At 41.4% G+C, this 266981-nt stretch overlaps 7 protein-coding genes across 10 annotated transcripts; all 7 read right to left on the bottom strand.

Annotated features, from left to right (window-relative positions):
- Positions 1-3606: 3606 nt before the first annotated feature.
- On the bottom strand, positions 3607-7382 carry LOC137892705 (histamine N-methyltransferase A-like). Its single transcript, XM_068738045.1, has 7 exons — positions 7327-7382; positions 7039-7181; positions 6393-6445; positions 5226-5333; positions 4945-5075; positions 4557-4650; positions 3607-4220 (listed from the first exon to the last, which is right to left on the bottom strand). The coding sequence occupies exons 2-7, from the start codon at positions 7170-7172 to the stop codon at positions 3871-3873; spliced, it is 870 nt and encodes a 289-aa protein (XP_068594146.1). The 5' UTR covers positions 7173-7181; positions 7327-7382; the 3' UTR covers positions 3607-3870.
- Positions 7383-15140: 7758 nt separating this feature from the next.
- LOC137892682 (histamine N-methyltransferase-like) lies at positions 15141-22429 on the bottom strand. Its single transcript, XM_068738009.1, has 7 exons — positions 22344-22429; positions 22061-22203; positions 21420-21472; positions 19363-19470; positions 16400-16530; positions 16016-16109; positions 15141-15684 (listed from the first exon to the last, which is right to left on the bottom strand). The coding sequence occupies exons 2-7, from the start codon at positions 22192-22194 to the stop codon at positions 15335-15337; spliced, it is 870 nt and encodes a 289-aa protein (XP_068594110.1). The 5' UTR covers positions 22195-22203; positions 22344-22429; the 3' UTR covers positions 15141-15334.
- Positions 22430-28574: 6145 nt separating this feature from the next.
- Positions 28575-35885, bottom strand: LOC137892674 (histamine N-methyltransferase-like). The gene is made up of 7 exons (XM_068737997.1): positions 35800-35885; positions 35514-35656; positions 35052-35104; positions 33678-33785; positions 30684-30814; positions 30300-30393; positions 28575-29968 (listed from the first exon to the last, which is right to left on the bottom strand). The coding sequence occupies exons 2-7, from the start codon at positions 35645-35647 to the stop codon at positions 29619-29621; spliced, it is 870 nt and encodes a 289-aa protein (XP_068594098.1). The 5' UTR covers positions 35648-35656; positions 35800-35885; the 3' UTR covers positions 28575-29618.
- Positions 35886-43391: 7506 nt separating this feature from the next.
- On the bottom strand, positions 43392-47842 carry LOC137892691 (histamine N-methyltransferase-like). The gene is made up of 3 exons (XM_068738022.1): positions 47699-47842; positions 47424-47517; positions 43392-44612 (listed from the first exon to the last, which is right to left on the bottom strand). Exons 1-3 carry the CDS (start codon positions 47774-47776, stop codon positions 44251-44253), a joined length of 534 nt encoding a protein of 177 aa, XP_068594123.1. The 5' UTR covers positions 47777-47842; the 3' UTR covers positions 43392-44250.
- Positions 47843-48857: 1015 nt separating this feature from the next.
- Positions 48858-53373, bottom strand: LOC137892667 (histamine N-methyltransferase A-like). The gene is made up of 7 exons (XM_068737984.1): positions 53268-53373; positions 52990-53132; positions 52433-52485; positions 50403-50510; positions 50062-50192; positions 49674-49767; positions 48858-49426 (listed from the first exon to the last, which is right to left on the bottom strand). Exons 2-7 carry the CDS (start codon positions 53121-53123, stop codon positions 49074-49076), a joined length of 873 nt encoding a protein of 290 aa, XP_068594085.1. The 5' UTR covers positions 53124-53132; positions 53268-53373; the 3' UTR covers positions 48858-49073.
- A 6387-nt stretch (positions 53374-59760) lies between these two features.
- Positions 59761-71122, bottom strand: hnmt (histamine N-methyltransferase). Of its 4 annotated transcripts, none has more exons than XM_068737952.1 (7): positions 71081-71122; positions 70158-70304; positions 68400-68452; positions 66858-66965; positions 63964-64094; positions 63689-63782; positions 59761-60983 (listed from the first exon to the last, which is right to left on the bottom strand). In XM_068737952.1, the coding sequence occupies exons 2-7, from the start codon at positions 70292-70294 to the stop codon at positions 60622-60624; spliced, it is 885 nt and encodes a 294-aa protein (XP_068594053.1). In that variant the 5' UTR covers positions 70295-70304; positions 71081-71122; the 3' UTR covers positions 59761-60621. The 4 variants fall into 4 exon arrangements, with proteins under 4 accessions (XP_068594053.1, XP_068594046.1, XP_068594072.1 ...); XM_068737945.1 differs by having other exon boundaries at positions 71077-71109; XM_068737971.1 differs by lacking the exon at positions 71081-71122 and adding an exon at positions 70698-70797.
- Positions 71123-75847: 4725 nt separating this feature from the next.
- On the bottom strand, positions 75848-220201 carry thsd7ba (thrombospondin, type I, domain containing 7Ba). The gene is made up of 29 exons (XM_068737933.1): positions 219945-220201; positions 191960-192310; positions 186125-186301; positions 157121-157991; positions 155177-155425; positions 154147-154316; positions 148653-148811; positions 142966-143166; positions 133590-133781; positions 131135-131366; positions 125369-125484; positions 124227-124359; positions 123710-123813; positions 117022-117213; positions 109611-109877; positions 108921-109099; positions 96377-96510; positions 94962-95118; positions 89537-89681; positions 89061-89176; positions 88140-88257; positions 86245-86390; positions 85453-85621; positions 82079-82252; positions 80048-80143; positions 78718-78800; positions 77720-77915; positions 77303-77390; positions 75848-76997 (listed from the first exon to the last, which is right to left on the bottom strand). The coding sequence occupies exons 3-29, from the start codon at positions 186282-186284 to the stop codon at positions 76916-76918; spliced, it is 4929 nt and encodes a 1642-aa protein (XP_068594034.1). The 5' UTR covers positions 186285-186301; positions 191960-192310; positions 219945-220201; the 3' UTR covers positions 75848-76915.
- Positions 220202-266981: the final 46780 nt, after the last annotated feature.

The raw sequence follows: 266981 nt of genomic DNA, 5'->3' as shown, positions 1-266981 counted from the left end.
GTTGAAGATCATTAAGCCCGGTAAGTCGGCTAGCGGCCCGGCGGATATAGTTTAGTTTGTGTAGTCGATTGATAGAGCTCTGAACTGAGCCACGTTTTCTGTTATTTTGTGTTGAGTGAAGTTTAATTAAAAACCTACAGAACTGACTACCTGCTGCGCTGCCACTAATTTCTGTGTCCTTGGTACTATCCTGTTACACTAAGCTACAATGCTAACAAACGGGTATAAGAAGAAAAACACTTCAGCAGCACATATTTGCCCACATGTTCAAAATGTCCCTGTGGTCTGGTTAATGATGGACAATTTCACTCTCTCCTAGAGGTTGACATTATCAACTCACTGCCCTGCAGAGAGGCATATTGGCTTCATACTTTGAACACAATCGAGCCGTTTGGCCTGAATAAAGTACTATTTGTCAATTGATTACGCAGTGCTGGTTGAAAGCATGCCTGTTCAGAACAGGCTGAATATGCCTGGTGTTGCTGCATGAGGCTTTCTCAAGAACCGCTCATAAAAACTTCACACTCAACGCTGCGCTTCCTTGGGTCCAATTCTAACTCATTGTTCCTTGAACTAACTTACAAAAGTTCCCCAAAGCAGTTAAAAACTAAAAAGCTAAAAACAGAATAATAGTTGCGGTGCAGTTTAAGAAATAAAATACAGTAGTAGTAGCAGTAAAATGCAGAAATTGATTAATGTCCTTGAACCTGGTTCAATCAAAAGCAGCAGCAAACAAGTCTTCAGTCTTGATTTAAAGGAGCTGAGGGTCTCAGCAGACCTGCAGCTTTCTGGGACTTTGTTCCAGATATGTGTTGCAGAAAAACTGAACGCTGCTTCTCCATGTTTAGTTCTGACTCTGGGAACAGAAAGTAGACCGGTCCCAGACGACCTAAGGGGTCGGGATGGTTCATAAGGTAGCAGCAGATCAGAAATGTATTTTGGCCCTAAACCATTCAGTGCTTTATAAACCAACAGCAGGATTTTAAAGTCAATTCTTTGTTTGACAGGAAGCCAGTGCAAAGACCTCAGAACTGGAGTGATGTGATCCACTTTCTTGGTCTTAGTGAGGACTCGAGCTCAGCATTCTGAATCAGCTGCAGCTTTCTGATTGACTTTTTACAGAGACCTGTAAACACAACGTTACAGTAGTCGAGTCTACTGAAGATAAATGCATGGACAAGTTTTTCCAAATCCTGTTGAGACATAAGTCCTCTAATCCTTGAAATATTCTTCAGGTGATAGTAGGCTGATTTTGTGATTGTCTTGATATGGGGGTTCATGTTGAGGTCTGAATCCATAACTACATCTAGGTTTCTGGCTTGGTTTGTGGTTTTTAACATCAGTGATTGAAAATGAGCGCTGACTTTCAAACGTTCGTTCTTGGTACCAAAAACAATTACTTCCGTTTTATCTTAGTTTGATTGAAGAAAATTCTGGCACATTCAGTTATTGATTTGTTCAATGCATTTGCCCAGCCCCTGTATGGGATTATAGTCCCCTGGTGATATAGTTATGTAGATTTGTGTGTCGTCTGCATAATTATGATACACACTTTGTTGTTTTCCATAATCTGAGCTAGTGGAAGCATGTAGATGTTGAACAGAAGAGGCCCCAGTATTGACATAGTACAGCATCTGTTGATTTCACAACAGATAATGAGCTGGTAACTGGATTCATAGAGCACCCAATTAAAATGCTACGCTAGACAAATGTTCTCATGGGATTAATTGCTGTGGAGCGCCGCCAAATGAATATGACCTAGATGTGTCAAAAATACAGTTTGTGGGCCAGAAGCACTACGTTGGCAACACAAACCTGTATCATGTGAATGAAGTCAGCCTTCTTAGTCATCTTTTTCCCTTTCCAGTGCTCTTCAAACTCAATGACAGTCATCTGGTTCCAGGTAAATTTGATGTAATCTAAACCTGGTTTCTGTGACACCAAAACTGCATCAACAGACACAAAACAGAGTTATGGAATGTAATGGAAACATCATTACACAATAATGTTACAACATCAAAAATCAATCTGCATTGTTACTACATGTTGCCTTTTGTAAATGATACATTTATATTTCATATAACAGGAAAATATAACATAACTCATTTAAATTATTACTTAAAATCCCTTGTATTACACAGTAATGTTAACACCGAAACATAATTTAGTTCCTACACTATTTTTTTTAGGCCATAATATTTGCTTGTCACATAGTTGGAAATAATGAATCTGTAAATAATTTGAATTGATATATATTGTATTCTCAGTTGTAGGAATGATCCTTAGAATGAAGAGCAGACTTTGTACATATTAGACATCTGCCAACATTTTCTATCCAGCATCAACCAAAATGCAAGCAGTCACTTTCCCTTGACATCTGTCATTGGAAAGAAAACCTTCTCCCATCTCCCACACAAGACTGGAGGTTCAGTGCAGATTATCAGCCAAAGAGTCTCCACTGGTGGTGCAGTTTATGTCTTCCAACACTCAAGCCATGGACCGGAAACCAGCTAATGGTCAACCAAGAAGGATGCCTGACGTTCCTAAAGCCATTCTTTTTGTCACACCTGTATGTCAAGCTGGGTTTTTGTCCTGTCTCCACGTTTGTTTTGTGAATTCCTGTTTTATTTTGGAAATTAACTCTCCTCTCGTTTCAGGTTCCTTGCCCTTCCTCATGTATCACCAGTCTGATTGTCTTCCCTGATTCCTGGTTGTGTCCACCTGTTCCCCCACTTCCCTCATGTGTACTTATAGTCTGCGTCTCCCCTTGTCCTGTGCCAGAGTGTCATGTCCTTTCGTCTTGCACACCCGCCTTATGCTATTAGCAAGTCCAAGCCATAGTTTTGTCTGTCCCGTTCTTGTTTCTTGTTTCCTCGGTAAGAGAGATTTTGTTTTGCATTTTGCCTTTTTGACCATTCAGCTCTTCGAGTTAAATCAGAGCATTTTTTATTTGTAGTTTAATACCTTCCTCGAGAAGTGATTTTTGGTTTGGCTTTTGACGTTTTGACTTTACAGCTCCTTGAGTTAAATCAGAGCTTTTTTAGTTCTACTTTGTTGTTTTCTTCTTTCCTCGCCAGAGCATTTTTATTTCTTTGTTATTTTTTTTCCTTCCTCGCTAAGAGAGGTTTTTGTTTCCAGAGATTTCCCTGTGCATTTTTTGTTGGAAATAAAAGATCGTCAGCTGAACCTCTACTCTGTGTCCGAGTCCTCATCAAGAGCTCCCTCCGTTACACTTTTATTGCTTAAACAGGGGTGCACTCTAGGTAGCAGTTAGCCTCAGTTTGTGGCTCTAATGCGAACACATTTGTATGGCCCATCTAAAGAAGAATTACACCAGTCAATCTTTTAAAATAATCGCTAAAATGTATAAAAGCAAGAAAAAACAGCATTTTCCTTTTTCAATTTGAATGGTTGATCTTTGAAATTACCGTGAATTTGCTTATTTCATAGAAATATTCAATCTATCTGTACAAACAGAGGTATTCTATAATTTTTCATGCTTATCCTTGACTTAAATGTCTTTATCAGAAGGTTATTGAAAGCTCCTCTTTATTGCAGAGCTACTAAAATACAATATTTTTAACATAAATTAATTGGAAAAAAAAACCTTTCAACTGTTGAATGTCTGTAATGAGAGTAGAGGATGAGATTTCGGACACAGCCATTGTGTTTTACCACTTCCAAAGAAAAACATTTTATTTATTGATAATGTTGGTTTACATTCCAATAAAAATAGGCTAAAATGGCTGAAAACTACTCCAAATGGTAAACTCAATCTTAGCAACAGGCACATATGCTGCACTTTTGATGAGGGTAAAGTAAATGCAAGAACAGAAAACAGAATGTATGAACCAATTTCCATAAGACACCTCAAGCATAAACAAGGATGCAGCTCCCATTATTGTTGATGATTACCCTGCCATCTTTTTCAGTGCTGCACTTGTTTCTGAGAAGGTCTAGAATCCCTGCTCTGATCTCTGGGGTGAAGGACTCGTAGAAGTTGTTTTTCGCTGTCAGGAAATTCAGGAGACTCTTTCCAGTCTGGCTGCTTGGATTGAAGCACTCGGTGATGTCGAAGGTGTTGGTAGTGGCGTGCTCCTCATATTTCAGACCCAGGCTCTTCAGGCAGGCAATAATCTCTGCTGATGAACGATCTGCGAGGCCATCGAAAGCGAGCCCCTTCCTGTAAGTCTTCCACAGGATGTCCCAGCCAGAGTTAGCTGGATATTATGAGATGAAATAATTAATTATATCCAGAAGAAATATATTGACAAATGACAACAAAACCCTGATGTTATTTTGTTACAGTCATGAGAGACTATTGGTCATCTGAGGACTGTATATAACAGTTAAGAGGGTTGGTAACCTCAACAGTCCTCAATGCAAATATCTAAGAGAGCTCCGTTCTTCCAGCACAAAATGAAATGAGTAAGTATCGGGCTGGGTAAATTAAATGAGATGCAAATTGATACATGTTTTGCTTTTCAGTAAAGATTAAGAAACAGGTTATGATGAAGAAGGGCAGGAAGCAGTATGGAAAACCTAGTTCTACTTACCTGCTTCAACGATGATCATAAGCCTGCCGTTGTTCTTCAGAAGGCTCTGGTAGAATGTGATGGTATCGGCGAGGTTATCCACATAGTAGATCATCTGTTAAGGAGAGAGTTGTTAATTAGATTTTTTGGATGATGCTTGCATCCATGTAAACCCACAGTTTGAAGTGTTTTCAAACACTGTAGTGTGCATTATATGACTATTTATAGCACTTATTGTTATGCACATTTGTTTGGTAGAAACAATTCTGCTGATATGCTCCCCACTGACTTCTAGCATCAGCGGAGGATTTAGAGGAAGCTAAATCCATCTAATTGCATACGCAAAGTGAGACCCATTCGTCATTACATCATTATTAAACTGAAGGTCAAAAAATAGAAGTCACAATACCTGAACCATGTGTATGAAGTCAAATTTCTTCATATCTCCTTTAGCTTTGACTTGTTTCTCATAGTTCTCACTGCTCATGAAATGCCAAGCAAATGGGATCTTCTGGAGGTTGGGGGTCTTCGCCACCAAAACTATAAGTTGTACATAAAGTAGTGCAGACAGTAACATTAAGAAACACAATATACACAGTGTATGACAACACCCTAAACACAGATTATGATCAGATGAAGACAACAAAGACACATGAGGAACAAATACACATTTGGAAATTATAAAAATACCTTTGAAGTTGTCTGTGAGTTGAGAGCTTCCATCCACAATGTCAGTAGTGATCGGGACAGTAGGGAATATAGACTGCAGCAGAGTAAGTATCTGGGCATCCACCTCCCCTGAAAGAAACCAGGAAATATTTAGACTTTGAAAACCCATTGCCTCAGTTTAATGCTGTTTTAATGTGAAAACCTCACGCATCAAAATACATTAGTTTGGAACATTGCAAACATTCCTGAAACTTTCAAAACTAATTTTCCTAACTTTTAATTTGATGTTTTAGATGATGCTTGCATCCATGCAAGCTCACAGTTTTAAAGTGTTTTTAAAACACCGTAGTTCTGTCAGGGACACGTCAGTGGAAACAGCATTATTATTGCTACAACTTTCTAAACTAATTTCAGGTGGACCTGTCATCTATATGAGGTCAAATGTGTGTCTATGCATGTGTGTGTGTGTGTGTGTGTGTGTGTGTGTGTGTGTGTGTGTGTGTGTGTGTGTGTGTGAGAGAGAGAAAAAGAGAGGCAGTGTTAGCTCCATAGTCTTATCATTCTGGATAAAAACAATGACTTTGATGTTGCCACAATGCAAACATCCATGTAAACTATGATCTTGATTAACCAACGTGTCCTCCTATAACCCACCAATGCCTTGCTCTGTGTTGCTAAGATTTAATTAAAGGGCAAGTTACAATTTGTGACAGTTTCTCAAATCTGTCATCTTAAAACAAATACCAGTCCTGGTATAAAGCATTTTTATTTTACCAGCCTGACTTATATGGGTCTGAAACAATATCACAATGTTTATGGGGGACAATTTGAATTGATAAACTCTGGGAACGTCCTGTATATAGATACGGTATTGACTAATATGTAGGTTTGTATAGTTCATTTTATACATTAAATCCATCTCTGGAGGAAAATTAAATATAATTTAATTTCAAGGCTTTCAATTTCAATAAATAAAGGCATCATTATTATCAAAATCATGCTAAAGTGTATTTTCCTCTGGTCTTTAAATCAAGCTGCTGCTTAAGAACATGAATCACACAGTAACGCAATCTCCTCCACTCGTGGATCTTTGCCAGTGCACACAACAGTATGTAACTGAGCCAAAATGACTTCAACAAACAACATGTGTTCATGCAACAGTTACCAGTGTTGTTTCTCATCACATACCTCCACCACTTCCAACACCAAGAACATCCAGGCTGCTTTTGTCTACTCCGATTCTGCAACATATGATAGAAAGAAAAGGATGTTGATCGAGGATGTAATTGTTACTTACAATAAAAACCATAAAAGAAAAAGTTTTATTGGCAAAAGTGAATTAATAAATAAACAGCTCATAATAACTATATATATATATATATATATATATATGTATGTGTATATATTTATATATATATATGTATGTGTATATATTTATATATATATATATATATATATATATATATGTGTATATGTGTGTATATATATATATATATATGTATGTGTATATATATATATATATATATATGTGTGTGTATATATATATGTATATATATATATATGTGTGTATATATATATGTATATATGTGTGTGTGTATATATATATATATATATATGTGTGTATATATATATATGTGTGTGTGTGTGTAAAGCAGAAAATACATGAACGTTCTAATTTCTTTTTTGATATGTTACTAACGCTTTACTGCCAGTTTGCCATGTACATAAATACAGTTGAATATTTTATTCTGGTTACAGATTTGTAAAGGCCAATGGGAGAGTGTCCTGACAAACATGCAGTTCAGCAATCATAGTCTTTCTTCTTGTTAGTTACCTTTTAAATTCTCCAGGCAGGATGTTGTGAAGACATTGGAAGATGGCCTTGTGCTCTCCGGACTGTTGTAAGAATACCTGAAAGCTTTGGGCACAAGCGCTATCATAACAAGTTGTCTTTGGATCCACAGCCATGACTGATTCCTGCAACGTGTTACACATGGCAGTTTAAATTCATACATATAGCAATGATTCGTGCATGCAAAAAAAACCCAACTATTTAGAAAAAAATATCTTCAAATTCACTAAGGTAAGAATCAGTCGAACATTGTAAGTATTCACCAATTACCTTCAATACGCGGAGAGTAAGGATAGAGCGTTGACTGTTTCCTCACTCTGGTGCAGAGTTGCAGAGTAGCTCACCCCTACCACAGGCTGGCTTATATACATTCATTGGGACTGTGTTCCAGTGTAGCAAGTTTTTAAACAAACACACTACAGGAGCCAACCACTGTTTGCCGTATTCCAATTTAGTGTGCATTTTAACTAGCCTTGAGCCAGGTGGTAACACAGGTAATAGACATTCTAGTATTAGGACCCAAGCAAAGGGCCAGAGTCTATAAAGTGGGGTGGGAAGCTCAACTGGGAACTTTTTTCCTGAACTCAGACACATGAGAGAGCAGCTGAGGTCAACCTTTGTTTGGTGGCTGAATTGATTCTTCATGTTTGGTGAGGGACTAAAACTTGGAGTGATTGCTTCGGCACATCAGCCAAGAAACAATATTCCAGTCAGCTGCATGTCTTCAGCTGGGGGAGGGGACTGTGTTCCAGTGTAGCAAGTTTTTCAACAAACACACTACAGGAGCCAACCACTGTTTGCCGTATTCCAATTTAGTGTGCATTTTAACTAGCCTTGAGCCAGGTGGTAACACAGGTAATAGACATTCTAGTATTAGGACTCAAGCAAAGGGCCAGAGTCTATAAAGTGGGGTGGGAAGCTCAACTGGGAACTTTTTTCCTGAACTCAGACACATGAGAGAGCAGCTGAGGTCAGCCTTTGTTTGGTGGCTGAATTGATTCTTCATGTTTGGTGAGGGACTAAAACTTGGAGTGATTGCTTCGGCACATCAGCCAAGAAACAATATTCCAGTCAGCTGCATGTCTTCAGCTGGTGGAGGGACTGTGTTCCAGTGTAGCAAGTTTTTCAACAAACACACTACAGGAGCCAACCACTGTTTGCCGTATTCCAATTTAGTGTGCATTTTAACTAGCCTTGTCAACATAGAGTGACAGACCAGCTTTGTTCCTTGTTTCCATGGGATTGCAGTCCATTCTCACCAGATTGCCAAAGACTAAAAGTCTACAGCTATGCTAGCTTTGCTGCTCCATGAGCCTGTACTTTGAGGTAAATACTGATGTCAGCATGCTATGTGTAAGGGGCTGAGGGGTAGGGTTGTTGCCAGAATCTACATTCCAGCCAGAAGGCTCCACCCACTCCTTCAGGGGAGCATTGAGGTCAAGTTTCGGATGACCCCAGTCACTTCTACCACACCTGCTTTGTAAGTTCTCATAGTTGCATCTTATCCTAATTAAAATGAAATTGTCCTAATTAGCATATGAATTGAGTTATGGCCAGAAACGTGTCTTGTGAGGTCACGGTGACCTGTGATCTTTGACCACCAAATTTCGACCTTGAGTCCAAGTGGACCTTAGTTCCAAATTTGAAGAAATTCCCTCAGTGTGATCCTGAGATAATGACGGACAACCCAAGAACATAATGTGTCAAGCCATGGCTGATGCCAGCGTGGAGGCATAAAAGCATACAAACATACATACATTCAAATGTAGAGGCGTATCATAGCAAGGCTGAGTCCCAACCACAGTGGCCAAAGGTTGATTTGGACGGAGCCCTTTGCTGCATGTCATCACCACTCTCATCCCTCCCTTTTCTGTCTCTCTACTGTTACTATCAAATAATGCAGAAATGCAATTTTTATAATTTTTTAGATGCATATGGATAAAGGTGTATTTTCCTGGCTTCACATGAGCTAAGCTTGTAGCGTCACCCATAAGGTGAAGCAGCCATATATTGAACTAACTCCGTTCGCAGTCCATGTCACTGGGTTGCACTGCTGAGCTCAGCTCAACGGTGCTAAGCCTGCTTGCCATCTCCGGTTGTGTATACTGCACACTGAGATAGATCATAACTCTGCCTCGAATACACGAGCTAGTACAATCTAACAAGGATTGAGTGTGAGGAAGACTTCAATACTTAATTTCTTCTTTACTGGACATCTGTAAACTGGTCAAAACTGTTTTAGGCCCACTAATGTGGATACAACGTGTGCAAAACTTTATGGGTAAGGCTGGAAGGTAGGACATGACAGTGAGCATTTATATTTCCTTGCTGTAATGTTTCTGTTTGGTTTTACACAGGATTCTGACAGTGATGCCTGGGCACAAGTAGATGGGGACACCAAAGAATATCCCACAGGCGTCATCAAACTCAATACAGTTAAAAGCAGCTGTCAGCTGAAAGTAGGGGTGGTTCGGGATTGCCCACTATATTACCGGCTGCGCCAGGAAAAACGGGAGAGTCCACCAAGAACCAAGTTTGGGTCTAAATTGAAGAGCCATAGAAAAAACATACAACCAGTACATCTCGTCAGGATGCTGCTAAAGTGGTGTGTGCGCTGCACTTGAAGAAAGGAGGAGTAACCAGAGTTCCAATGCAGAGGAGACACTGGACAACATTTTTTTTTTTACTTCCCATTGTAACCAGGCACAGATGGCAGGGAGGGTGAAGCCTCCATGCTGCCAAGTTTGAAGGGCCAGTTCAGAACAGCCCAGATGGAGGACCCTAATCTGCTGCCCGCACGCAGCAATGTCATGGAAATAGAGGGGAAACTGGCTCTAGGTGTGGGTAAGATAACCTATCCTTGTTTTACAATCAAAAATAGACTGTTGTACTATACTAAAGAGACAGAAGGCCAGAGGAGGGACTTGTTGGTTGTCCCAAAACAGTATATTTCCACAGTGTTGCACCTAGCCCACAGCCATGTTCTGGAGGCCCACCTCGGCTTTGAAGACAAGGCAGCGGATTGCAAGCTGATTCCACTGGCCAGGTGTGGTAAGAGCAGTAGAAGACTATTGTCGTACCTGCATTGAATGCCAAAGGATGAGCCCTAAACCCCATTTTAAAAGTCCCCTCATACCTCTCCCTATAATTGATGTGCCGTTTCCCCGCATTGCTATGGACTTGGTGGGGCCCCTGGGAAAGTCCGCTAGGGGACATCAGTACATTCTGGTTATCCTCGATTATGCCACAAGGTACCCTGAGGCCATTCCCCTGAGGAACATGACCACCAAAACGATTGCTCGGGAGCTACTCCACTTGTTCAGCAGATTTGGTATCCCCAAGGAGATGCTGACAGACCAGGGCACCCCCTTCATGTCCAAGGTAATGAAAGACCTCTGCTGACTCTTAAAGGTAAAATTGTGCCCCTACAGGATACCCGACGGAAGAAGGTTAACTATTGAGCGAGAGGTCTGGAAAATGTTGGCTCTATGGGTGCTAGAAATAATCCTTCAGTGAGTGGACCAGCCCAGTTGTCCTGGTTCCTAAACCAGACAACACCAACAAGTTCTGTAATGACTTTAGACAATTAAATTAAATTTCAAAGTTTGATGCTTATCCTATTTCTATGGTAGATGAGCTGATTGATCGGCTCGTGGAAAGCCCGTTTTTATCAGCACCCTGGACCTGACAAAGGGATATTGGCAGGTACCCCTGGCGGAAACCTCAAAGGAAAAGACAGCCTTCACTATATTAGCTGTATGATTACACTGTGCTGCCCTTCGGTCTGCATGGAGCTCCAGCCACGTTTCAGAGACTGATGGACAGGGTCCTGAAGCCACATCGTGAGTATGCAGCTGCGATGTGGTAATTCACAGTGTCTCCTGGGACAGCCATCTGGTAAGGCTGGCAGCAGTCCTGGAAGCTCTCCGCAAGGCCGGCTAGACAGCAATGTGCTGGGCGTGGCAATGTGAAGCCACAAGACCGCAAGGTGCAGGCGATCCAGGGCTGGCCACGCCCATCCACAAAGGCCCAGTAGCTCTGACCTCATACTACGGTCTGTTCATCCCAAACTTCTCTGCTGTAGCGTCTCCCCTCACAGACTTGACCAGAGCCTCAAAGCCACTCAGCATAAAGTGGACAGAAGAAGCTGAATAGGCCTTTCAGGGCCTAAAGGGGGCCCTCAGTTCACAGCCAGTATTGTTGACCCCATACTTCAGCCGGGAGATGATTGTGCAGACTGATGCATCAAAGGTGGGCATAGGGGCAGTACTCTCCCAAGAACTTCAAGGTGAGGAGCATCCCATAATTTATATCAGTCGGAAGCTCAACACAAGGGAACAAGGATATGCCACGGTGGAAAAGGAAGCTCTCGCCATAAAATGGGCACTAGAGTGCCTTCGGTATTACCTCTGGGGACGTCACTTCACTCTGGTCACCGGCCATGCTCCCCTGGTCTGGATGGCCAATAAAAAAAAGACACAAATGCAAAGGTAGGTAGTTGGTTCATCTCTTTGCAAGAGTTTAACTTCTCTATCATTCACAGAGCAGGAGCCAAGCATGGGAATGCAGATGCCCTGTCCCAAAGAGACGCTCTATGGCCAATGGTCGACCCTTCAAAGCCAGAACTGAAGGGGTGGGGTGTGTAAGGGGATGAGGAGTAGAGTAGTTGCCGGAATTTACATTCCAGCCAGAAGGCTCCACCCACTCCTTCAGTGGTGCATTGAGATCAGGTATGGGATGAGACACACCTGATCTCAGGGAGATGAACAAAGGGCAAGTAAGGAAACTGAGTAGAGAAAACATTATGCAAAAGGAGAAGGGTGGCTTCTCCCTACGATCGAGAGTTGAAGATCATTAAACCCGGTAAGTCGGCTAGCGGCCCGGCGGATATAGTTTAGTTTGTGTAGTCGATTGATAGAGCTCTGAACTGAGCCACGTTTTCTGTTATTTTGTGTTGAGTGAAGTTTAATTAAAAACCTACAGAACTGACTACCTGCTGCGCTGCCACTAATTTCTGTGTCCTTGGTACTATCCTGTTACACTAAGCTACAATGCTAATAAACGGGTATAAGAAGAAAAACACTTCAGCAGCACATATTTGCCCACATGTTCAAAATGTCCCTGTGGTCTGGTTAATGATGGACAATTTCACTCTCTCCTAGAGGTTGACATTATCAACTCACTGCCCTGCAGAGAGGCATATTGGCTTCATACTTTGAACACAATCGAGCCGTTTGGCCTGAGTAAAGTACTATTTGTCAATTGATTACGCAGTGCTGTTTGAAAGCATGACTGTTCAGAACAGGCTGAATATGCCTGGTGTTGCTGCATGAGGCTTTCTCAAGAACCGCTCATTAAAACTTCACACTCAACGCTGCACTTCCTTGGGTCCAATTCTAACTCATTGTTCCTTGAACTAACTTACAAAAGTTCCCCAAAGCAGTTAAAGAATAAGCTGTATACTACTTACTTACTGTGCAGTATTATTAGTTTCACTATCAATAGTAAATTGTTTTACTTCAGAAAAAAAAAGGTTTGAGGCAAGGCAAGTTTATTTGTATAGCACATTTCAACAACAAGGCAATTCAAAGCCTTTTTATGCTTCACATAAAATCAAAGCATCAAACCATAATGCAAAAGAAAAGGAGATTTAAAAACAAGAACATTAATTGAAACATTAAAAAGTCATTAAAACACTAAAGCTAAAAACAGAATAATAGTTGCGGTGCAGTTTAAGAAATAAAATACAGTAGTAGTAGCAGTAAAATGCAGAAATTGATTAATGTCCTTGAATCTGGTTCAATCAAAAGCAGCAGCAAACAAGTCTTCAGTCTTGATTTAAAGGAGCTGAGGGTCTCGGCAGACCTGCAGCTGTCTGGGACTTTGTTCCAGATATGTGTTGCAGAAAAACTGAACGCTGCTTCTCCATGTTTAGTTCTGACTCTGGGAACAGAAAGTAGACCGGTCCCAGACGACCTAAGGGGTCGGGATGGTTCATAAGGTAGCAGCAGATCAGAAATGTATTTTGGCCCTAAACCATTCAGTGCTTTATAAACCAACAGCAGGATTTTAAAGTCAATTCTTTGTTGGACAGGAAGCCAGTGCAAAGACCTCAGAACTGGAGTGATGTGATCCACTTTCTTGGTCTTAGTGAGGACTCAAACTCAGCATTCTGAATCAGCTGCAGCTTTCTGATTGACTTTTTACAGAGACCTGTAAACACAACGTTACAGTAGTCGAGTCTACTGAAGATAAATGCATGGACAAGTTTTTCCAAATCCTGTTGAGACATAAGTCCTCTAATCCTTGAAATATTCTTCAGGTGATAGTAGGCTGATTTTGTGATTGTCTTGATGTGGCTGTTCATGTTGAGGTCTGAATCCATAACTACATCTAGGTTTCTGGCTTGGTTTGTGGTTTTTAACATCAGTGATTGAAAATGAGCGCTGACTTTCAAACGTTTGTTCTTGGTACCAAAAACAATTACTTCCGTTTTATCTTAGTTTGATTGAAGAAAATTCTGGCACATTCAGTTATTGATTTGTTCAATGCATTTGCCCAGCCCCTGTATGGGATTATAGTCCCCTGGTGATATAGTTATGTAGATTTGTGTGTCGTCTGCATAATTATGATACACACTTTGTTGTTTTCCATAATCTGAGCTAGTGGAAGCATGTAGATGTTGAACAGAAGAAGCCCCAGTATTGACATAGTACAGCATCTGTTGATTTCACAACAGATAATGAGCTGGTAACTGGATTCATAGAGCACCCAATTAAAACGCTACGCTAGACGAATGTTCTAATGGGATTAATTGCTGTGGAGCGCCGCCAAATGAATATGACCTAGATGTGTCAAAAATACAGTTTGTGGGCCAGAAGCACTACGTTGGCAACACAAACCTGTATCATGTGAATGAAGTCGGCCTTCTTAGTCATCTTTTTCCCTTTCCAGTGCTCTTCAAACTCAATGACAGTCATCTGGTTCCAGGTAAATTTGATGTAATCTAAACCTGGTTTCTGTGACACCAAAACTGCATCAACAGACACAAAACAGAGTTATGGAATGTAATGGAAACATCATTACACAATAATGTTACAACATCAAAAATCAATCTGCATTGTTACTACATGTTGCATTTCGTAAATTATACATTTATATTTCATATAACAGGAAAATATAACATAACTCATTTAAATTATTACTTAAAATCCCTTGTATTACACAGTAATGTTAACACCGAAACATAATTTAGTTCCTCCACTATTTTTTTTAGGCCATAACATTTGCTTGTCACATAGTTGGAAATAATGAATCTGTAAATAATTTGGATTGATATATATTGTATTCTCAGTTGTAGGAGTGATCCTTAGAATGAAGAGCAGACTTTCTACATATTAGACATCTGCCAACATTTTCTATCCAGCATCAACCAAAATGCAAGCAGTCACTTTCCCTTGACATCTGTCATTGGAAAGAAAACCTCCAATCTCCCACACAAGACTGGAGGTTCAGTGCAAATTATCAGCCAAAGAGTCTCCACTGGCGGTGCAGTTTATGTCTTCTAACACTCAAGCCATGGACCGGAAATCAGCTAATGGTCAACCAAGAAGGATGCCTGACATTCCTAAAGCCATTCTTTTATTGCTTAAACAGGGGTGCACTCTAGGTAGCAGTTAGCCTCAGTTTGTGGCTCTAATGCGGACACATTTTTATGGCCCATCTAAAGAAGAATTACACGAGTCAATCTTTTAAAATAATCGCTAAAATGTATAAAAGCAAGAAAAAACAGCATATTTCCTTTTTCAATTTGAATGGTTGATCTTTGAAATTACCGTGAATTTGCTTATTTCATAGAAATATTCAATCTATCTGTACAAACAGAGGTATTCCATAATTTTTCATGCTTATCCTTGACTTAAATGTCTTTATCAGAAGGTTATTGAAAGCTCCTCTTTATTGCAGAGCTACTAAAATACAATATTTTTAACATAAATTAATTGGAAAAAAAAAACCTTTCAACTGTTGAATGTCTGTAATGAGAGTAAAGGATGAGACTTTGGACACAGCCATTGTGTTTTACCACTTCCAAAGAAAAACATTTTATTTATTGATAATGTTGGTTTACATTCCGATAAAAATAGGCTAAAATGGCTGAAAACTTTTCCAAATGGTAAACTCAATCTTAGCAACAGGCACATATGCTGCACTTTTGATAAGAGTAAAGTAAATGCAAGAACAGAAGACAGAATGTATGAACCAATTTCCATAAGACACCTCAAGCATAAACAAGGAAGCAGCTCGCATTATTGTTGATGATTACCCTGCCATCTTTTTCAGTGCTGCACTTGTTTCTGAGAAGGTCTAGAATCCCTGCTCTGATCTCTGGGGTAAAGGACTCGTAGAAGTTGTTTTTCGCTGTCAGGAAATTCAGCAGACTCTTTCCAGTCTGGCTGCTTGGATTGAAGCACTCAGTGATGTCGAAGGTGTTGGGAGTGGCGTGCTCCTCATATTTCAGACCCAGGCTCTTCAGGCAGGCAATAACCTCTGATGATGAACGATCTGTGATGCCATCGAAAGCGAGCTCCTTCTTGTAAGTCTTCCACAGGATATCCCAGCCAGAGTTAGCTGGATATTATGAGATGAAATAATTAATTAAATCCAGAAGAAACATATTGACAAACAACAACAAAACCCTGATGTTATTTTGTTACAGTCATGAGAGACTATTGGTCATCTGAGGATGGTATATCAGTTAAGAGGGCTGGTAACCTCAACAGTCCTCAATGCAAAAATCCAAGAGGGCGTCATTCTTCCAGCACAGAATTAAATGAGTAAGTATCGGGCTGGGTAAATGAAATAAGATGCAAGTTGATACATGTTTTGCTTTTCAGTAAAGATTAAGAAAGTTTTTATGAAGAAGGGCAGGAAGCAGTATGGAAAACGTAGTTCTACTTACTTGCTTGAACGATGATCATAAGCCTGCCGTTGTTCTTCAGAAGGCTCTGGTAGAATGTGATGGTATCGGCGAGGTTATCCACATAGTAGATCATCTGTTAAGGAGAGAGTTGTTAATTAGATTTTTTGGATGATGCTTGCATCCATGTAAACCCACAGTTTGAAATGTTTTCAAACACTTTAGTGTGCATTATATGACTATAGCACTTATCGTTATGCACTTTTGTTTGGTAGAAACAATTCTGCTGATATGCTCCCCACTGACTTCTAGCATCAGCGGAGGATTTAGGGGAAGCTAAATAAATGTCATTGCGTATGCAAAATGAGACCCATTCGTCATTACATCATTTTTAAACTGAAGGTCAAAAAGTAGAAGTCATAATACCTGAACCATGTGTATGAAGTCAAATTTCTTCATATCTCCGTTAGCTTTGACTTGTTTCTCATAGTTCTCACTGCTCATGAAATGCCAAGCAAATGAGATCTTCTGAAGGTTGGAGGTCTTCGCCACCAAAGCTATAAGTTGTACATAAAGTAGTGCAGACAATAACATTAAGAAACACAGTATATACAGTGTATGAGAACAACCTAAACACAGATTATGATCAGATGAAGACAACAAAGACACATAAGTCTTACCATCAACAAATTCAAGTCTGACACAGCCCCAGTCTCTCATGGTGTCCCCCAAGGTTCAGTAGTTGGTCCCCTCCTCTTCATCCTCTACCTGCTCCCCCTTGGAGACATCATCCGCCACCATAGTCTCCAATTCTACTGCTATGCTGACGACACCCAGCTTTACATCTCCACCAAATCCATCACCCCCACCATCCACTCCACCATCACCAACTGCCTCACAGATATAAAAACCTGGATGCAAGCCAACTTCCTCAAACTCAACAGCAACAAATCTGAAAAACAAACCCCACCACAACGTCTCCCTCTGCATTGATGGCACCACTGTTCCTGTCTCCACACATGCCCATAACCTTGGTATCATTTTTGATCAAACCCTCTCCTACGAACGCCACATTAATCACATCACAAAAACCACCTCCTTTCATCTCAAAAAACATCGCCCGTCTCCGCCCCTCCCTCTCCGCTGCCACTGAAACACTCATCCACGCCTTCATCACCTCTCGACTGGACTACTGCAACAGGGTGCGCATGCGCACGCAGCAACCGGCAGTGACAGTTTGCCGTCCTCGTGTTTTTGTTGTTTTGAATGTTTTTACGTGTCCTTTCTTAAATTAATCATTTGAGTGTCATTATGATTGAGTGCTCTTAGTGCTGCTAATCTAATCTACAATGGATCTTCTATATCCTGCCGCTTTGTGGATCTTGTTATATCTACTGCTTGTCTGCGACGTCAACGGGTCTGTCTACGGTGAAAGGACACAGTACACCAGAGATGTGCTGCTGCAACTGAACTTTGCGAGTTTAGCTAGTGTGACAGATGTCACGTTACAGTTACCGGACTTTATTCTGAGAGATTCTCATGAAACTTGTGGTGCAACGAGGGATAAGAAGAGGAAGCGGGGTTAACAAGGAGGCGTCAAACTACGCTTGAGGAAACAGCGGCTCACCCGGATTCCTCTGCCCTCTGTGATCATGGGGAACGTCCAGTCCTTGAGTAATAAAGTGGACGAACTCCAAGGAAATGTTCGGTTTCAGAAGGACTTCAGAGACTGCTGCGTCATGGCCTTCACTGAGACATGGCTCACTGAGCACGACCAGGACACCGACCTGTCCATCGACCTGTTCATCGACCTGTCCATCGACCTGTCCATCGACTTGTCCATCGACTTGTCCATCGACCTGTCCATCGACGGTTTTGGAGCTCCTTTTCGTTTGGATCGAAAGGCTGAAGTGACGGGGAAAACTCTAGGTGGTGGAGTATGTTTATACTTAAACAAACGATACTGCAGCTCTGTGACTGTCAGAGAAAGCATCTGTACACCAGATGTCAAACTTTTATCTGTATCGTTGCGTCCTTTCTACCTGTCTCCTGTCCAACCAGGCGGGATAAGACATTGGATCTTTGTTATGGGTCAGTAAAGAATGCTTATAAATCACTCCCAGTACCCCCACTGGGCTCTGCGAATCATAACTGTGTGCATCTACTGCCCATATATAAAACAGTGTTAAAGTGAGAGAAAGCACAGACAAAGGACATAAAAGACTGGACAGAATAATCTGTGCTCTGCCTACAGGAATGTTGTGATTGCACTGATTGGGACATGTTTAACCAGTCTTGTGGTTCTCTCTGTATCAAGTTGTTAAATGGTCTAGCAGGCTGATTAGTGAGTCACAGCTTAACTTGGAGTCCTTGTACACCAGACAGTTACAACGGATAACCGGCTCCATTTTAAAGGACGACTCCCACCCTTTGCACAGGGAATTTCAGCTTCTTACTTCTAGACGGAGGTATATGGTCCCATGGTGTAGAACAAAGCGGTATAAAAACAGTTTTGTTCCAGCAGCCATCACTCAGGTGAACAAATCATAGCAACAGTGCACAGATGCTATAGAAGCAACGTTTGTGTACGTATTTATTTATTTAATGATTTACTGATTTGTAGCCTTGTGTACTTCTATCATGTTTGTCTTGTTGTCTGTGTCGATTGTAATGTGTGTCGAGATGGATGCCTCACTCTCTATTGCAAACCAAGTCTACCGGTACAAATAAAAGTAACCTAACCTAACCTAGCATCCTGTACGGCTCACCCACCAAAATCATCAACAAACTTCAATACATCCAGAACTCAGCTGCCCTTCTGCTCTCCCACTCCCATACCAGAGACCACATCACCCCAGTCCTCCAAAACCTCCACTGGCTCCCCATACAGCAAATAATCCACTTCAAGATCCTCCTCATTACATACAAAGCCCTTCACAACCTCGCCCCTTCATACCTTTCAGACCTCCTGCACCGTCACACTCCCAACCGCAACCTCAGATCCGCCAACGCCAACCCTCCTTACCCCCCCAACTCTGTCCAAGCATCGGACCTGGGGGAACAGGGTATTCTCCATTGCTGCCCCCTCCCTCTGGAACTCCCTCCCCCAACATCTCAGACATTCTCCCTCACTCGGCACTTTCAAAACTGCACTTAAAACTCACCTGTTCAAATCTGCTTTTAACCTTTCGTGTTGTTCCTAACTGTTATGATTTTGTTCTTATTAGAATGGCTTTTATTGTTTAGTTTTTTTTACATGTAAAGTGCCTTTGAGTGCCTTTTATATATAAATAAAATGTATTATTATTATTATTATTATTATAAGGAACAAATACACATTTGGAAATTATAAAATAAAATCTCTCTGCGACAACCTGAATTTTCAATACCTTTGAAATTGTCTGCGAGTTGAGAGCTTCCCTCCACAATGTCAGTAGTGATCGGGACAGCAGGGAATGTAGACTGCAGCAGAGTAAGTATCTGGGCATCCACCTCCCCTGGAAGAAACCAGGAAATATTTAGACTTTGAAAACCCATTGCCTCAGTGTAATGCTGCTTTAATGTGAAAACCTCACGCATCAGAATACATTAGTTTGGAATATTGCAAACATTCCTGAAACTTTCAAAAATAATTTTCCGAACTTTTAATTTGATGTTTTAGATGATGCTTGCATCCATGCAAGCTCACAGTTTTGAAGTGTTTTTAAAACACCGTAGTTCTGTCAGGGACACGTCAGTGGAAACAGCATTATTATTCCTACAACTTTCTAAACTAATTTCAGGTGGACCTGTCATCTATATGAGGTCAAATGTGTGTGTGTGTGTGTGTGTGTGTGTGTGTGTGTGTGTGTGTGTGTGTGTGTATGAGAAAGAGAGAGGTGGTGTTTGCTCCATAGTCTTATCATTCTGGATAAAAACAATGACTTTGATGTTGCCACAGTGCAAACATCCATGTAAACTATGATCTTGATTAACCAACGTGTCCTCCTATAACCCACCAATGCCTTGCTCTGTGTCGCTAACATATATTTAAAGGGCAAGTTACAATTTGTGAAAGTTTCTCAAATCTGTCATCTTAAAATACAAACAAACAAAAATATTGTATCATATTGTAAGTAAATATGAGGCTTTAGACTGATATTTAGTCTGGGTTTACTTCCTGTCTTTGTGTTTTCCAATGTCCCCCTGTAATGGGAAAAATGTCTTTTATACTTGTTAGGGGTTTATACTTATTAAATGTTCATAATCAGATGTTATAGTTTTTGTGATACTACTTGACAGTTTTGGTGTTAGGACCCTTTTGTCACCTACGCTAAGTTGCCAAGAAGTGGAACGTGTGGTGACCTTTATCCACCCCATGGCCACTTCTCTATTTGAAGCACTTTCCTGTTTTGCAAAGGAAGTGTATCAGACACTTCTGCAGGTGTAACAATAGTTTGATGATACATCTGGGAGATATAGTCTCTGCTTGCATTCCTCTACTTGCATGTGTTTTTATGAACCATCTTTAATCCTCAAAGTTTCTGAGTAAATTTAATATACCAGGCTGAACACCAATGTGCCGTCCTCTTTGTTTACCTTTTTCTACGATTCCTGCTTCCACACTTCCCCTGGTAAACCCATGTTTAATGTCACATTGCTATGAATTATAGGTAATTCTTTGAGGCAAAGTCTGCAGCAATGCAGATGTACGGAAAGTGTTCATAAAGGGCTCAAAATGTCTGCGAGAAAGCCCTCAAAAACACTCAACGATTTGACAGTGGGACAGCCCTAAACCCTCATGGACTTTGCGGGAACGCGCCACAAAGTCTGTGAGTCTGTGAGTGTGGAGATTGGGATTGGGCCTCTGTCTGTGTGCTTTCTCTCTGTTATTGTAAGGTTGTCTGATTATCTCACAAAGGCTCTGCCCTCTACTGGACTCTATGGTAATAGCCTTCTCAGTTTATTTCCTGCTTTAATTTTTTTGCTACCAGGCTTTTGTTTTCAAAGCTCGCCTTTTGTTTATTTTACCTGCCTGATTTCTTATATGGGTCCACCTTTTGACATGAAACAATATCACAATGTTTATGTGGGAAAATTTGAATTGATAAACTCTGGGAACGTTCTGTATATAGATACGGTATTTACTAGATGTAGGTTTGTATTGTTCATTTTTTACATTAAATCCATCTCTGGAGGAAAATTTAATATTTCATTTCAAGGCTTTCAATTTCAATAAATATCAAGGCATCATTATTATCAAAATCATGCTAAAGTGTATTATCCTCTGGTCTTTAAATCGAGCTGTTTCTTTAAGAACATGAATCACACAATAACGCAATGTCTTCCACTCGTGGATCTTTGCCAGTTTGTAACTGAGCCAGTTTGTAACTGAGCCAAAATGACTTCAACAAGCCACCACATGTGTTCATGCAACAGTTACCAGTTGCTGTTTCTCATCACATACCTCCACCACTTCCAACACCAAGAACATCCAGGCTGCTTTTGTCTACTCCAATTCTGCAACATTTGGTAGAAGGAAAAGGAAAAGTTGGCTCAAGGATGAAATTGTTACTTACAATTAAAACCATAAATGAAAAAGTTTCAATGACAAAAGTGAATTAATAAATAAACAGCTCATAATAACTATATATATAAATACATATATGTGTGTATGTTTTATTATGATGTTGACTTCACTTTCCATTCTCTTACACAGAAAATACACATTATATATATATATATATATATATATATATATATATATATATACGTATATATATATATATATATATACGTATATATATATATATATATACGTATATATATATATATATATATATATATATATATATATATATATATCGTTGAATACAAGAAAGTAGAGATAATGCTGCCATGTGTAAAGCAGAAAAATACATGCATGTTCTAATTTCTTTGCTGATATTTTACCTTTATTTTATGTTACTAACGCTTTACTGCCAGTTTCCCAAGTACATAAATACAGTTGAATATTGTATTCCAGTTGGAGATTGGTAATGGCCAGGGGGAAGAGTGTCCTGACAAACATGCAGTTCAGCAATTATAGCCTTTCTTCTTGTTAGTTACCTTTTAAATTCTCCTGGCAGGATGTTGTGAAGACATTGGAGAATGGCCTTGTGGTCTCCGGACTGTTGTAAGAATACCTGATAGCTTTGGGCACAAGCGCCATCAAAAAATGTCGTCTTTGGATCCACAGCCATGACTGATTCCTACAATGTGTTACAAATGGCGGTTTAAATTCATACATATAGCAATGATTCGTGCATGCAAAAAAAAACTATTAAAAAAAAAAATCTTTAAAATCACTAAGGTAAGAATCAGTCGTACATTGTAAGTATTCACCAATTACCTTCAATACGCGGAGAGTAAGGACAGAGCGTCGACTGTTTCCTCACTCTGGTGCAGAGTTGCAGAGTAGCTCTCCCCTACCACAGGTTGGCTCATATACATTCACTGGGACTGTGTTCCAGTATAGCAAGTTTTTAAACAAACACACTTAACTAGCCTTGTCAATATAGAGTGACAGACCAGCTTTGTTCCTTGTTTCCATGGGATTGCAGTCCATTCTCACCAGATTGCCAAAAACTAAAAGTCTACAGCCAGCTTTGCTGCTCCATGAGCCTGTACTTTGAGGTAAATACTGACGTCAGCATGCTATGTGTAAGGGGCTGAGGGGTAGGGTTGTTGCCAGAATCTACATTCCAGCCAGAAGGCTCCACCCACTCCTTCAGGGGAGCATTGAGGTCAGGTTTCGGATGACCCCAGTCACTTCTATCACACCTGCTTTATAAGTTCTCATAGCTGCATCTTATCCTAGACATTTGTGTGAAATTGTCCTAATTAGCATATGAATTGAGTTATGGCCAGAAACGTGTCTTGTGAGGTCACGGTGACCTGTGATCTTTGACCACTAAATTTTGACCTTGAGTCCAAGTGGACCTTAATTCCAAATTTGAAGAAATTCCCTCAGTGTGATCCTGAGATAATGACGGACAACCCAAGAACATAATGTGTCAAGCCATGGCTGATGCCAGCGTGGAGGCATAAAAGCATACAAACATACATACATTCAAATGTAGAGGCGTATCATAGCAAGGCTGAGTCCCAACCACAGTGGCCAAAGGTTGATTTGGACGGAGCCCTTTGCTGCATGTCATCACCACTCTCATCCCTCCCTTTTCTGTCTCTCTACTGTTACTATCAAATAATGCAGAAATGCAATTTTTATAATTTTTTAGATGCATATGGATAAAGGTGTATTTTCCTGGCTTCACATGAGCTAGGCTTGTAGCGTCACCCATAAGGTGAAGCAGCCATATATTGAACTAACTTCGTTCGCAGTCCATGTCACCGGGTTGCACTACTGAGCTCAGCTCAACGGTGCTAAGCCTGCTTGCCATCTCCGGTTGTGTATACTGCACACTGAGATAGATCATAACTCTCCCTCGAATACACGAGCTAGTACAATCTAACAAGGATTGAGTGTGAGGAAGACTTCAATACTTAATTTCTTCTTTACTGGACATCTGTAAACTGGTCAAAACTGTTTTAGGCCCACTAATGTGGATACAACGTGTGCAAAACTTTATGGGTAAGGCTGGAAGGTAGGACATGACAGTGAGCATTTATATTTCCTTGCTGTAATGTTTCTGTTTGGTCTTACACAGGATTCTGACAGTGATGCCTGGGCACAAGTAGATGGGGACACCACAGAATATCCCACAGGCGTCATCAAACTCACTACAGTTAAAGGCAGCTGTCAGCTGAAAGTAGGGGTGGTTCGGGATTGCCCACTATATTACCGGTTGTGCCAGGAAAAACGGGAGAGTCCACCAAGAACCAAGTTTGGGTCTAAATTGAAGAGCCATAGAAAAAACATACAACCAGTACATCTCTTCAGGATGCTCTTAAAGTGGTGTGTGCGCTGCACTTGAAGAAAGGAGGAGTAACCAGAGTTCCAATGCAGAGGAGACACTGGACAACATTTTTTTTTTACTTCCCATTGGGACCAGGCACAGATGGCAGTTGTAGGTGTGGGTAAGATAACCTATCCTTGCTTTACAATAAAAAATAGACTGTTGTACTATACTAAAGAGACAGAAGGCCAGAGGAGGGACTTGTTGGTTGTCTCAAAACAGTATATTTCCACAGTGTTGCACCTAGCCCACAGCCATGTTCTGGGGGCCCACCTCGGCGTTGAAGACAACATTACGTACATTACATTACAGTCATTTAGCAGACGCTTTTATCCAAAGCGACTTACAATTCAGTATCTATCTACACACCGTAGCCGCAGCTACGGGAACAATTTTTGGGGTTAAGTGTCTTGCTCAAGGACACATTGACATGAGACTAGTAGAGCAGGAGCCGGGGATCGAACCACCGACCCTCTGATTGAGAGGCTGCCCTGCTCTCCACTTAGCCACGGTCACCCCAGACAAGGCAGCGGATTGCAAGCTGATTCCACTGGCCAGGTGTGGTAAAAGTAGTAGTATAATTGATGTGCCGTTTCCTTGCATTGCTATGGACTTGGTGGGGCCCCTGGGGAAGTCCGCTAGGGGACATCAGTACATTCTGGTTATCCTCGATTATGCCACAAGGTACCCTGAGGCCATTCCCCTGAGGAACATGACCACCAAAACAATTGCTCGGGAGCTATTCCACTTGTTCAGCAGAGTTGGTATCCCCAAGGAGATGCTGACAGACCAGGGCACCCCCTTCATGTCCAAGGTAATGAAAGACCTCTGCTGGCTCTTCAAGGTAAAATTGCGCACCTACAGGATACCCGACGGAAGAAGGTTAACCATTGAGCGAGAGGTCCGGAAAATGTTGGCTCTAGGGGTGATAGAAAGAATCCTACAGTGAGTGGACCAGCCCAGTTGTCCTGGTCCCTAAACCAGACAACACCAACAGGTTCTGTAATGACTTTAGACAATTAAATGAAATTTCAAAGTTTGATGCTTATCCTATTTCTATGGTAGATGAGCTGATTGATCGGCTCGGGGAAGCCCGTTTTTATCAGCACCCTGGACCTGACAAAGAGATATTGGCAGGTACCCCTGGCGGAAACCTCAAAGGAAAAGACAGCCTTCACTATATTAGCTGTATGATTACACTGTGCTGCCCTTCGGTCTGCATGGAGCTCCAGCCACGTTTCAGAAACTGATGGACAGGGTCCTGAAGCCACATTGTGAGTATGCAGCTGCGATGTGGTAATTCACAGTGTCTCCTGGGACAGCCATCTGGTAAGGCTGGCAGCAGTCCTGGAAGCTCTCCGCAAGGCCGGCTAGACAGCAATGTGCTGGGCGTGGCAATGTGAAGCCACAAGACCGCAAGGTGCAGGCGATCCAGGGCTGGCCACGCCCATCCACAAAGGCCCAGTAGCTCTGACCTCATACTACGGTCTGTTCATCCCAAACTTCTCTGCTGTAGTGTCTCCCCTCACAGACTTGACCAGAGCCTCAAAGCCACTCAGCGTAAAGTGGACAGAAGAAGCTGAACAGGCCTTTCAGGGCCTAAAGGGGGCCCTCAGTTCACAGCCAGTATTGTTGACCCCAGACTTCAGCTGGGAGATGATTGTGCAGACTGATGCATCAAAGGTGGGCATAGGGGCAGTACTCTCCCAAGAACTTCAAGGTGAGGAGCATCCCATAATTTATATCAGTCGGAAGCTCAACACAAGGGAACAAGGATATGCCACGGTGGAAAAGGAAGCTCTCGCCATAAAATGGGCACTAGAGTGCCTTCGGTATTACCTCTGGGGACGTCACTTCACTCTGGTCACCGGCCATGCTCCCCTGGTCTGGATGGCCAATAAAAAAAAGACACAAATGCAAAGGTAGGTAGTTGGTTCATCTCTTTGCAAGAGTTTAACTTCTCTATCATTCACAGAGCAGGAGCCAAGCATGGGAATGCAGATGCCCTGTCCCAAAGAGACGCTCTATGGCCAATGGTCGACCCTTCAACGCCAGAACTGAAGGGGTGGGGTGTGTAAGGGGATGAGGAGTAGAGTAGTTGCCGGAATTTACATTCCAGCCAGAAGGCTCCACCCACTCCTTCAGTGGTGCATTGAGATCAGGTGTGGGATGAGACACACCTGATCTCAGGGAGATGAACAAAGGGCAAGTAAGGAAACTGAGTAGAGAAAACATTATGCAAAAGGAGAAGGGTGGTTTCTCCCTACGATCGAGAGTTGAAGATCATTAAGCCCGGTAAGTCGGCTAGCGGCCCGGCGGATATAGTTTAGTTTGTGTAGTCGATTGATAGAGCTCTGAACTGAGCCACGTTTTCTGTTATTTTGTGTTGAGTGAAGTTTAATTAAAAACCTACAGAACTGACTGCCTGCTGCGCTGCCACTAATTTCTGTGTCCTTGGTACTATCCTGTTACACTAAGCTACAATGCTAATAAACGGGTATAAGAAGAAAAACACTTCAGCAGCACATATTTGCCCACATGTTCAAAATGTCCCTGTGGTCTGGTTAATGATGGACAATTTCACTCTCTCCTAGAGGTTGACATTATCAACTCACTGCCCTGCAGAGAGGCATATTGGCTTCATACTTTGAACACAATCGAGCCGTTTGGCCTGAGTAAAGTACTATTTGTCAATTGATTACGCAGTGCTGTTTGAAAGCATGACTGTTCAGAACAGGCTGAATATGCCTGGTGTTGCTGCATGAGGCTTTCTCAAGAACCGCTCATTAAAACTTCACACTCAACGCTGCACTTCCTTGGGTCCAATTCTAACTCATTGTTCCTTGAACTAACTTACAAAAGTTCCCCAAAGCAGTTAAAGAATAAGCTGTATACTACTTACTTACTGTGCAGTATTATTAGTTTCACTATCAATAGTAAATTGTTTTACTTCAGAAAAAAAAGGTTTGAGGCAAGGCAAGTTTATTTGTATAGCACATTTCAACAACAAGGCAATTCAAAGCCTTTTTATGCTTCACATAAAATCAAAGCATCAAACCATAATGCAAAAGAAAAGGAGATTTAAAAACAAGAACATTAATTGAAACATTAAAAAGTCATTAAAACACTAAAGCTAAAAACAGAATAATAGTTGCGGTGCAGTTTAAGAAATAAAATACAGTAGTAGTAGCAGTAAAATGCAGAAATTGATTAATGTCCTTGAATCTGGTTCAATCAAAAGCAGCAGCAAACAAGTCTTCAGTCTTGATTTAAAGGAGCTGAGGGTCTCGGCAGACCTGCAGCTGTCTGGGACTTTGTTCCAGATATGTGTTGCAGAAAAACTGAACGCTGCTTCTCCATGTTTAGTTCTGACTCTGGGAACAGAAAGTAGACCGGTCCCAGACGACCTAAGGGGTCGGGATGGTTCATAAGGTAGCAGCAGATCAGAAATGTATTTTGGCCCTAAACCATTCAGTGCTTTATAAACCAACAGCAGGATTTTAAAGTCAATTCTTTGTTGGACAGGAAGCCAGTGCAAAGACCTCAGAACTGGAGTGATGTGATCCACTTTCTTGGTCTTAGTGAGGACTCAAACTCAGCATTCTGAATCAGCTGCAGCTTTCTGATTGACTTTTTACAGAGACCTGTAAACACAACGTTACAGTAGTCGAGTCTACTGAAGATAAATGCATGGACAAGTTTTTCCAAATCCTGTTGAGACATAAGTCCTCTAATCCTTGAAATATTCTTCAGGTTATAGTAGGCTGATTTTGTGATTGTCTTGATGTGGCTGTTCATGTTGAGGTCTGAATCCATAACTACATCTAGGTTTCTGGCTTGGTTTGTGGTTTTTAACATCAGTGATTGAAAATGAGCGCTGACTTTCAAACGTTTGTTCTTGGTACCAAAAACAATTACTTCCGTTTTATCTTAGTTTGATTGAAGAAAATTCTGGCACATTCAGTTATTGATTTGTTCAATGCATTTGCCCAGCCCCTGTATGGGATTATAGTCCCCTGGTGATATAGTTATGTAGATTTGTGTGTCGTCTGCATAATTATGATACACACTTTGTTGTTTTCCATAATCTGAGCTAGTGGAAGCATGTAGATGTTGAACAGAAGAAGCCCCAGTATTGACATAGTACAGCATCTGTTGATTTCACAACAGATAATGAGCTGGTAACTGGATTCATAGAGCACCCAATTAAAACGCTACGCTAGACGAATGTTCTAATGGGATTAATTGCTGTGGAGCGCCGCCAAATGAATATGACCTAGATGTGTCAAAAATACAGTTTGTGGGCCAGAAGCACTACGTTGGCAACACAAACCTGTATCATGTGAATGAAGTCGGCCTTCTTAGTCATCTTTTTCCCTTTCCAGTGCTCTTCAAACTCAATGACAGTCATCTGGTTCCAGGTAAATTTGATGTAATCTAAACCTGGTTTCTGTGACACCAAAACTGCATCAACAGACACAAAACAGAGTTATGGAATGTAATGGAAACATCATTACACAATAATGTTACAACATCAAAAATCAATCTGCATTGTTACTACATGTTGCATTTCGTAAATTATACATTTATATTTCATATAACAGGAAAATATAACATAACTCATTTAAATTATTACTTAAAATCCCTTGTATTACACAGTAATGTTAACACCGAAACATAATTTAGTTCCTACACTATTTTTTTTAGGCCATAACATTTGCTTGTCACATAGTTGGAAATAATGAATCTGTAAATAATTTGGATTGATATATATTGTATTCTCAGTTGTAGGAGTGATCCTTAGAATGAAGAGCAGACTTTCTACATATTAGACATCTGCCAACATTTTCTATCCAGCATCAACCAAAATGCAAGCAGTCACTTTCCCTTGACATCTGTCATTGGAAAGAAAACCTCCAATCTCCCACACAAGACTGGAGGTTCAGTGCAGATTATCAGCCAAAGAGTCTCCACTGGCGGTGCAGTTTATGTCTTCCAACACTCAAGCCATGGACCGGAAATCAGCTAATGGTCAACCAAGAAGGATGCCTGACGTTCCTAAAGCCATTCTTTTATTGCTTAAACAGGGGTGCACTCTAGGTAGCAGTTAGCCTCAGTTTGTGGCTCTAATGCGGACACATTTTTATGGCCCATCTAAAGAAGAATTACACGAGTCAATCTTTTAAAATAATCGCTAAAATGTATAAAAGCAAGAAATAACAGCATATTTCCTTTTTCAATTTGAATGGTTGATCGTTGAAATTACCGTGAATTTGCTTATTTCATAGAAATATTCAATCTATCTTTACAAACAGAGGTATTCCATAATTTGTCATGCTTATCCTTGACTTAAATGTCTTTATCAGAAGGTTATTGAAAGCTCCTCTTTATTGCAGAGCTACTAAAATACAATATTTTTAACATAAATTAATTGGAAAATAAAACCTTTCAACTGTTGAATGTCTGTAATGAGAGTAGAGGATGAGACTTTGGACACAGCCATTGTGTTTTACCACTTCCAAAGAAAAACATTTTATTTATTGATAATGTTGGTTTACATTCCGATAAAAATAGGCTAAAATGGCTGAAAACTTTTCCAAATGGTAAACTCAATCTTAGCAACAGACACATATGCTGCACTTTTGATAAGGGTAAAGTAAATGCAAGAACAGAAGACAGAATGTATGAACCAATTTCCATAAGACACCTCAAGCATAAACAAGGAAGCAGCTCGCATTATTGTTGATGATTACCCTGCCATCTTTTTCAGTGCTGCACTTGTTTCTGAGAAGGTCTAGAATCCCTGCTCTGATCTCTGGGGTAAAGGACTCGTAGAAGTTGTTTTTCGCTGTCAGGAAATTCAGCAGACTCTTTCCAGTCTGGCTGCTTGGATTGAAGCACTCAGTGATGTCGAAGGTGTTGGGAGTGGCGTGCTCCTCATATTTCAGACCCAGGCTCTTCAGGCAGGCAATAACCTCTGATGATGAACGATCTGTGATGCCATCGAAAGCGAGCTCCTTCTTGTAAGTCTTCCACAGGATATCCCAGCCAGAGTTAGCTGGATATTATGAGATGAAATAATTAATTAAATCCAGAAGAAACATATTGACAAACAACAACAAAACCCTGATGTTATTTTGTTACAGTCATGAGAGACTATTGGTCATCTGAGGATGGTATATCAGTTAAGAGGGCTGGTAACCTCAACAGTCCTCAATGCAAAAATCCAAGAGGGCGTCATTCTTCCAGCACAGAATTAAATGAGTAAGTATTGGGCTGGGTAAATGAAATAAGATGCAAGTTGATACATGTTTTGCTTTTCAGTAAAGATTAAGAAAGTTTTTATGAAGAAGGGCAGGAAGCAGTATGGAAAACGTAGTTCTACTTACTTGCTTGAACGATGATCATAAGCCTGCCGTTGTTCTTCAGAAGGCTCTGGTAGAATGTGATGGTATCGGCGAGGTTATCCACATAGTAGATCATCTGTTAAGGAGAGAGTTGTTAATTAGATTTTTTGGATGATGCTTGCATCCATGTAAACCCACAGTTTGAAATGTTTTCAAACACTTTAGTGTGCATTATATGACTATAGCACTTATCGTTATGCACTTTTGTTTGGTAGAAACAATTCTGCTGATATGCTCCCCACTGACTTCTAGCATCAGCGGAGGATTTAGGGGAAGCTAAATAAATGTCATTGCGTATGCAAAATGAGACCCATTCGTCATTACATCATTTTTAAACTGAAGGTCAAAAAGTAGAAGTCATAATACCTGAACCATGTGTATGAAGTCAAATTTCTTCATATCTCCGTTAGCTTTGACTTGTTTCTCATAGTTCTCACTGCTCATGAAATGCCAAGCAAATGAGATCTTCTGAAGGTTGGAGGTCTTCGCCACCAAAGCTATAAGTTGTACATAAAGTAGTGCAGACAATAACATTAAGAAACACAGTATATACAGTGTATGAGAACAACCTAAACACAGATTATGATCAGATGAAGACAACAAAGACACATAAGTCTTACCATCAACAAATTCAAGTCTGACACAGCCCCAGTCTCTCATGGTGTCCCCCAAGGTTCAGTAGTTGGTCCCCTCCTCTTCATCCTCTACCTGCTCCCCCTTGGAGACATCATCCGCCACCATAGTCTCCAATTCTACTGCTATGCTGACGACACCCAGCTTTACATCTCCACCAAATCCATCACCCCCACCATCCACTCCACCATCACCAACTGCCTCACAGATATAAAAACCTGGATGCAAGCCAACTTCCTCAAACTCAACAGCAACAAATCTGAAAAACAAACCCCACCACAACGTCTCCCTCTGCATTGATGGCACCACTGTTCCTGTCTCCACACATGCCCATAACCTTGGTATCATTTTTGATCAAACCCTCTCCTACGAACGCCACATTAATCACATCACAAAAACCACCTCCTTTCATCTCAAAAAACATCGCCCGTCTCCGCCCCTCCCTCTCCGCTGCCACTGAAACACTCATCCACGCCTTCATCACCTCTCGACTGGACTACTGCAACAGGGTGCGCATGCGCACGCAGCAACCGGCAGTGACAGTTTGCCGTCCTCGTGTTTTTGTTGTTTTGAATGTTTTTACGTGTCCTTTCTTAAATTAATCATTTGAGTGTCATTATGATTGAGTGCTCTTAGTGCTGCTAATCTAATCTACAATGGATCTTCTATATCCTGCCGCTTTGTGGATCTTGTTATATCTACTGCTTGTCTGCGACGTCAACGGGTCTGTCTACGGTGAAAGGACACAGTACACCAGAGATGTGCTGCTGCAACTGAACTTTGCGAGTTTAGCTAGTGTGACAGATGTCACGTTACAGTTACCGGACTTTATTCTGAGAGATTCTCATGAAACTTGTGGTGCAACGAGGGATAAGAAGAGGAAGCGGGGTTAACAAGGAGGCGTCAAACTACGCTTGAGGAAACAGCGGCTCACCCGGATTCCTCTGCCCTCTGTGATCATGGGGAACGTCCAGTCCTTGAGTAATAAAGTGGACGAACTCCAAGGAAATGTTCGGTTTCAGAAGGACTTCAGAGACTGCTGCGTCATGGCCTTCACTGAGACATGGCTCACTGAGCGCGACCAGGACACCGACCTGTCCATCGACCTGTTCATCGACCTGTCCATCGACCTGTCCATCGACTTGTCCATCGACTTGTCCATCGACCTGTCCATCGACGGTTTTGGAGCTCCTTTTCGTTTGGATCGAAAGGCTGAAGTGACGGGGAAAACTCTAGGTGGTGGAGTATGTTTATACTTAAACAAACGATACTGCAGCTCTGTGACTGTCAGAGAAAGCATCTGTACACCAGATGTCAAACTTTTATCTGTATCGTTGCGTCCTTTCTACCTGTCTCCTGTCCAACCAGGCGGGATAAGACATTGGATCTTTGTTATGGGTCAGTAAAGAATGCTTATAAATCACTCCCAGTACCCCCACTGGGCTCTGCGAATCATAACTGTGTGCATCTACTGCCCATATATAAAACAGTGTTAAAGTGAGAGAAAGCACAGACAAAGGACATAAAAGACTGGACAGAATAATCTGTGCTCTGCCTACAGGAATGTTGTGATTGCACTGATTGGGACATGTTTAACCAGTCTTGTGGTTCTCTCTGTATCAAGTTGTTAAATGGTCTAGCAGGCTGATTAGTGAGTCACAGCTTAACTTGGAGTCCTTGTACACCAGACAGTTACAACGGATAACCGGCTCCATTTTAAAGGACGACTCCCACCCTTTGCACAGGGAATTTCAGCTTCTTACTTCTAGACGGAGGTATATGGTCCCATGGTGTAGAACAAAGCGGTATAAAAACAGTTTTGTTCCAGCAGCCATCACTCAGGTGAACAAATCATAGCAACAGTGCACAGATGCTATAGAAGCAACGTTTGTGTACGTATTTATTTATTTAATGATTTACTGATTTGTAGCCTTGTGTACTTCTATCATGTTTGTCTTGTTGTCTGTGTCGATTGTAATGTGTGTCGAGATGGATGCCTCACTCTCTATTGCAAACCAAGTCTACCGGTACAAATAAAAGTAACCTAACCTAACCTAGCATCCTGTACGGCTCACCCACCAAAATCATCAACAAACTTCAATACATCCAGAACTCAGCTGCCCTTCTGCTCTCCCACTCCCATACCAGAGACCACATCACCCCAGTCCTCCAAAACCTCCACTGGCTCCCCATACAGCAAATAATCCACTTCAAGATCCTCCTCATCACATACAAAGCCCTTCACAACCTCGCCCCTTCATACCTTTCAGACCTCCTGCACGTCACACTCCCAACCGCAACCTCAGATCCGCCAACGCCAACCCTCCTTACCCCCCCAACTCTGTCCAAGCATCGGACCTGGGGGAACAGGGCCTTCTCCATTGCTGCCCCCTCCCTCTGGAACTCCCTCCCCCAACATCTCAGACATTCTCCCTCACTCGCCACTTTCAAAACTGCACTTAAAACTCACCTGTTCAAATCTGCTTTTAACCTGTAAAGTCAGTTTCTTTCTTATTTTCGTGTTGTTCCTAATTGTTATGATTTTGTTCTTATTAGAATGGCTTTTATTGTTTAGTTTTTTTTACATGTAAAGTGCCTTTGAGTGCCTTTTAAAGCGCTATATAAATAAAATGTATAATTATTATTATTGTTATTATCATAAGGAACAAATACACATTTGGAAATTATAAAACAAAATCACTCTGCGACATCCTGAATTTTCAATACCTTTGAAGTTGTCTGCGAGTTGAGAGCTTCCCTCCACAATGTCAGTAGTGATTGGGACAGCAGGGAATGTAGACTGCAGCAGAGTAAGTATCTGGGCATCCACCTCCCCTGGAAGAAACCAGGAAATATTTAGACTTTGAAAACCCAATGCCTCAGTGTAATGCTGCTTTAATGTGAAAACCTCACGCATCAGAATACATTAGTTTGGAATATTGCAAACATTCCTGAAACTTTCAACCCTTTTGTCACCTACGCTAAGTTTGGTGACCTTTGTCCACGCCATGGCCACTTCTCTACTTGAAGCACCTTCCAGGTTTTGCAAAGGAAGTGTATCAGACACTTCTGCAGGTGTAAGAATATGTCAGATTAGTTTGATGAATAAATCTGGGAGATATAGTCTCTGCTTGCATTCCTCTGCTTGCATGTGTTTTTATGAACCATCTTTAATCCTCAAAGTTTCTGAGTAAATTTAATATACCAGGCTGAACACCAATGTGCCGTCCTCTTTGTTTACCTTTTTCTACGATTCCTGCTTCCACACTTCCCCTGGTAAACCCATGTTTAATGTCACATTGCTATGAATTGTAGGTAATTCTTTGAGGCAAAGTCTGCAGCAATGCAGATGTACGGAAAGTGTTCATAAAGGGCTCAAAATGTCTGCGAGAAAGCCCTCAAAAACACTCAACGATTTGACAGTGGGACAGCCCTAAACCCTCATGGACTTTGCGGGAACGCGCCACAAAGTCTGTGAGTCTGTGAGTGTGGAGATTGGGATTGGGCCTCTGTCTGTGCGCTTTCTCTCTGTTATTGTAAGGCTGTCTGATTATCTCACAAAGGCTCTGCCCTCTACTGAACTCTATGGTAATAGTCTGCTCAGTTTGTTTCCTGCTTTAATTTTTTTGCTACCAGGCTTTTGTTTTCAAAGCTCGCCTTTTGTTTATTTTACCTGCCTGACTTCTTTTATGGGTCCACCTTTTGACCTGAAACCATATCACAATGTTTATGTGGGAAAATTTGAATTGATAAACTCTGGGAACGTTCTGTATATAGATACGGTATTTACTAGATGTAGGTTTGTATAGTTCATTTTTTACATTAAATCCATCTCTGGAGGAAAATTAAATATTTAATTTCAAGGCTTTCAATTTCAATAAATATCAAGGCATCATTATTATCAAAATCATGCTAAAGTGTATTTTCCTCTGGTCTTTAAATCGAGCTGCTTCTTTAAGAACATGAATCACACAGTAACACAATCTCTTCCACTGGATCTTTGCCAGTGCACACAACAGTTTGTAACTGAGCCAAAATGACTTCAACAAGCCACAACATGTGTTCATGCAACAGTTATAGTTGCTGTTTCTCATCACATACCTCCACCACTTCCAACACCAAGAACATCCAGGCTGCTTTTGTCTACTCCGATTCTGCAACATATGATAGAAGGAAAAGGAAAACTTGGCTCAAGGATGTTACTTACAACTAAAACTATAAATGAAAAAGTTTCAATGGCAAAAGTGAATTAATAAATAAACAGCTCATAATAATTATATATATGTGTGTGTGTCACTTTCCATTCTCTTACACAGAAAATACATAGATATATATATCGTTGAATACAAGAAAGTAGAGATAATGCTGCCATGTGTAAAGCAGAAAAATACATGCACGTTCTAATTTCTTTGCTGATATGTTATTAACGCTTTACTGCCAGTTTCCCAAGTACATAAATACAGTTGAATATTGTATTCCGGTTGCAGATTGGTAATGGCCAGGGGAAGAGTGTCCTGACAAACGTGCAGTTCAGCAATCATAGCCTTTCTTCTTGTTAGTTACCTTTTAAATTCTCCAGGCAGGATGTTGTGAAGACATTGGAGAATGGCCTTGTGGTCTCCGGACTGTTGTAAGTATACTTGATAGCTTTGGGCACAAGCGCCATCATAACAAGTCGTCTTTGGATCCACAGCCATGACTGATTCCTGCAACGCGTTACACATGGTGGTTTATATTCATACATATAGCAATGATTCGTGCATGCAAAAAAACACCTATTTTAAAAAAAACTATCTTTAAAATCATTAAGGTAAGAATCAGTCGAACATTGTAAGTATTCACCAATTACCTTCAATACGCGGAGAGTAAGGACAGAGTGTCGACTGTTTCCTCACTCTGGTGCAGAGTTGCAGAGTAGCTCTCCCCTACCACAGGCTGGCTCATATAAACTCAAACGACCTTTTCGTTGTGTAACTCTTGAAAGATGAACTTTTTCTTTGTTCAGCCAAATGCAGCTGCGCTGTCAGATTCCTATTCATCGTGTGGCTATTTCGAAATTAGCCTTGTCATTAGTGGTTTACAGGGATCTTAGAGATTCTCAGAAATTAGTTTTAAATCTTTAGTTTTTGTGTTGTCATTGGTACAATCTCAGAGAGTTCAATGTGTTTACGGGGTTTATTTTCAATATTTCACTTGAATTGTTGTTTAAACACAGTCAGTGGTGCATTCGAGGTCCAAGTGACTGTAGCAGGTATGGTCAGTGGTCTACATTAAGAAGAGACTTAAAAAATATGCTTCAATATGGGATAAGCTGTGACAAACTTACAGAAAATGTTGAAAACTTTAATTTAAAATATTTTGCACTAGCAAAAATAATCTTCTGCTGAAAGGCTTGTTTTCACTTCCTTAATGGTGGTTTCAATTCTCCATTTCTCCATGGTTCATCATTTGGGAATATCTTCATACATTCAGTTGGTATGTGGGAAAGCAGATAAAACACAGTCTAGCATTAGGACCCAGGCAAAGGACCAGAGTCTATAAAGTGGGGTGGGAAGCTCAACTGAGCTTTCTTCCTGAACTCAGACACATGAGAGAGCAGCTTAGGTCAGTTTTTGTTTGGTGAGGGACTAAAACTCTGAGTGATTGCTTAGGCACATCAGCCAAGAAACAATATTCCAGTCAGCTGCATGTCTTCAACTGGGGGAGGAGACTGTGTTTCCAGTGTAGCAAGTTTTTAAAACTTGCTACACTGGAACACAGTCCCAGTGCATGTGCATTTTATTGTGTGGTTTGAGTCACCATAGCTTGCTGTGAGAAGGTACATTTGACTTGATTTGGTTTGTGTACAGTGGTGGTTTATTCATAATTTGCCTACATATTTTTAAATTTCTTTTACGCATAACTCTACATGGACCTCCCTGATGGTGCAGTTAAGCCCCACATTGTTTATTTTCTTTGATTGTTCATTTCTTTTGATTCATATATTAATTGTATAGTTTACTCCATCCCTCCTTTATTATAATCTGCATTTAGGCCTTCTATTGAAACTTACTTGTTGAGTGGAGACGAGTCTTCTTTTCCATGCATTGTCAATAAAATCAATATTTTTGGTATAGTAGTCTCTGGCTCCAGTTTCTTGTGGATCTTGTGCATTGAGTATCACATCGTCACAGGTATAACATTGCCCACTACAGCGTTGAGCTCTTCCAAGTTATTGCTGGTATCTGTAAAGATGAACAGTCAAATCATCATCTAAGACAGTCAACTGATTTACCACTCCATATCTGGGCGGTTCTCAACTCAGGCTTGCTAATTTTAAACCACTGTTTATAGAGAGAGACCAGATGAACAGGTTTGTGGAGTCACCTATGCATGGTTTTGGAGAGGCAACATTATCGACCAGCCACTGAAATCCCCCAGTACAAATTTAGTGGCATTAGGAGCAATGTTTTCTAACAAAGCCACAGTATCATATACTAGAGCTGAAGCAGTCTGAGTACTCGCCCTCAGATAACAGTAATGAACAGTAGTCCCAACTCCAGATAAAACAGTCTGAACTACAGGAAAATAAATTCAGTATGTTCACAACAATATGACTCTTGGAGTATGTTGTTTTTTGCACCATCTCTTGTCAACATAGAGTGACAGACCAGCTTTGTTCCTTGTTTCCATGGGATTGCAGTCTATTCTCACCAGATTGCCAAACCATGCAACACGAAGGGATGGAATAAGGAATTATCAATTGCGTCCATCCATGAAAACAATGTGCTGAAAGTCTGTATAATTCTGTTATATCTTAGAGGTAATACTTCTCCTTGAGTTCATCAACCAACTGCTGTCACATTTATCTAGTTTACAAGGCACAGTCTGTGGGAATGATTTTTATCACCAAAGAGCAACAAAAGGGTTTTTTGATCATATATTAGGTGAACATAGGCTAAAAAGACTAAATACTAGGCCTACTGCACATGGTATACTTAACCTTAGCAACAAATGGGCTGTACTTTTGACCAAATGGCATGGTAAGGTGAATGCAAGAAGAGTAATGAAAATATGTGATAATTTTTCCATAGAACATAATATACTCAAGCATAAACAAGTATGCAGTTTGGATTGATATTTAAATGCCATATCTTTCAGTGTCGTTTCTCAGAACATGCCTGCACTGATGTCTGGGGTGAAAGTGATCGCAGTGAGTCAAGAAATTCAGCAGATGTTCTCCAGTCAGCTTGGATTGAAGCACTCAGAAATGTCGTAAATGTTGGAAAGGAGTGCTTCTCATATTTCAGACCCTGGCTCTTCAGGCAGGCAATAACCTCTGCTGAGGATTGCCTTTTCTGGCACCGACACAGAGCTCCTTCTTGTAAGTCTTTGACAGGATGTCCCAGCCAGCGTTAGCTGGACAGAATGAGATCGAATGAGTCGGGTCGCGGTGGCAGCAGGCCAAGCAGGCTGACCCAGACTTCCCTCTCCCCTGCAACATTTTCCAGCTCATACTGGGGGATCCCGAGGCATTCCCAGGCCAGCTGGGAGATATAATCCCTCCAGCTGGGTCTTCCCCGGGGTCTCCGTCCAGTAGGTCGTGCCCGGAAAACCTCCCGTCCGGGAGGCATCCTGATTAGCTGCCCGAACCACGTCAGCTGACTCTTTGCAACGCGAAGGAGTAGTGGCTCAACTCCAAGTTCCCTCCTGATGTCCGAGCTCCTTACCCTGTCTCTAAGGCTGAGTCTGGTCACCCTATGGAGGAAACTCATTTCAGCCGCTTGTAGCTACAACATTTTCCTTTCGGTCACGACCCAGAGTTTGTGAATCCGAGGTTCAACAAATGGTTGTAGCCTCCTTTCCAGCACCCTGGCATAAGCCTTCCCCGGGAGGCTGAGTAGTGTGATACCCCGATACCCCTTCAGCATCTCAGGGCGGATCTCATCCACCCCTGGCGCTTTGCCACCAAGGAGCTTTTTGACTACCTTAGCGGCCTAGCCCCCCAGTCTTCAGGCGCTGCCTCCACGTTGGTCGGGTTTAGGAGTTCCTAAAAGTGTTCTTTCCACCGCCTGACGATGTCCCCCTCTGGGTCAGCAGTCCCTCCCCCCTCCCGCTGGGGTAGGCCCTGCTTTCCCCTTCCTGAGTCGTCGGATGGTTTGCCAGAACCTCTTTGAGGCCAACTGAAAGTCCTTCTCTATGGCCTCCCCAAACTCCTCCCATGCCCGAGTTTTAGCATCCGCGACCACCGCAGCTGCAGCCCTTCTGGCCTGCCGGTACCTCTCAGCTGCTTCAGGAGACCCCTGAGTCAATCAGGCCCGAAAGGCCTCCTTCTTCAGCTTGCCGGCTTCCCGTTCTACTCCCTCTGGTGAGGAAAGCCGTTCTGGTGTTCTCGGGTTGCCGCCACGACAGGCACCGATGACTTTCCGACCACAACTCCTAGCGGCCGTGTCCACAATAGAGGCTTTGAACATGGTCCACTCGGATTCCATGTCCCCAACCTCCCTCGGGATGTGTGAGAAGTTCTTCCGGAGGTGGAAGTTAAAGACCTCCCGGACAGGGTCCTCCACCAGACGATCCCTGTTCACCCTCACTACACGTTTGGGCTTGCCAGGTCTTTCCAGCTGGTTCCCCCGTCATCTGATCCAAGTCACCACCAGGTGGTGATCAGTTGACAGCTCTGCTCCTCTCTGCTCCTACTCCAAACTGTTGTTTGATGCATAAGCACAAACAACAGTCAGAGCCTTGTTCCCCGCAACCCGTGGGCGCATGGAGGCGACCCTCTCGTTCTCCGGGGAGAACTCCAACACAGCGGTGCTCAGCCGGGGGCTTGAGAGTATCCCCACTTCCGCCCGGCGCCTCTCACCTTGGGCAACTCCAGAAAAGGACTAAGACCAACCCCTCTCCAGGAGCTTGGTTCCAGAGCCAGTGCTGTGAGTGGAGGTGAGTCCAACTATATCTAGCTGGTAACGCTCCACCTTCTGCACCAGCTTCGGTGTCGTATAGTGTCATACTCCCAGCTTTTATAATTGTACATTTTATATTCTATTGGTCTCCTGACTGTTATAGGTAAACCTGACAGTTTTGGACAATACGGCATATTCCTATGCATGGTGTATTCCAGTGGCTATTACAACATCAACCTTGTCATTACAGTTGTCCATAGGCCAGACCAGATATCAGTATCTGAGGCTGCAAACCCATACACTGAATTATTAGGGTCAATATAAGTAATTGAATATGTGATAGCCTTTCCACGGGAGCAGCTTTTCATATTCATGGGACATTTTGTTATTTTTCATCACTAGCGGGTTTGCATAACATTCAAATCAACTAGATACTTCATAAAGGTTGTTTATTATAATAAAAGCAATGTGTTTGAATCTGTGTACACATTTTGTTGTTTTTGTGACGTATCAGCTATCTGCTAGACTGTGTCTCAGATCATCAAGCCTTGTGCATGGACTCTCGTTTTCCTTTGTCCATGCAGATGGAGCGCATCATTTCTTGCTACAGGCAATGCTTATCCTATATGTCAGATAATCCAAAATTTGAGATTTCTTGTAAATCAGCGAGGTGGGTCTTCAGCTTTGTAAAAGCTGTTTTCTTCCTGTTCATGTGATGTTACAGCCATTGATGGCGTGGCATGCAGGTAGACAATGTCTGTTTCTGTGAAATAACACAGATTGGGATCATGTGACAGGGCTGCTGAGTTTCTAACCCTGACTGGCTGATTATCTTGAAGTCCTCACCATTTTCAAAGCCTCCTACCAAAATATGTCTTCTCTGATGAGATTCTCAGTGGTCCTGTATCTCGTCTGTTATTGCTGACAAAGCTGCATAGTGAAGCTTTGCTCCCATTACATTTTCTGTAATTAGGAGCATTTGCTTCCACAAGAGCTCAGAAACATCACACATCTATTTTATGTGCAGGGACCTGAAGTGACTGTCGAAAAGTCGTATGAATGCCTTTCATTCTAATTGACGAGTTTTGCTCGTGACCCAAAAAATACAATTTTATCATCAAGGTGATAAATGTAAATTATTGAAATGCTGCATATAAAAGATGAAAAACCTAAAAAAGTACATATATTCTTACTTAACAGATAATTTTGCCAGTGCAAATTATTACTTTTTTATCACCAGAATATGTATTATTATATTGTTTACTAAGTATGTTACAGGACCCAAAACATCAGCAACCACACCATCAAATCACTTCCCTCCTCTGTAATTTTAGAAAAACACTGCCTGACCTAAAGTTTCATATATCTGATTGGCTAAGAGAATCCCCTGGTTGGAAAAAGATACAGCTTGCATAGAAACCTGTCATTTTAAGAACAGCTCTGCTGGTGTTTTCTTTGTGTGTGTCATGTTCTTGTAACTAAACAAGAATTCAGCATTACAATGCTGCAATGACATGCCACCAACTGCTCTATTCTTTGCGAGATATATTTTGGACCAATCTTTCAGCCAATCCTTTTGAGGCTGGATGATAAGCTGGAGTTTAAATGTGTTTAACTGCAATCAACTCAATGAATGACTCAAATTCACCTGAAGCAAATTGAGGTCCGATGTCTGTCACTACCTCTTTAGGCAATCCGTATGATGCAAATGGGTTTCTCAAAACCTCAACACATGTGCTGGCTGTGGTGGTCTGTATGAATTACCTCAGGCCAGTGAACACATGCATCCATAACAACCAGAAACATCTGCTGACTATCCTTTGCAAATTCAAGGAGCTGTGGAACTCTGCTAAATAGTAAATGGGTTGTACTTGTACACTTTAACACTACATGTCATCATTCACCCATCCATACACTGATGGCAAGGACTACCATGCAAGGTGCAACCTGCCCATCAGGACTCAACTAAGGTTCATACCAATTCACACACCGCAGGAACAGCCTGCGGGAGCAATTTGGGGTTAAGTGTCTTGCCCAAGGACACATCGACATGGACTAGCGGAGCTAGGGTTTGAGCCGCCAATCCTATGATTGAAGGACGACCCTGCTCTACCACTGATCCACAGTCACCCCCTGCTTACATATACATATTGTACAGATTCATCTTACTTTTAAACCACAATAACTTTTAAACCACAAAAAAAAAATGTCAGGCCTCAGCCAGACGTTCCAAATTCACTCACTATAGGTTTGGGTTTACCAGGTCTGTCCAAAAGCCTCACACTTAATCAGATCCAACTCACCTGCAGGTGGTGATCAGTTCACAGCTCTGCTTCTCTCTTTAATTAACTGAGTGTCCATACGACAGCACATCAAATGATACAAATTTGTATTGTATATATTAATATATTGATTGATGTACATGTATTTTGTGTATGCATTAGGAAAAATTCCACTAATGATTGAATATTTGTTTGTATTTATGATGAATCTATCATGTCATGACTGTTTTCGTGTTTTTCAGGAGAGTGGGCTTTTGGGGAAGACCTTGTATTTTTTATCAACTTTCCAACGTATGGGAAGTGTGTAGCTGCCTTCGTTGGTCATGGACTCCAGGAGCTTACTGAAATAATTTGAGTATTGAGACCAAGTCTTATTCTTAATTGTCAGAAAAATAAATATTCTAGTATATTACTGGTTTTACAAACATTCACACCTGTGAGTTGTCTGCTACTGTCTACTGATGAGCGGCTCCACTGGAGCATGTTTCTCATTCATACTTTCAGAGCAAACTTTTCACGAGTTGACCCAGGGGGCTGAACCAGAATTCTCTCTCTTTACCTCCCTAGATTGAGGTACAGTGGTCTCCCCCTTTTCATAAGAAAGGTTTCAAGGTTGTTGTGTATGTGGTGCAGTCAAGAGCAACCAAACAAACAGCATTAGCTGCAGCCAGAGTTATTACCATTTTACTGCAGATACCTCTGTCTGGGTGCTCATGTTTGATTTCTGTGTTATGTAGTCGTTTCAGTTCAAATAGTGGAAAATATGTTTTCAGTTTAAAATTGTACCTACATTTGTGTTTCCATGTAGCTTTCAACTTATTTTTTCATGTTCAGTTAAATTTTATAGTTTGTATTGCAGCGTTACAAGTAATTTCATGGATTGCTGCTGAGTGGAGGTGATCAGTGATCTACTTATATATTTTATTTGTCTTTGATCTGCCCATCTTTGTATTTCAGAGACAGTTACTGATGTTGCCCTCACGATGGCGCCAATACTTCATACATCAGTGATATGCCTGAAGACAAACAGTGAGGCCAGCAGCTACCATTGTGCCTGTGTTTATCTAACCAGTATATTGCACATGTCAATATGTAAATCTGAGAGACATGGTTTCTCATGGAATAATTACATAACGTGGTGTAGAGTGATCACACTTAATATAAAAAACTTGGTTCATTGATATGCTTAATTTTGCATCTATAAGCCATACTAGAGACTGAAAAAAAGGCTAAAAAGTAATTGATGTGGAAAGAAATAATGAAACAAATATCAATTAAGTGAAACTGCTTTATCTTCCAGTCAATTTGTTCAGTACAGTTTGCCACCATCTTTATGCCTCTTATGTTAAAAAACATTTGTCATTTATGTCCATTTTATTTGTGTGTATTTTGACTGTTAAAACTTTTAACAACAATACATATGGAAATGGGACTAGATTAAATAATTATAAATGAAAATGTTTGTCATGTTAATTCTACAACAGCTACAATGCAAGACAGAAAGGCCAGCATAAACAGGTCCGATAATTCTATTTGTCTAATCACGTTCTCTCATTGATGTAAATGTAAATGAAACCATTTCAATACATAACATTCAAAGGCAAAGACACAGAATCCAGGAACTCCCACAGGAGTGTCCATTTTATCAAACTTAACTGCTCAATCTCCATGGAAAATTAAACCTTCAATTTTACATTTATCTTCACACTTCCAAAGTAATTGTATCCAATGGGAGCAATAGTATGATAGGGTTGGTAGCGCAGCCTGCCAGCTGTAGCCCATTAAAAATGCTATCATGATGGAATATAAGGCTGATGTCTGAAGCTAATCAAAACTCTGAACTTTCCATTTTGTGGCTCATGACACTAAAACAAAATGTATTTAAAAAAAAGAAGCAAAATCAATCCATTTTCATTTTGCACAAGCACAGATGAAATCAAGAAATAATACTGTTATCAACCTACGAAAGTTACTGTTCTAGGAAAACAGAACTGATCATGTAAAACAAGGCATTTCCCAGAGGCTAAAAACTTACTTACATACGGTAAATTATACACAATTTGAAACACCCTTAAGACTACAAGTATGTTGTTCAGCTGCAAATTTCACATTTACTATATGAACTGCTTGTTTTTAAGTAAGCTGATCTATGACTATCACTCCAAGGTTGTTGTTAAAGATAACTTTACCGTTGGACTCCACACTACAGTCTGGGTGCCTGAGTAACTCTAAAACACCAGCTTTCAGTTCAGATGAGGCTGTCTTACTGAAGTCCAGCACCTCAGTGAGAAAATCAAGCAGAAGCTCTCCCTTCTCATCCCTCTTGGTGAAACACTCGGTGATATCCATTTGAGATGGCAGTTCGTAGCTCTGGTAGCTCACCCCCTTTGCGTCCAGGAGGCTTTTGATGTCTCCAGTGGTCACACACTGACTTATCTCTGTGTTACAGAGTTGATTCCTGTAGGTCCGCCACAGCTTTTCCCAACCACTCTCACCTGGAAAAGATGACATGAAAACAAGACTAAAAGTCTACAGCCAAGTTAGCTTAGCTGCTCCATGAGCCTGTACTTTGGCACAGCTGTGCTTTGAGGAAAATGCTGATGTCAGCATGCTAAGATACAAAGACAATGCTAACAAACAGGTATAAGAAGAAAAACACTTCAGCAGCACACATTTGCCCACATGTTCAAAATGTCCCTGTGGTCTATGATGGACAATCTCACTCTCTCCTAGAGGTTGACATTATCAACTCACTGCTCTGCAGAGAGGCATATTGGCTTCATACTTTGAACACAATTGAGCCGTTTGGCCTGAATAAAGTACTATATTTCTCATGTTTCGTCAATTGATTACACACTGTGCAGTGCTGGTTGAAAACTTGCCTGTTCAGAACAGGCTGAATACAACGCCTGTGGTGTTACTGAATGCAGCTTTCTCAAGAACCGCTCATAAAAGCAACGCTGCGCTTCCTTGGGTCCAATTCTAACTCATTGTTCCTTGAACTAACTTACAAAAGTTCCCCAAAGCAGGTAAAAAATAAGCTGTATACTACTTACTTACTGTGCAGTGCGGTATTATTAGTTTCACTATTGATAGTTAATAGTTTTACTTCAGAAAAAAAGGTTTGAGGAGCCTTTTTCTACCACTTGCAATACCAACATTCTCAGTTAGAGAAAGGGTGAATACTAAATCAAGTTGACGTTTGCTTGGGGCTCTCCAGCTACAAAATCCACCCCTTAAAAATCAAACCCAAGTGGCAGTTAATCAGTCAGAAACATATGTGAAATACATTTAGCAGACGTCATTCTCAAATAGGTATATTAGTCACTTGCTTACAACCATTGCGGTTAAAAGTAGAGCATGGATTTATTGGAGCTAGAGCTAGCAAAGTACATCTACTCAATAAATCCAAAGTTATAAGTTAGTTGTGCTGGGCGGTATACCGGTTGAACCGGTATACCGGTTCAACCGGTATACCGGTTTTAATTTCCCGTATGATATGAATTTCTCACACATCGCCATACCGGTGCATAGCCGAAACAACTGCTGTCACTCTTCAACAGGGAGCTAAATACATTGTTCGCCGCTGTGGGTGCTGTGGTCGAAGCTAGTTGTCTTAAGTGTATTGAGAGGGAACCCTAATCATGGTTATAACTTTATAACACAACAATTAACAACCCACAACTAACTCTCTTTAACAGGGCAAAACACCACAACACAACAGTTTGTGACACATAAACAATTTGTAACGCTAATAATTGTACATTTATAAAATTTCACCGCCGAACGGCATGCTGGGTACAGCTCGCTAGCTAGCCCGTTAGCTAGTCTGTTAACAGCTGGGAGAGGCACCTTTCACTATTGTAACTTTACATGAAAGAACAGAAAAGAGCGATGCAGGATTAACAAAGAGAGACCGGAGATGCACCAATAGAGTTTGGAAGTGTTTTGGTTTTAAAAAATCTGACGTTTTGCGAGTTTGGAGCCACTGTTGATGCCGTTGGTGGTAACACGAGCAACTTATCACCTCAGCAGAAAACGTGAGTTATTTTTTGTGTGTAATAGATGCAATCTGAAATTTACAAAAAACTGCAAACCTATCTACGTCATGTTTTTATGTTTGTTAAATTCTCAGTAGCAATAACTAAATGATATGCATATTACAAACAAAACACTGCTTTTTTTGGTATTTTGGTCAGACAAACGCAACGCTGATTAGCGTGTAATATGTGTGGTATTTGTTATAAATGTGCGTTGGTACATAGAGTGTAATAAGAAGCTGTACTTGGAGGGCCTTAGGACCCAGGGGAATGTAGGTGAAGGAAGCAGAAAGAGACGGAAGACATGCCACACAAACAGCTGTTCACCGCTAGCTGCCGGCCGATTGGCCGGACGGTTCTTGTGTTAAAAATGTCCGCTTTAATAATTAAATGCTCAATAAAATAATTTTCTGCGTGAATTAGTTAATGCGTGAACGCAATAAAAAAAATAACGTGATATAACGTGAAACCGCCAGAATCTTACAAAATACCGTGATACACATTTTTGGTCATACCGCCCAGCACTATAAGTTAGTTTGGCAAAAACGTAGACAATTTGAGTTGCAATGGCAAAATGGCGCTGTTCATGTTTAAGCTATCCGCTCGTGCTCATTGGCTCCAGGGAACTGAAGAAAAGTTCAGTAGCAACATTCTCTTGCATTCATGCAGCGTTAGCAGGCTATATTCAGGATCCAGCAGAAACATGTATTGCAATGCTTGTTTATTCAAAGTCTCCAAATTACATTGAATTCTACAAAGTATTTCATGGGGTCTTAGTTTAACGTTTTAGCATGCTAGCATTTGCTAATTTGCACTAAACACATAAGTACGGCTGAGACTGATGGGAATGTCATTAGTCTTGCAGGTATTTACTTGTAAACTAAAGTAAAGACATGTGGACCTAGTTGTGGCTCTAGAGGAAGTGCCAATGGATCATCAAAGTCATTAACATACATAATATAACAACTATTGGTGCAATCAGATCCACATTCTGAATGTTGAGATACTGGTTTAGTAAAAACTTTGCCCTGTTGGGAGGTGCCAGAGGAAAAGCCATAGGATCACAAAAGTCAGTAGGATTCATCTTCTGTGAACCATGTATCATGTATGTAGTATTTTTTTTAGGTAGAATACATTGTTGGTTAGAATACATCAACAGGTTTTCATCCCTATATGTACTAGATGTATCAGCAGTAGACATACTGGCTCAATGCAGATCAAAAGAAAGAAAATGTCTTGAGTTTGAGATAAAATCCACCCACTTACCAGACACTAGAATGAGAAGAAGCTTCCCATTCTTGTCCAGGAGACTCCTGAAGAAGCTCATGGTAGCCCCAGGATCCTTCACATAGTACAGCATCTGTCGATTTCACAACAGATAATGAGCTGGTAACTGGATTCATAGAGCACCCAATTAAAACACTATGCTAGACGAATGTTCTAATGGAATTAATTGCTGCGGAGCGCCGCCAAATGAATATGACCTAGATGTGTCAAAAATACAGTTTGTGGGCCAGAAGCACTACGTTGGCAACACAAACCTGTATCATGTGAATGAAGTCAGCCTTCTTAGTCATCTTTTTCCCTTTCCAGTGCTCCTCAAACTCAATGGCAGTCATCTGGTTCCAGGTAAATTTGATGTAATCTAAACCTGGTTTCTGTGACACCAAAACTGCATCAACAGACACAAAACAGAGTTATGGAATGTAGTGGAAACATCATTACACAATAATGTGACAACATCAAAAATCAATCTGCATTGTTACATGCTGCCTTGTGTAAATGATACATTTCGATTTCATATAACAGGAAAATATAGCATAACTAATTTAAATTATTACTTAAAATCCCTTGTATTACACAGTAATGTTAACACCGAAACATATTTTAGTTCCTACACTATTTTTTTTAGGCCATAACATTTGCTTGTCACATAGTTGGAAATAATGAATCTGTAAATAATTTGTATTTATATATATTTTATTCTCAGTTGTAGGAGTGATCCTTAGAATGAAGAGTAGACTTTCTACATATTAGACATCTGCCAACATCTTCTCTCCAGCATCAACCAAAATGCAAGCAGGAGAACACACTTTCCCTTGACATCTGTCATTGGAAAGAAAACCTTCTCCCATCTCCCACACAGGACTGGAGGTTCAGTGCAGGTTATCAGCCAAAGAGTCTCCACTGGCGGTGCAGTTTATGTCTTCCAACACTCAAGCCATGGACCGGAAACCAGCTAATGGTCAGCCAAGAAGGATGCCTGACGTTCCTAAAGCCATTCTTTTATTGTTTAAACAGGGGTGCACTCTAGGTAGCAGTTAGCCTCAGTTTGTGGCTCTAATGCGAACACATTTTTATGGCCCATCTAAAGAAGAATTACACTATTCAACCTCTTAAAATAATCGCTAAAATGTATAAAAGCAAGAAATAACAGCATATTTCCTTTTTCAATTTGAATGGTTGATCTTTGAAATTACCATGAATTTGCTTTTTTCATAGAAATATTCAATCCATCTGTACAAACAGAGGTATTCCGTAATTTTTCATGCTTATCCTTGACTTAAATGTCTTTATCAGAAGGTTATTGAAAGCTCCTCTTTATTGCAGAGCTACTAAAATACAATATTTTTAACATAAATGAATTGAACTGTTGAATGTCTGTCATGAGAGTAGAGCATGAGATTTCGGACACAGCCATTGTGTTTTACCACTTCCAAAGAAAAACATTTTATTTATTGATAATGTTGGTTTACATACAGACAAAATTAGGAGAAAATAGGCTCAACCGACTGAAAACTACTGCAAATGGTAAACTCAATCTTAGCAAAGGCACATTATGCTGCACTTTTGATTAGGGTGAAGTGAATGCAAGAACAGAAGACAGAATGTATGAACCAATTTCCATAGGACACCTCAAGCATAAACAAGGATGCAGCTCAAATTACTGTTGAAGATTACCCTGCCATCTTTTTCAGTGCTGCATTTGTTTCTGAGAAGGTCTAGAATCCCTGCTCTGATCTCTGGGGTAAAGGACTCATAGAAGTTGTTTTTCGCTGTCATGAAATTCAGCAGACTCTTTCCAGTCTGGCTGCTTGGATTGAAGCACTCGGTGATATCGAAGGTGTTGGGAGTGGCATGCTCCTCATATTTCAGACCCAGGCTCTTCAGGCAGGCAATAACCTCTGCTGATGAGCGGTAATCTGTGATGGTATCGACGGCGAGCTCCTTCTTGTAAGTCTTCCACAGGATATCCCAGCCAGAGTTAGCTGGATATTATGAGATGAAATAATGAATTAAATCCAGAAGAAAGATATTGACAAACGACAACAAAACCCTGATGTTATTTTGTTACAGTCATGAGAGACTATTGGTCAAAATGAAATGAGTAAGTATCGGGCTGGATAAATGAAGTGAGATGCAAATTGATAGATGTTTTGCTTTTCAGTAAAGATTAAGAAACGGGTTATGATGAAGAAGGGCAGGATGCAGTATGCAAAACCTAGTTCTACTTACCTGCTTCAACGATGATCATAAGCCTGCCGTTGTTCTTCAGAAGGCTCTGGTAGAATGTGATGGTATCGGCGAGGTTATCCACATAGTAGATCATCTGTTAAGGAAAGAGTTGTTAATTCGATTTTTTGGATGATGCTTGCTTGCATACATGTAAGCCCACAGTTTGAAGTGTTTTCAAACACTGTAGTGTGCATTATATGACTATAGCACTTATCGTTATGCACTTCTGTTTGGCAGAAACAGTTCTGCTGATTTGCTCCCCACTGACTTCTAGCATCAGCGGAGGATTTAGGGGAAGCTAAATACATCTCATTGCATACACAAAGTGAGACCCATTTGTCATTACATCATTTTTAAACTGAAGGTCAAAAAATAGAAGTCACAATACCTGAACCATTTGTATGAAGTCAAATTTCTTCATATCTCCTTTAGCTTTGACTTGTTTCTCATAGTTCTCACTGCTCATCAAATGCCAAGCAAATGGGATCTTCTGAAGGTTGGGGGTCTTCGCTACCAAAGCTATAAGTTGTACATGAAGTAGTGCAGATAATAACATTAAGAAACACAGTATATACAGTGTATGACAACATGCGATATAACAGATGACAATAGCTACAACCTAAACACAGATTATGATCAGATGAAGACGATAAAGACACATAAGGAACAAATACACATTTGGAAATTATAAAAACAAAATCTCTCTGCGACATCCTGAATTTTCAATACCTTTGAAGTTGTCTGTGAGTTGAGAGCTTCCCTCCACAATGTCAGTAGTGATCGGGACAGCAGGGAATGTAGACTGCAGCAGAGTAAGTATCTGGGCATCCACCTCCCCTGGAAGAAACCAGGAAATATTTAGACTTTGAAAACCCATTGCCTCAGTGTAATGCTGCTTTAATGTGAAAACCTCACGCATCAGAATACATTAGTTTGGAATATTGCAAACATTCCTGAAACTTTCAAAACAAATTTTCCTAACTTTTAATTTGATGTTTTAGATGATGCTTGCATCCATGCAAGTTCACATTTTTGAAGTGTTTTTAAAACACTGTAGTTCTGTCAGGGACACGTCAGTGGAAACAGCATTATTATTCCTACAACTTTCTAAACTAATTTCAGGTGTGTGTGTGTGTGTGTGTGTGTGTGTGTGTGTGTGTGTGTGTGTGTGAAAGAGAGAGGCGGTGTTTGCTCCATAGTCTTATCATTCTGGATAAGAACGATGACTTTGATGTTGCCGCTGTGCAAACAGCCATGTAAACTATGATCTTGATTAACCAACGTGTCCTCCTATAACCCAACAATGCCTTGCTCTGTGTCACTAACATATAAATAATTTGTGACAGTTTCTCAAATCTGTCATCTTAAAACAAACACCAGGACCCTTCTATGCTTCCAATGATGGGGCTTACATTTCACAGACATGTTACTTTGTAAAATGTATTACAATATTGTATCACACCATCAGTAAATATGAGGCTTTAGACTGATATTTAGTCTGGGTTTACTTCTTGTCTTTGTGTTTTCCAATGTCCCCCCTAAGGCCTTAAACCCTGAACCCTCAGGGACTTGACTGATGTTACTTGTTAAATGGTTGAGTGTGTGAGGCTGCAAGGTATTGAAATAGTGTAAATACGGGACAGCACTTTTCTGCAACATTTCATGTTACCATGACAATGCCATAAAATATGTACAATTGTAGGTATTTGTAGGTATTTGGTATTTGTCCTATTTAGGACTTTTTTGTCCCTGATTTCAACGTCTACCAGGCTCTTTCCTCACAAGATGAGAGGTAATTGTCAAATGATCTATTTACTTGTTTATGTCAAAACAGCTTCAATAACAAATTAATTAAATGTTTGATGAATAAATCTGGGAGATATAATCTCTGCTTGCATTCCTCTCCATGTGTTTTTATGAACCATCTTTAATCCTCAAAGTTTCTGAGTAAATTTAATATACCAGGCTGAACACCAATGTGCCGTCCTCTTTGTTTACCTTTTTCTACGATTCCTGCTTCCATGCTTGCACTGGTAACCCAGTGTTTAACGTCACATTGCTATGAATTTTAGGTAATTCCCTGCATATTTGTGACTGGAGAGGAGTATTACCCATAGAGTCCAGTAGAGGCCACGCTTTTGCTTTTTTTGCTAGGGTTACGATATTGTTATCTTTGTTACTGGTGTTCCTCGTGTCAACCCCCCTGTGTTTGTTCTTAGTTTACTTCGTCGATGTTTTTCCTTCGTACTTCATGCCTCAGCCTGCTCAGTTTGTTTCCTGCTTTACTTTTTTTGCTACCAGGCTTTTGTTTTCAAAGCTCGCCTTTTGTTTATTTTACCTGCCTGACTTCTTTTATGGGTCCACCTTTTGACCTGAAACCATATCACAATGTTTATCTGGGAAAATTTGAATTGATAAACTCTGGGAACGTCCTGTATATAGATACGGTATTTACTATATGTAGGTTTGTATAGTTCATTTTTTACATTAAATCCATCTCTGGAGGAAAATTAAATAATATTTCAATTTCAATAAATATCAAGGCATCATTATTATCAAAATCATGCTAAAGTGTATTTTCCGCTGGTCTTTAAATCGAGCTGATTCTTTAAGAACATGAATCACACAGTAACACAATCTCTTCCACTCATGGATCTTTGCCAGTGCACACAACAGTTTGTAACTGAGCCAAAATGACTTCAACAAGCCACAACATGTGTTCATGCAACAGTTACCAGTTGCTGTTTCTCATCACATACCTCCACCACTTCCAACACCAAGAACATCCAGGCTGCTTTTGTCTACTCCGATTCTGCAACATATGATAGAAGGAAAAGGAAAACTTGGCTCAAGGATGTAATTGTTACTTACAATTAAAACCCTAAAAGAAAAAGTTTCAATGGCAAAAGTGAATTAATAAATAAACAGCTCATAATAACTAAACTATATATATATATATATATATATATATATATATATATATATATATATAATGTGTGTGTGTGTCTGTTTCATTATGATATTGACTTCACTTTCCATTCTCTTACACAGAAAATACATAGATATATATCGTTGAATATAAGAAAGTAGAAATAATGCTGCCATATATAAATATATATATATATGAGTAAAGCAGAAAAATATATGCACGTTCTAATTTCTTTTCTGATATGTTATTAACGCTTTACTGCCAGTTTGCCACGTACAGAAATAAAGTTGAATATTGTATTCCGGTTGCAGATTGGTAATGGCCAGAGGGAGAGTGTCCTGACAAACGTGCAGTTCAGCAATCATAGCCTTTCTTCTTGTTAGTCACCTTTTAAATTCTCCTGGCAGGATGTTGTGAAGACATTGGATGATGGCCTTGTGCTCTCCGGAGTGTTGTAAGTAGAACTGAAAGCTTTGGGCACAAGCGCCATCATAACAAGTCGTCTGTGGATCCACAGCCATAACTGATTCCTGCAACGCGTTACACATGGCGGTTTAAATTCATACATGTAGCAATGATTCGTGCATACAAAAAAAACAACTATTAAAAAAAAACTATCTTTAAAATCACTACGGTAAGAATCAGTCGAACATTGTAAGTATTACCTTCAATACGCGGAGAGTAAGGACAGAGCGTCGACTGTTTCCTCACTCTGGTGCAGAGTTGCAGAGTAGCTCTCCCCTACCACAGGCTGGCTCATATAAACTCATACGACCTTTTCGTTACGTAACTCTTGAAAGATGAACTTTGTTTGTCCACCGGAGCCAAACGCAGCTGCGCTGTGAGATTCCTATTCATCGTGTGGCTATTTCGAAATTAGCCTTATCATTGGTGGTTTACAGGAATCTTAGAGATTCTCAGAAATTAGTTTCAAATCTTTAGTTTTTGTGTTTTCGTTGGTACAATGCCAGAGCGTTCAATTTATTTGGGTTTATTTTCAATATTTCACTTGAATTGTTGTTTAAACACAGTCAGTGGTGCATTCGAGGTCCAAGTGACTTCCTCCCACATAATGCTTTTGGGGTTTGGGTGCACAGCATACTCTCTGGTGACATTTCAGCATAAAACATTTATTTTACATAACACCGTGAACAACATATCTGCCCTCCACCTTCCAACTTCTCCTACACACAGAAACTGACCGCCTAATATGGGTGTCTGCTCAAATAATTGGCTGACACCTACCATTTACTTCAACACATATGTAATATATAAATCCAGCAATGTATAATATGTAACTGTAGCAGGTATGGTCAGTGGTTTACATTAAGAAGAGACTTAAAAAATAAGCTTCAATATGGGATAAGCTGTGACAAACTTACTGAAAATGTTGAATCAACTTTAATTTAAAATATTTTGCACTAGCAAAAATAATCTTCTGCTGAAAGGCTTGCTTTCACTTCCTTAATGCTGGTTTCAATTCTCCATTTCTCCATGGTTCATCATTTGGGAATATCTTTGTACATTCAGTTGGTATGTGGGAAAGCAGATAAAAGAAAGTCTAGCATTAGGACCCAGGCAAAGGACCAGAGTCTATAAAGTTGGGTGGGAAGCTCAACTGAGCTTTCTTCCTGAACTCAGACACATGAGAGAGCAGATTAGGTCAGTTTTTGTTTGGTGGCTGAATTGATTCTTCATGTTTGGTGAATGATTGCTTAGGCACATCAGCCAAGAAACAATATTCCAGTCAGCTGCATGTCTTCAACTGGGGGAGGGGACTGTGTTCCAGTGTAGCAAGTTTTTAAAACTTGCTACGGAGTGGCCATCTTGCATGTGCAATTTGTTGTGTGGTTTGAGTCACCATAGCTTGCTGTGAGAAGGTAAATTTGACTTGATTTGGTTTGTGTACAGTGGTGGTTTATTCATAATTTGCCTACATATTTTTTACGCATAACTCTACATGGACCTCCCTGATGGTGCAGTTAAGCCCCACATTTTTATTTTCTTTGCTTGGTCATTTCTTTTGATTCATATATTAATTGTATAGTTTACTCCATCCCTCCTTTATTATAATCTGCATTTAGGCCTTCTATTGAAACTTACTTGTTGAGTGGAGACGAGTCTTCTATTCCATGCATTGTCAATAAAATCAATATTTTTGGTATAGTAGTCTCTGGCTCCTAGTTTCTTGTGGATCTTGTGCATTGAGTATCACATCGTCTCAGGTATAACATTGCCCACCACAGCGTTGAGCTCTTCCAAGTTATTGCTGGTATCTGTAAAGATGAACAGTCAAAGCATCCTCTAAGACAGTCAACTGATTTACCACTCCATATCTGGGTGGTTCTCAACTCAGGCTTGCTAATTTTAAACCACTGTTTATAGAGAGAGACCAGATGGACATGTTTGTGGTCTGAGTCACCTATGCGTGGTTTTGGAGAGGCAGCATTATCGACCAGCCACTGAAATCCCCCCCCCCCCCCCCAAGTCTTCAGGCGCTGCATGTTGGTCGGGTTCAAACTCCTCCCATGCCCGAGTTTTAGCATCCGCGACCACCGCAGCTGCAGCCCTTCTGGCCTGCCGGTACCTCTCAGCTGCTTCAGGAGACCCCTGAGTCAATCAGGCCCGAAAGGCCTCCTTCTTCAGCTTGCCGGCTTCCCGTTCTACTCCCTCTGGTGAGGAAAGCCGTTCTGGTGTTCTCGGGTTGCCGCCACAACAGGCACCGATGACTTTCCGACCACAACTTCTAGCGGCCGTGTCCACAAATAGAGGCTTTGAACATGGTCCACTCGGATTCCATGTCCCCAACCTCCCTCGGGATGTGTGAGAAGTTCTTCCGGAGGTGGAAGTTAAAGACCTCCCGGACAGGGTCCTCCACCAGACGATCCCTGTTCACCCTCACTACACGTTTGGGCTTGCCAGGTCTTTCCAGCTGGTTCCCCCGTCATCTGATCCAAGTCACCACCAGGTGGTGATCAGTTGACAGCTCTGCTCCTCTCTGCTCCTACTCCAAACTGCTGTTTGATGCATAAGCACAAACAACAGTCAGAGCCTTGTTCCCCGCAACCCGTAGGCGCATGGAGGCGACCCTCTCGTTCTCCGGGAAGAACTCCAACACAGCGGTGCTCAGCCGGGGGCTTGAGAGTATCCCCACTCCCGCCCGGCGCCTCTCACCTTGGGCAACTCTGGAAAAGGACTAAGACCAACCCCTCTCCAGGAGCTTGGTTCCAGAGCCAGTGCTGTGTGTGGAGGTGAATCCAACTATATCTAGCTGGTAACGCTTCACCTTCTGCACCAGCTTCGGTGTCGTATAGTGTCATACTCCCAGCTTTTATAATTGTACATTTTATATTCTATTGGTCTCCTGACTGTTATAGGTAAACCTGACAGTTTTGAACAATACGGCATATTCCTATGCATGGTGTATTCCAGTGGCTATTACAACATCAACCTTGTCATTACAGTTGTCCATAGGCCAGACCAGATATCAGTATCTGAGGCTGCAAACCCATACACTGAATTATTAGGGTCAATATAAGTAATTGAATATGTGATAGCCTTTCCACGGGAGCAGCTTTTCATATTCATGGGACATTTTGTTATTTTTCATCACTAGTGGCTTTGCATAACATTCAAATCAACTAGATACTTCATAAAGGTTGTTTATTATAATAAAAGCAATGTGTTTGAATCTGTGTACACATTTTGTTGTTTTTGTGACGTATCAGCTATCTGCCAGACTGTGTCTCAGATCATCAAGCCTTGTGCATGGACTCCCGTTTTCCTTTGTCCATGCAGATGGAGCGCATCATTTCTTGCTACAGGCAATGCTTATCCTATATGTCAGATAATCCAAAATTTGAGATTTCTTGTAAATCAGCGAGGTGGGTCTTCAGCTTTGTAAAAGCTGTTTTCTTCCTGTTCATGTGATGTTACAGCCATTGATGGCGTGGCATGCAGGTAGACAATGTCTGTTTCTGTGAAATAACACAAATTGGGATCATGTAACAGGGCTGCTGAGTTTCTAACCCTGACTGGCTGATTATCTTGACCTCCTCACCATTTTCAAAGCCTCCTGCCAAAATATGTCTTCTCTGATGAGATTCTCAGTGGTCCTGTATCTCGTCTGTTATTGCTGACAAAGCTGCATAGTGAAGCTTTGCTCCCACTACACTTTCTGTAATTAGGAACATTTGCTTCCACAAGAGCTCAGAAACATCACACATCTATTATATGTGCAGGGACCTGAAGTGACTGTCGAAAAGTCGTATGAATGCCTTTCATTCTAATTGACGAGTTTTGCTCGTGACCCAAAAAATACAATTTTATCATCAAGGTGATAAATGTAAATTATTGAAATGCTGCATATAAAAGATGAAAAACCTAGAAAAGTACATATATTCTTACCAGATAATTTTGCCAGTGCAAATTATTACTTTTTTTATCACCAGAATATGTATTATTATATTGTTTACTAAGTATGTTACAGGACCCAAAACATCAGCAACCACACCATCAAACCACTTCCCTCCTCTGTAATTTTAGAAAAACACTGCCTGACCTAAAGATTCATATATCTGATTGGCTAGGAGAATCCCCTGGTTGGAAAAAGATACAGCTTGCATAGAGACCTGTCATTTTAAGAACAGCTCTGCTGGTGTTTTCTTTGTGTGTGTCATGTTCTTGTAACTATACAATAATTCAGCATTACAATGCTGCAATGACAAGCCACCAACTGCTCTATTCTTTGCGAGATATATTTTGGACCAATCTTTCAGCCAATCCCTTTGAGGCTGGATGATAAGCTGGAGTTTAAATGTGTTTAACTGCAATCAACTCAATGAATGACTCAAATTCACCTGAAGCAAATTGAGGTCCGATGTCTGTCACTACCTCTTTAGGCAATCCGTATGATGCAAATGGGTTTCTCAAAACCTCAACGCTTGTGCTGGCTGTGGTGGTCTGTATGAATTACCTCAGGCCAGTGAACACATACATCCATAACAACCAGATACATCTGCTGACTATCCTCTGCAAATTCAAGGAGCTGTGGAACGCTGCTAAATGGTAAATGGGCTGTACTTGTACAGCGCTTTTCTAGTCTTCCGATCACTCAAAGCTCTTTAACACTACATGTCATCATTCACCCATTCATACACTGATGGCAAGGACTACCATGCAAGGTGCAACCTGCCCATCAGGACTCAACTAAGATTCATACCGATTCACACAGCGCAGGAACAGCCTGCGGGAGCAATTTGGGGTTAAGTGTCTTGCCCAAGGACACATTGACATGGACTAGCGGAGCTAGGGTTTGAGCCGCCAATCCTATGATTGAAGGACGACTCTGCTCTACCACTGATCCACAGTCGCCCCCTGCTTACATATACATATTGTACAGATTCATCTCACTTTTAAACCACAAGAACTTTTATTAAACCACAAAAAAAAATTCTGGAGAGGGCCTTCCCCTTGCCACAGATGCTTTCATGCAACTCTGATAACAACCTACGTTGTAGATTTTTGAGGATGACAACCCTGAAACCCCAGAGAACACAATCATCTTCTATTGTAAGTTACAAACTTTGTTTCACATAGTAAAGAACCATATCTAGTACATCATTTGGCAATCCTGACAAAACACACTGTTGCACTTTTGCCAGTACTATTTCTTGCATGTTCTATATGTTTTGCAGTAATAGGCAGACTGTCTGTTGGAGGTGTTTCCAGGCCAGATGAGATGTATAATCTCTCCAACGTGTTCTGGGTCTTGCCCCGGGCCTCTTGCCAGTTGGACTTGCTCAGTAAACCTCAAAAAGGCCTCAGCCAGACGTTCCAAATTCACTCACTATAGGTTTGGGTTTACCAGGTCTGTCCAAAAGCCTCACACTTAATCAGATCCAACTCACCTGCAGGTGGTGATCAGTTCACAGCTCTGCTTCTCTCTTTAACTGAGTGTCCATACGACAGCACATCAAATGATACAAATTTGTATTGTATATATTAATATATTGATTGATGTACATGTATTTTGTGTATGCATTAGGAAAAATTCCACTAATGATTGAGTATTTGGTTGTATTTATGATGAATCTATCATGTCATGACTGTTTTCGTGTTTTTCAGGAGAGTGGGCTTTTGGGGAAGACCTTGTATTTTTTATCAACTTTCCAACGTATGGGAAGTGTGTAGCTGCCTTCGTTGGTCATGGACTCCAGGAGCTTACTGAAATAATTTGAGTATTGAGACCAAGTCTTATTCTTTATTGTCAGAAAAATAAATATTCTAGTATATTACTGGTTTTACAAACATTCACACCTGTGAGTTGTCTGCTACTGTCTACTGATGAGCGGCTCCACTGGAGCATGTTTCTCATTCATACTTTCAGAGCAAACTTTTCATGAGTTGACCCAGGGGGCTGAACCAGAATTCTCTCTCTTTACCTCCCTAGATTGAGGTACAGTGGTCTCCCCCTTTTCATAAGAAAGGTTTCAAGGTTGTTGCGTATGTGGTGCAGTCAAGAGCAACCAAACAAACAGCATTAGCTGCAGCCAGAGTTCTTACCATTTTACTGCAGATACCTCTGTCTGGGTGCTCGTGTTTGATCTCTGTGTTATGTAGTCATCTCAGTTCAAAGACTGGAAAATATGTTTTCAGTTTAAAATTGTACCTACATTTGTGTTTCCATGTAGCTTTCAACTTATTTTTTCATGTTCAGTTAAATTTTATAGTTTGTATTGCAGCGTTACAAGAAATTTCGGGGATTGCTGCTGAGTGGTGATCAGTGATGTACTTATATATTTTATTTGTCTTTGATCTGCCCATCTTTGTATTTCACAGACAGTTACTGATGTTGCCCTCACGATGGCGCCAATACTTCATACATCAGTGAGATGCCTGAAGACAAACAGTGAGGCCAGCAGCTACCATTGTGCCTGTGTTTATCTAACCAGTATATTGCACATGTCAATATGTAAATCTGAGAGACATGGTTTCTCATGGAATAATTACATAACGTGGTGTAGAGTGATCACACTTAATATGAAAAAAAACTTGGTTAGTTGATATGCTTAATTTTGCATCTATAAGCCATACTAGAGACTGAAAAAAAGGCTAAAAAGTCATTGACATGGAAAAAAATAATGAAGCAAAAATCAATTAAGTGAAACTGCTTTATCTTCCAGTCAATTTGTCCAGTACAGTTTGCCGCCATCTTTATGCCTCTTATGTTAAAAAACATTTGTCATTTATGTCCATTTTATTTGTGTGTATTTTGACTATTAAAACTTTTAACAACAATACATATGGAAATGGGACTAGATTAAATAATTATAAATGAAAATGTTTGTCATGTTAATTCTACAACAGCTACAATGCAAGATAGAAAGGCCAGCATAAACAGGTCCTAGAATTCTATTTGTCTAATCACGTTCTCTCATTGATGTAAATGTAAATGAAACCATTTCAATACACAACATTCAAAGGCAAAGACACAGAATCCAGGAACTCCCACAGGAGTGTCCATTTTATCAAACTTAACTGCTCAATCTCCATGGAAAATTAAACCTTCAATTTTACATTTATCTTCACACTTCCAAAGTAATTGTATCCAATGGGAGCAATAGTATGATAGGGTTGGTAGCACAGCCTGCCAGCTGTAGCCCATTAAAAATGCTATCATGATGGAATATAAGGCTGATGTCTGAAGCTGATCAAAACTCTGAACTTCCCATTTTGTGGCTCATGACACTAAAACAAAATGTGTTTAAAAAAAAAGCTAAATCAATCCATTTTCATTTTGCACAAGCACAGATGAAATCAAGAAATAATACTGTTATCAACCTACGAAAGTTGCTGTTCTAGGAAAACAGAACTGATCATGTAAAACAAGGCATTTCCCAGAGGCTAAAAACTTACTTACATACAGTAAATTATACACAATTTGAAACAATCACCCTTAAGACTACAAGTATGTTGTTCAGCTGCAAATTTCACATTTACTATATGAACTGCTTGTTTTTAAGTAAGCTGATCTATGACTATCACTCCAAGGTTGTTGTTAAAGATAACTTTACCGTTGGACTCCACACTACAGTCTGGGTGCCTGAGTAACTCTAAAACACCAGCTTTCAGTTCAGATGAGGCTGTCTTACTGAAGTCCAGCACCTCAGTGAGAAAATCAAGCAGAAGCTCTCCCTTCTCATCCCCCTTGGTGAAACACTCGGTGATATCCATTTGAGATGGCAGTTCGTAGCTCTGGTAGCTCACCCGCTTTGCGTCCAGGAGGCTTTTGATGTCTCCAGTGGTCACACACTGACTTATCTCTGTGTTACAGAGTTGATTCCTGTAGGTCCGCCACAGCTTTTCCCAACCACTCTCACCTGGAAAAGATGACATGAAAACAAGACTAAAAGTCTACAGCCAAGCTAGCTTAGCTGCTCCATGAGCCTGTACTTTGGCACAGCTGTACTTTGAGGTAAATGCTGATGTCAGCATGCAAAGATACAGACAATGCTAACAAACAGGTATAAGAAGAAAAACACTTCAGCAGCACACATTTGCCCACATGTTCAAAATGTCCCTGTGGTCTAGTTAATGATGGACAATCTCACTCTCTCCTAGAGGTTGACATTATCAACTCACTGCTCTGCAGAGAGGCATATTGGCTTCATACTTTGAACACAATTGAGCCGTTTGGCCTGAATAAAGTACTATATTTGTCATGTTTCGTCAATTAATTACACACTGTGCAGTGCTGGTTGAAAACATGCCTGTTCAGAACAGGCTGAATACAACGCCTGTGGTGTTACTGAATGCAGCTTTCTTGAGAACCGCTTATAAAAGCAACTTCACACTCAACGCTGCGCTTCCTTGGGTCCAATTCTAACTCATTGTTCCTTGAACTAACTTACAAAAGTTCCCCAAAGCAGTTAAAAAACAAGCTGTATACTACTTACTTACTGTGCAGTGCGGTATTATTAGTTTCACTATTGATAGTTTTACTTCTGAAAAAAAAGGTTTGAGGAGCCTTTTTCTACCACTTGCAATACAAACAAACATTCTCAGTTAGAGAAAGGGTGAATAGTAAATCAAGTTGACGTTTGCCTGGGGCTCTCCAACTACAAAATCCACCCCTTAAAAATCAAACCCAAGTGGCATTTAATCAGTCAGAAACATATGTAAAATACATTTAGCAGACGTCATTTCCAAATAGGTATACTAGTCACTTGCTTACAACCATTGCGGTTAAAAGTAGAGCATGGATTTATTGGAGCTAGAGCTAGCAAAATACATCTACTCAATAAATCCAAAGTTATAAGTTAGTAGTGCTGGGCGGTATACCGGTTCAACCGTTATACCGGTTTTAATTTCCCATATGATATGAATTTTTCACACATCGTCATAGCCGAAACAACTGCTGTCACTCTTCAACAGGTAGCTAAATATTTTGTTCGCCGCTATGAGTGCTGTGGTCGGAGCTAGTTGTCTTAAGTGTATTGAGAGGGAACCCTAATCATGGTTATAACTTTATAACACAACAATTAACAACTGTGGCTAAGTGGTGACCGTGGCTAAGTGGAGAGCAGGGCCGCCTTTCAATCAGAGGGTCAGTGGTTCGATCCCCGGCTCCTGCTCTGCTAGTCTCATGTCAATGTGTCCTTGAGCAAGATGCTTAACCCGCTTAATCGTGTAGCTGCGTCTACGGTGTGTAGATAGATAATGAATTGTAAGTCGCTTTGGATAAAAGCATCTGCTAAATGACTGTAATGTAATGTAACCCACAACTAACTCTCTTTAACAGGGCAAAACACCACGACACAACAGTTGTTACAGAAAAGAGCGATGCAGGATTGACAAAGAGAGACTGGAGATGCACCAATAGAGTTTGGAAGTGTTTTGGTTTTAAAAAATCTGACGTTTTGCGAGTTTGGAGCCACTGCGTATTATACATATTACAAACAAAAACACTGTTTTTTTTGGTATTTTGGTCAGACAAACCAAATGTGTGTGGTATTTGTTATAAATGTGCGTTGGTACATAGAGGGTGATAAGAAGCTGTACTTGGAGGGACTTAGGACCCAGGGGAATGTAGGTGAAGGAAGCAGGAAGAGACGGAAGACATGCCACACAAACAGCTGTTCACCGCTAGCTGCCGGCCGATTGACCGGCCGGTTCTTGTGTTAAAAATGTCCGCTTTAATAATTAAACGCGCGATAAAATAATTTTCTGCGTTAATTAGTTAATGCGTGAACGCAATAAAAAAAATACCGCGATATACCGTGAAACCGCCAGAATCTTACAAAATACCGTGATACACATTTTTGGTCATACCGTCCAGCACTATAAGTTAGTTTGGCAAAAACGTAGACAATTTGAGTTGCAATGGCAAAATGGCGCTGTTCATGTGTAAGCTATCCGCTCGTGCTCATTGGCTCCAGGGAAGTGAAGAAAAGTTCAGTTGCAATATTCTCTTGCATTCATGTAGCGTTAGCAGGCTATATCCAGGATCCAGCAGAAAAATTTATTGCAATGCTTGTTAATTCAAAGTCTCCAAATTACATCAAATTCGACAAAGTATTTCATGGGGTCTTAGTTTAACGTTTTAGCATGCTAGCATTTGCTAATTTGCACTAAACACATAAGTACGGCTGAGACTGATGGGAATGTCATTAGTCTTGCAGGTATTTACTCGTAAACTAAAGTAAAGACATGTGGACCTAGTTGTGGCTCTAGAGGAAGTGCCAATGGATCATCAAAGTCATTAAAATACATAATATAACGACTATCGGTGCAATCAAATCCATCTTCTGAATGTTGAGATATTATACTGGTTTAGTAAAAACTTTGCCCTGTTGGGAGGCGCCAGAGGAAAAGCCATAGGATCACAAAAGTCAGTAGGATTCATCTTCTGTGAACCATGTATCATGTATGTAGTATTTGTTTTAGATAGAATACATTGTTGGTTAGAATACATCAACAGGTTTTCATCCCTATATGTACTAGATGTATCAGCAGTAGACATACTGGCTCAATACAGATCAAAAGATCAAATGTCTTGAGTTTGAGATAAAATCCACACACTTACCAGACACTAGAATGAGAAGAAGCTTCCCATTCTTGTCCAGGAGACTCCTGAAGAAGCTCATGGTAGCCCCAGGATCCTTCACATAGTACAGCATCTGTTGATTTCACAACAGATAATGAGCTGGTAACTGGATTCATAGAGCACCCAATTAAAATGCTACGCTAGACGAATGTTCTAATGGGATTAATTGTTGTGGAGCGCCGCCAAATGAATATGACCTAGATGTGTCAAAAATACAGTTTGTGGGCTAGAAGCACTACGTTGGCAACACAAACCTGTATCATGTGAATGAAGTCAGCCTTCTTAGTCATCTTTTTCCCTTTCCAGTGCTCCTCAAACTCAATGGCAGTCATCTGGTTCCAGGTAAATTTGATGTAATCTAAACCTGGTTTCTGTGACACCAAAACTGCATCAACAGACACAAAACATTACATTATGGAATGTAGTGGAAACATCATTACACAATAATGTGACAACATCAAAAATCAATCTGCATTGTTACATGTTGCCTTGTGTAAATGATACATTTCTATTTCATATAACAGGAAAATATAACATAACTAATTTAAATTATTACTTAAAATCCCTTGTATTACACAGTAATGTTAACATCGAAACATATTTTAGTTCCTACACTATTTTTTTTAGGCCATAACATTTGCTTGTCACATAGTTGGAAATAATGAATCTGTAAATAATTTGTATTTATATATATTTTATTCTCAGTTGTAGGAGTGATCCTTAGAATGAAGAGTAGACTTTCTACATATTAGACATCTGCCAACATCTTCTCTCCAGCATCAACCACAATGCAAGCAGTCACTTTCCCTTGACATCTGTCATTGGAAAGAAAACCTTCTCCCATCTCCCACACAAGACTGGAGGTTCAGTGCAGATTATCAGCCAAAGAGTCTCCACTGGCGGTGCAGTTTATGGCTTCCAACACTCAAGCCATGGACCGGAAACCAGCTAATGGTCAACCAAGAAGGATGCCTGACGTTCCTAAAGCCATTCTTTTATTGCTTAAATTTAAAGTTACTGTTGTATGTGTTTAGCTACATTAATGTGATTATAGCTGTGTTTACCGTTTAAGTTACATTTAGAAATTGCGTGTCCTTACTAATCAACTAACTTCTGCACATTAAGTAAATCAAATACATTTGTTTCCAAGTAAAATAATTAATCCTAATTACTTAATGGAATGTTTTTTGTACTGCCAGTAATAGATTTGTCTATTTAATGATTTGTTAAGTTGTCTAATTATTCTTATTAGTTGATTTTAATGAATTCAAACACCTTTCAACATCCATGCCATGCCTGGTATCATTTTGCCTCTCTGATTAAAATCTGACCTTTGTTATGTTCCAAAGTTACTTAAGCCAATGGGTATAACATTCTCTCAAGACTCTAAAGTAATTGTTCCAGTCTAATCCTAGAACTGCCTGGCCAGATAATGGGTACAATCATTAGAGTAACCATAGGCCACCTCCAGTTATAATAGAACCTCCTCTTATAATAGAACCTCCTGAATGTGTCAACCAGATACTTGGCATACCATCACAGTATTTGGTCAATTCTGTTCAATATTCATCATAATATTGAATAATTTCCTCTAATATTATTAGTTTTATTGTCTTTTGTTGTTGGTTATTGTGCCGTTTGTTTTACTTGCAGTGAGTAGTTAGTACATGAGCCTGAACAACATGAATACATTTAGCCCTGTGTCCTTGGTTGTATTTCAGTCACTAAACATTAACATCTATGCTATCCTGCTCTTCATTGAAACTAATATTGATATTATTCTAATAATTTCTTGTTATTATTATTTTCCCCATTAAATCATAATAACACATCATAAATCTACTTCTCATACCGAGGAGCCTTTTCCCCACTTTGGCACCTTGGCAGCAGACTCTCATTAGAATAATTATATCCACAGATCAATTAACTTCATAAAAACTGTCTCATCATTTTCATATTTCCCAACAGCTATAATTGAGCTAGAACAAACGCAACTGTGATGTCTCACAAACTTACTTTCAGCCCGGGAATAACACTGCATTACAATACATTTACAAGTTTCCCAGAGTTCTTTTTTGAAATAATGAGAGGCGAGGTATGAGGTGGATCCTAGTGTTAATTTGTCTATGCTAAACACATTCCAGGAGTTAATTTGTGTGGCGAACTTCTTTTTTTCCAACCTGCCTTCATGTACTCATTACCTTACTGTGTACTGAACTGCTAAAGGGTTAGACCATCCCTTGGTTTGTGGTGATATAGTTAATCAGAAACAATACCTTACAGGATTTTTCAGGCCAATGACAATTTATGACATTTCTGGTAAACCATAACTGGCAATTATTTGTTTTACACACACACACACACACACACACACACAGAAAAACTAAAATAACATAATCAAACATTTTTGATAAGGATCCCTTTATTGTGTTTCAAAACGTACTGTACTAAAGATTTAAAAGAAAAAAAGAGAGTTCTTGTCACTGTCTTCTTTGGACTGCAATATTTTCATGTATGAATAAATTACAGTGTCCAGATGTGGGAAGCCTTTAGAGGCATATCCACACAGACACAAGGCTAACATTTGATCTTATATTATTCATTTAGATTGCCTTGAGGATCTGTTCTCACTGTTTTGAAAATGTTCTGTTTGATTTACATATTTCACCAGGATTGCCTTCTGAGACTTGTTCAATACAATTCTGGCAAGAAAGGAAGCTAAATTGGTACAAATTAGATATATAATGATGTAATCTAATGATACTTCATAATAATGACAGAAGAAGATTAAGTCTACCTCATCCAGGTGTATATATACTGTATATTGGAGCTGAAGGGGATTCAGTGTGTGATTCAGGTGGATACTTTCTGACATGAGGGCTTTGACGGAACTGGTGGTTAAAGGACCATCCCCTACTACTGTAATACATGAATAACTGTATTACAAATATATTAGCGTGAAAGCCAAGGGCAGCTTTAAATCATATTCTCTGCATTGAACAATGCAATAAAAAGTAAGTATATCCTTTCTTTGACGTTAAATTAAATTTTGGGCGCATGTGAATATACAGATACAGTATGTGTGTGTGTGTGTGTGTGTGTGTGTGTGTGTGTATGTGAGCTATGTGTGTGCCCATAAAAACTGTACCTCTGTAGTTATTTAGCTGAGTGCTGCTGGGCTCCACCACCTCGTTATCCACTGTCACCCCTGGGTGCTTCAGACGGAGCTCGGAGAGCATCTCGAGGTCAATCTCACCTACAGGCACCAACACAGTTTCTATTTTGAAAACCACCTATTTCTTGCAAATATAATTTTTACCTACTCTCTCCAAAGTACCCAAACTGTTGAACAATAACAACTAGAAAGGTGCACTCAGTAGAGCGCACTTTTCTAGTTTTTACTGATGTAATGTTTGATTGCATGAATGAATACAAACCATAATTGCCCACAAGCGTAGCAGACTCCCACAACAGATATGCTATCATTTTAATCTATGTGGCTGTCTGCAGCTAAACTACAGTTCGCTGCGTAATAACTTTTAGCTTCATGTTGACTGTTCAATGCTTCCTCTGCAGAAACGGTCAGTCCTGCTGTGTGTTTAGTTCGCTGATAACTCTGTGAGCCCAAAAAAAACATAGGACTCCCACCAACTGCTAACAGCTGACTAGCTTTCCTCTACTAACAAACTCTGTTGTAATCATTTGCTAAGCATAGTTTACATTAGCAATAGTAAGAGTAGTAGTTAGCAGTCAATGACAGACTACATTTGTCAATAATAGTATGTTGTCAATAAAATACACACCCATTCATACACTCGTGCACACACACACACACACACAACCAAATAAATAATCTCCTGGTGGAGATATTTAATCAACCTGCATATCATCTCAATCCAAACGGTGCTGCAGATTTAAGCAGCAAATAGCTAACAGCATTTGTCAGTGTTGCAGGAAATTAGACATCTTATGTTGCAATAATCTAAGAAAAAACTTCGACTCAAAGCTCAAAACCAGAGAGTGATCGCTATGATATTTCTTTCTATATAATTTAGCCATAGGCAGGTCATTTTGTTGTAGCTCTTATTGAAGCTGACAGGTTGTCATGTACAGGAGTAAATCCAAGCAAAGAAGCTGGTCTGGACAGGCGCTGATTCTTTCTGATTAGATTGAATAATACCTTGCGGGGGAGTAGTCATCTTAATGGATTTTACAGTCCATTAGAGAATCAGTACCCTCGCTTCATTGTGATACTTACATGACAGCTCAGGTAAATTAAAAAAATGGGCATTGACATAAGTGAAGGGTAATAGCACTCATGGGCACATACTGTAGTGGGTTGGCTCAGGAACAAATGATGTTTGTATCATGAGCGCTGGAAACAAAGTGCAGTAAAAACCACAGACTAGAGAGGTCACTTTGTGTGCGACTGAGGTTAAAGATTAATCTGACAACTGGACAGATGCATGCAAACTCTTGGCAGCAGTAATAAGGGTAAAGGTTTGTACGGCTACAACTATAAATGACAGCAGACCAATAGGAAGAGCTACAGCAGGCTGATTCATCAACGCCTCCTCACTTTCGCTGTCTGCCGCAGAAGTCGCTCGGCTATTTACTGTGTCACAGTCACATACTGTAGAACACAAGATAAGTTCAACTGTGAAAGGTGCCCTATACCAGGTGTACTTACCAGCTCCGCTTCCAACTCCTATGACATTTAGGTGAGACTTTCCGTTTCCAATGCTGAAGGGAGAGCAAAAAAGCACTTTGAGTCTTCAGAACAGTCAAGTCTGGAAATTCACATCCTCCAACCTGCCGAATGTGGGTCACATTTTGGGGCTTGTAACTGCCAATTTTGCCTGACACGTGTGAGATGTTCTGATACTGCGTCTGAAGCATCTCTGATTCAGAGGCTTTGATTGTTGCTATCATGGCGTGTTCTGTCACTCACCGTCGGAATTTTAATAAGACTATCACGCTTTTTAAATTTACTTGTGGGGTATATCTCTCCAGATGCCTCCCTGTTGTGCTTCTAAGACAGTCACAGGGCTCAGCTCTCTGCAGCATGGCATTGGCCTCTCACGGCTAAAGCTTATATCAACATAGAAAAATGTGCAAGAAAAGAAAATATTCCACAAACATTTAATCAATGACATTTACATACACACACACACCTTGTTTAGCTGGTTAATCTTTGTATGTTAGTAGTCAATTATTTGCTTTGGTGGGCATAACAGTAACAAACAGCATAATAAAACATGTATAATACAACATAATATTCACATATTCTGTTTGATTTTTTGACTGATTTCAGCTGTCATGATTAAAACACGCTGCATGTTGGTCGATCTGTGCTTCACATCTTCACACTATATTTTATCACTTTGCTTTTATCACATTTTTGACAGATTAATTGGTTGAGGTGTATACACTCCGTTTTTTTCTGATTAAATCTGAAGAAAGAAATGTAATGTTTTTGACAGATACATGCTTACCAGCGAGTGTCTAATGAGCACAAAGTTACTTTCAGCCCAGGGACAACATCTCATAACAAAGCACATACAAGCTTCCCAGAGCTCTGTTTGGAAATAATGAGAGGTGGAGTATGAGGAGGTTCCTCCTGAGTGTTAATCAGTCTTTCTATCTGTCCTGTTAATCACATCCCAGGGGTTAAATGGTAGTGAATTATTTTGTTTCCCAATCAGCCCTCTTCTACACTGCTCATCAACTCTTACTGTATTCTGTACTGCAATCTTTTCTATGTTTCCTAAGGGTTAAGACAATACCTAGGTTTATGGTGATCTAGTCAATCAGCAAGATTCAAATCACAACACAAGTTATAGTTCAGGCCAATACCAGTGTTTGACAGTTCTGGTAATCTAGTAATGATATACTGACACGTCTACACACACACACACACACACACACACACACACACACACACACACACACACACCTCCACAAAAATAACACCATCAAACATTTTTGACAAGGGTGCCTTTAATGCTTTTAAAATGTACTAAGCTGAACATAACTTGTCAGTGCTTTCTTGTGGTCAAACGATGCATTGTTTCTAAATGATCTCAAATATATTTTTGGGTAGTTTTGCACTGCAATGTCTTGACAATTATCGGCCACCATGCATGCCAATATACCAATATATATTGTAGGATATGTCAGACGTTATATCTGTCTAGCTCTAAAGTAAACTAAACTCAAAAGTATTGGAGAACCCCAATATAACTCTACTGTACAGTAAACTATCCCCTATTCTATTCTAAGATATTATATTTAATTGCACTTTGATTTATTCTTTTATATAGTCAATGGTGTGGTCATGTAGCTTCACTCATAGAACGTGTGAGTGAGTGAGTGAGTGAGTGTGTGTGTGTGTGTGTGTGTGTGTGTGTGTGTGTGTGTGTGTGTGTGTGTGTGTGTTGCAGATTACCTGGCCAGTATATCTGGCAGTATATTGTGGATGAAGTCCCGCATACACTGATGCTCAGAGGAGCGCTCCAGAAAAAGCTGGAAGCATTTCTGGTATCTGCTATCATCATTAACCAGACTCGTCAGTGAAGATGCCATGGCAAATAATCTGGCAAAAAAAATAAAAAATCTGAAAATATTTCCATCAACAAAGAGGGTCAGAACTGTAATCTCTAAAATGTGTTTATTTTGTTCCCGCTTAAACACTCTGCTGCTGTACAGCTTGTGGTACTGTGACGTCTGAATAATGAGTGAAGAGTTTTGCTGTCAGATTTGTCATCAACATCCACTGCACAATAACTATAGCCTGCTGATATTTGATTACATTTAAGCAATAATAGATTGTAATTTCATTGTATTTTGTTTTCCTATCGTGACTAGGCCTTCTTTATTACTTCACCTAATTTACAAAAAAAACAAACATATATGTAATAGTTCATTCATAACAGAATGCAGCCATTGGAGATTGATTTCCCTCCTTTGTTTCAATCACCACACATACAGCAGGCTTCTTCTCTCACTGCGTTGAACCTGTTGGTGAACCCCCAATGTGAAACGATCTTCACTCCGTCGGATCGCTGTTATTATCGGCTTCACGACAGGATCGCTGCAGCTGAGTCGCGTCTGCAGCTGCTGCACGTGATATCGCGGCTATTACGCTGTAAACAAACAGCAGCGGAAACGAACAGCAGCCCCACGCAGATCGAGACAGAAGCCCCGTTCGCGTAACGTCACGTTGATGTGTGTGGCCGATCGGAATAAGTGATGTCACAGCAGATGTTTTTTAAAAAAAAATATGTTTTCTTTTGTCATATTCATTGTGCATACATGTGGTGTTGAAGCTACACAGACTGAGACAAAATGCGACATTGTTCACTTACGTACATGTGGTGCAGGAGGGAGTCCGGAGTGGTCTGCAGGCTGGAATAAAACCCTCCCACTAGAAATAGCGTACCGCTTCCTTTAAGGAGGGCCCCAAGATACGTCAAAGAAAAGCTCCCTCAACCCAGTGAGGAAACACTAAAAGAACTACAAGCGAAATTGAAGTCCATTGTGAAAAAAAACAAACTAAGAGTTTACGGGTTTGACAAAAACGTCTGCTGCGTTTGCACATTGCAAAAGTAGATTAAACAAAGATTATATAGCAAATAAACCATTATTGAGGGAGATTAAGTCACTGTTCTAATATGTGAGTAGATAACTGAACAATCAACTAGGCAGTATGCCTGCAATTTTGGGAGATGGGAGAGCTTTAATGGGGCAATCTGCTCCAGCGGTAGGCTAATTAACATTTAGTATGAAATAATAATATCAATATATATTTGAATGCATATTGTTTCCATTGGTGTCCATTCATTTCACTATGGTGTAGGGCTGTAGGCTATACGGTATGCAAATAAGCTGCTCAACTGAAGCGGTCCACCATGATTGCCAGTTTTAGTTTTGTCAAAATACATTTGTGTTGCATATCAACAGAGTACAACCCTGCACTTCTGCATCACCTAACAAAGACACTTTGACTATGTGACTTTGTGATTTAATTCAAGTCTCAGCAAGCTGCCTTTCTCACTGCATGGACTGATGCCTGGACAGGTCATAGAAACTTTAGCATGCTTTGATCAGCAGAAATGTGAGGTATGGCATTATAATTATGCTCTAAAAGATTACAATAAGAAGACAGATGGGATATGTTGTATACATCCCCAGCACTGAATGATCAGTTTGGGATTAAAACAAGACTCATGCTTCAGGGAGAGTTTATGAGGGAAATGTCTCTTGATGTCCATCTCCTCTAGATTTAGTTGGTATAATGTCAGACAGGAAACAAGCCAGTAACCCAAATCAGATTGTAACTAGGCCACAGACCCCATCTGATAAGATTTTAATCCAGGGAGTGAATGCTGGGAGGAGATTTTAGTCAGATAATATTTAGTAGCTAGAAGTTCGTAATATAATTATTTAGACTATCACATTTCCATTTTTAGACATGGGCTCCTGTGGTGAATACTTCTCAAGGACATCAGTGAATCCTCAGTACATTCATTGTCTCAATCAATGACCCCGACGACTATCAGACAAACCTGGTTTTAGGACATTTTCTGTGTTATTTCAGTTATGTAAATGTAAAAAATGTTTCCTTTCTGCAATTCACGCATTAATGAATCACCAAAATATCATCATTAACATATATTAAGTGAATAATAATAAGTGAATTTGACTTTTGGTTTACTTTAATGTCATTGTCTCTAAAAACTGACAGAGGTTAACAGGAATCAATACATCATAATTTCTCCATCTTGAAGAAAAATGTTTTTACTGAAAAATCCTATTCTCTGGTCTTTTTGAGAATGTTTAATATTTGGCTTACATGGAACACCATAGCCAGAACATGAACTAACTAGGACACTTATTATTATTCATTTGTCCTCCCTTCACTGGCTCAGAGTTCAAGCCAGGCTGAACTTCAGAGTCCCTTTATATGAGCATGCTCCATCTTATCTATCCAACCTCGCTGCACTCCATGTGCCACCTCTGTGCTCTCAGATCACAAGGTGCTAGTCTTCAAATAATCAGGACAGCTAAAACCGAGAAGACAAGGCAGTGGACGGAAAATCATTTTTCTACCAAGCTTCACATCTTTGGATTGAACTCCCTTTTTTAACTGATGAAGCAGAAATTCAGACCAACTCTGAGTCTGATTCACCCGAAAGATAGCAAAGTAAAACAACTGTCTGTCTGTCTCTCTCTCTCTCCCATACGCACACACACACACACACACACACACACACACACACACACACACACACACACACATTATATAATGTTGTACACAAATGTCATATTTACTGAGTCTACAGTTGCCCTCTGTTGGGGATAGTGGTACGTTGTGCTAAATGATAGTGTCAGCATGCTCACAATGACAATGCTGATGATTAGCAGGTATAATGGTTGCCATGTAAAGGTTCAGCAAAGTTATTACAATTCATCCCGAAGGGAACATGAATGTTTGAAATAAATTGTATGGTGGTCAACCTCGCCCAAGTAGGGTTCATCCTCAGGGGTTCAATGATGTAACGATGTCTGTGCAAAATGTCATGGCAATCCATCAAGTGTGTGTTGAGATATTTCATTTTTCATCAAAGTGGTGGGCCAACCTACAGACCAGCATTGCCGTCCCTATAGCCAGCTAGCGTGGCTAAAAACCTGCCAAAATAATCCTTAACAAGCCCAGTGCTTTTTGCTTTATAGCAGTTTAATAAGAGAGGAAAAACCTCAACCAGGCAGAACTGGACTTAAAAATACTACCCATTCCCAAACCCTAAACCTCTCGCTGAAACCTCAACATCTTTTTCATCTGTGGTAATTTACTAAATTCAAAGGCAAAAGCACTTGTTTCATATCGCAGACAGTTCTTCTATTGATTCACATTGACTGCTGCAGGCATTTACAACACTTCGGCCATTACACCTTGATGTTAGCATCATATAGATATGGAGGGTCATGTCGGTCCAGAGGTCTGTGACGCACAAGCAACGTGCAACTGTGATTCCTGGTCCAATTCCAGCTGGTGACTTCTGTCACGAGGCTTCCTATTCTGTCTTCCATCAATATAAATATAGTCTAAAAATCATTCAGGATTTTCTTTTGGCAAATGCAGTAAAAGATTTTGTTTGGAAAGACAAAACCTCACCAGCAAAGTGATGAAAACTGGAAGAAGTTCATCACTGCCGGGGTGCCGAACTCAGCAATAAATGATGATAAACATTCATCATTTCAAAAGGTTATGTATTTCTGCTAAATATTCATTAAGCCCTCTGATAGGCATACTGAGGTTCATTATATTTTCCCGCTTGCGAAAAATAGAAGAATCCTGATTAAAACTAGACACCCTCATTGTTTAATTGTCTTCACTGAAACTTGCAAATGTGTCTTGAGAGCTACTAAAATGACATGAATTGGACATGACAAGATCAGCACACGTCTTTTCCACCCAAAGCATGCCAAGCATTTGAATTCAACCTTTTGTTAAACAAAAGTGACAGTCTTAAATAAATGAATTCGATGAGACGAAAGTTTTAAACACTTTCCCTCACGACCCGCGAGCATCCTGGGACTATCAGAGTGGGAATCTGACTGGAGGGCAAGACGAATCTTATCAGCTGCTTATATATTCTGGACTTTGCCTCGGAGCCTGTATCAGCAATTACACTTTGAGAGTCAAGGAGCCGTTGAAGATCAGAGCAGGACTAGAGCATCTCTCACGAAGATTTCACTCAGTTTGAACCCCGAAATGTGCGACAAAGAGGAAAGAGTGCAGCGTTTTATTTTCACATGGTTCCACAATTTATTTGCATTTTTGTCCAGCTCTCCATGTACACACAATAGTAACACAAATAGCATGTACTGTAAACAATGAGTGAACATACTTTTAGATTTTTTTTTTGGGATATAACCCAATAGAATCAGGTCAGAAGGTGTCTGTTCTTTGTTTTATAATGGAAATGTGGCCAGATAACTTGTTTATTCATTGATCCTGTTATCTAGAAATTATCTCACAATTGGATTTCACATTGACTTAACATTTACCGTACTGTATGTCCCTTTGTTGGCCAAATATTAGAAAAAGAAAATACTCCAAAATGTTTGGCAACCTGTAAAACAGAATCTTCTCAAGGCCACTCGGAGCACTTTCTGCCAAAATGGATCAAGCATGCTTACATACAATCAGCTGTGTAAATACAATTGTTACAACATGTAGCAACTATATTTGCTCAACCATTTAGATTATAGAGTCACTGGCAAAATACATTCAAAAGGAGGTCAGATAACACAAGACCAAATGTTCAGTTTGTTGAGGCAGAAAGAGAAACAGCGTAAACTCTGTTCAATACCTAAACCACCACGTATCAGAAATGTCATTCTCAACTGGGTCGTATGAATAATGCACTGGAGGATGCATGTTTAAATTATGATAAATGTAGAATTATGGTCAACTAAGATGCTTTACTAAAAAACATGGATGTCTTGTACTGTTTCTTTTGTGCATGAGCTAGAGAAACAGAAATGCAATGTAAGTTACTTCATTATATGTGCTCACAGATATTTGGTACTTGCTGTCTTTCATGTGTTGAGCCCTGTCTTTGCAGTTCAAAAAAAAGAGGGAAAAAAAAGCAGCCATCAAAAACTAGTTTCTCACCTTGCTCTGTCATCTTACTTTGCACTTGGATGAAATAATTGGTGTAAAAAGAAAATGAAGTGTGACATCCTTTTGAAAGAAGTAAAGCCTATTTGCTCTAAAAATACACCGTGTGATCTAGTGGATTATTCGTAATCTCTATTCTTGTATCTGCTTTGGTGATCAGCGCTTTTTTTGTTTTGCATTTGATGATCAAGTGTGTATGATGTATGCTCTTAATCATGCTGGCATTTAACAATTTGCATTAAAGGTCTGCGTATGTTAAACTGACCAACCAGAGGAAGACTTTCAGTAAAAGCCTGCCATTGGCTGCCAGCCGGGATCCTCCTCCCCTTCCGCTATCTATTCGGCAGGGGCGCCGTTGTGCATCTTGTTCTTCATCCAAGACAATTGTGATTGGTTTAAAGAAATACAAACAAGCCAGAGTGCCCCCCCCCCCCCTCCCCCCACCATAGCAGAATGATAATGTGTGGAGCCAGACCTTTTTTTAGCGCTGACACAGCGCTGTGGAGATTGGTTTGGCTACGCAACACTAGTTCATTCTTGACTGCATTGGATGTCAAAGTGGTCTGCCATCATTCAGGACAAAATTCCACAAATTTGAGTGTTTTGTTCTTGTTTTGGCCTCAGCGGTCAAGTTTTTATGAGAATCTGGGAGGAGAAATTACTGCATCATTGTATTGTTACACTCAAGGCCAACCTGCTTTTGTAATCCACATATACACAACATATGGCATCATCAACAAAACACAATCTGACAGCAACAACTTGCATTACAATTAAAACACTAGAAAAGTCATTTGAAAGGAAAAGAACAAAGTGAATCAGCACTAACGTAGTGCATAGAGCATCTCCTTTATTCTCAGAAATTAAAAAAAAAGGCTGTTTGTTTATCCAAAAGGCGTGTGACATTTCCTATTCACAAAGATCCAGCAGTGATGAGACAAAGTCAAATGCCAAATGTTCCATTGTTTCGTCTTTGAACGTCATGGGTGACTGCTGAGTCAAGATGAGTTCCCTCCATCACGACACAAATACCAGACAAATAATCAGGTGGTTCCTCTGATTCTTGACACACACACAAACACCTCAAACACCTGTGGATCCACTTTGTCTTCGCCTTTGAGGAGTCCTCATGACGTGTTGGTTGCAACAAGTGCTTTAAATGTGTGTTCACATTGCAAGCAGTTAAAAAAAGAAACTAGAGGTCCATTTATTACCTACGTCTAGAGGCCTTTTGTCTCATTTGCACCATCTTCGGCTTCGGTTCCTCTACTTCCGGGAGGAAAGTCGGCTGAAGCCAAAAATCGGGGCCACATTGCCCTCAGCAGCACATCGGGTGCAATCGTCGTTATCTGTCCGCTGCATTTTTTTTTGCATTACAGTTGGCACTACAGCAAATAATCACCCAGCTCAAAGCGGCCAACAGTCAGCTGTATGTGACGGACGTGCTCGCTAACAAACAGAACGTAGTCCGGAGTCTGTCTGAGGCCGAACGCGTCACGTGAGGTATAGCCGCCTGGTTACATATCCATGTCACCATCGTAGGCCAGGGTCAAGGGCTTCTGCGGTGGGGGAGACGTCTTAGTAGATTTGGATGGTTTGCTGAAATAAATAGACAAGGAAAAAAAAAAAAAGATGACAGTGTATCTGACTTAGCAGCACAGGGCAGCCCAACCTGATTGCAGTCTTTACAAAGAATTCCATTATCTGATAGCAGCTGCACACAGCAGACAAAATACTGTGAGGAATATAACTCATACTTGACAGGCTTCTTTTGGAGGAGAGCAGATGGTTCGGAATTAGCTTTGCCTCTCAGTGTTCAGTCTCTTTTTCACCTACAATACGTGTGGCCTACAATAATGCTTTTGTTCTTGGAATTGTGCTTAAGAAGTCAATATAGTACATACCAAACCAGGAATGATAATGCAATAATGAAGAGTATTAGGATGAATCCAACGGCAGTCACGGCGTAAACCCACAGCTTTACTCTTCCATCTGTGCAAGCAAAATGCAATTTTATTACAAAGTTTTAAATATATTTACGTGTTCATCTTTCGTCTGGAGATCCTGTTTTAGAATAAGGAGTAGTTCTATTCTCGTTTTAAAACATACTGCAGAGGAGCAATTGAATTTCTTGACATTTTTATGATCAACTGAGCTTTTTTGTTACAGCATATGATGATGAGCCAAAGTAAAGACATTGGCCAAAAATGGATTCCACCTCCGACCCAGTGATCCTAGAGCTACGTACAAAGACAGGTTCAAAGGCAGGGATGATCTCTGGCACGCTGGTCTAGCTGTAAAGATGATTTCAATTTCAGTACCTGGGCCAACAGGTCTTAAGGTCCACTCGCTGAACAGGTCCTGGGCCTGAGACGGCCCGGGTTTTAATCTTCCAGAGTTGGTTTTCACATCAGCTTTCTTGTTGTTGTCCACCCCCGGGGTTCTGGTGCAGTAGTCCAAGAAGCCGTGCGTGGTCATTACTTCAGTGTAACCCTTCTCACACCCACACACTCCGCTCTGCATTAGAGGGGGGGGGGGGGGGGGGGGGGACGACATAATTTAAAGCCAACACGAGACATTTGAGATCGTTACTTTCCCATTGCTGCAAAACTCTGCTTACAAACCAGACCGCCGAGCATAGGGACTACTCTGCTTTACTCCACTCTTTAAAAATAAGTTCTCCTTCACACAGGTTGATTTATCCAAACCTCCAGAGAGGGTCGATTACAACAGCATTTGAAGATAATACAAGATACAAATGAGCCCCAGCCAGGCCAAACACACACACACACACACACACACACACACACACACACACACACACACACACACACACACACACACACACACACACACACATACACACACACACACACAGGAGCCAAATGCAATACAGTAGCGCCCAACATTCACATTACAGGTTTTCATTTTCAATATCTTCTAAGGCATTTTAACTGCATCTAAATGCTTTTATAAAAAACACATCAAATGCTTCTTAAGTCAGTGCTTCACTGTTTAGGAGTGCAGTTACGTTGAGGGTACTCTAAGGGGCAGTACAACTTCAAGCTGAGGCTATTCTTTGTCATTTTCATAGCTGCTTGTGAGCAGTTTTGCACCCATCTAGATGTAATCCCTAATTGACGCAGACAATTGACAAATCCATTGCTATTAATGGATTCTTTAAATGCCTGTTCTTGATAATTAGAAATGTCATTTGTCAAAATCCATTTACCTAGAATGTGGTAGCAGCAGGAAAAAGCAAAAACACAGTGTGAATTACACAGATCACAGCTGCCTGATCAAAGAAAAATGATCTCACCGGTGTGCAGTGCGAGAAGGGTTTAGTGCACGGAGGATGGCAGTGTCTGACCGTGGTCGGCCTTTTCTGCGGGAAACATCCCCCTAAAGGAAGACAACAGGTTCTTATTTCTGTTCATTTCGCCATTGATCACTAAATTAATGTACTGTCACACCTGATTAATGGGCTCAGTTGCCTATCGGGGCCTGTGATCAATTTGTGAACATTTTAATTCCAACATGGAAAATTGCATGTCAAAATATCAAAGAGTAATGCTTTGGGATCTTGCCTTCTCTGCAGAGGAAGGTTATTCCTTCTGGGCTCATATTTGCCAGAAACACTTCCTTACAGCGATAAGATCACATTCAACCAACTATTTACAGCACATCAAGCTCGCCTAAAGCTTTCGTTCCCACAGCGCCGTTACCTTTGTTCCGTTTCTCTGCGCCTGCTCTTCTTCCCACAAATACAAATGCATGATTATTTTTATATAGATTGAAAGCCTCCCAGCTAAGAGTCTGGCTTATTGATTACTTAAGTTAAGAGGGAGAGGAGGAATCAATGGAGGATGCACTGAGTATGGGCAGATCAAATAAGGTGTTAAATTCAACAAGAACACTATAAGTATTCCTTTAAGTGTGTGTGTGTGTGTGTGTGTGTGTGTGTGTGTGTGTGTGTGTGTGTGTGTGTGTGTGTGTGTGTTGCTCTATGTGTTTCTGAGATGTGTTTCTGACAGAAAGTAGAAGAAGATCACTCTGCAGGCTGCCGTGCACAATTTTAAAATGATGCTATTCGATTCTCATGCAGGGGGTGAAGTTACTGATCGTACATATTGTAGGGTGTAACCCATATAAAGTACAATGATTTTGTAAACTGAGATTAACAATTGCGAAAGACATAACGTCCATGTTTTATATAAACCCTTCTCACTTGTTTCCAAATGTTTCAACACCTGAACAAGGAAATCCATTCTAAATGTATTTCTAAACCGGCTGCACCTCTGCCAAAATTACCGACGTGAGAGCTGAGATGAATGAAAAAATATTCACAGACTGTCATGGCAACGCTTACAAGAGCCTTTTTGAGTGATCAATCGATCTGATATTATGGCGCATATCCATGTGATCCAGGCCGCATAGAAATATGAGACCCTGTGCAGCTTTGTGCTGTTCACACCGACTCAGCTCAGTGCAGGGGAACAAAGAAAGAACTGGGACACTTTCAGCCGCAGTGTGCATTAGGCCAGATATACATAGATACTCATATGTCTACAAGAACGTCTGTGTAAGTTCCTACGAGTGCTGCAAGCACGGCGCCTCAGGGGTGGCCAGAAGACACGGCAACTACTCACCTGTGACATTGACACCATCCGAGCGCTGACACCACACCGCTCTCTCATTGTTGCTCCATCCCCCCGCCCTCCACTGGTAACTGTGGCATTTCCCCCCTGTAGCAATGGCAGAGAGGCACAGATAATGCTCAGGAGCAGATTGTGTTGGGCGTCCAGCCCTAACCACCACCTTTTCCTGCTGCCCCACTGCTTCAAATTCAAAGGTAATACATTAGGTTTGTAGCACAAAGAAAACTGACGCCATTACATCTGAAGCAGGGTGCTACAACACAAAGAGATCTTTGGAGGAAATTAGATATTAGAAAATGATTGGAAATGATTGGTACGAAAGAAACCTCTTATTTTCTTGTCCGTGGGTGAGTTAAGGGGATTGTAAAGAAAGAAAGAAAGAAAGAAAATGTAGCCACACATGTGGTGTTACATTTCATGGCAAGATTATTCATAGTAGAAACTCTCACCTCTGGATTAATGAAGTCACAAATTTAGCTAAACAGGTGTGAAGGGTTATTATGAATGCTAAGTGCCTGGCAATTACTAATATACTTGCAAATTGTAAAAGCAGATACTTGTTGAGGGAAAAGAGAACCAGCAAGAGGTTAAATACTTAGTGGCTGATAAGCTTTAGGAATGTAGGTGCAGCATTGAAAAAAGCGCAAGATTGCTTAATGACACGATGGCAGGTGAGAAGATAAGGTATGATAATATAAAAAAAATAAACTCAGCACACAGGCACAGTCAAAGAGTCAAGCCAAAGTGATGAAAATGGCTGTTAATAAACTTAGAACCGCAGTCTACATACAGTACTCCTCTGTGATACACACACGTCTCCCTCGGGTCGGTCAGTAATCGGATGCCTCCATCTTTGATCAAAATTGTATAACTGGTGTAGCAGCCATGTTCAAATAAATGACAGCCAATTCAGCATATTTGTAACGTTTAAGTGTTAACTTGTGACTTTGCCATCACATCGCTGCCATGCAGGGCTGGCCATTTAGAGAGCATTTGTAATATCTGTAAGCTGTTAACCGGCATACAGACAGGCTTATAGCTAGTGAAACCCAAAAGGAGCCTCCGACCCATAATGTCTGTTATGACCTGTGTGGGCTGTCTCACAGTGCAAGCACTACTCCCATGCATTTCCAAGGTAATAGAGCACCCATACACACTGGTTAACATTGGAGTGTGGTTACAGGGTCAGCGGAATGAAATGCATCTTTCTGTGGCCCTCAAGAGTAGATCTGCTGTTAATTGAACGGGTATTAATAGACGATTTCTACTTCATTGATCCATCTTGAGGATCACAGGCTTTCATTCTTGAATATCCAAGGTTTGTCCTCTAATTGGGTGTCCATTTATGGAAAGAATAAAGCTCAACCCATGGTGTACTCAAGTGTACTCAGGGTGTGTCTAGTACACCCTGACATCACAGCTGGGTGTGGTGGTAACAGGTGGAAAAGCCTTGAAGCATTCAACCAGAAGTACTTTTCATCTTAAGTGTTTATAAACCTCATTAGCAGATAGATTTGTAGTTATGCTTATGCAAACATGTTCGCAAGCAATTTCTTATTTACACGTCAAGCACACATAAAGCAGCATTAGCAGTCATTCGAGGTTTCTGACCAAAATTCACTCTCCTTGAGCTGTTTTTTTGGACTCCACCAGCTCCTGAGGGAAATCTTTGGCACTTTAGCTGATAAATGCTCCACTGCGTTCAGCAGCTAGTCATTAGCTTGGTGTGTCTGCTGTTTGTTGCTGAGCAGGTAGCATATGGTGGGTTTATCAGAGCTTATTGACTGAAAACACTTAAAAGATGCTATAAAGCTCCACAGAGCTGAGGGGAAAAGCAGCGGTAGGAAGATGATTCAGTGCAGGTCCATTGTGATCAACTACTGTCATCGAGTAGTCATGTGATCCTTTATAACAATATTGATTATATTTGCTTTAAGTAAGGCTTTTAAATCAGGTTATGTTATGACAACTCACATCAATAAAACAAGGTTTTCCAGACATTTGTACATGTTTCCTCAGTACCTTTGCAAGGCTGGGTCTCAAACACTTGATGTGGGCAGCTGCCCTGGTTCTCCATGACCTGAATGATCACAGCTCTAGAGCGAGCTTGTCGACCAGTGGTCTCAAAACTCCGCCCCTCCACGCAGGTCAGCTGGCAGGAGCTCCAAGACGACCACACAGTCAAATGGCAATCTCCTGAGGGCAAAGAGAGACAGAAAAGCATCACTGATAGGCACAACTTAACCAATATACACTGTCGAACTGTCTTTTCTGATACTTGAGAGTGGTCTGGAGTCAGCTTGCCAACACTATTTCCGGGAATATTTTATGGCTCCCCTGCTAGCTCCAGGAACATTTAAAAAGGATCGGAAACAACTTCAGCACACAGCAGTGGCAGATAATGTACCAAATGCACAAAAACAAATTACTCAGACAGCCCAGTGGGTATTCAGAAGTAATAGACACACAAGAGTTATAAATTATACAATACAAGCTACAACTCTGAGCCCAACTGTAAAGGCAACTCCCAATACTGAAACGTGTCTCTTAGGAGAAGCCAAGCACACTTGATTTGGGAAATGTTTTCAGTGGATAAACGCTGGTTGATGTGTTCTGTGAGTCTACAAATAACATGACAAACACTTGTTTCCTTGAAGGTCAAGCATTAATATCCCATGCATAGCCTTGATAGTGATAATATCACCCGCTGTTACAGCCTCTCAGCCAGAAGAACCCTCTGATTCTCTGCCCCGAATGCCCATTAGTGACTGTCTGTGGATCGCCGCATATCATTATCTTTCATCTTTACATGGATCGACTCCATCAGTCATGCTGCTACGCCTGTGGAAACATGCTGTGGCTAAAGCAGCAGAACACAGCAAACAGCAACACATACACACACACACACACACACACACACACACACACACACACACACACACGCTGTACATCACATACGCTTAAAACCCCTCCCCTGGCCCCCCCGTACTGCGCCTGCCACCTTACCACGAACAGACACATGGACACAAATACACACACATCTGCTCCGGCGATCAAACACTTCTGATCCTGAGCCAAGGCTCACAGCAAAGGCGAGTTGAGTGATGAATCAAGGCGAGGATCAGAGGAGAGTGAGAGACAGATGAGCAGAAGCAAGAACTGCAAGACGGTGTCGTCGTAGGAAAAGCTAACAAGAGCCTCGCGTGGCTGGAGCCGCGACAAAGGAGATCAGAGTTGTCTTTTTATCAGATGATAATGATTACTTCACTTAAAAAAAAAAAAAATAAAATAAAAAAAAAAAAAAAAAAAAAAAAATATATATATATATATATATATATATATTTCAGTACTTGTGTAGCTGGCTTGCCCGCCAACTAATTGTGCCTAAGGACAATAAAGCTTCATTACAGATTTTCAGTGTGGAAAGCCAGACGGTGACAAGTGAAGCAGGTCATGCTGTCTGGCCAGCGGCGGCTCCCTTGCTAACGTAAGAAGCTACATCCACACTGTGGCCCAAATATGGATAAAAGAAGAAAAAAAACATCAGTCGGAATCTTGTAATGTTATTCAAGTGGACTATGATCTGCTGGCTTCTTGTTGCTGTGGTGATTTTTATAATGATAAGATTGACCAGACACAATTAAAAACCATGTCAACGCTTCATGCCATAGGTCTCTAATCTTCTTGTCAAAATGATCAATTAAAAGCACTGTGTGACAGTTGAATTAAATGTTACACTCAATTTCAAAATGTCTATGTTCTCTTTTTGTCTCAATTTCGATATACTGGAGCCAGTAACGTGGAAGAGCTCCAACAAGCCCGAATTTGGCATTACATTCCTCATTTACTTGAACAATGGAGGAGACTAAACCAACAGGAACATGGTTCCAGTAAATCAACTTTTTACTCTCTAGTCCACTCCACCGTTAAGCTACGGCACAGAGGAAAAGTGCCAGCAGTGCGTTGCCAGCACTGGTGCATTTTTATCATTATCTATCACCGAAAACAGCGTGCATGTGGTTTGATGTGTACCGCAGACTGCCAACAGTGAACGCGCTAGAGCTGTTCAAATTGCAAGGGAAACAAGTTGATCCAGATCGTCTCCTGACACATATCTCCAGCAGCGACTGCAGCTGCACAGCGCTGTACTAATATATTTGAAGGGCCATTTATTCCAGTTTCATGTGTAATTTCTGTGTAATTATCCCCTGATTTTCTTCGTATTGTTGACCAGGACAGTGGAGCTTAAATTATGCAGTTTAGTTGTGTAATTTGTCTTAGATTGAAATGCTGTGATGCAGTTCCCATTTAGTAGCAAAAGGGAACATTTTTTAATGTGGAAGATGATGGGCCAATTGCTTCCCTTTAGAGTTCTATCTAGGAACTCAAGTTAAACAGTGGTGCACTTTCATTTTACAGGTCTCAAATAAAGTTGGGGTGAATTGCTAAATTGTGATGATGTTCATGACTTCAGTAGCAGACACATACAGATCATCATTTTCCCGTAGCTCCACCTTCATTATCTCTGGGCGCCAGCGCTGCTGTTACAGCCAGCCCACAACGGGCCGTAACATTTGTAGCTGCATAATGATGTTCTGCGTTCACCTTGCGAGATCGTCGTTCTAAATGTATTCATCATTGTGATGCAAAATGAGGAATTAGGGTAAACTAGAATAAACCTAATTTTGTCATCTTACCATTTTCTTTTCATCTACTGCTTTTGCAATAGCAATCAATAAACTCTGAATGTTATCAAGGATGTTCTGATTTAAAACTAGTTTCATTCTGTTGTTGCATTATTAATGTTGGATCATTGCTTTTTGCATTGGCACACGAGCTCTCTGCATGCAGAATTCTGTAGCTGTTAATTGCTTCAGTTAGCACAGGATGATTTTCCACTCTTTATGTATTTTTAGGTTGTTACATACTGTAGCGTAAAATCTGTCTCTCGTTTAGTTGCTCAGTATTGACTTTTGCAGCTTTGATGCCCTTCAGTATTCTATTAACTACAAATGTGAACTTTCTTCTATCGAAGTGAACGTTGCGGGTTTCATTTCTAATTTGTTATTGGACGTGTTCAACCAGAAAATGCAGAGGTAAAAGGGTCATTAGTTAATCTATGAGTTTTATTGATTTTGCAATAATTATTTAGCAGCTGGAAATGTCAGCCACTTTGCAGAGAGGACAGTGCATTGACAGATTCCAGGAAGAGAGTTTGCATTCGAAAACAAGATGATAAATTATGGAGCAGGTGACCCAGGCCAAATCATTTTTAGCATTATGAATCCAAAATTACAACACTAATAAATATTTCATGCAATAACACTTCATATACTGAACATCGATACATTTGAAAAGCAAAGATGTCAATCCGGTATGTTTGAGTGCGGCTTTACCTGGACAGGGGACGAAGCAGGGCTGCTCCATCTCCTGTTGGATCTGCTGCCGCAGTTTGTCTCCACAAAGCTCGTCGTCCACCGGCTGAGGAGGAGACTCAGGCCAGTTGCCCTTGTGGACGACACATGACAGGCTCCTCCTCCGGAGCCCCTCGCCACACTCTGCACCCTGCATGAACGCACGGACGAATACGATCTTTTTCTAAGGAAAAGAGATGTTTCCTCAACATAACTTAGGTAAGAGGGAAGTCCTCACCGACCGTCTGTTTGACTTGGTCGGATACTATGAACAGTTTGTGAAGGAACGCTTCTTAACTAGTAGCTAAACTAGTTGGATGTTGCACCTCTGTAAGTTTAGAATTACTAATAACTGCTTCACATTGAAATCCATTAAATGTCTACAATATAACTTAATGGAGCTGTTTTTCCATTTTGTGTAATAATATCTTTCTCTGGGTATTAATGCTTGTCGGCATTTATAAATCATTATATCATTTATAAACTTTAAGAGGTTTAAGCTGCCCTGTGGAATTTTCTTGTGAAGAAAAAAAAGTTTCTTCATTGTTCAATATTAATCACCAAGACGCATTGTGTGTATTTTTGAAGTCTAACAAACATGTTGAATCCAATTTCCTTCTCCATAAAACATTTACAAAGCCAATTTTTTGATCATTTTTAAACTTTGTTTACATCCATGTTTACTTGCTAGCGTTCTTCTTTTTTCTCCAGCGTTTACAGCGGAATATTACAACACCCCTTCCTTTAATCGAGCATTCGCAGTGCAGCTCATACCTCCACAGCGCATGGGGACCAGTCACTAAGCAGCCATGTGTAGCAAGGCCTTATGGGGCACGGCTTGGTCTGGGTGAGCTGGTTGGGACAGGGCCGACCCTCCTCATGAGCCTCCTGCAGGATTCTCCGGGTGCGCACAGACTGACCTGCAGAACATCAAGGCAGACACTGTTAGGAACGATAGATCGGAGGAGACCCAAGAGCGTCTGCAAACTGTGTGTACAGAGCTTCGATGTTCAAACTGAATAACTGAATTTTTGCCTTTGTATGTATGAATCCAAAAACATAGTGACGTTCAGGGCCACTTTTAACATGACACACTGTGTGAGTACAGAACCAAAACACTGTGGGAGTCATAGGACTATACTACATGTGAGTCAGGGCTAGACAGCCAAATACATCATGACACAAACATAAGGACCCATGAAATAATGAGTGGCAGAAATGAATGAGGATTATTTATTTAGGAGTGAAAAGAGGCTGCGCCTTCTCTTTAGCCCATGAAATATTTTCCTCATGACAAACTGGAATAAACACCATAAATCTGCTTCACCATGCGACTTTATGCTCAGATCAAATAGTTTCCTACGCAAGTGTTTTGCTCAAGAGAGCCATTCATAATAGGTGGAAGGGAAAGTTTGGTAAATGGCAACACTTAAAAGGGCTGGCCACAGAGTGGGTTTGTTATGCTGTAACAGCTCAGTGTCTGGGTCCTCTGAGGCTCAGCAAAGGCATGGCCTCCATCAGCCATCCAGTTAAGGCAGAAGCTGTGTGTGTGTGTGTGTGTGTGTGTGTGTGTGTGTGTGTGTGTGTGTGTGTGTTTGTGTTATGCCAGGGGAGATGCTGAGCTCCGTGGGCCCCGGGCAGACACAGCAAAAAGGACATTCAGCTCTGCCATCTCAAAAATCAAACCAAAACATTAGCGCTCCCACGAGAGCCTGACAGAACAAGATCCTCGCGTCGTCTGACACAGATACGACGCAAATCCCTCATCAAGGCTGACAGATGTGTTTCACATTGTGTGAGAATGAACAGAGAGAGAGAGAGAGAGAGAGAGAGAGGCAGAAACAGAGTCACAGCAACAGTGACGGAGCAGAGAGAGACAGATAGAGAGTCTTGAGTTTAAATCCCCAGTTGAAAGCCTGTGTAAGTGTACGCTTACTGGAATGAGGGGTGGATCGGGAGAGACCGACAGTCGACGACACATTGAATCCAATGAACCTAAGAAGATACTGTTTTTGAGTCTCTCTAATTGAGATAATAACACACGATTGGCTTTGGGAGCCCTGAGAAACGACGCATGCACCGAGGTTATACCATTAGCTTCTGTATAGCGCATGAGGTTATCACATGGGTTTCTCAAAGTGATGACGAGCATGCCACAGGTTTGTGATTACTAAGAGCATTTTTGAAATCATACAGAGAAAGGGTATATATCTTATTTAGGAACACTGAATCATTTATGACATCCATAAAGGTGAGCTGTATAAAATTAGTTTAATGTCAACCTGCTGTTCTTAAAATATAACCTCATGTTAATTAACAAAACTGGGCTTCATACAGCATCTCTCTCTCTCTCTCTCTCTCTCTCTCTCTCTCTCTCTCTCTCTCTCTCTCTCTCTCTCTCTCTCGATCTCTCTCTATATATATATATACATATACCTATATATAGTATATAAGAAAAAAACCTGAGCAGCACACTGTTTCCCTGTATAATAAGGGTTTGGATGACACACTCTCGTAAATATTTTAATGCATTTAAATGTATTCATGCACAATTTAAAATCTTGGTGAATGCCTAAGTAGAAGGAATAATGAGGCGCTTCACATGTGGTCGACTCTGTGCCTGTTTACCAGGTCGGTGCTCCCATCGGTCTCCAGTAAAGTTTGTTTACCTCGGTTACCACAGCTGTGCGAACATTCCGTCCACGGCGACCATTCAGACAGGATGCAGTTGACGGGACAGTTAGCCACGCAGCTCTCTGACAGCCTCCACTTGTTGATCAGACCAAACTGTAGAAAAAACAAGAGCCGAGCTGTGAGAAGGGATAGCTAATTATTTCCACTAAGAAGAAAGAAGGAGCGCCCATATTTCCATATTGTTAATGTGCTGCAGTTCATTTTAGGACAGCGGAGATGTGGCAATTAAACAAGTTTACCATTAACCTTGCTTCCAAATGTGATTGAGCTACATTCTTTGAACTATTTTGAGAGGCAATCACATTGTTAATGTACATTATTATAACTCAGACACAACAACATCACAGTCTTTATGTGCTATGATTCTTGGTGTACCAGAAGTGAACTGCAGATCGTGCAACAAGACGGAAGCTATTTTGCGACGCACCCGTGAGAAATGTTCCAGCAATGGAAGTATCAGTATTTAATTTACAGTAACGTGCTGCTTCTTCAAGATCACCATCTATCTTTGCACAATTAAGTCAAGGCAATTGAATTAAGCTGTGTTTCGGCTTGGTGGCAAACTGCTTCGTGAAAGATAAAGGTGTTACAACCTTTTCACTTGAACAAATTGGGCAACTGGTCTTTCAATAATGTATAAGCCGGTGGAAACAGTAGAAAGGGGAGTGTTGCACCATCAATCACTAATAGTACAATATTCCAATTTCCCCTCTCTGTCATTTGGCCCTATCTACATTGCTTAAGATTTCCAAATATCTAGCATCGGAAACAAAAATAAACATTTATTTAACATATAACACTTATACCTTTTTTTTTTTTTTCATATGTATGTTATCATGATTCTTTTAACTGTGGGATGCCTTTATGAACTCAAGGCCAGACTACACACTGATTACCTGCTTGCACTTCTGCAACTCCACTATCTTGCCGTCGCTGCGAATACAGTCCACGAGACGAAAACGTGAACCCTGACCACAGATGGCGTTTTCGCTCAGCTGGCATGTACTCCAGTCTGCAACACACACACACAAACACACATGCACACAAACATGCACACACACACACACACACACACACACACAGCAACATATCTAGACATTAGTCTCACTGCCAGAACAGTTTGTATGCCCACGCCAGCAGGATCACTGTCAGTTCTAACCAGCAACAGTGTGCTAAACTAATAATCTGTTATTTTGGGAATCTTTACTTTTTGTGAACCGCGTCAGGCAAACCTGGACAAGCACACATGCCTTGCTTTACATTAATTCGATACATTTGCATTGGGGTTAAAAAGTCTACTGCCAGTTACTGGGAGCTGCCCTGTCACACGTCTTCCACTTGTAGCTCAGGCCTGGTGTCCAGACCGTCCTACCTGAGACTCTGTGCTGGTAGGAGAAGCAGGTGCTGTTGAGGATACAGGGCTCCGACTGGACCAGCTCTGGACAGGCTGAGCTCTCCGAGGCTGCGAGGCGGAGGATGTGTCTGCTCCTGTTACGCGCTGTTCCCTTGTGACATTGCTGCACAACAATGACAGCATCACCACAAACATGAACTTGACAAGAGCACAGGTTTATTTTCAGAGGTGAGGGAGACGGCATGAATTAAGGGTTCCTTCGGTAGGCAAAAAAGAAACTGAAAGCTGTCTCCCGAATTTACATTTATTGACACATTATGATTAAATTGTAATCATGCTTTGAGTCATCATACAGGCAACCTAAAGCAAAAGTTAGGAATTAGTGAACTAATTGTGGTAAAAATATTGTAACTTTGTGGAACATCATTTTTAGTTTTACAGTTATAGGTAAATACAATTCATATTTTATGGGTAAATCGAGTTATTCTTGAGAGCAAACCCTTTAGAGCAACACTCTGTTTGATTAAATCAATATCTGAACAATAACCTCACAACAGGAACTTGTATTTTGAAATGTGGGAGGAAGTAAGCAATGGATCTGGGTTTGTCATCATTAGTCATTATTAGAATGAAAGAAAATCAGCAGAGGAAATCACTTTGTAGGCATGAAGTACTGGGGATGGCAGTTGTCATAGTAGCTGAATCTGGAACAAAGCAGCTACTCCTTCTTTGAGATTACGATGTTTTCATCCCTGACAAACACATTTCATTTTAACAGTTCAATGTGAGACCATTCTCTTTATTTTGGTGCTTTCAAAACAAGCTGGCTTCTTACACAATGTGTCTTCTTTGAGAAAAAAATCTACCTCATATAGTTTTCTTTGAAGATGTAATTAAAATATGACCTGCTGTTGTTGCTCATCCACAATCCTTTTCTTGTTTTTGAGATGATATGTCAATGATATCAAAGTAGTACGATTGTAGCCTGTATGCCTGGCATGGTCCTTTTGTAGAATTGTAAAAGAATTATGAGACGTTTGATTGTTAAATTATATCAGCAATGATTTTAAACTGCTACTGTATAACTGTTATGGGTAGAAGAGTAGTTTCCACATAGATTGAATCATACTTATTATACTTTTAAAGCCATGACGATATCTTATTGGAAGGAGAAGACTGTTTTTTTTGGAGTCAACAAAGCTACATGATCTATTATCTTTTATCGTAATCAAGTGAGATAAAAACTTGATTGTTAGAAATAAAGGAAAACCGTTGCAAATTGTAAATGATGGCTCTCCTTTCCACCCAGTCTACCCACGCGTTGAGCCTTTTCTTTTCTTTTCAAGCCACTCAAAATCTCCACATTCAAATCCAATTTGAAGACATGTGATTCTGTCCCTATTGCCAACTAAACCTCATCAGTGTTACCTTTTTTTTTAATTAATAATGTTTTAATTTGAATGTAAAATGATTCTCTGGCCGCTGGTCTCACTGTGGTTACCTGCTGTAATCGTCCAACAACCTGGAACTGTTGTTTTCACTCCAGTGTCATGGTGGGTTTGGAATAATAAACAAAGTAATCTATCTTTGCAGAATTAGTTTTAGCTTTTTAATTATTCACTCATCAATAGTTTCCCACATAGCAAACATTGTTTCCTCTTACCATGACACATTATCTAACTGTGATGTATTATCTCATAATTATGAGATAACATACAATAATTATGACTAAGTATCCTAAAATGATCTACTGAAGTTGCAGTTCACATTTTTTTTATGCCACATGTTTGACTCTCTCTCTATTACTTTCTTGAACAAGATGTCAATACTTAGTTTTTACATTAAAGGTTATGCAAATCCAATGACACAAATCTGTAAAGATCCTCTTATACCCTGCAACTGGGACCTTGGAGAGAACTAGGAAACGTGTTTGATCGGATTTCAACATTATATGACAAATACACTGTAACTGCTGCCTTCAGTGTGCTATAAATGATGCATTTTCAAGCTCAATGTCTAAATAATCCTGCAAAGTAAGTAAACCGGCAGAAACCTGAATTTACTGTGGTATGATATTTTACGCAGGGCAGTTGAAGGCAGAAGAAGACGAGCGTGACAATAATTGACAGATCAATCATGAGAACGGCAAGTGACGCTGGCATGCAAGTCACTCAAGTCACTACATGGGAATGTAAACCTGTGAAACGAGAAGCGAAGGATGTGTGGAGGTGTGGTATGTAGAGGACATGTCAGCTCTGAGGGAAGAAGACAGATTCTACTGATGAAGGTCTTTGCGTGGAGCAGCATTTGTCCCTCTGCTCCTGATGCATCACACCATGCACCTCAATCACTGTCACCTCCTAATGAGAGACCTCTGTGTCAGCCTCATGAATCAGCTGCGGTCATGTGACCCTAATGTTTTTCACACCAACTGTCACACTCATGCTCATGCATTTGTGTGCTACATACATACAGTCCTGCAATCTGCATGCTCAATTTTGCCTTTGGTCAATGACGGATTATGACCAGGTTCTGAACAATTGTCGCCCAACAAAACCTACTAAGTTCACAAAATCAATAAACTATATTATACACATCTATTGAACTGCCTTTCATGTTCACTATATTAACACACAGAGACAGTTTGGGGATTATTTTTGCTCGTTATCTATAACTGGCAAATCCTGACCAATGTTAAGAGAAGTTTGCGTATGATTGGTAGAATAAAAACTGTGAGTGAAATGAACTAAAGGCAAAATTGGCAATACATAAACCCCAAATAACCTGAGCAATGACAATCTAGTAGCTAGTAGTTACTAACATTGCCCAATATTTTCCAAATTGCTGAATATGTTTTCCTGCATTACAGGTCGGAGTAGGCCATTTGTTTTCTGTTCATTTCATTTCAGTTTGAAATACATGACACAATCCTGTAGCCACTGAAATGCATGTTCACTAATTGGATGTTTTCTAAAATCATCTCCATGAAACGCACGGCGACAAAACACAACCGTTCTCTCTTGGCGGCCAGGTTGGGGAATAATGTTACAAAAGCCGAATTTCAATGAACCCTGGAGAGTCGAAGAAGTGCAAAGTGTATCCTATGAGCATGATGTGAACACAAAACATGCAGTGTTTGTGCTTCACTCTGGGTTCATTCTTGATACGATGTGATTTGTTACCGTTTCAGAGGGTCTTGGAGCTAAACACAATCCTCCTTAATTGTATTTTTATTGACACAGTTGGCTTTAACCCTAACTCAAACGAGGCTATGTGGAAGGAACATCATTGGCCATCATGCCATTGTGAATGTATGTAGACAATGTAGGGGACCATCACAGTGTTATTAACCAGGACGCTTTCCTTCATCACGGTGCCACCTCTGCAACCCACAACACCGCTGATCTCATCACAATCCTGCACACACTACACAACATCCTCATTCCAGCCGAGTACAGGAATGGCCCAGGGCTATACAACTATCTTCAATTACGACGGACTAGTATATTTTACGCTAAGCACCCCTGTTTTCTCTAACACTATTTGCAAAGAAAGATTTTCCTTCCTGGACATCAGGAACTAAGATGTGTGTATTCAGCATGTCCATCTCTCATTAGCGTCTCAGAATGTCCCAGTGAGGCAGACGTCCAAACAGGTGAGGGGGAGACATGATTGTTTGAGAAGACAATGGAGTTAGATCAGTATCAAGATGAAAACATGGTAGATTTGTGCTGTACTTTTTAAAAATATTTGATTGTGGAGTTTTGCAAATGCAAGGTTTAAAAAATAAGTTGAATAGTACGAGAACTGTTCAAAACCTTTCACTTTCTTCGTAATTGAAATTTACTTGAGTGACAGTAAATCATTTTAAATGCATGGCCAAAGCATGTACTGTATTTATACATTTACGGATACTTTTATTATTATGGGAATGCCTGCAATTGATAGTTCACTGTACTTGTGCAGGCCATAACACATAGAATGATTTCAGGGGGACATTTGTAATTGTTTTGGGCTCTACTGGGTACATAAAAGGCTATGTTTATTGTAACATTACATCTAAATAAAAAAATACTTAAATATGTAAAATCTCACAAGTGTGTACTTTACATCTTTCTATGACTCAAGTTTGTCTGCTTCCTAGAATCCAAAGATAACGTCGCAACTATACCATTTCAGTCTAAACAATACCCAATCCTTATGAATAAGCCCCGCCTACTTCAGAAGTTAGTCCTTTGGATGAATGAACCAACAGATACAAATACAAATACCACCATCTCAAACACACTCTACTGTGTGCTACATGTGTTTCATGTTTCAGGGTGGATTCAACTGTAGAAACAAAATGCCCCAAACAGTTATGGCTGTTACAGTTTAATTGCCTTTCAAGTTAACAGTTTGGGCATTATTTGATCAACAAAGACATTAGATGGCTGCTTCTCACTGATCTTAAGAATGCTGCCTAAACTCGCAGATCGAAGGACTGATTAAGACAAAATGTCTGTGGAGAAATCTCAGTCTAAGTAAGTAATCTCTCCATCTCTTTTTTCCCCAACCTGTTCTTTCTCTGACTCCAATGTTCCAGCCCACTGAACTGTTATGTTTGACAGGAAACACATGACACGGCTACATGGCCAGAAGACCAGCAGCCTGTGCATGGAAACACGGGGGAACCTATGTGTTACGTAGTTTAGGACTGAGGGCATAGGAACATGGAGGAACATATCGATTTATTAACATGTTCAGTATCGAACATTGTAGTGCAAACTGTGATTTCAAACCACACAAGGTTACAAAGCAGCTGGGTGGATGCACACAAGAGCTCTTTATCATTTGAACAAACAAACACTTCCCTCATATGTTATTAGAATGTGATGTTTTTAAACTTCATATTTACAGGGAGTCTAACTAATGTAAGTTAATCAGAGTCCAAACTGACTGATTTGGAATTTGCTAACTTTTGACTAGCAGCCAAAAAACACATTCATTTCATATGTTATCAACATGATTTGAAAGAGGAGGAAAGACATAGCTCGGCATGTTTTTCACTAAAACCATTATAACAATCCATACGTTTTCTGTCCATAAACTGAGATAATAATTGATTCATTAATATGTGACTTTGTGACAAAAAACATGTTTTCAATTAACTTTAATACTTACATACAATGCAAATATGTGTATCATATGTCTGTAGTATGGTTGTAACAGTATTGTCAATACATACAAATGTCAACATTTTTTTATCAAATTTGTTATTAAAAAAACTGAACAGCTTCTATTCAATATTGCTCGATGCTAACGGCTTATCTGGCCATTTTACCCAAATGTTCGCTTATATGCTGATGATAATGGACATGTTTTCAATGGCAATAAACGATCTCACTTGGCACACAACCCGTCAACCAACCAGGAAAACAGTCACTAGATTATTGCCACTTACCAGAGGGCAGTTGCTCCAAGGTCCCCAGGGTGCCATGACGCAGTCCTCTGAGCAGGCCAGAAAGCAGACTTGGGCTCTAGGCGGCATTTCCTCGTGATCACACAGACTGTCCTCCAACGTGCTGTTCTCCCCACTCGCTGTTCCCTGCTTCACACACCTAGCAGAGCAGCAGACACAGCTGTATAACTAGTCTCTGGGGCACTCCTAACTGGGTCCTTTTTGAGTTTCGAAACTCATTTCTAAAGTCTCTGACTTTAAATAGATTTCACTCCTTTTGCTCTCAGGTGAGATTTTTGCCACTTGTTTATTTCAACAGTGTCTCTAAAAGTGTGTCCCATGTGTCTGGGTTCTCCAAGAATTTAGCTGTGTACAACTGAAACATCGGTTCAAAAGGTCTATTTACTGTTTAAACTAGTAAACATAGCACTGATTGCTTGTAATGACTTCAAATGACCTATGTTTTTTTGGTGAGCATCACATTGCACTAATGTGAATGACTATGTTTACATTCAATGGAAATGGTAGGAGTAGCACAACGTGATCATCTTGCAGCAGTACAGGAGGATGTCAGGCTGAATGGTTGGATTTACAAAGCTTGTGACTTTGACACTGGAGACCTACGTTTCTCTGTGACAGAACCTCTCTTTCTCTCGCTTTCTCTTCAAATATGAATTTAACCAAATATTATTTGGTTAACCATAACTAGAGGAATGGAATGTTAGACAACTCTCATGCAAAGTTCTAATATAGATGTTTAAAGGGTGACTGCTACATTATTACCAAGATTTAAGAGTGAGAAATCGTCTGAGGGTTGAGGGAACATGTGTGAGGAGTGGTAAAATCGTCACCAATCATATCTACGTAAAATATGTTGAGATTAATATAAATAGTTCTTCACAAAAATGTTCTCATCAGACTTTCACAGTGAACTGTTAAAAGTGTTAAAATGCAAATTTCCAGAAACAGAGAAAAAACAACTTTGATTCAATAATTACATATTTAGATTTCTGCTCTTTTGGTTGAGTTTTAACAGTTTTAGATCTGTGGCTGTGACTCACACTTAGAGGCTTAAGTGTGAGAGCAGCTACGTTGCTTTTGACACAATAAAACAGATGCCCAGTTTGGCATTTCTCATTTCCTATGGTGCATAATCCAATACCAACACCTGAACATGCTGCCTGCAGAATAGGTCAACACTTCACTGCTCTCCTCTGTTGCTATTTTAAGTGGCACAAAGAGGCAGTGCAAAAATACCTAACAACTCATCAGGAAGCAGTAGTGTGTTTTGACTGTTTGTTTTCCCCTGGCATTGCAAGTGTCAGGACCAGTGTGAGTGCCAGCTAAAGGAACGTTGCCAGTAAACGTGTGTTGCGTTGCCAGGCCTGCCGTCTGCCAAGCCCAACCCGCTCACTGACCTGATCTTGCGGCTTTGGACTCCCTCCCCGCAGGCTGGCAGGTCGTCCACAGTGTTGATGGTACAAATGGACCAGGGCTCGATCCTCCACTCGTATTGGCCGCATTCACTGTAGCACGGCGCAGCCTCATATACCTGCGTGTGCGTGTGCAAACACACACACACACACACACACACATGAACAGACAGACACACAAACACACAAGGAAAGGGACACACGCAAGGGATTATAGAAAGAAAGCATGGACACGCATACAAATCAGCTTTACACACACATACTGAACACACACACACACACACACACACACACACACACAAGCAAGCATATGCATAGAGTTGGTGCATACACTTGTAGGGAAGGTAGAAGATATCAGGGTCACTTTAATTTGTCATAGTACACTAATGAGGTAGCTCTAGGTGAAAACCAGTATTCCTTAAGGGATTTCATTTGGTAAATCTAACAAGAAAAAAAAAAATACTTAACAAGGTATGATTTTTTTGTCTTAATCTAGGAGCTACACATGTAAAGAAGCAGTTTAAGAACACAATATATGCTCGTATTCTCTTCTTTTTGCATTCATATTTAACATCAAGCACTTGTGCAGTCATGGATATGCATATTGCTTCCCTGGGACATTTTGAAGCGCATACTACTCCCAATTAAGACATGAATCAGTTAGGTGTTGCCATTGATGCTGGAGTTTGATATCAGGATGGTGTCGCTTATATTTTCCACATTCAGAGTATGAGCACATAGACTGTGAGTATCAGAAATGAAAAGGAAACCTCGACTAAAGAAAGCGCTCCCTTTCCCCACATCGGGGATCTGAACTAACTGATGGCATCATACCACTGCAGAAAAAGGACAAGAATGACGTTGTAGCAATATTATTCGTACTCATATAAACTCTATGCATGATATGGAGAGGACAGCATGTGGTGTTTAAAACGACAATGATCATGGCAATAGGCCCTTCAGCTGAGGATGAAATTGGTTGGATGTTGAGCTTTTGAGTGACTCTGGCATGTCTGTGAAACCAAGGGAACAGCGAGCTCAATGTTCCTGTAAACACATGTTTACTCTCAATCTATGTAACAGTCTGCCACAGTAAAAGGTGTCCTCTGGAGGACAATTTGTGGAAAAAGCTATGACAAGCTATAATGGGTGTCTGTAAGTGTATGTGTGTGTAGTTGTGTGTGTGTGTGTGTGTGTGTGTGTGTTCAGACTATAGAAAGGTAGTGGGTGTTGAGTATTCCCTCCCCTACGGGCCACACAGATGCCTATTACACACCCTCATCATCTCCCATCTGTCCCTGCAGATGCCCCTGTTGGGTAAACTGGCAACTGCTCTGCTCCCACTTTCTCCATTACTACTGTAGAAACACAATTTCAGCTTCACCGCTAATTTTCATAGGCAGAAATAAAAAGACTTTCCAGTCATTTTCCACAATATATACACTATTTATTGTGCACTGACGCCATTTGTTCAGTGATAAATCATTTGACTTCAGCACAAACCAAATGGGTTATGGTGCCACAACACATAAGATGTCAGATACATATTTAATCATGTGTTGGCAGGTTGAAGCTGGTGCACTAGAATAAACAGACGGAGCAGAAGATTTGATCCCAAGTACATCTGCACACACATCTACGAAGAGCTCTCGTTGCAGAGGAAAGCAGAATAGACAATCGGTTAGAGTCAGCTGGTTCTGACCGGATTCCCTCATTGGTTAAACGATATATGGGCAATCTCAATCAATCTCTGTTTTCTGCTCTTTTGTATTCTTTTCTGAAACATTTCTGAAATGAAGTACATTTCTTTCTCTTTCTTCTCTTTTGGAAGTTCAGTTTCCTTGGAGTATTATCCAAATGCACTTTACATAACTGATTTCCATCCATGTAAAAATCTCTCCAATCAGACTACTGTTCTTTCTCTCGACCGAAACGACCAAAAGGGTCACAGGAGTGTTTGCGACTTGGACAGATCTGGCATGCATTTCGTCTTCATTAGCTATAGCAGAGTATGTGTACAGAATGAACGGCACTGACCTGAGCCTGCGTGGATGTCCATATTAGCAGTGCATGACAAGCCAGAAGTTGGGCAGGGGAGAGAAGAACAATGATACGATCATTAGTTTAGATTTTGCCTGCTGTGACAGAAATGTATAGTTTTGCTTAAATTAGATTTTTTTTTTTTCTTTTTTTGTAAATACTGCATTCTGCTCTGAGTTTCATTAATGAGGGTAAAGGATGATTAAATACTCCATCATCTGCAGTGAATCTAGTGGCCCTGGATATTCTGCCAAAATGTATGATTCATAGTGTTGAGAGTTTTAAAGTGCTGCAGTTGGTCGCAACAGCTGTGCAATGGCCAGTTCTGCAGCTGAAGGCAACTCTGATAAACTAATTTGTCTGGAGATGGTGAGAGGGTAGTCGGCGCGAATGAGCATATGCTCAAAGACTGTGTGCTCTGTGTCTTTCCTAAAAGTCACTGTGATGTTGCTGACAAGAAACTGTTCAGGCTGTCCTGATTTACTTTCTTCATAGTTGAAAGGACATTCAAACAAAATCCCCTGACCCAAGACAGTGCTAACATTTGCGTTTGAGTAACGTTTGAGCCAAATACGGTGTGCTTCATGCAGAGAAAAAAAAACGGTCATAGCAAGAAGCATGCACCCAGCCCTCTGGATGCCAAGAGTCACTTCATCCATCTTCATTCATTCCTCCACGACTGCACAGCTAAACGGGACAAAGCCATGACTAGGTTAACCTTATCTTTACCAAGAGCATTAGACGTAAAGCTGGATTTGCATTATTGTCAACCTCTCTCAATTGTTGTATGAGATAATGGCTATGCCTTGCATCCAACAAAAACAAACAAAAGACACACACACACACACCTGCAAAAACGTGATGAAAGCCACATGCACATAGACACACACATAGGTGTTAACAAGATGATGCTTGTATGCATACGTCCCCATATACAACAGGACATGCAAAGCGTCAACAAGCCCTCCTGCAGGAATGACACATTATTATCGCTAACACGCAGAAAATTGGACAGAAAGCCATAAAGAGGAGCACTCTCTTCCATACAAACATCTGAGGAAATGGCAGAAATAAACAAGTCTCCATCGCTGAGGTGGCGTCTGCTTACAATAAGTGAATGCAAGCTGCAATTGGATACAATTCTGTACAATTTTCTACTTGTACCTTTACTTGCTATGCAACGTTACTTTTGACAACGATATTCAGGAGTTAGGGAAGAATCTGTGTGGTTCTCAGCTGCTCTAACAGTAGTGGCAAACTTCAACCTGCCAGCTTAGCTATCGTCAGTGGGCTAAGACACTGTCTAGGGGCTCGCAGAATAAATGAACTCAATCAACTCACTGTGGTAATTGTGAAATACATACAACATTAGTTGCTCTAAATAGGGCAACCTGCGACCACAGAGTAATTATCGTTCGGTCGGTTTCACAAACAGAACACGTAGCCTACAATGGTGTCTGCTGTTTAAACAGGTGAGTCTCAGTCGAATGTGTCGCGGTTGCTTGTAGTGACAGCAGCTGTTGAGAACAAGAGCAGAACATGGAGGTCTCCTTGTAAAAGCCTTCAAATTGACTTTAGAGAAATTTTAAATGCATACCCATCTGTGTCGATTATTTACCAACCATTACCAACCATAAGTAACTACAAACAAGCATTCCGGCATCTGGCTGGAAGTCTCCGGTTAACAGGGTTCGCAGACACTAAGTCGCTACGATCTGCCGCCACAGTAGCACCACTAACTGTCTCTTATTGTCATCGTGTCATCACAGCTTCAAAGAGACTGCACTATTAGTGTCAGCAGGCCCATGGATGAGTTAGAAAATAATGGCTCCTCTGAAAATAGAAGTTTGGCGATAGAAACATGGTTTAATGAGCTTTAAGAAGGACGCCATAACAATGGCACAGTAGGGTTGTATTGAAATGTGTTTTAGCAAACATGTTGTGTCTCAATTGTACAACAGAGACAGTGAACCTGCAATGTTAGATCAGCTGTAATGATCTCTGCCAGGTTTGTGTATTTGGCGTGCTTGTATGTGCGAGCTTGTGTGTCCAGGGCTAATCTGCGTATCCCACTGGACTTGTGTGTGTGTGTGTGTGTGTGTGTATATGCATGTATGTATAACTTATCGCTTAGCAAATTACAAATCGTGTCATCTCAGTAGGAGGAGAGCTATGGTTAGCTGTCCCTGCAGGTGGCCGGCAGCAGAGTCCTGCAGCGTGTTTGTCTAGCAGACCGAACAGCTAAGAGGGCTAATACAGCTAACAGAGACAACAGGTTAGGAGGCTAAACACAGAGCGGGATTGACAGTTTCTGTTCGGAGCAAGCGTTAGACATCCAGCATGAAGTGTGGCACAGTGGACTGCAGCTTGGCTTCACTGAGCTGGTGCGGGCAGCCGCATAGATTAAAATGAGAGCGTATCTGTTGCGTGCGAGGTTTGAGCGAAAAGTGCATTCTGCAACGCTTGTAGTCTAGACGGGGGCCAATTATGGTTTGTATTCATCCCGTCAAACATGATAGCAGTGGTCGTTGTAGACACAACTGGCAGAGAGCTGCACTCTACTAACAGCAGCGTTGTAGTTTTTCCATGTTATGAGTAGCCTATGACCTAACACCCATACATGGACTCCAGATACACGACCTTAACTGCTCTAGAATGAGTTTGGATCTTTGACCACTGAGTTGGTTTGTATATCACACTCTATTTTTCTCCTACTGTCTTCCAATTAGGTCTCTTACCGCAGAGGACGTCAATAAACTTTACAAGGCTTTATAAGATTCATGTCTGACATGCTTCTTGGCACAACTCAGGGCAACGCCGTGACTTTCCACAATTACGCAAATAATTTGGCCATCGAGCTCAAATTCTAGCTCTAAAAAAAAAAAATGGCCATTAGTCATTTACTTTGTTATCCATTACCAGGACACAGCTCAGCAAGACTGTAGTGCATTAGCGAAGACATTTTGCAAGCACTTAACCCTGCGTCCACCTTTCATAATAGCTGTGGTCAAAGATCTTTGTCACATACTTAGACAAACATTTGGGAATGAGCTCCCCTAACCCTTCTCCTCTCAGTTCCAATATGAGCTATTTGTACTTCAGGGAAAAAGCACTGAAAACACTGATAAAGTCACAACACGGTTCACAGTCGCACCCCCTCCAACCCCATCTGGGCCCTTTTTTCTTTTACCTTTATTCCTGATAACTGTTAATGCTTCTTGTCTGAATCTTGTTTTATTAGGATAGTATTTTTATTTTAGTGTGTTTGGCACAAGAAACATTTTCTTAAAAAAATCATTTAGTACCAAAATGAAATGCATCTCTGAATGTTATAGCGCTCAATAGAAATACGGTCACACCTTGATAAATACAGATAAAGTGTATTTCATTGATTAATGTAATGTGAGTAAAAACTAGAGCTTGGTGGTTGTATTTATAGTATTTTATTTTATATTTATATTACAAAGTTCACTGTAATTGTGTCTTTAAAAAAAAAAAAAGCCATTCCCAGGTATCAAATGATGAGCATGTATTTAATATTCGCCCAGCCACTAACTAGAATTTTATTAGCAGATAGAGGCTGTGATTAACCTTTGTAGCTGAATTAAATGCTGTGGACCATGTGGGTAGCTGGAGGCTTTAAAGAAGATAGAGAGGCTTCAAAATGTAACCTTTCTGGGTGGCAGCGCTTCAGGCTGCCTTAACAATATGCATGGTTTGGAATGCAAGGAGACACCTCACTTTTTTTGCCCTGGGCCTACAGGGGGAGAATAACACATGCCCAAGCACTGCTCTACGTTAATTACACCACGTTGGCCTCAGGTAGCTCCATCAGCATTTGGCTCCAAACGTCTTTTGTCCTAATGAAGGAGAGAGATGAGTTCGGCACCTGTGTGCTCTCGGGTAAAAACAAGAACATGTGTTCTCTTTTTTTTCTTGTTCTGATATTTGGGATTTATCCATTCTTTAGACTTTCTATTGGCTGTTGTTGGCTACTGACAGATGGGCAGCATGCAGATGGATGGAACATTTGATTGTTGTGAAATCGGCTGTAGACGGTAATGGTTCCCAGACGATGACACCAAATGTCTCTTTGGGAACCCACTTATCTTCAGCGAGAAAACAGCCAACTTCTGTCTTGCAGAGCAAAATCATGAAAATAAAACAAAAGTACATTTTGTTACACGCCACAGTCCTTGAATAATGTTCACTTCTGATGTTTGCCTCTTCACTTCAATTTCACCCACGCTCCTGTGATTCATATTTTATTTACCAAACCACTTGATACGAGTAATTCAGTCTTTGTGAATTAACTGCAAAACTCAGTAATGACGAGAACAGAGGATCAGGTCAATTAAAACCCAAGAACAGAAAAATGAAAGGGACAACGTTAGTCAACAGAGTTGTGCTCATTTAGTAAAAAAACTCAAAACTGCACTTGAATAAGTCAATAAGCAAAGCAGCGTATTGTTGAATAGCAGCAGTCCTGTGTGCACTAACAGCAGATAGTGATAATGGTGGTGAGGCAGATGTCTAGACAGAGCAAGATGTTAAATACAGTTAAAAGCACCTGGATGTTATGGCTGTCATAATTCAGGTGTTATTGTGGTCTACTGAGGGTAGCAGTGGTTGCAGAGCCTCAGAACAGCAGGGAGGAGGTGTCTCATACTGTATGTGGAGCATCCTGACACCGAAGGAGCTGCCAACAGCTCTTATGGTTCTGAACAGATAGTTGGCTCATCACTGGCTCATTCAAAGCCACATACTTGTTTAGGGGAACCAAAGAGCACCGCAGGACAGAGCCCAACTCACTCATTAGTTAGTCTCACGAGGACTAGACTAGTCTAGTCTAGTCCTCGTGACAAAATGTACTTGAGCAAGACAAAGAAGCCTACATTTTCCAACGGTTAGGCCAGTGCTCGTCTGCATTTTAACTGCGGTCAGGCAGTATGTCACCCTGCCAAAGTCCACCAGCAGCTGCTTGGTTTTAACATCGAGCTGGAGGCAGGTCCACCTAAGGGTTATGCTACCACAACATCCTAAAATAGTCTCCCTCTATTCTCGTGCATCCCGGATACAGCAGACACAGCTATGACACAGTTGTTTGAATGCTTTTTGCATATGTAACTTTCCAGATGATGAAAGGAGACAGAACGATACACGGCTGGTATGAAAACAACAGATACATAGCTCACTATGCAGGGGTCTAAGATAGGCATGGAGAGCGTTTCTTTATAAGCTCTGACTGGGAACTGACCACGGTGTGGCCATTCCCTAACAATGTACCACCGAGGCATACGCACTATCTATCTATTGAACTGAAGTGAGCAGATCCCACCTAATAAGCATCATAATGCTGAGACACATCAGCTTTGCAGTGGATAATGTTTGATCATTCTAAAAAAGAAGCTCAAGAGTCTTGGCTTCGGGCGGACAACATCTCCTCTTTGAAAGGCAGCATTGATAAACAGCAGATGGCCATGAGTTCATTGAGTGTGATCATAGCCCAGCAGCTAATCCAAGTTGAACAAGAGCTCAGCTGTTTGGGTCTAATTCATGATATGTGAACAACAGACAGCAGTGTGTGGATACAATCTGAATTTGTGTTTCCCATGAAGCTAATTTAATAATATGTTTAATTAAAAGAGTTAAAGCCAATTTACAAATATTACCCTCGACTAGTAACCTCAGTTTACCAAGCCAGACCTAGAGGAAGCTTGCCAAGATAAAGCCGTTTGACCATTAGCATGAATCATCTCAAAATATGTCCAAAGACGAAATATCTAAAAGACTAGGGATTGGTAGATAGCAGCAATATAACAGCTTGGCTTGACAGCCATACAAGCAGGCACCATGACATCGCACACAAGCAGATCTGTGGGTAAGCAATAAAAAAAAAAAAAACTCAACAAATGAACGCCCATAATGAACTGTATAATGAACTGTATCGGTTTTCTAGTCTGTTCGCCTTAACAGGCACCACAGCAAAACTCAAAGTGCTCGGAGATAAACAGCCAGCAGCATCAGCAGTCTTATAGCGTGTACTGACATGTGCCAAGTACACACACAAGACGTCCAGACAAGTAAAGCAGCGAGCTTTATAACTCAACGCTGACAATGGTGATATACGGTGCATAAAACAATTTGTGAGAGTAACAATGATCCCAAGCCTCCAACAGCACAGGCAGACCTCTGTTTGTGGGCTACCGCTAATATCCAAATCGGTCATTGCTCGGAGTCGCAGACTGCTGTCAGCAGCAGTGAATGTGGAGCGCACACACATGATTATGTCCGTCATAACTCTGTTCAGAAGTGGCACGATCAGGACGTTGGCACGCAGCCGTGCTGATTAAAATCTATTTAAAGCATCAGCAGCTAGGTGGAGGAAAAAGAATTAGGAGAGCGAGACAGCTTCAATAGACCACCTGAAGGTGCGCTGCATATTATGACATACTGGTTAGGTATAAGCTTCACTTGAATCGTCTGCCTGAAGCTTACAGGCTTTTTGTCATGAAAGGAACGGTGTTTCTTTTTGTCAGATGATACAGTTATGTTTTTTTTTTTTACTATGTCTCTTGTTTGCACTCGACTGTATGCTGCTGTAATCCTGTAAATGTCCCCGCTGCGGGACTAATAAAGGATTATCTTATCTTGCGTTCTTATATATATATTACACACTTACCTAGCAGCTAGCAATTTCATTAGTGCCAAAACCCAACACCCAAGTTCAACCGTGGCACTTAACCGGAGGATGCAGGATTGTGTTTTCACGAGTAGTATTTACACAGGACTTGAAGCCACGTTCAATACGCGATACACAGAGTTTGCACAAATAGCCGCAAAGCTTACAAGAGTCTTCATTCTCGAATCAAGACACATTCTCTATGTCTACACAGTATTCACAAGGTGGAAGTCATCAGCGTTAAGGCAGAGCCTCTCATTCAACCAACCTCAACCCCTCTGACCTGCAGCTGCAACAAGTAGATCAAAAGCACAAATGGACAACGTATCGATTGCATTTTATTCTATAGGAGGACGTGGTTCTATGCAAATGAGGATTATACAGTGACAGCAGGAAGTGATGCCCTGAGAACGGAAATATATAGAAACGACACACAACCCCTATTATCTGTTTTTAAGGACAACAAAAACACGACAGCTGCAAAAGTCCAAAAATGAACCATCAACGCAACATTAATGACAGTAAAATAATCTAACAATACAGAAACGTTTGTCCTCCTGTTGCATGAGTTACATAATACGAGAATTAACTGTAAAACAAAACAAAAAGGAGAGAAAGGTGAGAAGCATTTCCTGTCAGCTCATCACCCACACACAAACAACGGCACCTGTCTTGTAACTTTATAGATCGCGCTGTGTCACACACACACACACACACACACACACACACACACACACACACACACACACACACACACACACACACACACACACACAAACCTCCCACCACACACAACATATGGTAGAGGAGTCTCAGAGGTGGGCAGGAAGGGTGTTCCTCAAAAGGACAGGGCCAGTCTGGATAGAGTGGAGGCCAGCCGCTAATAGAATGAAAAATAGCAATCTGACTGGCACGGTGTCCGACAGTCATGACAGTCCTGTTATATTATTTGGAAATAGTGCACATATCACTTGATATCTCAGCATTTGGTGGCAAACACTATATCGTTTCAATGTCTCCTGTAATTATAGATTTGATTTGCCTTGCTACGCCTTGACATCTGTGAGCTCTCTCTGTCGCGCTCTCACAGGGCATCCTGTGTTTAAATGTGGGCTACAAATAGCTGCACTGTAAAAAAATCAATCTGTCAAGATCCATTACCTCATCAGCATTTGGATTATGTGCTGTTATTTTTAGTTTAAGTTTAATTCTCAGGGTATGGACAAAGTTTTTTTTGCAGACCAGAAAGTTTTACTGACAGACACGTCATTGAAGAAACTAAGCATCCTGCACTCCCTCGCTCGCTTATAATCACTTAGAACTTGTGAAATATTCTAAACATGCCACTTCTCACCAGGGAGTAGACCGTGGAGATGTGAAATAAAGAAGCCCTAGTGTGACTGTATTAAAATAGAGGTGTTCCAAGTACAAGTATTGCTCAACAGGCGTAACGGACAGGTTTTGTCAAACCGGCCTAAAACTAGACGGTTCCCCTGACCCTTCTTCTTCTCCACTTCTACTTTCAGAACATGCAGCTGTTTTTTTCTGGAGCGCTGTGGGTCTGCTTAGCTCACATAATAATTGTCAGAAAAAGACAGATTATGATGTTTTTTTCAACGCATTTTCAGCTCGTTTTACTTTCAATGTTACGAGAGAAAAGTCTTGCAATGCCTTGTGGAGTGTAAGCTTCACCTAATCGAATGAAGAACAGGACAGTCCTCATTACATCCCCATGCACATCGCTTCAGCGTTTTGCGGAAATCAAACTTGACAGGCCTGCTGTGCCGATTACAGTTGCAAATCTGTTATGAAACAATTGCTGTAGTGAAAAGGATATGGGGTTTATGGAAAACGCTCCATTGAAAGACAGTTCTTTAATTATTCTTTTCCACTGGTACACTGGGTGAGGGAGCCCATGAGATCCACAGTGACAGGCTCTCAGTGAGGTGAGGCATGAATTATTCATCTCGATAACACTTGTTTTTGATCGTCTTTTACCAATGCAGAAAATCTTACCTCATTAACAAACGCGTTTAAAGTTTACTTTACGGCCCAACTCCTACACAGTCTGTTCAACATCATGGCCATTTTTTGCTCGTTATTTTCACGGTGGCACTTTCTCTCTGTCTCCCTCTCTATCTCTCTCCCTATCTTACTTGCTCACTCAACCATGTGATGAGAGGATGAGTTGTGGCGCACTGTAAATTTCATCTCTGTCGAGCCAGTCACCTCTGGCCGTGGCTCGAGGGGGAAACATCTGCCGGTGTGTCGCGAGGCCACACTTTGGTGAGAGAATAGTTCACGAGAGCAAGTGTTTGTGAGAGAGGAGGAGGTCCATTAGGGATGTGGATATTCTTTATTACGCCGCATCCTGAGAGAGACTAAATGAAGGACTGCCGGGCCAAATGTAGGAGGTCTGAGCAGTGACGCGCACTGGCTAAAAGGAGGAAGCAGGTTTTTTTTTTTTTTTAAAGACGCTGTCAAGAAGTCGCTTGTGACCATCCGGGACTTTCCTTGTTAAAACACAACAGCAATGCCTGCAGAACTAGAGTAGAGGTTATGCTGTAGTATTGTTCCACCCACACCTCGGACAGATGTACTTCACTTTAAATGGCCAATTTGATAATGTTAACAATGAGGCCTTGTCCACCCTCAGGATAAATCCGCGAGGGCTTTGACAACAGATAGCTCCAATTTCAATGGCGAGGGTTATTGCAGGGCATTACTACAGGGGCCATATAGACCTTGTTAGTGGGCACTTAACCATCTGTACACAAATCTCCACTACAACACAGAGGAATATTATCCGCACAGCCGTGCCTCATCTCCACACTGACCTCTGCAAACTTAAGTGTCCTTTCAAGCCCATTCAAGCATACAGGCGGCATTCATAAAACACTTCCCCTCTTTAAACCGTGACCCCATGAGAGGTGTGCTGTCGCAGAACATTCATAGCCACGTACGGATGAAACCTGACTATGGAATATCAAAAGCTCCCATCTGTCCACTTCTCACTCTCTGCCCCCCCCCCCCCCCCCGTCTTTTTGTAACTTGACACCGCCCTGTTTTAATGTCAAGGAAAGGGCATGTCTTGTAAGGAAAATGATTTGGTCTGACTGAAGACACTAGAAAGTGAACAGGTCACCCAGGAGTCCCACTGGCAGATGGGTGATAAACCTTATCATTGAAATGTGAGGAGAATGAAATAACTCCGCTGTGTATTTACGCGACAGCATCGGGCAGCAACACGACCGGGGCTGGAGGACAATATTTTCCGAAAACCATACTGGAAATGTATGACAAAATCATTAAATGCAAAACTACAGCTTTCACCATAATAATCATCCCAGTAAGAGAATGCTGTATGTCTGTGTAAAACTTGGGGCACGGTGGAAACTATTAGAATTATGCAAAAATAATTTCTCATGGCCTCCCTATTACATGTACTATGGTGGTGAAAATGAGTGGACTCAGAGTGTAGAATGCCCTCATCTGCATTCTATTAAATGTGCCTCTGGAAAGTCTGGGAAGAAGCGACTTGAGAACAATGTAGATGGATGATGAGGTGAACCTTGTTTGCTGTGTCTCCATATGGAAACTATAACACAATGTTCTCATGTCCATGAACTGTACATGAGCAAGTGTTGGACAACAATAATGCTCCAATTAAGAACTCCCGCTTTAAAGACAGACCGCCAACATAGACATCAGCATGCTGTCTCAATAAGAGCTACCGTCCACAGTGTGTCTACCTATTGTACTGTACAGGCTGCTCTGTGGATATGCAAGCACTGGTGCGCACCTTACCTGATTTTTCAAATCTAGCTTGGGGCATGGGCGTCCTCCGTTGAAAGACTTCTCCCTGAGCCACTTGGACCTGATCTTCAACCCACTGCCACAGGACGCGCTGCAGGCCGACCAGGCCGACCAGTCGCTGAGCTTACAGTCGAGGGGGCAAGGGATGTGGCAAACCTCCACCATGTAGCCTGAAAATTGAACATTGGCAGACGGGAGGGAGAGGCCTCATTCAGACTCGCTCAGCGGCTGCAGCGAGGATCACAATAATAATGTCCGACAGACATGCCACTGGCTTACACTCCGCCAGACCTCGGACTTGCTTACTTTGACACCGAGAGGTAATTATCTGAGTAATGAGCGTCTCCTTCTGTGCAAACACTGTTTAAGGGTTTTCACACTGTGTACTTTGTGTTTTGTTTTTTTTGCCGTCTCTTAGCTGTGTTTTACACTGAAACATGCATAAACATAGTAAACAGATATAGACAATAAACATTTCAAAATAACCTCCTACAACACGGCATTACATGACATAATTAGGGTTTCACCTATACAACAATGTCTGATTATTCTGACTATTAATATACTGATTATGTGCTTTTTATTGAACTATCTTGGCAGGGATGATTTGTAGGTTTATAAAGGGCCAATCTGTTAAGCTAGTAGTGTCCTTAGTACCTGCAATATGTTTCTGAGTCCTACCTGAGTCTGTACAGCGGGTGGGGTCGACCAGGTGTCCCTGCTGGTCAATGCAGGCCACTGCTCTGTAGCGCAGACCTTGGCCGCACTCTTTCACCTCCCGGTGGCTCATCCAGCCCTGCAGCGACCCCGGAGCTGAAAGATCATGGAGGATGCATGCAGACCAGTTCCCATAGGGCCGGGACAAGAACTCATCACAGGGACACACCTCTGTCTCCTCCAGCGGGTACAGCTCCTTATTCAGGCAATGCTCCTTCTTTTTGCTGCGACCTGAGGAGAAGACGGACAGAACACTGGAGAACGTCTGTGCCCTGGATGGGTGATGAACGCTGAATGAATAGGGCATGAATGGGCTGACCCATTATTACAAGGTCGTTTTTTATCAAATCAGTATCAACAGCAACACAGTTGAACATAATTGTGTTTACCACTTTTCCCACCTGGTTCCATCACAGGCATAATCAAATACTAAATTTCTGGTTTCATAACACATATTGTAGCCACAGCATTGTATGAAGGTTGGATTCATTAACTCTTCCCTGATATTATTTTATTTAGAGGAAATTATCATAACAAATTAATAGCTAATCAGTCAAAAGTGCTCTACAATATGACCAGTGGCGTGGAAGCCCTTCTGCCTGTAATGCATATTCAGATAGCACTCTATATGACCCCCGGGAATAATTATTTGAAAGCATATTAAACTTTAATTCTTCTCTTTATTTTGAAGCCCCTTAAGGGAATGGTGCACACTTAATGTCTTTATTACGTCACTGCAGCTGAACTCTCTGAAGGTTAGACCTGAGTAATTGTTTTGTTACAAGAAACAACACATTCTGTGCAAGTAGAGTGCAAAATACAAACAAGATTATTGTGTTATTCAACGGGAAAACAATTCTATATTTTGTAACCTTTAGTATGTCATTTGTATGCAAATGCGGCATATTTAGGCTCGGCACGTACAGTACAGCCATTGTGTGCTGCCATGAAGACCCAGAAGAGCGAAAAAAAACTGCTGCAGCTGAGTGTTCTCCCACTGAGGAGGAAACACAAGGAAGAAAAGTTCTGTCCTTTCTTGCCTTTTGTCTTCGGATGCACATTTATTCCTTTTCTTTCACGTCCACGACTTCTCACCAGCACACAGTGGTTGCTGTTCAATAGTAATGATAAACGGTGCACAGAGAGCTTTTGATTCAAAGGGTTGACGACGGTGGAGAAACAGCAGACGATGCAGAGCTGCACAGATATCCAGTTATACCATTAGTCAGTAATGTTCAGTTCAGGATGTGTGATCAAGTGCTGTAATTCTCTTTTGGGTGTACCCGCTTTCCCTCAGTCTGTCTCGTCTTGTCTTATACCACTGAATAATTTCATGTATTTCCCATAATGCTTTTGGCAACCTCTAGCAACTGCACTCCAACAGAGCAAGAGTTCTTATTTCTTTTATCTTTGTTTTAAAATCCACAAAACACGATCCGCTGATGCTTCTTTTTAAAGGATAATTTGGTACCAAAATGTTTCTGAACGTGATTGTGGCTCCACTAGAATCATCATGTCATCAACATTACCCGATGAATATTAGAAAATGGAAGGAGAGCTGCTCCACAGACAGCAATTGTTTCAGCATGGATTTCTCTCTTTAAAATCCAATATATACCCCAAAACACGAGCTTTTGTCTAATGAGGGGGAAAATTAATTTTTAATTCCAAAGACCTCCATTAAGACCTCTATTAAGACTATTAGAGGTAACCACTCAATACAGTTCACTCCAGGCTTCAAATAATTAGTCCTGTCCATTATATCTGATGAGTATTAATAGATGAGCATGAGCAGGAAAGTAATTGTAGAGCAGCTGAAAGGCATGTGTTACTCTCCGACACTGTCACTTTTAATATCAGGACAAGTAACAGATACAAACTGTCAAGCTGTCCAACTCCTACAAAAAAAAAAAAAAAATGGTTTTCATGATTGACTGTCTGCTCTGCATCATTGAATGGTGTTATAAGAGAGCTATGGGTCTTGTTCTGTTCTCAGCAGCCATCAATATGCTGCTGACATCAACATGTAAGTGTTGCTATAGTGCATTGTTTTAAAGACAGAGTATTTACCGTCGACGGGTCTTGATGTACATGTCATCACGAACCAAACAAAGCATTTGATGGGAATCACTGGCCCCCCATGCACGAATTGCATTCAGTCATAATAAAGAGAGACGATCCAAGCGAACGCAACCGTCTCGATTGGAGTTTGGCAGAAGCTTTTTGAGACATCTATCATATTGTGACGCTAAACGCAATTCATATGTTCAAATTCTGTGTTTCCCCTTAAACTGTTCTATTGACTGGATGGAAGTGTGTGCGGAATAGTATTTAGATGACTGATGAAGTTATGTTAGACTTTTGTGAGGGTTTAGGATAGATGTTTTAATGAAGAACTCAAAACCGTAATTTTGGTGAATCAGGTACAAATTAGTTCAATACTTTGGTTTGTGACTAAATACTTGCACATCTAATTAGATTCTCATCATCCTCAGCTGTTCTTTGTGTTGAGTTATAATTAGATAAATGCTGATAAGATGGTGACATGGGAAACATATCTGCTAAACATCAGCCTGTTGGCCTTGAGCTCTAACCTCACAGAGCCGCTAGAACAGCTGTAGACTCAGTGGTGTTGTTGGTGTATTACATCTATCAGCAGACCCCCAAACTACAACAAAATAAAACAAATTATGAAGCTGTAAAAGGGTTCAGAACATTACGGTGGAAGTATATAATAGCCATTCCCATTCGCACTTATGTCTCATACGTTGTTTCAGCAATTTTGGGGTTGATTCCATTTGTGACACAGATTTGAATCCACAAGAGTCTCAGCTTTCCAGTCATACCCAATTTATTTGATCCGTTCCAAGAGTGTTTAGGGACTCCAGTATGCAGAAATATTCAAATGTACTATTTTTAGAATAAGCAAAAATAACACATTGATACTGCATCCAAAAAAAGTATGGGGGCATGTCTGTAAAGGGGAGACCTTTGGGTACCAATAGAACCCATTTCCATTCACATCGAGGGAGGGACCTCTCCATGCCAGATTTCCCTCAACAGAATTTAACTTAATCTAGGAGCGTAATTCATTCCCCTTCCCAACAAACTAGCACGTCATGGAACCAATGGATTCATTAGGTCGGCTAGTTCCATATGATGTCAGCGTCTTCTCTTTAGATTTAACACTGCCGGTCTCAGAGGATTAAAGTAAATACTCTTGACACTGCAAAATGAAAAGGGCTACAGAAATCCTTGACCTAAGCCAGATGGAGAGAGAGAAAGACACTCACATGTAACGCACACGTAAAAAAAAACAAACACAAGGCCTGGTGAAAGAGTTGCACTGCAGTTTTTTTTGCTAATTCTGCTATATTTATGCACCCCTATTTGTTTCATGGGTCCTGGGTGTCCTCGGCCTCCTGTGTGCCCAGTGAGCAGCCCATCTGTTTCTGTAGTGGGTCTGATTGCAAACATTCTTCACCAAGTGTGAACTCGCTGCCATCACATGGCAATTCACCAACAATCTGTTCAATCTACGCCGCTGCTGGTGGTTGATTGTCGAGTGCCAGTGCAACATCACTTCACTTTGACAACTACATTACTGGCAACAACACCACTCAGACCAACAGGCAGCACAGATATCTGCATTCAGGACTGCGATATCCAACTTGTTCTAGCATTATGCATTTTTCATTAAATGTCATTTTACAAACTCTCTCTGTATGCTATTTGTTGCGAGGATGCTCCATTAGGAGCCGTAACAAAGTGCGGTCTTCTTTGTCCCTTCTTTGACACTGCCAGGAGTGTGAAGTAGCTGCTGTGGAATAGCAAGCCCACGTATGAATTCGCTTGATAAAGATGTCAATCGATAGATAATAGATGACTGATTCAGATTAATGTCAGCGAAAAGAACTTTCCTCCACTTTGCTTTCCGTTTCCAATTTTCAGAACTGACTAAAAAAAACACACACCTGATGTTCTAATATGTTCACGCAGAATCATGTTGCATTTTTCACCTGCAATTCTTAGTTTCAATAGTTGGTGGGAATGATTCATCAGCATCTGTTTACGGATTTCATGAGAAGGCTTCTGACTGCATGAGGCTTCTATAACTAACAGAGCCAAACCATTTTCAGACAAACCAAAAGAAACAAGTCTTCCAACAATTCAAAGAGATTATCTAAAGGTAGTATTGATGTGTATTAATATTGTTAACACTGCATAACTGATATATTTTTAGACTTTATATTGCTACATATATTTTCAAGGCATAACATTTTATATGGCTCACAAGTCAACAGTCCCAGAACAGTCATGTCATAAAAGAACAAGTATCTCTATTCTATTGGAGCCCAGCTCTCCAATAACATAATATCTGATAGATAAACCACTAGACTGTGAGATATAGGTGCATAATAAACCCCATATAAACCCTCTCCCTGCACTCCGGCCGAGTGCTACAGCTTCAGTTGTTATAACTTTTCTCACTCAACTAACTTGGAGGTTTGAGTAGATTTCAACCAATCAAGCTCTCAATTAATCATTTCTATGGCCCATTTAATAACATAAAATGAAATATAACTAAGTGCATTTAATCAATTACATGAAATAAAAGCAAAAAAAAAATAATTGCATGCTATCAGACAATTTAAGAGGAGAGAAGTAAAGACATAAAGTAGGGAATACACCAGAGCAAAAGATAAAACTGAGCCATAAAATAAAATAAAATAAATTCAGTTCCCTATGGCAGATTGACCATTAGAAATACAGTATTTCTATAAAAGGCAAAGCTAAAATGATACCCATGAGGCACTTGAAAGCTTATTCTGACAAAGAAGAGAGTCAGAGCAGTTTTGAATGGCTCAGTAACAAAGCTGGATAGTGTAGCTAACCCATTTATCTGCAGTTAAGCTCTTACAGATACACACACACACAACTCCGCTCTCTGATCTGAGGCAGAAATAATTCACACAACTTAACGCTCGACTGCCCATACAACATTCAACATGCTGAGTGAGAAGAAGAAATTAGCTACAACTCAATACTTTACCAATAAAGCGAAGAAAAAAAAAAATGCTCGTATCATTTTCTGAACATTTTCCACCCAAATCAAGCCGTCCTTTATTCTGACAGGAGACAGGCTGTGATTACAGCAGCATCTGCGTGGATGTGTACCATTTAAACTTCAATACATCATTATCCTATTAATGTTGAGGCATTAGTATAATTGATATAAACAAACTAGAAGACTGGCATCCTCTATGCTGTAGAATGCAACAGGAACCACCACTATTTACTGAAAATGAGATCTTAATTTTGTGTTTTGCAGATAAATGGTAAAGAAGTTTTCCATCGTCACGCATTCCCGGCTTCATTTATCCAATTCATTGTGAGTATATTGACAGATCAGTATCAGTTGATGAAAGATGATAAATCATTTTTTTTTTGTATAATGTCGCTTGCAGCATGGTGGCAGATCCTCTGCCAGGGATGATATTAATGAATAAAGGCTGTGATTGCCACTGTGACTGAGAAGCTTGACCACACTACCAAAGGGTTAAAACCATGTGAACGGATAAGCCCAGTCCACTGCTGGCCAGTCCAAAAAGGAAGAAGACGGTGATAACGTAGGCGTGCTACACAGATTCAGAGACCATACAGGGCACAGATGGAGTGTATTGTGGACACGTTATCGGGAGACAGACACAGACAGACACAGACAGACACCTATAGGCAACATAGAATAATCAGTGCAGCTTATCTGCATGTCTTTAGACTGTGTGGGTCGCAATTGGAGCAGCTAAAAGAAACCTGCATGGGATGAACATGTAACTTCCTCACAGAAAGGCAGCAGCAGCACCGCGGATTCTAGAACAGTCTTGCTTTAAAGCCACAACGCTAACTCCTGAGCGACCCAGGCTCCATATAGATAGACTGTCACACATACGGTCGTGCTCCCGTTCATGCCAATAGGCCAACACAAAGCCAAACAATCACATGGGCTTCTGAGTGTGACATTAAACATCAGAGGCGTAACATCCAAAAAGTAAAGTACAAATCCGATGATTTGCTCGTGTGTGTGTGTGTGTGTGTGTGTGTGTGAAAGGGAGGGGTTAGGTCGGGGTGTCAGAAGCTGACAAAAAGTGCAGCGCAGCGCCGAGGCGTGGCTTCTCATTTTATGTCGTTCTCCTTTTTGTTTGTAAACACACCATTGTTATGGGTAATAAGTGGCATGATAGGCTGTTGAATTATGACAAGATGAAAATTATACATAAACCCGGGGAACGTCTGTCATAAAGTGACTCTTACAAAAACAAGATAATTACAGCCCTTGTGTACTTTGTCGTGCACGAACAATTTTCCAACTCAATTTCCATGTATTAGCGACAGGGCTGTTGTGTTTATGGCGTTCACCGTATTCGCCAATGTGTTCTGTGCGAGTTCAGTGGTAGCATATGAAATCCAAGAGACGTGAAGCACTACAACTGAACAGCATTTCGTTAAACAGCCTTTTGGAGCGTCAAAACGACTTTTGGTTTAGACACGCAGAACGTACTGCAATATGGCTCAAGAAGGCTTTTCAACATAGCTGCATCGTCTAAGCAGATGTTTTGGAACGCTGCCAACTCCCTGAACAGCATCCTTGAGCTTAAAAACCCACAGTGGATTCGCTTTACATCAATTTACCTGAAATTTAAGAAAGTGTTAAAAGTCAATATACTGAGCTTTTAATGACCATTACGGCCACACTCTTACCAAATAAAACCCACCACAAAGCCTGGGCTGATTTCACGTGTTGGATTCTTAGAGCATTATAGAAGAAGACAGGATATGTTTACTACAACCCCTCCGGCATCCGATCAAATATTCATGAAGACAAATAGTATCCAGCCTGGTCTGCAACCACAGCATGTAATTCAGATTTGCCATCTGCACTGAAATAAGAGATTGCAAGCTGTGAGAAACCTAATTTAGACCCGACATACAGTGGAAAGTTACAGTAACAGCCGGAACGAGAACAGAGGTGACGCTGGATCGCAGTATGTCAAGCCACATGGACTTCACAGCAAACGAAGAACCTGCTTCCATGACAACAACCCTGAAGATCAAGGGAAGTAGTTGATTTGCAATCAGTGTACAAAGGTACTACTTGATGTTGTGGTTCATCCTAGTATTTGACGTGTTGGGAGTGATGATGTGTTGTTCTAGTGGAGCGGTGACGCTTCATGTGCCTGTGAATTTGCAGCTCTCGGGGGGCCATCGTAGAGAACGCTTGACCCTGAGGCTCCAACTTTTCCACTGGTGAAGATGAACCGCTTCCCTCGAGCGATATCTGTGTCTCCCAATCGGTGAGGTAAGGCGGAAACCTTACCTGTGAGCGCGCGATTGCGATTGCGGGAGCTGCCGCATCCGCCGCAGCCAGAAAACTTGGACCAAGCAGTTAGAGTGCAGTCATCCTTGCAAGCCACCCGGCACTCTCTGATCTGAGGGGGCAAGGGGCCAGCCCATCGCAGGCACTCTGTCATGTTGGCCGACTCTCCGCTCTCCCCAACACAACTGACTCCTGCAAAACGCAGAGGGAGGCAAGAATGTCACTCCAATTATACAGCCAGTGCACACACACACACACAACAGATCACACCCAAGTTGACGCCGAGTCATTGGTATTGTTTTCGAGCTCTCTACATATACTTCTTAGGTCAGCCGTGCTAGAATAAGCATGATTTTAGCATTGGGTCACAGTCGTATACACAGTTTGATGGAGCAGCTACTGGGAGGGACATGTCTACTAATATATTTCATGCTTGGTTGAATGGCCTCACAAAGAAAAGGTATTTAGAGAATTGTCACAGCGTAAGTCGTAGCTATAAAAAGCATGTTAAGATCGAGAGAAATGCTAATTCAACCTTCAAGCACAACACCCTTATCAGCCTTCTTCAGACAACTGTGATTTATTGAATAAAAACAAGGCATTCATAATAACAGATTAACATAAAGGCTAAATACTTTTGATCAGAGCGTGCGTATCTGATCAAAGAGGGGATGGAGACATCACACACCGGCTACTGTAGCTGCAACATGTGCCTGTGTGCGCTGAGAATAAGCACTCGGAACACACAGCAAGACCAGATGGGTTATTTCTGTTCCTAAACACCTGATGTAGCACTCAATTAACCGGAAACAGACTTCCAGTCCAATGTGGCTGCTTTAGATTACTTTGGAAAATACCCCTGGACACGCTTTTGGTAATTCTTTGATATATCTTCCCTCAAAATGAAAACTGTCAAAGACTCAACGCTGCTCTTTGTCAGAGAAAAGATAGAGCAAGCTGTGGTTAAGGGTAACAATACACACTTTAAAGTAAACTGGGAACAGGAGGCAGGATCAATATACGAGGTGCAGCCAAACCGCTAATAAAGCAAAAGCTTGCCTTGGAAACATTTTTCTTTTTTCTTTTAAAGAATAAACATTTCAAAGTGAGTCTTTCAAAACCGAGAGAACATGTCATCCCCTGACGAATGGTCTAATCTGTGGCAAGATGCTTCGTGTTGAAATCAAAACCGGTTAAATATCATGAAGTCATCAGGAAGCACAATTTATTAAATGTTGCAAATGCGTTATTATTATATGTCAAACTATGACTGGCGTTTGAGGCATCAAATGGGAGGTTATGCTTGATAGAAAACTGGGTATATTAATACACTACAAAACAAATGTGTTGCTCAATATCCTGGCAATGTAACCACAGCCGGTTTAAGTAAAACAAAAAATGCATCAATGAACAAATGTTTCTACGTTCACACAGATCCACATCGTGAAGCAAAAACATTACACAGTAGCAGGAAGCTGCGTTCGTACAGTAAAAGTACCTAATTACCAACAAAGTCTTTCAGTGCGCACGGTGCCTGGCATGAGGAAAGCAACATAAATGGGGAACCTCAAAAATAGTGATGTGAATGACTAACGCAAGTTACCGTCTTTGAAGATGCACTGATATAAAAAAAAAAAACGCCTTTAATCCTTTTTCACTGATTTCTATCTGACTTTTAGATTTTGCCCTCTGACAGGAACGGTTCGGTTTCCACACGTCTGCTGAGGATGTGTGGGACGGTCATTTACATACGAGGCCTCGACAAAGGCATCGCGAGGGAGATGATGGCTATTATTAAAGCGTGTTTACGTAACATTCACAACCGCAGCGATGGATAAACAAACCTTTTTATTTCGCAATGTACGCGTTTAGGTTAAAGAGCAACGATATTATGAGGTGATTCTTATTTTCCCTTTAACAGAACTGTTTGATAAACAACTAATCATTAACAGCTGTTACAGTTTTAGTCCAATTAGCCTCCCACTGAGGGAATAATTCTGCGTCCCTGTTGGCATTTAATTCTGTCCATTTACTTTGAATGGTGTTCTCTCCCAACCTCATTCTGTCATCCCCAGCACCTTATATTAGCAATGCCCAACACTGCCAGTACTGACATTCGGAGTTTGAACTGGCAGCCATCCATTTTTAACATAATTATTTCAGCCTCTGGTTGCCCAAGCCGAATTGTATGGCCTCTCACATCGTGTCTTCTCCCAAATGTTAGCAATTTTAGTCACAGACAGGGACCGTCTTTAATTATACAGTTGCTCAGAAAGGTGAACACTTTTGAGGGGCAGTTGAAAGGACGAGCTTTGAACTCTCCAGATTTATGAAATATATTCTGTGGCAATGTTGTACACTTTGAAAAATCCTATTTAATCAAGTTTTTGTCCAATTGACAGCCTTTATCAATCTGACTCAGAGCATGTTACATTACTTTGTATGTTAAACTCAGTCATGTAATGTATTCATACAATGTTGTTGTGTGTGATGCCTTGTGAAGAGTAGTGTGGCTATGATTCATCTCCACCATCAAGTCACAGTTTTCGTGAAGCAAGAGATCATCAACATGACTCAATTTCTATTGAATCATTTCTCAAACCAGTTCCAGTTCCACCCAGGGAAGACCACATGTTGCCTGAATTCAGACACAGTGTGCTGTAGCTAGTGTGAAATCCATTGGCTCATTGCCTTCTGCAAGTTACCGGGCACAACTTTATACGGGCTTTCGGGGGGGGGGGGGTTGGTTGCCGGTTCTATTTTGTGGAAGGTTAGTATTCATCTGCTCGGATCTCATCTTACTTAGTAGCACATCTTATCTGTGACCTCCAGGCATGTCAGGGCAGCGTATGTCCAACAACCCTCATCTCACTCGGTCAGACATCTGCATTCATTCAACAACGCAGCCTCGCATTAGACACACGCTGAGATGGGAGCAAGCATGTACCCAAGCCCAGGAAATGATGTCTTTGTTAACCATGAAACCCAATAGCATGCTTGTTTCTGTGGGATTCTAGCTTTACAGCACATACATGCCTGAGCCAATGCATCCAGAAATCCGACTGTCCCTTCCTGGGCTGACTTTAATCCCTTGTTGGTAATAGAACTGTTCTGCAACTGCTGTTTAAATGTTTAATCAACACTAGACAGTGGCCATCTACTGTACCACTTCCCCAGGGCTGCACAGTATTTCTACTAAAGCTTCCAATTTCCAAATAACACTCCTGTTCAGTAATTCTCCCAGGAGAGCCAACCTGGCAACCACGATGATGCTGACCTCGAGGAAAACAAAAGATGCTTCTGCAGTGTCTGTGCGCCTTGTGTTGCTTCTCAGTTAGTGTTAGTTCGGCCAAAACGTCACTGAAGATGCAAAAAAAAACAAGAATCACTGTACTTGTAGTTGATGGGAATACATGTAAAACAATAGAATCAGCCCAAAAAAAACATGATATTAAGTGTATGGTTTGATGCATTGATATCCACCACGTAGATGCAAATCCGGACTGCAAATTTCTAAAGCAAATTTGTGAAATCCTGTTATTCTTAGATATGTGAATGTAGCACGGAAAGGTCTACAAACAAAGTCAATGGATTGGCAGATAAATAAATATACTTCTTGGTTGATTTACAAAGCTAGCTAATTATTATTGACCAGTTATATTTGAATATCACCATGGCAATCACGACATGCGGGCAATAATGTCAAATATGGCACTGAATAAATTTAATTGGATTCATAATGTATTTTGGTCATGACAGTGAAATGACTCGTATTCAGTGCTTTTCTTTCTTTAATGATGAAAGTACAGCGGGAGTGAATGCACCACTGACTTGTTAGTTCCGTAAGTAAGTATAGTATATACTGTATAAAATGTACACATATATGGCTTTAAAAATATTACATTCACTATACGTCAATTTAAGTTTCTAGACTTCGACTGAAGACGCATGCAGAGGAGAAGGTGACCTATATTTTTTGCGGTGGAACAGGATGAATGTCTGACATGATAATGCTGCACAAGCTTCTTCATATTCAGCTTCTCAATGAAGGGAGACATTTGAAGTAGATACCATCTCGCACAGCCTTCCCACAGGATGCGCATGCTTGAAACTACAGTGAATATCAACTGCATGGGAAAAGACACCGTGTTGAATATTGTGAGCGTTACTGGAATTCATGTTCAGGAAATCTGAATTTCAAACAGAAAATCAAGAGCTCTTCCAAAATGAATAAAGCACATCTGACTTCATTACATGGAAACTGCAGAAGTAATTACATGAACACAATACAAGAAAATAAAGCTGCATCTTGATGATATCATCAGCAGTGATATTAGCTGAATGAGGGTGAGTGATAGCATATAAAGAGCTATTTTGAGGCGGCAAAGCAGCTTCTTTAAAGGTCCTTGAATAACCTAATGGAGAAACTCCTGCTGAAACTTGCGGTCATTAAATCTTTGATATACCCTCATGGCCCCATGCCCTTAAAATATGGCCATATTCCCAATTATTGTGTCCTAATTATACCCCAATGTGACATTTATATGTCCTTTTCATTGAGTTGGTTCAGTCACCGAGTAAACGTAAACCCAGGATGAATTCTTTGTTGCTTTAAATCTATATTTAAATCCAGTGTTTCTACAGACTGCAAATTCCAAACCGACACTTTTTTTGAAATGTCACAGGTATTTAACTCAGTCATTTTCTAATCATATTCAAATAGGAAGCTCTAAAAGGTCAATGAGGCTTGCTCTTAACCTGGGAAAACTACAGACACTTTCCCCCATCCTCACCAAAAAGTCATAGAAATTCACTTGAGAAATGTCACTCATATAATTATGCCGCCGTGTAAAAGTGAGCAACGGTGAGAGCAGACATGCTGGAAAGTTCTCAAGGCGGCGCAGAAAGCCACTGAAAGCTTCACTTGAATCACATCAGTAAATTAGATAGAACAGCCAGTTCCTGGGATTTATTGGGACATTTACACTCCTCTAAACGAGTCAGAAATGATCCAATTAACACTCCGGCTCTTTAACGATTTGGGCCAGTGGCAGTCCGCACTCAGAGAAATGCGGCGGCTCGTGAAAGAGAGTAAACAGGAATCTGCACAGTCCAGACAACGCACAACACATCCGCACACAGTCAATCGGGACACAGTACAAATACTTATGATCTGCTGTCAACAGAAAGGATTATATCATGATACAGGCAATTTGTATCATGATATAATCATTTCTCAACATCAACAACGCATCACAATGTGTTATATGACTAAAGTGGAAAATATCCCCATAATGGAAAACCTATATATATATATTTATAAAGCAGAAATCATGCCATTAGTTTCACCCACAGTTTTACAGACATAGAGACAGTTACATAGCAGGGACGTGCGCTCATGAAAGGTACAAAATAAATAATGATGAAATAAAATAAATATTAATATTTCTCTACTGATCTGTGGTATAAATGTAATTTCTGTATGATTCCAATCATTTCAAGCATTTTTATAACCAAAATCTCTGAATTAGCGTATGTCCTGTTCAAACAGAGAGGAGACAGTGAGGTGAGTCAGAGACGAGCTGTTCCTCACCTCAGATATGAAAAACAACCAGTAGTCAATGTGCAGGCTGCCAGTTGAATGGTGATTTAAGCTACTTTACTGGGTTCATATGCTTGTAAATCTGACTTATGTAGTGTCAGTGCCTCACCGCATGTCACTGTTACATAGATAGAGGGGAAAATAAACCTCTTGAATCTGTTTAGCAGGAAATTAGAATTTGCAAATTGCCTCAAAAATATCAAATTATATTTAAATCACAGCAATACGAGCCCGTGTATCACTGACCGGATTCATCACAAGAACAAATTGCGACATCTGTACAGCAATATAATTATTTCAATATATTTTGCAAATCTATTCATGTATTTCTGTTTTACAAAGCATAAGTGACAATTTACGAACGCACATCCAGTGCACCTTATGTGCCAATATGTTGCTGTGAAAACACAGGGAATCGAGAGACGTTCACAGTGGGTGCTTTCTTTATTAGTAGTGAAAAAAATTGTTACAAAATATGTTTAAATATTTGTATCCGTTTGGGGGAACAAAGTTGCGCTTTAAACCGCTAACAGAAGTTTATTCATGTGAATTAGGAATAATTTCAGTGCATGGCTTTGCTCCTATTGTGTAACATTTTTTATGGATTTCTTCTTCGCAGAGAGTTTATTTACATTATTAATTTACGTACTATGAATCGCAGAACTCTCTAAAAGTCAGACTCAATGACAGTCAAGAGGCACTTCTTCACACGTTCTAAACGTTATCGCGTGAACCCATTCACACAGGTCTGTATGTGTGGTTTGTAACAACGCTGATTGTTTCTTTCAACCTGCTGCTAAGATGCGTTTGTGGCCATCCGACTGGCTGCATTCATTAATAGGAAACCAGCGCTGTGATGAGATCATCAAGACAACAGACGGAAAGGTTCGTCTCGTTACACTACCGGTACAAATTGCCTCTGACTTTTATGTTTCCATCACTTGCTTGTTAAAGGAGCAGTTCTGAAAGGGCTATTAGGTCTCATTAAATAAGTACGGAGTAAATAGATGGAGGAGCAAAGCTTGATATGGTGACATCACAGCAGCTGACAAGTGCAGAGGATAAAGAAAGAAAGTGAAAACTTGCCTCTTGTTTCTAAACCGTTTCCACAGGCTTCTTCTGGTCCAGATAATCCACGTCGAACAGAATCCGGAACCAAACTACAGCTGTGCCACTTGCTTGTTCTCCAACTACATGGAAACACAAGGGCAGACAGGCTTTGGGCTTGCAGTGTGTTATGGGAGCTTCTTTTACACAAAAAGACAAATGTTTTAACAATGTTATTCCATGTTTGGTTTGTAATTGGTGATCCTCCATATAGGCAGGACAAACTATAAGTTGTCATCACTGCTACTGTAGATCTATACGACATTGATATATTCTAATGTGCTAGTTGGATAATGTTATTGGTAAGAAATATGAAGAGTCTACCTTCAGCAGGCAGCATGAGAGTACGTGTGAAATGCCATGGCATCTGATGTCAATGCCATTATGAAAGCACATGCAGACATCTCAAGTGATTCACAACAACAACAACGCAGCCTCAGGTTACACGTCGTTGGATAGGAAAGGAAAATGGTTTCATTGAACTTGGTGTTTGTACCTGTACTCTGGACACACAGGAAGTGATTCACACTCTCTCTCTTCAAACAGCGTGTCAGGGCACTCTTGACCTCCATTAGCAGACCTCTGAATGATGGTTCTGTAGCGCGACTCTGAGGCGGCGGTTGCATTTTCTGTTGAACATGAAACACAATCTTCACAAAAAGTGGCAGATTAGTTGCACAGGTTTTTAAGTGACTTTTTTTTTTTTTTTTTTCCAGCAGCAAGAGAAAGTAAAATGATACCGACACAAAACGGCGGATGTCTGGGTCACCAAACAAGTAGCGACACAGTATCACCATTGCGGTCTAATAACTCAAAGTTGATCTGATCCCGATTAGCTCGCCCTTGCCGCTGTGACGTCCTCCACTTCGCTGCAGTCTGTTTTCGGACACACCGCACTGTAATGGCTTCATTTGGCTGACGCTCCAAGGCTCATTACACAACACTAATTACTAAACACTGAAAATGGTGCAATTAAGAAGGTGATTACATCATCAGCGGACCCAATGGTCTACAGCATATTTACAGAGACGAGATGCCTGCGCAATTCTTTTAAAAACAATTACACACTTTTTGATTTCCAAGATACTTACAGTACACATATTCAAAGCCATTAAAATTCCATTTTCCTCTTGACGTGTCAGCTTAATGTAATGGACAGTTAACACCGTCATTTACACTTAAATGTAATCATTGAATACACTAGAGACATCAAGGGAGAGCATAATTGTATGGCAACACATTTGAATATTTAAACAAAGTGTTTGGCACTGTAATACTGGAGCATATGTGCCTCACGTCTCTTCAATTACTATTGTATTGTGCAACGCTGCAACTATTATTTTCATTTTGGATTAATCTACCAATTATGTTTTCAATTTATCAATCAACCGCTATAACATTAGAAAATAATACATTTCCCAAAAAAACAAAAAGTAAGAGCTTTTTGTCTGCAAAACAGTCTAAAACCCAAATTTGTTTTGATTCACTCTACCGTTACACGTTGCCAATTTACCTTTCCATAAATGTTGCTATTTTACAAAAACGCCTGCCAATAGTTATAGGTTGTCTAAAAAGGCCGTGGAGCTAATAGACGGGCGTTACTAAATAGAGTTCATAGACATTCATGAGAAGAGCTACCTGGCACACAGGTTGACGGGCAGGCTGTCCATTCACTGAACGGTGTCACGATGCAGTCTTTCTTGCAGGGGAGCAAACAGGGTCGGACGGTTTCTGGACGAGCAGAATCTGGACACCTAAACAAACAGACGAGCAGAGGTCTTAAATTCTCTTCGACACCCCCCCCCAAGCAAGGAGCGATAAATGTCCAGAGTCTCGCTGTTAACAGGACAGGGCAGTGAAACAACTGCCCTGCCCTTGACATCACACATCTCCCCACAGAAAACATGATTGATTACATGTCCCCCTGCCTGTACGCTCAGGAAAAAAAGGGGGACAAATGCAAAAAATTACAGTTTTCTCACACATTCAATTTCTTCCTTGGGTACAAATATTGCTCTATGAAAAGGGGGAAAAAAATACTGCAACAATTCAAGCAGTTCTTTGACAGTTAAATAATATTTTGGCACTTTTAAAACCCAATTATCTACACGCAAATAAAAACCTTTTATATCAACGATGGATCAAATGCGCTGTGTGTCATGTGAAAGGGGTTGTTCATGGTGACAAATCAACCCAGAATGATCACCCAGATCTGCAGTTCTTCTCCGCGTGGAGAGAACACTTTTTGTATTTTGGATCATTGTTTTGGAATCACACCCCTCAACTCATCAACCTCCTCAGCCGCAGAAGTGATCTTGTTTCAGATAAAAACAAAAAGGTCCGTCAAACCTACTGTACAGTACCAGGCTCATCACCAAACAGCAGACAATGTAAGGTGTAGGCTGGTGTAAAGAGCTGAAGAGACACATATTTTGTGGAGGATAATAGAATAAACCCAATGATTCGTATCGACTCCTCGTTCCCAGGACAAACACAGATCTTGCTGGTACATCTAAATTGTCTGAATGTATCCCAACCACCACGTTCCCTCGTCTGCCGAATTTTTGCCATTGCTTTAGCGCTTTTCCTGAAAAGAGATTTAAATTCATTGATCCAGTTGATCCAAAGGAAATGTCTGCCCCTAACGTACGAAAGTCAGCAGAGGACAGGTTTATCTACCACCTCGGTAAATTCAGAGTAGAAAAAAAATCCCAAGCGTTTTACCCATTAGAAATGTATTTCAATCATTAATTTAATTAACGTGTCTGCTAGTTTCATAAAAAAATTATTCGATTGCTAACATATATCATCTTCATAAGGTGATGATATGTCAATGCAATGTTTTCATCTTGTTCCACTGCCCTCGGGTGGCCAAAAATAATCCATTAATGCAGCTTTAAGAATCACTTGCATTTACAAATCAATGACAACACACACACACACACACACACACACACACACACACATATATATACTTACAGTTATTTTGTTGTGGAATGACATATAGTAAATGGGATTAAGGATTACAACTACCAAATTTGTTTCCAGGATTTTAGCTAAAAGTAGGGGCGAATCAGGTGAGTGCATTCATCACCCCATACGCATGTAGAGAGCAGCCGCAGAAGTCTTCATGTTGCTGCCACCGAGGAGACAGAGTGTTCGAGGAGGAAAAATCAATCAAAGTCCACAGCATGGCTGCTAATTAAACCTGAGAAAAGTGAGGATATGCAAACTGTTTACCAATGAATCACTCCTGCCACACCAAGGACACCATTACCAGGTTTTAAAGAGCAACCCTCGACTTTTACCAATTTCGTTGTTTTAAGATAGAAAATAACCACGCAGTGCCTCTGCATTTAGGCTGCTACATGTCTTGTGTAACATATCCGTCATGGAGCCTTCGGCTGTGTTGTATTTCGCTCCTTGCGCAACCTTGAAGTGGTACTGATTAATGCAGCTATGTAAAATCAAATAAGTCATGAGCTTTGATGTCTTTATCAACAAGCAGCCGAACGCCCCGTCCTCGACACACACACACACACACACACACACACACACACACACACACACACTGACACACACTGAGACATCCCAATTTCATTTCAGAGCGACTGACTTCCTTTGCCCGACAACCAGATCCAGGTCTCAGTAGAGATCCAGCATGGTGCCACATCCTACCGACTGCAGAGAGCCGGCACGCACAGGACTGAGATCAAAGTATAGCAACGCATAAGGAGGCGAGATACATAAAAACCCCATCCTTCCCCGACTTTATCCCTCTTCTTCTGTCTCCCTCTTTGCAGTGATGCATGCCAGAGGGCATTTCAACGCAGCTGAGCAGCTGAGGGAATACTGTGAAGTACGCCCAGAGTGAGGGAATCAGACTGCAGTCGTGTCGATGGTGTTCCACTGTGACAATGGTTTGGAACGTTAATAAATGTCTCTCACACGTTGTTGATTATTCATAATTGCAGTCAAAGACCTATTTCGTCAATTTCATACGATCCAGAGTTGGTTAAATACTTAATATTTCATGGGAAATATGAATATGTAGCATGCAGTGCTTTATTTGAGTGTGTGACAGCCAACACAGCCTGATGTGGTTTATCTACTCAGACCATAATTACTGACAACAAATGTCCTGAAATAATGAAAAACTAAATGAAATAATATCGTTCTATAATATTGTTTTTGCCTTTTAATCATAATAGTGGTGACGTTATCATTTGTAATTATCATTGCAGGACGCTATTATTAAAAAAAAAAGGTTGTTTTGCTACCCATGTATAATACAAAATGTTAAAGGTAACTCTTATCACCGCTGCTTTAGTTTAATTGATCTTCAATATGTGTCAAAGAGGAGCGTTCATGAAACTGAAAATCATTCTAGTGTTGAGGTCTGAGGGCTCTGTACTGAGACAGACCCGCTAACCTTTCACTGAGCCGGTTTGCACATTGGAGATTAGTGCTGAGCAGGAAATGCTTAGATGCTTGCTGACTTAAGTGACCCTTCTCAAGTACAACACCAAATACATTCAGGGAGATTTGGAGATATTAAGGACAATCCTGTATTTCAAACATATTCGAAGTTGGACAAAGGGTGAAGCAGTGGAAATGGCGGTCTGAACTCTTCTATCTCGCTCTATGCTGTCCTGTTTGAGTCTAGGAACTGTGCACGGTGTATCTGTCTTCTGAATATTAATCCTATCAAATGAGGCTTGGGAAGTAAAACCCTGATCATGTCTGCACATCATGGAAAGAGAGCAGGAAGGCCCAGTAACTTGTCACTGACAGTCAGAATCAACTGGATAGCATGTGTTTGGTGCTGTTCCATTAAATGAATACACTGCAGTTAGAGATGAATAGCAAAGCAGTGATTGACTTCACAACTTACTGTACAGGCCAGATCTGTTGTGGAGCAGAAATGACAGCTTTCATTAAAGCCTCTGTGGTGGGAGATAGGACGTTCATAAGAAAAAAGCCTCTCCATAATCCACTTTACGGCCCTGTCAATAATATATATCGTGCCGGAGAAGGGCAAACTTTGTGAATTATTTATAAATCTATCTTCCTGGTGTGGGGTATAACATCGTTACAGTGACAGCACAAAAGCCCTTAGCAGTGTTTGATATTGTATCGCTGAAAGAGGAGTAGATAATGGCGGAGCATAAGCAAAATGAATCTCAGGTTCACAAAAAGAAATACTAAACTCAGGCAGAAACCACTAAAGGATGCTCAATATACAAAGCTCTGGGGATATAGTTTAACAGTAGACCAAGTCCTCTGGGTCATTTGTCCGTAAGTGAAAGCACAATACATCTCCGAGTAAAATACTTTTGGGATCTTTAATCAAAAAGTGATTTTTTCTTAAAGAGAAACATGATCACTTCTCACCTCCTCCGCTAGATTTTACAGGGCTGTTTTACTCCTCACTGATAATCTCTCATTCGTGTCTCTCGGGACTCATTTTCTAGTATCTACAACGCAGCAAAGTATACAGGGTCCGATTTAGGGACGGAGGAAGAAAATATTCTGTTACAAAGTGCCATTCATATATACGGGCATAATGACTTAAGAATAGATATTTTAGTTCATATTTGAAGGCATATACATGGGATTCAGAGCGTTAATATAGCAGCAAACAACAATTTTCTTTGTAGAGCTATAGTAGAGTAATGTCTACTTGACCAGGGAAAGTTGTTCTCTCTCTGTATGTGTTGTTATCCGAGCTTCTCCTTTGCTTTGTTGACATAGCCCGGTCGGCCGTGCACGCTTGTAGTGCATGCTCGTGCACGTGAGCGTGTCCCGCTGGTGAGACCCGCCGCTCTGCACTGTGTTCATACGATGCTTACTAAGACGTTTTTGCAGTAAAAGTAGCGCCCACCCTCCAGTTCCCCCTCAGGTAAACACTGTTAGCTCTGCTGGCACTGTTGCCTTAGTTTGGACTGGTACCACTGTTAGCACCGCTAGATGCGAGCCGCCGGGACACTTCCGTCGAGCGCCGTTGAGAGGCAATATAAATGCTCCCAACCTCATAAGAGCAGGGCTATCATAATAATGTTTGAATATTCATTATAAACCCCCCCAAAACACCTGGACACGATACACACACTACTGTCTATCTATCTTTGCGCATTATGTCCAGGGCACAGTGTTCTGCTTGACCAATCCGCACTGAAAGTACAGATACTATGATGTTGAATATAACACTGACTCTGTGAGACGGAGACCTCCCGCATTTCGTTATGCTTTGAGCGAAGCGTAATCTGCATAAGCACAGCTAAATAAAACACACAAACAGCCCACTGCATATGTGGCTTGAACTTACTGACCGTATCGATATTGATCGATCAAGGTTCCCAGTCTGTCTGAAGGCTCGCCTGTTTCCCTACAGGCAGATTCCCCTCACTTGCCGCGGTGGGCGAGCAAATAAATTAAAAATAATCAATATGGGCCTACGAGCGCGGTTGATTTCTTCCCATGACGCGGACATGAATGCTACTTTGGTTCAGTAAATGTCTGCTGTCAGTCAGCCTGGTGAAGGCAGGTTTAGAGAGCCGCTGTCCACTCAGCCCCCCAGGAGATGCTGCTGACAGACGGGGCAGAAGACCGAAGACGGTGTCAGCGTAGCGACGACAGAACGCTTAACACGCCGCTCAAGCCTGGCTTCCAGTTCAGATTCCCAGCAAAACGTTGCGTTTCACTTGCAATTAACGCAAGTGACGTCGCTTGACTCCCGTCACGCGGCGCATTCAATGTGCGTGAGGCAGACAGCCATGGTTGTGCAGGGTTTTTTTTCACAATGGAATATTACATTTTATATTTGACTATCTGTTGGTGTTTATTACTAGACTATTCCAGTACATATTCAAATTTGGAATATGTGTTGACAGCCCTAATCCTATTAGGTAAAACACTGTAGGGGGATGAAACAACATATTCTCTTCTTTACTTATTACTTCACTATAAACAGACCTGATACATCAGTGGAATGTATCACCTGCTCAATGAAGACTACCAATTGATTCGCCTCTCAGCAGACTCTAAAAAACATGCAACATGCGTCATATATCAATTTATATTAAACTGCTGCCCCCCCCCCCAAAAAAAAAACATGAAACAGCGCACTTATGACGAAGACAATCATTGAAAGTCTTAACAAGTACGTAAGCAAAATCCCAATACCGAGTTACAAGAATTGAACTACGTATGCATTGCAACTTTGATGTACACATAAGATGCCTGAGTACCATCTTACTTATTTTCTGAGTACCAGCCTCCTTTTCTTCAATTGTTCCCAATGAGGAGACAGCGTAGGAGTCGGTGGCCGCCTAGAGAAAAAGCGCTGCACCTATAGCCTTTAAGGACCTGGCACCCTAAACAGTGCCAGGTCAGAGAGCGTACCTTTTACTCGTCACAGGTCCAACGTTCATCTTCATGCAGCTCACTTTGCGGATCTGAACACCCATAGCACATGTAGAGGTCCCGTTCCAGGAGCTGGTTCCGTTGAGATCCACGGAGGCGTTCTCAATACAGGGACCCCAGGCGGAGGCCTCCCAGTAGAACACCACACAAGGGTGGTCATTACAGACCCTCCACTCCTCCAGGGCTGGAGCTGCCGGACACTCCTTCCCTCCTAGCCGCCAAGACACAGGAAATAACCACAGAATCAAAGGCATGAGGACTGCTGTGTAAGACTTACATTTGGCATTCTGAAAACAAAAGAAGAAGCTGAGTAGGCACAGTTCAGTGTTTTGCTGTGTTTATGCTAAAACTAGTGCTAGTCTCAAAAAAAAAAAAACATTACTATGCAGAGTTCATGTCATCTGCAGAGAATCGAAAATACATTTCACCTGAAGTAACAAGCTGAAGTTAGCTGCTGGAAGTCAAATGCTAATATAATCATTGACCGCTGGCTGCTTAGCGACAAAAACAAATGTTTGTTCGGGTTAGCTGAGCAGACACATTACAAGTTACAACAAGTTTGAATAACAAATGAAAAGTCACAGTAAGGTCACTGTAACATATGTCACAGCCCAATTAACACACCTCAGAACACAACAAGCTCTTGCTTATCCTGCTCCCTGTATCCTTGTGTCATGTATCTAGTCATTATGTGGACACATGCTGTCACACATGACAGCCAGAAATCTGTGAAGACATTTCTGTATTCAGCGACATGGTGCGTATGGTAATGCGGTCCGGTAGGCTACCACAGCAAAAATGACAAAAAATGCATTTATTTTTTTTTGTGCCCGCCCCCATCATTTTGGCTCGTATGACTCGCAGTTCAATGTGCTCATGCTGAGGCGAATGCTCACACGTAGAGCGCATTTAATTAAGAACCAAATATGTGATAAATGAGCAAATCATTGATATGGAATTGAATGACAGAATGTTAAGTTTCATGGTCAAATAAAAAAAAAAGCTCTTTTCTTAAGAACAATTTAAAAACTGGAAACCACAACATATGAATCAAATGCATGCTCAAATACCACACATGCACATTACTGGGTGTGCTGAGATCTATACTGGATGTGTACTGGGACTACATCGGTTAGAATCTGTCCAATCTACATGGATGCACAACTGGGGACAGTTTCACTTGACGTAGGATCATAGGTGTCACCTGCAGAGAAGGAATTGTCCTAAAGCCAACTCTAACTCACAGAGGGGTTAGGTTGAGTTTGTCAAAGAAACTCCTGCATCTTCCAAGTGTGTTTTGCATTCTCCAGCTCCCCCATGCTATCACACAACATGCAGGCATATGAAGACAATTACAACACACGCACACACACACACACACACGCGCGCACACGTACAAGCGCACACCTCTGCGAGGCTAGCATAATAATAATTATCAACACAGTGTGCAACCTGTCTTAAGCTGTGAGATCCTTTCATCAGCTGTTATTCCAGATATGCGTTTGGTTACAGGGATTAATGGGCAGTAGCTGTGCTGCCAAGACTCCGCTGTCTGACTTAAAAACACACCACTTGGAGTAGGCAGAAAAATACTGGCCGGAGAAAGCGTCCTTGATAATGGATGGTCAACTCAAACCTCAAATGTTTTTTGAGATGAAAAATGTCTGTCTCTGAAATCTACAAAAACAAGAGCCAAAGTAATCCCACAGTGTTGTGGAGGGCTGATAACGGCTTTGGCTAAAGCAATTTGGAGTTGTTTTTTTTGTTGAACTTTAAATCAGTCTACTGCTTACAGTAGCAATATCATACATCCTGTAATGTTGTTACAATACCACAGCAGTTTTTGGAAACATTTAGGTAATTAAGAAGACTAATATTTAACATTTAAAAAATTTAGCGTTGCATTTTTGCTAAAAATCTGGCGCCTATACGTTAAGCATGATGCAACTTGAGCAAAGGCAGTTCAGTCGGAGATTCAAGTGTGTTCTGCTAGAAGCAGCTAGTGTAGCCTCCAACGATATCAAACCTGCTGTGTACGTCTTCCAGATTCAGTTATGTCAACCAGTAAAGATATCACTGCACTGTAGCATTTATTATGTGCCTGAGAATAACTCCACCTACAGTGCAATGTACCTCTGTCCTCCCTCACCTCTTGTCTTCTTCCCTCGTATATAAATTAAATGTCTGTACTGCCACTGCTTAGCATTTAGTTGGTATCTTGTATGTAATTAACACAATTACACACTTGGTACAGCTATGGTAGAAGTGTCTGCAGCAATGCCACCCACAAAAAGACATATTTTGTAATGAAATATCGGAGGGAAATAAAACATTTTGTTTTTGTTTGACTGAAAATGACAGTAATAATAAAGTGACAATAATAAACAGCAGGTTGGAAAAAGATTCAGAGAAGTCAAAGGGGAGGTTGCGTTACCTTTCCCCGGCATGGCCAGCACAGTGCGAGCGCGGCTCTGTCGACCCTCTGCTGTCTTGGTGGCACAGCTGTGTGAGCAGGGTGACCAGGGAGACCAGGAGCCGACCACGCAGTCTGCAGGACAGGCCACCTCGCAGGCCACCTCTGAGGGGGGAGGGTCGTGTACACAGTGGGCCACTGGCACGTCGTTCCCTGAGGAAGGCGAGTTAAGATAAGGAGATTAAAACGGAGACATCCGCTTGATATAAATCACAATGAGACCCATTACACTTCCTGTATCTAGACTTGATGGGAAAAGCAATCAGGTAGGCTTCAAATCCCAAATCCAGGTACAGGATTCATGAAACCACAAGTGAATGTAAGCACAGAGACAGTATAACATGAAACAAGCATTACTGTGCATCTGGGCTGATGTGAATGCTCCTAAAACAGATTGATTGTGATTCAAATACACGGACCACCGCAAGAGGTGAGCGGGTTTTTACTCTGACCACGCTGAAGGAAGAAAGTGTAAATGCAGTTCACAGAGCACACGTTGACATGCTCTGCTTGTCTAGGGTTGTTTACCATTTTCTGTCAGGCTGGAGAAGGATGTTGTGGTCCTGATGAGGTGTGCAGTTGTGACATGGAAACAGATCATGGGGGGGGGGGGGGGGGGGGGGGGGGGGATGTCGGCGTTGACACCGTTGTCGCATGTTAATGTGAGTGCAGCATAGGGTGTAGTGTTTGTGAACGCAGCCCTAAGGCTGGCTCCTCCCCCAATGACTCCCTAATCAGGACCAAACTATAAAACGCACCTGTTTCTATCGGTAAACCAAATATGTTGTTTCTTTTGTTTTTGATTCTGTTTTTTTTTTTGTATTTGTCTGTAGGTGAGGTGGAGTGCCATTGTTGGGAGGCTAGCTCACCCGTGGTGAGGTCCTTACATCTTCTACATGCGTGTAAAAGCACCGGGAGCGTAGACTGCACCATTTCTGTTGTGAGGATTAACGTGTTGCACCTGAGGTGAGGAACCGGTAGCACCCCTGGGTGCTTCTCAGCGGCGTCTGCCTCCCCGCCGGTGGTCTCAACTTAGATTCCCTAGTTTTGCTCAGTTTTCATTGGGCAGGAAATGTCAGCAGATTAAAGATTGTTATGGTTTTAGAGTTTTAGCTAAGATTGTGGAAACAAATTATCTTAATCCCTTATTGGTTTCAGTCATCTTCATTTGTCCATTAATATTCTTTCCTTCCCAGCAGCTCCTGTCTTTGCATGTTTGATTATCTTTTGATCCCTTAAATAAATCCTTTGGTTCATTTTACAAAACACGTCTCTGTCTTATGTCAGTAGCGAATCTGTGTGCCTCATCAACATCAAAACGATATCTAAGGTTCTTAAGTCCGTATTTTCTGGGGCCTAATTCCAGGTTGCGCTGTCGGTTCCCTCTCACTCTCCCCTTAAGGCCCCCCCGCCACACAAAGTTTGACAAATTCTAAATGTTTTCGATCCTTTAAGTTTAGAAGAATGAAATCCCTTTCATTGAAACCAAACATACAGGTGCTCAGATTGTATCTATTGCCTCCACAAGGCTCTCAACGTAATGGCTGAGCCGGTGGCTTGTCAACGGTGCTAAAAGCACGAAAAGAGCAAACATGTAGCCAACGCTCCACTAAATCTGAACATTGCAAATAGTAGTTTTCTGCTATAATGCTCTGAATCCTGCGTATAGAACCTTTAAGAGGGCGTAAAGTGTGAGCCAAAATCCCTCAACGACAAATATAATTAAATTTTATCTAAAGAAAATTATGAAAACATCCACTTGGTATTCTGAGCTAGTTTTAAAAGCTCTCCTTTAGCCTTCATCTTGCAGTTATGTTATGAAATATTTATCACAGCTCCCAGTTAACTCTTCTGTCAAGAGTGAAACAGCTACAGGAAAGACAGAGCCTTCTCTCTCTGCTGTACTTTCATGATAATGACTCTCTTTTTGTGTGATTAAACAGAAATTACAGAAAACATTCTGGAATGAATGTTAATGACTGAATAATACCCTTGGTGAAAAGAAATAATATATATATATATATATATATTCTTTGTATTTTTTATTGGACCCTGCCCAGAGTTAGCAGAGTGACATCTTTGTGTCCGAGACAGAGAGAGAGATCAATTTCAGAACCAAAGATGCCATCATGATGTCAAAACAATGCCACCAGCAGCTGAGGCATTGTTTTGGGGATCACACACTCACACACAGCAGCGGGCTATCATTAACTTGTGTGAACTCTGCCACTAAATCATGGGATATGCTTTAACAATAACAACCCCAGGGAGGATTTGTCATCAGTTTAGCTTCTTCTTCTTCTTCTTCTTCTTCTTCTTCTTCTTCTTCTTCTTCTTCTTCTTCTTCTCCCAGCACCTACCCTTGATGCAGAGGAGGTCAGCTGAGAGAGCAAAGGTAGCCATCGCCTCGTCGGATAGATGTGAAATACTCCCTTGGGCAGTTTGAGAAGATTTCGCCCATGAAGTTAAAGCATCAGAGATCTCCAGCCATCAAAGTAACTGGTGTGTATACACCAGGAGATGTTGGTCTGCTGTTGTGGATGCATGAGTCCTTTCATTGGTGCACATATGATTGAAGTTAACAATGAAACAGTTCTCAAGGATTTGGTGGAAGTGATGCTTTTAACCCTCAGCATGGAAGTACGTTGCTGGGTATTACATATAAGTAGTGTGTACAAAAATGACTTCTGGGCGACCAGGAATAATCTTAATTGTCAAAGATCTCCTACACAAAGTGAGCTAAGATCTTGAGGCTGCTGCTCTTAAAGCAATTGTACTTTACATAATTGTTTTCTATTGTCAGTGAGATTTCAAGCTGTGGGAAATAGAATGTCTTTGCTCAGCTCGGCTCCTGTCCCAGGTAATTATTTCAGGCATCTGTGCTTTATATATAAATGGGCATGAGATGAAACATGGGAAGCGCCATATAATCTGTAAATCATCTTCTCTGACCTATATTTAGAGGGACGGACACTGAGTACCGTGTCTTTACCATATATAATATCAGTGTAACTGGTATGGAAATGAGATACCTACTTTTCACTTGGAGGGTGAAAATAGACAATGACATACTCCAAGACAATGGTTAACAACTTTAAACGGTAACTGCTAAGTAGAAAGTTTTATCCAAAGTTAGGGAATAAGTTCATTTTATCATATATACTGTGTGTGTATATATATATATATATATATATATATGCATATATATATATATATATATACATATATATATATATGTATATATATATATATATATATATACATATATATATATATGTATATATATATATATATATATATATATATACATATATATATATATATATATATATACATATCATATATTTTTTTCATTTCACTTTTACAGGAATTACTGGAGAATTTTGTCAAAAGTTTGCCAAGTACAGAGAATTCAAACCTATTGTTAACCGGTAGATGAAATCCCAAAATAGTCATAATTTTAGCCTCACCTGTTACACAAGTTTGTAAAGGTACCATTACACGTTCAATCTGTCAAATCAATGCCATTTAAAAACACTGTTGTGGTCCTAAGGTGCAAAGCACATAACCATTGAAGGAGGAAAAAAAATGGAAACACATTATCTAACAAAATCCTTCACCAAAGAACTAAGAATCTTAATATCATTAAAAAAAAAAACGTAGAAGAAGTCAAATGAGCAGAGTAAGCAGAAAGTAAAATATGCTCTGAAAAACACCTTGACTTTAAACACGTGTCTATGTGGGTCTCTAAGGGTTAAAACACAATGACATTCCGGTACATTGAACAATGGCATCTCTAATGCTATGCAAATGTGGGCCTTGTACCTCACTGCTACCGTATCAGTATCCCAATGCATGCAATGACATGAAGAACATAGCAGGTGTCCCTGTGCCCGAGGCATATCTTTTTTTTTTTTTTTTTTGAATTGTTCGAATGTATTATTGCCAACCGTAGAAATCAGTAATTATTAAACACTGTTCTGCTTGAAAATCACAAAGGACTAATGAATATGTTAGCAAACAAAATTAACAAAAGGCTCACAAAGCTTTGCCTGGAAACACTGCCTAAAGAAAAATGGTATGATAACATGAATCCAAATATACACACACACACACACACACACTAAAGTTGTGTATGTGTGAAACTACATGTGGATCTGCAAATAGATGGCTGCCCTAGGGGTCCTTTTGCATTATTAATACAGGGTTCTGTAGTTGGGGCTCTTACTCAGATATAATACCATTGCCTCCTGCATGCAATTTCCACATGATTTCTATTCTGCTCGCCCACCCACCAATTAATGTTCTTCATCGTTATTATTCAGGTAGATGTAGACAAAAAAAAAATAGCGAGAAGTCCTCGCCTTTATTTAAGATTTAATAACCCCATCTGCTCTGTGCGGGCAGCTTTTAGGACTGGGAAAACGCAACAAGGCGAATGGTAAAATATCTCTGTGAACATCAAAGCGGGCTGTGACTAGCCTGGGTCACTGATTCATGTTTTCCCTGTCTTTGGCTATCAATCATGACACTTTCGAATTTTTATCATCGGTGACCGTCTCAAAGCCAAAGTTTAAGGCTGCTGTTCTGAGGTCACCACGGCTTGAATGGCGTCGACCAGTCGAGGAGAGATCAGTTCAGGCGGATGGTAGCCGTACTGCTGAGTTATTGTTGTTGGGTTCAGAGACGTCAGAGCCTCAGTGGGTTCAGGAACGTCTGCCAACATGCATGTACGTCAGCTGTCAGTCACAGGTGCACCAGGTGTTTGAGTCGGCGTGCACCGGTGGTTGGTAGTTAGTTCAGGAAATGGGACACACCGCTCTGGTGTGAATGGTTGCTGTGCAGAGAGCGGGAGCTGTGGGAGCTGTCAAAACAACTTTACTAAGCCTGGAGCAAAAAGCCAGTGGGTTAGGCTAACACAGCACTTTTGTTCTTTACTTTGCCGTAGTTTACAGCCCTATAAAGTGATAGTGGAATACAATAAGCGCCCATTAGCCTCCCTGTGTGAGACGCCATATTATTTTAACTCAGTTTGCAACAATTGTAGCAGAACTGCATGCAAGGCGACTCCTTATTCACGTAGCGATCATGAATATCAAGATGATAATTGTGTTTTTTCAAAGTTGCAGATAATGCGGTTTGAAGTTTGAAAGCCTTAGTCTCTGGATGGATGCCACATGATGAGACAGGAGGGGCAATAAGATTGCATTATGTCACTCATAATCAAGTCATGTTACCAGATAAATGAAATGATGTGATGTGAGGAAACTGATGGTGTCCCGAAGCGTTGCAGGGGTCGGCAACTTTTTCCGATATGTTTTCATTTTATTGTAAATCAACGAGTTTAATTATGACACCACATCTCCAACAGAACTGCTTTCATTTCATCCATATAGGCAGCGAGCAGCGCAATATTTTTAGAGTCCGGACATGAGAGCACTATACAAGAAGGCTGCCATCTTTATAAAGACATCCACATCTGAGTTCAAATCTTTAACCTTACCAATCATCCACCAATCTTTTCTCGCAATCGAGGTGAGAGTACTAGCCAATGAGAGGCTGAGTAGGCTGGGTCTTTGTGGAATGCAGGTGGATGAAAAATGAATGAATCAAACTACTGTAAATAACCGGTTGCACAACCGCCGACGGCTGGGCAAGAGGTTGGCATGTGGATGAGAGGTTTCTTCAATTTCCCCAAAAACTCTCTTGCATATTTATTGCTAGTTATGGTTATGCAATGTGAAGCAGATTAAGGCGCAGAATCAGGATGTTGTAAAAGAAAAAAAAAAAAAAAGTAACTTCAAAGAATCGGATTAAGTTATAGTGAAAATGAACAAGCGACAATGGAGAGATACATTCAGAGATTCAACCAGCTTGATTATCAGAACTTCTTCATGGTGCTATTAAACATACAGAACAGTCAGCCAGCGTCATTAACTGAGCGTAATCTAAATCTGTAATTCAATTGGTGTGGTGGTTGCGCTATGCTTAAGTGCTAAAAAAAAAAGTTGAGAGCCAATCAACACTCTCTCACATCATACATTATCAGTTAAAATTCCTATAGAGTACATCGATACCAGAAATGTTTTAACACTATTGGGGCTTCGGCAATGCAGTTATGCATGTGACATTTCATTTTAAAAAGCTAGCAACAAAACAGGACGCCTTCTTTAAGTTTCGTAAGAAAAGTAACAACTTTTACTTTTCAAAGGGGTGGCTGCCTCTGGATCACCCTCCTGGCAGAGCTCCACAATGTCCTTAAACACCCCTGGGCCAACCTATTCCATTTCATCTATACCTGAGTGGTTTCAAGAATTACCTCATGTATTTGCTAAGCAATAAAAGCGTGGCTGTAGGTGATAGACGATGTTTTCTGATTGCTTGAGCAGCCACAGATAATAATTTAAAACTCCATTAGATAAACCTCCCTGGGAAAGTGCTATCTCTTTCTCTCTACAGGCATAAACTTTCCTCAGACAACACCCGTTTTCAGGTTTGAGATGCAGAGTGGTTTTATGCTGAGAAATAGGAACCTACATGCTTAGTCAATCAAGGAGAAAACACTCCATACCTCAGTTTACTTCTTTGAAGTTCACAATCTTAAATGGTACCCGCCAGTTCAAAACACATACTTTCCTCAATCACCATCAGTCATCAACAGCAACCATCTTCACGGCTTTTCACCGTAATATCTTCAAACGCTGCCGCACACTGGAAGAGTTAGTAAACCCCGAGCGCCAATAAACTGACAATAAACTGAACCTTTTAAAAGAACGTCAGCAATACTTGTGTTCAGAACATAAAAGGATGGTCCTAATGCATCAACTTCTAAAAGGGATTGTCAGCCATGACATGCCTGGCCATAGCTGACCTTTCCACAAGCATCAACCTTCAGCAATCAATGACAGTATTTGTATGTACGTAAAGGATAACAACGAGGTGACCTTTTAAGGATTTCAACACAGAAACCAAGTTCTTTAACTGACAACATTGTCAGAATTCACCATTGAGAACATTGTGAAGTTGTCTAGTGTGGACACTTAAGTCGACACACAGGAGCTGATAAAAATCCAATGTCTTTCCTCGAACAACGAGACCATAACACAGTGTTGGCTGAGATGACATGGATTTAGTTTTTTCCCCCAGAAATCGTCCTCTTCTTATCCAGCTGAACTGCAGCTCAAACATCTGTGACCGACCCAGCTCAAATCAAATCCGCTGTTTAGACAAAGAAAGGTAGGACATCTAATGTATTTGTGTGATTAGGAGTCAAGCTGTTACTAATGAAAGACATTGGCATTCACAAATATCAGAGATGCTTATTGCTCACGACAGCATCTCAGATTTGTGTTAACAACCCTTTCACCGTTGCAGCGGGTGTGTTGCTGCTACCTCTCCTTTCTCTCACTCCTCTCAGCCTGTCAGTCGCAGCAGCAGAAGTGATTGAAAGCAAGCCAACAGTGTCTATGTATGAAGGTTCTGTACTCTCTACATCAGTCCTGCCACAGCGGCTCCAGATTCCCATCGCTGGCTCCACAGAACTGTAAAATATTATTATATATATATATATATATATATATCTTTATCTGAATGTGCAGACAGACTTGCAATTAGCGCCTGCTTTCTGAAAGGTCCATGGAATTTATATGTCAAGCATGAGAGACAAGTACCTAAAAGTGTGTATACCCGGAGAAAAGACTTGACCGTGATCATCATCTTCAGAGCAGCTTATTCTGTCCATCTAATCGTCTGCCCACCATCCGATTCAGTAAAGGAAAAAAAACAGCAATACTGCGTTCTAGAACCATGCTTGATGTGGGTTGTATAGGTGTAAGGAGCAGACAGTGTCAAAAACAATGCATTTGTATACTTTAAAAAACAATTTTGAATTTGCTTTTTTTAGTAAACCGCATGGATGTAAACAGCCGACAGCTAATGACAGTTTGACAGTATTTTTAAATCTGGTTCAGCTCAACTCCAGTCAAAATATACCATTTATTAACTGCATGTATCTAAAATAAAAATCATTATTTTATCATGTCTCTAACTGCTTTTTATACAGTACACGCTGTGACATTGTGAATCAAACTGTCTTGCGTAGTGATGCGCGTAGTTCTTACCTATATCACAGAAATACAGTGCAAAAAAAAACAAAAAAAACAAGCTTTACAGGATTTTGCATCACTTAACAACTTGGCCCTGACACTGCAATGACTGTGTGTGAAAATAACTCACCGTGCTTGAATGGTAAATCCGATCAGCCAATTAAGGAAGCAACAGTGAACAACTTGTCAACATTCTCTAACAATAAATCCGCAGCAGATGATTTCATAAGCCTTTTTCCTCAAAACCCGCCAAAGCTTGCATTCTTAGTTGTCCTGTCGAAACTCATTAGACTCTTCTGTTGGCTAATACATTTGGACCCTCCACTGCCTTCCTGATAAACATACGCATGATCCATTGTGACAGAATAATAAAGCACAGGCAAAACAGGCAGCAATTAGGTTTATAATCTATGAAGATGAGCAATTAATGCCTGCAGGAAGCTGGGATTCTGACTTTTAATCAGGCCAATGTTTTCTGTGCCCATAAACTTGGTGATGGGCCCTCATGAATAATCCATGCTTCGTTAACGCTGATGTTGCTATCAGCCAACATGAGGACATGGCTGAGCACAATGGATCACATTACACCCGATAGTTCATGCGTCATATTGCTACTGATAGCATTACGACCACAGCACTGAAGGCTTTACTGTGGCCTTCGTGAATTTCACTGCTACTTGTAGAACTAGTCTAATTAATGTTGCAGTCTATGGTTTGCCCCTTTTTTTTAACATTATAAAAACATACCAATACTCAGCAGTGGTTATTAATCAGCGCTGTCATTCAAATCAAAGCGGAGAGTTATAAATATCATTTTAAAAAGAAGACATTGTTAAAGGAATAGTTTAACATGTTGGGGAATATTGTTTTTTTTCTCTGTCTTGCCAAGACTTGAATAGAAATATCAATACAACTTTAATTTTCCCCTTTTATTTTCACACCCAGAACGGGGTTAGCTTAGCTTAGCATAAACAGTGTAAACAGAGGGAAAGAGCTAGCCTGGCTCTGTCCAAAACTAATAAAAGGTGAATACCAGACCCTGTAAAGGATTGTATCAATCTGCTCATCTAACGACAAGAAAGCAAGTATAAAGATTTCCCTAAATGGCAAAAAAATATTCATTTATTAGCTGGAAGGCCAAATCGAACTACCAACAACAACTGTAGTGTGAGATGAACGTTTTAATTGTGCTGATGATCTGTTTCCGTTACAATGCCAATTCAGGATTGTACCTTCAGCGCTGACGCAGGTCACGTTCTGGGCCGCCGTTCCAGGACCACAGGAGTCTTTAGTGGGGATGCATCTTTCTTCTTGTTGGACCTGCCACAGGTAGCAGGCGGGGTCCTCACACTGGATGAACTCCACCAGATGAAGGCAGGTCTCCGGAGGACTGCTGGACTCCCACAACACCTCTCTCCTCCTCTGTCTGAAACCTGACAAAAGGACAAGGTTGTCAGAGAAGACATTGGTATTCCTGTACACAACTACACAGAACCTCTCCCGAGCAATCAATGAAGTGCAGTATTAAGATGTGGACTTGACTGGACATTATCTCTGTGATCAATTATTTAGGTAGTTCATCAACTATGCTATAGTCAGCAGCAACTGCTGATAAAAGCAACCACGTGTCTCCGATAATCATGGAAGTTAAAGATGAGGGGTCCATCATGTCTTTTTTTTTACCCCCAATGTGTTGCAATTCAAGGGATAACATTGATACAAATGATGCTTGATATAGCTGTGGTTCTAATATTTGTCATCTGTTAAATTGCTCACCCTTTAAAGCAATGCATAAGATATCTTGTAATAAAGAGAAAAGTGGTTCATCTATTAGACTCAATGTCAGCACGAGGAGCCGTCCACAGTCTATTAAGTACTGCCTTTCCCCTTCCTCAGCCAGTCTGGTGATTTGAAGTGATGACTATTCCCTGAATCATTATCTACCAGGCTCCTTCCATTGTCATACTGCCCACAAACTGCATTAAACTAGTCAATGATACCATCAGTGGTTTGAAAATGCAGCTCACATAATTTAACGTTTCATATACAGCATCTTCAGTATTGTGAGACTCGTTATTAGATTGTCTAGTTGTTAGAGTCCGTGGTTTTGCCCTGAGCCATGTTCTATTAATACTTATTATTCACAATTTGGAAATCTTCTTTTTTTTTTTTTCAAAACCAAGTTTCCCATTCTCATTTACATGTCTTCAGGTATGAAAGGAGATGCTGTCCACTGTAGTTTAGAGTAAAAGATCCTCCTGCTATGAGCAAACATATACAGCACAGCTAGACATTTCAGAAAGATGCCAATGAGTTGCTGAACATGCAGAATCCATTTTAATTACTAAACTAGTCAACTAAAAACTAAAAAAGAACGGTTCGTAGGAAAGAACAGTTTTTAAAACAATGTTTATCCCATTTCTACCGTTCAAAACAAACAGATATCATAAGGTGGAGGGGCTAATTGATGAACTAAATTTAAAAAAAAAAATACAAAATCTCCACCATCGCCCAAGTGAGAAGAGAGGAGGTGAGGGAGATAATGAGGCAAAGTAGCTTAAAGCTTAAAAATAGTAGGAAAGCGTGAGTGATTGGGGTTCAGGTATGTGGCTGGCAAGCCTTTCACGCCGACACCTGTCTCTCTCCAATTACTGAGTCTCACTGTCTTTTCACTACTGCGACTGCTGTTTCTGTAGCTAAATTGGGGGCTACCAGCTGAGTGTGTACTGGTTCCACACTGGCACCATACTGCAACATCTCTGCAGGTGTATAAATGAAATGTCCATCAGAAGAGCTCATCTCAGCTCAATTTCAATTTTGAATTGTTTTATTTAGTAGCTATAGAAAGTGAAAAAGAAGCTCTTAATAATGGTCTAAAAAATAAGGGTTGACAAATATTGTGGGGGAAAAAAACGCCCCAATGCTGAACACACTACAGACAACACGTGCTAATATACAGGCTATGTGAAACATCACTTTCTAGTGTAGGCTACTCATGCAGGAGACACCGGTAGAACGTATGAAAATGGGTGGGTTTTCAAGAAAAACAGACCCGTTTTTTTCTTCATAGAGGTAAATGTGGAGCCAGGGTGCTCAAGGAATATAACATGTGGAATATAATGTGTGGTGCCATCAGACTCATATTGACAACATTATACAAGAACTTGCAAAGACAACTGAAAACAGAGACGATCATTTAATCATTGACGGGTTTAATGAAGCTGTTTTTAGTCAGAGTTGAGAGATCAGCGAGACACCTCAGGCTGTTCATCATCTGTTTCACAAATGGATCGTTCATGAGTTGTGAATGTGTTTCAAATACTATTGTCTTCCTTATGCTACAAAAAAAAAAAAGGTAACAAAAGTGTAGGTGTTGTTCTCTAGATTTAGAGTGTGTTTGTTTATTTAAATTAGTTTAAATTAATTATTCATTTGATTCAAGGTGTTAAATTGTCACTCTTTCACAAATCACTATTTCCTTAGATGATTGTACCATTGTGGGTATGGGAACAACCGTGGAATGAAATACTTACAGTAGCAGTTATGAAGAGATGTACATCTGATTTCTTCTACGATGTCAGTTAAATACAATTAGTCTAAAATCAAGCCCGAAGGCTGAACAGAGAATCGTATCTGATGGTGCATTGTGAACTGGTATAATGGTAGAATTGTGGAGCTTTCGCTCTCAATCTATATTTTTTGTAAAGCGACAAGCAACATGGGGAGAAGAGACCGACTGGTGTTTAAAGCTTGTACAGTCGTTCGACTGGATTATTTCTGTAAACAGATGCAACGAATCAAACAGGCCTTCTTATTAAGTATTTAATTGGCTAATGCAACCATATCACACTACAAAGGACCTGTGAACCATTAATAGGAGAAATACCCATTCAAGCAGGAGGCCAAGGTGAAAATGTATGGTGTATAGCCTCACATGCTCTTACATACATTGTACAATAGCATAGCCTCATAAAAAAGTGCGTTGGATTTCAGACATTTCCTCTCAGGCATTTGACAATGACAAATCAGGTGCCGCATTTGTATAAATTTGTATTCCCTCTGCATATATTGTTCCTAAAATACTTATTTATATACATTTCTTTTTTATAGAAAAAAATGATAGTGAGATCTATAAGGGGATATAACATGAAGTGAATAATAAATGGCTCTACAAATGCGATTGGCCAATTTTCCAATAACATGATAATAATAATTTTGACACGAGCATTATCATCAAGCCAATTACCCAATCCATTACCAAATTGCACCATATTTTGATTCACTCTGAAACATTGATTCTCTCAGAGCTGAGGTTTTTCATAAAACATTGATTTCGTTCATGAAAAGGTTCCTACTGAGTGGACACCTCGCACTCTAATCCACAGTCATTATCAGCTGAGCTCTACAAATGTTCTTGCGGAAGAAAAATGGTTTGAAATGTGTTTTCCAGGTCTCCAGCACCTCCTCCAGTAACTGTAACTTGAGCAGCAGCGGCTTTTCTTTTTCAACCATTCTCATCTTACCGTAGCGTGGCAGAAAGGCTCCACAGTCTTTCCCTCTAGAGGTGAAACTGCATTACCCCGGGATGCCCACTGTATAAATTACATCCCCAAACCACCTACTGGTGTGAGGCGCCGGTTCAGGAGCCTGATCCGAACGGCGTTGCCAGAATGGGCTCTCGAAGAGCAAAAGAAACTGCAGATCGATCGCAGTATTGCCCAGAGCACTTACTGCTGCTCACTTCCAAACCACAAAAAACAATTTGGCGTGGGCATGCCCCCGTGGATATTAATAATTGAAAGGTTTCTTGGTCATAGCAGGTTTATTTCAGGGAAACAAGGGCCACCCAGTGACTCTCAGCACACTGTTGCTCAGGGAAAAGAAAAAAAAAAAAAAAAAAAAGCTCCCTCCAGCTACATGACTTCTAGTAGAGGCATTACTAAAATGATATTCACTAACCTCCCGTGTTCAATTCATTTCCCCACATAGCTGCAGAATGTGATAGGCCCGAGATAACGTGAACAAAATGTGAAAAGCAACATAAAATGACTGCGAGGCAATTTAAATTTGTAATTTTTGTTGGAGAGCAAAGCCGGGGCTGCGGGAGCATCTTTGCCGGTCGGCTCTTCTACCTGAACACCGGGATCCCGCGGGCCTATTGGTTAGAGAAGGATTGTAGTTTATTCTGGTGTTGTGGAACATAAAGGCTAAGTGTAAATTCAATAGGAGCAAGAAATTCTCTGCAGCTCAAGGACCACGGGCAACAAGGATCATAACAACACCCTCCCACTCAATAACTGCTCATTGTTTCGCAGGAAACAGGGCTCACTGCGAGCCATATTCCATTGGTTTCATACGCTATCGGCTGGGGGCTGGGGATCTTTATGAAAGCCATCAAAAGACGGCGTGCCACCAGAGAGCCCTGCGCGGAACAGCAGATGCTGTGTTTTCCCGCTCCTTGAAATATATTAATGACACTGTCTGTGAGACGAGTTGGCTCATTTCATAGAGGGCCAGTGTTGGAGAGTGCGGGCACTGACCTGAACAATCCACACTTCAGCGGCTCCCCGGGGGGCTTTCATGCACATTTACTCATGACAGGGACGGGGTCACGCTGCCCTTTTAGCACAGCACTAACACACTAACAGCTCCTCCTCTGACTGAAACGCACACACACACACACACACACACACACACACACACACACACACACACATGCACACACTACCACAATGTGTAGCCTCGCTAAAGCAGTCGGATATGACACACGCTCACCTGTGGAAAAAGACAAGAACATTCAGACAGCACGAGTGTGCGGAATACTTAAGCACACCCCCTTGTACACACACACACACACACACACACACACCTACACCTATACACACACACACACACACACTCGCACAGACAGGATGCATCTTATCTGCTGTAACTCCTTTCACCCGCCCAGGGACTGAGAGCTGAACTACAGGTGTGCTCTCTTTTTCTGTCTTTCGTCTGCTGCGGTTCCTCTCAGCCAGCCGCTTATCAACAAACAATTTACAATCCAAACATATACTGCCTCCGTCTCCTGCTGTGACAACATTGCTCTCTTGCACTGTCATCCTCTCTCTTAGCCCCCGTGAGCCACAATCTATCTATCTCTCTCTCTCTCTCTCTCTCTCTCTCTCTCTCTCTCTCTCTCTCTCTCTCAATGTTGCCAAAGCACCACACAAATCTATTGTTTGGACATAAAAAAAAAAATGCTAATTATATTAAACAAGGTTAGTGGAAAGCCCCTTGTTGACCATATTGAAGGTACTCAGCTCTTAGGCAACAATTGCTATTAACGGCTGATTGTAAATGTACTGCATGGCTAAAGTGTCTGCAGTAGAGCTAAACAGTTAATTGTTTTTGACTGAGTGCTTATGATTTCACCACTGGCCCATCTGTGCAATTATCAGTTACAATTTGAAATCATATCAGCTTGTTAGCGAGCGATGCATAATATCTTTTGGATGGCCTGTGTCCATCCCTCTGTCCGTCCATCTGTCAAACATGATTCTGAGAGACCAGCATTCTGCTGTTGAAGACAGTTGGAGGCATGATGCATCTTGGAACATATTTTTGGCATTTAAAATGGCATTTTTTCTTCTTTTTTTTTTTCAAAGATTGTTACATCTAGTTGCAGCAGCAATCATGCGTTATCGTGATTAGTAGCAGCGGTCTCGCTGTGGTGGCACCTGTTGCTTGAAGGCGACATGTGCAAAGCTTACATCGTCATTAACACTGAGGAAACTATTCTCAGGAAACAAGTTCCATACAAGACGGCACGCCGTCGGCAACGACGCGAGACAGTTGTCAAATTTACACGTGGCTCTGCGAGTCGTTTCGAAAGCTCACGCATGTTCACTCTCATACCCAATTTACTCCATCATACCTTTCTTCCCCTGTGGGTCTTTGCAGTTGTCATGTAGGCAGGCACCCCAGGGTGACCACTGGAAGAGCAGGCAGTGGTGCTGGCAAGGGATGGAGCATTGCTGGACCGCCAAGGGGGGCTCTTCACCAGCGCACAGCCTGGCATTCACAGGCCTGGACACTGAACAAACAAAGGATATAGCAGACTTAACACAGGCAGCGGTGGAGTGTGTGTGTGTGTGTGTGTGTGTGTGTGTGTGTGTGTGTGTGTGTGTGCGCGCTAACTGTCAAGTAATACGTGTGGAATTGGAAAGCAAACGGAATTATGTGCTTGATGTTGTGAAGTGATTGAAGAAGATGAAGAAGCATCACAGTCATCGGACTGAAAAGCATGGATGTAGATGAGTTGTGACGATGAAGACGGGAGTGTATTTAATGGGAAAAGGCTACAGATTATAATGTTGTACACTGTGGTGAGAAGCAGGGTAGATTTATATCTAAAAAAAAAAAAGAAAGAACAGAAGGAAAATTGCTCTTCTCATCCCCTGTGTAGCTCAGGAGAATATTAAATAGAGGGCAACGGCCAGCTTAGGGAGTAAACAGGAGCTGGACAGGGAGGTGTTAAGGCAAGCCTCTGTAACCAAATGTATAACCAAGTCATGGCTGGTATCATTTGGATATCAACAACCTGTAATGGGCTCTGATATTAGTCTCTCACAAAACGATTTTTGCTTTTCCACAACACAGGGATTCACTCAATCTAATTCTCCATTTTGATGCACCTCCGCACATCATTGAGTGGCAAATTTCCATTTAAATGAGAGCCCAAAGAGAAATTCACTAAATGTCCATCATGCATTTTGTGTTCTTACCAAAAGTAATTTACATGGTGTTTGATCTCCTTTGTAAAAAAAAAAAAAAAAAAAATGAAATGCTTGCTTAACCACATTCATAAAGTGCGTAGTAGACATCTGTTTGCTTTGTTCCGTAAATTGTGATTTCTTGTATTTCTTGTATTAGTCAATTGCATTACTGGAGGAAATTGTTTTCCACATTACCAGAGCAAGTAGCCCTCCATGTTGCAGGGATGCAGCCACATCTGTTTGCATTAACTAACGCTGTGCCGTGCACACAGGGCTGCGGCTCAGAGGGCGGATCGACTATCCTTGATTCCAAGAGGTGGGAGTTCAATCCTCAGCTCCTACTGTCTGCGTGTCAAAGTGTCCCTGAGCAATATTCTGGTGATGTATTGATCTTTGTCCCACAAAACCATCGGTTCATAAGATTGATATTCTATTTCCAACATATTTGCTGTCCAAACACACCTCTGATAACATTTCTCTGAACACATCTGGTGAGCAACTGCAAAAAACACCTCCAGGTATGGACTCATCGACCCGGTAATAAGGAAATATGGATGCGGTAAAACGTATTATTTTAAAATGAGTTATGTTAATAGGCAGGAAACAGAGTGATTTGCAAAAGAGGAACTTAAAGTTGAAAGTGATTAAAAACGACCCACTGTGCGTAATTAAAAAAGATAAATGAAATACTTGTTATGCATGTTTTGTTTTTTTTTGTTTCTTCTAATGATTCATTTTATAAGTCTAATACTTTCATTCTGTATAATTGGAATCAAACAAATCATTGTATAATTTTTGAGCACAGCCATTTGAAGTTCCTAAACACTCAGTAGCACGGGTTGCCTTGGTGATTCTGGCTTTTTTTCTATTTCCAGTCATAATAATTTATTTAATAAGAGTAATTAACTTTGGCTCCAGGAAAAACCTGGTCAACCTTTTAGATTGTATCTATAGCAACAAAAAAACTCTTTGAACTATTATACAACTAAATACACAACTGTAGTTCAACTGATATGGTTCAGGGGAGGCCTCGGGTATATCACAATAGATCGATGATTCATTATTTACATCCAAAGACCAAAAATGAATCCTGAGTATATTCAGTTGATAGTTGTTAAAGAAATAACAAAATTACGACCCTGACCAGACATGCACATTTCACAGTACTATGGAACACTCAACAATATATATTAAATTCACTGTGATCAGCTACAATCCTGCATGTTTCTGTAAATTGCAGGTCAAAGTTGACTGAACTACCTTTCCATCTGTCCCTCATGTCATCATACTTCTCAAAGGAATCATTGAAAAAGAAGAACAAGCTGCAGGCTGGCTACAGTTACCGCCTTCCACACCGAGCTTATACTGCCTTCAAGACAAAAACATAGAATGTGGCTCCCTCTAATTAAAGCCTTCTTTTCAATCTCAAATTCTTTACATTGACTATCTTAGGCCACCTGTCTAAGTTTAATTACAGCTTGGTAAATCAGCATGATATAACACATTGCATAATAGCATATTACATAATTCATAGGGGGAGGAATGATCGAGTTCCGCTCGAAGTTCAAAGTAAATCAATTCACCCCCTTTAATACCGTTACTGATGATAGCGCTATATTTGATCCGATATGAAAACACATTGCCCTGCAAGTCTGTATCAGCCATGTTTCTCCACCTCGTGAAAATGAAAATGCACATTTTCTCTTACAATCCAGGCCAGACACAATTACACAGATACTTGTACAATATAATGCAATCCTCTGTGTTCAAGTCAGTGTCCACCCCCACATTAAAGTGATATAGTCAGCTAGATTTCCTGCACTAACAGTAATGGGAAAAAGGAGATAGGATTGAAAATACTGAAGTAAATACAATTTTTAAACTTTCACACTGAACAATTTAACTGTTAGATAACAGTAAAATACTGGCAGCAGAGATGCCCGAAATTTACTGTTATTTTACAGTGCACTTACTGTTAAGTTATTTTAATAGTATATTATTGTAAATTGGATTACATACTTTATATGTGATAGTAGAATAACTGGGTTTTACGGTAATTATACTGTATATGCCATCATGTTTGTGTTTATTTACAATGGGTGATAAAATCTGCTACTTTTGCATTTAATTCCACACAATAAAACACGAGAATTCAAACGCAACACAACATTGCTGTAGTTTATTACATGTCCACAATCAATTATACAGCTGACTTTTTAAGACAAATAATATTAGGAACATTTGTATTCCAGAACAGGTACTGCATGTTAAAAAGAAAACATTTACACATATAAATGTGAACTGCATATAACTAAATGACAGTGTAGAGAAGAAGGAGAAGAGAAGGAAAGAGAGCGAGAACAGTGAGAGAGGATTTCACTGCTTTACGGCTTCATTGTCTTAGAGACACACTTTGGGAATTCCAGGTCCTCAAAATTGTCCCGTTCCTTCTGGTTTGCGGTTCTACAGTCGGCTCTACAATAGCAGAAAGAAAAACAAGTTACAACTTTACATTGTTACGCTGTAATTGGCGATCAACTTTACTAAGGTTAACTTTGCAGGCTATGCTGTTAGCTAGCTAACATCACTACAGCTACTTGAGCTCCAGCTAGCTAACGTTACAGAGCTTGCTTTGCCAATTTTAGCAACCTGATGTAATGAAACATACAAAATGAAACATTAGCTGAGATGTTAATTCGATATTCATGAAGACAAAACAGCGTAACTTTACCTCGGCTGCTCGGTTGATCTCCACATGGCTGTCCAAAGTCACGTTCAGGAACAGCTTATCACGTCTCGTCACTTACAAAGTATTAGTGGTGCTATGAGCAGTTTGATCAATAATAATGTAGCAGAAATATTAGCCTACAATAGACAGTACGATGTAGATGGATATTGATTTACTGAAGCCTATTTCCACCACTTCCCAGAAAACACTGTATTATGCTGATAAATGACAGTTATCTGCTGGTTAACCGACGGCATTAACTGTTAATTTACATGCAAAGGATGAACATTTACCTGTACGTTACAATTATAATTAAATACTGTCAGATACTTTCGTGGATCCACTGTAAATGTACAATTTCTTACAGTTTGGGCTTTAATAATGCCTGTTTTTATGTACATTGAGATTATTCAGTTTTTGAGTGAAATGTCCACGATGTCTCAATTATAAATCCTATAAGTTCTTGTGGCAAGCTACTTTCTGGTGATGACAACAGCCCACCAGACAGCTGTTGGTCCCCTTCCTGATGAGCATGGGCATATGTGCAGATGCTTTGTCTGGTCTTGGAGCACTTCAATCGTGGGGGTGATAGGTAGACAATAATTATCTCCTTGCCTAGAAGCAGTATTCTTTTTCACAAGTATCTTCTGCCGTGCACTTAAAAAAGGTTATTTTCACAAAGTTGACAAGTAGAGATTTGCTTGTTATCTAAAATGGATATTAGGATTCTAATATAATAAATATGTTGTACTAAAAGTAGATGTTTCCCTTCTATAATTCAAATAATCATCCTCCAACAACTTTTGGTTTGATTGTAATTCTAAGGACAAATATTTAATAATAATTATCACAAACTAGCACTTTTCAACCTGAGCAGGACAAAGACATTCACAGTGCATCGTATTCGCCCACGCACACGTCGATGCCGCTGCGCTCAATGGGGGTAATCTGGTCTTTAGTGTCTTGCTCAATTATTGATTCATTATTTTTCTGGTGTGAACACTGCTGCATCACTAGGTCTCTGCATGGCTATAGATTTCTTGACCGGGTACAGTCACTTCTTTGTGTCTCTGCTGGTTCCCCTCCCGGTGATGTCAAGACTCCAGGAAATAGAGGAAATAATGTGGCACACAATCCCTCCCCCCCGCCATACAATGTCAATTTTACATTTCCAGTTAAGTACGGATTAAACAGAAAACGTATAATGTGTTAATTAGTGAGCTTTGAGGTGCAAGTAGGCAGATTCTGTTATCTTCTGTGAAGCAGTTTCCCCCCTTTTTTTAATTCTTTGCGCTAAGATAAATGAACCTGGTGCTGGCTGGAGTGTCATTATTATGAAAGTGGTGTTTTTATCTAACTCATCCCAAGTGATCAGCTTCAGTAAGTGAAAAAAAAAATCTTAATTAGAACTGTTATCAATCTGTATCAATGCTGCTAATTGGTTTCCTGACTCTCAACATTAAGTAAGTGTAGAAATGTAATATGAATCTGACGTCAAAATGATTACCGGTGCCGCACGAAAGAGGTCAGTCGAGAAAAAAAACATTTGACCCTTAGATGTAACATGAGCTATTTCACATGCAGAGTACTGGGTCCCTGTTGTTTAAAGCATTCGCTACAATACAGAGTAGCTCAAGAAACACTGTCTGATTAGAATCATGATTCTTCTTGTCGACTGAACTTTGAACGTGGTTCCGCTACAGCAACACAGCTTGCTTATGATTTATGATTTTTTTTTTTTTGGCCCGCGTAACCAACATAATGCTCTGCTGCCAACTTTCACTTTTAATAATTTATGCTCACAGTTTATATCAAAACACACCGCTGAGTTTACTTGGAATGTATTCGTGGTGCATCTCTTGAGTCACCATGTGCTTCCAGCGAGCCCTGGGTCAACTGTCATGAAGGCGTTTTTTTTTTCTTACCCTCCTTCCTGTGATGTGGTGCTGAGTGATCAGGGACTTGAACACAGTAGGTCTTCCTGTTCTGGATCCCCCTTCCACACAGCATACTGATGTTGGCCAGCCGCCGGTCCTGCTGGCTCAGTAGAGGAAGGATGCGACATTCGCCCCAGTCAGTGGTCCTCCACACATACCTGGCCGAGCGCGCGCACACACACACACACACACACATGCAAACATCATTTAAATGGAGTCCCGGTTTCATATATCTTAGGAAGTATACAGAGGTATCATGCTGAAAAATGAATGCATTTGAAAAAAGGATAAAGTGTCAGCACAGCAGTAGCGGTTGTTTCAGAAAAGTCCCACAAAGCAAAAGACAAATTAGCGAGAGCAGTCTGAGCCGCTCTCATATGTCAGGAGAGAGAGAGGCATGATTTCTTGTTTTTCCTCTAAAACTTCTAAACCAATGTTTGATTTCAACTATGAAAAATGCACTGGTGCAGAAAGCAATAATATCGGAGGAGTTTACCAGAACAACAGCCTGTAGTAATCTATCAAATGCTTAATTTCCGTAATGAGTTTTCCCTAATCATGTAAATCCTCTGCTCTCAGGCACTCCATGTAGATTTAGCAAATGAAACAAAATCTACCAGCAGGGAAAATAATTCTCTATTGACTACTTTGTTTACCGCATGTAATATTTGCCAAAGCCTTTCTTAACTCAAATTCTCCTAAACCACTGTTTGTCATCCCTGCCATGTCCTTTGGGTCAGGAAGTCCCAGCAGGACATTATGTTACTGTAGGTTTCACGAGGTAATTGAGTTAATGCCCCCAGAAGTGTAATTCAATAGTGAAATCATGAATATTTGCAGCCTCTCGGCTTTCAATCATAATCAATCAGGTGGAAAAAAGCCAAGAAAAGCAAAATTAAAAATTATTTGATTTCAGACTAAAAAATCTGCATCAAGAGATTACCCGTAAACAAAGCCTTTGTTTACAAGGATTGTGAGCTGAAAGTGAGACGATGCGCCATCGTCGTTAAGAAACTACCTGGGGCAGTTTGGGAGTAAATCTCCTATGATGTTGCAAGCTTCTTTTTCCTCAAGGGCAGGACATCTTTGCCCCCCTCCAACTGGGATCTGCGTCATGATCCGTGACCTGAGGCGGTAACCGGGAGACAGATCGGTGGATCGGCAGGTCTTAGAGCAGGGACTCCACGATGACCAATCCGATGTCTGGCAGTCTTTGGGCATCACACACGCCTGAAAGGTCAGGGCGGAGTTGTCCTTGGTACACAGACTGTAGATATCGGAAGAAAGAAAAGATGTTAAAGAAGAAAATACTGCAAAACTAGAGGAACATATTACATATCTTTGTAAACCCCTTCACTGATTGAAAATAGAGCTGCTACATGGAGAGTGGCAGAGCCAGAAGCATGACAGATGTTAGCTGTGGTTGGTATTTAAATAGATTGGTAGAATGATTACATGGAGTAAAATTGACATCAGTTGTAAAACACAGCATCTGCTCGGAGAACATACTATAGTGGATATGTTGATTTCCACTTCTACATAACAATAGGTAAAGCTATTCTACATCATGTTAACACAGATCTCAGACATACAGTCCGCCTTTACAGCAAGAGTACAAAGAGCTGATATGCTCAATTAAAAATATGAAACAATTTCATTAGTCATGCAGTTACATTTCCATTGTTTAATTTGGACAATTTGATTAAGTAGGTTATTAAGATGTGAGTACAATGCTAATTTAGGAATTTCACTTTGTAATTAGGCTGTAATTAGAAAAGCAGAATGAGGCAGAAGTCAGGTGGGAAATCCATATTCAAAATCCCCAATCCCACTTCTGAGCGAATACCATGCTAATCAGACACTCTGCTGTTAATGGTCCCTTCACACTGAAGTCATGAAGCCATTGAACCGGCCTCGTTGGGCATAGTAACGCGCCAATATCGAACACGTAACAAGACACCCAACTTTAAGCCCCTCATCCAAACGGCATGGGTCAAATATAAAGTCATCACATCAAACATGATACTAAAGCTGCTGCTTATAGAAGCAACATCAAACAATGAAAATACATTATTCAAACAGGATACTGTGGACGAGTGATTTCTGATACAATAGCTTCCATGACTGGCAGTCAACAACTGATTGAACAGTCAGCTAATAGTGTCATTTTACCCCAAGTAGATGTTATGGTATTTAGTCAATATCATTTAAATGTTAAGATTTTCCCTCCCCTCGAAGAGTGAGCACAATATGGAAAGTTTATTTCTGCATGTGTCTGAATGTGTGTGTGTGTGTGTGTGTGTGTGTGTGTGTGTGTGTGCTTGCTTTCTGTGCAGTAAAATCCATTCTTCCAGGGTTTGCTCAAACAGCAGGTACAGGTGGGGAGCAGCACTTGACATTTACCACAATAGCGCCTCACCCCCATGCTAATATAATGCTGAAACCACAGTGCTCACATAATCTGGTTATAATTGAATAAATAACCACCATCAATAAAACAGAATTCACCTACGCATGAGAAATATGACCCGCTGGGTACACAAGGAGGGAGGGTGTGTGTGTGTGTCTGTGTGTGTGTGTGTGTGTGTGTGTGTGTGGTGCATTGATCATGTTCCTCTCATGTTTCGATACAATACGAGTGCTGAAGAACCATATAAATAATCAATTCCATTAGGACCATTTCCTCTTACAGACACCCACATTCAGCTACAGAGCACTTTAACTAAACTCACCTCGTGTGCTACATCAGTGGGAAAAGAGTTTGATGTAGGCAGAATCCAGTTAAAGGTATTTGCCCTTGACGAGCTACAAACCAGCTCTTTTCACACAGATCCATCTCGCTCTCATTTTAATCTTGCATTTTTCTCGGACCTTAAGAAATCCTCTTTCAGGTTCATCTTTTTTGTCTCCATTCTGGCTGTGTGGAAAGTGCTGCACCGTACGACACTTGTGATTGGCTTACCTCAACATAGCATTCTTGCCGTCGGTCCGTGTGCAGCGGACTTGTCGCGTCTGGTATCCCACCTCCAGTTCCCACGACACGGGGTTCTTGTGCGCATGACGATGCTGCTGCTGCTGCTGGTGGTGCTGGTGGTGGTGGTGGTGGTGGTGAGAAGCATGCGTGTGCAAAGTGACCGTGTTGCTTTCATTGGAGCCGGAGCTGAAGTCCACTGTGGTCCTGCCACTTAACAGGGCATCCTTGTGATGGGGTAGTCGGCACTCGCTCCAGGCCCCTACTTTAAGGCTGTACTGGTACTCGCCCTCCCCAGCAGGGCAGTCAACAAGGCCGGAACAAGTCCTGGTCTCAGTCAAGTTGGGGCAGCTTGCACCTCCGTACATCGGTGTGGCCAGGACGTGTCGTGTCCGATGCTGCAGGCCAGCGCTGCACGTTTTGCTGCAGCTGGACCAGGAGGTGAAGTCTGAAACCACGCAGTCCTGGGGGCAGGGGATGAGGCATGCCTGCTCCACAGGTGGTTTCTGGGAAAAGAACTCACATATCCTCAAGGTGACTGTGGTACGGTTTGAAGTGCGCACGCAATGGACCTTGCGCCTCTGGATGCCATGCTGTGCTGTGATGCACTCGGCCGTCCTCGGCTTGTGCTCGTTGGAAAAGAAAGGGACAAGAACGCAGCCCCCCCAGTCTGATACCTCCCACACAAAGAGGTTCTGGTGCCAGTCGCAGACCTTAAAGCAGTGCCGCTGGCTTTCCGGCTTGTCCACGTGCTGACAGTGAGAATGGTGGGTAGTCCAGCCCTCCATGTGGACACACCATATTGTCCTCGTCTGAAGCCCGCCAGAACCGCACTCCTCCCCGACACACTGACCCCACTGGCCTGCAACCAAGACAAGACACACAACGGAGAGGGCATTTTCATTAAAACCTGCAGCTTTAGAGAGAAATGATTTAAATTGCCGCTATCTGGAAGCTTGCAATCAAGCACAATTCAATGCCATTCACTTAACCTCCGTGATTGCTTTATTCATGAACTGGGGGAAGGAAGAAACAAAAGTTAAAAAAAAAAAGAAAAAAAAAGTCATCAAACCACTAGCAGACAAAAAATATAAAAAATGTGACGTTAGTTTCTCGTTAGATTCACTTAGACTCTTGATCCCAAACTGATCAGTATCAGCTATGTAAGACATGGCCGGCTGGGCAGCACAGTTGATCTTTGGTCAGGTGTTATTGTAAAATAAGCTGTTCCTTAGCTGTGCTGCAACATTTTGTGATCTCTTTAAATCTGGCTGTCTTGTTTTTACTATTATTTGTCTTAATTTCATATCAATACAGCTACCGGTTCAACATCTCGTCTACAAAGATGAGATGTTTTTATAGATCATTTGAACAAAGACTATTGCTTTTTTTATTCGAAACAACCCAAACCAAACAAGACACAACAGTATTTTCCTGCGGTTTGACTCTGAGACACACAAAGGATTTGAGTTATCGTAATGCGCAATTACCATTGCTTTCATTTAGGACTACAATCAGAAAATGGATTTCAGCAGTAAAATAATTGTCTGCAAAAGAGAATAAATTGATAATAACATCTAACTGCCTTTGTTGAGTAGTTCTCAGTGCACAGAGCAAACACCCAAAGAGCAGCACAACTGTATTTTTGTATGTTGGTAGATTCAGGCACCGCTAACAACATCGAAGATTCAAAATATCAACTGACAAACATTCTTAAATACATTTCATATCTCACACGTTCTGAAAGTTGATTAGGTCTCTATGCAAAGATTGAAGTTTCATAACAGTGTGCTGGTGAGGCTGATCCATTCGTCACAGCAGCCGCTTCAAAAATACACGTTCCTCATAAGAGAATGAAGTATCCTGAAATACATCTCTAATCTCTGCTCCGGTTACAATTTGATGTAACAAAACTCTGAAGCCTAGATATTGTGGAAAAGAATTATGTGAACATCATCAGTCATATTTGAAGCTTAGGCAACTGAAACTAACTAAGCAGCCAGGTTAAGCCGTATGCTCCTGTTCTCACTCGTCACAGGCGAGCTCAGTTCAAATACATTCCACACAGTGGAGTCCTCAAAGAGAACGGCAACTTCATTTTCGGGTTTCCCCCTCATGTCTGAGTGTTGGTGCGGTTGATTTCTGCAGCGTGAAACAGAGCCGCACTTGGCAGTCACTTCTTGGAAAACATCAAAGTGTGTGTGACGAAGCACACTGATTTTCCAACTCTGACAAATAGCGGGAAGTAAAAGTACTTTGTGGTCAGAAAAGGGAACAAAATTGCTGATACCTTTTTTTTTTTTTTTTTTCCCTCCCGCTGTGAAAACTTGCGTCAGCGTCAAATTGTTGCTTAAAATGTAATACTTATATGGATCCAAGGCTGACCACACACCGCTTTTGCTGTGAAGTAGGGAATGACACACTTTTCACAGCCAAGTCTACAGATGGTGAGGATATGATTCTCATGAAAGTATCACTCAACCATTTGAGAAGAAAAGAAAGCTGACCGTCTTATTTATTCATATGGGGCAATGATCATATACAGTACATGTATGTGAACAGGCTGGCTGTGGGGAGTTTTCATGAGTGCAGATAATGGATGGATGGATTGTGTATTAAATGTTGCTGCTATCATACACACACATACACACACACACACACACACACACACACACACACACACACACACACACATATTGCCCAGTTCACTTCCTTCTCTTGTAAAAAAATGCAAAACAAAAAGTTTAGTCCCATAAAAATAGTTGTCATGTAAAGGAACCTACAACTCTGTTTCTTTGGTTGCTACAGTTCTTTAATGAAGTGGATTTCTCTCATTGACCTGGAGCTCCTGTTAACAACGCTCACGTTGTTGAAGACTTGAATCTAGCTCTTACTTCTTGATTTCAATACGTCCTCAAATCTATACCGTAAAATGCTATAATACAGTGATAACCGTTGCGTTAACGTCTGCAGAATATGTAGATTAAGGTGATTAAAGAGGCTAATTCAATTGCAATTTTATAAAAATGCTAGACATATTTGTTGTAACAAATTTGTGCCCCATCAAATTCATTGTTGACCTTTTGTCCTCATTTTCCAAAAGAAAGTATCGACATAAATGAGAAAAAGAAATGAATGAAATGAATGTGCTGATATGATGTGGTTATCTATGTCAGTCACATTCACTTATCATCCAGTCATTGTGCCGCACGCTATGAAAGGGATAATTTGATTCATTTCTTCTAATTGGAATTTAATCGATGTAATAATGAGATCCTCCTGCATCCTAAATGGCTTTCGAATGACAACTCACTGAAACTGTTCGGTGCCCTTTGGTGCCAGCGGAATCCGCTGTTAACACTTTGCTCCCTGGCCAATCATTGACACGACAACACTGCTTTGAAGCTGCTGCTTCTGGCTCAAGGGAGCAACGTTTCAATCTGCCGAACGGTTTCATAGTTCATCGAAGCACATCATTGAGTTTATTCGCCTTGGCTTTGCAATGTTAATGGGGGCTTACAGTGTAACCAACATCATTATGTTTGTATGATCTTTTTGTCTTACACAACTCAAAGGATAAGACGCCAAAGTCATTATTACTATTATTATTAATTCACAAAGACATTTTCAAACACCGGAAAAGAAGATTGATGATTTGTCCATTGGCTTAATTTCAGAAGCTAAGCTTAAGTAAGACATCCAGATAAACATAAAGAGGTGCGGTGATGTTGTATGTGGTGCAAACAGAAAAATATTAAAGTATCCAAGACATATGTTTGGCATAAACAGCAAAGACACGGACACGTCATTATGCCGACATGTGAACCTAACCATGTATTGAACCATTCAAATTGCAGATGTTCACGTTGCTTTGAACAATTACATTATTTGCCTTTTAAAGGGTGTCATAATTTAGGCTGCACCCAGTATTAAAAGGGAGGACAACAACACACAATAATGTAGAGAAAGCCATAAGAAATTAATTGGAGACACTGGAACGCAGCAGTCAATAAAAGCGCAGCCGACTGATAGCTAACGAGGAAAAACCCTTTGCTTTATGGGAACAGAGCTCTATTAAGAGATCAGATTTTAGGCACTTGAAGACAAAAAAAACTATTTGGTTACAATAGACCTATTTAGCAAAAAGACATTTGTAGCTCTTTTATACAGGCCGCATTGAAAATGAGCTGCATACAACATGAGGCCAAACAACAACAGCTGGAAACAGAACCAGAGGTGAATGTTTTATTGCCATAATCATTTAACCTGTTTTATATCCATGCATTGCCAAAAGTGAAACAGCACAATTGTTCAGATGTCCTCTGCAGTGTGTGCCATCATCGTCGTATATATGTGCATATTTGTCGTTCATTAGTGTGTACTTTTCACTGCGTCCTCATGTTGTATTAAAGTGAGCGGTTTCCTCTTCAGTTGGAGTCGGTAGCTTGAGCCCCAGCTGTAGATGACGTGTGCGAGGCTATTTTGTTTACAACCTCAAAGACGCTAGCGGCGCTTTGAACGGGAGAGACGTGTTGTTTCTGTCAGAAGGGAGAGGATGCTACCCAAGATCACTCAATGCCGTGAAAACATCTACAGCACATACATGAAAACATTTTAATTAGACCCATTAGACAGTAGAGATCGGTTGAATTTAACTTCAAAAAGTGTAGTCGTACCCCGACTTCCAACGTTCCAACTTCGAACTGTGACGTCCTCAAAGAGACGTTCTCAATTCAGTAAAAGCTGACAAGACTAAAAAAAAAAAAAAAAAAAAAAAAAAAAATCTGAAATGGGTTACACCCTAAAATAGACATGAAAAGCCCTCCACAAATAAAAGATTATGAGCAGCGATCCACAGACGAGCTTAAAGACCTCCAGTGTCTAAGTGCACTGCTCTTGTGGTCACTGATAGCACTCTTTCATGATAACCACTCTTTCATCAGCGTTGGCCACCTTTGCTCAATGCTGCTGTTTCCCCCCGCTGTGCCAGTATATGTGTGCTTGATTTATGGTGGTGTGATTGGGAGCGAATCCGCTGCCAGGGGAGCCAGCTAACACAAGCACTATCTCCTAAGCTCGGAATAATCACTCTCTCGATCCGTCAGCATCAGCATCTGTCAGCCCCTCAGGAGGAACAAGTCTCCCACAGCTCCTTCATTCCTGACGCACTTAGTCGCCTTGCTTACACCCCCGGGGGGGGCTCCAGTGCCCCTGGGGGCCACCGCTATATTTACTATTCCATTTACGTCCGGGTATAAGAAAGAAAGTAACTGTGCGAGGGGCTGTGCCGACTCGTGCGAAACAGGAAAAGTACAGGAATTGAAGTCAACCGGTGTGACAGAACACGTCCACTCTTTTGCATCATTGTTCCCGTTGAACCCTTAAGTTGGACAAATGACGGCAAAGGCTGCGCGACAATAACAAGTAACGCAACAAAAGCAATCTCTACTGTGCCCCGAAACCAGACAGACGGAGACAAAGAAGAAGCAACCAGCGAAGCAGTAAACTGTCTCTTAAACAGCAGCGCTCCGTCAAGAGAAAACTACGCTCACCGCTGTTCAATCTTTTGCCTCTCTGGTCTCTTTAATTGCATTTGGTGAAAGCGTCACTGAGTCAGGTCGCTAAAGTATTTCACGATTTTTTTTTTTAGCGCTTCTAACTTCTTGCCGCCATTTTGAGACTTGTTAATGTTCGACGTTTTGTTTTGCTGGATTTCACGCGGTGCTGCTGTAAGCCCACGCATTCTGCTTCCACGTGTCACAATAAGAGAAACGGCCATCTTTTCAGAGCGGTTATCGATCACAATGATCCGTTTCTCTATCTGCTGCACTGTCCAAAACACTTTATTTGGCTTGTAAACAGTAGAAACACATCCAGTACTTCAGTTCTGGAGAGGTGTCTCTATTAACAATGTCCAATAATGCTACTTCAACAGCACAGCACACCACTTTTGATTCCATGTCATTCCATTCATTTTGCTGACTTGCTGCAGTGACACATAGAGAGCCATGTAGAGCTTTTCTCTCTACGCCGCAGTTTTTTTTGTGCATTTTCCTCACAAACATCTGCTGAGTTCACTCACCATCTATCTTCAACTTCTCTGCCCGGGTTTAGTTTGACTGTTTAGATACAGGCGTCCTTTGTCACGACACTTTTTAATTAAATGATACCTATGCCGCTGCACCTCATTATGCACAGAGCGGTCCCCCGTGCCACACTTCCATCACTTGTAATTTACGAGCAGCGGGGTGCATCCTCAATTACAGCATTCATATATGCAAAAAATTCATCAGATTATCACCAGGCAGTCAATCTCTCTCCAGAAGCCCTGAATCAGCTCCTTTTTGACCAAGTGTTTGTGGAGCAGGTTCGAAACGAAAAATTTGCGAAATGAGAGAAAAGACGTTGAAAATCATCGCCGGGGGACAATTCACAAGCAAATTAAGTGACAAAAACACACTTATCCCCTGCAGCTAAAAATAAAATGCGTGTGATGATAAAAAAAAAAAAAGAATGAGCAGCTACTGTGAGAAGTTTGACCTTCCCACTTGAATATTAATCATTTATTACCATAAATGCTCAATAAGTGAATACATTATAGTATTTGTGTTGTGGCTTGACAGTGAGATCCTTACTGCAGCTCGCATTATCCCGAGGAAAAGCATCCAATGCGCTTCAGTATCCCCACACTAATGAATAACCTACCTTGGGGCTGCAATACTCTACACATGGCCCCAAAGGGCTTTCGGTGTAATTTAGAATTCAGCCTTTCAGCACTAGTGCCAGACCTACAGTACTTGAATGTCTAATCGCTAACTGAATGGCGAGCAGAATAAACAAGACAACACTAACACATGTTGTGCTCATTGAGTTATGTAATCCCCATTTAGGCCAATCAATAATGAACCAAACAAACACAATGCAAACCCCCTCATACAGCCACAAAAAGTGTCATTTTAAAATGCCAAAGTGCAGCAATAAGACTCCTCTCCTTCCGTCAACGCGAGTCTGATCTGCGGTGTCTGAAATATTATGTGTGATAAACAGACAGACAAATAAACACAGACTGGGACTGATCCAGAGTCTGTAGCCTGATTCCATGTGTGACGGTTCAAAGAGCCAGTCTCACACTCCATAAAGCATGATGCAGGACCTTCGAGCTCCTCTGCTCTGATGCAACTCAAATCCATAATGCGGTAAGTAACAAAGACGATCATATTAATACCGGCATGAAGGCTTCTAAGTGCCTAATCAATAATCTTTAGTCCGTATTAGCATGGCATACCGCCACCATATACAACATGATGAATGCAGGAAGGTAAAGAGACATGCATGTAGGGCCTTTTAGCAGAATATGGATATTACTCAAAAGAACTTCCAGGCTACGTTTTTAACCAATGTATTTATTGTCATGTACCAAGGATGACTGACTTTTAATAGCAATTACAAACAATACAAAAACATGAATAGCAGCGTCACATAATTAATGTTTATCCCACATTTTGAAATATTTGTGTTTAGATGTTTTTATGTAAAAACTATAATTGTAAAATGAATATAAATTTGTTGTTAAGGCATAAGTTTGATGCCAAAATGAACACCTTTAACCAGTGAAACCTTGGCTGGCAGCTCTGGAAGCTTAATCTGTGTATATGACTGCATAAACACACATGAAGAATAATCTTGACTTTCTTATTTTCCTCTCTGCATGATATACAGTATCCTGTTTCCGGATCATTGCGTGAGTCACATTTCTCTTTGTTTCTCCTCTGTATATGCTAACCTGCCCACAGCAGTGGGCTGTCAGAGAGTATGAACAGGCTCCTTTCTGTTAAATTGAGACAAAATCTATGGATTGAAGTTTGGTGAAGGTTCTAAATTGTTGGGAAAATTTTGTGTTATTTTTGCAGATTTGCCAGTCAGTTCTGCAAAAATAAAACTATGATAACACCTTACTTTCAAATGTAATTGCTGATATGGGGGGGGGGGGGGGGGGGGCATGATGACACAGTAGACATACCAATTTTAGTATCTTAAAATACATAGCTCAAAGACTTGTTAAAAATGTGTCATTATTAACTGAAAGATATAATCTCTAAAGCTGATAAATGATATTACATTTTGTGTAATGTCATGTCAGCACAGCAGGGCAGGGGACTAGTTTGTTATTCTCACGTTGGAAAATAAATCCCATTCCAGTGATGTTTCGCTTTTAACGAATGTGCCATCATGTTCCGCTGTCTTGCTGACAAAAGGCTCTTGGTCAAACCCAGACGGGACTTCTTCTCCGACTGAAATCAATGCTGGACTTATTCCAGCTGGTATTTAATCTACGAAGCAGATATTGTATTTCTTCTGAGATCTCGTTTATATACACAGATCCAACTTTGATTTTAGGCTGGACAATCCCTACGGAGGTTTCTCTGAGAACCAGCGTGGTTACACGTATGACTGCCACGGTACTTAAGTCAGTATCACTTTAATACGTGAAGAATACAGCGGGGACCAGGCTGAGGTGAGCTATACCTCTGCGGTGATCAGAATCTTTTTTTTTCCCGTGTAATTGCTTGCCTCATGTGGTCCCCTCAAGTCCCTGCACCAGCCTGTGTAGAGGTGACAAGTAATTGGATAGGATGTCATTCACTCCTCACCCTCACCGTCTTCCGCTGACCTGGGATTTCTCTTTCTTAAACACAAGAGCAGAACTAATGGCCAAATCTACAGGTAGCAACCTGAGGAAAGACCCTGGTGTTGTGATATTGCCGGAGGCGGGGGGGTCGTGGGATGAAGGATAGAGATAATGCTGCACCGTTCTTATGATATATATCGACGGCTTATTTTGAAAATATCGATTCAAAAAAAGAATAATAATCAAAGTTTCCAGCAGTCATTTTCTGGGAACTCTTCATCCACTGAACACCACCAACAGAATAAATATAAACTACCTATTTATTTACACCAGAGGACAACAAAAAGAGGAGATATGCATTGAAAGGTTTGGATATAACTGAAAAGAAAGAACGGCCGGAAGAAAGGGACTGCAAGGAGGAACACTCCTCATAAGTCTTTGAGGAGAGCGGTGACAAGGTAGCATTCATGTTTGAACATGCAATTTCATTTGAACACTGAGAGCTGACACGCCACAGAGGTTCTTTAGCTGTTCTCAGAATGAACAGCAATTCCCAAAGTGCTGCTTTTATCTACCAGAACAATGTAAACTAGCAAGTGCTCATAGCTCAACAACACAAATAGTGCTTCAAATGACCCACATCAGCATGCGCTTATGTGTTGCATCTAGACAACAAAAAACGACTTGATTAATGTCATGGGAAGTAAATCAAATGGATATGCACTAATCAATATTGTCCATATTAATAATGAAACTTCAAATTAATGCTAATATTTCTCCAAGATGTGTAAATATGCGATTGTTTGCTAACAATTCGCCATAACAATGTTCTCCAAGCTTCCCTTCCTTTGCCGACAGAGTCCATTTGCTTTTAGTTGTTCATGCACGTGAGCACTCGTTTGTTTTACGGCCGCCGCTCTGCTCTGCTCTCACATGGCGGTTACAGCTGATAGCGCCCTCCCAACTGACAATGTAGTCGAGGAAGCGTAACACCCACCCTCCAGTTCACCCTCAGATAAACACTGTTTGCGCTGTGAGCACTTTCACCGTAGTTGACACTATTAGCACCGTTAGCTTCACCGTTAGCGCCGTTAGCCGGCTTGCCGTCGACATGTTGAGAGCTTTTAGAGGCAATCGAAACTCTCTCATTCTCGGTTTGCTCACCTTTAATGGAAACAAATAAGCTAAATAAAGCAGGGTGGTACTTTTCTGGAGTCCTCCCGGGTAGCTCTGAATGTTGTTTTTCGTTTCCAGGTCGGATACAGTCCAGATAATGTGTCAAGCTAGGTTAGCTAGTGGCAGAAGTGGACTTACAGTAGCAAATTTATCTTACAAACTACCCCATTACACTGTTAACTCCTACATGCATGTTCACCAATCAACAAGCAAAAGCTTATGTGACTACATAGACTATATGCAATATAACCCATGAACCTGACATTTGAACACACAATGAAAACTATGTATTTTCACCATAGTCTTAACAAACCCCACTTACCTATCAGAGACAACTATTTGGTTATGCATATTTTTAACTGGGCAAAATATGTCTGTTTGTTTAATGCTGTTCTACAAATGTGCTGCGTTCAGCTTTTGACAACACTTGCTGTACACCTTACAAAATATCTGTAAGAATCAGGATTAAATGTTATTAATACTTCAGTACTGCTCTTCTCATCCAAACAAGCAATCTGCCTCACTCTAAATGTAAACTGTAAATGAATCGCAATTCACGACAACACTGCTATTTCTGTAAGCTGTCATTTTATGGTGCAGTCTTTAACCAGATACATTCGTTTTTTTCTTTAAATCAACCACCAACATTTCTTTGGAGCAAAGGTCAGCACCGATTCAATGTGGACCCCGAACCAAGAGGGTTTCTCTGACAGAAGAAGTGATTACCCGAGTTAGGTGGACTGCAGAGTGTAACCTGCAGAGGCTAAATACTTCACTTGTCCTCCATCTGTCATTTGAGTTCCCTTTGTCCCTCAGTTATTAATCAGATGTTCGCTCATGTTATGGTCATTTGTGGAAGGTCAAATAAGAAAAAAAAAAACATTTAGCGGTGTCGCTGGTATCAAATGATGTGGCAATAGAAGAAACCACATGAGAGTTCCCGACGGCTTTTCCTTTCCTGATGCCAAAGTCAGCAAAAGCTCAGTATTGAGCTCCATGAAACACTTTATCGGGGATCCAAACAAAGCCATCAGCCACTATGCAACCATACTATCACTTGTTATCACTGAGTCCATTAGAAATGTGCAGACAACTCCAACTCCATTCCTCTGAGAGACTTAAGGACAGAAAACTACTGAGGTAGTTAGGGAGTTCTGATACTTGGAGGTGAACCATCCTCAGATCCCTCAGATAACACAAAGCACTCTCCGGCTGTAGTGTGCAAATAAGCCAAAGTCAAATATATGGGAGAGTGTGTCAATCGCATGAATAATTCTGTTATTCTTGGCTGGTCTGTTGCTCGGTTCAGTCGCCTGATCCACCATATTTGTCCTGAGTTGAGATATCTGTATTGACCAACAAACCTATACACAGTGAAAGCAGCATGTCAGCAGCATAGCAGCAGCAGCAGCAGCAGCTCACATCCTAAGTCAGGCGATGCATTCAAGCACAGCGCTCGGTGTGGGTCAGCCGTTTTTCGGCAGCACTCAAAATCATGGTAGTTGCCCCAAAAAATGTATAAAATATACTTTACACATAAAAAATATGCTTCAGGTTGCAGCTGCCGACATGCTCCGTGGCTGTTCTGGTTCAAATAGACCCGTGTACGGTATGTTCTGTCAGATTTGAGAGGGACAACTGAAAAATGAGGCTGAAAAAAACGCCCCCATAGACAAACCTTTAGTCTTATGCCGGTAGGAATCAAGACAATTTTATGTAAACAAGGCTTGTTTGATAAATGTAACCCTCACTATCCTACCACATCCTTCAGCTGTCACACTGTGATGCAATGTGTATTAGAGCTCTTGACTGATGTCTGAGAGCTTGGCATTGTCTTCTCCATTCTTCAACACACACAAAATAAGAATGGCAGTTATTGGTAAGCGCGTGTGCACACATCAAGGAGACGTGTGGGTGTGATGCACGGATTTTAAAACAACATTAAGCCTGGTGCAGCTCACCCTGAAAAGCAGCTGTGCGGCTTGCATTTTGCAGCTCATAACTCACGGCAGAAATAGAGACCGGGCATTCACTGCTCTGAGTATGAATATAATATTCCCTTCCATGCTACCAGATTATTAGGTACAGCTGTAATACAATAGTCCTGCAGTAAATTCTACTTCCATGAAGTATTATGCATTCGTTTTTTTTTGTTGATAACGTGTCGGTTAGGCGTCTGTTCACTTTTGCAGTCATTTCGAAAGCTGCGGTATGCGATGCTGTTGAATTGTGTCTTGTCATATTGCGTATGTATTTGAAGCGACTGTTACAGATGTGGCCACGCCTGTCTTTTTAATGTGACCTGGCACGTCCCGAAGGGTGGTTTTATCTGTCGGATGTGAACATTCTCAAGGCGAATCTAAGTGAAGCACAGCCACAAAATCCACATCTTGAGGTATCCAATCTCAGCTGCGCGAACATAAATCTGGATAACAGCCATGATACTGCCAGGAGCAACATTCACTTATCACACGCCCCTTTGACATGGTACACGTCCAAAGGAACGGGGTGTGTACGTCAATGTTGCCGAGACTCGATGAGGCTTTCTTGCACAGTTTTGCTCTCCCGCTGTTCTCTGCACAGATCCGGGAAAAAACACTAGAGAATATACAGAGCAACACTACAGAGGAAAACTATCGGGATCCATTTCTCCGTGGGAATCCAAAAGACGCAAAAAAGCTCTGTTTGTAATGTAAAAACAGAAAAATGCCCATCAGATGATTCCTGCACAGCCACACGAGATCGTGGCTCGCTCTCCACACTTGCAGCATCTTTCCTCAGTCATCTTAGAACTCATCCTTCATCGTGATCTCAACTACACACCTGTAAACTTTTGTGGCTGCATCTTGAAGAGTTGTGACTACAGACAGACATAAATATAAATACTCGCACACAGACTCACAAGGTGAAAACGATACCAGCGTTGCCGTCGCAGCTGGTGGAAATACATGCTAGCGGAGCCACTTTAGCACGTCTTAATATCCCAGCTACCCGTCCCGACTTGATTCTATGTTGTTTTTTTTATTAATAAATGGCATCAACACTTAAGAATGCTGTGTAGTACGTCTAGTTACACAGATCTTACTTAGAACTTGTGATGAACACAAGTCCAATCAGAGCTCTGGAGAGACGACTGGTGTAGCCTAAAAAAAACATTCCAACAGTGCTCGTATTTATTGGAGAGCTTGATTGTGGAAGAATCAACTATTGGAACTGAAGACACTTGGCTGTCTTTCACGATTCTGGATGTTTTTACATAATCTTTACGTTTAATTTAAAAGACCCTGCTTTGGACTAAGAGACCGTTTTTACACTAGGATTATCTGTAATTGCATGAGAGATGTAAATCAAATCACAGATCCAGCCACAGATTCGATTCGCAAATGTCAAACATTTAGCATTTGTAGAGTTAAAATGAAAAATGTACTTCTCAGATAATGTTTGTATGAAAAGTATTGTTTTGTTATTGGTACCATAAAACGTATTGGCACCAGCACATTACCAGGCCTAACACCAGATCTTTTAGTTCAGCACTGTAGCATTGAGACAAGTGGAATTCACCCGTTTACAGCCTGGCTATCTAACGCTCATTTAAAAGAACCACAGGCAGGGAGAGGAGACTCAACATTCCTGCTGACATTTTAAGTTCCAGTGGACATTAATCAAGAGCATTTTCATTGCATCGCATTACTGAGTAAAAGATTAGAGAAACCCCCTGACCAATTTTCTCACCCAGCTGGGCAGAGCGCTTTAGAGCTAATTATGTTTTTGAGAGCTCTTCTATCGGGACCTTCCACAGATTCCACCTGTCCACTGTTAGAAATCTACAGCCATCCGGTCACATTAAGTCCCACAGACTCAAAGACAGGTAGATAATGAAAAATCTTGAATGTCCCTTCCTGATTTTGGAGGTTGCAGCTGCTGTTTCCCAGCGGCTTAAACGAACCTGACTTGTTATTGTATCTCCACTTCCTCCCCAATACAGTGAGCTCACGACCCAACAGGAAAACTTGAAAACTACAGTGCAGTTTTGATTATTAATCAGTTTCTGCAGACGTGGCAAAAACTGCTAATATTACTAAAGTTTACAAGATAGCATTCAACTCGGTGCATAACTCAGAATCTTCAGCCACTAAGGTCCTATGTTGGTTCATCGTAGCAGCAGGCCTGTGCAAATATTGAAGGTGTGTGAACAATAAATCAAGAGATACAGTCATTAGTTTGGCCTCTTGGTGGCAGCAGGTAAAAGCTATATGGTCATTAAACTCCAAAAATGTCTTCCTGTTGGGAGCGTCAACGTTCACAGCCTATGTTTGATATGCGCAGAAAGGCAGAGCCCATCATATTACCTCCACGGCAAAAAGGTAATAAAAGATCAAACATCACTCAGCAAATCCTAATTAAAAGTTCACCTGGCTTCTCTCCTCATGATTAAGTGCTGGGCGTTTGGGGTATGAAAATGATGCATGGCGTATCCAACTTATATTAATTATGTGCTGTGAGTTTCCTGCACATTCACACCCTGCTAACTCACGGTTAAGCGTCTTTTCCCTGTATCACAGTTTTACAGAACAGCCCAAACATAATTTCTGACGATCTGTTAGCTCGTGTCTTCTCAGAGATTAATGAAAATGACTGTCAGGAGGATGGCGGGCTGGGGTCCTTCTTAGGTATATTCTGTCTCACACAGGATCTCAGCATTATGGGGAAACACACATTCATATTGGTACTAGTTGTTCTCCAGTATGGGGTATGGGTACAGTGCCAAACAACCCTGAAAAAAAAAGAAGCATCGTCTGTTCTTACAATTCAGATGAAATGAAATGAATTAGAAATATTTAAATATGATTGCTTCCTTTAAAATGATTAGTATACGTTAATACAACATTCTCTCCTTTTTACTTGAAAAGGTCTTGACTGTATTCGTTGTTTGGCCTACTTTTTTTTCCATTTGATCATTTAATGTGCGAAAGGCAAATTAGACTGTACAGTATATATATATATATATATATATATATATATATATATATATATATATATTGGCTATATATATGTCTGCTTCCAAAATAAACTCAGCTCATTAAATCAGCCCATTAGCTGGTCAGCTAATGGCTGTGATGAGCTGACTGCTACCAGGCATCTAAATCCGATGCTCTCGGTTTAATAATGCATACTGACCAGAGCTGTACGTCGCTCTGGATAACAGCAGCTGCCAAATCTACAAGTAATTGTAGTAAAGTTTAACCGTCTCGTGATGAACACAATGTATGTGTAAACAAGGTTTGTCAGACCGACTTGCTGTATTGAATGCCAGCCTGTTTAAAAGTTATGCGTCAGGGCTGTTTTTGGTCATCATTATCTTTGAGTTAATGCAACATCAGCAAAAAACAAGAGCCTTTGGCCAAAGAGATCCAAATAAATCCTTTGTGCACAGAAAAAAAAATAATGGCAGGGACAATTGGGGTTCTCATAATACCTCTCATTATACATGTCATGCCGTCGCAGTTTTAAATGGAATCGCCTCTTCTCCATATATGGGCACAGAGGGGTAGGTCGTCTTTCAACAACTGTTGCAAAATACCGCCTTAGGGACTAAAGGAGTTCCAGAAGTTAACACATTTCTAATTCTATATGTAGTGGCTTAGACCAGACTGATTTTTAATGACATTTTTAGTTCAGCTGACGCATGAGGCTGATGTACAGCCTTACCAACTTTTTCAGCTTCTGCCCAAACTTGCTTTTCAGGCTTCACTTCATTACTGATGATCAGCTTCTTTGGATATTCTGACTTTGTCATTGGGTTGCTTTCTGCCATTCTTCGGCTCAGGCCTCATGCTGCCAAATCAGCCAGTCTGAGAGCATGATCCCTGATCAAGGAAAGCCCCCCAAGCAACCCTAGAGCAAAACCCACCAGCACCCTTTTCCCACCGCTGTCTGTTTATCATTAAACTAGTGTTCTCTCCCCTAGTTACATCTTATTGAAATGCAACTTTGCCAGCGCCTCATTTAAATCTCTGTGAACTGCATTCCCACTTGACTTCCATATAAGTTCAACATTACAACTTCAGGTTTGTGAAATTCAATAATACTTTTTTTTTTTTTTTTTTAACAGGATCCAGCAGCAGGGGAGAGGGAGTCCTTAGGTAAAGTCACTTTGCTGAGATGAATAATTATAAAAAAACATTTGTGCTAACTCCCTCTAAAGACATCGGAGACTTCATAAGATAGGCAATGTGTTATTATTTCAACATAATTCCAATTACTGGAAAAAGGATATTTTGATGGGTAAGGATATTAAAGCTACTCTTATTTGTAAAGTAAATAAAACGGCAATAATAGTGTTAGAAAGGCTTGTTTCTGAACAGCGTAGCAACGTGACTCTAGGAGTGGTAATGACGGTCTGTCAGTCCGTCGGTCCGTTGGTCCGTTGGCCGACCGCTGTAAGCATTATATCTGTTTAGCATCAGCATGCTACAGCAGCATGCTGATGTTAGCATTTAGCTTGTTGAACTGATACACATGGCTGGAGAAAGTGCAACGGTCCTTCAGTAAATAAAAGTAGAATTACTAAACTAAAGTGATCCGTTGGTGGTGTTTTTGTAGCAATATATATATATATATATATAAATAACACTTTTTTTCTGATTGGCTGAAGGTGTGTATTAAAACCATTGCAAAAGTCAAAAGATAGGGTCAGATTGGTTCAAGAATGTCTAACTCAATACTGACAATTGCTCACTTACACACTGAACGAGTTAGTATTTAATCACTTCACTTCTCCGTATGGGCTTTGAAGCAGTGCGGTGAGAATCGTGGCTGGTGAAGCACTGACTCACAAACATATGAACCCAATAGAGGAGCTTAAATCACCATTCAATTGGCAGCTTGCACATTGACTACTGGTTGTTTTTCATATTTCATATCAGCATTCTTTACACACACATAGGTAAGGTACATGTTTGATTCCACCGGGAGCGTGTGCACCGCGATCCGGCTGCACGTAGTGATTTATTTTGAAAAATGACCGGATGCTTTATCCCTTTTCGGTGTCTGACTTCCTGTCTGGGTCGATCTGCTCTGTGTAGCTTGACACGACAAACCCGACCCGTGTACCAACATTTATCTCATAATCATCCTGTCTTTGGTACATAATATATATGAGTAGTAGAGGTGTTTTTTTTTCCTATGTTGAGATTGAAATAGCATAGATGTCTTGTTTAACTCCTGTGGAATTTATTCATTTGCCCATTTGGGAAAGGTCCCTCTCTCACCTCATGACTAAAGCAGATAATTGCACACTGTGATTACCACACTGTGATTTGTCACTCATAAAAACACATGCAGCAGCATTGCTAAACAAAAAAAATAGTTTGAAAGGCAATAATTAAATTGGTTTGTTGTGCCCATTAAGGGCAACAGGTTGATGCAGCTCTCCCTCTACTCTCAACAGCTAAGAAGTATTCAGCTGCTCAAAATGAACAAGTGGTAGGACTGAATGAAAAATAGTGACAATGTAGGGGACGTCCACAGAATTGTCTCGATGAAACTGAAATGTCTACGACACAATCTGAACTAATCAATTTTGTCCAGAGAATTCACTCAGGAAGGCCACTAAGTGGTTAGACTCTCCATGTAGCATGTGCCTGACAGACTCAAGATAAGACCTTTATAACACATAAAGGTCTTTATTAGGTCAAGTACCATAATACTTCATAATTGCTGGTTAATTATATTAATTAGAGTAAGCAATTATTATAATAATTGCTTACTGACATTTGTAAAGATCATAGTGTGTTATAGTTGCCATTGTTGTAATACATTCCATTCTTTAATAATAACATTAGCATATCTGTTATAACGCATTATAATGTGATTACAAGTGACTTCAAATGGTCATTGTTTGCTTTAAGGGAAGTGAAAGAAATATCATCACATCTATGAGAGAACAACACGCAAACTATTGTAAAATGAATTTCTACTTTAAAGTTCCCAATGACCACTTAAAGTAACTTATAATGACATTATAATGCATTATAACAGGGATTACAATGCGATATAAAAAAAGATGACGACGTGTTACAACAATGGAAGTGATAGATCACTATGATCCAGTGACACCTGACCTGATCTTCGTCTTGTTCTCTTGTTATGGTTGTTATTATAAAGCATTTACGAGTATGTATCAGCGCTATGCTCACAGGGCTACGAGCTGATTATAATGCATTGTAAGTATGTTTATAATGCATTGTAGACATAGAAAGTGTTCCAACACCCAGTGTCTTATAGTAAATTAGATAGCAGTAGGATGCATTCAGTGGCGGTTGTGCCCGTTGCTCAAAACATGGCCTGTTGCAGCTACTGTCAATGCAGGCGTTTTATGACTCCCTGTGTAATTGTCATCAATCAGTGTGCAAAAGAGAACTTGTAATCTTGTAAGCATCAAATTCTGACATTTTGAGTGTATGATGTGAATCATAGCTGAACAATGTGCTACTAAACTCTCTGTATTAGACACGCGAGAATCCGGGGAATTCAGGATCCAGGGGGGGGGGGGGGGGGGGGGGGGGGGGGTTAGTACAGCTGGTCCCAACATTCAAAACAAACAAATCATGAAATGAAAAATCAAAATCAAACCTTAAACATTTATTATGATCGATTGCGTGAAGAGAAAGTTGGATGCTGAGAGGACAGTGACAGGATCTAAATAAAAACAATAACTTTTGCTTGGCTTGCCTGGATTTTGTTAACCGGCAAAGCTTTTTAAACGTTTTGTACCACACGTAAACGCTGTTTGTGGTGGATGGTGGATGCACAAAGACGTCTTTCCCTAATCTAAGTGCTGCTAGTTCCTAAACACAACCATGTAATCGCGCTCTAGTTGCTGTATGAGTGGACGTTGCAGGGAGAACACATGAAATACATCGTCCCCCCTCTTCATGTTGAGAATGTAATTTAAGGAGACTGGACTGACACGGATCCAGTCTCCTACATTTTTATTTTTTTTTGTTAGATGAGAGATATATATAGGTCATAATTTAAAACGTATATTTTGCATTTTGGCTACCGCATTAACACCGGCAGGATAACGACGCTGCAATCCCTTCCTCACGTGTTATCCTCACAGCCTCGCTCTCATCTCTGCCTTCCGCTCCTCCTCTGCTCTGACTTGTCTTTTTCCACGCAGCAGTTGATCAAAAGGGTAGAATAAAACAAGCCATCTTGATAGACAGTGCTCTGCAATCACAAAATGACTCATATGGGAGTTTTTTTTCTCTCAGGTAAGAAAAGAAAAAAAAAAAATCCATTTGGTTTCACCTCGCTGTCTCTCCAGTGTGTTCCCCACTGGGTCAAACACACAGTAAACAGTGCAGGCTATTTTAACAGGTCTCTGTAGAGGCTGCTGTTCAACCGCAGAGAACATTATTACCATTTTCCTCTCACTTTTTGGCAGTGCATCAGTGAGGAGTCACAGTCTTCCTTTTTTTTTTTTTTTTTTTCTGCGGAGATATTTTAAGTGAAGTAAAGAATCCGACCCGGGAAACAAATACCATGCCATTAAGTGTCAAACAAAAGGAGGACATATTGGTAGAATTAGCACGGGGGATTGCAAGGAGAAACGAGAAATCTTATCAGTTGACCTATTTACTTCCAGCTCTGTTTGCAGTAGGGGGTACTATAAGCAGTTATGGTGACAAAAAGCACTCCAGCACAGTCAAAAAAGCTGCTCAATGAAGAAGATGAACACATTTTATTTAATTTCCTTCTTAGCGTTTAGGTTTTAGCTCCTTCTGTATGTATTGCATCCTTATCCCTGGACTCACACTGGCTCAGTCTGGGTTAGACCTTCAGGCTTACAGTTTTTTGTTGTTGTAGGAGTTCATCTCATTATAACTATTGTAATTACAACAGGCGTGTCATGTTTTGTTAAAGCAGCAAATAGGCTTTTTTTTTTTTTTTAATGAACTGGAATAACAATGAAGCTCCCTCACTAGAGAGCATTTACAGAGCAGCATATTAAGAACCCTGACAAAACCGAGGCACTGAACGACAGAGTCATAATGCCGTGTGACACACGAGGCTTCCTTTATTTTGCAGTGCGCAGCAGAGGATGTTGGCTGCTCCGTCCGTTCATTCCATGCAGTGACAAATAACTTTTACAGCCTTTTTTTTTTTTTTTTTTTTTTATGTGCCTCACCTTCACACTGACATGCTTAACCCACAAAAACTACAAGGTCATTCACGTAAGCCTCAAAACTCAATATACTCATCTTCTAGCGAGGCATCAAAGAACGGGACACGCTCCTGCCCCGGCTCTCCTCGCTGCTGATTTGCGGAAATCTTTGCACTTGGGCCAGTTTGCAGCAGCGGAACAGGAGAAGCTCTTGTCAGCAGGTTTAATCTAATTTGCATTGAAGGAAGCGAAGCTGTAGACTCATCAAATTTCAGTATTGTGACCTTTTTTTTTTTTTTTTTTGCTTGAGAGGTATTCCTAAAATTGCTTCTAAATAACTACTTTGGTTGAGTTGTTATTTCGACTTATCGGCAAGAATTAGCTTCATTGTGCAGTCAGCTATGCTTCAGAGACTCTGCTTCTAACAGGATGGGTGATGCACACACAGCCAGACACTACTGTGCAGAGTCTGAACGCGTCTGGAAAAAGATTCAAAATTATCAATTCACATTACATTTCTTAACAGCCATCATACTATATCTCATTTAATTCCAGCGTGATGTATCAAAGAAACTATTCGTACACATGGAGCTTTGATAAGCTCAAGAAGTGCCTTTCATGCAGGTCCAGACCGGCCATCGGCAGCACCGGGCAAAGTCCCGTTGACCAGCTGTAGAGGGGCGTGACACAGCGTCTGTATGATGCCCTGGGATTGTTCATTCATTGTGTGTGTGTGTGTGTGTGTGTGTGTGTGTGTGTGTGTGTGTGTGTGTGTGTGTGTAGTGCTTGTGGCCAAGAACTGGATGCTGCAGATGAAAGAGAACGAGAGAACGAGAAAAGGTGGAGCTGAGAGGGAGAAAGCAGTTTTTGTGTGTAGTACAAACTACTAGATGTTAGTGCGATGGTGAGATTTGAAGTTTTTTTGAGTTATTTTAGGTTCCTAACTCTGATGAAGAGCAGCGTACAGACGCTTAAACTATCACTGTGTTCCATAATGCAAACTTTTTCTTTTTACTTTCAAAACATCAACACTGCAGCTGCGTTTACACGTTGTTCTCATGCATGCAGTATGCATTTAGGACATATCACTTTGTCATATAATTGCACCTTACATATTGTTGTATATAAAGAGCAATGCATAATGCCCGAGAGCCTTAAGGCATTACAGTCTCTTACATGTTCATACTTTTAATTGACATCTGGCACCTAAATTATCAGAATGCAGGAAATGAAATGTTTGATTTGAAATAGTTTTCTGCTGGAGAACCCCCAGATCCCCAGCTTAATATGTGAACCTGCATGGTGAAATGAAACCTACCCTTTGGTCATGGGTTTCTTTTAAATACATACGTTTTAATATCCTTTTAACCGGTACAGTGGGTATTCCAGGCATTTTTGTTTTATTGTTTTTTTTGCAAAAAATGTTATTGCAAAAAAATCAGCTTTTATTAATCTGAGCCGCTGCCCCTCTATCATCCTGCGTGGTCTGATCTTAATGTGTGGAGATTGAACTGGGCTGACGTTATATTCCCAGTCTGAATTATGATCCCCGCTCCTCCCCTCCTTTTATACATTTCAATATTAGTATTAATTAAACCTGCAGGAGTCATTCTGTAATGAGATGCCCTTCTGTCTCTGATTCCCATCATTTGCACAGTGGCCCTGCGGGCTGGATATTCCCAGTAGCTATGGAGCTCTTGATAATGACTTCGTCATGGGCGTGTGTCTTTCCCTATTCCTCATTCAAGCCTCTAATGGAAAAAATTTAACTGTGGGAGATTTGACCAGAATTGGAGCGTTTTATAAAAGGGTGATGTGGAAAAACCCTGCGCTGCTTGAAAGAGACTTCTGAGAGGAAAGTCGCTCTGAAAGCTAACTCCTCTGTGAGAATATTCTCATGGGATTAAGGATCTGACTGCTCGGAATCTCGTGCCTCGTGGCCCTTATGAGACAAGTCGCCAGCTTTTATGACAGACTCAATCAGTTCCCTGCCAGTCAGAAGGACGGATGCGAGTTCAAAATGAGATCTCAATTGAATAATCAATGTGAAGGGCTTTTGAAGAGGCTCGTCACATGTTGTCAAGGTCGCTGATAGCTGGAACGCTCGCTTCACTATCATACACATGGTGCTTTCAATGCTGATCGCATTTAAATGAAACAAAGCAGAACATCCATTTCTAATTCACTTTTCATTGTGTTTTCTGTCAATGGTAAGCCCAAGGCACTAGTTGAAAAATTCAGAGTGGATGTGTTTGGTTTTTATAAAAGCGTGAGATGTAGAATATGTAATTGGAGCAACATCCTCAGATCAATAGTCAACTTTGAATTCTGTTCACCTTGATCCTAATCAGGCTTACTTGCTGTACTAGATTTAACTCATCCAAGGGAGATATGCGTGGCGGCAGATAACAAACCACGTTTTCTTTATTTGAAATTTTAATGAGACACAGCGTTTCTGCACATTTGCAAGAATTTACTGAATTGTAATGGCAAGCTACATAATTGATAGTGTATGAATAGAACAAGAAAAACATCTTGAAAGCTTTACAGTGTTTACAAAAAGCCAGAAGAAAACATTTAATTCAAGTGTGTGTCACCTCAATAGTCGTGTGTGAGGATGGATGAAAGTGTTCTATATGCTCATATTTGTATATTTGTATATATATATATATATATATATATATATATATATATCAGTGGTGGGCCAGTCAGGGCCAGCAAGGCCTTCTCTGCTGGCCTAAACAGAATCACAAAGTTTATAATTTAATAATTTTTCACAAATACACTACATGTATTATATATATATATTTTTTCCCCATTAGCTTATTTTCTCATTGCACATCTACTGTCTTCGTCATGCTCTGCTTCCAGCACAGCTTGTTTTAAGTAGAGCTCTTATCCAATCAGATTCAGCCTCTATGCTGTCTCTAGGTAAGAAGAGAGGGCCGAGGCCTTCAGACTCACAAGTGAAGCCCTTTGCAGTTCAAGTAAATGGGGACGATATTGTTGATTGTCATAGTCTTCAATCAGATCTTCATTTTGACATGTTGGGCGTATTCTTTGACCTATCAGAGCCTTCTAGCTGGCCTACAAGTACGTCATCATTAACCTGCTGCTCAGTAGTAACGTGCAGCTCTGCAGTAACGGGCGCCGTGATTGGTCAGTGGGCGAGCGCGTGACCAATGTGAAACCTAAGGACGCTGACATTTTTAGGGTTTTGTTTGTTGTAGAGTCTTTTTTTTTTTTTTACCTAGCTTTGTTTTTTTTAACATCAAATGACTGAAGGAGGAGGAGAAACGGATTTAGTGGTGGAGTTACGGGCAACATTTCAGGAAAAGCTGGACATAAAAAGAAATGGTCGGCCAAAGCAATGTTGTTACAAAGCAATAATTATGGTCTGGAGAAATGGGGATTGTGTGGCGAGTGCTTTGGCCCTGAATGAATCAGTAGGGAACAGCTAAACGCTGTTTGTAGTTCGTAGCTCGTGTGCTGCTGTTGTTTACCTGCTTAGCTAGTTTAGCGTAGCCTGCCAGAACACACGTGCGGTGCCTCAGCTGTTTTGGGGTTTTGGTTTTTTTTGGTTCCGGTTCAGAGGTCACAGCCCGTTGTCTGTTACGTGAGCGCAGGCCACCGAAAACATTATATTTCCCACAATTTAAGCTTCTGCATTTTCCAAACGCACTAGTATTATTCAAACGTATTGTTCGGTTCGTAAGCTTTGTACCGAACGGTTTAATACAAATAGGTGTATTATTACACCCCTAGAAACAAATAATAACCGTAGCTGTGGCTCATAATGAGGTTATATGAGGTAGAAGGACAGCACTGAAGGCCCAGGTATAAAATGCACGGCCCGCCACTGATATATATATGTATATATATATATATACTATATATCAGCATTACATGATTATATGTTTCTCCTTTGTAGCCTAAACATATCTGAATTCACCATGTACTGTATGTACCAAAAAGAAGTTGGTGGCTGATCTTCTGTTTCCGTGAAAGTACTGAGATGATGGAACCAATATCTTAAACTTGAAACTTTACTGTAGGTCGGTTTGTCCTTGTTAATTTGTTTGTCACATCACTGACTGGCCTTTTGCAGAACTTTTGGAGCACAGAGCAGTGCGGCAGCGGCAGTGTTCCGCCCTTGTGTGAATCATTGCTTATTTACCTTTAAAGCTCTCCGGTATGCAGCACAAGAAGAAATCCCACTTTGATACACAGCTGTTGTCAAAATACTGACAACTGCAGAGCCCACAGGACAAATCACCCGGTAGCAGTCATCGCTGAGATTACATTAAAATAAAAAAGTGACTTCTGAGAATGTGCCTTCCAAGTCGTTAACAAAACATGCCAGCTCCAACACATGTTGTGTTTTCCATCCTCAGTCATTCTTTAAAAAAAAAAAAAAGATGATAAATCAATGACGAATGATTGAATGTAAACCCTGTTATACTGTATCAACATCAAGAAAATGTGCTGTTGAATCTTAGAAGCTTACAGGCTTGGGGTGATTTCTAGCAATGAGGTCCACCACGCCAGGTCATAATTTAAGATGTTGGCTCAAGGCAAGATTATGCTCTTGATCATTTATATTCTAAAAAACATATATATATATATATATATATATATATATATATATATATATATATATATATATATATATAAAATGTGTTATTTGTCCACTGAACTATCGGGGTCGTCGAAGGGGGAACACGACTTTTGAGGCTTGCTGTAATACTGGTAGCAAGTATTAAGAATCAGTAAGAATCAGTTCAGATTTAGTAACAGAATTGTGAGCAAGCAAACACAAACCTCAACAAACACACAGAGCAGAGTGTGGGAAAGTGGACCATAAGTTATGGACGAATGTTGCAGATGAAATTAGACATGAGAATGATTTTTTTTTCAAAGTGATTATTTGCTGAAACACAGCAGATTGTTCATGCCGTAGACATGCTGCATGACGCTAACATGGAGTGGATTAGTCCAGATTATCAGTGAGTAAGAGGTTGCCACTTGCAAGTTTACTGACTTATATGGCTCTATAGTCAGCTGGCAGCCGATAGATCACATATATTGTAACTGCTTCGTCAGGTATATTTCGAGGGAAACTTTCAAGCTGGAGAAGAAGACGAAAAAGAAGACGACGACAAAGGAAAAGGGAAGAAAGTGATGAGAGAAGCATCTCTTTGAGGTGTGAAAAATGGCAGCTTAGTGTGCATGGAAGAGGATGAAATAGAGAGAGAAAGGTGTGTTTGTCTATTAAGACGACTTATGCACAAAACCTTAATGTTACATTTCAATGACAAAACTCAGTACAGGAATAATGTGTTGTGTAAAAAGTGTTGCGATCTTTTCAATCCAGCATTAGACTTAAAAATAAATGTACTTGCATAAATATAAATAAGTGGGTGTGACACATGAGGAAAAACTACTGCCTGTGTTTTGGTTTTGGACATTTGAATTCAGTGATTAATGTGAGTAATCACATTATGTCAGCACACACGTGCAACATGTCGACTGTCATTCACAGCCCATGTGTGACGAGTGACCCTTCACAGAGCTTAAGTTTGTCACTTATTGTGTCGTGCGTTCTCTGTCGTTTCATTCAAAGTCTCACATTTCAAATGAGCTGAACCTGCATGACAACTACTGTGCTTGTTCGCGTTCCCGAGAGGAAGGAACCTGTTAGATCTGGGGATTGTTCTCCAGCACCCCCGTCAGGACAAGCTTTGACTCCATTTACAAAACAATTCAATCTTCCGTGAGGTATTGTACTGACTGGGAAAGCTGACAGGGCAGTGCATTTGTCTTTGCTGCAAGAAGTTGCCAGAGGGTAACTAGATATTGTCCGCTTGCAACAGCTTATCCGGTGATGCTTACTGGCTAAAACATGCATTTGACAAAAGTGATTTTTCTTTGTCACTGTTAAAGCGAAAAAGCCCTCTGTAAATTATTCAGTGCAATTTAGTTAAATGTGAAATCCTGGTGGACTGGTTGCTAGCACACTGTCTCTTCTGAGCTTATTTTTTTTTTTTTAGAAACAACAGAAGCTCACTGCAGCAGTGATGTTTGATTTCAGCTTTGATGGTGCAACAGAGTAGTGGAATTGCAAAATAAACACACTCAGACCCTGAAATGAAATGTAAATGTTGCCTGACTGTATCACTCCACATACGAGTATATTTTTTTTTTTTCTTACAGCCACAAGGTCCCGTGTAAGATCACGTCCTAGAGCGTCAGCCTCGTAAACTGTTGGAATAAGCCTGCAGGAGCTGAGGGTGATCCCTCTCATTAAGGAAAACCTTTATTGATTTCTCAATCTTTTCAAAATCATTGCCCCTCCGCTGAAAGTTCTCACATAATTTAGATGAACAGGCGGCTTAATCCTTCGATCCTCTAGAGAACACTGGCAGCATTTATCAAAACGACACGTGCAATTTCATTTTTGGAGCCCAAAAGTACGGAAATGTTGAAATACATAAACAAATACAAACTAAATACTGGGAACAGTCTCGAATGTTTTATTAAAATGCTATCGGAATATACATTTTTTTGCTCCCAGAGAAAAAGGTAACTCACTTTCCTGGATTTGTTGGATTCTCTAGTCAAAGAAGGAAATAAGAACTTTAACAAAGGTGTTGTTTTGTTGTTTTTAGAGAGAGAGAGAGGCTTTGATGCTCACTACTGCCCCACCTGGGATGTATCTTAGAATACTTCAGCTATTTTCCTGTTTGTTAATCTAAGCTGAAAAGAACACAAACAATCCATGATAGGTGAATTCCAGCCTTCTAAAGACTTTCTACATTAAAGGTACATGCATTTCAAAGATGCCAAATGAAAACCTGAGAGAGAGGATTTTACTTTTTCAGTAGACTAAAGCTGACACCGGATGAGCGCTGGTGTCTTGCTGCGGTGCTTTAAATGCAGATGCTTATGGAAGTCAAAAATAAATCCAATTTTAACGCTCTGTTTTGGAGGATATCAGCATTCCGAAGGACTGTATATGCCTTTGAATTTAAAAAAAAAAACAAATTTGAAAAAGCAAAAGCTACGGTATGCAAACTTTCATTCGTCTGCCTGTATACTCTAAAATCAATTTCCCCAACACATCACCTAGTTTTATGTAATCTACAGCAGTGCAGCAACACTAATGTTGTGATATAAAACAGACAGAGAGCAATGCAAATCATACCGATTTGCAAAGGGAACATCCGGTCCCCTATGTCATATGAGATACCTCCTGCAGCGTTTTATTCTCTCACACATTTTGATATCAGAAATGTATAGAACATTGAGTGCTACCTGTAGTTGAGCATCGTGGTTTTAACTCCTACTCCGACACGGCTTTGCAGTTGGCTGTAAGTTAGTGCTAAAAAGGGCAAGTATGTTTGGTTTGTTCTTTGAAAAGTCACTTTAAAGAGTTAAATAATAGCCCCATTAGCCGCAGTATTTCAGTGCACCATTCTGGTCTCCAAGACTCTGATGAAGGTCAAGCTTAAATGGCTCCAGCTCTCTCTCTGAGCCAGAGACTCCCAGCTTAGCCACAGCTCTGGGAACTGGCTCACACAAAAGATTTAGCCCACAATGCTGCTGGCCTAGATAGACACAACTAACACAGAATAGGGCGGCTGTGCATAATTTAGAGCGCATCTTTTCCTACACTGACGAGTCCAAAATTAAAAGGGAGCTTGTCAGCCAAATGGAGCATTCAAATACGCGATGTCCATGGTGAAGATGGGAATGTTAAATCAATATTAGCCGACGCAAACGTAATACTCAGACTTGTGATATAGAGCCTGGAGCTGCTGCCGAGCGTGAGAACATGTGGCCTCGAGGAATCTTTGTTCATTCAAACCAAACTATACCAAATACGTCCTCCTTCTGTAACACCTTTTATTGTACGACTGACTGTTCTTCAACCGCCGCTTCGCTTCAAAGCGCCGTGATACAGTCCCTCGGAGGCGCCGTATTCTTAGGTGAGGCATGTTAAGTTCCAGATTTCCTTTCTTGTTACAAAAGTAGTTTTTTCATTTTTTAAAGTCAACTGAAGCAACAACTCATAAGCCATCTTAGCCCTGCGAGGATGTTTAATCCCCACTCGTGTCCCGGTTACATCCCTTTTGAACATGCGCTCTTTCAAGTGAAATTAATCAATGTCTTTATCACTTGGGCAGTGTCATTACCCAACCACGGAGTGAGAAATGAAAGCGCTAATCGCACAGCAAGTGGTGCATTTCTGCGGGAAGGCCAAGTTTTCCTCCTCAAGCTGCTTCGGAAAGACATTGCATGACATGTGACATCAGCTTTAACTAAAGTTATCCAAACGAGAGTCTCTCACAAATACAGTAACATATTATTTGGATGCACAGACTATGAAGGCAATTATATATATATATATATATATATATATCAATCATAACTGGGGCCCCTAATCCACAGCAGAACATACCAGGACATGATTATTTACTGTGCACCAATGTCTCATTAACCGTGTCATGTAACCACAGCATACACATCATTATGGTAACAATCCAAGCCCTGCTTGTCATTATGGGCCGAGGGATGAACAGTCCATCAGAAAGAGCGTGGGTCCTCTGGCTTGATGACGTCCAATAGCAGCCGGAGGAACAGTCCTTTCCCTGCAGAACTGGGAGCACTGAAAACTAATGTAGTATTTTTGTCCAATAAAGAGAAGTAGCAATGACTGGATGTTTGTCTCCAGTGTGTGTGTAAATATATATATATATATATATATATATATATATATATATATATATATATATGTAAATATATATATATATATATATATTTATTTATTATCTATTTCTGACACTATTGGAGCAACCGTTGCAAATGGCCCGCAGGGTAGTTGCACAACTCAATGTGTTGAATTGTAATTGATCACATGCAGTGATTAAGACTAAAGACCTGGATGACTGTATTTGATGAGTCAGCGTTGATTGAAACATTCATAGCAAAGGAGGAGGAGAAGAATGAAACATTTTACCTGCTTTCCAAGAGAAATGATGGTCCTTTGGAAACACAATGTCTGACTGGACTGAAAAGGAAAGCAGAGACAAGAGCAGGAAGAGGCTGAGGTAGTTGCCAGCTTGCCGCGTCCAGGCAATGACCCCAAAGTCATCTTTTAGAGTCATAGTCCAGCCCATTGCTTCCTCTCTTACTCCTGTGGGAAGAACATGGAATTCATCAGTAGGTCACTCGTAAAAATGGAGCGAGACATGGGCCAGAGAAACCAACGGAGGAGAATGTGTGTGAGCTCTTTAACAGACATTCTGAGGTTTCCCACTGACACCTCCAGCCCAGAAATATGACTTTCAGTCTCACCTTCCAAAGTGCATAACTCTCTCTGGCTCATGAATCATAGGCTGTGTCCAAAATCACTTATTGATTATTATTATAATATCCTAGGTAGAGGACTCTAAATATCCCACAATGAATGGTCTGATACTATTGTACTGTTTATTGTTACGCACCATTCACCTAGTCAAATTCCTTCATGTGTTCATGGCAATAAACAGATTGAGATTGTGATTGTGATACAACCGATGGTCACTCACCGAGCAATACATACCATCATGCATTGCGTATGTAAAATGGCAGACAGACAAAAGGAGACGGAGCAGTGTGATTGATACAAATCCATGAGTTGTGGCACAAAAATGATATATTTAATTGAGGCAGAGCAGCTAATCACAACACAAACGGCAATTATTTGTATTCATTTGGGAAAATGTACTTATTCCCTCCGCATTCACAACGACAGGGCATAGCCCTTTATTCCCTCCGTGTTTACCTTTCACAATAAAAGTCCTTGACATTACAGTTTAAATTGCTTCACTGCCTACCAGGGAGAACTTAAATCCACGCAGGGCATTGTGCTAAGAGGAAACTCTTAGAATGTGTAAGCATCACTAAATTGCATGTCGGTATTATGGATGGTCCACCAACCAACGGTGATCTGGGACGTTTTAATTGCGCGTCGTAATTAACGGCGCAGAGAAAATGGCCCAAGTAGTGTCCAAAATGTTCTTTATTTTGACGATGAGCTCACTATATCGTCCTCTATATAGATCTCTCTCTGGTGAACAGGGAGTAGGGAATGAGTGAATGATTACCTTTTTTTTTTTTACGGGTGATACCATGCCTCCTTCTCCTCCCACATAGACCAAACATAATTAGTCAGAGAGGCTCGAGAATCTCAGCCTCCCAAGGTAGAAGTGGACACATGTATTGAGGGAAGGGGAGACTTTAAGCTTGGAGTAATACAGGGTATTAGTACCTTTTTAATGCAGCTCATTTATTCCTATCTCCTGCTACTGTGATTCATGTCCTAGGAGTGTTAGGGATTAGTCCTGGATTCACCAGGTCTCTAATTGTGTTGTACGGAAGCCCTGAGAGGAGACTGAGGAAAAATAAATAAATCAGGTGATTCATTTTGTACGTCTGATCTAAATAGTTTTGTCTCCTGTGTTCCTGGTTTGAGAACAGATGGAAAACAAGGGTTTGCCAGAATAATCTTGTTAAATTCCTTTATTGTTTTTAATCTGGGAAACAGGTGGGGAAAAAAGTTTGCCAAGAAACAAACAAAAAGTTTTGCGAGGAATTTTTTTTTTTTTAAATCGTATTTTCTAAACACATTTTCTAAAAATTGAACATACCTGGAGGGAAACATGAATGCTTTTAGTTCTATTTACAACATGGCGTAGTGGTATACTTCATTCTCTTGAGGCTAAAATGAGTATTACAAAAGCAAACACTAACAATTGATCCTAACAAAATGAAAAAAATTTAACAAATTTTGAAAGAATATCTTGGCAAAACCTTTGTTCAGGCGTAAACACAGGTGATAAAACAATATGAATCTGACTTAGAAAACAGATGACCCAAAAAAAAATGTATCTCTCAGCCTCTCGGGGCTTCCTTTGCACCAACAGCTAAATAAATGGATATGGAACAGAATCTGAAACAGCTTATACTTCGAGAGACTGATTCTATGAAGTTCATGACTGTGGTGATTCATTTTTCCAAAAACACATTTTACTGCACTGTAGCACTTGGGTATTGTGACATTTTATTTTTACCGGCCGTTTCCTTGTTGTTCTGCAATCATGAACTCAGTTTGGTAAAACTTAAAAGGATATGTAAGCTGAAGCTCATGATAGGTGGCGCATTTAATGAATTTATATTGAGATACTGTTTCTGTAGTAATGTTTGCTTTTGTTTCACCATAAAGCAACCGTTTTAACTGAATTTGATTATAAAGTGCATGAATATGAAAATGTGTTTTTCTTTTTATGCTGCAGATCACATTACGTGTACAGTTCCCTTGATAGCCTAGTATTATAGAGAGTATCTGATGGTAGATGAACTGCTGAGAGGCAGCAGGCATGTGAGATTTAAGATTATTTACACATGGTGGGTCTGTGAAAATGCCGGGTGCTTGATTATTTCTTGCTTGATTTCATTCAGGGAAATTAGATTTTGACTTTTCTGCTTTTGCTGTGTTTAGGTGGGGGCAAAAAATTGTTTAATGAAAAATAACTGCTGGGCGGAGATGGCTTGGTGCCCAGAAATGGGCTGCCAGATGCCCAGTTTTTGATGGACTGTCCAATTTTCCTCTGGGTTTGATGTGTTATTCTGTAGTCCAAAGTGTTTCGCTCTCTTTGTGTCAGAGGGGTTTTTAAAGGTGAAATGTGAAAGACACACTATGTCTGTTTGGTATGTTTTAAGACATTTCAAAACCAAAAAGATGCTAAAATCGAATGCCAAGAGGCTGCAGGCTTCCATATAAATACATATATATACATATATATATATACATATATATATATATATATATACATATATATACATATATATATCCCGGGCTAGACGGGCCGTCTGTGTGGAGTTTGTATGTTCCCCTTTGGCAGCGTGGGTTCTCTCCGAGAACTCTTCCTCCCACAGTCCAAAGACATGCACCCTATGTTAACTGAGACTCTAAATTGCCCGTCGGTGTGGATGTGAGCGTGGGAGGTTGTCTGTCTGTCTATATATGTCGGCCCTGCGATAGTCTGGACACCCGTCCAGGGTGTACCCTGCCTTCGCCTAATGTCCCTGAACAGGATAAGTGGTTAAAGAGAATGGATGGATGTATACACATCCCCTCTCTGCTGGCCGTCAGCTATATACAACTGATAACTGTATATTTAGATTGTATGGAGGACCCAGTAGAGGTGGAACGCTGCTTCCTGTTTCTTTGGCCTTTCAGCATACAGCTCTTTGAATTCCATCCACAAACAGAATAGTTTTAGGGTTACTTGTTCTCGCTGATTTAAAGAACTCATCCACTTTAAATAATGAATCCAACCGTTGTCTTTTGTTTTATTAAAGATGCCTTTGTCTCACATTTTGTGATGGCCAGAGAATTTATTCTGTTTGGATGAATGAGCAGAGTTGTCTGGCACTTACACAGCCCTATGCCTATTAGACACCTCTGTTGCTGATTACTAGCCAGCCTCTTGGGCTGCACTGCTCTGGAAGCCATACCTGACTGCACCCAGATTTCATCCTCCCTCCAGCCATTCTAATTCCACTATTCATGGAACAAGCAGCGCTTTCCATAGGCTGACGCAATGTGTCACAACTGATTGGGAAACATGGTCCTGAAACAAAAAACAAGCGATGAAAACAAGCATGACCCCAAGGCTTCCAGCTATTGTTTTTCAAAGACAGACATTTCAGATTAGCATAGTGTTAGATATAACAACATCTTCAAGTTCCCTCAGTTTAAAGAGCTCGTGGCAATCGTGTTCGTACAGCTCAGCCTTGGACTCATCCAGTTTGTGTCATTAGCAGGGGGGGGGGAATGCAGGCTATCCGGAAAATCTTTGAAAAAAAAAAAAGAGAGAAGCGCTTAAGCTGCTAAATATCTGGGTCAAAGGAATCATGCCAGGCTCTCAGTGGTCACAGAAAACCTCGCAAACAGCAGTGTGGCTCAGATGCTGCTGTGCATCCTATTAGATACTCCGTGATGTGATGGAATGCAATCTGCTTCTCTGTCTCTTGTGGTCCTTGTTTGGGACTCACTCGCTGGATTCATGAAGTAAGAACCCTGCAGCTACCATAAGGGAACAGATGAGCAACACTCCACAGCCATCTCTTTCACAGGTGGTCACAATAATTAATGTTTGATTAGATCTTTCCAAATGAATGGCAAAAGCTAATTTGGTATGCCAAGGCTCTGAACAATCACCATGTGGTCCTCCAGCCCCTCTTTAAATAAGCCAAACAGACAGTTCTGTCTGGAGTGCAAACAAAGGCATTTGAACCCAGTACGTTTTCCAGAGACGCCAAACTCGTAGCCAACCAGCTCGTTCTCTCTTCGCATGCTTAGCTTGAATCTCCTGCCCACATTCCCGTGTTCTTCTTTGTGTACCGCATCCAGTACATTCAGGTTGTGGTGCATGTAAACGGTGTTGATTGGGTTTGGCAATATAAAAACACAAATTCATTCTCACCCCTAAAGAAGCCGATTTTTGTGCTGATGTTTTCATTGACAAGAATGACCATGAACGCATTGGAATGCGCAACACAGCTGTTTGTATTTCTTTAAATCACATCTGCATTCATCTGTCCCTATATGGAGAGATATTTGAGAACATTGCCGTCCGTCTCTATTCAATTACCGCTCGTCTATTTAGAACTGTAAACACTTACGGGTGTTGTTGGCTGAACAGATGATGACAGCTCTGAGACACACTGTGTATTTGCAATTCCAAAAAGAGCCCAGTATCCTGAATCCATACTGGACGAATCTGCACCTCACAATTTACATCTAATGTCAATGATCACTGCCAAAAGCAGGAAGTAGTTTTGAAGTAAAATTTGTAAGGGTGTGGCGGATGGACGACAAGCTCGCTTCCGTGACAACTGTTGTTGTGTACAGTTACGGGCCCTGTGCGCTCGCCTTCCGCGTCACTCTGATCTGCATTAATACGGCAGACTGATCTCCGCAGTTAATCCAGTAATCATTTCCAAACTCGGGCTGTTTGAACAGGACCACTGTCTCTCTCACGAGCATTGCCGCAGCTACTGGTGGCCCGCACTGCAGAGCAGAGAAGCTACTCAGAAGTGGATTCACTCACTTGTTCACTAAAATATTGTTGATTGTCTGGGTATGGCTTGAGAGGAGACGCTAAAAGGTTATGGCTATTTCTTTAACCGATATCTAGAGAGAATTAAATGGCCGACCGTCACCATTAATCCGGGTACTTACCCATTCCTTCCAGCGGCACAAAAGATTGGCTCTGAGCGTAGCATTAAAGTCAGAGTACTTCATAACGTTTCATTAGCTTACCTATTTATAAACGTCAGCATGCTGACTGAATGTTTCTGTATTTTCTTCCCACTGTTTTTTTTGCTGCTTCTCGTCTAATTCTCAGTGGGTTGTCGATGACTTTAGTCCATAAATCTTTTTCATCCAAATACTGGTAACAACAGATACTATTACAGACGGAGATAGTACATTACCGACTGCATATATGCTGCACATGCATGCAGTTCATTTGTCCATTCGTCCGTCTTCACACTATTGTTTAGTTTTTTTATTTGCTGATGGGAAAAAGGTCTTTGTAGTTTGGTCTTTTTTTAGGTTGTCAGCTAATATCTTTGTCATAGTTTCCTTTGACATAATGAACAATGGTTGTGACAGATATGACAGACATCGTATAGCTGCACCTTAGAATAAAACACAGAAATGACTACGTTTCCTCAAAACCAACTCCCAAACTGCAATTACACGTGAATACACAGCATCTTAAACGGCATGGTTTGCAAGTACCTGAGCCAGCTGACTGCCAGTCATCCCTTTGGGTGATCCGGTTGGTGCAGTGGCAGATGTTTTTTTTTTTGTTTTTTTTTTCCAAGTCCTTCCACAGAAGACAGAAGCAGGGCAGAGGAGGCCTCCAAAGATGTTAAGTCTGACAGGGACAGTAAATCAGCTGTGCCAGGCCTCACGCCCGGAGCATCATGCAGTGGATTAATCCTGTGTGAATCAATGTGCAGAGGGCTGGGACTGTGTCACACCTCCAGCAGCACTGAGTGGTATTAACTCCCTGGCTCTGGCTCTGTCGAGTACCCTGCACCCACTGATGTTCCCACAGAGGTTGGCACAAGAGTCAGCCTACGGGGTCTGAGGTGGGGGGAAGAAAGAAAGAGACACTGATATAAACATTTGATACCGCAGCACAGTGAAATCTGACACCTCATACAATGACATTCTTAAGATTATATTTCTTTCATATGATGCATTGCAGCTGTTTTGCATCGCAGAGGTGTGCAGGAGATACAGACATCTATTGTGTCTTATCTTAGCAGGAAGATCTCAGAGGAACTTTCTCTGCATATAAAAAGGGATTATTCTGTGTCCCGGATTTGGATTTGTTGCCGCTATAGAGGGGGAGGGCAACGCCGCTTATGCATTTTATTACTTATTATGGTACGAGGGTGGTTGTTGTTTCTGAACTTTACATTAAACTGCAAGGCTTACAGTCGTGATTTGTCCCTGCCTGTGACACATGACAGTAATATCAAAGACAAGAGTGCATTCCAAGAGTAACAGCTCAGGATTTTACTCTCCTATGACATTCGATGATTACATGCCAACCTTCCAGCCAAGCCTGTTCCGAGAGCTCATCCAGAGGAAACTCGGATTCTATTAACGCCTCCTGCCCTTGTCTCCCATCCAACCCCAACCCCTTCCCCACTGGCCCCACCTCTAAGCTTCGCTCCCTTATTGACCTTCCTGGCCACGTTCCTGAAAACCCCCAGATTCCAGTGACCCAGACCTTATTTCCCAAGGCTTTTAAGTGCTCTGCCGTGCCATTCCACGGTGGCTCAAATGAGCTTGTCCGTGTAACTGCACTTCTCCTTCCCTGGCCGGCTACTAACTAAATAAAAGTCCACAAATAGGATGGAAGAAAGGTGCTCCTGGTGGGTGGAGCAAAATCAATTGTGAACATGCAGTTTCAACAAGGGACAAGCAATTCATTTAATCTCTATCCAATCTCAACCCCGGACTTCTATTACAGCCAGTGTGTGTGTGTGTGCTACCTCTGTACTGTTTTCTCACCTCTTGGGGATTTCTGGATCTAGATATAGTTGGTATTGCAATAATCATCGTTTACCTCAAGAAAAACAAAGACAACATCCGGGAAACCAGAACAAATTGTTTGAACAGACGTCTGAAGATACAGCCCAGTATGTTCAGTATCTGAACTTTAAAAAGGCAACGCAGTTTTTCAGCAATGCTGGTGGCAGCACTGTTGGTCTGTTCAGATCATAGACTTAATATAAGAAGTGGATCACTCATTGGTCTGTGGACTGCCGCTTTTAAAATCTCGAGTTCAGCATTTTGGCTGTCGACATCTTGTTTTTTTTTCAACCAGAAGTGAATACGAGAGTGTGGAACTAAGTAAAAACAAACGCAGTATTAGACAAAATGTTACAATTAACCAAAACTACACTGTCAAAAAGTTAAAGTTTGATGACAAAAACACAGACAATGCTCAAACCAGACAATGCCGTGACCTGACAGTGTGTCACGCTGTAGAGTTGTATTGGGGAAGTGTTTAAAAAAATGTGTTCATCACTTTTATATCATCAAGCAAACACTAAATATTACAAAAAACTCTCCTTATGTCCAAATACAATTCAACTGCACCACAAGCTGCGTTTAAAATGACCCTAAATTTGAATCAACAACTTTCTAAAGCAGTTTTGACAAACACTGGATGTACCTTTATGAAGGCATGAGGGTTATTGTATTAGACTTAGTGTCAGGATTAGTCCTCTACAGACCTGTCCTCTACAGACCTGTCCTCTACAGGCCTGTCCTCTACAGGCCTGTCCTCTACAGACCTGTCCTCTACAGACCTGTCCTCTACAGATGTCTCTGCTCCACTCCATAGAGTTCAGCCCAAAGACAGAAGTGTTTCCCACAGCGTCCTCCACCCTCAACCTGCCTCATGCTTCACACCTTCCGTCGAGAGCTGGTTACTTCACCCGTTTGGCACTATCCTCCAGTCCAACGCCAAACGCCCTCTTGACACAACCATAGAGCGTTTGCTCTATAGCCTACATCACAGGCATTGGTTTCCTTATCTATCCCAGAGAGTATTTAGATGCATCATCTGCGGTGCGTCTAGCCTGACAGTGTTTTGCCATCTCACTGCACATGTATAGTAGCTGTGAGGCTTTTCTTTTTCTTTTAAAACCTCGGGAAGTTTAAAAAAGTGGAAGACATCCGCAAGTTTGTACAAAACAACCTGACAGAATCTTAGCATTACCCAGCTCAGAATAGCTGCTAATATGACAACCTGTACAGTTACCAAAAACAAGCTCAACACTACACTGAAGTGATCATCAGTGCATCGTGTTGGGTGATCAAGCCCGACCTAAGCTACAAAACCTGCTGGTATCAGCATAGGAGCGAATATACAATGCTTATGGAAAATCATCACACCCTGTCAAAAATGCTTAGCATAATGTTTGTCTCATTACACCCTGTACAATAAAAAAAAAAAATCAAATGTTTTATCCCAGTCATATTTACACATAGCCTCAACATTAAAGTGAAAATAAGATTCTCACAATTATTAATATTTTATTAATAAAATACCTGGTTTGGATATGTGATCATCCCCTAAGATTAACCATTATAAACTCGATCAGGTTCAACCGATCACCATCATCTTCTTCAAAAAGTACCAAGTACACCCACATGTTAAACACACCCCGTGTGGGAATCGGACAAGCTCTGTGTGTCATTTCTTTGTACCCACTTTGCACCAAGTCCCGCCTTAATGTGCTGTGATTGGCAGGTACTACTACTGCGCTGTGATTGGCCATCTACACCAGGCGGACCTGACAAATTCCTGTTTACGACTTGGTCTGGCAAAGTCCAGCTTGTGCCCCCCGGCTAGACAGCAGAAGATGAGCAGGGAGGGGGGGGGGGGGGGGGGGGGGGGGTGTTCACCTTCCAGTGTGAAGCACTTTGAATTACCTTGTTGTTGAAATGTGCTATACAAATAAACTTACCTTGCAGCATGGCAATGGCCTTAAACACACCGCAGCAAAGAAATAATAAAAAACATGCAGTGGCCTGAGGATGGCATGGTGAATATCCTTGAGTAACCAATGGCCAAGTCAGAGCCCTGGCCTTAATTCGATTTCAAAAAAAAAATCTGTGGATGAATTTGAAGAGAGCAGTCAATCATCGCTCTCCACAAAATATGATTAAACTCAAACAATTCTGCAAGGACAAATGTACAAATATTCCCCAATCTAGGTGTGTAAATCTGTCATATCCAACGAGACTGATGGCTGCAATCAAAGCACAATGTGGCTCTGCAAAGCAGTAGAACTTTGCTATCCTGCTATTCTAGTTTTTCAATTCGTCTTCATTTTCAGAACTGTTTCTTTTTTTTTTGTTAGTTGAATGGTGTTATGTGAAATGTGTAAATAAAGCTGGAAATAACATTGAAATAGGTTTTGATTTCAGGCTTTGAGACAAAAAGTGACAAAGAGGCATGATGATTCTCTATGGGCAATGTAAAATATGATAACACATTAATGTGAAAACATTCTGCTCGTGTGGGTGGATGTTGAACTTGACCATCTCCTGCACATTACCATCTGTCAAGTGATTTCTAGATGCCTTCTCTTACAGTTCATTGTTGTGAACTCTCATTCATTTCATCTGAATGTCTCAAAAAACAAACCGTTCTTCATGTCTAGGCTCGGGAATATCCACTGACTCGAAACCTTGAAAAACACCCTGCACATAAGCAGACGAATGTCAAACTCAACTATGGTGCCTTGCCAATAATCATATCGCTGAAACAAACCACATGTTTTATGCAATCCTTCAAGAAAATGAAAGAAACAAGATGTTGTGCGGGGCTGTATTTGACAGAGAGAGGTTTCTCTGTACTCTGCCAGCACCTCAAACAGTCTGGCAGTCTTGGTCTGCTCCCGAAGTCGGGGTCGTGAACTCAATCAGCTGCATGTTTATCGTTGTGTCACGGAACACACTATGGCTCTTTCTGCCCGCCTCCATGTGCTGTAGGTGCAGTAGTTAAGCAAGCTGACGGGGGTCACAGCATTGATAAGGGCAGGAGAGAACTCAGCCACGCCACCCAGCCTCACCGCGAAAAAGATCGGTTAACTGATAGCATTCATGGACTCCTGAGGATCTTTTTCATTTCTCTCACAAAAGTGGGGACTTGGTTTGAGTTTGGTTTAAAATCGTTCTAATCTCTGTATTGTGGCGCTTTCTTTTGTTCTCTCTTTTGTTTCTGAATAGTTGTAAATCGAATCATTGTATTAGCTGGCCTGGAAGCACGCGTCGTCTTTACACGATTGTCGAATCACAGTGATTAATTACAAAGCAAATGTGATCAGACAGGGTCAATTTGAAAACGGCAAAAAAAAATGTGGCACCAGAATGTTTAAATATGGACGAGCTTCAGCGAATCTCTTGATCGAATTAGTTACGTCAAACACCGTTACTGAGAGGAAGTCTGTACTTCTAAGTGTAATTTTGATTTGACGCGCAATCTGCAAATTCCTAAATCATCTCAGTTGCCGTATTTCTTGGTGAGTGCTTAGGAAAAATGGAACCATACAAAGCTGTGACCCACAGCTCCCGTCTCCACTGTGTTGCTCAACTTTAAAATCTAATCTCTGATCCAGAATCAGTGCTCGCTGTGATCTATGTCAGCTCAGCCTCACATCTACTGTGTATCAACACAACCCAGTCAGTCAGGGACAAGCAAGCATCTAGGAACGCCGCTGATGTAGTTTAATGTGAACAGACCCTGACGTTTAACATAGAATGGTGCGTCAAAGCTGCTCTAAGGATGTGAAAGGTGTTTCATTTGGTATATCTGGATATTCATGCGTCATTCACCTGCTCACACATGTCCCTGTTCAAAGCTAATCAAAAGCCTTCAGGGTAAAATGAAGCTAATTGATGTGATGACATGAAACAAAGCCACAGAGCATTGCATTGTTAGCCAGATCATTTTCACTATTTTTTTTTACATCCATAAATATTTCATCAGACATGATAAGGGATCTCAGAGGATGTCAAATTAACGCAGAACAATAGCACAAAGGGTAAAAAAATGACAGGCTTTTTTTAAATTTTTTGTTCTATTTATTGATGTGAACATGCTCAATAAGAATGAGACACGTCTCCAAGGGAGGGGGGGGGGGGGGGGGGGGGGGGGTGAAAAAGCAGAAATGGCTAAAGTTGCTTTCGCTGAAAAGACACCTCTCATCTTCTGTACACAGAATTAATCGGTAATGTTCCAGGTAGTTCATCTTCAGTACAAATAAAGGAACTACAGCCCCTTGAGAAGCTGCGACAGCATGTGCAGAAATAGATTTGGAGCATAAAACAGACACCAAAAACAAATGTCTCTGCTTTCTGTAGCGGAGCTGAGAAATTATTCCACAAAACACGGAGTGAGGGAGACGGAGAGCTTGAAAGAGAAACAAACCGTTCCTGGATAATCGGATTTGTCTTGTGTGGCTGTTCCACCTGGCCTCCAAGCCTCCTACCTCCCATTCATTAAAAAAGCTTATAATTAACGCTGCACCGGCTGTAATCCTGGTCACTCTGTCTTCCCTTTTTAAATTGATAGGAGTGTCTCGTGGGACCGGGGTATGCAGGTGAGCGTGACTGAGTCCCGACTGCTGAGGATCCAGAGGGGATTGTCACCCAAAGAGGGAGCCATCAGTGTGAGCGAGGGGGTGGCGTGACGGCGTCAGGATTAATTTTGAGGGGGGCCTGGTTGCTGAGGCGGGCTGATAACACGGGTCAGCAGTTGCAGGTACACTTGGACCCTGAAGCCCAGAGTGTCTCTCTGGAAAATAAGAGTGAATGTACCCAGAGCTGTGTGAGTTTAGGTGTGTGTTTGTGTGTGTGTGTGTGGGGGGTGGTGGTGGTGGGGGTGGAAGGGGGCAGTCCAGAAATAGCTGAAACCTGCAAAAAGTCAATTATATAGATGGGGGAAAATGTGGAGGAAAGGGAACGATGGGTGAAATTAAAAGCCTAGTTCTTGTGATTGATAAGCGGTGACAATTTAAAAGTCTTCACCAGAAAAGTGGCGGTAATAGTTTCTGTAAAAACGAAACAATTCCAGGATGTTTGAGACAGAGGTTGCACGCTGAAAGATGTATCCTAGTTTGACACAAGACTGCGTAGCTGCTGGTGATTTCTTTGTAAAAAAAAAAAAACCTGCACAATATCAACAATTAAACAACAGGCCTTCACTGTTTTTGTTTCCTATGAAAAGCTCGGAGTACAATGCGCTGACCTTTTCTCTGCGCAGCGTGCCGCAGTCTGACAATAACAGTAAAAGAAAACTACTCTATGACTTAATTCCCCTCAGCCACTTCAAAGAAGGCTTTTGCAGAATCAACGTGTACATTTTAGTCTTTAAAGCAGAATCGCGCACATTTTTTTTTAGATCGAGGCACGGCCGAGACGTTGCAAATATTTAAAATATAGAGCGTCTGTCAAGAAGGCCATAACGGGTCATCCAGCACAAGACAGGGCGCGGAGTAGGCAATTAATGCTGCACACAGAGCAAACTAGGATTTGAAAACACAAGTTAGTACTAACATCTCAAGCAACTTTGCAGATTCTCTTTGGTTTATGCATTAAGGCACCTTTTTTTGTTTTTGGTCTTTTGAGTCATCAAAAACATTATTATCTTTTGCAGTCTCTCAGTTCTAAATGTCAGGACATTATGTTCACTTTGTTCACTGACCTTTCCAAACCCATCAACACCGCAAGCAGCACTAATAACCCAGACACGCACAGCTATGTTTCTATCTCGTACTGTGCTATCTACATATTTGAAACAATGAGCCAATTGCTATGCAATGACCTATTGTTTATTAATGTGCTGAAAGACAACACGCCTGTGTGTGTGTGTGTGTGTGTGTGTGTGTGTGTGTGTGTGACATTATCAATCCAAAACTGTGTGGGGGATTAGAAGAGAGAAGGAGACACATTAGGAATGCACAGTCTTACTTCAACTGAAAAGACACTTCATCAGAGGCATAGACATTCACAATTATGTATTTCTTCATTTTATCACAATAAAATGAACCTATGCATGCGCACCAAGCAAACTGTTGTTTTGGATTTGATTTTTCCTGCCATCAAACACAAATTCCAGTCCATGAAACAACACAAAGACGTGCTAATAGACAACAGACGGCTAACACACACACACACACACACACACACACACACACACACACAAAGCAACTTTTGAAGTCTCTCCCAGAAAATGGGTAGTCTGAGCGCCGCTGCGTCAGAGCTCAAAGTTCACATTTTGAGGGGTGAGGGGAAACAAGTTGGCGCTTTGTGCTTTTAAGGAGGCGCCGGTATTGTGCAGGGAGATAAGAGCTCGGGACAATAGAGAGAGGCTGCATGAGTCTGCAGCCGTCTGGATTATCAGAGTGCAGCCGTGGACGGAGAGCAGAGAAGACGAGAGAGAGGAGAGGCAGGCCCGGCGTCCGTTACTGGGAATTATTGTTCCGTGTCGAAAGAAGGCACTCAAATGGGTGACTTCCTGTATTGATTGATGGGTGTTTCAGGGATTAAACCTTAACCTTGTATTGATCCAGTCCACTCTGCCAGTGTGGATACAGGGGGGGGGGGGGGGGGGAGGCACTAGTCTCAAGACAGCCGTTGCTGGTTTCTAAATTTGAAAGTGCTGTTTAAGGGCCTATTCATCCTCGCTGTATGGATGAACGGATGGACTGCGGGCTAAATCCAGACCAGTGTCGATGAATGAATGGTGGCGCCATAGAAAACTATACCTGTCAGGTACTTCAGGAAAAGAACAAATATGAATTATTTACACAAACAATGTCTGACCCCGATCTGACAGGCAGCCATGAGCGGCAAAAACCAAAGCGACCGCCGATAAGATAGCTGATGTCACTCACAAGTGTTGGCGCTACACAAGGCTGATGAGCAGGAAATAGAGGTGATGCAATTTGTCACTCACTCCACGGGTGTAACATGAAGGGGAATAAGTGCCTACTCGTACACACACAGACGATGTTTTGGCAGCTGCAATTAGGCTCTTCGCTGAGCGTGTGAGCGTTTGGTGGAAATTGTTTTCCCTCCTTGCAGGCTTTTAAAAGAATACACAATAATTTGTGCGAGATTAGTCGGTGAATGATAGCGACATAATGATGACATGAGAGGGAGGCGCTTTTGAATGATGGAAACATCATCATTCATGTCTTCCTGCTAGATGATCCATACTCACACTTTGGCGCACGCTATGGCTGGATGTCATTTGCAACAAGAAGTGTCTCGGAGAGACTTCTTTGTAATCTCAACTCTTCATTTTTTTTTTGTTATATCTATAGTTTGTGTAGCATGATTTTAGCCTCGTCTGTCTGTTCCATCGTCTCTCCTCCTTTAATGCCTTCTGTAAACCCATTTATTACGACTGTTATGAGAATTGCTATGAACGATGTGAAGCGTTGAAACCAATGTGGCAGTGCTTTTAAACAGCATTTACTTTAGCAGCGAGGTACCAGACTGTACTTTTCAGTACTGAAATGTGTTCTGTGTATTGCACTGCTGTGGTTCCCATTTGCTTCGGGCTGTGAGGAAACCAAATTATTGTGCAAAAAGAAAAGTGCTGAATAATCGTTATATAACATTATGGACTTATTGGTGTGGTAATTACCTTAACTCTGGCTATTAGTGCTATATCTTCCTTAATCACTCCCTGTCACACACATTAGAACAAAGACCCCTTATTGGTGGATCCACAAGAACAATATAGAAATCGCACAGGGTAAAACAAAGGGTTCCTGCTGTATTCTAGTATTTAGAATCTAGGCATCTTCCCCGTTGGACAAATGTGGATTTTGTGGCTCCAGTAACATTTTGAATGTCCTCTTATCAATCAACCTATTGGGTTGCTTTTATAACTATTCCAGTGGAAGGTCCACAGTAAACTCTTTGTCCTGCTCCTCTGTATCCGGACGCCTTTTTTTTTTCCGGACAGCATTTGAGACATTACCAAAAAATATAGGAGGCGGTTCTGTAATAGGCAACCGCTGCCAGGAAATAATTGAGAGATGATAATTGTTTAGGCTAAAATAGGACTCAAGGATAATGTTATAAAATACAAGGTGGACTGAGCTTCAATTACACAAACAGGTGCAAGGAAAACAACTGAAGGTAATTGTGCAATTATTCCTGAGGTAGGAGATAAAAGTCACCCCACCTCCAATTAAAAACAAAACAAAAAAAAACAAAGTCTGTCCAGATCTGGATTGAAGTGACAGCAGGTGACAATCACATGCCGCTATGCCGGCAGAAGCGGACTATTCGAGCAATTTAGCGAGCGCGAGAATAGCAATTGCGTTGCTGCGGTGAAGAAAAGGTGCGTTTGAGTCGTACACGCCCATTTAGCTCAGAACATGAACAGAATATCCTAACGTCATGTCTCAGCTGTTCACATGGATTGGTGACAATAAAAAACATTACACAGCAAAATACATTTTGGAACAGAGCTGGAGAGTAGTTGGGGCTCTTTGTAGTCCAGACCGGTTCGATCCTGTACCAGTGGAGGGCTTGACAGGCAGCTGTCAGCCGTTTCTTTTGCGTTTGAAACTCGAAGCTTGAAATGATGCACGGGAAAAAAATGTCAACTTGGCACGTCTAGCGCAGATAATTATACACCAGAGAGGGCCTATAGAAGCAGTCCATGTGAACCGTGGTGGAAAAGAACAACTTTTGGAAGGGTTAGGAGTCAGACCTACAGAATAGAGAATTCACCATGACAGTGTTGTCCATCATTAAACTCAGTACAAACCATCCTATTCAGCAAATAACACTGTGGTTTCACCCACAACATAGTTATTAGTTCACCTGTATGTGTCGACACAACATTTTACAACAAAAAGATCAGTTTTCTGACTTTTAGAAATATTGCCTGTGGCCTACTTTTACTCAGCATAGAAGGAAAACATGTTCCAGACCTAAGATGGACATTCATGACATTCTGATTAATATAAACATACAATATAAAAACAGTATGGTCCTTTAACTAAGCGGTGTAATAACATGTTTAAAATATAGCTACTGTTTCCTGCTTTTATGTGTTGCTGGTGTGGAGGAGGCAGCTGCAGCCAGTATATCCCTGTCAGGGAAAATAAAGAACAACTTCACTCAACCTGAGAGAGATTAGGGTTTAGGAAAGGGTACACCAATTCAGGTCCAAGAAAGGCCAGTCATTTTTTTTTTTTTCTTCCTCAGTCTGTGCTCTGTGTTACAAAAATAGCCCACCCATTGTATTTGCTGCAGAGACTTGTACAAAGTGAATATGACACGCAAAGGAAGGTTTCCTTTCTTAACCAGTTAATCCGTGCCGTAGAGTCGCAGCACGAAAGGCAGAAATAGAATATCACAGAAAATCAAAACGGCATTCAGTAGAATTCTGCTATCGCGCTAACATGAAACATGAAGAATGCAAACATTGAAACTGTTTTTGTTGAAGTGATTGGATTTTGATTGAAAATGCAACTTTAAAATGACCTTCAGTTTTGTATTCCACTTAATGAGTATGTCAGTGTAGATTTAACAAGCTATTCACATGTTATAAGGACGGGGATTCAGGGATTTAAGAAGCATGTTCTTACTGCATGTATTCCAAGACTTTTAATAATGGATTATGTGTTAGTAACAGCGTAACCTTTAGAGATTCTGCATCACAAAGCCGCACTTTCTTGGAATTAGATGCATCTCCAAAACAAACCAGAGGATGTGTGCGTCACTTGAACTAGACATCTCCCGTAGCTCTGATGCAGATGCAAATATTATTATAATACATCCAACGAATAAAAAAAAAAATAGACATTGTTGACAAAAAAAATGTAAAACTGAAATGTATCTGTAATAACAAAAACATGTAACTATTTGTATGACAAGGACTATTGCTTTCATTACAGTTGCAACCCAGTAAATCAGTCTCTCACATCACAACAGTAACACCTCAGCTAATTAACTTTATTCACAAGAGTAAACCTTGTGGGACATATAGACTTTTTTTAATTACAGAATGTAAGTCACATGCAAAACAATCAAACCATAATGCAATTAGTCTGCTATAAATTCACTGAGCAAATATTGTGTTATTTTGATTGGAGCCTAACAGAAGGGAATGCTTTTCATGATGACTTATTAAAGGCCAAGGACTGGCTGTGACGTCTTCAAGATACCTCCTTGTTCCGTGAAGTAGGAAGCCGAGAGGTCAATGGCAAAAGACAATATGGAGGTTACTCCTGTTGACATACATCTGTGAGCCGGGCCGGCCCGTGCTCATAAAGAATCTCTCTTAGGGATCGGGCTGAATATTAAAGTAGGATTCAAGGCACTCCTACCTCAGTCCTAGAAATGAAAACAAGCCGGAGAAGCAACCTCACAGGATTAGCTGGTCTATAATCTATTCATACATACATAATCTGCATCAAATTCAACTCTGACCAGGGCGCCCCCCCCCCCACCACGGCATACATCTTTTACTGCTTTACAGTACAACCCCCAATTCAAAGGCTCTTTGACGAAAGCAACTCTTGTTGTACAAATGGTGCTAATGCCAGCGAGACGAGACGGAATCAGTTACAGATAGCTAAACAATGCCTATAATAACGGCGCCGTGTTCGATAGCATTGTGGTTCTCAAATGAAAGTGACTCTCTGATCTTATGCCGATGGTCCATGAATTATTTTTGAATCCTCAAACATGTGAAGCTTGGAGGATGGCTATGCTATTGCCTCAGCTGACTTTCTTCAACGCTGTAACACACCCGGCTCAAGGTGCAAGCGAGATGATAACCTCAGAAACGCATGCGGTGCATGTAGCACCGAGGTGCCAGCAGCAGTTGGAGTTCGCCTACCTGACCCCAGCTGGTTTGGGCTGTTTTCCTCGCGTGTGCCAGTACGAGACGGCCCGAAGCAACATCGATAACGTACCTATTAGATGATCGTAAGGATTGAAACGATTACTCAAGGACCATTAAATAATAAACCTTCCATACAAAGTGCGCAAGATGCTGACTCGAACATCCAATTGAACTGCGGTGCCATAGCAATGGATACACTACCGCATTTATAATTCTCGCAGCAATCATTATGGCTTGAGGGGAAATTCTCATAGGTTATACATTATACATGGTTTTAAATGAACCGTGATAAAGGCAATGGAACCTGGCAATTTCGCAACGCATACAGTGATTGAGTGACGTGTAAAACCTCTCAGCCTGTTATCCGCCTAACCCCAGAGAGGAGTTGGAAAGTTTCTAGGTGCGTTGTGTATAGGTTGTGACAGGGGCTGTGCATCAGCAGAGCGCTTCCGTCTGACCTTCCCCGCTGCTGAGCCCATTACGCTTCAATTAACGACAGCGGCCTGCTGCGACCAGAAGGAACAGCTGCTGGGCCCGCGTGGCGGTAATTCAATGAGAGTCCCAGACAGGGGGGACACACACACACACAGAACTTGATCCACCAATCAGACACACCTATGCACAAGGGGATACAAATTTACTCCGCTGTATTGAGCCTCGAGACGGAGCAGCGAGAACCGGGACCTGGAAGCCACGAGGCTCTCACAGTATGAGAGCGCTAGTCGGAAATATTGCTGAGCTTCACCATATGGGTAATTCGATTGCACGTGCAATAAAAAAAAAAAAAATCTGATTAGTGGCTATGCTATCAGCTAATGGATACTCAAAGTTCATGTTAAAGCACTGCAGAGATTCTTTTCAATTGCATTTTTATAATCATTTGAGTGGGTGATTATGATCTCTTCTTCTAAATAGGCTTTCTGCTGCATCGTCCTCTTTTAACCTTAAATTAAGGGTAGCCAAAGTCTTCGGCAAACAAATTTAGTTGGTTAAAACTCATGAGCATAATTGCAACCCAAGTTTCAATAAATTAGAGGCAGTTGGGAGAATTCAGAGAGGCAGAGTAGAGGTTTCACATTTGCCGGACAATAGCAGTGCTGTATACGAGAAATGAAAGACCGGTAACGAAGACAAGGATTTCTTTTAGATGATCATCATTAAAGACATGCATGCATCCGCCACGTAAAGCCTTTTACACCATCAACAGTCACCTTGAAACTTTGCGCTTGTGATGCAAAGCAACACCAAATCCTGACAATGCAATTAACATGAAAAATGTGAAACAATAGGTTTGTGTAGACAGGGTTTCCCCAGGTCCCCTAACAATGCTCACGCCTTATCTGCAACTTCACCAGGAGTCTGGGAGAGTGTAATTACACCAGGGCCCACCAGCCTGGGACAGTACCGCTGGCCTGATTGGATCTCTCCTTGGCTTGACCTCTTCGACCTGGGGTGACTGAAACAGCGCTCTATACATCTCGACAAGGAACAAAGCATTACTTAATCAACTGATCAAAGCTCCAGATAAAAGTGTCCTGATCCCATTAGAGGTAGAAATAACTTACTGCCTAGGATGTAGTGTGGCATCCTATAGGGCCAGCATCCTTCATCATGGGTTGGGTTCTTAATGAACAACTTTTCCTCATTGCGGAGTCAGCAGAACGTGTTCAAAGGAGCAGACAGATGCAGAAATGGAACTTTGTTAATCTTATCGGTGTTGTCTTATATATAGATCACCTGAGGAAACCTTAGTTCTATGTGTGCACAGATAAGTATTTGACTAACTTACTGTAGCTGTCCTTATTTGTATCTTTTTGTCTTTTCAGTAGATATACACATTTCTCCAGAGCTACCACACACAGCCATCAGACAAGAAGGTGCCACCTGCAAAAAGCTGTGTAAAAGAAAAAAATAGCAACACATTCACACACGTGTCAACACCACAGTGAGTGACGACTGATCAGGGTGTGACTTCTAAGAAGGTAAGGTAATTAATTTCAGGAACATAGCGTCGTCCCGTCGAAATGTTCTTTACCAGCATGTGACTCATCTGTCTCACAAGAGTCTACAGTGCAGGGATGGGACTGTCTTTGTCTCTTTGAATCTCCTAATCTACTCAGACCCTCGGTAGCAAAGCGTTGCGACAGCTCCTTCACAACTGTCACATTTGAATAAACGAATCTGAAACAGGAAATGGAGTCTTGGATCAACACTCACTAACTGAAATCTGCTGTACTGAATAATGCATTCTTCATAAAGTCAGTGTGCGGCAAAGACATGCGAGACAGAGTGGAGGAGGGCACTGCCTGCTGTGAATTAGATGGTAATTGGAAACTTGACAAGTACTGTAACACTGCTCTCAGTCTCAATTGTAGATTGTTTACAATCAACAATAAAACTTGCTGCTATTTGGAAAATTCGCTCACATGTATTTAAATACAACTAATAATACCTTTTATTCAAGCACTTCAGAGGTTTATAGTTACAAGAACAGATGGAAGAGAGTGAGATCAATACTAATAAGACATTAAACAAAAAATGACAGCAAAGTAAGAACCAATTTTAGAACATATGTTTTTTTACAAAAGGACATTTCATTGATTTCCAGATCTCCGACAAGTATTTAATGACTTTGGAGCCCCGACCACAAAATGCCCTCGTGCCCTTTGTCTCCACCATGGTCCTGCTGGAAGTGAACAACAAGAGAGCAACAGTCTCCAGGCTAAACACAGAAATGTAAAGACAGCAGGTGCCGGGCAGACCTGTGCTTGTAACACCTCTAAATTGATTTTTTTTTTTTTTACAAGCAAAAGTGAGGACGAGCCCAAAAATTTTCAAATGTGCTAAAAATGTTCTCGATCTTGTGAGCAGCAGCCGTATCATCTACCAGCTGGTTTGTCGTTAGCATTAGCCTCTGAATGACTAGCTAACACAACAACTCAGTGTGGGTTCCCTCAGTATTCTTTTGCTGTTGTAACATCATATGCGCACCAACTCGTTGTTCAGGACAGTTGCCTCTGCAGTGAGTGTCACCTCCCATTGAAATGAAAGGAGCACCTAGTGGCTCCGCCCAGTACTGCAACAAAACAAGTACACGGCAGTTTGGTCATAGATGACCGTTTGAATTTCAATCTCTCACTGTCACAAATCATATTATTCGGGTGTTGGACCTTAAATCGTGAAAAGGGCCGTCCTGTCTGAATCAATACGTAGCTTTATTATTTCAACTCAGTTTCCTGTACTCAGAAATATACTTTTGTTGATTAGATAAATCTCTTTGTGGGAATGAAACAGGTTGTTGTTGTTGTTGTTGTTGTTAAGTGTTTCTTTCATTAGCAGGTCATGTACGGCAGGACACTGAATTCAGTACGGAGCTCTTGACAGAAATGCAGCCACTCAAGGAAAGGCAGTGTGCTCTTTCACTATTAAAAAAAACAACAACACAAGATCAACGTCAGGTTAGCAGAACATTGGGGGGGATCTGAGTTTGATGTCTGGGAAATGATGGCGCTGTATAAGCATTCAATTAAACCGAGAGCAGCTGACATTCAAGACTAACTCTGTACTATAAGGCCCATTAAGCCCAGATTGTTTGTTTACATCTTTATGAAGTATGTCCTTGATTGGCTTTCAAAGGAAGAAAAAAAGAGAGACATGAGGAATAAGGAATGTCTATTCAATAATGCCTAAACCAGAGACCAGGTTATGATTTCATTTACAGAGCATCATAGAGTCAACACGTGTCCGTCTGTCCCTGTTGCTGAGCTACAACCCTTGTCCCACAGCTGTCCATGTTTGGCTTACGCCGTCTTATCGTCGTGACCGTTCCCACTGACGTGTTAAATAATTCTGCGTGTTGTGTGACCTGTGGCTGCAATTCAGGAACAAACCGTTTGGGGAATTCTGAGCTGTGTTTTAGCCCAGTGTTGTCTATGTGAATTAGTCTTAACATCAGCGCTGTTATCCGTGTATCGATCTGAACAGAGGCACGCCGCTTCATTTACCAGCAGCTAGACAAGTCTACGTTACCGGTGAGGGAAAATAAAAAAGTCATTTGTATAGCTCCAGCTTTCATGTCTCCCTTTCCTTAACACTTTTTCATTTGCCATCCATTATATGTGTGCGACACATATGTAATAGATAGGAACAGTCAAGAAAGATTATCTTTGAAGTGCAGTTTTAATATTTTAGTTAAGATGTATAGAATATTTAATGTCTTTCACAGCTCCGAAGAAGGTTAATATTCAGAAATGTGCTGAATGTACAGACACAGTTCCATTGAATAAATGCAGCCTAATGAAGTGTTGGCCGGTAGGATGAAACTTATCTGAGAAGTTATAGCTACAAGTGCTCTTTTATTCTAACTTCGTCATAATTAAATGTGACACTTTGATAGAAACCCCCCCAGGACTACATTACTCATCGATAACAATTAAAATAGTATTCAGCCTACCACAGCAGAGCTCTAATTGTTGCTCTATCTACTCCTGGGTGGGAAGATTCTGCATGACATATGGACTCATGGTGTGAGTGCTCTATCTCCTTTGTTGGATGAGGCACTTATCTGATTGTGCTTCCCGGATAAGAGAGGAAGGAGAAAAGGGAGGCTGAAAGTGGGACTTTATTGAACATTCTGTCTCTGTGGAGGAATCTGGGTTAGCTCACTTTGTGAAAGCAGAGACCTCACTGTGGCTAAATCCAATCAAATGTTTTGAGGGCTGACAGGTCCAATCAGTCAGCGGCTGGTTGCTGCTCACCTCTCGGGTTCAGTTTAAGAGGAAGGTGTCTGGTTTAAGACTTTCCAGACGCAGAAAGCCAAACAGTGTTGGTGAAAAATTACTCGACGAAGAGCACGATAAAACTAGAAAGATGGTGTTTCTCTTGCTCTTCTGCTATCTTGATGACATCTTTTTTTTTTTTTTTGCATCATCGAAATTGCACCGTACTATCATTCCGGCAAGAAAATGAACATAATCTTTTCATATATATCTACATATACACATATACATAGCGTCTTGTGACCATTACTTCAAAATGATATTGTGATATTTGTCTTTATAGTTATTCAAAGATGTCTTTTTGAATATCTTTGTATTGCTGTAGTGCCTGATAAAGCCCCACACACCATCAATGTCTGAGATTCATAACACCTTAGGCTGAGAATCAGATTACACAAACAGAAGAAGTGAACTCCTCTTTGAAATAGAGAGTCAGAATAAAGACAAGATCAGCGGGTGGGTATTTTATCTTCACAGAGCAACAATAAATGCAGCTTGAGGTCTGCAGCAAAGGGGCATTCAACGCCGAGCTATCAAAACTACTTTCCTTTTCAGTTTGGCTCAGCTGCTTAGTATCAATAGTGCCGTTCCTTCTCAGGTACCGCCAATACTGTGTGCACAGGGAGCTGCTGTTGTTCTTCAAAAGGCCTGTGAAGCACGTCATTGGGACTTTATCCCAATACTATTCATGCTCAGAGTAATACAAGAAACTGGGATCCTACTTTCAATTTCTTGTCAGATCAACTTCTTGTAGTCAGAATTATTTGGACTGTCACATTGTCATGACTTCAGAGTTACTTTATAAGGAAGTTCTTGGTTGTTGGTTTTTTTTCAATGAAAGCAGAAAGACAGCACGTTCAATAAAAAAATGTTGTTTATCAACCATATTTGGCTGTAATACCACAAGTGACCACACGGCACCTTTCGTGTACGAAGGTGAAAGACCTCACCACCAGATAGCACCCATGCAGCCACAATTAATAACACTACAGGTGTACATCCAAAACTGTGACAACAAAAAAGAAGTGTATTTAACTCAAGAGTCAGACAAGTGTGCATTGGCAATAAGGTTTGAGATGAGATGTCTGTCACAAGGTCAGACATGAAAGGAATAATACCCAAAACGCAGCTATAACAACGCATTTAAAGCATTTAGCCACGCCTGTTGTCTAGACTCTAGGGAACACACGCAGCAAGAACGTCCAACCAGGGATTGGATTATAGGAACACAATGGCTGGTTATTAATTACTACATATTTCTTTAGCTATTTACCAGTAAAAAAATCAACTCTGAAAATGCGTGCAAACCACAATGTGGGAATATCGGTGTTCGTTTCCATGAGAGACAGAATGGCACGCTCTATTAATTATCTTCACATTGAAGTTGAGGCGTAATCAAAACAATATGATTCCTTTATTTCATCCCTTTATCACACCAAGCTTCTTAGCTGTCCATGTGTGGATAGTGATTGACATTCACACCAGTAATAACGGCGTTAATGTTTAATTATTATATACACCACATACAGCTCAGCGAAAGAAAAAAAAAGAGAACATTCAAAGGTTACGTTAAGAGTAATAGACTATATTACTAATAATAAATAAATGACCCCGATGGCATAGTTTGTTCATCAGATTAAATGCTGATGCTCCATCTGCCATTGATGGTCAACCTGAACCACGATCAATAGGCACGCTAATCTAGATTCACATACCATCTGTAGCTTCCAGCTTGACAGTGATAAAATCAGCCTATCCTCGAAAGACAGCAGCACAAAGAACTCTAACGATGTTCTGCTACGCTTCAGCCACCTCGCACTGCAATTTTAGGAACAGAACTTGAAACAACTCTTGTACCCAGCATACATGGATTACAATTACAGCACGTGTGGCAACGTCACAATGTGATGTTCCCTCCTGAATGCATTGAGATTAAAATGTGGCACACAGATGGTCATCATCTACATGAAGTGATTGGAGTTACAGTGTTATCAGTTAACTTATTAAGGTGACACTTTACAGTGTTTGTGGAAGCCACTTCAGGAACGAATCACACAGCTTGAGCAGTGTGTAACCGCCATTGGTTAATTAGTAGATTAGTAGAAAAGTATGTTCTCTAAAAACACCTGTTGTTTCATAATTGGTTTACGTCTTGTTGTTTGCATCACACAAACATGAACTCTCTAATACTGTATTCTCAATGCTGTAGAGACAAGTCGATGTGGAGTGTGTGTTGCGAGACATGACAGAGTTGCTAATGTTCTAGTCAAGGACATGAGGTCAAATCCACGTCATCTTTGAAGAGGTTTAAATATTCCTGGATTGTGTTCAAACTGTGCAGCGGGCCGTTCGTTATCTTTTAAAAAAAAAATTCCCAGCTCATAGAGCAGATGTTGTTATTGTTAATGAAAGCAGCAGGCAGGTGTTTGTTTTGGGATGTGGGCTGTGTGACCAGAGCTTGGAGGAGGTGTTCCTCACCAAGGTTACAAAGTATCGGCCTTGAAATGAAGACGTCTCACAGCTTTGATCTTAATGCAGAGTTTGTTTTAATTTTTGGAGGTCTAGATAAGTCCAGAAGTGTGTTGGTATGAAGTCCCCCCCCCCCAACCCACCTCACATTACTGATATTTGCAAATTAGCATTTATACAGATTTTCTATGACTTGGGCCTGGGACAGCGTGCTTTGTCCTTAAGTGCCTCATCTGGAGACAGCGTTAATGTGGAAATACACTGGACACTGAACAAACACCCGGACACATTGGAGGCCAGGGTCCTTGCATCCCTGCCACAGTGAGCTGATGTCCTTGGATATGTCCAGCAGTGCTTCAGAGGGTGGAATTTGAAAAGGTGGGGCTGTCGGGAAAAAAAAAAATGGGTTTCCAACAAAGTGAGCCATCACCAGCGAGTTGTCCAGCCCAACCTTAGCCAGGACCGAATGCAGCGTGGCCCGCAATGGGCAGGGCCCCTCCCCATGCAGTGTTTACAGAGCACTTAAGTTTCTGAGCCATCCTTTGCCTCTAGACTTGCAGGCTCCGCCCCCTAAACTGACCATTAGGCAAATTGTCCGGGAGTTGTTTTCGTCTCACAACTTTAACCCGTTCACAGTGTTGTGAAAGTTAATTGTAACATTTTAGTCGCCTAAAACGTCTCATACAGCGCGTTCGGTTGTACTTGGCTCCACTCGCTCATGTCACTCCTGGTTGCAAAAGAAACTGCTGGAGTCAACTGGATTCAAAACTGCAGTCCACAAACCGACGGGTGAGTTCACAGTTATTATGTCCACTTCATCTAAACAGAAGAGCAGTAGAAGAGCACACTCGCCTCTTGTAGCCTAGGTGTCTAGGCTTGCCCTGAGGTTCCTGCTGCTGCATGGTATTAGGGGGATGCACCGCTTACATTACCTGCCCACCGGCCCCACCATCATATTGTTTTTTTATGGAAATAAAATCCATTTAGTTATTTTTTTGTGTATCAGAGCCCACATTCATTAAATGCAAAAAAAATAAAATAATAATAACAGTTAAAGCACCAATTATTCCAGAGCCCTGGAGGTGATGTGGATAACCAATGAGCAGCAGCTTGCCCTGGCAATCCTAACTGTGCCACATTTGTGTAAGGAGTGATTCCCATTCCAAGGCTCTGGCACTTGGCCAGGAGCCACTCAGCAACAGCACAAGAAACCAGCCAGTGCCAGTCATTATCCCATTGTTTAGAGGCACACAGCCTGTCCTAATTAGATGCAAAAGAGCATAGAAAGTGTATCTAGTGGTACTGCAAATGAGGACAGAGAAACACCTCACACAGCCTGCTGCTGCAGGTTGGAGTGTAATGAAATAATGAACTGCCACGGGATCTCCTCCTGAGGAGAGCAAAGCACATCGACAGGCGGCCTTTTGAAACGGGCAACTGCTGCAGAGAACAACGGGCCATCACTGAAAAGACCTGCAACACTGATCCTTGCAACCCAGGTGTCAGGGCGCGAGGGTGAAGCGCGTTCGATAAATGCTGATCCTCACTGCGGTTCATCCACACATCTTAAAAAGACCCAAACAGCATTAAATTGCTGTAAATAAAAGCATCAGGCGATTCTAACGGACAGTAAAGCTGTTTAAGAGATGTTGGCTGGATTCTTCACAGGACTTGGCATCAGAAGAGGCATACCTTCATCGTGTCTGCTGCAGCTTCATACGACCGCTCGTCACATTAGACAAGGTGACCGCTCATCTATAGCGTCCACTTCTATGACTGGCAGAATGTTTCGTTCGCATTACAAAACAATCAAACTAGACAAGCACAGCTTGAAATCGTCACTAGGTAGAGCCTGTCAGTTCTGCTTGCCATTTAGGCAGGTAGGAGAGAGAGAGAGAGAGAGAGAGAGAGAGAGACACAGAGAGAGACAGACAGAAAGAGAGAGAGAGAGAGAGAGACAGAGAGAGAGATGGAGAGAGACAGACAGAAAGAGAGAGAGAGAGACGGAGAGAGAGAGAGACAGAGAGAGAGACAGAGAGAGAGAGAGATGGAGAGAGAGAGAGACGGAGAGAGACAGAGAGAGAGAGAGACGGAGAGAGAGCGAGAGAGACAGAGAGAGAGAGAGATGGAGAGAGAGAGAGACGGAGAGAGACAGAGAGAGAGAGACAGAGAGAGAGACGGAGAGAGACAGAGAGAGAGAAAGACAGAGAGAGAGAGAGAGAGAGAGAGAGAGAGAGAGAGAGAGAGAGATGGAGAGAGACAGACAGAAAGAGAGTGAGAGACGGAGAGAGAGAGAGACAGAGAGAGAGAGAGAGACGGAGAGAGACAGAGAGAGAGAGAGAGAGAGACGGAGAGAGACAGAGAGAGAGAGAGAAAGACAGAGAGAGAGGGAGAGAGAGCGAGAGAGACAGAGAGAGAGAGAGAGAGAGACAGAGAAAGACAGAGAGAGAGAGAGAGAAAGAGAGCGTGTTTGGTTTGTCTCAAATAAATGAATAACTAACGGCTCTGCTTGCATGAAGGATTGGCACACAGCTACACTTCAACACTTCAGGCATATTAGAAAAAGGCCTTGTATCAAGGGACACCAAAGACCAGCATCATCAGCCTCATGTTGTCAGTACAAGAGTCAACCAACCATTCAGATAGCAGTTTGTTTAAATGCTCATTTAAATATGTCCATATATATATATATATATATATATATATATATATATATATATATATTACAGTATAGGCTACAGACCCATTATCGTACTCTTTGTATGAACGCTGCGTTTAATCCCTGACTGTGTGTGATATAGCTTCATCGTGGCTCTGAAGCTTATATGTTCTGAGAATCTCAACCCTTTTGTGTCTTGCTATTTCATGTTGTTTTGATTCACTGTAGACAGGAATGCGTGAAAAAAAGTGGAGACATTGGATGAGATTGTCGGTGACGTGCCTTCCAAGGGGAATCATCTTTTGGCCCTGGTAACACCAGGTGCACAATATTGGAGCCTTCGCCTATTCATATATTGCACAATTCTCATTCTTGTTCGTATTTTCCACTCGGAGGCGGCTACTTATCACGGCAAATCAGACAAGACGCAACAGTGTCATTAAAAAAAAGAGACTCGGTGAATCAGAAGCGCTTTCCTCTTGAGCAGCTCCAGTGGGATCGCCCCCTGTGCTCTCCCCTCTCCAGTTTAAGTCTGCGTTACTAAGTGGTTAGGTTCACATCTTCCACTTGTCATTACTGGTGACGTCCTCGCATGTAAAACATCTTCTGAATTCTGAATCCATAGGACGAAAAAAAAAGGGCGTTGCCCCGAACATCAAAGTGGCATCACATCAAATCCGACTGACTGCAGCTGCACATTTCCATCAGAGCGATAGCAGGAACAGCATGTTTTCACCAGAGGTCATGTGTTCTCTTCAGGTGAACGACTCTTCTCCTCTCTCATTAGATGTGATTACTGGTGACACCTCAAAGACAGCGGGGAGAATAACAGACAAAGATCAAGTCAATCGAGACTGAGGGGGTGGGGGGGGTGGGGGGGGGGGACGTGTTTGACCATCAAGGAGGAAGCGTATTGCTGCACTAATTCTATTACGTGAAAGGAAGACTTAGTGAATACAGCCAGTGATCCAAAGTTAATAGGGTGATGGAGATCCAAGCTAAAGGCCATGCGGGCTGACAGGAGGCCGGCCGTCTTTTGTGACAGCACCTTTCAGCTGCCTGACAACTGCATTACACCGAAAGAATAAGCTGCGTGGTCAGTTGGAAAGAGCTACAAACAAATAATCCGGTTACTTGACAAAGACCCTTGAGATAAGGCATGTTCAAGCTCCTACATTTGTATTCCAAGTGGGGTGGGGGCTAATGTAATTGAAAATGGTTGAGGTGTCGGGGGTCAGTGAATTCAATAGACTCTGGGAAAAAAAAAAAAAGCGTTTGTATTCTGAGCAGCAATGTGAAGTAGCAATAACCAAGCGGAGCATAATGATTCTTCTGCCCAAATAATAGCTTCCAGATTTGTCCCTCCATCTGACTGCTGTGAGGGATGGGAGCGTGAAACATTGCCACTTACTATGTCAAGGGTAACGGTTGATAAAAGAGGTTTCCTCTGTGGGGGATTTCTTTATTTAAGCCGATTTCTGATATTTTTCAAGCCACCGAGAAAATAGGTGACATTTGGTTTCCATAACCAAGCTTCCTTGACTCAACTTCATCATCATCTTTTTTTTTTTTTTTGTAAAATTGGATCAGTCAGCAGTGACGGTACAACATCCATCATTTATAGAGGCCGGATAAGTGAAATAGTTACTGTTTTTGCTTTTGCTTACTAACACATTTAAATGGATGAAGTCCACAGTGTGGTGAGCGTAAAGGTCCAGCTTAAGTCATTTGACCTTCATATGATGACGACGTGACGCTTTACTGCCCCGTGTCAGCAGAGGTAATGAGATCGAGGAATCCCTGGATGCTCCTATCGTGGTTAATGACTTGATGAGCACATGTCACACACACACACACACACACACACACACACACACACACACACACACACACACACACCCTGAAATAAATCCCAGCCAATATAAACAAATGCTATTGTGTTTCCAATGGACGTGGCATCTTTCCTTTCTCTATTCTGCTCTCGAACATTCAGCTCCTCCCAACTCCTGTTACTCAGGATGAATGGGGTGCATATTAACGTCGGTGGTGATTATTCATATGCTATTCATACAGTGTGTTTACACTAGGAAACCCCCCCGTGTGATGTGAGGGTATTCTCTCTGTGGAGCTGAAGCCCGCCCCTCCCTTCTCCCGCTGGGTCTGTTCCCATGAATAAGTTAATTTTTTTTTTTTTTTTTCTTAGACTTTTGATTTTAAGCTTTGAACAGAAATCACAATCTAAAAAAAAAGGGGGATTTCTGCGGGGGCGCAGGAGGAGGGCTCTCTAACCCGAGAAAGAACAATACGCTTGCTCAAAAGGGTTTAGACGGAAGCGGCGCTTTTTGCTGAACATGTCACTAAAGCGATCCATTGTAATCAGCAAGAAATCAAACTAACCACAGCCTGCATTTCTCCACAAGAAGGTGCCGGGTGGCCCGTCAACCATTTCCTAATTCACATGGGATTCCTTTTCTTTCTACTTTTAATTTAAATAAAGGTGCCAGTCTGCATACAAAAGGAGTGCATCACAAGAAGTGCCAGAGGAGGATCGCCCGGAACCTCTAAAAGTATAACTCTGTTGATTAACTGGCTTCTGGACTCTTGTTATTTTGCAAAAGTGGCCCACGGGCAAAGCAACAGAAGTATCCCTGGGTTACAATAACCTTTCCAAAACTTTTGTCTGCAGGGAGTGAGTAGCGTTCAGCAATGTGAGCGCTGACTCCGCTGACTCCACATACTCTCAACTGGCCGGTATGATCTGCAAGCCATCGACAAGTGAGAGACTGGAGACCTGGAGACCTGGAGACCTGGAGACTCGATCAATATGCAAACAAGACTAATGTCTTGTTTGCATATTGATCGATTGATCGATAGGTTTATTGATAATAATTAGAATACCAAAATGTGACTCTATTGTATATTACACTGTATTTGATACACTGCATCAATAAAATGAATGAAAATGAACAGCAACAACATCATCAAATCAATTAAATGTCTAATTCCATCAAGTGAGCCAGAGGACGTGTGGGTGCTTCATAACTAGCAGCACCAGATGGATCTGTAAAGTGAAATTGTACAGCAATTTCAAATCATATAGGAGCCCACAAGGGACAAATATCCCCCCCCCCCCCCCCCCCCCCCCGATCCCCTTGTCTCTTCTCTGAACAGATTGGCTCCCAGCTGGAGTGTATTTGCCAAGAAACACTGTACTCTACTGTATAACCTGTCATGTAATCTCTTGGCCTTGAATCCTGGTTATGTGCCCTGATAGGCTTATAAAAGATTAATTATCACATAAAGTCTCCAACATTAGTAGGCATCAAATCCCTTATGATGCTACAGGAATGGAATTAGGATACACACACGCACACAGGTGCACACACACACACACACACACACACACACACACATACACCATCCATGTTGAGGGCATGCTTTGAAAATGTTTGTTTTCTGAACTCAAATCATCGATTGCTTATATTTGCAGCCACGGTGCCTGTAACTTGACCGCCAGCCTCAGTGGGTGTAACACACCGCCTGCCTCGCCTCCTGGAGTCCAATATACCACCCTCATATTTCAATCAATAATAAGGGTGGGATGCAATTAGTAACTTGGACGGGTTGTGAGAGTCACGTGACAGATCAATCGAGCGGAGAGGCGGCACACTCATTGGGGTGATTCACAGCCCAACAGTTTGTCCCCCGCTCAGCCTGAATCCATGCCATCTATCTTCTTTATATGAAGCATTCAAGGCTGGAAATATGCATCTGTCAAACGTCCCCCATTACTCCGGCTGCCTGTCACACCTGGGGCAGCTCACAACCACCCGGAAAAAAAAAAAGACGGAGTGTAGCTGTCAGCGGAGAACCCTCAGCGGACTGAAAAGGCACCAGCTTCCCCCCATTTCTCTGACTCTAATTTCCTGAAAATGTGGATATTTTTTTTTCTTCTGGGTCTCTTGCTGTATGCTGGGTTAATGACAGAGCCTGGTGTCAGGCGAGGAGCTGAGACAGCTTCTTTTTTGCTCCAGATAACATTAACACATTGTTTCATAATGTTAAACAAGATGCCCAATAAATAGTCTGCAAGGCACGGCGTTAGTGTGACACGGTGGCTGCGTGGGATTTGAAGAACGTGTGAGTAATTTCGGTAAAGTTGTGTGTCGTGAGAAAGCCCGTACCAAGGACTCCCTCTCTGCGTGTGCAGTCGTGGGTTGCAGTGCCCACCAAATGGCACGATGCTACAAAAAACGGCTGCACTGTTGGCTCTGTGGTTGTGGAAGGTGGCCAGGGCGGTTGAAAGGAACAAGTTGCAATTAAAGTGTAGGCGATGTCTTCACTTACTGTTTTCCACGGCAGCCGGTGTCCGGATGTTCTCTCACCTCAACAACCAAATGTCTTTTCACATCACAAAGCCATTTCTCTTAATTTGTCTCCACCGTCCAAAGAGCATGCTGCAAACTATGTCATGAATGAAATATAAGCACGCCGCTGTATTACTTATGAGACCTAACGCAACTTTGCTCTGAGCTATTTTCAGATTTCATTTAAATTCATCAGGGTGATGAATATTCTTACACCACAGACCGAGGCGATACGCATCGCTCCATGAGAAAATATTAGCTAAACATGAACTTCAGAGATTACTTATCAGCGAAAAAACACCTTTCAACGACCCGATGACGTCGACATCAATCACTGTCGTTAAAGCCTTCCTGCAAGGCGCCTCCAAGTGATTCTGAGGCAGAGCAAACAGCAGCCGAGCCCCCCCCCCCCCCCCCCCCCCCCCCCACACACACACAAGACATGATTCTAGTGACACTAATGTGCTTCACTGTTGAATTTCAGATGTCCGATGCGTTGTGCTATTGTTAATTTAAAATGTATAAGGCTGAATGTCGCTCATGGGTAATCTAAAACTCATTTGGACATCTCCTCAATGACAGAGACAAGAAAAGATGGCTACTTCAGTCACTTGTCATGCAAATTCACATGTCAATTTCAAAAAGGGAACTCTTTTTTTTTTTTTTTTTTGCAAATGCATATGAATATCAACGTATAGCAAATAGTATATAACCTGGATTATGCTGTAATCTTTTTTCTGCATCACTCAGCAATGGGCTGAATCTAATTATCCTCTTTTCTCCAGCACATTAAGAGTTAATGTTCCATGCACACAGATTTACAATTTGTGTCAATTATAGAGCAGCAATAAATGCTACGCGTCTAGAGACAAAAGAGGGTCTGTGGACGGAGGCAACCCATCTTTACTCTTCATTCTAGCACCACACAGCAGGATTTCTCGGCTGTACATGAAGTCCAATCCAAACTCTCCATAATTGTAGCAAAGAGACGCTCACATCAGCTTCTCTGGATTTAGTTCACATCAATAGAGTCCACTCGTCACCTGCTGATCTGTGAACGAACACCTGAGCTCATGCTCCCGCGACTCTTGATTCACTTCCTACCCCCTGGCTTTTATCAGCAACAGCCCTTTCTTTTTTTTTTTTGTTGCATATTTCTCTTTCCCCATCTCCGTGACTGTATGAAGTCTGTCTGCGATTTTAATCCCAACAGTCCTCCACGCACCTCTCAGTGACATTCTTACAAAGTTGTCATGGTCACAGCTTGCAAACAATAAAAAAATAAACGCTTACAGAACCGCATTTGAGTGCCTTGGGTATGAGACAACTTCACATTAGCTTTCCACTGCCCCTCTCAATGCAATCACCCATCTCCAGTTCACATTTCATCACGACAAAACCAGGAGCAAGGAGAAAGTACAAATCTAGAGGTATGAACTTGTGTTCACGGGAGAGCAGGCAATAAGGTGTCTGTTTTCAGTAGTAAAGCCCCATCAGTGCAAAGTGAACACATCACAAAAAAAAAAAGAGGTCTTACCTGGGCTGTCGGTGGGGCTGCTGCTGCTGCTGCTGCTGCTGCTGTGTAACAGATCCTATCTCTGCCTATGGGACAGAGTCAGAGAGAAGGAGAAAGAGAAAGAGGAGCCGGAGAAAGCAAAGAGAGAGGAGGGGGCAAGGAGAGGGACCGCGAGAGCAGATTAAAAGAGAGGAGGAGAAATCAGAGAGGAGGCGAGAAAGTGCCTGTGGACAGTGAGGGAGGAAAACACGCACGGAGAGGAGAGAACAGTGACAGCGGCGCTCTCACACATCGCTGCGTTACACTGAAGGGGATGTGCTGGCTGTGGGAGGTGGTCCTTCTCAGTCAAATGACATCTGCCTCTCTCTTAAAAACCATTGGCTAAGAGGGATGATTTTCTAATAAGCCATCCCCGCTGTCTCCAAGTGAACACACCCCCTCCTTCTTTCCCACTGCGCGCACATACACACACACACACACACACACACACACACACAGACACACACACAAACAGACACTCTCTTACTGTGCATCCTGCAAAGAGAGTCTTTCGTCTTCTCTCTATCCTCTCCCCCGTCACCTTCACCTCTCTTTATTCCCTCAAGTGCTTTCCTGTGTGTGCATTGTCATGTTTCACAATTGTTGCAGGAAGTGTTTTTAATCTCGCAATGCACAATTGCTTCAGCTTTCAATTGTTCCTTCTCGTGAAGGGTATTTTCAGCCTTTTCAAATAGCTTGAAAAAAAAAGAAAAAAAAAGAAGAAAAAAACAATGGTTGGCTTTTCCCCTTCTACTGTATATAATGTACAACCTACCGTTTGAAGATGTGTCATTTTTCAGCGAATGTGGACGGAGACACTCTTTGTATATAATGACCATAATCACACTGAACATCCATTTGGAGTGCTTACAGTTCCATTCAGCAGATGCTTAAGTGGCAGAGATGGTAATAGTTTCCAAATGTTGGTAGTTTGAGTGGTTCTCTGCAGGTTTCAGCCAGATTAAAATATCTGGTAAAGTAAAGTACAGGTGGTCAGTAAATAGATCTAACCAACTAGATTACATCTAGCAAATAAACACTTATTTTTAATGTGTTTTATTTGTTCATGTAATTTAAATGCGTGGGTGGTAAAAAAATAAAATAATTATAGAATGGATGGATATCAGTGCAATTAAAGTTTTCAAGCAGTGCCATTGACTAAAATGAGTGTGATTATATAGTAGCTCTTATCGCCTACTCACAGAGTAAGTGTTATTGGAAAATCTGGGGGAAAAAAAATTCCATTTCATGAGAGAAATACTTAAGCTTTGAGGTATGTGGTGTTTTTAAAAGGAAATTATTCGGCACATGAAAAGAAACTTTTCCCTCCCCTGAATGTCCCAAAAAAATATAATTATGTGTGTCATAGTTCACAGATGTATCTGAAACCGTAACGCAGGCTACGATATAGTAACCCCTGTTTCTATGAGCACAGTCAGAGCCCTCGACTATCAGTAATACGTTTGCCAACTGAAAATTTGCATAAGCTTAACCGGCCAATCAGGACATGCCTACCCAAATACATGGTCCCTATACTCTACACAGCTTCAACCTCAGTCACCTTGTTAATGTGCGCCGTGTGAGCTACCTGCCCCTCTTGGTCACTATTGTGACCTTCATTCTAACTCACACAAGCTCCGCCCTCTATTGGACTCAATGGGTACAGTGGGTGGAGCCCAATGCATTACATTACATTACAGTCATTTAGCAGACGCTTTTATCCAAAGCGACTTACAATTCAGTATCTATCTACACACCTGTAGGCACAGCTACGGGAGCGATTTTGGGGTTAAGTGTCTTGCTCAAGGACACATTGACATGAGGGAATCGAACTGACGACCTTCTGATTGAAAGGCGGCCCTGCTCTCCACTTAGCCACGGTCACCCCGTGCCTGCCGCGATATAATCACACCCCATCACACTGTTCCTCACAGGCTAAAGACGAGTCGCCGCGGTCCACCTACTTCTTTTGAACCTAGTCTGCCACAGCAGAGAAGTAGGAGGAGCCAGCCAAACGTTGGTTCGTAACTGAAGTGGATAGATCTATGGATGGCCTATCAGTGTGCCTGATGGGGACCGTGCATTCAACATAATAACACTGCACAAACTGGGCAAAGTAGATGTAGCTTTGCCTCCCTGACCCCCGCATTGGGGTGGAAGCTAAAAGGCATCTAGCTGGATAACCCTCGACTGAAGGTAGCCCCGCCACGGTCACCACAGAGCAACAAGCAACTAGGGTGCGCTGACGTTACGGTTAGTCCACACGCTCTCTTAGCTGAGGTCAGTGCTAGCGCCAAAGCTTCAACGCCTGCTAGTGATTGGAGGAAACTATTACCGTTAGAGGCGGAGCCTGTGTGAGTCAGAACCGTTTCGTTCTAACCTCTTATTCGTTGTCTTTCCTCCTCCAAAGAAAGTAAAAGTGTAGCTTTAATTATGGCAAGCAATGGGCAAAAATAACAGAAGTGACAAAGGCAGCTGCAAAGACAAGTTATGTTGTGCTGACTATGTTGTTTAGCTATAAGAGTCAACTATGAAAGAGGTCAAACATCGCACTTCAAGAAGACCCACATATCGGTTTCCAAATTGTAGGGCCATCGGTCTCAAAAACCACAACATAATACGATGTGTGAAGAGGACTCGCATTTCATAACACCACTCGCCAACCGTGGAGGAATAAACATCACACTGGCAAAAAGAAAAAGTGTGCGCAAGTCAAAGCTCAGGGGTTCAGCACTTAACAGCATACATATACACAACGTAGGCTCGAGCCTTAAAAATGATCGCACAAAAGACGAGCCTGGTCTAAGAAGCACCCCAAATGGGAAAAGTAATGGGATCCGATGAGGCAGCCCTCTAGGTATTTTCTACATTTGTATCTCACTTTCGGGAAAGTCAAAAGGATGAGCGCAACCCACAATGTCTGCTGCTAAGTGTTCGACGTGGTGGGGTGTCTGTAAATTTGCAGACATTACTGCACAGCCACAGTTATCATATCGTATATAAGTGGAACACATTATGCCACACCAGTAATTTTCAGAACTCAGTTTTCAGATTATTGAACAATTTACATTTTTTTTAAAGATAAATTACATGTTTTTATTCATTACCCCTGCTTAAAAAAAAAAGAAATCTACTCGGCCCACCTCTGATCTTAACTGTCCATTGTTCCCATCTACTGACTGTGCAGGAATGACACTTTAAAATGAACATTCAGAAATGTTTCAACAGTCAGTTCACGTCTAACAGCTGACCTGCACCTTAATGATTGGTCTTAAAACAACTGCCATTGTTTCCATCTATTTCATGCAAGCCACCAACAGCTGGTACTTAGAAGCCGTCCAAATTAGACCTGATCTGTACATACTTGCTCATAGGAATGGGGAAGATCTTTTTGAGATGTTTCACTCTGATGAACTGCTTTCAGCTCCTGGTTCTTGGAAATCCTCAGTAATAGTTCTTTTAGACTGTGCTGCATTCCATCCTCCTTGAATGCCTTAAATATTTAATTGCTTTTTACCTACAACCAGCATGCCAGGTCCTTTTTGGATTGCTATTGATGGTGAATGGTCCTCAGCATAGTACTACTAATAGTTTGTGGACCGCCATCCTTAACTGTCCTTGGTCTCTGTAAAATTGACATTGACAAATGTCCCGCAGTGGAACCTATATAGATCTGAAGTTATAGTCATCATGACCATATTTCACATAATCTTTCTTTCAATCTTGACACCCTCAGTTTATAACAGAGGCTCAATCTTGAAAATAGTAAGTCGACGGGCCCTGATGACATCACAATGACGTTGGGGTCCTCAGATTTGAAAAGTAAGTGATCTGTAATCTGTAAAATCAATGCAATGCCCCTTTAAGTAAAACGTTCCAGTATTAATAGTCACATAAATAACATGTACAACACTACTGTCTCCATTCTGTATTCCATATTTTGTGATTCATTATGCTTGTTAATGACCATATTGGTTCCATTGTACTCTTTCTGTATCAATTGCGCTGTTGGAGTAGCTCACTGTTGGGACACAAGCTTATCTGTTGGCTGTTTCATGTCCTCCATAATTGCATTTTTGATGGACTCCTTTTGTTTGACCCACACTTTTCTCTCTGACCCATTGTGGGGTAATTGGCTGAGCTAGTGATAACCCGCAACTTCCTGTCATTCTGCCCTGACATCCCTCTGCCACCCATACTTTTACCCAAAGAGAACTGTAACCTAGCATAATTGGAATTGTTCTGTTTTCAGTATCCATCAACTTGCCTTCCTTGTTCCTCAGAAACAAGTAAATTTACTTTTGACAAGATCCACGAAACCGCTGAGCCATCGCACAGGAATGGTTTGTATGCACAGCGTCTAACGAGACGATTATAGATGGAACAACACTAATTAATCTGACAGTAAATAAGCCTTAACATTTCTTCAGGTGTAGAGGGCAAAAATATTTTTTATCATTTCCTAAAAGAGCAAGTTCACTAATTTGTGAAGTGGAAAATATATTCAGACAAAGCTCTCGTCTTCGAGCAGTGACTGAGCTGACTGCCGGTGTTGTTCGCCCTCTTCATTTGTTATCACAAAAGAAATTCATTTTGAGATTCAAACGCAGCAAGTAAGTACTCTGTAGTGTAGGAGCAAGACATGGAGAGAGCCCCCGTAGTATTTTCTTTGCTTCACATACAAGAAAACACTCTGAATAATCAGTCACAAACTGAAAGACACAGACCAAATCAAAATCTAGGGACGGCATTAAATCCTGACAGTAAATTCAGATCACCCGTTGCTGCTGGGGCTGATAACCGACTCTCTGCATCTCAGCCTCTGGATTCTCTCTTCCATCCACGGCAGCATGGCTGGCTGCCTGCGGTTTGCTATCTGATTATGTGTTTTATTTAAAGCTGTACTTTCCAAGTACCAATCAGGCTTTCCATCAGGTTGCCTGTCTGTTTGCCTTTGAAGCGTTTAACCTCACATGTCAGTGTCAGCCAGAGGCAAGCTCCTGAAGCCATATCTAAGAAAATTGTTGTGGTTATATTCACTTATCATAGTAAGTAGTATTGAAACTCAGAGCTATCAGCTTCTTCATGCAATAGAATATATCATTAATTAGACCCTCAGCCACGGTGAAGCTTATCATCTAAAATAGAACAGTTTACCGACCCCCTGATATTTAAAATTAGGCTCAAACAATGCAGCATTCATTACATCATGGTGCCGTTAGCCGTGGCAGCAACATCTTCAGGTGATTGCATAGATTTTTTTCACTCTTTTAAAGTGGTCATTAAAGTAAAATGTGAATTAGAAGTGATGAAAAAACAACACTGTCAAGAGTATACGTTTAACGGTGATAATGAACCATTTCAGATATTAACATTTTTCTTAATGCTGCTTCACTTTTTTATCAATTGCCATTAAATTGCTCATTGATGGTAATTATCAGATTACCACAGGTGTGATTAACTTAGTAAAGAGTCAAATCATAGTTCAGTAAAAACAAAGGTTTTAATGATGGATGTTGGGATTGATGATGGATGTGTTTTCATTCATTTGTAGTACTTGATTGGTTGATTTGGAAGCAACGTGGTCGGACAGCGAATAGTTTGAGATTTTGGGCTCTGTGATGTTCGTGAGGAATTGACAAACCGCTCCATCGGACTGATGCGTCGCACTTCGGCCTTGAACTAGACGGTCGTGGTAAAGATGATGATTGATTATTTTATGGCTGTGTAGAAATGAACCAAAGTTCCCCTTGAGAGGTCAAACTTCTTCAGTGGCCATGCTTTAAGAACACACTCTGAGGTGATGAGGGTTCTAAAGGCGACGTTCACTCCCAAATTTAGGATACGGGTACTTTACTTGGTTCTTTTCCTTTAATGACAACCACTGGTGTTACACAAACAAAGTGATGCTTCATAGGAGACAATTTGACAGTTGATAGTAGAAATGATCAATTGAATGACCTGAATTCCATTTAGCTGCTTCGGGTTTCAGGATCCGGGTGTAGCTCTTTGGAAATTTCTTTGACTTTGTCGTAAGAGGAAAAGCACAGGTGGAACACATTTTGTTAACGATGGCTCAGCTCCGTCAAGTGTGACAGTGAGCCAGCGTTAGTGTTATTAGTAGCACCTGTGTTTTCACTGCCACGACCATTAGGTGATTTGTTCATTTCCAACAAGGGGGACGGAGCCCGTTTGTTTCGTTCGCCAACCCCTGAAGGAAAATATTGACTAATTAACTTGCCATTAAGTGTGACAATTTAGCATTCTGTTTCATTGTTTAATCTTGAGAGATTAATTAATTACTTTCTGACCGGATTAGTCTGCAATTTTTAAAATGCTTTTCATTTCGTTTTTTTTTAGTATGCATCCCTAACTACATTCCATGGCACAGAATTAGTTAGGATTTGGAATTTTGTTTATATGCAAATTGCACCACCAATTGCTTTTAATGAATCAATTCAATTATCAAGTCTTACCTCCCCAGCCTACCGGCAGCAACAATCAATCAGAAGGTGGAAGCCAAGGATGAGAAGAGGTCAGCTCTACCAACAGTGTTAGCAAAACATCAACATAAATAGCATGCATTTTTATATATACATATATATACACATATATATGTGTATATATATATATATATATATATATATGTATATTCTTTTCTTTTTTTGTCATGGGACTAATCGTAAAGGGTGTAATGAAAACAGTGCAGGCGAGAGACAGTGAGTAATTGCAGGCTTGGCAGTGTTATCCATTACAGCTGAGAGAACTGGGAGGAGGGTAAACTCACCCAGAAATGCTGTTCCTATTTACATTTAGACAAGCCTTTCTTTGATGTCAAACCCCTCTCCCTCATGACAGGGTTAACAGTCTTTTAATCTGCGGTTGACGGGAAAAATCCTGTGACTGATAAGCCAAGGTGCAGGACAGTTCACATGGTGGCAGTGGAGTTGGTGAAAGTAATAAACACTTGAGCAGGTTTTCCTTACTCACTGGAAGTCAAAGGCAACTTGCTGTTTTCACGAACATTAAAAGCAGCTTGCAGAGTTGAACTTCTGGGCCGTTGAGTGCAATCAGTCATTTTAAATAGGTTGTTTTACATTTCCCACGAAGATTTTAAAAGGTCATCCATAATCATTGCAGTAGCAATCACATCAAAAAAATAGAGACACAAAACAAAACACTGCTGATATGGCTGCTTGGTGTTGGACCTAACTGAGGTGCTGAAGCTATAGACTATCAAACTTAATGAAAAAAAAAAAATGCATTTGTACATCATGAAATCATGCAAGCAGCATGTTTTTTTTCTCCTTTATGCCTTAAGTGCAACAGGCCATCATTAAGTCCACTCTTGCACTTCCCCATAATGTAATTCATGTTTAGCATGTGGTTGTTTTACTGAAAAACTCTGCATATAAACATCCTAAATAAGCCAGTAAGCCAAAATTTCTAATTGATGTTAGAATTCTGAACAAGGACATCTTTTTTAAAATAAAAACACACTTTTATGGATGACATTTAATTGCCTGGCTTTTGACGTATACCGAAACGTGATTATATAGAAGTACACAGTTTTAGTTTGACGGGAGAACAATTTGTTTCCTTTCGTCACGCCGACTGGGTACGCAAATCAATCTCTGCATTCAGTGCAGAAAAAAAAACAAGATTATGCTGCAATATCAGTTTTTTTCCATCAGCTACATAACTAGCATTAATTAACCAAACCTTGACCAGGGTCTGCAGACAACAGAGTGTTTTGTCCCTGGTGAGTAACCGGAATGGACTGTGAAGAAAATGTATGAATAAAAAGAAAACAAGAGACACAGAGCATTCTACAGCCGTTTCCCACTGAAGGCAGACCCTGACACATTCAAAACCATCAGCAAGCACTGTGCTGCGTACTGCCTTGATGGCAAACTTCGCCAGCTGGTTAATCCTCACGGAAACAACCGTCTTTAAACTCGTAAAATTGGCGACATATAAAATCTTTGAGTCGTTAACGACTCTTTCTACCTCTAATCTACAGCAAACATCGTGTCAGGTTCTTTCTTGTGTAACTTCCGTGCTTAGTCTCTTCTATTCCGCACACGTAGAGGGCTTTTACTCGATCCTATGAGCTCTATTACCAGCATGTACATAAGCGCGTACGGAAAAAAACTGTACCAGTGCTCCTCTACCCGAGTCTTCTCAGAAAACTCATCTCGCCATTAATAAGTCCCTGCTCGCCCTGAATATTTGGAAAGGGGTTGAAATAAATATAATTTATAAATATCAATACAATACAAATATCTCTATTTTGTTTCTTTAAACCATCGTGTCAGGTCTGAGCATTAGTTACCTGTGACATTAGTGGATTTGGACTCTTCATCAGCAGTAAGTGGAGATTGTCGTGTTTTCTCAAGATGCCACCGATTGACTTGGGGGTCAATGGCGTCTATATGTTCAAATGCATTAAATCGCTACCGGCCCTGGATCTTTCAAATCATTAACAAAAGGCAATTACGCTGTTCAACAATATACATTTACACAGTTATCTTGTGCTTTTTAAAAGGACAGAGATGCAGGCATCCATGCAAGACACATAATGGGAATCCCTTTGTATGCACGCATCAAATACTCTTTTTCATGAAAGCCATTTGTATTGTGTCTTGTCTAAGGCATAGTATCAGGAATGAAAGGTACCTACGAGTGAGAAGAGTGCTCTGATGGATACTTAACCCACACCTCCACCCTCCCACAATAACACATAATACACAGACCTCCACATGTAGCATTCAAGACCACGGATCCTTGGTGATACAGGTGCAGTCACTGAGCAGTGTGCAGAGCAATCTTGTTTTGGAAGATCCTGATCCAGATTGAGATCTTGCTTTACACTACAGCGTCCATGCAGAGACGCCTTAGTGAAGATTCTGCTGCGGTGGGATATTGGAGAACAGTTGGGTGCATTTCAGCGCTGCGTCAGTGAGCTGTAATTTGTAAAACACAGATATCCATTTCCCGACTGAGCACAATTACCAGTATGTTTACAGGGAAAGTACTGTAGCCATTCCAATTACTCCAATGTATCAGAAAATAAATATATGAAATAACTACTCCCTCCGACTTGCATGGGTGCAGCTGAATCAGAAATCCTACTTTGGTTCAGTGGAAGATTGGTGTTCTTTTTGGGAAAAATAGGAGGCACAGTATGGTACGAGTCCCAGCGGGGGCCATAGCTAAGATGATTTAAGTTTTCCGTCTCAAGAAATAGTGTGTTGAAGAACAAAAACATAGTGCCAGCTCCACATAGTCTGAGTATCTGTGGAGCCTCATTGAATATGGCATTCTAAATAAAAGCTATAATGCTACGCAAATAATGAAATAACATAAACATGTAAGATCAAACTTAAATTAGGGCCCTATCAAATACGTTTATATTGGTTTTCCTAATTTCTGAAGCACATTTTGTCATCAGAAGGAGTGTCTGATCATGTGGTGGATCAATACGATTTCAACAGTTCATAAGAAAATATTCAAAATTGTATGAAGCATTGCACTATTTTATGTTTTTTTTTATCAAAAAGGTGATTTAGTACAGTTATAAAACTCAACATTTCATCCTTTTGTAAAATAAAGTCCTCTAAATTTAACTATGAGTGTCAAATTCCATTGTGTTTTGGACGACTGACGGGTGACCACTCCCCAAGTTACCCTTTAAGAAAGGTCTTGCGCTCTCATTGGCTTTGCCTACGGTCCACTAATGCCGCGAGAAGGTTTACATCAGAGTTGGTTGAAAGCTCGGTGCGTCGCATACAGTCACAAAAAAGGTTCTTTCTTCCGTGCATCGATCTCTGATGCCAAGGAGCAGTGACAGAGCAGCGGTACTTTGACGGGCTGGGAATTGAGAACGGGTCGCATCGTTGAGCAAGAAGTGCCATGCCAATGCCAACATTTGCCTCTGAAATGGGTCTTTTGTTGGGAAGATCAAGGCTAAAGTCGTGTTGCGTGAGCTACGCCGGCCGTCTCAGAGGGCGGCGGGAATCATAGAGCCCTCTACTTACAGTAATCGATCTTCAGAGAGGAAATGTACACGTTACAGATGTAAAGGAAAAGAGGTAGGACGGGTTCTATTGTGCTTTAAAACTACGACACAAGTACCATTTAAACTCCACTTCATACTGAAATGACCATAGCTGGTACCAAAGGAAGTATTAGAAAACACCAATAAAAATCTATAATATGTTTTAATTGAACTAAAAGTCCTAAATTCTGTACTTGATTCAAACATGTACATGTAGAATTCTGTACATGGTCATTTTGATTTTGATTTTAGCACACTTGTATTTCCAGTTGGGGTTGCTCGGCTCAAGAACAAAGATGGTTTAGAAGGCTTCAAAAAACAGAAGAAGAAGAAAAAAAAAAAAAATACAAAGAAAAAAATGTCTTTATTGTGCAGCCACGACGAACATGGTGCTGGATAGCTTTTATTATTGAGCAGTATTGCAAAGTGCTTTTTCTGGCTGCTGAAAGCAAAGCAGCCCGGTTGTCAGAGGCTTGGTGTCACACAGTGAAAGAGTATATGTTAATGCAGGGAGAGGGAAAAATAAACAAAAATGAAGGCCGTGGACAGAATTGAAGGTAAAAGACGCTTAGAATAAAGCTTGACATCTTATGAGCTCCAACACATTTCTGCCCTAAAATACTATACTACCTTTCTAACGTTCAATTTTTGAGTGAAAATGTCAGAAAACCTGCCTGCATATCCGCTGCTGTACTCTTCACAGCAAAATGAGGAGGAGGGTCATCAGATTTTTCCCACAGTAGGAGCTTTCCCGGCACGGCGTTGGAATGATTGGTGTGAGCAGAACGTCACACAGAGGGGTGAAATGTAACTGAAATTATTCAGCTAGTCTTATTTCCACTCTGTATGGGGGGGGCTGGGGGGGGGGGCTGCCTGCAGAATCTGCAATGTCACGCATCAACAGTTAAAACACAGTAAAAGTGAAGACAGAGAACACATGCAGTCTACCTGAAAGTCAAGACTAACTCACGGATGTTCCTCGTGAGAATGTTTGTGGATGATTGAATGTGTTTTGGAAATGGAAAAATATCAGATTCCCTCTTCCAAAACCCTCCACACACCCACAAAGCCTCGCTCTACGGTTTATCTCGCTCCCTCCACGCTGCTCTGTCTGAAAAAAAAAAAATATTGTTTAATCAATGTCCCGAAAGAACTTTGGTCATATCAGCAGATCAAGCTCCCCTCATCTCCCCCTGACGGGTTCTGGGCGACTGTTGGTCCCATTATTTCATCTCTGATATCTGCTACTCCCATGTCAGCTTGGTCCACGGCAACATTCACTCTGCAGTCAATCTCACCTTTTTTTTGTCATGATGCTGCAAACTGGGACTACTTTGTGAAAGCCTGCGAAGAGAGAGATTGACAGGTGAAGGGGGGGAAATAATCAGAGGTCACAAGGTGTGATAACGTGACAGGGTGTGAGCAAGAAACTAGCATCCTGTAAACACACATTGGGGAGTAACGGCAAGACTGACATCCTATGTAAGAGTTTCAATTCACATGGAAATGGAAAAAAAAATAAAATAAATAGAGTCGATGGAGTTAGACAGTTTGCTGCACAATTACTATGTGAAGGATAGATGAAATACCACAGATGGATATTTTTATGGCCTGTTCATTTCCATAGGCCAGCTGCTGTATGAAGACACACGCACCGACACGCACGCACACCCTCGCACACATGTACGCGTTCTCTTTTCAACGCAAACCCATTACCGTAAAGCTTCCTATGATGAAACATTAAATTAGCGACGTAGCTCTGTGTCCATCTCAGCCCTCCGTGATAGATGGTTCGCTACAATGTGTGTGTGACACTTCCCATTTTGCCCCTGACATCATTCACTATTAGCATTTACGGACCACAATGGAAAGGGTCTCATCCGCAGCTTATGGCCTAAGGCCGCGGGGGAAGGCGACGCAGTGTCGGAATTACAAATGTGACAACAGTCACTGGAAATGCCCGTTTATAAATCGTATAGGGGACTTAAATTTTGGAAAACGCTCTCCTAGTACTTCTTCACCCGGCCAAGGCAATTTCCTGTGGAAAAGGGTGGTAGTAAATATAGTTAATGTGCTGAGGCGGCAATGTTACACCAACACGCTGTTAAAACAAGATGTGAGATATTGGAGTGATTCCTTCCACAATTGGGATGTGAAATTTCTGAACCTGGTCTTGAATTTACCACGAGAGGACCACCAAGAAGGTAAGCATTGATACATCAGAAACGTATGCAGAAAACGGTCCCTGCCTTGTTTCAAATTAGTCAAAATCCATTGAAGTGTTTCACGTCTAGACGGCTCTTTGCAAAGGGAACCAGAGAACTCTTTGAACTCTGGTCTGCCACCAGTCACCATCACCAGCCATAACTGCACAGAGCATGCTAATGTTGACCGACTCAGCTGGTGTGTGACGCTCAGAGGAAATCGAACAAGCCGGAGAAGTACGACAGCTAACGGTGTTGACTGCTGCCGTCTGCGGTCGGAGAGATGCTACTCAGCGACAGATTTGAGTAATGGAGGTGGATTTAATAATGGGACACTGTTTTCTGTTGCCACCTCAGTCAATTAGGCTAAAATTAAGACGTGAGTGTTTTTTTCTCAGGAAATCGTGCTCGGTGCAATTTAATGAGGAATATAATGTACAATGATTTGATCAAACAGATGTAATGGTAAATGAGCTGAGAGGCACAGTTTCACTGTAATTATAAATGCATGGTTATACGAGACATGAATCATTCAACATTCACTACATTGTTTCCATTTACCAGTAGAAGTCAGTCAAAAGTCTGTCTGTCTCAGTACTTCTAGTTATCACATAGACCCAGACGACTCAGAACTGACACTTTATAATCATCCAAATATTTGCAAGAAACGTTCACATGCTACAATGTAGCATAATTCAGGCTGTTCATCTACAAAATGAGGCGATACCTACAAAAAGTAAAGCGCTGTAATTTGTATTCATCCCACAAATTCAATTTGTACATAATCCAGTTATGAACCAGGAAGTAAGAGCGACAAACTCTGCGCAGAGATGAACGCTGACATTCGTAGGAGGAACGCACGAGACATGAGGAACAACTAAGACATGATATGAGGAGACATTGGCTACCAAACTATAAGACACCTGCGCTGACAAAGTCCTGCACGGCTAATGTAGGTCAGTCACAGTCCAGCTGCAACTGTATGTAAGCGACAAGCCAGAATCAGAAAAGCACTTGTAGCGTCAGCTAATCTGTAGCAGAACTGTAAGCAGAGCAATGTGAGTACCTCCACTGGCCCTACAACCATAGCAACAGAATGAAGTACATGAGGTTTTACATCAAATTTGTTCTGCTGTTCAAATGAATAAAAAGCAAAAAGCCTATGTCCTGATTTTCAGTAATTTCTCAGCGACTCTGTGCCTCTGTTGATTTGTTTTTTTAGTCTTTAGATTTTAGCCAGGAGGCTAACCTTTATCGCACTGGCACTAATCCTGCTGTGATCATTTGGATTGTAACACAGAACATCAAAATGCTCTGCGATGAAACACAGAGCATTTTAAGGATTATATACGAAGTCAGATAAAGGGAATCAGAAATCACTCCTGGCCAGTTTCTTACGCAGATAATCTCAGTCATGAACTTCACTATCTTTGTCTACCGAAAGGCCTATCTCTCTAACATTCTGCAGGATTTCTTCTTTTCTTCACTCACCAACCTCGAATCCGTGTGGATTGAGGTGGTGATCAGAGAACACAAGAGCGCGAGAGCCCAGGAATTACCTCTTCCTTTGTTCATCCTGTTCATGCATCAGGGGTGGAAATATTCCAACATGACTGGGGCGTCCAACGTTTTGCGGTGAAGCCTCAGATCACCCGTTTATTGCCACCGTATTCACTAAGAGGACGGCTCCACGTTCGCCCCGATTGTCTGGAATATCCTTCCGACAGCGCAAACGTTTTTGTTTCATGGTTTTCTACAGCCATCTTTTCCTCGAACAGCTATCCAACAATGTCCAACTCTGGCAACCTTGTTTTTCTCCTCCATGTCTGCATGTGCATACACTGAACCGATTTGTTCACCCTGTCCATGGCGAAGTCTAACAAGGGCATTGTGATTGTGGTGGGGAATACTCCCCATGTAGTGAGTGCAGCATAGAGTGTAGTGTTGTGAACGCAGCCCTCAGGCTGGCTCCTCCCCCAACCAATCCCCTCCATCAGCGCCAGCTTATAAAATCCACCTTTTGGCATAGCCTCATTATGTTCTCTGTCTCTGTTGTAGCTTTTAGTTTTTGGTGTAACATCTATGTCTTTAACGTGAACCTTTGTGAAATACAGCAGCTTATTTTGGACATTTTAGAAACTCCATTGTTGTCCTGCCTTCAATGAGTGAGTGCATATGTTAATATATGAGGCGGTGAGTGGTCGCAACATTAAATTGTAATATGTTGCAGTATGGTGAGCCCTGTTAGTTCCTGTTTTTCATTTGTAGGTTCATGTTTTGTTTAATTTACATTGTTAAGCCAACTGGGTTCGCTTTGTTCACTTGTCTTGATTCTTTTCGGGATAGTTCCCTTTTTCTTCAGGTGAAGTGGAGTACCATTGTTAGGAGGCAAGGCACCTGTGGTGAGGTCCCTGGTGTTGTTGGTTCCCTCTAATTTCCCCCCTACGGCTTGCCGCATCAAACACATGCATAATGCACCACCAACACATTCAAGTTGGTAGACATCACACTAGAAGTTGTATCTATGCATTTCATCTCCCCATACTGTTAAAAAAAAAAAAAAAAAAAAAATTGCAAGAAAAGGTGCTATAAATGCATTGCAAAATAAGGTGTCAGTGTTGGTACACACTTAGTCAAGGTGTCTGAGAGACTTGAGTCTGTTTGAGAAGCTTCAGACCGCAGCAGCCCAGTAAAGACGAAGAGGAACGCAGCGATCAGATCCCGTATAATGGAAGTCCCTGATAAACCCTGGTTATTTTGCGTAAATGAGTATGAATATCTTAAATAAACCTGTAGTAAATTTATGAATCGGTCTTGGAATTTGAATAACGGCACATGACTGAACAGAGCAAAGGCTTAAAATAAACCTGACTACGAGAAAACCTTCCTCGGTGTGTGTGTGTGTGTGTGTGTGTGTGTGTGTGTGTGTGTGGTCGGGTGGCTTGTCTGGAGCCGGGCACCATGCATCTCAGCGGCAGGAGACAGATGGCGTTTGACCGAGGTCGCACATGCTGCACAATCATGAGCCCTCTCCAACTGTGGCAGTTCTCAACTTGTCCACCTATTCATTATTCATGAACAAGTCACTGGAAAGGGTGTAATTGCCACAGATTACAGCCTACTGAAGCTTAAGGATGATGCAATTTCAGTTTGGAGACATTGTATTAATGACTCATCATACTAAGGAAGTGCAATCTGGCATATGGCTAATGTAGATTCTGAGAGACCATTAAACTATTGTCATTTCACTCTATTTCATCATGAAAGGCACTGTGAGGTTTAAAACAGTTCCTCGCTAATAGGAGGGAATCAGTGAAATTTAAAATGCTTTTTGTGACAGGACTATGCAAAACGTTGAAAGACACGCAGTGTGATTTCACCTCCACTTCATTAAGATGTGAAAATGCTGGAGTATTTTGTGCGGAATAATGTTCGATGTCCTGCGGTGACAATGACCCCGCCTGCTCAGAAAGGGGTTCACGTTCAAGGTGTTCCCCCTGATTAACCAATAACACCAACCCGTTCACTCACTCCCAGCTTGTCAAATACCGACCGCGTCGTCCGTGCCTCTCGGCAGTGGAGGTGGACACGCCGGGCTTTCAATGCAAACCCTCCCCCCGGCATGGGGGGGGGGGGGGGGGTTGGAGCACGTGACGTAATGTAGTGCGTGAGGATCTGCTTTGGGCGGTTTGTGGCCTGTGTGAAGCTAAAGGTACACGTTGCTTTATTCTGTCCCGTTTATTTTTGTCACGTTAGTTTGGCGATTTTGGTAGTTTTGTTTGTCACTTCAGTCGTTAGAGTCAACCTCGGCCCGTTGCCTTAAGCTAACCAGGTGGCTGTGTTGGTTCCCTTTCTTTGCTAAATGGAGGTTCAAAGTTAGCTTGTTGTCGATCAGACGCCCACATACTGGTAACGGCACCTCGATCACTCAACAAAGGGACCCAATCGTCAATTATTCGTTTCCATCGTCAGTGCTGGTCTCTTCAAATGGTGTGGAAACAATGAGCTTTTCCTCATTTCCACAACAACATTACGGCACCTCCCAGCATTAGCAGCCATTTGTGATTGTGCCTGGTAAGCATTTCGGCACCAACTTTGCTCATGTTTTTTTTACAATAAAGGGAAATGAAAACAGCTGAATCTGTATCTGATAATGGCCTGTACAGCTGCGAAAGGGGGGTGAATGGGAGATAACAGCCTACAGCCACCAGAATAGCCATTAAAGAGTTGCGGTAAGATACAAGGGGACTGAGACGATGGCAGGCCTTTTGTTCCCAACCTTCATTGCGGCGAGGCTCCATTCTCTCTCTGTCTCAGGTCCTTTCCTTCCCATCAACAGCACAGAAGTGCAGGTCCCACAGAGAGATGAAGGAAGAAACAGATTAGAGAGAAAATGTGATGCACAGAAGCAACCAGCGGCTGCTCCAGGACATAGAGGGACTGGTTTAATGCCCCATCACTCTGACAAAGGAAGTGTCCACCATCGCAATGAAAGAAGAGTCACTCAGTAGAAAAATAAGACTGGGTGACGCGCAACCAGTACGGCTGAAAATGTGCAGTCATTGTGAGGATTTTGGGGAGAAAAAAAACCGTTGGTCTGTGACTTTGCATCAATGTCTGGACAGAGCTCTGCTCTCTGCCGTGAAGGACGCAGCTTCGCATTTCACCGTTTTTTAAATTTATCCCTTCATAATTATCTGGTAAAGATTCCCCACCTGTGACAAGAATACCAACAAGAGGTTTGAAATGAAATCTTCTCTGTTGGCCTGAGCTCAGATTTTAAATTATTAGGATGACTGGAATTTAGATAGTAAGATAGCTTCTCAGGGAGCCAGAGCCTCATTCACCAATCATTGTAAAGAACATTCACCATTTTCTTATTTGGGATTTCTTTTTGTCGCACACTCAAGAGCACACTTACGCAATTTTAGTGCAGACATGTCATGTGCAAAATAATGAGTCATTTAGTTTTCTTCTATTCTACAGTTGTGGAGCATTCTGGTCTTCTAAACTTTTCTTAGGACCTTCCTCAAGATCAAACTTCAGAACAAACTTAAGAAGATGCTGAACCTCCGTTTTCGTCACCTCTCAAGATTCTTGAACTTTACACAACTACTTGATATAGATGTAGCCAATGTAAAATGAAGCACACAACTGATTTTCTATTTCATAATGAATAATCCCAAATTCTGCATATAAGCAAAAGAAGCCACAGGTGGGCTGAGGGTAAACATGCTCCCTGAATACCATACAGTAACCAGAACACTCCACATACATTGTGAGTGCGCCTATCACAGTAATTAGTTTTCTGATTCTGGAGTGGTTGCCAAGTGGACTTGAGGGAGCGCTGTGTGGTTGCCAGATTCTGAATGCGATAGCAGCACTCATCCAAGAGTACCTGAAGCACTTTCGGAGGTGGTATTTGTGGCACTGTTAGTCCTACCAGTACTTTGAGTAGTACCATTAGCGCTAATCACCAGTACAAGTGTTAACAGCACTAGCTGTTTAGTAAAATTAAAAAAAGAAGCATGCTAGGTATCAAAAAGCTGATTGAGCAACACTACAGATCCAAGCCTCATGAGAAATACACAGTTTGAATCATTTTTCCACTTCAAAATATGATGTGGTAATATGAGTGCAATGACGGCTGGATCCAAGCACAGTTCAGCATGATTTCCCATTGTTGTGTATGTGGAAATCGTCCCATCAGTTAAATTTCTCGGACAGACCATTACCAAGAATGGCACATAAAACTTTACAGCCAGGACATCTTCCATTTATCTGACGGTCACCTCTGTTTCAGGCCTGACAGAACCTCTATACTCCTGACTGCTGACTCGGCGCTTGATTGAAGTCTATCCATGTCATCTTGGCAAAACCAGAACATTAATTAATCTTTATTACCTTTTAAAGGAATCCCCTTCGATTCATCATTCATCAGTTACAATGCTTAGATGCTATCCCAGGATCAATATGTGGCATGTGCACCTGTTTTATAAACACTATTTTGTAATATTACTTCTCATTTATATGCCATGCCTGATAGCAACAGACTTGACAACTTAAAATGCAAGTAAAATCTGAATTAAACTGGAGGCTAACAGCATGGCTCTAGGGATGTTTCAGTCTGTCAATCTGTCGATCCACTTTGCTCCAGATTAATCCTGATGACTTTGGTGGTCTCCTAGCTTTTTATTGTGCACCTTGATGAGGTTTTTATTGGTGGCTTTGAGTGAAACGACTGAGTCTCAATGACTACTGGAGGAAATACCATGAAATATGGTGCCGACATTCACGCTCCTCTCAAGATGAATTGCAGTAACTTTGATGCCCTGACTTTGTCTCCAGTGAAGGTAGAGAAAATTGGTAGAAATGTCTGTTTCTCCAATACTTTGCATGCTATCATGCTAACTTAAGATGGTGAACATGGTAAACCCTATACCTGCTAAACATGAGCATGCTAGCATTATTATTAGTGATGTAACAGATGCGGTTAATTACAGTTAACCATCACAGCATGAAATTAAGTTTTACTGTTGTTCGTTATCTACTAATCAGTAAAAAATTTGATCAGGACATCGGCATTAATGCTTTTCTATTCGCCGATTTCTGATAATGTCAATAATGTCCGTTTTTTGAATTGACAGGAGAACGAACGTTCCATTCAGTTCCATTATGGAGCGTTCAGGCTCCGCTCATTGACAACGGGTGCTGGGCGAAGGTAAATTATAACGTTATCATGACGTGTTCAGGTTTTTAGTGAGAAACGTGAATACATCAGTTGTTTGAAGGAGACGTTTTCACAACAACGTAAATAGATATTAGAGATGAATCGTGATTTGTTTACAATACCTCAAAGCATCTTATAATACATCATTACAATAGTGTGTCTCACTATAACTTAATATAACAACGTCAAAGAATAACATTCAGAATTGTTAATGGTTTAAACTGAGCTTTGTGGTCCAGCTGCTATAATCAAACAATAACGGGTTCTGTATCTGTCAATATGGATTATCAATGATTGGCATTTAGTGTCGGCGGCAAAAAGAACATGATCCGGGGTCTCTAAACGTTATATTTGCTCCCTTTTTTCTTGTGTGACGATCCGATCCGTGATGTGATCCGAACCGTAAGTTAAATAGCTATTTATTTACCGAGCACCAGCAGCACGAATCAACAGTTATTAAGAATTATCTCATCTCATCTCATCTCGTTATTAAGAATTAAAAACTGTTAGATCAGGAACTAGATAGGAAGTGGCACATGTATACAGCAGTGTTTAGTATCATAATCTTCTTTAATGTGTGGAGGACAAAATAGTATTGCAATTAGATATCTATATCTTTAGCATGCTACAGAAAATGTGCTGCCAGAAGCAGAATACATCTCGACTGTGTGTCCTTGTCACTTATTGTAAAGAATCCCTTTCTTTTAAACCTTTGAAAGCAGAACTGAAAAAAAAACGGAGGAAATTACAGCAGCAAACAAGCACAGTTCTGAGAACAGCAAGATGTTTTGTGCACAGTCTGGCAGTACAAATAGCATTTCATTAGGAGGAGAAGGTCAACTGTATCCATCACCCTTGTTGAGATAAATGAACAATTGCGTGGCAACTAAAAGATCATCAATTGATGAAAGACTAACATTGATCTGAAGAAATAGGCCCAGGCACCAAACAGCCTAAAACATGATTTAGGCTGTTTCTTTAACAAAATCAGCCTCTGAGGCACAGCCATAAATGCTAAGCCTTTAATTAGCATGTTAAATGAATGCAATTCTGAACTATTATACATAATTACCAGGTGTCTGCGATAAGAGCAGATTATTTATTCGTTTATCTAAATTAATTAGCACAGGGGTGACCTTCGAAGACTTGTGATCATAATTGTATCCCAACAGTGAACTCCAGATCTACAAATGTTATAATTGTCTGTACTTTATGAGAGTTTGCTTTAAACGGCCTCTTTATTTTTGACCGATTTATAATGCTTCGTTCCAAAGAACCAGAGCAAGTTTCCTGGTTTATTCTGAATGCTATAGCTTTCGATACATATACATGAGATAAATATAGTGTGTTTTCCCTCCAGGTACGCTCTTTAGTCTAAACGAAGCTGACACAGACATAGGCCGGTGTGAAATCTCCGAGGGAAGTCTAGTTGGGGAGAGTCGTCCCCTCAGTCAATGCATGAATAATGGATGAAGGATCTGGAGACATCACTTAGAGATGCTGTCAATATCAGCTGGGGCCCTGCCCACCCCCGTGGCTGCTGCCCTTTACCACAACCTTTAAAAGGTGGATTCCCTTAATGCATAGACGCCCTTGTTTTCTAAAATACCCAAAAGATAAGAGAGGAATGGGACATTTAGTCACCACAATAATGGGCATGGGTGTGATTTTTGTGGGATGGGGGGGAGGGGTGTAAGATAGTTTAATACTTCAGCTGTTTTTTAAAAAAAAATGTGTTTACTGTGTAAAAAAAAAAAAAAAGGTGTGCTTTCTGGTGTCGTTTTCAACATCATTTCTGTCAGTTGCAACCCGTTAACGTGTTTCATTCAGCGTTGATGTCCTGTTCTGTTCTCCGGTGTTGATCGGCACAAGAGGACGGCTGATGACGTGAAGCACACAGACGCCCTGTGTGGCATGTGTGGTTACGGTTAGGCTATTCAAATTACAATTAAAAAAACCCATTTAAATTGATATGTGTACAATAAATGTACGCTGTAATAAGGACAGGTACAGGAGAACATTCCTGCCTACTGCTATAAGACTGTATAACAAAATCACCTCGGGCCAAATCATTCACTGTTGGTTAAATCTCTGCACTACTGTTTATTTAGTTGATTTAATATTATTCTGTTATTCTATTTCACTGTGTATATAGTGTGCATTTTTTATATAATATCTTTACTCTGTTATTATAATTGTATATATTGTGTATTGACATGTGCATTTTTTATATTATATTAAGATTTTTACTGTGACCTATTGCTGCTTGCAACAAAATAATTTCCCCTCGTGGGATCAATAAAGTTACTATCTATCTATGTAAATAACTGATTTGAATAATATTCAACCCGGTTGACCCGACCTGACTGATCCTGCTGACCTGTTCCAGAGCTCCCTGGCGGTGCCTTGCTCGTGGTTTGCTGCCAGTGGACGGGGCGATGCTGCCCCTGATTTCCTTTTATGTTTTTGTTGTTTTATTTTGTTACGTTAAAAGCACATTTTTACGGATGCTATTATTTGGTAATTTATGTAATTTGCCCTTTCATTCATGTACTTTCTTGTGGTCTTTTCTCTCATTTCAAAGGGCTCAGGCACTCACACCGTTCTCCCATACACTGACTGTATAATGCTAGCTGGCCTCTATCTCACTGTTCTTATCATCATTTTGTTGTTATGTTTATGTATTGTGTCTTGTCTTGCAATAAAAGAAAAAATAAAATAAAAAAAAAGGTTAGGCTATTCTAATAATTGGACGGTTCGGGTGTCTTGAAGTCGGGTTGTATATGAGGTCCGTATTCATAGTCAGTGTATTATCGACAGTAGATGAGGCTTCGGCACAGCCTCAGTTTGGGGAAGCAGACAGGAGCACCAGCATGGGACCAAAGCAACGCGCTGCTATGAACAAGGGCGGCAGCAAAAGAAATACCTTAGACACATAAAAGAAAAGCTATGGGTAAGTACCTCATGCAACCGCACTTCAAAACACCCAAAGTGTCCATGTAAGGAGTTTGGAAATACTGTGTGAAACTCCAAAGCGTCAGATATCAGGTGAATGGAACACTTAAAGAAGGTTCCCTCACATAAAGCAAATGCTTGAGTAACCTGAACATGACCATACAAACTCAATCTTGCTTTAGTTTACAAGAGTGGATATTGTAGGGAAAATGAATGTTTAATATTATAACGTGTTGACAGGGAACTTTTGCGGATGCATACAAACAGCACGATTACATAACTTTTTAGGAAACACGAGGATATCTGAGATCTTGTTTCAAGAAGCAGGTTCACTGACCCTGAATACTTTTTTTTCATATCACTCCATTTAGCCGTTTCACTCCTCCTCATTATTCAAAGGACTCAGTAAACCTATAATACTGGACACACGGACATAGAGAAGCTACGATAGGAGAAGAAAAGAGTTAGGATTGGACACAAACGCGAACTCACTTTCCTTTCCAAACTTTCCTTTCCAAACTTTTGTCAGTGAAATGTAATGTTGACGTGACATGATCTGTGTGTGATGTCTCTCTTTCATGCCGGCAGATTTAGTTTTTCAGATAAATCTACATCGTGGTTGCATTCGCCTCCTTTGTTTGCAGCCCCAAAGTCAAGGCTCATTGTAAAAAGGGGGAGGAAAGCTGATGTGATAAGTCTCTTCTTAGATGTGCACATAAATGTTTAACATCCGCCAACTCTAAATTAAATCCTAGTGCTCTGTTAAGTCAAAGCTCATTGGGGGACGACGCCTGATTCATTCTGCAGACTACCTGGAACAGATTGCAGCAGGTTGCAGCAAACACAAGGGTTGCCGGATCAATAACGTATTTAAAGTATTTATGTGTAGATGTTTATGTGAAAGATCAAAATAGTAGTCTCCCCGTTCACAGGTCATTTTGAGATACCTGCGGTATATTTAAAGTGCACGGTAAATACTGAAGGGAGGGTTATAAAATGACAAGACTTTAAACAGCTGAATGACTGACAACCCGAGCTGCTGGGAGATTTTCAGGAGAGTGAGAGAAGCTGCTGCACTTTGGCCTCCAGAGAAACTGAGGAAGCAGAAAAGACAAACCTTTGACAGAACAAACTCACAAAAGAAAAAAAGAAAAAACCCAGGAAAAAGCTGTTGTGGGATCTCAATTTTTGCTAACGCCGTGCAGGTGAGTCCAAATGGAGCTTTGCACTCAAGACAAAGCTGTGGGATCTCATGACTCTGTAAATATACTCTTATCACATTAGCTTTACCCTAGAGTAAAGACAAACCACCCCGCTGTGTCAGGGCACAATTTCTAGCCTCCACTTTAAAAGTCAACGTGTCGTCCTGTGCGAGTGCTCGGTAAAAAACACAATCTTGCTTCAGGTCTATGAAAAAGCCCACCGAGCACTCTGATCCCTGATGTGGAGTGGGACTGTCCTGCATTCATTACGCTGTATATGCAATCTCGGAAACCCGTTTGCTGTCGGTCTACATGTAAAATGCCCGAATCTGTTGATAGAGATTACTGTATTTGTAACATGGTACTTCAATGCTCAAAAGTCCAAATCTGCCCACCCCAGTTTAGTGTTTTATTTCTGCCATATGCCGCAGATCAGAGTTTTACACATCAGTGAGTCACAAAAGCTTTTACTTTGCTACAGCCTGCAAGAATAATAGTGTGGGACAGAGAAGAATATGAGTCATTAGTTCTACATTAACAGATCCTTGTGGTGGATGGCCCTCAGGTGAGCGTCATGTGACTGCATTAGCGAGGGCTCAATCTGTCCTTTCTCACATCAACCAGCTGTCTGTGACAACTTCCAAAATACATTTCTGAAATGCACAATATGTATTGAGGATTCAATCCGTATCCACACTAACAACCCAACGAAAGTGTCCTCTGTTTAGGAGGAGGCTCCTGCAGAGACAAACAGGGCTGGTTCACAGTATTCTCATGTTAAAAATCAAATCTTCAAAGTGTGTTTAAATCATCCCCAGGCTGAATATAGTAACGGGGGAGTTTCGTGCGGAGTCAAAATAAAAAATAAAAAAACCTGCCTCTAAGCGCAGTCCCTTACTCTCCTTGACAGGTGCGTGTTTGTTTTCTTTCAGAACAGGCTCTGTTTATGGAGCTCCTTTAAAAAAAGAAATGAGCTCCATACTCCATTTCTGCCATATGCACCATTACTGAATCAAATTGTCCCATTGCTCCATGCTCATTTTGTTGGTTTGCTTGTCATCATCCCAGCAGAAGAATTGCTGATGGCTGCTTTCTGAGCTGAGTGGTGAGTTGAGCACAACGTGTGTCCAAATTGGTCCTGCGCTGCCTTACCAGGCAGACAGATTCTGTGACAGCTGTTGCACTTGTTGCCGGTCTCAGTATATCCTTGAGGCGTCAGGCTCTTTTCCTGAATCATCGACTTCAACCCACAGTGTTGACTTCCAAAGAACCTGGAACCAAACGGCTGAGAGCAACATGGCTGAATTGATTAGAAACACTACCACAAGTAGCACTGCTTTTGTAAAAAAAAAAAAATCATTATTAAATGATAATGAATAATGAAATAATGAAGTTCTGAAGTAATAGCATAACATTCATAATCTTTTTTACTGTGGATGTTTGCCAACATTTCTCTGCGAGGTTTAATTTTGCACGGAGAGCTAATAAATCTAGCCTTTTCTTCTTTGAGGGAATGCCGAAAAGAAGACGTTTTGACAAGTTTGAAGTCAGAGCCGAGCGAAGCGGCGTGGAAGATCTATCGGAGTCACCCGTGTAGATTTGACAGTTCAACAGTGGCAGACGACTCGGCGGAGTTGAGGGAGGCGGGGGTTCATTATCTCCTAATTACACGAGATAGAGCAGAGGCTTACTTAGCTGGAGCAGGAAAACACCTGCAAGACTCAAGTGTGTCTCCCCAGATTCCTGCACCAAGCCTGTAAAACGCTGCATAGGCTACTAACCAAAGGATTACAGCGCCTGGTATTGCCGGCCACTTTTGGAGGCGAGCAAGCGAAAAGCTAAAACCGGAAGAGAAAGGGAGGGGTGGCGATGGATGTCGACAATCGTGAGTGATGAAGCTCAGCCAGTCCAATCAGTAATTGAATAAACATGTCAATTTGTTTTGTTCCCCTCGGCCAAAACCCGGTAGTCCACCAAAACAGACTCTTGCCGCTGCAATCACGAGCGCGAAGCATCTGCTCATATGGTCGTGATCTTTGAGAGAGTGCTTGACACATCTGGCACAGAAATAGCCACAGGACACAGTGAACTCTCACGGCTCGGATGCCATGCTGCATTGTTAACAAGGAGAGGTTGTTTGTTTCGCGGGCCCCGGCCGTGCTAAAGTAAAAGGAAAACTTTTCTTTTCCCTCTAGCAAATTCATACAGAGCGGGAACCCGTGCCCCCGTGCCTCCGTGAGCGCCTGACATTCTGACAAGGACGATCTAAACTGTCGGAGTGGCAGCTTGATCCAGATGTTTGCTCTAAATGCACACAGTCGTCTGCAGAGAGAAGAGGTGCACGAGAATGTGCTTTCTGTTGTGAAAAGTCTTCCTTTTTACTGCAGCGGGCTCTCTGGCGTTTTCTGCTGCACACACCGAATGTAACAAAAGGAGCACAAATCTCAATCTGAGCTGGCCGGAAAAAAAAAACTGACTGATCAGTTGTCCGTTGCAATAAAGGTCATGAAGATTTATCTTTTCCTAGGTGGGATCTGGTTATGACAGATACTGCATTCTGACAGAATGATTCTTCATCCACAAGTGAGATAGGAAGAACTAAGTTAGCTGTACACAAAAGGTTTGAAATTGGATTGCAGTGTCTTGTGTGGATATAGGTTCCTGTCGCTGAATTGAGAGCAGCCCCTCCTCCTCCGCCGCCGCTGCTGCACAGCGAGCAGATCCTGTGCCATCTAGTGGACAGCATCACCATTACAACGCTTCTGAAGGAGTAAACACATAGCTGGGAGCATCCAAGCTTTGCATTTACTTACCAGCCACCTCTTTAAAGCAAATCTGCCTCTCCAAATAAGACTAAATGATACAGCCGACTGGCGTAATGAGGCGGGAACAGAGGACAGGAACACAGTGCTTAATCAGAGTGTGTTATTGCCCCGGTCTACTCATCACATTTTCAGAAACTGGAATTTTCTGTACCAGGCCAAAAGAGAAGCAGATGAATATGCTTGGAAAGCGTAGCCTCATTCATCACGGGGAAATACATATTGGTTACCAATAGAGCATTACTTTGATCCAACACTGTCGGCTAACCTCCGGTTTTGCTGCTTTCTGCACCACAGAGCTCAGGCGGCCTCGATTTGATTGTGTTTACAGGGCCGGGTAAAGGAATTAACTCTTAACTCACTCTTTTTTCCCTGTACTTGCAAACAAACACTCGTGAAGTTTACGCAGTGTGTAAATAGCGCGGAATTGCCATCAAAAAAACTCCTGCAAGTGTTGTAGAGGCAATTCATTTGGTGCAATACCGGGCGAGTTCAGAGAGGGGAAATTACACATCACGTCAGCGCCCTGTGGTGGGACATATTCTCTATCGCTTAATGGAATGCTGTTTAGCTGAAGTTGCAGGAGTACAGAAACACACGCGACACGAGCGAAAGTAGCGGGAGATATAGAACAGCAAGAGAACTATAAGAGTGCGCGCTGTCCGCCTGATCTTTCCTCTCTTTACATAACCACAGTGGATTTCGTCCCGTGAGACGCAAACGGAAAACACCAGACAGACTTGAGTCACAGAAATAGACGGCGAACCCGGCCTGGTCAGTGTATCCAATTAGCAATCCTGGCAAAGCCTCAGCCCAAGGCTAATGGAAATGTAGATAAGATCCTACGTAGAAATTCAATTGAAGGTAAGATATAATAAGGGACTGGCAGATGGAGACCTGGAGCCTTAAGATGCTATCTGACACACACGTGCCGGCTGGCACTGCTTCTGCCGACCAAGCATTATCAGCAGCCCTCGCCCGCAGAGCAAGAAGAAAGAGAGAGATAATTATGTCATTTAATAATGACGAACACTGGCACCAGTTCAGAGGATGGTGGATGGTGTTCGTCAGCACACCGATTGTTTTGTAAGGCTCCCAATTTGGTTGAGTGAAATAAAACCCTGGCAGTGGGGAATCTATTCACATGTGCTCTTCTTTTTTTCCTCCACAGAAGAATGAGGAATAATCGGGGGGAGGGGGGAGAGTCTCCGGGTGCCAACTCTTTTCCATTACAATGTCTGTCTTCAAGCCCCTTTGGCACTCAAGTGGAGACCCAAACTTCTGTGTTGGCTCTCAGGGCAGCGTGCCTATTCCATGTTAATTCCTTTCTAATTGCATCGACGAGCAAGTGAATGGAGAATTGCACGCGGCCGGTGTGACTACAGGGCGGGAGTTAAAACGTGCAGCGTCCTGCTCAGCGGAGTCGATCGCCAAGACCGACTCCCTGCGTGTAATATAAAGCTCTGGGCGGCTCAGCAGGGGGAGGCTGGGTTCACTCTGCATGCAGTCATAGGTGATTTGTCAGTATGGCTGAGGAGGTTGGGATATAAATACGGGGGCGGATCGGTCTGTGCGTGAAGATGGTTTCCTCCACATTTCATCACTTCGAATTATCCTTTGTGGGGGGTTTTTTTTTTCCTATCTTTTTTTGTTGTCGCTTGTAAGCAAATGATTGATTTCCCTTTTTATTGTAGGCTGATGAAGGTTTCGTCTGCGTTTGCTCAGTTTCCAGAAGAGTATATATCCTCAGACTATCAATTCAGTCACTACAACCCACCCCCCCACCCCACCCCCCCACCCACAGCCAGATGCCAAACTCCGAATGACATTCAGGATCTGAATACAGTGTTAGTTCTGTAATGATCGAGACGTTGGCTCCGTAACCTCAAACAAGCTAATGAGTCCCTATACATTGCATTTCGATTCACAATTAGAAACGTATTTGTTTCATTTGATGGTGATGAACTGCAAAGTAAGTGTGCCAAATCACTAAGTGTAAGTCGAGCGTTGCATCAAATGAAGGTAATTAAACAATACTAATTAAGCTTCCTAAACCAAACAGCTAATTGCCTTAACTCCAGCTTCCGTGAAATAAAGCAGAAGTTGCTTCATCATGAGCGACGGGAGGTGAGGTGGAAAGATTAGCCAAATGTTTCTGGTTTGACGCAGCCTGCATATTCCATACTCAGCAGCCCCGACCGCTTTATAATTAAAGAACAGCACAGAGAAGACGCAGCTAAGGCAGATATTTACCTCGAGCAGCTTTTCATTTAGCCACGTCTGAGCTGCATTCAAATCTTTTCAGAGACTCTTTGTTGCCAGGCAACATGAACCTGAGGTTCTTCATGGCATTCTAGTTAGAGACTTCTTCCTTCAGGCTTTGACAATTCATATCTGAGAAATTCACAGACATCCCCATCCTTCTGACCTCGACCAAGTCAATCAACATTAGAATCCTTCTGTGAGATGTGCTACTGATAACAGTGATAGCCTGAGCGGGAAGTATTTCCTGATATTCTCATACGGAGGTTATATTTCACATATAATATAAATGTATAGGAAAAAAAGGAAAGGGGTTTTGAAATCATGTTCAACAGAAAAGTAGGAGTGCATAAAACTAGCTTGATATCTTGGAAGTAGAATGTTGAATTCGAAACATCTCCATATCTCGAGAAAAGATTCCTTTAAAAAATTAAAATTAAAAAAAAAGGCATTTTTATCCTCGTCGCTGAGGATCCTTCGGCTTTCCATTGGCACACCACTAAACGCACGCTCCCAATGGTTCGGCAGTGAGCCAGGCTGACACGGGCGAGGTCAGAGAGTGTGACTGTCTTCGCGCAGAACTGTGTCGAAAAGTGACAGATTGGTCAAGACTCACTCTCATGGGGTGAGAGACGAACCGGGGAGAGCCTCTCACCCTGTTGGAAGCCGTCCACATTAATTAGACGACATTTGAGAATACAGAGAGCTGACCCCACCGCAGACAGCTTTTCTACACACACATACACACACACACACACACACACACACACACACACACACGCACACACGCTTCCTCCCTCGTCTGACAGTGTCTATGTGGGGATCTCGGGGTGAAGGAGAGCTGCATGATTTATCAGGAATAATTTTGCAGCCTACCTGCTGAATTTGTAAACACCATTGATCAATCTGACGTCGCTTTTTACAAATGGCTGCAGTTCTTAAAAATGACAGATCATTACAATAACGGCGCAGGGGCAGGAGGGTAGCTAATATGGATCACGGCCTGGAGATAAACTCAGACAGATTCTCAACAGCGTCATTGATTTTCTCATGCATCAAGAGGACCAGCGGCTCTTAGATGAACAACACAGAACCTCACAAAGGAGAGAGGGAGGGGGAAAAAAAAAAAAGTTTTGGAAAAGACAAACCACAGCCAGTGGAACAAAGACGGCACATGAACCTTTTGCGATTAAACGGAAAATGCCTCTCTCTTTGTGTTCTGTAACAGCGGCTCCATGACGAGCGTCTAGCCCACTGTGCTTTCTGCTGAATTCTCTCCTCTGCATATCAACTCCTTAATCTTTGAGCGTAGCATTTTAATACTGCGTGGCGTTGGAAGTGCAAACTCAACACCGTCTGCACAGATACAAAAGGCTGATATTTTGGGTGTCTCTTTTCTTGCTTGAGAGAGATCATTTGCTGAAGAAATGCATTTTTTTCTTTTCGGGCTTTGATTGAGCGTAGATAATATGACCAGACTGTGAGACAGTATGGTATAGAATGGAATGCAGAGGAATAGAATAGATCCTTTTTTTTTCTTTTTTTTTAAAGTAAAATGTGTCTTCAAACTTCAACTGAGCTGAAGAGACTGAGAAGTAGGGCAGTGCAGCTTCCCTTGCATGCAGCCAAATGAGCTGTAATTGCCTGGGGAGCTGGAAATCAGACTCGAGGGGTAGAGAGAGGAAAGCAAAGCTCGTATACGGTACTCTGATCAGCAGCGATGACTGGCAGGTCATTGTTAACATTCAGAAAACAAACAACTCCAAGTCCCAACTAACAATGAGCTGGAAGCCACCAGGGACCGGTGATATCACCGTGAGCAACTAAGCGATGGCAAGAGATTTTAGATTATTTTGATAATGGAAATGCTTTGGGCTTGTAATTAGAAACAGAAAAAAAGGATGATATTAAAATTGACTTAGTGTGGATGATCACAGAAATACAATGGTGCTTTGTTATTGGAGTTCGAGATTTAGCTCGCGATCTTGTAAGTAGGTCAAAGACGTGGTGGAGGAATAAATTTGTGATCTATCAATTCCCCATTTGCTCGGTATTTAACTCGGTGTATCTCATCTGGGCTGTAAAACAACAGCTCCTTTCCCAAGCAGCAACCTCCGGTGCTGAGAAGTAAAGCCAACGAGTAGGTGCCAAAAGCAGTTTTTGCAGTTTTTCAAATGGCCACTTGAAGCTGGCCCCAAAATGTAGTCAATCCCCGTAGACACCCACGCCAAAGTGCCCAACTTTACAGCAGAAATAAACATGCTTACAGCCTGGTACAAAACTGGTTTGGGTCTCGACAGCTAGTTCCCCCGTTCACAGGTGTCTGTTATCACTGCCGAGGTGGAGAAGGCTGGCTCCACCCACTATGAGCTTCACAACAGCTCTTCAGAAACCTACGGGTGAAGGTGAAGGTGATGGGTGATACGTCCATATCTTATACAGTCTTTACATTACATTACAGTCATTTAGCAGACGCTTTTATCCAAAGCGACTTACAATAAGTGCATTCAACATTGGTAATCAAAAGAACTACTAGTCACCAGAAGTCATAAGTACATCTCCTTTTCCAAACAAGCATCTAAGAGCATGAAGCAGAGCATAACTCAGAGCCAAAGTACAGTGCAGAAAAGTCTTTGCTCCTCCCACACCATATATGCACTGTGGCCCCCCCTAAGGCCTTCATAGACCTGAACCCTCGGGGACTTAACTGACACCACCTGGTGAATGGTTGGAGTGTGAGTGGCTGCAACGGCTTGAATTAGTATAATTACGAATGTCACAGCCACCTTAATGACACCCAAACATGTTATGTACATTTGTGGGGTTTTATTTTCCGAAAGCCTGAACTCCAGAGGAATTTGTTAAAAGTTTAATTTCCTCCTTTTGGCCAAAACAACTTCAATAGGCAACAGATTTAAACAAATTGTTGGTGACTAAACCAGGTGTGTAATATGGGCTAGTCTTGCTTTCATGTTTTTTTGATGTACCATCTTAAATTCTTAATGTTATTGTTTCTGTGTACATCCAGTCCGCCAGGCTGAACCCCCCTGTGCCATCCTCTTTGTTTAACCTTGTTTTTCTTTTAATGAAAAAAGTTTTTGAAATTGGAAAAAAAATAAAATAAATGTGTACAGTAATATGTCAAACAGTGCAAATATCTTAGGAATAAACTTTTTAAATATTTAACCACTTTCCTTCCTCTACAACTAGAAAACTAGTCATAAACCTCTGAGGACGCCGATCTTGGTCAGTCAGCGACTCCATTTGTCGAATTGTCTATTCGTCCGATAGTCTGGTTTAGAGGAAGATGTCTTAACAAGTACCCATCAGAGTGCTCTACGATTGAGTATGGGTATTCACGGTCCAAACGGGGTGATTGCTAATGATATCAGCGACCTACTGACCTTTTCCTCCGTGCACCCCCACCCTCGGGCCAAACGTTCCACTTGCACCGCTCTCGAAATCTAATGGGCAGATTAAGCGACATTTAGCTGAACTTGTTCAGCCAGCGAGTGTCATCAGGTGCCCCAGTTAAGTAGACAGCTGTTGGCATAGAGGGTGTGCACCGACCTCTTCAGAATATTTGATCTATCATACCGTAGCAATTTAATATGCAAATAAACAGACAGCTGTGTGGATGGAAGTGCCTCTCCTCAGCCTCCTGAGCGCTGCATTTGTCGACCTGCCGGGAGGGGGGGGGGGGTGGGGGGACATGCTGCATTTGTTTCACTTAGTGAGGAGGTGTGCATGTGTGTGCCATTTGGGAAGGGCACTGAGGCAGCCTGTGTTTGAGCTCATTTGGCCTCATTAATGAGCTGAACGCACATTTTAGATGTGGCTGAAAAAGCTACATGGACCATAAGTAGTCCCCAGTTACCAGATACCTATTAGTGCTGGACAAAAAAAACAAACTAAAAAGAATCATTTTTTTTAAAAAATCATTCATCACCGAGTCTGCAGTGCTACACTGGGCTTTCAGCGAGCTGAGCTGAGCCTCCCACTCCGAGTCCGGCTGCAGCCTTTTTCCGGCTAGTTGCCTTCTTCCTCCAACCCACACAGGCAGGCTCAGCTCTCTCAGTGCAGAGACAAATGGCTTCTGTAAATTACCTGAACACACACTGCCAATAATGGCAGTGTAAGCAGTGCGAGAATGATTCACTGGAGGCTAAATCAATCTGAACAATACTCTCAGTGTGGCAAACTTCTTTTCAACTTTTTTGAGATGTGCAGTTTTCCCCTTAGTGCTTGTCATACGTTTCTTGACTTGGCACACAGTAGTGGTGGTCCTGAAGGCTGACGATACATCACTTGTTTATTTGGATTTTCAGGTTTACATAATGTGATTTCTGGCTTATGTTTCTCTAACCTTAACATTGTGCCGTTTGTTGCCTGAAGAGGGATACAAACACAACCATGCTGACAGCTGACAGAAGCAGATATTGTGATTAAAAACAGTAAAAGAGATGTTCAGCATACATCACAACACAAGAAACATTCATCCTATAGCTAGCATTACAACGTAAGATCTCAGCCCATGCAAACTTAGTGAATTAAAAAATCAATGATTAGGAGGCCGGGTTGCTCAATGATGGATGAGCAGACCTGGGCAAAGATGGAGAGCTTTGAAAAAGAAAAGTGTAGTTTTACCGGACCTCATCACATTTCAGGATGTCCTCTGGAACCGTTTAAACCTGAACCTCCCTCACAGTCTCATCGTCTCCTAGATAAATTGGCTGCCAGCCAGCTGGTGTGGATCAGTCTGGTCTAAATGAAGAGCGAGATAGAATAGACGGCCTTGTCAATTTGTTCCCAATATCCTGGCTCACAGTGCCCACTTCAATTCTCCACTCTATCGAGAGCATCTCAATTCATGCAGAAACCAGCGGAGCCAAGGTTGAGTCAAGACGTTCAGCTTTAATTATTAGCGTCTGAAAATTAAAAAAAAAAAAAAGATCTTCTGTACCGGTGATGTCAAGTGAGAGCATCAGCTGCGTGGGAGTGACTTTATTATGCAGCAAACTGTGATGCGTGGTTTACTACACAGCGGCGTTGGCATTTACCTGTCAGGAGACTTTCCATTTCATTCAGATAAATGCTCCTGCAGCTCCTCCAGCAGCCTGTCTTCATCACTTTACTCCCCTTTTGGAGACTTTATGGCGGCGTAGCAAATGGAGGCAGCAGCCAGACAGGGTTTAAAAGCAGGAGAAATGAGCGCCATTCCACCAACAACAACTGATATAAATGCTGACAATGTAATTTAAAGGCTTGCGTAACCCTTGACAAAACAGTTTGATAAGACAATTGGTCCCCAAATAGCTTTGCTGACATTAGGGAAAACAATCTGCATTTACCTTGATTTGTGTAAACCCATTTCCGCCTGAACCAAGAGATTAATGAGTCAATCCAAGCGATTCTCTTGTCCTCTCTGTGAATAAAGCAAGTAAACAATCACGGATGTGGATGTCACCGGGTACTCGGGGTCTGTAGTTCTCCTGGATGCTGAGTTAAATGAGATAACTTCATCTCAATTGTGGCTGATAAACACGAAACTGTTTGTGTAAAAAAAAAAGTTAAAACGCCTCAATGAATCAGGCCGAGAAGACGATTGGATTACGGTGCATCAGCGGCCCGCTTATAGTGGCCACTTAGGTTCTGTTGATGTTTCAGATGGAGCCGTGTAATACATCATCATAATGCGTCGTGAATGGCGAACAAATAATAGCGGCTCTCTGTTGCCCGTCGTGGAATTATGATGGCGTAACTGAACTGATGCGGATCAGAAACTGCATTTAGTTTTCTTGTGTGAAAAAGTGATACATCAGGATTCAATTCAACAATTGCTGACAATAATAATATTTCCCTTACTCATTTCATTTTGCCGTCCTCCATAAAACAACCCTCTCACTTAAGGATGTTAGTTTGTGATCATCATCTCATGATCCAATGAAGGAAATGGGAACTCAAATAGCCAACTGACACAGTCAATAATCAAATTCAGCCCCATTTACATGATTACGTTTACATGGCTGTTTATCTGCACTGCCAAAATTCAAACACAAATGAAATCCTCCCTCTGTATTCTTATTTATTCAAACAGGCTTGTAAATCAAACAGTGTAGGCGGAGATGGGAAGAAAGGGCTGTTCAGTTCAGTTGTTCATCTCAATGAAGTAAAGCCTGAGAAGCTCCGCAGGAACCGATGCAAAAAGCCAAACAAGCAGAGCGATCAGAGAGAGGAGCGCATACAAGGGAGACAATGATGGTGCTCATTCTGACACACGTTTTTTTTTTTTTGGGGATTAAGTCGCAGTTTGGGCTTATTCCGAAAATGCTGAGACTAAATGTGTGGTCGCACTAGTCTAGCCTACTCAGTGTCATTTTAATTCAGATAACTGTCAGTCTGAGCCAACCCAATTTGTCCCATGATGGGATTACAGTTTGTGTGGTCCAAACCTAGAACTAGAGGGAACGCTTACAAAGACAAAAAGCTAAACCAGAATCGCTTACAAAGACAAAAAGCTAAACCAGAATATGTCACAGCTTACACAATATGCACATATGTACTCTGATTGGCTAGAGTCAATGGCAATGCAGGGGATCGTATGACGTTCGCTAATATAGCGCAGTACAGTGCAGAGGTTGGGGCAGTGTAAGGGCATATCACTTGTTTCACCACCAATATCAATAACCCAGATCCTTTCCTAACTTTATTGATGAAGAGGTTTTTTGTTCACACTATCTATAATTAGCAATTAGCAATTCAAGCTGTCTGTCCCTATAAATAAAAAGTAATCATTTGGGATGACACTGCTGTTTTTCACAAAAGACGTTATTTTGTATGCAGGTTATTTTAACACCTGCTGAGAGATTTCCATCAATACATTTAGGTGTTAAAAACTATTTAAGGGTATTTAATCCAAATTAAAGATAAAAACAACAACATAACTTTCTCTACTGCTAGCTAGCTAAATATTTTGTACAGGTTTTAAGACATGTGTGTCAATGCAGTTGAGGTGAATGAAATAATAATTGTTATTCTCATCGTATTGCAATGCAACAGCAACTTTTGTCTTTCCAGAAACAGCGTCAGATGTGGGTAATTCACATGTCATCAGTTGTCATGGGGACTACTTCTTAAGTACAAACTACTCTGTCAGTAATCCAATAGTAAAAAGGTGTGTGTACTCCGGTCCTAAAGAAACCAGGTACATGAGCAGGGAGTGACTACAAACTACCTAAGAATCACTGTGCTGTGGATGAATGACTCATCTGCTAAAGTAGTTCCAAAAATAAACTCTACTGCATCATTTAGCGTGAATTCATTTCATTATAAATGAATTAAAAAATGTTTTATGTAGTTCAAACAACGAACACCTTTTTATTATTCAAACGAGTACATGTTGCGTTGGATGCAATGGACTGCACAGTGCACATAAATGATGCTCCTGTATCATCCATCTCACTGTTTCAACATTTCTTAAACAATATAATGGCAGTAAGTATTACTGTACCACCATATTTAAATACTCCGTTGCTCCTTAATTTGTGGATCAAAACCTGTGTATTGTTATCAAATTGGGCCACCCAAGGACACAACCTCCCCTCACTTACTCACTCACGCCAGCAACCATTTTCAAAAAATTGTATCTGATTTTTTTTTTCCTTTGCTTTCACTCAGTTTGATATTGAGCCCAGGGCAGAGTGGCAAATAAGTCTATCAAAGGCAGCCACCCAAACCAATCACTCCGCATTCATCTTAAAACCCTCGTTTATCTCCAACAAACACTTAAAAACCATTATCCCTTTTAAATGGGAGCGGAAATTATTGGACTCGAAAGGACAAAAATGACAACAACAACAATGGACTATTTTGTCAGTGTGGAATAGTCGCTTTATACCGAGCAATCACCGATTCACAAAGGGGTTATCTGATATAACGAATGGCTACATTTGAACAGCCGAAATGGAATTGTGTTGGAAAGTGAAATAAGTGAGCGTGAAAGTGTAATCTGTGGGAGAATCAAATCTGTGTAATGACACACATGTTTCCACTAGATGGCCCTTGAACCCAGCTGTGCTGCCCCTCCAGGAGTCATGTTTCATTAGCGCTCGATCTGATTGCTGCTGAAGTCTTCTCTAAGAAACTAGAACTACAAAAAACAGCATGCACAATTTTCCATTGTGACCTCGAGTCCACATTTTTAACTTGAAAATAGTCAAAATCAAACAGCCGGTGATTTACGGGCCCAGTATTTATCGATGGAAACTTTAACAAATTAATGTATTTATTATATACACTTATTTCTCATCATGAACTCACAGCATGCTGTGTACTGTACTTTTTTTGTTTTTTTGTTCTTCACGCATGAAAGCACTGCAAACTACATAGATAGTCAGAAATAGCCCTCTTCATTGAAAAACAACAACAGTGTCATGAACAGTACAACGTGTTCTCCACATTTGAGGAAGTGGTTTACCCACCAGACTTTGTCACATGCAATCCTCATTTGACTGCTGCAATTGAAAGCGTTTTCACTGAGCAACTTGTAACTCAGGAGCTAAATAACCAACTGCAATTGTCTGCCCACATGAACAACGGCCTGCGCAGTGGCGCACAACGCACTAAAGCCAAGAAAGTGTCTTTTGTAGGACGGGAGATGTCAGTCACTATCTCGTGTTGGACATAAATTGCTCTCGCCGCAATGATGGATTTCTCTCCCAAGGCCTCTCATAAACATCTCAGAGCTCAACTGCTTCTTCTTTCTTTTCTTTTTTTTCAGCCCGTGGGCTCTCACTCACAATATTACAAGGTTTCTTTTGTTTCCTCTGGAAGCATGGTACCCTGGGATCCATCCACACTGGCCCACATGGGGATACTGGGTGTCAGAGGACTGCTCAGCCTTGACGTGGCTTCGAGGCAGAAGCTGAGCTGTATCTGCAGAGTTGGTACCGTTTTTCTTGTTGATTTATGGTCCGGAGACGATGATAAAATGACACGGAGGCCTAAAAGGAAACGGTGGACAGCCCAGACGGAGTCAGAGAGGGAGGCTAGTCAGGTGGGGGTTGTTTTGTCCAAAGCCAAAAAGCCATGGACCGGAGGGCAGGGCGTGAATGGGTGTGTGTGCAGGTGGTGTGTGTGGGCTGTCCAGCCTTCATCCTTGCTGGGTCAGTTTACCTCTCTGTCCCCACACACTGACCCTTTAATATGGGATCTACCTCCTCTCCTTTCACCCTAGCTTTTATGGCCCCATGTAAATCTCTCTCCGGTAACACAAGCTTGTCAGTCCTCCTCGAGCCCCTTTTCTTTTCAACACATTTATCCTCATGGAGAATTCAAAGAGGCGCTGCTGCAAGGGAGGTGGTATGTGGGCCTTGAAATAGATTGAAAAAGGCCGAGGGATGATCAAAAAGGAGAAAGTCCGAGCGCGAAACCTTAGACATGGGAACGGCTGGACCACTCGAGTGGGCAAGAAAGCCCCTCTCAGATGAAAGGCAGCCGTCCATCAATAAGTCATTAAAGCAGACATGTGGACCCAGAAACAAGAACGCTGACAATCAGGAGTGTCTCCGCTCCAAGTGTGAGCTCTCGCATGAAGGGGGAATGCAAGGTGAAATGAATGCCCTTAACTGAATTAAAGTATTATATGAGAACTGAGAATGAGTCAAATGAGGAAGTGATGAGCACCATCTGGTGGATTCTGTTTTTATGGCGTTAGCTCTGCGTGCGACGAGGAATAAAACCTACAAGCTCCGGGGCTTTCTATTTGTAATCAGGTTCTATTGCAACAGTGGAAAGTCGGCGTGAAGAGGTCACTAACTGCTCAGACAGGACTCCCCTTGACAACATGACGCTCTGCAGAAAAACACCACCCAGAGCAATCTGTCAGCTTTAGGTGTTCGGGGCTGTCTGTGCTCTATTTAGAGAAAAGGGAGAAAATACTCGGATAGAGAAGCAAACCAAAAACTTGTGACGGACAGCTTTCTCCAGCTGGCTTGTTTGTTTACGTGCGTGTGTTTGTGGGAAGGAAAAAAAAAAAAGAGCGGGAGCATCCTTTAAAAAGGGCTATAATGGTATCACTGGAGGTCCAAACAAGCATCTTTGACCCTGATCCGTCTTAGTTAACCCATAAGGCATATAATAGTCTGACAGGGGTCACACCAGCACTTAGTCATGTTACAAACGTCACGCGTAGAAGCCACGAAGCTTCTGGAGAGAAGCCTGTAACACAATTTACTAGGCAGTAAATTCAGCTACTTTAGCGTGTGTAGCGACGACACAACGTTGGGGGGGGTTTTTTAACGCCATCAAATCTGTGCGCCAGGAGGATAAAACCGCAGCTACCAGACAAACATTTCTCCCGATGTTTCTCATCTGATATGATTGCAAATTTCCCAACTGTTTCAATAACAGCGCGCAATATCAACCTCAAGACGCCTTAATAATTTAGCGTCGTAGCTGCTGAGTGTTGTTCATATCACCTTTCCAAATTGCTTTGTATTTCCTCAGCGTTACCGCCGTGAGGTGTTATGCATGGCTTCAAAATTACAGAGGAATAACTGCACTCAATAGGGCTGTGCGCCGAATCCTAATCATCCGATAGACTTCAGCTGTGAGCCAAGTAACGATTTGGAATGGCTTTGTCGCACTGATTGTGCAAAAGACTCATGACCAAACAAAGTCATTGTCCAAATGTCCCCCCCCCCCCCCCCCCCCCCCCCCCCTTTCAGCCATTAGTTGTGTGTCACTTTAACTACTTACTATCAGGTCTTTCAGGGCTCTGTGCTTGTTAGGGGCTTTAATGACTCGAAATTCCCTGAACAAACACAGAGTCGGGGAAGAGGTCATCGAGCTCTCCTTTCACTCTTTCACTGCGGGGTCGGTTTTGTTTGTTTTGTTTGAAGGGTTCTTACCGATTCGAAACAGAAACCTGTGGCCTAGTTCTGGGCCTCAATTAACCCAAACTAACCCCACTAATTCCAAATCTTCGAAAGTCTCTTATATTAAATACATGTGGATGACAAGACAAAGAGAAATACATTTGAATTTGAATTGCCCAAGTCACTGACCTTTCACCTGGGCTTTATGGGGAACAAAATGGGCTGTTGTGCCATTTTGTTCTTGAAATAGTAGTATTCAGTGTGCTTGACTGAGGTTTGCAACGACGGTGTCAAGAATACAAAAACAGTCAAACTAAGCAATGGTGAAATTATCACTTCATTGTCAGAAAAGGGAATTTGAATGTGTACTGTGCATTGTGCAGCGACGACCACAGCGTGGAAACACATTCGGCTTTTTGCTAGTCTTCCAAAATGGCTATCAGAGAGGCGCAAGCAGCTCCAACCTTCGTATGCTGTTGTATTTTTCATGTCGTATATTGCAGCTCTGATCTCCGGTATCTGATAGTTTTAAAAAAATGATGACAATCTGGAACCTTCTGTTCTCCTGTTCTTGGTCCAAATGGGATTTCCTGAATTAATAAAACTGAACCAAGCATATAATAGCGATTTTTTTTTTTTTGTTTTTTTTTTTTTTTTTCAGGCGGCCAGTGGAAGAATTATATCGTGATTTTAATGACTACTACCGACTTTCAGAGAACGAAACGCTCACCGAGGACAGAAAACATTCAACACGGATGCACTTCTTTCATCCGCATCGGCGTAGACGTGGGCTGAGTGTGTTAAGTGATGCATCATCAATGACTGGCAGTAGGACATCGCTGGTCCTTTCCTGCCTAGTGAGCAGCTAATGGTGCAGAGAGCATATCCCAGTGGGGGAGACAAACACTGTGGCCCTGCTATGATGCCAGATGTGCTGTCAACTCTGTATTGTCTGCAGCAACAAAGCACACACACCGGGCTCAGCGCTCGTAGGGTATTCACATTCAGATTGACTGTTCTCTGCCATTAACGTGTCTGCTGCTTGCGCCTGCCCGCCTACTCAGAGCACTATAAAACAGCATTCTTATATTTAGCATTTAAGACTTTTTTTTTTTTTTTCCCTTCTCAAACAACAAAGAAAAGAATTGTCAGTGGACAGATGGATTTCCACATTTTCTCGGTGCAGTTTACCTCATTTCAGAAATTTGCAAGAAGTGAGTGTATCAGTCTTGACAGAATTCGGCAGACCGGTGCATTAGTCTAGAGAAAAAGTACGCTTCATTTGAGAACATTCTTGAGGAACTTGATTCTTGTTGAAAACAGGTAGAATTATCTGATCTTTTTCAACCTGTTTTGATAAGAAAAACATGAACTTATAGGACTAAAGAATTGAGCAAATGACTCGTTAAGATGGATGTCTGTGACTGCAGTGAACTGAGGTGACTGACCACACACACACACACACACACACACACACACACTCACACACAAACACACATTATGAGAATATTTTATGAGACAAAACATACACACAGAGATAAATAAGCACACCATATACACGGCACACCCAAGGACACACACACACACACACACATACAGACGCACAAAGAAGCATAAATACTGACACACACACACACACACACACACACACACACACACACCCTCCCCCATTACTGAGGGAGGGGGGCGGCCATCTGCCCTCTGTAGCAGCAAACACAAAGACCAGATCAGAGGGATCCACTAATGAGCAAGACTTTTCTAAAAAAATGAATCCGGTGCTTCTTGCTGTAGAGCAACCTGCAGCCACATTACACTTTACATTAAGCACTCATCTGAAGGAGGCTGCTCTGTTTTGTCTCCTAAGCACATGGCTCAAGCGCTGTAGTGCTGATGACTCAATCACCTGTGGCTTTTTTTTCCTTTTTTTTCTAGGCAACAAAGGTCAGCTCAGTGCTGGCTGAGACTTGAAATCGTTTTGTTGCCTAACAATTCGTGACAAAACGCTCAGCAGCCGCGTCGACAAGGGAGCGCTGGTGTTTTGACACAGTCTGACGCCAGCGTGGCAGCATGAGGAGACAATAACAAGCCCCTCTGCAGCAGTCGATAGTTCATCATTCCAAAAAAAAAAAAAAAAAAACTCTCACGCAATCCGAGATGAGGGAAGTGCGACTCGGGCAGACGATGGCTGCTGTATTGTCCCGTGATCCGTGGCGGAGCGGGGGTTGAGGTGTGGGAGGTTATTGATCTCACTGTGGACATCTGTGGCATCTATCAGGAGGGCTGTCAGCCATCAGAGAGGGGAAGTGAGGGCCAAGTGGAGCGGTTTTATGTGCGTACGTGTGACGAAGCGAGCAGACACACAGCGGCAAGACGAACAGGTTCACCCTGAGTTCACCCTGTTTTTCTACCAGTACTTGTTTCTGTTATTCTCTGTCCCGTCTCTGTTTGCTTCCCCTTCTCTGTCCCTGCAGCCCTCCATCTCCACCACCACCATGTCTCCACCGCTGAACGTTTCTATGAGGGAGTAAAAGTTACTTGCAAAGAGTTAAATAGAAGTTTTGGAGTTGTATGAAGAAAAAAAAAAAAAAAAAGGCAGCAGTAAGAGAGATAAGCGGAGTATCTGCAGCTTTCATTTAATTATCGAGGCAGTGGAAAACGGGGCTTGCTTGGGCCAAAATTTGTAGATGGTGCCAACAAAAAAAGCAGAACTGGGTTTACGCTTCACATTCTTTGGAGACTCAGCCAAGCCGCTGGCTGCACATGCGCTTGTTTGTAAAAGATTTTGTCCAGACGTTTTGCCTTAAGTTGGAGACACTATCTGATTATATGAGGAGGGAACATCAGTAAACAGCCGTACTGACACTCTCACAAAAAAAAAAAAAAAAAAAATAGATTCAGTAATTCTCCTCTGTGCTGTTCACAAGGCTGAGTTAGGTTAAGAGATGTTTTGAGAGCTTGGAATGAAAGCATTTTATGTGGAACCACATCACATTATTAAAGGACAGAAGAGAGACAGCTCGGAGACGGATCGAAAGCACTTCTCGGAGATATGCGTTATAAAAACTTGATTTATGGCATTTTGCTGCCACGGTGTTACAAAGCCGGCGTACTATCATGATCTATTTGGGAGAAATCGAAAAGCCCTGCAGATGATTAAGACAGTTGATGACGAAAGAACCTACACTTTCTCAACATATCGTGATGGCAGCCGGCCTTTTTGGGCATTCGAACACGGTACATTTAATGAATCACCGGGGGATGAGAAAAGCAGAGCCTATATAGGAAAAGTAGCTGTGCAGAATAAATATGCCGGGAAGGTAAAAAAAAGGGAAAACGCAGTGGGTGTTGCATGAGTCACAATCACTGGAGCCCCGTCAGAGGCAACAGACGACGTTGAGTCAGACTAATAATAAGTCTGAACAACAGAGAGGTGAGTGAGAGATCGGGTTACAGGTGCAGGAGAAAGTCTGTTGCTTTGTGTTTACCTTGACGATGTGTGCCTGTGAATACATGCATGGACCGAGGTCCTGTTTAAGCTGAGCTGCTTGCGTGATAAAGTGCAATTCAATTTCCAATGTTAGCGTGACCAACACAAGTTAAAATCCCTTTCTGCCAGCCCAGACGTAACAAAGAAACCAAACATCTTGTGTTTGTTAATAGCACCGAATCAAGCAGGACTGTATCCTTATTTTGGGATACAGTCCTGCTTATTTGCTTCCGCCGAGCGTCAGATGAGAAGAACAATACCGCTCTCACTTTCATTTTTGTTAGCTGTGGAGCTGGAGCCAGGAGACAATTAGCTTTGCATGAAGACTGTTAGTCCGGTCGTTTGACTCGGGGTTATGTGCTGTAATTATATCGTGACAGAGCTCAATAACTTCACCGTTTTTATGCTAATAGTCTCCTGGCTGCAGCTTCATATTTAGCAAACAGACACGAGCGATCTTCTCATCTAACGCAAGAAATCGAGTAAGTGCGTTTTCAAGGATGTCAAACTATTCCATTAAGGATTCAAACTTTAAACCTGCAATAACTGATTAATTTATTCATTTACACTTGGGGTCCACGGAAACACATTTTTATTAAAAAAATATGAACTATAGCCGCCTTAACTTTTGAAATAAAGATTTACAAACAGATGGGAAACGTGAAAGTATATTCTGATTGAATGTTTCACAACTGAGTGAGTTATTAAGTGTCCTCCAGGACTTCCTTCCGTATCTATTATAGCTAAAGACACATAAAACCCTCCTTTAAGAAAATGTTACTGTCCCCTAAATTCCTTGTTTCAACTACAGACAACCCTCTAAAGCAGGTGCTCCTGACTGACTGATTCATCTGGTGAATTGTTAAACAAAGACGGGTTTTCTCTCTGATACACTTCATGTGTTTTGTGTTATTTGTCTGTAATAAATGTGGATCACCCCACATGTATTAAAGGTAAACACCAACTCTCTGAGCTTTGTGATTTGATGTGACTTATTGTATTAGAACATGACTTTGTATGCAGCTTTCTTGTACTAATATATATGTGTGGTAGATGTATGGCTGAAGACGGTGTCTTTATAATCATCTGTGAAACTGGGTTCTGCTTATATGTATTGAAATTTGATTGGAAAAAGACATTCCATGTAACACATGTCACATGGTATCTTGTGACATTCTCCATTCGGTGATGAAAGGAAACAGGAACTAGCGTTTTTTTTTTTAGTTTACGCAGAGCTGGGTGTGACTGAAGTGCCATTTATACAATGTTTCCAACAATAGAAGCAACAAACAGCAGCAGAAGACCCAAAGTCACAGGACAGGAGGGTATTGCAAAAACGTCATCATCTCCAATGTTCAGCTGAGAAGTTACATTTAGTTACCCTCAGACGCTCAGGATACATATGCTAATATATATATATATATATATATATATATATATATATATATATATATATATATATATATATACATACATCAAAGTCTCCTAATTTTGTCAGATAACATACAAAACCAGATGGGAAGCTCCCAAGGGGGACAAGGGTCCTTTTTAATTCTATTACTGTGTGCGCACACACACACACACACACACACACACACTTACGCACACAAACACACGCATCAGTCCAAGATGTAAGCAGCTAGTGGATACACACACACAGAGTAGTTCTTACAGATCCAAAGCTGCCCTGAAGGCAAGAGGCCCATGATGGATCAGACGTTGATTTGATTTGAAGTGAGTGTGAAAGCCGCCGTCCGTGCCCTCTGCCAGAGAGGTGAACCATGATTGAGCAATGGCTGTCTGGAGGGTTCACTCAGGAAACTGTAAGTGGACAGGCCGGACCTGCTGCTAACAATCACCTTTTGTACAAATCGTCTGGAAATGAATTGTTGATTCACAGAGTGGAAACAAGAAACGAGTCCCAGCTGCCAGCTTCTCCACCGAACCGTCTCTGTTGCTTCTCGGACACACGGACAGACACCTGCGATATATATATATATATATATATATATATATATGTTAAAAAGCGCTTTGCAATTTATGCACAGCATTTCATTTAAAGCCTTATGAAGCAAAAGTTTCATTTCGAAGTATAAAACCTTTTTTTTTTCTTTTTTTTTTTACAGTTGGTTCACATGAGAGAACAGATCCCCACACCTGAGATTCTCTTGTTTACCCAAAGTAAAGTCCTGGTGTCGGCCGGGTTACTCGCCTGAAATCTTCTCCACCTACACACAGTGATGAATCACAGTTCCATTGTAAAACACAAACGTTTCTGCTAAAACAGCAGGTAAAAACAAAACGGTAGCCGTCCACAGTGTCTCTCACTTTCACATAAAGCATCAGAGACAAATGAGGGCAACGTCACATACGCAGGAAGAAGTATTCAGATACTTCTGATTCAGAGAAGAATCAATAGTACTGCTGCATTCAACACCTTCATGTATTTGTATGAGCTGATTTGAACAGCTTTGCATACTGTTGAGTTGTTTATCTATGAATCTGAAAAGTAACTGTTAGATAGATTTAGTGGAATAAAAAGTACAGTTACGTGAATTAGATGTATACAGTAAAGCAGCAGTAAAATATATACCGGTATCTCAATCGTTACGTTCAACCACTGGTTTCTATTCTGAGTCAACTTTTCTCATGGGTCCAGTTGCTGAGGTAAGTACTTTGCATTTTCGTTCCACAAATGAATCCGTTTATTATTACTCTCAGTTGCCACAACAATGATTCAAACTGCATGCAGTTTCGCCAAAGCTTTTGCATTTACTGTTTCAATTAGCTCAGGAAAGCCCCTGTTGTACACAGGAAATTATGTGATTTGCACCTGCAATTTTGTCTGAAATAAATAAATAAGAAGAGCAGAAACTAAAAGTAAATCGCAGCCGAAATGGGCACAAAGTAACCACAGGGGCCTTGGTAACAGCAGAGCGCTGGGGGCTCCCGGTCGTAACCTTACGCCGCTGTTGATCTCTGGGAACAGAAACACTGCGGCGCAACAACGATGGAGACGGAAACGCAACGAAGTAACGACTTGAAGGACCAGCACGTGGAGGAAGTAGAACACGGAGGTTACTAGTTAGTGCGCAATAAACACTTCAAAACACACAAAGGTTTATCTCAGAACAAGAGGAGAGTAAACGGTGAATCACACCAGAGCGTGGAGCTAACCCAAACGCAAACACTGCTCTCGCTGTCATACAGATGTTATTGACGATAACCCAGAAGCTTTGTTGACACTCCTGATAATGACACATTCTGCCACCTGCCTCAGGGCCATCCTCTCCGGCCACCACAGCTCATAGCAAATATCCAAGTGTCTCGCTGCTTGACAGATAATAATCAGCGCAAACAATATGAGTTCATAGGAGCTCGCTCCCACCTGAGGCCTGGAAAAAAAAAAAAAGCTCTGTCTGTCCCCACAAAGGCAACACTTTATCACATCCTGCTCTTCCAGCTCGTGTCGATAAGTCATGCGCTCTTGCTGCTAATAATTCGTTATTGGATAGTTCCTGGCTCATTGTTTCATGAGAAGAGTGTGTTTTTTGACCCAGTCGGCCTGCTGACGCTTTGGGGAGACAACAAAAAAAAAAAAAAAGAAGAAGTAGTTTTACAGAGGAATAATGTGAACAAACAGCAGTGTCGAAGTTAGACTCCGAACAACACGGGAAACAAACAGCACCTGTCATATCCTGATCAATGGCCTTCCTGTGGGAATACAGTGCTATTGGTATGCTGACAGAGTGACCACTACCCGTCCCATTTCCTGTCATAAACGGCTCTAAAGCATGGACCGGCTAAATAATCACAAAAAAAAAAGTCTGAATAAGCGGATGCTGGTGTAGGCACTGCAAATCCAAATGTATTATTTACTCCACATCTCTGTTTACACAAAAACACAATAATCCTCACAGATTTGGGGCAGTGGTGGGGGGTAAGAAAGGCAACGCTCTGTATCAGCGGAGGGATCTGTGGTCCTTGTGGTCTTTAGAAAAGAAAAGAATTCAATTGTGCAGAGAAAATAAACCCAAAAAGGCAGCCGAGCACAAAGGGCCGTGGGTCCCGAGCGAGCGCCTTCAGGATTCAGCCGAAGAGTCGGCTCGTGGAGGAAGCTCTCGGGCCGAGGGAGCACAGAGGGTCGGTTTGTTTCTCTATCAATCCTTGGTATTTTTTTTAAATTCACAGGGGGGCACTCCCCGTCTGCCTTGACGCAAACAAGAGGAGGAAACAATCCCGCAAATCCCTTCATCGGCATTACGGCGTTCTGCTTTTTTGAAATAAAACACATTTCAGACTAAGGGCTCTCTTTCGTTTCCACATCCCCAGCATCAGCTGAAACGTTTTGCGACATCGCTGGCAAAGGATGAGACGCTCGGCAAAACAATGAGTGTACCTGCATTCACTCCAGGTGAAA

The sequence above is a fragment of the Cebidichthys violaceus genome, unplaced genomic scaffold (assembly GCF_023349555.1).
Source record: "Cebidichthys violaceus isolate CVI_PGR_0920_01 unplaced genomic scaffold, fCebVio1.0.p SCAF_11, whole genome shotgun sequence".
Lineage (NCBI taxonomy): Eukaryota > Metazoa > Chordata > Actinopteri > Perciformes > Stichaeidae > Cebidichthys > Cebidichthys violaceus.
The sequence above is the reverse complement of the archived record's forward strand: the minus strand, read 5'-3'. Positions and strand labels throughout refer to the sequence as shown.

Bases quoted from the DNA above. Each gene is read 5' to 3' on its own strand.
- LOC137892667 (XM_068737984.1), bottom strand. From the start codon at position 53,123: ATGGCTGTGGATCCACAGACGACTTGTTATGATGGCGCTTGTGCCCAA. The intron at 50,511-52,432 runs GTATGTGATGAG...GGTTTCTTCCAG, and splicing joins TGGTGTTGGAAGTGGTGGAG to GGGAGGTGGATGCCCAGATA. The intron at 49,768-50,061 runs GTATTGTGACTT...TTTCCTTAACAG, and splicing joins ACTTCATACAAATGGTTCAG to ATGATCTACTATGTGGATAA.
- LOC137892691 (XM_068738022.1), bottom strand. From the start codon at position 47,776: ATGACTGCCATTGAGTTTGAGGAGCACTGGAAAGGGAAAAAGATGACT. The intron at 47,518-47,698 runs GTTTGTGTTGCC...TGAAATCGACAG, and splicing joins ACTTCATTCACATGATACAG to ATGCTGTACTATGTGAAGGA. The intron at 44,613-47,423 runs GTAAGTGGGTGG...CATCTTTTCCAG, and splicing joins TCTTCTCATTCTAGTGTCTG to GTGAGAGTGGTTGGGAAAAG.
- LOC137892705 (XM_068738045.1), bottom strand. From the start codon at position 7,172: ATGGCTGTGGATCCAAAGACAACTTGTTATGATAGCGCTTGTGCCCAA. The intron at 4,651-4,944 runs GTATTGTGACTT...TCTCCTTAACAG, and splicing joins ACTTCATACACATGGTTCAG to ATGATCTACTATGTGGATAA. The intron at 4,221-4,556 runs GTAAGTAGAACT...CATAATATCCAG, and splicing joins TATGATCATCGTTGAAGCAG to CTAACTCTGGCTGGGACATC.
- thsd7ba (XM_068737933.1), bottom strand. From the start codon at position 186,284: ATGGGCTGGACTATGACTCTAAAAGATGACTTTGGGGTCATTGCCTGG. The intron at 133,782-142,965 runs GTACAATCCTGA...CGCCTTCCTCAG, and splicing joins GACCTGCGTCAGCGCTGAAG to GGAACGACGTGCCAGTGGCC. The intron at 77,916-78,717 runs GTGAGATCATTT...CCTCTAATGCAG, and splicing joins CCTTCTCGCACTGCACACCG to AGCGGAGTGTGTGGGTGTGA.
- LOC137892682 (XM_068738009.1), bottom strand. From the start codon at position 22,194: ATGGCTGTGGATCCAAAGACGACATTTTTTGATGGCGCTTGTGCCCAA. The intron at 19,471-21,419 runs GTATGTGATGAG...GGTTTCTTCCAG, and splicing joins TGGTGTTGGAAGTGGTGGAG to GGGAGGTGGATGCCCAGATA. The intron at 16,531-19,362 runs GTATTGAAAATT...TACAACTTATAG, and splicing joins ACTCGCAGACAATTTCAAAG to CTTTGGTGGCGAAGACCTCC.
- hnmt (XM_068737952.1), bottom strand. From the start codon at position 70,294: ATGGCATCTTCACTGACGAGTCTGGTTAATGATGATAGCAGATACCAG. The intron at 63,783-63,963 runs GTTTGTGTTGCC...TGAAATCAACAG, and splicing joins ACTTCATTCACATGATACAG to ATGCTGTACTATGTGAAGGA. The intron at 60,984-63,688 runs GTAAGTGTGTGG...CATCTTTTCCAG, and splicing joins TCTTCTCATTCTAGTGTCTG to GTGAGAGTGGTTGGGAAAAG.
- LOC137892674 (XM_068737997.1), bottom strand. From the start codon at position 35,647: ATGGCTGTGGATCCAAAGACGACTTGTTATGATGGCGCTTGTGCCCAA. The intron at 35,105-35,513 runs GTAACTAACAAG...CATATGTTGCAG, and splicing joins CTGCCTGGAGAATTTAAAAG to AATCGGAGTAGACAAAAGCA. The intron at 33,786-35,051 runs GTATGTGATGAG...GGTTTCTTCCAG, and splicing joins TGGTGTTGGAAGTGGTGGAG to GGGAGGTGGATGCCCAGATA.